Genomic DNA, 282723 nt, shown 5'->3' with positions numbered 1-282723 from the left:
AAAGTTAAGGACAGAATCAAAACGGGATAAGTTTGAAGTACAGGCCATATTCCATATTGGTAAGCAATATTGAATTTTAGGAGATACAAAAGTATATACACTATATTGTATCTATATACCATATAGGAACTACTGTATGTATATACCATAACAGATTGCTACGTACATGAAAAGTTTGCCAGTCTACAATATAGACTGAAATTAATATCTAAGTCTAATTATCTAAATGTTTATAATTCTATAGGTATTCGCTTCGTTCACTGCAGGCCCGTATCCAGCCCAAAACTGTAGGGGGGCCCAATCCAAAAAAAAATATTATAGTTCATCACCATATTATAATTCATTTACAAACCTACCGTAAACATTTTACAGGGAGGCCAGTAAAAATTTAGAGGTTCCAAGTCCCCCTAGACCCCCTGAATACGGGCCTGGTTCACTGTAAACCACGAGGTATTTTACATAAGGGTCAATCCATGCAAAGTGATCGAGAAAAAGAAAAATTGCCGCTCGACCATCTCCAAAAAATCTAATTTTTTCATGAATGTTTTTTCTATATCAGGGTACTTCAAAACCACAATTAATTATTTTTTACAACATCCCATGGCGACGCAACGGCTGCCACCATTTTGCGTTTTTTCGATTTTAGGCGTTTGAATATCTCAACATGTATTTGCCCTACCAAATTGAAAATTGCTGAACGTCTCCAACTCGTGCAGTGCTAAAACTTTGATCTCTTAACATGTTTCCTAAAACCACATGAAGGGAATGACTCATAAGAGTTATACTGAATAATGTTTACGTAAACCAATATATAAGGCTCTACGAATAATATTATTCAGCACGGTAAACATAAAATTAAAATCTAAATAGAAGTATTAGACTGAGTTCATATTTTTGATTCATTTATAAAATGGATGAAACTTTATAGGGCCAGTGCTTCACACTTATATTTAGCTTATACATTAGTTTTATTCATCATAAAATTTTGCTGAATGAGTTTCTGACGTTTTTCAATAAAATCAGAGATAATTTCTGAATAATCACCTGTTAGCCACTTTCTCCAGTTCCGTCTGATTGAAAGCCTCGCACACAGACACTGCAGGGAAAGTGATGTTCCAGTTCTGGTAGTCTGTGTCCATATCGTATATAACGGAGTGGTTGTTGTAGTACTCCCAAAAGTAGTTGCCCAGGACGTAAACTAAGCAAAAATATGCAGCGATGTGAAGCACCAGACATACTCTGAAAAGAAGTAATGGAATTAATACGATCAATTGAACAATAAAAGTAAATCTCGATGTACGAGGGTGATGTTGCATAATGGATGAAACCATTTTGTGTGTGTGTGCGATTCCGTTAAACAGATTATAAAATTCGTTTCACTTTATGACCATTCTGCTCAGGAACGGATTCGGGACGGACTTCTTGGGCGGGAGGTGGGTTTTAATACTGCTACTTACAGCATCTTTTAAGAGCTCCAAACTCTGGGATCGGTTTTATTTATATATAAAATAAGACAGATTCCTGTTTCGGGGGGGAGGAGATTGCTCCGGTCGCTTCCCCCTGGATCCGCTCCTGATTCTTTTCGTAAAAACAGTTACAGAAGACCAAGTGCATTTTAATTATTATATAATCTCAATTATATTAATAAAATCATATTACATCTGATACATTATGTAGAATTCATAGACATATTTAAATAACAATAAATCAACGATTTTTTCTGGATCTTTCTAATTTCTCTTAACAATAAATAAATAGATAAGTAAATAAAACACACACACGCACACACACACAGAGAGAGAGAGAGAGAGAGAGAGAGAGAGAGAGAGAGAGAGAGAATAACCGTGTCATGCGAAAACGAACTAAGCGCCACTTTCATACTTTTAAGAAAATTATGTATAAAGGTTGATGTCCAGCATTAATATAGCCGTAATCAAAAGTGAAATTATGTTTCTTTTTTTGGAAAGGTGTTGTTTTTCCTCTCTTTTCGATTGTGCAAAACGTTCTAATGCGTATCATGAACCAATCGTCGCATTTACGTGGATTTTCAAATTTTGGCGCGTAGTTCACTTTTGCATAACACGGTACATATGAAGATTATCCTAACAAACAGTCGGGATGCCATAAAGAAAATAAAGGAGTCTGCTATTTTAGTGCGTTACTGATCGGCATAACTCTGTGGCGAAAATACTGCAAGATGAAAAAAAAAGACAATTTAGTTTATAGAACAATCAGCAAAACGTTCAGAAAAGTAAGAAAGAAAAAGAAACAAGAAATTTTGATCCGTCGATTTCCGTTTATCATACACTTCTACTGAACATAGTAACACTGAAGTAGGAATAATTTCATTTTTCGTTTATCTATTCTTTTATTCATTCAAAATTATTCAGTAGTTGATGAGGGGTGCATGGTCCCCTTGATTTCTCCTTAACTGCGGCAATGGCATAGTTATTTCACTTACTGCCTGATTATTTAACCTACTTGAAAGTATACTACAATTAGCCCAGTTCAGAGCAATCACTATTATGGTATTTTGAGTTTTTAGAAATTGCCAGACATCTATTTTATACGTCACTTCACACATTACCATGCATTTTAATATCATGGTATGTTTTAAAACAAGATTGAACAAAAGTATAACATGTTTTACGATTATATTTTAGCCTCGATCAGGCAACACTGTTAAGAAGTTTGTAAGGAAGGCAGGTAAGGGTAAGTGGGCGTGGCTCGAGAAACAGCAGAGGGCTGTTCCTAACAATATTTCATTCGCTAGCCATTCTCTGTTCATTTTGTAATAAGATGTCTGCTTATAAGCATTATTATTAATATTTAATCACTGTTAATGTAAAAGTTGAGTTGACAGTTAATGTGCTTATTATTGATTCAACGTATAAGAGAATGAAAGTGAAGTAAGAATGAAGAGAAAGAAGAAATACGATATGTAAGAAAAGAAGAGAAAATGTTAAAAATATCAGTGTATTTTTTTGATAATGCAATGATAGAAAAACTCAAATAACTGCTGAGTTCAATAAAATAAAATATCGTTTTCACTTACATACTGTTGCAAAACACGAGTTTGTGTGTAGCAGAGTGATGTGTGTTTGCGTGTAGGTAGTGCACTCCAGTAGTAGCAATTTATCGTTAGTAACAGTAGTATTATTAGTGTCAGTAGTAACATTGTCAAGTGTAATGAATTACAGTAGGACGTCGATAATCAGAACGTCAAAAATCCGAACGCGGTTTCTAGAAGCTTTTTTACATTTTGTCGTAGTAGTCCAGCAACTGGCAACACTTCTGTATGCAAGTCCGTGTATGGAGGAAATTGTTACTGAAATATATTCTTGTGTCCATAAAGAAGTTAAAAAAAAAGTTGTGTGTTTGCCCTTCACCCCCACACTTTATTTGCAATGGCGGCTTCAAGACGGCAGCGAAGGGAAATCACCTGTAACAATTTTAACCTTATGACGCCAACCTGGGGTCCGTGCGGACCCCAGGCTTCATTATATTCATATATTTTCTCTGTTTGTTTCACATTCTTATCCACGACTTAGGACATCTCTTTCTAAGATGTTTTCAATTCACTCATAACAATTTACTTGTTGTGCGCTTTTGTAGAAACTATAAGAATATTTAAGAATCAAAACGTATTTAGCACACCTGGGGTCCGTACGGACCCCATGGTTTTCCATGCTTCCTTATACGCAGATAGATAAATAAAGCTTGCTAATTGATAGTACCTAACAAAGACAACATAAATAAATGTAAATAATTATTCCTTTGACAAGTGAGTTGTGTTGTTTTAAAAATAGTCAGAAGATGGCAGCTCGATCTTTATGTTATTATTCTATTACAATTTGGATACCTTACTCTATGTTACTATACACACATTTTTAAAACAAATAAATTCTCTTTAACAAAAAGTGTACTTCCTGTATAATATTTGTGAGAAAATTGTTGAATTTTATGTGTATTTCAAAGTTGCCGGAGTATATTACTACTCAAATATACAGAAAATGATGCATTTCAGGTCAAAATTACGTTGAGAAAGTTCTGTTATTTAGTGTCTTGTCTAGGACTGCCTAAAGAAAGCGTTCTGCGGATGTTAGAAGTAAAAGTAACTACTAACGAAACAACTGAGGTTGAATCGGATGTCAACCATTACGAGAATGAATGTGAATTGTCTCGGTAACGGAAAGGAGACTAAACTGCCGATGGCTCCAATGAACGTAACGTGGACCTGTTTTCTGATTATGACCCTCCGCAGCGTTCTAGCCGAATTTTAGACATGTCAAAAGAGCACGGAACAAAGACTACAGAGTTTGCAGCTCCACGTGGAAGAAAATCAAGTGCACAGGACCCTCCAGAACACCAGACGTTGACAGAAAATGTCGTCAAGGAATTCAAACCAGCGGAATTAGTATTCAGAATGAACTACGTGCCTTCCAAGTTTTCAAACTCCAGAATCAGCAAATCTAATTGTGCAGGAAATAGAAGCTCTAATCTACACTCTGTAAAGAAAAAATAGCGACACCTGAATTCTCAAGGTAACTTACACAGAAAACCATATTTGCAGCCGGCTGGAAGAGGAATAGAAGGAAATTATGAGTGTGATAATTCATTTCCATTATCTGTGACACCTATGGTGTACAATGGCGCTTACTAATTATTTATGTATCAGTAATACTCTCTCCAGATGGCACCTGAGAGCGTCTCGTAAATTATTGGGGTGAGAATACTGCATTGCATTTGTGATGTGTAAGCCCAGGTAATTAGCATTTTATGATTGTTCTGTGCTTTGTAATTGTTTGAACAGTGTCAAGTGGCAATATTGTTGTTATGCAGTGTTGTTTTTGTATGAAATTGTTGCTACATGTAAACTGTAAACAAGTATGATTGGTAAGAAATGTGACTTGTCGTTAGGTGAACAAGACATACTTCTTGCTTTGTACAACTAAGTTACATCTCTAAGAGAGATGGCTGGAATACTCAGAATTTATCATTCGACGGCAGAAGGAGTAATTCACAAGCAAAAACAGTATAAGAAATCATCCCTTCGTCAACAGTGTAATAGAATAAAGAAAGCATCACCCAGAGCTGATCGCCAAATAAAATCAATGGCACTGCAGAATTAAGGAATGACTTCCCCAAAAATCGTTTTGATCTTGGGACTGTAGTCAGTCGTACGACTGTATTATCTAAACTATATGAGGAGGATATTACGAAGAAAAAACCGCCTGGAAAGTTTAAACTAACAAAAGCACTGAAGACTTCAGCACGTACGTTTGTGAGGCGAGATGCTACTTGGACTTATGACAACTGGAAACATATTGTTTTCTCCATTGAAAAAGGTTTAGAATAATTGGAAACGATAGTGGTGTGAAGTTGTGGATACGAATGAGCGAGCAACTTGATACGGATTTTGTTTAAGAGATGCAAATATTCAGTTACTGAGTGATGGTATGGGCTTGCTTCACTGTCAAAGACGTCAGAACAATAGATATATGTGAAGAGTCATTTGATGTACAAAAATGTCTTCAAATTCTGGTACGTAAAATTCTTCAAACAGCTAAAGATAACTTTCCTGAAGAAGATATGGACTACTTCATTTCCCAGGATGTAAATGCTTCATGTCAATGAACGGAAACCGTTAATACGTGGTGCAAGAATATGACTATTCAAAGACTCACGTGGCCTCCAAACTTACCTGACATGAATCCAATGGTAAAGTTTGGGTCGATATGAACAGAAGACTCAATAGACAACTATCTCGGATAGAATGGAACTCACGGAACAGATAATCCGGGAGTGATTCCATGATAACAAGGTTGCATTTTGCAATATCCTTGTCGACGATTCCCCTGCAAGTTCTAAAGCCCATCGTCCACATACCAAATCTAGTTTGATGTATTGTACCTCTCAATGTTCGTACACAATATACCTTACTCTTAAGAAATTACTTTTTTTGTGCTATTATTGTTGATCTTTCATACCTTTATGAATAATTCTTCCCACAGCCGCTTTTGCTGAAAACACACATAGCTACTAATATATGCATATAAATTCATTATATACATATAAAAAAACTGAAACTGCGGCGCAAGTATTAAGAATGAACTGCTCATTAAGAATATGCATTGTAATATTACCAGCAATTCATGTAAAAACTCATATTCTTTAATGTATGTTGTGAAAACCATTTCCGAGCGAGTGTCGCTATTTTTTCTTTACAGAGTGTATGTTGAGAAAGTAAAGGAGTAAAACTCAGAAAATGACGGAACTGAAATATATGCTTTCATAGACTTCATTATTTTGGCCCTATTGCCAAAATCGGCAGGAGAAGGGTTGAATGAATTGTAGCCAAGTGAAAATGGACGTCCAATATTCCAAGCAACGAGGTTGCTGAATCGTTTCTACTGTCTACTTAGCTTTTGTTGATTTCATAATATTCAAACTAGTCAAGAGAAACTAGAAAAAGGCAAGATATCAGCATTCCGTGTACTCTGAGAAATATTCGTTCAGAATTTCCATGACTTGTACAGATGTAGAAATTTGTAAGCTATGGATCAATAACTGGTACCTACATGTGGAAGATCTTTTTGTATGTTTATATTCTAAGTATGACCGGAAAATACGGTATAAAAATTTACTGAAATGCAATACTGAAAAATCATAATCATTCAAAGACAAAATATATGTTTATCCGCAAGTAGGGCATGAACGAGGTAATGTAAAAGACCTGGTGAAATGACTTGTAAAGCCATGGTTAGATAAGCGAGGACATAAAACCATGGAAATTTATTTCAAAAGTACCGGGCTTGCCGAGAGTTGTGTCTTCAGATAATAACAGTTGTTGGTACAATGAGAAGGTACAAAAAGGATATCCATACAGAAACGGTTGAAAGCCGTGAGCTATCAGGAAATACGTAGAAATAAAGAAAATGTAGTATATAGAGAATTTCAGTAGAATGTATCGTAGTACACAAATGTTGCACTATATATATACACAGTGTTTATTTTTACTATATTATAGTAAATAAAACCAACGAAGTGTATTTAACAATATAATAAAAATAAAAATCTACTAAAAAAGTGCCTACTAAAAACGTTATTGGTTGGGGTCCGCACGGACCCCAGGTTGGCATTAACGTAATCTTTGAAAGGTTGGCGTCATAAGGTTAACACTTTGTAACTTTTAATAAATAAAAATTGAAACACCGTTTTATACCTGATGAAGGAAAATGGACATAAAATTATTTTTAACTAAAATTAATTATCATGTGTGGCCGCCATGTTTAATAGTGGCGCCCTAAATGGCAAAAAATACTGTTTCGTTAACATATTTTTTGTATTCAGCATCAAATAATGTAACATGCTACCAAGATATCGAATATTTGTGAAGTATACAAAAGTTTACATTAAGAGTTTTCGAACGATATTAGAATCATTGTTCTATCTTTAAAAATAACAAAAATATTCCACTTTATATGGAGCAAAGTGCAGAGGCTTGTGACCTGTCAATGGCTGTAATTGGCGTAGCATTCGAATGCCTTGAAAGTTCCTTATGCATTTTCTTTTCATACGTGTATGTAAGTAAATGAACTTTGTAAGGCATGTTTATTCCTCTACCACTTGTTATAATGTAATAAAGTTAATAATAATAATAATAATAATAATAATAATAATAATAATAATAATAATAATAATAATAATAATAATAATAATAATAATAATAATAATAATAATAATACGGTTTATTGCTTACTTTCCTTGCTGTTCGTTTAGTCTCGAGCTAAATTTTAACTTACAATAATATTAATTCAAACTAATTTAGGTATATGGATTTTTACAATTAATTTTGTTTTTTGCGACAATTCTACACTTACAGAACAAGCAGCATTCGATTTTTTACTTCCGACACCATTTCATGGTTGAACTAAATCCAGTGGGTGAATATTGAAGCGTTTTGTGGGCATAATAGCTTCATTGCTCAGTTCAAATCCAAACCTTAGAGGGTCTAAATGTACCCAGTGTTCATCCAAACAGTATATTTGCATATGAGTATGGAAAAGAGCTCTTTTCAAGTGCTCAAGAGCGCTATTGCTTGCAGGAGGGAGATCCTGAAGAGACACATTTTTTCAGTGTGTATACAGCCATAGTCTCAGTTCATCAAGTGTCTTGCAAATCCTACCTTTCTTTAACACCTGAACAAGATATTCCTCAGCACACTGTAAAACTTCGTGAAGTGGCTCACATGTAATTCCAAATTCTTTCAAATACGCCGTAGGGTTACAATTTAAAGCTGCTATCTTCGTGCCAAATTTACTGGTGTAGTCTACACAAGATAAAGCGTGAACAGCAGGTAGAACGGAAGAATATTCATGACCCAAGAATAATGAATGGGAACCATTCTCGTAGAACCTCCAATACTGGCACGAATCCATATTTCTCTTACGCCCATGTTTTAAGTTTTTCAAAATAATGCTATTGGAATGCATAAGGAATTTATTCCATTAAATGCATAAGGAATTTTCAAGCCATTCGAGTGCTGCCCCAATTACAGCCTCTGCACTTTACTCCATATAAAGTGGAATATTTTTGTTATTTTAAAGATAGAACAATGATTCTGATACAGTTCGAAAGCTCTTAATGTAAACTTTTGTATACTTCACAAATATTCAATATCTTGGTAGTATGTTATATTATTTGAAGCTGAACACAAAAAATACGTTAACGAAACAGTATTTTTTTTTGCCATTTAGGGCGCCATTATTAAACATGGTGGCCACACATGATAACCAATTTTAGTTAAAAACAATTTTATGTCCATTTTCCTTCATCAGGCGTAAAACGGTGTTTCAATTTTTATTTATTAAAAAGTTACAAAGTGTTAAAATTGTTACAGGTGATTCCCCATGGCTGCCATCTTGAAGCCGCCATTGCAAAAAAATGTGGGGGGTGAGGGGCAAAGTCCCAACTTTTTTTCTTCCTTGTGGATACAAGAATGTATTTCAATAACCATTTCCTCCATACACGGACTTGCATACAGAAGTGTTGCCAGCCCCAGGACTATAGCGCTAGCGATAAACAACAAAAGGGTTGTCCGTCGGCGTTGTGTGAAGACAGTGTTTTTACGAAAGCTCATTCATATGTAATTGTTTGTCATACTTTTTTTTTAATTTTCCCTTAGGCCTATACAAGTTAGGTTTTAAGTGTGAGTTACAAGAACAGTGTAATTTAGTGTACGAATAGGTTCTTCAGAAACATTAAATATAAGTAACCTTACGTAAGGTATTGTAATTACTTTATGTACTGTATAACCACTGTATCGATAATAGAGTATATCGTAGAGTATATTTAAGCCTAAATGGCATTTTCTTGATCATTTTCGAAAATCCGAACACTTTGAAAATCCGAACTACCTGTCGTCCCAATTAGTTCGGATTTTCGACTTCCTACCAGTGGCGGCTAATGTTAGTGTTGCAGCGTTGCGCAACGACCAAAGTATTTCAAGAAAAAATATATTATTAGCAATAGTAGTAAAGAACAGAAAAAATAGTTTCTAATACTCCCATATATACTTTAAATAACTTTTTTTTTCGCTTCTGTAACTGTCCGTTTCGTTAATCCATTTTAAAAAGCGAAAAATAATCTGTCACAGAGTCTGTAATTTATATTGTGTTGCAGAGAGCATACAGCGACCAGATTCCTTCAGCGCGGCAAATGGAGCAAATGTTAAGTCTCCTTTCCCCTATCTCAGAAGTTAAAGGGTCTGGTCGTTGCAGTGCTTCTGCAACACAGCACGGTTTCCAATGAACGAGAAGGTTTTTCGCGCTAAATAAGCTTTCTGAATTTTATTTCATTAGCAATTTACAAATGGAATTTGTTTTATGCATTCATATTTTTAAATTACGGTACTTATACTGAAGCAAATCAATATTATGACAATTTAAAAAAGTGATAGCAGAATTACAAAATAAGAAAGAAAATATGTAGTAGAGCAGAAAACAAATGAAAGTAGACCCGCGTTTACAAGTTAATTCTTAGCATATATAGATAATGAAGGCTTCTTCTACAGTAATTTGTGAATCGAATATTAATAAGTCAATATGCAGAATCCCCCCCTCTGTGGATAGTATTTTAGTATATACATATTTCTTTTATAAAATAAGTGTATTTTATACTCTTGATAAAACTGTATGGTGGGGAACGCCACATTGAATTTGGGACTAGTTAGCAATGCTCAGAGGCGTAGCCACGAGGGGGTCCACAGGGTCCGGACCTCCCCAAAATTTCGAAACTCGACTAGCATTTGTAGACTTTCTTAACGAAATATACTTGTTTAACAGAGAAATGATTGATGTAAGCTAAATATTTTATTTTACGCCTCATCATGTACTCTTTCTTTTCTCATAGAAATAATCGTTCTATAAGAAAAGAAGATCATTAATAATGATCATTTTTTCTAAAAATATAGGTGACAGTAATTGAGAATTACTTATCTGTTTGGGTACAGTATAAGACAGGTTCGTTATTACGTAGACGTATTGGACCTTCCTCAAATACTTTGGACCCCTCCCAGCTAACATGTTCCTATATCTGGCGGGTTTCAAGGTTGCTTTCCAGAACGTAAAACATTGATAAACATTGTTTCCCCTCATGTGAAGGATATTGTGTTCATCGTGCATTGCGTAACAACCAAGACGGATGATTTGGAATGTAGTTTTTTACGCACATATGTGTGTGTGTGTGTTGATGTATGAATAGGGTTGCCAACTCTGTAAAATAAAAAAAAACGACACTTCCTCAAAATTCTCTATGATATAGGTCTCAGCGTGAAATATCTCTGTTCGGACCTATCCATGGAAAGGAAATGTACTATCGTGAACAAAAGTGCATTAACACATATTCTGTATGACCTTAGAACATTTACTAATAAGCTTAATAGATACATTGTGCTATAAATGAGAAACTGAAATTGATTAATCGGCATTGATCAATTTATTGTATTTATCAGTAACTACCATTTCTTTAAAATTATCGAAACAGATGAACAAAAGTATAATAATCTTTACGTGACAATTTTGGATTTGGAAAATGAAATTCACTCTTTAAACATATAGTCTCTACTTCAACTATAGGAAATTGTTTTAAGAATTCCTTTTCCACTTTTAATAAATGTATAAAATTCCTTGAAAGTAAATTTCAAATTTTCCCTGATACAGTCCCTGTCATCTCTCTAAAATTTTCTAAACAGATGAACAAAATATATTAATCGTTGATAGATGGTGAAAGGTAACAGTTTTGAGTTTACAGAATGACAACTACTTTTCAATATCTGTACTTCGAACTAGATACAAATTTGAAAAAAAAAGAAAAAAAACCTGGTTATAAAGGGGCTGGTGAGAAGTTTGTACCCGTCACTGGCTTTAATCAAAATAACAGCAATTTTTCCGGCCAGGCCAATGAAAAGTCGGCCAGTTGACAGCCCTATGTATGAATATGTGACATTCGCAATTCATATACCAGTATCTCTTTTGTATCAGCTGTTTTGGTTATTAGTTATTAGATTTAATTTTATTGTATGTGCTTTAATTCTGTACATAGCCTACAAATTCTGAATGAATTGCATACCATGACTTCTGTAAATAACTTACAAAAAAAAAAAAAAAAAAATGCCCAGCTTTCAACTCAGGAAAAACTTACAATTAAGGCTTAGACAAAACAAGCCAAGTGCAATTCAGGAGAGTGTTCGAGTGCACTAGATACATTTCCACAATTTATTTTAAATTTCCCTAAATAAATTGTGAATAAAGCGTGTTCAATGTACATTTTTATAGCATTAATCTCTGCTACGAACTCTCTTCAGTCTACACTGAAGAGGAATTCGGATCACTGTCAGGGACTGAGTTTGCTAGAATGAATTGTTCACAATAATCTAGAAAAATATTTACAAAGCTTCTGAAATTAATATTAACTGTACCTATGGCGTCAGTAAAAGAAGAAAAGTTTTTTTTTTTTTCACATCAAAAAGAATTGACATTTTCAAGAAATTGAATGTCCCAAGAAAGGTTATCACCATTAGTTATGCTTTCCATCGAAAAAGACCTGTCAATAAGAATACTAGAGTTCAACCAGCATGTATTAGACAGATTTGTTCCAATCAAAGAGAGAAGAATGAACTTACTAATTAAATAAGGTGATTAATCGGATTAAATGTTCTGCATTTTTTATTTTTTAAAAACAGAATTTTATTTAATTTAACATGTCACATAGCATTTGCATCTAAAATTATGCTGATTAGTCCACTTTATACCTTTTGTCTCCGATCGTTCGTACTGCAACACCCGAAACCACAATCCACCGGCCGCCACTGCTTCCTACTGTATTTAAACACGAATGAAAGCGTGCCTTTGACAAGAAAATAATGTGTTTCACTTGTTGGAAAGGAAAAAAATCTTGTAGGTTGTAATGTAAAATTGAAACATTAATTAAGAAATGTTCCATTAAAATTTACAGAGGCAGATATATAGTGGCGGAGCTCTAGGGGAGTCTGGAGGGTCCAAACCAGTCTCCTCGAAACCTAAGCTCCCCTTTCCAGTAGTTGACATTTTGCTATAAGCTAAGATATTGCAAAATACAGTAGCCTGCAAGTCGATAAATGTTTTGTACAGTACAGGTCGATACATGTTTTGCATTAACAGACATTCAAACTATATTTTAATGCAATAGCAACTGTAGGTAGGCAACTCCCTAAACTACCAAACTTTCTTTGGCCACTAGAAAAAATCATTTAGTATAATGGCTTTGTAGTCTAATGTTCGTTATAAAACTATATTTTGATTCGTATATCTGTGTGTTTCTTTCTTTCCTGTTGAAAAGTATTCTCACTTTGTTTAAATGAAATAAGACAACGATCATTTCACATTAGACATTTGAATAAAGGGAAAAGAAAAGACTAACTAACCTATAACGTCCCTATTCCTCAGTCACTATTCCTGGAAAGCGTGGGAAACTATTGATGGCCGAGCGGTTTCGAACCCAGGGCCTCAATAATACTCCATTTTGAATCTCGAGAACATACCATCACTACCAAAACCGAAAGTGGTTGAAATTACTACTACTTTCGGTTTCAATACTTATTTCCGTAGAACAAAATTGGTAATAGTTACCTAAAGGAGTCTTTTCCTTTTTTGGTACAGCTTTAGCATTTCATGAACCAGCTTTCTCTCTACTTTTATCTACCTTTTTAATCCGAAAGTGGTGAAAATTTACAATTTCCGGTTACAACACTGATCTCATAATGGGAGAAACGGAAATAGATAGCGACAAACAGTTTTCTAAATATGAATTTAGAACCATGAGAATATGCTTCAGCTTTGATTTTATTCCTGTATTACAATCGGAAATGATATAAATCAAACAGCATTTCCGGTTTCAATATTATTCTCCACAAAGCAAAAAATGCTTTGTATGGAGTGTAGTAATGTATGGGGCAGAAACATGGCCATTATGAAAAACGACTGGAAGCTTTCGAAATGTGGGTGTAGAGAAGAATGGAGAGAATTAGCTGGGTCGAGCGGAAAACGAATGAAAGGGTGTTAGAAATGGTGGCGGAAGAGAGAACAATTTTAGATATTATTAAGAAGAGGAAGATAAACTGGTTGGGACATTGACTTAGAAGGAACTGTATCATGAGGGACTTGCTAGAGGGTATGGTGGTAGGAAAGACAGGGAGAGTGTGAAGGAGACTACAATTAATGGACGATATCAATACATAAAGAAAAATCGTACTTGAAGACGAAGAGGTTAGGAGAAGACCGTGGAGCATGGAAGCTCCTAAACTGCGGCCAGTGACCTGCCAATGATGGCAGTACACCTATGATGATAGAGCAAAAACAGTATGAAATAGTTAGTAATGTTTTTATTATTATTTTTCTTTATGAATTCAGCGTCCGAGGAACAGGTTCTATCTTTGATCTCATTCCTCTATTGCAACCAGGAGTTACAAATGTACTAATTCTAATTAAAATATTGAATTCACATAGTTTCGAAGTCTACCGTTGCTCCACACAGTGAAACGAAAATAATTTGTTGTTATTCCAATATCATGGCCAACAGTAGCCGGCCATCATAAAATATCTGAATTCAGATTTTACTTTTAAGTGTCGAAAGATTTTTTTAAAAAATAATCCTTTTGCTTATCAAAGATTTTCTGGAAGGCCAGTCTGTAAGTACAGGGGTGGTTTGAGAGAGAATATATATATATTCCTTATAGTTTCTTTTAAATATTCGTGGCTGTGGCCCTAATTGAGATAGACACGTGAAACAAAGGAAAGGTTACGCAGAAAAGAACAAGATAGATGATGCACCGATATAATTTCAGTAAGGAGGAAAAGAGGAAAACGGACAACAAGTAATATTGCCCAGGAGACAAGTCAAGAAGTACATTTTTAAATTCGAGATGAAATGGAAAATATGACCATTTTCGTCTTGTTTTCGAGACGAGAGATTTCCCAAATCTCGTGGGCAACACTAGTTTATCCAACTCTTAAATCTCAAACCCTGCTTTAGTGTTACGTTATTCATAGTATAAAATACTATAAATTGATAGAGTGATTGTACGAACACCATGAAAAACATTTATCAACGTTTAAAGATACGCAAGTCTTTGCACAATATATTTCTATAATAAATATGGCTTAAATGTTCTTATATCATAATCTTCGTGGACTTCTCGTTACGAGAAAAGATTCTGGTAACTTCTTAATGGAATTAAGATAATCAAGGCATACATCTTGTACATAAATTTGCAACACGAGCCGAGGAAAGTTTTTCGATAATAAACACGAGATTATAAACAATTCTTCAAGAATAGAGACAAGATTAGACTTGTACAACATTTATGAGACGAGATTAGAAAAATTTATTTCTCGTCTCGTCTCGTTGCGTTTCGTAGGCAAAACTACTCCCAAGGATGTTTCTAAGGCTGTCGTGGCCAGCAGTGAGTTATTATATTGACCATCATTATCCTAGACGGGACTGTCTTTCTTAATACAAGTAAAAGATTTGAAGATTCTCTTGTGAAATCCTTGCAGTTAGTTAATTCCTTTGCAAAGTCGTTTCCAACTCAGTGCTCTGTGACGTCAGAGTCCACTTCTCCCATTATCAGCAAACATAAGCAGCATATTAACAAGGAACGGACATGAACCTAACATGGGGACATCCGAATCAAACATAGTCCATTCGATAAATATAATAAAGATATGTTCATGCACAAAAACTAGGTGCCATGGACAACGGAGTAAGTCCCTGGGGCCCATTAACCCTGTTAGTATAAACAAAATCGTAGACTAGCAGTGAAATAGATATTGCATCAACACCGTTCATTGGGAAGTCATGATTTATAGTTCATTCTCTTCAGCATGAAACAAGCTTTCTAAAGGTGCTGTGTATCGGGGCCCATAACATATTTGAACAGGGAAAATTGGGAGAATCTCGAGAAAAGTCCCTCCAGAAATCCCTCCCATCAACTTTGGACTCCTCTATACTGGCCCCGGGTAAAAGTACACAATTCAAATGTATCTCGAATAATACTATAGAGAATAAGAAATGTGTGTACTAAGTTTTGTATTGTAAACGGAATAGATATGAGGGAAAAGCTTGGATACCAATATACGTTTTCCCCTCACACCTATTCCGTCTATCAATACAAAACTTGATACACACATTTCTCATCTTCTATAGTATTATTCGAGATACATTTGAATTGTGTGCTTTTACCCGGGGCTACTCCAGATGGGTACAAAGTTGGTGGGAGGGATTTTGGAGGGAATTTTCTCGACATTCTCCCAATTTTCCCTGATCATGTACGTTATAGGTCCCAATACATAGCACCTCTGGAAAACTTGTTTCATGGTGGACAGAATGAACTATAAATCAAGACTTTCCAATGAACGGTGTTGATGCAATAGCTATTTTACTGCGATCTACGATTTTCTTTATACTAACAGGGTTAATGGACCCCAGGGACTTCTTCCGTTGTCCATGGCACCTACTTTTTTGTGCAAGAACATATCTTTATTATGTTTATCGAATGGACTAAGTTTGATTCGGATGACCGGATGACAGGTTCATGTTCGTTCCTTGTAAGTAGACAGAACACCTCTTAGTAGACAGAGCACCTCTTACGAAATACAAAAGATTCGATAGCGGAATTTATCTTTTAAGTATACAACTCATGGATTTAAACTATCATGCACTGCCAACGCTTTTTGATTCATACCAACCGTCAGCCCGTTTGCCCCCACCCCTCTCGTTGATTTTCCACGTGCCTACCCCGAAACAAAATGTAATCTTTCAGTTTAACTCCTTCAGTGTGGGTGGCGAGTTAACTCGTATCTTCAAAACGCACCTGCTGTGCGAATGGCGTATATATACGCTTTCATTTTGCTTTGGTTATTTTGTATTGCGTATGGCGAATATACTTGTCCATACTGTGAGTAATGTTTTCCCGACAATATTTAGCGAGTTTACGCTCAGCTGGTTTCAATTGTTGCGTAATTAAAAGAAGAAGAGGAAAAAGAAAGAAATTAAAATAGAGTTTGGGCTTCCTCAAATACAGTTTTCATTCTTTGTTTTGTTTGAGAGCAGACAGCACAGTAATGGATTCAAAACGATATTTCAATGATGCTGGCATCGAGGAAGAGTTATTAATTAGTGATCCTGATGTAAGGGATTTTGAAACAGATTTAGAATTAACATCCAAAGTTCAAAAAAAAAAAAAAAAAAAAAAAAACTACACTTTTTACAGCGGTTCGCATCTGAAAATTACGCACTGAAGGGGTTAACGTCCAACGATTATGTCCTTTAGGCCAAGGAGACGAATGATTAATCCAAGTAAATGATCATGGAAGAACTGGGGAAATGGCAATGTGGGAGGAAACGAGAGTACCCCGAGAAAACTCACGAACATGATGTTGTCCACCACAAATCTATTTGCCTGGGAATCGAAAGAGGAACTCCACACACGAGAGATAAGAGCTTTACTGCTTAACCAGCATGCACCTTTGCCTACTTCGAGTACATAGATGTCATCTGACGTCATACTTCGGTCAGCTGGATATGATTGATTGGACATGTAATATAAACAAGATTAAAATTGTAGAGGGTTACTGTGGCTTGGTGGAAGAAAGCTCATCTTGGATGTGAGGAAGAAATCAGTTCGATTCGAGACCACATACTTTTTGCGGAACGATATTGTCCGTTTCTTTTCTCGGAGTTGTTCCGTCTCCTCCTACCTTCTCATTCTACCAGTTATTTCATACTCTCCCGCTTTCATGAATCATCTGTCTCTTCTAGCCTACATGGCAAAATCGTGGGACGTAAATATTGTAATTTTAAATATCCTAACGCAAAGAATATCAAACTAAAATTTGATGCACTAATATGCCTCAATTAATACAATTGAATATAAAAATCCATTAGTTCAAAACCAGTAACACTATGTTCTGTATAAAATCAGAAGATAAAGCACGGAAATGTGTACAATTCTTTTTAAAAATCCATCATTCGAACAAATGATTATATACAATCTTGTATGCTAAAAAAAAAAAAAAAAATCAACAAAGTAGGTTTACATATTTTTACAGGTATTTTAATAAATTGTCATGTATTTTAGAAAAGATTTTCAATTTATAGATCATTTGGAGGGAAGATATTGCAATACAAACGAAGTGAAAATTTTTATTTAATATAAATTATGAAACGTGTACAGGTGACAAAAATTTTCTCTTACACGTCATTAATTCCTCATTCATATTGGTCCCCTAAAATTTTTACTGCTTTGCTAAAAGTTTTACTGTAGGCTTGCAAATGAACTATAATATTGTTGGATCCGGCCCCCCTTAACTTCTACCGGCCCCTCTCCATTTTTTATGCTGGCTACGGGCCTGCTTCTCTCTCTCCTCTAAATTACTTTCTCAAAGTCAAGATAGCTACATTGTTTTCTCGCACTGGGATTGTAGTTTTACCACATTTCATGAAAATCGTTGACCTGTTTTTAAGATACGGGAGAGGAACGGAATGGCGATCAGTTGGGAATGGCGATCAGCCCACTTTGCCCTCTTGTGTGACCCGAGGAGAAGTCAAACTAGTGCTGCCATCTGCCTCTTGTAGCAAGGTTTCTTGTGTATTGTCGAGGATTCTTGTGTATTGTCAGAGAAAACTGAAGTCTACAGCGTGCTGAAACTTGTTTTTGTTGATTTTCTTATAAGGATCTGCATATTTCAACTCACGATAGGTACAATTTTAAGTTGTAAGATCTTGAAGTTACTAAGATTTATAAAAAGTTATATTTGCGTCTAATGCACAACACATAGTTATTTCAAATAAACTACGTTTTACAGTATAACCAGCTCAATTTTCAAAGTGGCGCAATGTTAGGAATGCCGATCAACGTGATCGGTTTACCATCATGGTGATCGCCATTCCGAACAAACTTTTGAAATACTTCTCCATCCAAAAATTATAAAAGAGGCTAGACCTAAGATAAGTAATACGCCTACTTGAGTCAAACACTGAAACTTTGGTATCGGCGTAACCTTTGTGGATCGTGGGTGCATGCTGACTGTATTGCTGTGGACTCACCACGTGGGTATATCTGTGACGTGTCTTTGAAAAAAAGTCAATAAAACATTCATTTAACGTTTCTCAGTCTTTCGAACGCGCAGTTTAGCAAAAAAAAAAAAAAAAAAAAAAAAAACTGCCTATGGAACTATGTATGTTTATTAACCTTGTACTGTGATCGCCATTACCAACATGTGATGGGAATGGCGACCAAAGTAGCAATTTGAGTTTTTTCCATCGTGTTCCCGAACTGAAAGAATGATCTTCTTTTTATTGTACACACTTATTCGAGAAGGATTGGAGTATATATTTACAAATTTGTTACAATATATTTTGCAAATGAAATTACGTAATAACCCATTTTTCTTAGGTGATCGCCATTGCCCACCTCTCCCCTAAATGTTTTGAAGATTACTCGATTTAAAAAAAATGTTAAAAGGGAGTTACCATGGCCCCGTATTTTTCAACTTTTTAAGGCTTAAAATGTAGATTTCGATGAGTTGTGTCCAACGGCACTACTTTTCATTTCTGGAACCGACTGTTTCAAGGTCAAATTAGGGGTCATAAATAAAAAGTGAGACCATTTGGGCAATGCGGACCAGTGACCGACTGGGACGAAATGGGTGGCATTCGATTCCTATTCACATGTACACGAATAATTGATATGCCATCCCCCCCCCCAAAAAAAAAACTATTTTGACTCCGAAAATTTAACGAAAATCTGGAATTTTAGATCTTGGATTTTCGTTAATTTTCCGGATGAAAATTGAATTTTCGGAAAAATGGCATATCAATTATTCGTGTACGTGTAAATAGACCTACGAATCGAATGACACCCATTTCGTCCCAGTCGGTCAGTGGTCTCCATTGCCCAAATGGTCCCACTTTTTATTTATGACCCCTTATTTGACCTTGAAACAGTCGGTTCCAGAAATGAAAAGTGGTGCCATTGGACATAGCTAATTGAAATCTACATTTTAATCCCCCCCCCAAAAAAATATTGAAAAATACAGAGCCACGGCAACTTCCTTTTAACCAAAACAATTGACTCCACTAACTTTAGTACACGCTATACAGATATATTGTGAAACAGAACACAAGTTTCAGATATTCTAATGTTTTCCAATAATATGGCGTCCAATAGATTTATTTTGTATTTTGTATAACTTTGAATTACAATATTTAAAAAAGAAGTAATTTGGATCCAAAAACAAATGGGAAGATATTAGAAAATTTATAAGTATCCAAGATATATGTACGTAATACTATTGTAATTAATGTATGATTGTAATAGATTAACAAATATGAATTACAATTTCATCATATATAGCAGTAAGTACTCAGCGCAACTAATCAATTTGTGAACATCATTTATAAGAAACTAACTTATTAGAGCGGTGATCTTATATAGAAAGAATGGGTACTTACTTCTGCAGCCATGTAAGTTGTGGTTTTTCCAAGAAAGATATTAAATCAAAGGAAGTGGCGTATTTGTTTTGTCCTAGGTGGCAGATGCATGAGCTCCTCAGCGAGAGCATTGCTATACACTTCACTAACTATAACGCGATTTCATAACGGGTTAAACTTTTCTCGATTTATCGGCTTGTAGTCTGTTACGCAAAAATGTAAATAACACGCATGCGTTCCTGTTCGTTTTTTTCCTTACACATATGAACATTGTTTTATAAACATCAATAACTGGGACACAACCAACCTATTTCTTGCTAATGATCAAGCCTACTTTCCACGCAAGGTCGCAAGAAGGCGATTCTTTTGTCGGGAACAATTAACGATAAAAGGAAGAAATAGTTTCTCTCAGTAGTAGACTGCTATCAACAGTGGCGTATTTAGTGGGGGATTCCGGGCTTAAGCCCCCCCGAAATCTTACTTACTATATTAAAGTATATGAAATATCTTGCAGAATTTTTACATTTTCAGGCAAAGCCCCCCTTCCCGAAAGTTAGCAAATCCCCCCCGAAACAAAATCGTAAATATGCCACTGGCTATCAATATATGCATTCTGTATCGATGTGAAAAATAGTATATTTTCCTTCTAAAATAGAGCTAATTGTTTTTATACTCTATCATTTAATACGTTATAAATTATACAAGCTACTAAATAAAACTTATAACTAAAGATTACAGATTAGCAAACTTCGAGCAACTTCTCAGAGTGAAAATTTCACCAAAAACAAAACAAAACAAAACAGAAAACTTATTTTGTTTCAGTTGCGCACGGTTCAGAGACGGCTCATGAGGTACTCTTTTTTTTTTTTTTTTTTTTTTAAGCATAAATCTTGAACCATTTCCTCATCTTTAAACCTTTCTCCTCCTCCCTTGGATACGCATAAAAATGTCTAATTAGTCCACGGTCTCTTAAACACTACGATCTCCTCAATATAGTTACCTAGAAGTATATCAACGTTAACAGTGAGAATTTGTATACCGGCCAAACAAAGGAATATTCTTTTACACATAAGAAAATTTCTGAAGAAGTATTAGTCCATTACTACGAAATAATACTACATTAATCAAGGATCTTATAAAATAGAGGATCTGCCTATATGTATCTTCATCCTATTAAATTAATGAAACCAAAAACCAACCGAGCATTGGCAAGTCTGATTGGCTACTCTCGTTTTCGCCATCGTCTGATTAGCTACTTTCGTCTCCGCCATGATTGTTGGCTCAAAACATTGCGATCTTATTGGACGGAGTGGGCAGAGTAGGGGTGGTGAAACTGTGATGTGTGGCTTCAAGTTTTTGTTGTAAGGGCAGATACTCTATTTTATAAGATCCTTGACATTAATTATTATTATTATTATTATTATTATTATTATTATTATTATTATTATTATTATTATTATTATTATTATTATTAGGCCTATTATTTGTTATTGTTTCCCAAGCTTTTGGATCGGTGCATATTTTAGGTTTAAATTCTGATTAATTAAGAACTATAATTATTTACATTTAACTTTTTTCAGTATGTGTTTTAAGTATGGTATCACACTATTATTCGAAGAAGGAACCGTAGTTGTCTAAACATTTATTCCAACGTGGCACCAAATCATCCATGCCCTGTTCAAAGAAATGCTGTTCCAGATTTCCTAACCAGGTAAGTGTAGCCTGTTGTGCCTCTGTCAGTGTCTGGAAACGCTGCCCACGGAGATGTTGCTTCAGCGGGCCGAACAAATGGTAATCCGACGGGGCTAAACCAGGGCTATACGGAGGGTGATCGAGAATTTCCCACTTGAACCCGCGGAGGTGTGTACGGGTCCGTTCGGCTGTATGTGGACGTGCGTTGTCATGCAGTAACAACACGCCCTCTCGGATTGCCCCCCGCCGTTTCTGCCGTATGGCTGCTTTCAGCCTGTCCAGGGTTTGGCAGTAGGTGTCTACATTAATGGTCGTACCATTTTCCAGAAATTCAACATGAATAACACCGAGACGGTCCCAAAAGACAGTAGCCATTGTTTTCTGGGCAGATACTATTGTCTTGCATTTCTTGGCCTATGGTGACGATGGATGTTTCCATGTCATGCTCTGACGTTTGGATTCAGGTGTCCATAGAGGTATCGGAGTTTCATCGCCCGTTATGATGCGATGACGGAATGAATTTCCTTCGTCGGCATAACGTGTGAGGTGGCTCAGGGAAATGCCCATTCGCTGGTTTTTGTGTTCGTTACTCAGAAGCTTGGGTACCCAGCGCGCACACACTTTTGTGAAGCCCAGTTGGTCATGGATGATACCGCTTACGGAACCATAAGAGATATTCAATTCATTGGCAATGTCCTGCAACCGCACTCTTCTGTCTTCACAAATCATGGCATCGACGACAGCCACATTCGTGTCGGTGATGGACGTTGATGGTCTGCCACTTCTGCCATCATCTGTGACAGTACTTCTACCACTTGCAAATGCGTTATACCACATGTACACTTGTTTCAGCGACATAATACTATCTCCGTAGACCTGCACCAATTCTCGATGAATATCACATGGTTTTTCCCCTTGGCCCAGAAAAAACGAATGACACCGCGCACTTCCTCCTTGGTGTAATGTTCCAGTAGTTGCGCCATCTTTGAGTTGCTCTCAGCACCAGACGGGTGGACATAGAATGTTGTACAAGCCGTAGAATGTTGTACACTTCTATTACCAGATTACCTGTAACATGGAAAAGAATTAATTAGCTACACACAATACTATGGGTTTGACAGGCAATTTCACCTTACTTTTTGATTTATCCTTGTATAAATAATCAGTAAAGTCTAGACTACTTCTTTAAATATCATAACAGGAAACAACCTTATCTTCTTCATCTTCTTGCTTATATTTCAAACACTATAATAAAAGTCCCTGCATGAAGCCCGAAAGTGCTTCAAACACAAACCGGATGTTTCAAGAAATCTATCTTAAATTTATGCTTTGCAAAAAGAACAAATCAAATTGTGCCAAAGTTTTATTCGAATAAATAACCCATTTAGTTGATTAAATAATACATAATTTTGCATAGTAAGTGTTTGTATTCAGCAGCTGTAATTAAATATTTTACTGATTTTTATATGTTGTAAAGGAATTGCCAAGGTCAACGATAAGTTATTGCAATCGAAAAAATGTTAGAATGACCACATTTTATGAAAATTGTTAGTATATTCCTAAACATAATTTACCAAACTCACCGCTAAATGCATACTAACTCGGAGATCTTTTAGCTAAATCCAAAATCTGAAGATTTGTAGGTTAACCTCTTTCATGAAATTGGTTATGCCTGTCTCCAAGACTTGATTGCACAATTTTGGATATTTGATTTGAACTTCACGAAAATCAGAAGGTTCAAGTCAAATTTTGTATTTTATAATAAAAGTTATCTGTTGGTTGAAAGTTGTTACGGCATTTTACTTTAGTAGGGTTCTTTCAGATCTGAAAACGACCCCCAAGCTCCCATTTAAATACAGAGCCTACTCTCTACTGTGAAATATTTAGGAAACAACAGAAAATTTGAGTATCTATTTTTCCCTTGAGTAATGTCCGTGGACATGAACACTGCCACGTGTTTAACAGGATGTGAAATCCTAACAGATGAATTAAAGGAGAAGAAAAGACATATATTTTTTCAAACCTCGCACTGGAATGCTACGACATAGTTGACATTTGAGCACAAAACGCTCATAATGATTGAACTGTGTAAGAGTAGGGACGCCAGTTACTACTAGTTCACCCATTAATTACGTATGGAATACATGCTAATTATATATCAATTACTGTAATTAATTTTTCTAAACTTCTGACAATTCAGTCAGTCTACTCACACCCCAAAAGCTATTAATTGGAAGAATTTTATTTTTAAAAAAATAAGTAGGGGAAATTCCCCACTCATCCAGGGATTCCCACCCTGTTTCGTCTAATATGGTGGTACTTCGTTGGTTTCAAATACCAGTTTTCAGGCAGAAAACTCAATTTGGTAGGAAAAATTAACTTCATACTTTGGTCTTCGTGCTAACAGCGGCAAATATTAGTATCTTATCTTTTCAATGTTAACAGACTATGGTTCTACAGTGAGAACGCATGCCCATTGAACTTCGGGGCGAATCGATTCGCGGTAGCTTACATAAGAGCAAGTTTCTTCCTCCACTTACCCGTTTATTTATCCAGATGAAATGTTTCGTAAGACGTGGAATAAAATAAATAAATAAATAAATAAAATCCCTGTTTTACAGCTAGTAGGAGTGCTGGACCAGTTGGTTTGTACTCAACTGGCGTTGTATGGTCACAATATCGGCTGGGAAAATTGAATTAATATATCGAGGTAATAGAAAATGTGTCAAACGACGATCCTTGCTTCTAAATCTTTACATCCTCTGTTCATGCCTTTTAGGCTAAAGAAGACTGATAATTATTGAGAACGAATGATCATGAAAAAATTGGTGGAATGAGAAAGTGGAAAGAAGCAGAAGAACCCGAGAAAACTCACAAACAACAGGGATCAAACAGTAACCTCTCGGAAGAGATATAAGCAGTGGTGCTATTCAGCCGGTTCGCTAGAACCGGTTGTTAAAATATTTTCTGGTCACAGAACCGTTTTTTGTACCCAGACATAACAGTAAATTTTACCCAAGAACCAGGCCCGTATTCAGAGGGGTCTAGGGGGGCCGAGTCCCCCCTAAAGTTTTGCTGCCCCCCCTAAAATTTTCACGGTAGGATTGCAAATGAACTATAATATAATGATGAACTATAATATTATTGGATCCCCCCCCCTACATTTTTGGGCTGGCTACCGGCCTGCCAAGAACAGTATATTTTAGTTAACTATCTTTGTTTTTAGAAATTCTTACATCTACAGGGTTAAGCATAAGATATCTCAGAACAGGGTATAAGCGTTTATTTCTTAATCTCAAATTCTTAGATATCAAAAATGAGAACTGGGATCACATGAGTGTAGTGGTAAAAGTTAATTATATTTGAAACGCCGAGCAGGTAGGGGCGCATTGTTTGCTTGGTTTTCATTAGCATATATTATCGATTAAATATTGTTGGTAACGCAGTCTGTAACTTACCTATAAGCAACTATAAATTTTATTAAGATATCAATAGAAATCTTGGATAATAAAATCTGACGTATCGGTGCCATATTGATTGTTTACATTTTGCCGCTCTCACTCAAGCATGTAGCGGATGATTTGTGCATGAGGAGATATTTTCATGATGGCGGAGTGTTTAAAATGGTAAGTAGTTCTTTGTAATATAAAGTAAAATACAAAGAATTAATTCGTTTGGGCAAAAAATATAAGTTACAATTGTCGATCCATTGATGAATTAATGTCTTTCTAACAGGGGCGGATCCAGGATGGACTTCTGGAGGGGGCGGTGGATTGTAATACTGCTACTTAGAGCTACTTTTAAGAGCCCCAAACTGTGGGATGGGTTTTTATTTATATATAAAATCAAATCAAAACTTCCCTCTTCTGGGGGGGGGCGATCGCCCTCCTGGATCCACCACTACTTTCTAATACTTGTTGACAACTGTATGGAAATGGTTTTTAAAAAATTAGAATAACACCACTGGATATAAGCGCTCTATTATTGACTCCCGACTATCATTTATACAACAGCAAATTCGTATAAGAAACTCATTACGTTAATTTCAGAATTTGGAACTTTTCTATAATTAACGAAACAACTATATATTGGACAACTTGAAAAGCATGTCTTTTGAGATGTCAGGTTTCCAGTTGAGCCATTATCAGTGTTCGAAGTGGAGAAAAAGCAGAGGCGGTATGTTTTATTACGATTTTGACTCGACATACCAGCTATCTAAATGTTGAAATGCAATAAGGGTATGTTGCCTAAAAGGTTGTAATTCTATTTACTTAATGATTGAAAACCATTGGAGCGCTTCTCTGTAATAATGCTGGGGGGGGGGGGGTAGAGAGAGATATGGAGAGACTTTGATCACTTCCAACTTTCTGAAAAAAAAAATATCCCCCTATGTTGTATTATAGAGAATTATATACGAAAATACTCAAAAACCAAATGAGGATATTAACAATTTGCTGCGGGAAAACTCCCGGTTCTCCACTCGCTCTGTGGGGTATTCCAAACACCCGGAAGGTCCGCCTCCACAGCAGACAACCCGTAAATCCACCCATGCTCATATCACGGCATTTATATGCATTAAAGCAAGAAGACACACACACATATACATAACAAAGAAACAATTCAATATGGCGCATCAAAGTATGTACTAGAACTTCTTTCAAGACACCTCATTTTAAAGAAACAAAAGGTAGGAAAAATGTCGGTGTTGTCAACTGAGAAATTATTTCTACATAAGAAATAAAATCTTTTTACATGCAAACTTATTCGTCAATTAATGTGTATAAAAATATATTTATTTAAAGAATTTAGCATGTACTTTCCAGTGTCGGTATGTTTTAATCATTGAAAAACAAGAGACGGTATGGCATAGCACCGCATACCGTCTTACTTCGACTACTGGCCATTATACAAAAAATGTATAAACAAACATTTCAATGAAAGTAGTACTTTTGAACAATAACATAACCAGTCGAAATCCTTGTTCCTCGCATAGGGAGATAATGGTTTAATGAATATTACATTTATACTGTCATGTGTTTATCTGATGGTGACACATTTCGTAGACCATCGGAAACCGGCCGGGTCGAGCTATTACAAACGTCAGCGTGACGCGAGCTCAACTCGATTTCCCGGCGTGTCTTCATATGGTCCACGGATCGGATTCCACGTTAAACACTAGCTCTCGTCTCATATAGCCTCGCTGCTGAAAGGGGCGTTAAACTCAAAATCAACTCAACTCGACTTGTTTCCCTTTCTCTTTCTGTCTATGTAAAATATCAAAAAACACAGATACAGTTGTTTAATTATTAAATTAGGGCGACCAGACGAGATTGTCCTTCTTTTATTCGAATGTTGGTGTCCTATGCAGAGGCGGCGTAAGCCCATCTGGGGCTCGGGGCAAGTGAAATTTATCCAGATCATCTCGCGAAAACAATTTGAGTGCACACTGCTACTATTTGCTGGTATTCTTATTTTCCGTTACCAGCCATCAATGCGCGTAAAGCAGCAGTCGGATATTGACGGACATTTATATATATATATATATATAATTTCCGTATTATATATTAGGGAAGCCATATACGGGTTTATCCCTCACCTTTTTTAAATATAAAAACTCTTTATACAGTTTATATACTGAGTTACAAATAAGTATTCTCTCTAAATAATCGTTTCTCTATAAGTTGGACCTCCTGCTCAGAGCAGCGAGTAGGTCTCGTGGTTTGTTGACTAGAAACCTCTTGTCCATGGCAGTGCAGAGGCGGGATAGTATCTCTTGACCAGTGCAACACCGAGATTTGTAAAGGTAAAGAATCACTTCCCGTAGCAGCGCAGGAGTGGGTTAGTATTTCCTGCCCAGTACACTGCGGAGATTGGTACGGAACCTTTTGCCCCTAGCGGTGCAGAGGTAGGTTAGTATTTCCCGCCCAGTGCAGCGCGGAGATTAGTGCAGAAATGGTAAGGAAGCTCTTGCCTAGCAACGCAGAGGTAAGATCAGGGAGTCTGTTTTGCTCAGAGCATCTTGGAGAGAAAGGTAGGAATTGAACAGTTGGAGACTGGTGTCTTCTGTCCTTGTGCGTCTTCTTTTATAGCCAGTTTTGGAGACGGAGGCCTCTTCATGACTCTTCGACTGCTTCTCGTATTTCTTCGGAGATGCCACCCATCAGTTGCTTGGTGGTTCTTGTGCTGAAGTATGTGGTGTTGTTTGTAAATATGAGGGGATATTGCAATATATCGGGTTCGTCTAAAAGATGTATACACGCTTTGAACAGTCATAGAAAATTTATGTTCCGTTCTACAAGGTTCACTTGCTGGAAATGGAAAGCTTAAAGTCCAATTTGAAACATAAATGCAATTTCTCACGCAAATGTGATTACTGTTCAAAATGGCGGCCTTCAGCATCAATACATTTCAGAGTACGAGTCACCACTGATTCCGTACATCGTACCAACCTATCCAACGGGATTTCTGCGCACACCGCTTGAATCTCATTCCAAAGTCTGTTTAGGTTACGTGGTTTACGTTTATTGTGCCCCATAAGAAGAAATCCAGCGACGTAAGATTTGGAGGGCGTGGAGTCCAGACGTATATCTGTCATCTTGCAGTTACTTCCTTGCTACTAACTGGGTTGAGTAGCTAGAGCGACAATTCTGCTGCCACCTGTAGAAGAAAGATAACATTACTTTCTCCTAGAAATTGAACCTTGTAGCATGGGAAATACAGTTTCTATGACGGTTCAAAGTGTGTATACATTTTTTTGGACGCACCCGGGTATATACTAGTTGAAACGCATTCTTTGCACGAGAAAATAGATGTATAGGAAATATTTGAATCCCCTTTCCCCTTGGGATACGCATTTCAATGAAAGTGTAATGATTCTTTTTTCATTTTTCATGTATTTACACATCGTTTTTATTATTCGTATTAGTACTTTTTTTTTTACTTTTTGTATTCCTAGGCTTATTTCATTGTATTATATCCATGTATTCATACATCTTTCTTATAATTTGCTAATCCTTCTTTAATGTCTTAATGTATTTGTAGATTTTTCTCTTAGAATTTTGTATAGGGCTACTCTGCTTTTTGTAATTTAGCTTATGTATTCTTTTACTTGCCACATGTTAAATGGAGCATATAGCTCTGTCAAGGGCATTGACATAAATAAATAAGACTCTAATTTAAACATACATTTTGAGACACCAACCTTTATAGAATCCAAGTAACATTATAAAAACCCACATTGACGTAGACACTATTCCAAGTTATTTCAAGTGGATCAGCTGTTTGCCAGACTCCGAAAACTACGTATTCGACGCTATTCTCGATCGTTTTGGATATTTTGTTTTTTACCCTTTCTAAGTAGTATTGCAGTAAATTATGGACCATAATTTTCTCAAGTTTTCCAATAATTTTCGCCGTAAATAGGAGTTTGAGTAATGTTTTTCCCTATCTAATAACATTAGAACTTTATTTGCAGTTTCTCAATAAGCAATGAACAAATCGTTATTCAAATTTTCATGGATTCAGGTTGATGATAAAGGATTGAACCTACAGTTATAACTTTACTACACAGTGATTCCATTTCAAATCGTCCAGGGTGGTCCACACGACTGTCTCAGATTTAGTTTACTTTTTAAAATGAGAAAATACATACAAAATTATTAGACCTGTACATTTTATTCTTGGTGAAAAAATTTTCCTTCGATATACAGCCTTCTAAAATGGCTGACTACCTCTCGGATTGCTCGAAAACCTGAAAAACATGACAAATTAAAAGTTTTATTGTAGAGAAACGAGTATACTTAGTAACATAATCGTAATAGGTAGGAAGAATATAAAGTACTGTGTTTCGGTGGAAGGGAAAGATTAGCCTGTGGGTCCAATAGGAATCGCACAATTCACTTGCAATGTTGACAACTTTTGTAAAAATTTTGTTAATTTCGAACATTTTTATTTCTGTCTTCATATCAACCGTTTGCTTCTAACATTGAAAGTAGCATGTTGACCTAACTACGAGCGCACTTTCCCCCCTCCCAATATTTTTGACCAGCGCAGAAGGAACCAACTAATTATTCAAAGTTACACGGCGCAAAGTATTCCCATAACTACAATGTTAAAATGAGATTGAATATGCTTTTATGACATTAAAATCATAAAAACTTACATCTAAAAACTTACAATCTAAAATCTTACATCTAAAACTACAACTCTTCTAATTTATAATGACCCCATGGTAGAGTATTTATCCCATTCTTTAAAACACATCTCTTATCATCCACACTAAAGCTAACTTATTTACTTCTATACTGTACAAATCGTGCTTATAACTTCTAATCAAATTCATCTTCTTATAATATTCTCTTTGATTAATCAAACAGTCCTTATACTCGTTAAATGTAAGTTCTTTATACACGACACTCTTCTTAACACCTTTAGCTTTCTTACAACACTTTTCTTTATCGAACTTACCTTTAAAGTCTTTATCTGTTAAATCTATTTGAGGTGCTTTTATACTGTACATCTTACTTCTTAAACCCACAAACTCTTCTATGATTGTACCTTTAATCTCATCCTTCATCTTACCAAGTATTTTCTTATTGATTTGTGGTATCTTATATTTGTTATCTTTAGGATAGTCACTGGTATCGAAGTAATCAATGTAGTTTTTCATATCCTCGTACACATCTTCTGTTTGAATATGGTATATATAGCTATCAGTATCTGTATAACATACTTCTATTTTGTCTTGGAATTTTGGCTTCATCACATTGTAATGGAAGTCGTACATTAAATATTTCGATAGATCTAAGATACTCATTCCAACATATATTGGTTTATTGAAAGTTAATTTTGTTTTATTCATTATGATCGCACATAGATTCTCAGTATAAATAATTCTATCTTTAAAATTTGGTTTAGCAATTAGTTTTTCTACTCTTGTTGGATCACATTCTATTTTTATAGGTTTACATCTCTTTCTAATATTTTCCATAGTCTTTCCAAAAACTGAATTGTTCATGAGCTTATAAAAGTCTTTTTCAAAGTCATTTGCTGCTCTAGTTCTCATCTGCGTGTTTAAATCAATATATTTCTTTAACCAATCTGATTGTTCGAACTCTATTACTCGGTGTATCTTGTTAAGTTTTAATCCAAGTGAAAGGCATTGTTTTAGGTTTCGATAGTGAATTACATATTTTTCTTTGTCATATAGGGTTGTTAAGAGTTTTGATTGTTTTGAACCAGGTGGACACATGTTTTGAGGTGCTAATGGGTAGTCTTTGTGATAGTCATGCAATTCTTTAGGATATTCAAGATCAACTTCTAATATGTAACCAGTATCAGAATCATCAGGTATATTTGTGAAATCTATTTCTCTTATCTCATCTTCACTTAACCATCTGAATCCCTTATACGGCATATATTGACTCATTGCCCACCCATACAAGTTATTGGCATCTAGATACATTAAGTAAGAATCTTCTTTATTCTTATTGTAATCTTCCATATACTTATTGTTTGCTTTCACATATCTTTTTGAGCATTGACTAATCCCGCCTCTTATACCTTTTTCTATCATCAATACCATATCGTAATCAGTTAATAACTCTAGTTTTATAGTTGTCATCTTTAACATTGCATCCCAAGCTAAACCTGGTGCTGTCATATACCAAGCTGGATCGAGACCATAAGCTTTAAGACATGTTTCTCTAAAGTTCTCAAACACATCTGCTAATAACAACACATCGGTTTTTAGATATAAGTCATGGTATTGTCCGAGATTCTTAATTTTAAATGTTTTCCACACTTTCTTTGCATGCTTATAATCCTCATCGCTTATATGTGTGTTGTTAAGCATGTGGTAGAATGCTTCCTTTGGTGGTAATTTTCTTTCTCTAAACCTATCCCAATTGTTAACATAATCGTACGGATAAACACCTTTTCTTGTTACAAGGTTAAATTGTTCTTCATCAGGATAGAAGTGTTGTGTGTGCACCATTTGTTCTCTCGTTAGGTTTGATGATAATTTGTCTAAACTACATGCCACAAATCTAAATGAATCTACGAATTTTAATTTGATAGTTCCAACTTTTTTACTGAATGATATGTAGCGTTGCTCGTTATTAGGTATTAATTCTATTTGTTCTTTATTACATCCTAGTTCTTTTATAAACAAGTGAGAGTCATATCCTGATAAGTTATGTATAATCACTGGTACAAACTTAGGCATTTTAACTTTTAAGTTACAGTTGTTACATAATGCGGCTACAAACTCTCCTGTTATATGATCGTGATGTTTAACTTTGTGGTTTTCTGGTGTATATTTTACTTTACAGTAAGAGCAGGATTCGGATTTGTTGAACTCTTTTCTCTGACTTTTTGTTAATGGTAATTCGTTGTTTTCTTTATATATGTTTGATATTTGTTTAGCTTCTTTCTTTAACATTCTTATGAACTTTTCTGCCGCATCTTTACCTCTATATACAACAGGATTAGTTTTACTTCCATCACTTTTTACAATATAGTAACAGAACCCAGATGGTTTGTGCTGTTGATATTTTTGGTATATGGCTCGTTATCCGGATAACATTCTTTACAACCCATAACTTTATGTTGCAAACATTCAAAATCAGCGTAAATCACAAATGGCAACTTCATCGTAAATTGATAGTTTTTAAATTCAACGTATGTACCTTTTGGTGGCATTTCTATCTTAACAGCGTCGTGAGTAGAACAATCTTTTTCGTGTTTATCTAATGCACTTTGTGAGTAAAAATATAACAAGCATCTATCACATAAGTATTTTCGAGCTCTCCATTTAGTTATTTGGCTGCTTACTAATCTACTTAGATCTTTAATCCAACAATAGTGTGTTTTATTTTCATCTTTTACATATAATAAATTCACATGGGTGTCTTTTTTGTTTTTGGTATGATATAAAACGTACACTATATACTTTCCATCATCATTATATGTATAAACGTTAAATGATATATTGAGTCGTCTTTCAATTTTTGGGATGTCACTTAGTTTTACAGGAAAATGAATATCTTTTAATTTTTCTTCTAAGTCTATAACGATATGCTTGTACTTTGGTGGTCGTTGTGGGTCTTTTTCAACAGGATGTAATGCAGAGGCAATTGAATACAAGAAACATTTTTCATCTTTGTTCTTTACATTGATAACAGCTTGTTTCCTTTTGATTTCATTTGGTAGTTCTATATATGATGAACCTCTATATGGTGCATATTTATTAAGACCTAACTCCAAGTAGTTTATATTTGTAAGAGTCCATCCAGAACCTCTAGCTTGGAACTCATCCATTCTTGCTCGCAATATTTGTTTAGCATCACTTATGAATTCTTTTAGATTGGTTGATTGGAATACCTCTTTGTTATTAATGTTGAAATAAATGTCTTGAATCTCTTTACCTTTCTTATATTGACAGCTTATTAGGAGATTAGCCTTTAACGATCCATGTTTTTGTAAGCTGATGTTCAATCTATTTATTAAAGCTTTTGATGTTGAATTGATATATTGTTCTAGAGGATCATGTTCTTTATAAGTTGTTATAAATCTCCATGTTTCTAATCTTGATTTGAATGCTGTGCTTTTAAGGTTTACATCGATTGGTTGTGATTCAACTTTGATTCTTGGTTCTTCAAATACTTCTTGTTTAAATGGGAATATATTTTTAATTTGTCTTCTGCTTTGTTCATCGTCATATTGTTTAAGAAGGTCTATCAGTTCTGCTTTTCTTAATCGGGAATACCTTCTGATTCCCCTCTCTTTACATTGGCGTCTTAACTCTACTACAGTAAATTTACTATAATTACTCATCTTATTTATTCTATAGAAAATCTTTCTTACTCTTCAATTTTTATCTTCATCGGGTTATTTCAATTCATTTTCATTTGTCCTAATACAACGCTTAACATTGTACACTCCTGCCATTGTCTACATTATTACGCATTGTATTAGAACACGGCTTTCCTGGGAATAACCCATCAAAGTTGCACATACACATTTAAAATTAAATCATTTTTGTAAACTTACTCATCATCATCATCATCATAATCATCACTACCGTACTTATATTCATCATCACTACTCAAATCAGATGTTTTTTTGTGCTATTAATAATTCTTTTTCCTTTAACAGTATTTGCTTCTCTAGTAGTGCTGCTAAGAGTTTAAGATCATGATGAATTAGTTTAAGTCTATCATGTAATAAATCAAATTCTTTCTCCATATTTGTTATATAGAAAACCAACAAAAATGAAATAAATTTTAAAAATCTAAGAATGAAAACGAACATGACTAGTGCTAAGGAAATATTATCTTACAAGCCTATATTTGATTGTGTATGCAAACATTTAGATATTGGTGGTTATAATGATGAAGACAAAATAAATTTTAGCGTGTCCATAGGTATGTTAGATCATTTGTTCAAGAAAGCCACTAAAGAAAACAACTCATTTCTCATACAAAACATTCTCTATGCAAACGTTATGGACTTGTCCGATGAGATCTTAAATTCACTGACTGATGAGCAATGGTTATCTATAGGTTATGATGATTATGAGGAGGAATACAACTATGATCACATTACAGAAGACTTCATATGCAAATATCAGGAGAAAGTTAATTTGAGCGAAATATGTTTATGGAAAAAGTTATCAGAAGAGTTTATAAGATAATTAGCTGATAAAGTTTATTGGGAGATTATTTCAGGAAGCCAAGACTTATCAGAAGACTTTATAAGAGAATTTGCAGATAGAGTTGATTGGAAAGAAGTATCGTATAAAAACCTATCTGAAGAATTTATTAGTGAGTTTATAGATAAAGTTGATTTTGATGCTATATCTTATAGTAACAAACTCTCTGAAGCCTTTATACGAGAACACGCAGATAAAGTTTCTTGGTAGGGCTTATCTGGAACTCAACAATTATCAGAAAACCTTATAAGAGATTACGCTGACAAAGTAGATTGGGAAATGATTTCAATGTCTCAAAATTTAACAGAAGGATTTATTGAGGAGTTTAAAGACAAAGTTCATTGGCATAACATTTCAATATATCAGCACCTCTCTGTAGGGTTTATATATTTATTTAGACATTACGTAGATTGGAGAGTTATAATAAGAAAATATCATAATAATCCTGATTTAGGTAGTATATTGAATTTAGCATTCGATGTTACAACAGATGGTTTGTTTAACGCTTGAAATTGTACTTTGATGGATTAAACCATAAAAGCAATAGCATATTTAGTTTTTCGTACTTAAATGTCTCTTAACTGAATAAACCTGTCAACAAGATCTATATCGCTCAAATCTGTGTTCATATGCGAACTGTGCCAAGTTATCTTATCATCATAGCGTTCTTTAGCTCGGTTGCATAAGTTGAAAGAGTTTGGACCGTCGACGTTAAGCAGAATACTCATACTTGGATACTTAAGTTTGAGTTGTTTAATCCTACTTTCGCAATTGCATGTTTGTACTCTTCCAACCCAATACTTATATCGTTCTATTCTTTCTTTTTGATTTCGTTCTTCTTCGTCATAGTAAAGGAGGAGTATATTTTCAAGTTGTTCTTTAGTAAGGTTTTTCTTGATAATGAATAGCCTATGTATCTTTCCTGGATCTTCTGTATATGGTGCTGCAACTGTTTTAAGATAATCAACTTTGCTTTCTAGTTCTTGATTGTGCAAACGTAATTCATCCATTTGTTGTTCTATCTCTTGTAGCTTTGATTCTAGTTGTTCTTTGTCGTTAAGGTATTGTTTAGCATCTTGTGTGAAATAGTCTTCAATAATATCGTAACACCTATCATAGAAATCATCAGACAACCAAGTTGCAATATCTAAAAGAATCTTTTTGTAAACATATGTACCTGATATTTCATTATTGGCTTCTGTACCACCAAGTCTAATCTCATATAATGGCTGATGATGGTCCCCGGTTTTCCGGGAGCCATGCTTTTTCTCATAATATTCGACTCGTCTCTTAGATCGTTTATTTTCTAACCAATGATCAAACCTCTTACCACCACTCTGACACAACTTGGTAGCATTGAAATATCCTGTACTCTTATCTATAATCAACTTGAAGTCACCAAAAACCCCATACCAATAGTTGTCCTTGATCTGTTCGTAACAAATGTCATTAAGACTAAGCATTGAATCCATTTGTATTTGGAATCTTGGTGTTCACCGTACTCATTTTTAAACGTGTAATGCGTTGGCCAAACAATAAAACTTTCTATGTAAGGCACCAACTGTAAACAGTCGATTTTTAGTTCCCTTGTTTAGTTGGGTTTGATGGACGAACCATAAAACCTTTTTAACGACAAATACGCTGAGACACTTATGACCTTATACTCAAAAACAAATCAACAACAAACTCATCGTCGTATTCTCCTTCGATATTCACGTGACAACCATACGAAACAACACAGCTGTATTTTTCTTTGACTTTGTTTAGGAGATTAACCGAGTTTGGATCTTTGGTTTCTGATAATACTGACATTCTTGGGTACTTTTCTTTTAGACACTGAAGTCTTGCTTTGATATTGCGCTGCTGAACCCTTCCAACCAATATTTGTATGACTCGTAACGCCTAACCTGATCGTGCTTGTCTGTGTCGTACTTGTCTACTATGTCTTGAAGCTGACCGGCTGTGAGGTTCTTTTTAATAATAACTAGTTTGTGTACTTTCCCTGGATCTTCTGTATGTTCTGCAGCTATTGACTTGAGTTTTGATATTTCTTGTGCTTGTTCTTTGTTTTCTATTTTTAATCTTTCCATTACTTGTTCTATCTCTTCTACTCTTGATTTCAATTCTTCTTTATCTTCTTGAATCTGTCTAAAACTAGAAACAAAATAGTCTTCGATAATATCATAGCACTTATCATAGAAGTCTTGTGATATCCAAATAGCAATAGAGAGAAATATCTTTTTGTAGACATATGTTCCGGAGATAATAACATTTGTTCCTGCATCCCCTCCTTTTACTAAATATGTGGAAGAGCGACCGCCGGCATTCCGGCAGTCGGTTTTCTCATCGTAATACCTTATTAGTTCTTTAGACTGTTTATTTTCTAGCCAGTGTCTAAACCTCTTACCTCCATCTTGACACAGTTTAGTAGCGTTGAAGTACCCAGTGTTCTTATCTATAATCAACTTGAAATCGCCAAAAACCCCATACCAATAGTTGTCCTTGATCTGTTCGTAGCAAATATCGTTTAAACTAAGAGAACTATCCATAGTACCCATATTTATTATATAGAAAATCTTTATTTTTAACTTCATTTTCGTTACCAGCTAGTTTTACTGTGTAAGATAAGTTTCTGAAGTTCCTATGATCGGAGGGACTTCGAAGTTTGTTGTAGTAATCTAATAATTTTTTTGATTGTTTATTTTTCAACCAGTTATCAAGTCTTTCTCCACCTTTGATTGCATACATAGAGCGGTCGGTAGAATCGTCCCCATCGCCTGTTCTATGTAATCTTAAACCGACCCTGGAAATATATGCTATGGGGGTGTCGTTTCGTTATCCCCCCTAGTTTTACTGTGTAAGACGAGTTTCTGAAGTGGCCGGAAAACTACAAGTGTCCAAAATACTGACACATTATTATCGACCGTCATTCCATATTTCTCCTTTACCACCTGCTACTTTTTTGATAATTTCTACAGCTGGAATACCAGCGCTGGAAATATATGCTTATGAGGGTATCGTTTCGCTACCTTTATCTCATTCAAACTAGCTTTTATGGAATAATAGCCATTACACTACAACATTACTCTTATCTATCCAACTATTATGTGAATCATCAAAACCTAACCATTTAACATATACTTTATCACCTTTCTTTCTCAACACCTTTTCCACCAAGTATTCATCTTTATGTTTCGTCTTTAACAGTTCTGGTTCGTAAAATCTACCTTGCACATCCTCTTCTTCTAAATCTTTAATTCTATAGGTAGGCGGACTGGATGGGATAACTTCACTAATAACAAATACTTCTGTTGACCAATTAGGTGTATATCCTTTCTCAAATAACCCTTTCGACTTACTTATACGAACATGATCGCCTAATTTGTATTTGGGCTTAACACGCTTATATTCTTTTTGATACACTTTCTCCAATATTGATCGCTCATTCTTCTTATTAACTTCTTTAGGCTTTAAACCAATTGTTCTATGCACTCTATCATTATACTCACTAACCAATGTTGGTAATATCTCTATCCATTTGTAATTTCCTTGTGTTGTAAACCTTTTCCACATGTTCTGTTTAAGTGTTCTATTGAATCTCTCAACAACAGAAGCTTTCGTACCACTATAGGTTGAGTAATGATTAATCTGATTTTCCTCCATCAACTTCTTAAACTCTTTATTGTAAAACTCTTTACCTTGATCAGTTTGTAAGTTACTAGGTTTTCTCGTTCTTAATATGGATTCGAATGCTTCTGTAACATTCTTACTACTCTTATCTTTAACAGGAACAGCAAACGCATATTTCGAGAACACATCTATAATCGTTAACAGATACTTATAACCTTTATTTAATTTGGAAACACCTTTTAACATACCACTATCCATTTCCACAAGATCAGCTTGCCAAAGATCATCGATACCTTTTATAACCACACTTAATCTGCCAAAGTTTTTTCTAGATGGTTTGTGAATTTCTCCTATAATTTCTTCTCTAACACCTTTACCTTCTTCTAGTCAATCAGGCTTTTTAACGAATTGAGTTTTAGTAACACCGCATACAGAACAAATACCTTTCTTTAGATATCTTCCATTCTTTGTTTGTTCAATTCTAATAGTATCTTTCTTCGTATCTGTCGATTTCTTACACTTAACACAGTACATCCTGTTTATTATATAGAAAATCAGTAAATATCGCTGTTTAATATTATGCTATCAACATTCTCGCCGTCATCATCACTATCTTCGTCTTCTCTTTCTACATGCATAAGAAGCAATAGTAATTTACCATGTTTCAGATCAGAATCTTTAGATGGTCTAATTGCTAATTTATCATTTGTATTAAAGTGCAATGGAAAAGTTTCAACTAGAGAATCATTTAAATATATATCTATATAATACGTATTGTAAGATGATTCTATATGCATTAACCTACCTTTATAAAGAAATTTGTATGCGATAGATTATGTATTAAAAAGAACGGAGTTTCAACATTTTCTGATATCAATCGACTATGAAGCTCAATAACATAACTCCATTTGATGAAGTTAAGCTCTTCTTTCAACATAGCAATATCTTTTCTCACAACTGTATTATCTAATTCTGATGTCATTTTAACATTACCAAAGATATCCATATTTATTATATAGCAAACGTCTTTAGGAAAGCTCTCTTTCTATGTACATTAGAACAAACAATAATTGTCCTTCTTCCATAGCAGAATTTTTATTTGGTTTAATCGTAATTATATCGTTCTTCTTAAAGTCAAAAGGTATCTCTTTAACCAAAGTATCACCCAAATATATATCTAGAAAGTATTTATCCAAACTTAATTCCATGTGCATTATTTTCCCATTATAGAGAAATTTGTAACCATTAGAAAGATTAAATATTCTAAAGATTGGCTCCTTAACGTATTTAACTTTTAATCGATATAGTAGAGGCATGGTTTCTTTCTGCATAACCAATTTAGTAGTATCCATCCTAATCTTTTCAATATCTTCTTTCTTGACGTATGTGTCTTGTAACGTTTCTAATACATCTTCAAATCGTTTTCTATCGTTCTCTAATTGAGCTTCTATTGATCTAAGTTGATTTACGCTAACAACATCATTTAAATTCTCCAACAATTTTAATTTTTCTTCACTAATATCAACATCACCTTTTCTATCTTTAACATTACCAAATATATCCATACTCATTTGTTATACAGAAAATGTCCATCCCTCGAACACTCAATCTTGAAACGGTTCTGTTTTAGGCTTTTTGGAGCTTGTTAAGAATGAGTAGAGACCGGGTTCGTTAATGAAAACAGTTTGAGGATGCAAGGGTATCTTTTTGATACCCTTTAAACTAGAATACTGTCGTTGATATTTTTCTCTTACATGGTCTCCTATGGCTTGATTGGTGTTTTCATACTCTAAAATTTTAGCAACGTCCTTACCTTTGAACCATATTGCTCCACCATCATCGATCACAGTTAGAAGCTCTTGGTCTTGACTACAAAACTTTTATGGATACAAACCATAAAAGCACTTAATCATTTTTAATCATATACATAACATCACTAAAAGAATACCCTTGATTTAGAAGATTTAAAACCTCAACACAAAGATGACCACATATAACTGAATTAAAGTCTTGTATTCGTTCGTCATTGTAAAAGAAGTTTTCGGTACCAAGATATTGTACCAGTTGTTTAGGAGGAACGCCACCATAAGAATCGAACACGTACTTTATGTTGTTATCTTTCCAATAGCATATCCAATGAGTAAAAATGTTTTCTGATTTATCGAAGTTAACTACACCACACTCATGTACATGGGGTTTTTGTGGAAGTTCATCACTCATAAATACACCTCTAAATCGTTTTATCTTTAATTCTTTAGCCAACCTCTCTATATCGAAGTTGGTCAATGGTTTTAGTTTTTTGACTTCTTTGGTTTACCTGCTCCCTGCTTTTCTTCCATAGCCATATTGTGTCTTTTTTGTTCTTCGAGTTCTTGTTTATTCTTCTTAGCATCCAGTACAGTTTTAGTAATCGCTGCTGCACCACCTGCTAATGAGCCAACTGCTCCTAAAGCTGCTAAAATGGCTGGAATTGTAAAGATAAAGCCGCCCATATGCTCTTTCTTAATCTTTTTCATTTGTGCAGTAGTTAAAGTTAAATTCATTCCTTTACCTTCTTTAATTTTCTTGGCTTTTTCGTTAAGTTGTTTCTTTGTTAATACATGATCGATATTTAAATCCTTTAGTTCGTTATAAGGAACACTAAACATACAACCTTTAATAGAACACATCTTCCTATTTATTTAAGAAAAAATCTTAGTTTGTAAAAGTACAGTTGTTGTTGCTCCACCAAAATCAATTAAGGAATCATTCTCATCTGTTATCCTTATCTCAAAATTATCAATCTTGTCTTTAGATATAGGGAAAAATAATGGATAAGTAGGCTCGTAAATGATACTATGTTTGAACTCAGCATCTGTTTTGAATGACGCTATAATCCCTGTTTCTCTATGTGTGTATTCTGTATCTTTAACAAACATACCATCTGCTATATTACAGTGAACATTTATAGTATCGAATGGGTGAAACTTTGGTAACTTACTTCCAATATGTGTTTTGTTCTTTCCTAAAACTTCATAAAACTCAAATTCAAGAACAGTACTTAAATTTCCCATCATAATATCAATATCACCTGTTTCTATTTTTACTCTATTTGTTATATGATCCTCTTTTAACGTTATGTTTATGGAGCGAGATTTTAAATAATCATTAAGACTGTTTAAGCTGTATTGTCCATTTGGTATACAAACAGTTTCATCCCCATACTTAAACATCGTGTTATGTGTAACGTTTGGAGTTAGATATGTACTGTAGAACCCAACTAATCCTATGCTTAAGTAGTTGTTACTGTTGTCTAATTCGTAATGAAGTTTCTTCTTTAACACAGAAGTATCACTCGTTAACTTGAATACCTTAGCCATTCATTATATAATAAATGAGCGAGTTTGATTTACCTAGAGATATTCCAAGAGAGAAAGTAATCAAGCTAATAGAAGATATCATTCAAAAGTTAGAATACAGTTTAAAGAAGAAAAAGAGAAAACTACGAATTGTTAAATATGCATACTACACTTTGATCACGTTGTCGGTTATGCTTTCTGCAACAACTGGGTTTATTAATATTTTTATACCTGTAACAATTTACTCAATATTAACAACGTCTCTTGCAACTGGAAGTGCTATAATAACAGGTTTGTCTTCTAAGTTGAACATAAGCAAAAGAAAGGATGAATATAAAGCCATTGTCACTTGTATTAACTCATTTAAAGAACAGTTGGAGATGATAATAACATTAAATGGCGAAATGGATAGCGAATATATAAAAGATACGTTGCTTAAGATCAGAGAACAACTTAAAGATATAAGATCATAAAGAGTAGATTTGAAAACCTGGAAACTAAGAGTGTCCAGAATACGTACACCCTTCCAAATGAACAACCTCACACAACCTTCATCAATGAACCGGGTCTGTACTCTCTAATCATGAAGTCAAAAAAGAAAGAGGTTGAGCGGTTTCAAGATTGGATAGGTATCTGATTGGGTTGAAACGTTTACAAGACTTTCAGGCCCTTCACATGTGAATGGTCAAGGATTAGAGTTCTTTAACAAATCAAAAGGCACAAACAAGCTTGGGAGCTCCGATCGGTGCTACCAAAAATATACACGTTGAAGACCTGGAAACCAAGGGGGCTGTCCAGAATACGCCCCCTTCCAAACGAACAACCTCACACAACCTTCATTAACGAACCAGGGGCTGTACTACTCTCTAATCATGAAGTCAAAAAAGAAAGAGGCTGAGCGGTTTCAAGAGTTGATTTTCTCTATAATAAATGAGTAAGAAAACTATTAATTGGGATGTAAAAGAGATGATAAAAGAGACAGCAGCTAAGAAAAGAAATGGGGAGCTTATACCTGATGATGTTCGATGCCTTATCGTGGGTCCGTCGGCGTGTGGTAAAACTTTTTTGTTATTTAACTTCTTATTACAGCCAGGTTGGTTAAACAATAATTACTTCTACATATATTCTAAAAGCATGAATCAGCCAAAGTATGAGCAGTTAAAAGACCGATTTGAAAAGGCAGAACTAAAGTTCAATAAGCATATAGCAACGTTCTTAAGCGGTAATGATTCTATTGTACCTATTGATGAATGTGAAAAATACTCTGTTGTTGTGTTTGACGATTACATTTTGGAGAATAAAGATACTGTTAGAAATTACTTTACAAGAGGTAGGCATAGACATTTAGACTGTTTCTATCTTGCACAAACATATTCAAAAGTACCTAAACAGCTTATAAGAGATAACGTCAACTTCTTATGCATATTCAGACAAGATGACACTAATCTTAAACATGTGTATAATGAGTTTGTTGGAGGAGATATGTCTTATGATAAATTTAAAGAGATGTGTTCAAAATGTTGGCAAGAAGATTATGGTTTTATAGTAATTGATATGACAAGGAAGGTAAACAATGGTAAGTATAGGAACAAGATAAAACACTTCTTAAACGTTTGATGTTTTTTCACGTTTGACGTTTTAACGTTTGACGTTTGTTCGTTTTCTATACAATAAATGGATGAGAAAGAAATTGATAAGAATATTAAGTTGAAGGAGTTCTTGATAAAGGGCTTCAAATCTTGGAAGAAAGAAAGAGCAGGTATATACGATAAATTTAAAACACAAGAGCAATCTGTAATTGATGCTATTCAAAACTTGGGGAGTGAGATCAAAGAAGTAGCAGAACAAAATAAAAATCTAATAACTGAACTTGTTCCAGTTGCACATAAAACGGCTTCAATAGATCCTAGTCTACTAGAAACACCTAAAAAGGTAACTTATGATAGTTCTCCAAGTAGTAGTGATACGCCTATAACCGGAGAAATAAAGCAGATGAGAAAACAAATTAGAGACAAAGTGGAAGGAGTAGAGCCTTTAACAACAGCACAATCATTTGGTAAGATTGCAACGAAATATTATAGTAAAATAAATGATAGTGTGTTTGGAATAAGAACTGTAGAAGAAGATGGGAAAATAATAAATAAGATAGGAAATTCTGAAGTTAAAGTGAATGGTGATGATTTGATAATTAGTGGTAAAACTTATAAAGGAACAGAAGGTCTATGGGAATTGTTAACGATAAATACTAATAAAACCATTGAAGATTATGACGATGACGATTTTGAACAGTACAAGGAAATAATAATAGAATCAGATGCTGCCTTCCAAAAATATAATCGAGATAAAAAAAGTAGCATCTAGTAGAGGTTCTAAGTACATTAATATTATCAAGCCTATTTGGGATAATTATATTAAACCATCTTTACCTCCAACACCACCAAGAAAAAAAACACCAAAGTCTGGTGAAGGAATTAAACAATATACAGAGATACCTAAAGAGTATGTATGTATGGATGACGTGAGAAAGTTTATAGATAGGTTAATAGTTATAGATGGAGAAGAAAAGGCTGGAAATGATAACTTTTACAATGAGAAAGTAGGTATAGTGAGTATGATTAATAATAAGCTTTCACAGTTTATTCCTAATGATCCAAAAGGTATAGGGTATTTGATTAAGATCTTAAATACATTACCACCACGATTCTGGAATGATGAAAAGCTTGGGAAAGGATTAGTAAATGATTTGATTAATAAACTCCCATTTGAATTACATATTCCAGGTTTTAGATTTTGCGGGCCTGGGACTAAGCTTCAAGAAAGGTTAGAAAGAGGTGATAAAGGTATTAACCCATTAGATGAGGCTTGTAAAGAACACGATATATACTACAGAGACAATAGAGATACAGAGTCAAGACATATTGCAGATAAGGAACTAGAAACTAAAGCATGGAAAAGAGCATTTAGTAGTGATGCGTCAATTGGTGAACGATTAGCTGCTTTTGGAGTTGGTACTGTTATGAATGCTAAGGTTAAGTTGGGATGGGGATTATAAGTTTTTAATTGTTATTATGTATGAGTCTTTTATGGATACGCCCTATAAAAGCGCTGTTTCAAGATTTTCTTTATAATAAATGGATAGTGTTGCGAGTTACGAGTTACAGAGCTTTAAGGCTAACACAAGAACATTTAATAATTTGAATGAAGCTAACAAAGATATTGAGTTCGATTTCAATGTGGGGGATGGTTTTATACATCCACACAAAGCAGATTGTCATATGACTTTTGAAGTTGTTGGTGCATCAGTAGGAGGAACATTTGGTGCAAATGATACTATAAAACTTGTAGATAACTTCTTCCCATTCTTCTTTTCTCAAATTGAGGTTAGAAAGCATGGAGTTGTTATAGATAAGATTGAGCTACCAGGAATAACATCTACAGTCATCGGATTATTAAAGATTTCCAAACCAGAAGTTGAATATCTAAAACAAGCAGGATTTGAAACAGATGATAAACTTGGTCTAAGAAAGGACTTTAGTGTTTTGTACCCGTTAAGATTAATTCCGGGCTTCTTAAGTGATTATAAAGAGGTTATGTGGAAAGGTGGATTAAGAATAACATTTACAAAAGCTAACAACAATAACGATGTCTTGTACAAATGGACTGGATCAGGAGCAGCTCCTCATGATGGAAAAATAACAATAAAAAGTATGGAGATAAGAATGCCCATTGTTGAATACGAATCTAATTATGAAAACAAGTTAAAGTTGAATATTCTTAAAGAACCTAAAATCATGTTTTCATTCCATACTTATCAATGTGTTCAGAAGAATGTTGCAGGTTCTTTCTTAGAGTTTGATGTTACTACTCAATTTAATTCTAGACAATTTGATATGCCTGATTTCGTAGTTGTAATGTTCCAAACTGATAGAAGTGGCAAACAAACAGCAGATGCAAGTAAGTTTGATCATTGTAAGGTAAAGAATATCTATCTTAAGAATGGAAGGAATGAGGTATTTCCAAAAGAATCAAGAAACTTAGATATTGCTAACAAGGATTATTTTAAGATGTACGAAGACTATACTGCATTTAAGAGAATAACATGTGGTAACACCGAAATGTACTATGACCCTAAAGAGTTTATAGATAACAGGCCAATGTATGTGATTAATTGTAGTAAGAGGAAGAATGTATCGGTAAATGAGAGAACAAACATAAAGATTGTTGTAGACTTTGCAGAAGCTGTGGCTGCCAATACTATATGTTATGCGATTTTAATTGGGCAAAAGAACTTTACATATGATCCTAAGAATGAGAAAGTAGTAGAAGAGTTTTAGATAGTTACATGTATGTTTGTGTTGTTTATGGAGGTTTTCCATAAACGAAATTGATAAAAATTGAAGAGTGTTCATTGATTTTCTATATAATAAATACGATGGCGAGTCACATCGAACTTTTAAACAAGCTTGGAAGTCTTGAGCAAAAAGAAGTTATTGGATTAAGAGAATTAGAATTGAATACAGAATATAAGATTGTGAAAATGGAAAAGATTAAAACTAAGTTTGGAAAGAGCATTTTGGTCGAGTGTGAGAAGTTCAAGGTTTTTCTTCCACCTAGATTTACAAAACACTTAACAGATAAAATGTTTGATGAGATCGTTAAAGATGGAATAAAAATCAAATACACTGGTTTAAAAGATAACTATCCAACTGTTAAGTTCTGTATGTGAATCCAAAAAATGAACAAAAATATGTTGTCAGAAGTAAAAAATGGAGTGGTTAGAAATGGATCCCCAAAAGAAGTTCATTCTTACTAACAATTTCAATGTAATTGTGAAAAATGTGCAAACAGAAGTTCAAATAGTATTTGATATTAACGGCTGTCTATTCAGCTTGAATTACGATCAGTGGACGGAGTTTAAGAAGTCATTGTTCCCTATAGAGAACGAGGTTAACAGAAGATTCCATTATCAGTATCCGAACTTGTAATTTTAAGTATGTTCTAAGTGTATAAGTGTTTTCATGGTAATTCCATAAAAGCTAAGAACTTTGGATATACAAATACAACTCAGTTATTGAAATCTGGTATCACTAAATGCTTCAATTCTAGAGAAAAAAGATGTGAGAAATACATTTTGTATATGGAACACTAGCGCGTGCATGTGGCACGTTTTGGAACTAAATAGTGGCTCTGTCGACAAGGCCGCCGTGTAACAGCGCGGAGCGAAAAATACTGCGTCATTAATCATTCTCTCTCTGTTTCTATTGCATAAACCTCTCTATCGTTCAGAGCTGATGGGAAGGAAAAAGAAACTCGAAGGAGACTACGTCACGGATTCAATGACGTCATATATGATGTATTCTCTCCAAAGGAGAATGCGTCACAGAAAGCGCCCTCTGTCCAGTGCTAGCTAGAAGTACTGTTGAAGGAAGAGGATCTTGCATATATATGTATGTTGGTGTGGGGAGAAGGAAAGAGAATCGGATTGGACGGTTCTGTGCTGGTACTGGAATCGTTCAAAATGAATCAGTGACAGATCACCTGTTCCGGAGTTGTATGTATTCCTTCTCATTGAGTTTTTAAAGCTAATTATTAACGGATTTTCATGATTCAAGTGTCAAATGAAAGCTTAGAAGCTGGAGATTAAGATGCAATAAATATATTTTGTGTAGGATTAAGAGATCTCTGTTAAAAATGTCATAGAAGCATATTCAATCTCACTTTATGGATATAAAGTTTTCGCAGGCTATATAAAAATGAATTTAAATATAAAATATATATATTTCTACAAATATGAGCAAGACGCTTTGTGAACCATGTAACAAATACTTACTAGATATAGAAAAACATAATAAGACTAAAACACATAAAGAAAATAGTAAAACTAAAATTTGTAAGAAATGTAAGAAAGAAAAATATAAAGCTCAGTTTAGATATATAGAAAAAGATTCTCTTTGTCGTGAATGTCTGTACGAAATATTACCCCCCTTAACATGTTTAATGTGTCAAAAAGAATTTAAAATAAACCCAAGATGTGTAAATGCTAAAAAATGTATAGAATGTAGAAAAAATAAACCAGACTTTAAATATACTATAACTAAAGGCACTCATTTAGAAGGACTACAAGATATTTTTGATTATATAATTATTAATGGAGAAATTTATGCTGTTTTATCATCACAAGAAGAAGAAAAAAAACTTTATTAAAACTACCATCCAGATACGAAAAGCACTATGATCATCTTTAAAAAAATATTAAAAATGGAAAATTACATATATACCAGAATGAATATAATCGAAATTGTTATAGAATTATATTTATTAACTCCAAGTCTTTATGTGGTAATGAGGATTGTTTAAATTGTAAATGTATTTTCTAATCATTAAAACTTTATGGTTATAACATCATAAAGTCCTATTAAATCTCACTTTAACATTGTAGTTATGGGAATACTTTGCGCCGTGTAACTTTGAATAATTAGTTGGTTCCTTCTGCGCTGGTCAAAAATATTAGGAGGGGGAAAGTGCGCTCGTAGTTAGGTCAACATGCTACTATTGAAATTTAATCGACAAGGTCTCTTGAAAATGCAAAGGACTTACGTTTCTCATTATTATATCCTACGTTATACTATGAAGAAAAGCTGAAAATTTCATTAAGATGCCATGTTTGGACGCCATTTTCTCAAAAACCCCAGCTTTTAAAAATCTTAATTTCTTACAACTATTGGAGAAGTACCTAAGTATTGAATACCCATTAACCGTTCATGCGGCTGCAGCCTCTAACATTCGCATTTAATTACTGAAATTTCGATTTTTGTACCTGAGATGTAAATATTTCCTATGCGCATTTACGTTCTATACACAAGGCGATTTAAAAAGCAGTATGAACATTTTGAGAGATGAATTCTGACATTAAATCAAGTAGAAAAGTTCCTATTAACATGAGTTGAATTCCGCTTTGTTTTCAAGTTACAGGGTTTCTAACTCGGGACCCAAAATCGGCTCGCGACAATGGAAAATAAAATATATATTTCGCGTTAAATCAGAGACTATTAGTTAAACTCGTAACTCTACGCATCAAGTTTGAACTTGTTCAAGAAGTTCTGCTGCAACCACGAAACTGTTAGGTGATTCGGTGTCGTGAACATCGTCCTAGTGTTCTCTGGAACCATGAAAATTGTTTTCAATTGGTAACATGTGATCAGGCTGATAGCCAGTCCAAAAATGTAGGGGGGGCTGAAGTTAGGGGGACCCGATCCAGCCATGTTATAGTTCTTCACCGTATTATACTTCATTTGCAAGCCTACCGTGAAAATTTTAGGGGGGGCGGCTCCCTAGACCCCCTGGATACGGGCCTGTATGACATTGTAGTGCATTAATTTGTGTGAATAACAATGGAAAAGTCCTATTACATTAAGGGCCGTTTTAAATGTGTTGATTATCCTAAAAGGCATAAGAGAATTGTGTACAGAAAGAATTCTCGACAAAAAAATTATATTGCGGTAAAATATATTTATTGCGTACAGCGTGTCTGCCCAAATATAGTATTAGGAGGCACACGCACGAGAACCTTTTAATGAAATATATGTAAGTTTTCGAAAACTGTGGTGATGGGGGGGATTGTGTTTCATGTAGTGTTTACAATCATCAATGAATACCAAATATCAAACAAAATCCACGTCGCGTCATTTGGAAACAAAAAAGTTCTATCAAGTTGGCAACACTGCCAACCGAATTGTATCGCTCTTACGCACGTAAAAATCATCGTATTAATACAAATAAACTTTCGAAACTTCATCATAAATTTAAAGAATAATTTCTGATTTAAGGCGAAATATATATTTTATTTTCCATTGTCGCGAGTTGGAAACACTGTAACTCGAAAACGAAGCAGAATTCGACTCGTGTTTATAAGAACTTTTCTACTGGATTTGATGTCAGGATTCATCTCTCAAAATTTTCATACTCCCTTTCAAATCGTCTTGTGTATAGGACCTAAGTGCACATAGGAAATATTTACATTGCAAGTATAAAAATCGAAATTTCAATAATTAATTGCGAACGTTAGGGGCTGCAGTCGCATGAACGGTTAACGGATATTAAATACTTAGGTACTTCTCCAATAGTTGTGAGAAATTAAGATTTTTAAAAGCTGGGGTTTTTGAGAAAATGGCGGACAAACATGGCGTCTTAATGAAATTTTCAGCTTTTCATCATAGTATAACGTAGGATGTAATAACCAGAAACGTAAATCCTTTACATTTTCAAGAGACCTTATGGAGTAGATTTCGATGCTAGAAGCAGATGGTTGATGTGGCTCGTGAGGACAGAAATAAAAATGTTTGAAGTTAGCAAAATTTTCACCAAACTTGGCAACATTGCGAGTGATTTGCACGATTCCTATTGGACCAACAGAAGAATTTTCCCCTTCCACCGAAACACACTACTTTATATTCTTCCTACGATTGCGATCATGTTACTAAGTATAATCGTTTTTCTACAATAAACTTTTAATTTGACATATATTTTTTTTTCAGTTTTTCAAGCAATTCGAGAGGAGGGCAGCCATTTTGGAAGGCTGTATATCAAAGATGATTTTTTTCAGCAAAAAGAAAAAATACGGGTCTAATAATATTGCATGTAGATATCATATATAAAAATGAATGAAACCTGAGACTATGATGGGGACCAATTCTGTTTTTCCTGGACGATTTGAAATGGAATGTGTCTACAAACCTTCAATTAAATTATGCATTCCCCCTTCTTCCTATATGTTGATGATTTCCAACAGCACATTCACAACTTTTCGTCCCCCCCCCCTCTCTCTCATAGTAGTGTGTGGTGATTAACTAGGACAGCTTTTTTCAATAACGACATATGCCGCCTTATGCAGAGTCGTTTTGACATAAGCATGGGCGTCTCTGGCGGGGGGGGGGGTCGAGGGGGACACGTCCCCCTAATATTTTGAAGTACAAAATATTCAATATTTTATTCTAATTTAATTATTTACTACCGATAGAATAACATAAATAATAATAATTTTTTATTTGGAATATAATATTCAGGCTGTGAAACGATTATAACAGTGTTCTTGATATACCTCAGGGGATCCGTGAATGTAAGCAGAGGGGTAAAATGGAATCGAAGATAATAAACAGGTTGGACTAGGAAGTACCATTTAAATCAATTTCTTTGATATCCCCCCCCAAATTTTACATGCCAGAGACGCCAATGGACATAAGACTAGCGTCATACTAAAAGCTTGACTACTGCAACAAACATATGTTAGTAGGACTCTTTAGTATGGCACTAATCACACTTCAGAACGTCTCTGCATAAGGCCCATGAAGTTTTGTGACGCAGCGTGTGAGTGCGTTTGTTTTCTTTCTTGAAAGCATTAAAAAGCATGTTTGTTCTTTCATATCAATTTTTGCGTCACGTATATATTTGTAAGGAATTAGAAATACGAGGGCTATCCAGAAAGATTACGTTTTCGTCTGTGTCCGCTAGGGGCGGGGCTAGCGCGGCCATCTTGGGGTCAGAGCGTTGCGCAGCTCAGTCGGCATCTAGCCGTGCTAGTGAGAGGTTCGTGCTGTGCTCCGTTAAGATACTGTGACGGTTTGAAATGTCTGCGTTAATTGAAAATCCCGCGAGCTGCGAGGTGCGTGCAGTAATAAGGTTTCTGACAGCAAAAAACTGTAAACCGATAGAAATCTATCGGCAGCTGTGTGAAGTGTATGGGGACAACATTATCACTGAAGGTGGAGTGCGACAGTGGGTCATAAGATTTAAAAATGGCCGAACCAATGTTCACGACGAAGATCGAAGTGGGAGACCCAGCAAAGTGACTGCCGAACTTGTCGAAAAAGTCGATGTTAAAGTCCGTGAAAATCGAAAGTTCACAATAACGGAACCTTCTTTGAGTTTTCCACAAATTTCGCGAAGTTTGTTGCACGAAATCATCAGCGAAAAGCTTGGTTACCACAAGTTTTGTGCAAGATGGATTCCAAAAATCTTGACAGAGGACCACAAAAATCAGCGAATGGCTGCAGCGTTGCACTTTTTGGACGCCTACAATAAGGATGGTGACTCTTTACTCGATCGCATCGTTACTGGTGACGAAACATGGGTGAAACACGTGAACTGTGAAACGAAATTGCAATCAATGCAGTGGGGGCACACAGGTTCTCCCCAAAAACCCAAGAAATGCATGCAAACAATGTCGGCAAGGAAGATGATGGCGACTGTTTTTTGGGACAGAAAAGGTGTGATTTTGGTGGACTTCCTGGAAAGAGGCACTACAATAAACGCTCAAAGGTATTGCCAAACTCTGCAAAACCTCAGAAGAGCAATTCAAAACAAGCGCAGAGGAATGTTGAGCTCTAAGATCTTGTTGATTCACGACAACGCCCGGCCCCACACGGCAAATGTCACGCGTGAAGTTCTTGAATCTTTTCAGTGGGAGTTGTTTCCTCATCCGCCGTACAGTCACGACCTGGCACCGAGCGACTTCCACCTATTCCCAGCAATGAAGAAGTGGCTGGCTATGCAGCGTTTTGATGACGACGAACAGCTGCAAGAAGAGGTAACGAAGTGGTTGAAGTCGCAGGCGGCCGAATTTTTCGACGAAGCTCGTACATCGCTACGATAACTGCCTTAATTTGAATGGTGACTATGTCGAAAAGTAGTATTTGTGTGTGGCTTTCATCTGTATATAATAAAATTTGTTTCCTATACGTTGTTGATTTTTTATTCCAAAACGTAATCTACTTTCTGGATAGCCCTCGTAAAACCGAATTGTCTTTAAAATAAAAATATTTCTAATGTAGATGAACCCGAACGTCACTTTATAACAGCTTCCTTTTTCTTTAAACATGAATAATTATAAATTCCTTGATCTGAAGAAATACTCCCTCTCTCTCGACTATATGGTTAGGTACGCGTCTTCGGTGCGGAACTTAGGTTCGATTACCGACGGAAGCTCATGTGGTTGAGACCCCACATTAAACTGCTGAACCATATTACATAAAGCTTTGTTGCTGAAAGAGACGCTAAACACTAACCCAACAGCAACAATAATATTAGAAATACGTGTTTTCACAATTTGTAAATATATAATGACAGAAGTACACTTTCAGAAAGAGACGGAGAGAACACAAAGAATTACGAAGAGCTCCGATAACTCCTCAACAGGTTCTCCTTCCAAAGGACGGCTATAAAAGAGAACGTTGGAACTAAGAAATTATGTCTTGTACTGATCATTAAACTACAATACCTATTCCCGAGGCTGCTATGGGCTACGAAGTATAAACCTTTAATACCTGTTCCCGAGGCTGCTATGGGCTACGAAGTATAAACCTTTAATACCTGCTCCCGAGGCTGCTATGGGCTACGAAGTATAAACCATTAATACCTGTTCCCGAGGCTGCTATGGGCTACGAAGTATAAACCATTAATACCTGTTCCCGAGGCTGCTATGGGCTACGGAGTATAAATCTGTTAATACCTGCTTCCGAAGACCGCTATGGCCTATCGAGATACCAATTCCGTCTGAAGCTGCTTTGGGCTATCCCGAGGCAACATTGTATGCCGAAGTGGGTTATTCGAATCCTACACTGAAAACATTTTTAAGTGTTATCGATTTAGAGAAAAGCTTATATGATACTTATACACATTTGATGATAAAAAAAAAAAAAAAAAAAGTGAAGGACTCCTGTGTACATTATTGATTCTACCTCCAGAATATTACAATACAGTTTCAGATATTTAGTAACCTTCTAAAATGGTTCAAAATTATTTCTATGGTGACAGCACACTTTATTAAGAAAATTATTTGTATTTATTTAATGTTTCAAGTAAAAATAAAGCATATGATTTGTAATAATAATACTTAAGCTCTTTAGTAACGAATAGTGCACAAAACAGAATACAACTAAACCTATTATAAGTCTAGGAATAGGTTAAGATCAAACAAGATCAAGATCAAACAAGAAACAATAATGTAAGACGTATATATATATATATATATATATATATATATATATATATATATATATATATATATATATAACAGTTTGCATTTATTTTATAAGCTATTTAACTACGACTTCTCCTTATACGAAGCCATAGAAGTCGTGAATGGTAGCAAGAGGGTTATTATGGCATTCCGCGTCCAATGCATCAGTTTCGTGCAGTGACACCAGAGGTAGCAAGGGACCCCGGTGGCATCTTCCGCCCTGTGGACATGGAGTGTATATCAATATAAAACTATTGTTTTCAGTATTTAAAGAAAATCTGCGCTTATTTGTGTCTCCAAAACGGATCCAAATGTTCTTCATCCCAATAGTTTTCAAACCACGCCACAACCGCTCCAGTTGTATGAATGGGCATATCCTAGAATATGGCATTTTTGCCCAGAAACATCATCTGGACCATAGGCTGCACATGGTCTATGGTGACAATCACGAGCAGTTACACTTTTCCAGTCATCAGCGGTTCATGTTGCGTGTCCTGGTTCAAAGCACCATTCGTGTCGTGTTAAAGCGTTATGATCCCTTATCAGCGGTTACGCTCATGTAACCCGACCCCGTATATCCAGGTATTATAAACTAGCAGCAGACTGTCGACACAGACTGTACTTAAGTTCCTTTGTTACTTGCAACGCAGGCGCATGACAGTTCAAAGTTGCAATTCGTTTTAATGCTCAGCAGGACCTGTCACTGAGTTTTCTTCCGACCACTATTCCTCTTCGCCGATATGGTTTCGCTGTAAGTTTTGTAGGCAGTCATCACATTGGACATCAATCGTGACATACCCAATACACCTGTCATTTCCGTCACGCTCGAACTATATAACCCAGTGCCAATGATTTGTCCTCTTTGGAAATAGTCCATTTTACACTATCACTGTTTGCTCGGTTCACTGCACACTGTCATTCTATTGGTCCTCATGTGGTGCAGAGTTCATCCTAACACTTCACCAATAGTCTGCCACTGCAGTCACCGTCTATCCATTGTGAACCCAGCCATATGACGTTTCCATTAAATTTATAAGCAGTTCTGTATGAATCATAGTGAGTGATATCCAGTTATTTGTAGAAATTGAGAAATTAAGATTGTTAAAATAATAGTACTACGAGCAATAGCAATGCAATAATAATATATACCCTGGACAGTTTATTATATTTGTCCCGCTAAGTTTATTGGGTTGACTCGTTTTTTTTTTCCGTAGGTGTAGGTTTCCACAAAAATAACCAACAATGTATTCTCCGTTGTTCTTTACAATTTCTTCCCAGCATTCAATAAGCTGTTCAATACCTCAACGGTAGAAATCACGTGGTTTCGACTCGAAGAAAGAGTCCAGCCAAGCCTTCAATTCCACGTCAGTACTGAACTAAGCCATTCTTTGCGGGGTTTCATGTTGGCGTACAGACACCATTTTTTGTACCCAATAACAATTCAGTAGAGGAATCGCTGCTTATATCCATGTGTTGAACGATGACGGGCAAGCAAACCGGCGGCGATCGTGGTGCGGTGATTTTTGTTCTTGTCGGTTAAAGCATGCGCCTAACTTTTGAATCTTTCCCATCGAGTGAAGGTGACGCTGTATAGTACAGTGGGAGAACTCCATTACCTCTGCCAATTCCCTTGTTTGGCGTGGATCTTTCTGAATAAACTGATTCAGTCTTCCTCATCGAACTGAACGGGGCTGCGGTGCGATGCATGTCTTTGAGGTCGAAATTGCCGTCTTTGAATCGCTTAAACCAATATTGAGCTGTCCTAAAAGGCATCACTTTTTCACTATAAACTTCACAAATCCCTCGAACAACTTCTGTGGCTTTGGCACCTCAATTAAATTCAAACATCAGCAGGACTTGTCACTTTATTTTCATTACCTCAAAAGAACAGAAAGTATATTAGCATAAGAAATCTGAACACACCATTTTGTAGAGCACATAATACCCTATTGAATAACATAACACGCATTGGCACATTATTTTATTTTTCATGTATAATTTTCATAGAAAAAAGAAATAACGCAAACAGTTATGGGCCACCCAAATATTTCAATCCTACTGTCTTTACAAAGTAGTTTCAATAGGGTGCCATTACCGTAACTGATAAAGCTTTTTAGAATTAAGATTAGGGCAGCGTCATTTTACGATATTCTTCGCATGAACAATAAGAAATAACAACAAATAAAGAAAGGAAATTAAACTTCTTTATTGTAAAACTTTTTTATTATTTTTATTTACATTATACAGTTCTTTTCAATAAAACTTACAAAAAATATGTCTTTTTTTATTACAAAATGCACAATCCAAATCAAGAGACATATTTACTTTTTACTAACCAAAAACACACTGAAGAAAACTAAATCACATTTCAGTTGCAGTCTGAGATTTTTTTCGCTGAAATCTCAAACATTCTCTGGATGAGGAACTTGCCTATTACGCTGAAGGCCAGGTGCTGGCTGTTGCCAATTATAAGCGTTTGGATTATTACGGGGCCGCCTTGGCGCGCGTACACGAGCATGAATGTGTGCCTGAGGTCGACCTACTTCGCCATTCAAGAAACCGAAATTTACATTCTCCCAGTGGCCTGCCATTTGAATAAATCCGTAAGGCTGATTTGGATTCGGATGGATCATGAAATGAGGCACAATTCCATGCAAGTTCACTTGAGCAATAGGGGGAGCATTCACGAGCCATGGCGACTGTTTGGGGCGGTCAGGTGCTTTAGGAAGTATCTTCGTAGGATCGTGTTTCAGCTGAACTTCTGGATTTTTAGCTAGTACTTCTTGCTTTGCCATCTCGGCACTCTTTTTAACATCTTCGGCGTGAATAAAAGCATTGTCACTGTACAGAGGACACCTGAAACAACAATTACAGACATATCAGATATATAGTATATTTAATTTTCATTTTGTAAAATAACTGCAAACGAACGTTTTACAATGCAAAAGCATTAATTACAACTTACTGCACAAAACGTAACGTAAATTGTCAAATATTTAAAGCAACAAACTGCAACAGTGAGTTATTCAGTATCGCCCACTAGATATTTGATTGTTACATGTAACAGTATTTTCTATACCTAGGTGTAGAAAACTAAATATGATCCAGAATCAAATTGTATACACACACACGCACCACGCACACACACACACTATACATTGCACACTCATGCACACAGAGAATGTACAGGATGTGTGAAAAGATCATGCCAATATGCTGTATATTCTCCTCCAACATGGGGACGGTCTTAGATGTGTCAGTTGTCCCACGCTTCAACAACTGGAGCAATTTGTCGCCGGTGAGTCTCACATACTCAATGGGGATAGGTCTCGTGATCGCACAGACCAGAGATGACGCATGCCTTGAACAGAGCGTTAGGGCACAACGTCACGACGCCTGGCACTAGTCTTTTATGTCGCTGCCGTATACACAGTTGAAGGTGCCATTCACCTCTGATGTTACACCTGAACACGATCATTCTCAGCTCCAAGGGATAACCGGCTCTCATCAATAAACACAATGACGTGCCATTCATTTCTCTGCTGCTACTTTCGCAACACCATGAGCGGAACAGTGCAAAGTGTGAAGATTTGAACGAATCCGTGATTGTAGTTTTGCTGCCCCCAGTAAGCGGGTGCAGGTGGTTTTCTAGCTGCACAATTACCAGTACTGTGTTATTCGGTTGCCGTCTGATACCGACGTCTAGGCAAGCATCAGTATGCCAATGTCGTCCGGAGAAAGAGTGACGTACGTGTGCACCTTCTTCAGGCCAACTGCACCATCATGCACAGCGAAAAATTCTCTCGTGTAATGTGTTGCGCAAGACTCAGCCTCCTATTATATGCTGGCTCAAACTCCGTTAATTTCACGAACTGAATTTGCTTACTGCCCTGGCACCATTCATAATCAATTTGGCGCTCAGTATGGTGCGGGAAACACTCGATCATTGCTTTGGTATACTACCAACTGGTGCAACGAGCTCCGACTTGGTATCGGCAGTATTTCTTATAGCGCGGAGCTGTTGTTCATTGCGTCTACAGCTCTCTACCAGTAACCGACGTGATTTCAACCTTTTATATCACTTTCTTCTGGACGTTTATTTTTCTTTTTCTACAAGTGTAGTGCATAAAAATAGAGAAAGTCTGCCAAAATGAAGATGAAGATTCTGTAGTTTTATCCGGAACTTGTGGTTTGGATTTCAAATGAAAATTTGAAGATGATTTTGCCGCAAAGTTCACGAATTATTGTAGAATACATTCTCTTGCATTACTTCAATATCTAATTATATTGGTACTTGAAAAAAAAATAAGGATGTTAGAAAGATGTGAGTAAATAAATGATAAGATTGCTAGTGAATTTAATACATTTTGTATTAGGTAAAGTACCTGATGAGGTGTTACGGAAGTATCCCAAATTCTAAATAAACCAACATTGAGAGAAGGGAGGTTCGTGGCTCAGTGGTAGAGCATCCACCTCTGGTGCGAGGAGTCCCTGCTTCGATACCATATGAGGTTGTGGTTGACATCATGTCTGTCGCTTTTCCCGCTTTTACTCTTACACTCTCATTCCATCAATTCTTTCATTATCTTTTTACCTTCATTTATCATTCGTCTCCTTTAGCTTAAATCGCATAAACGTAGGACGTAAAACTAGAAATTTCATTTCATTGATAGAGAAAGGAAGAATTGTAACATTGCTGGAAGCGCAATTTAAAGCAAACTTATCTCTACTCAGAATAGGCTATCCTATAAATGTAACAATACGAACGAAAATGTTGTATTGCAAATTATTTGCGTTGATTGCACACTAAATCAGAAACAAGACTTGTACACAGACACACTATCAATGGAAATAGTACACATGCTACGAGGGGCGTCCAATAAGTTATCTATCTAGACACTGTTTTCGATGTAGTCCACATGGAGGTCTATGCACCGTTGCCACTTTGTGGGCAGCGAAGAAATCCCAGAAAAAAAAAAGGCTTTGTCATGGCCTGCAATCCACTGGGAAACAGACTGTTGGACCTCGTTGTGGAAAAATGGCGGTCCAGGTTTCGTTCTCTGTCACTAGCTGAGCCAGGAATTTGTCCTGGTCCTCCTCAAGGAAGTCCAACAAATCTTGGGACAGCTGCATTCGGCACTCTGTGCAGGCTGAGAATTCTGGGGATGCGGCGTATCAGAAATACTCTGCTCACGGTCACTGCATTGCTCCGTGACCACAAATTGCGCAGTGGGATCCCCAACAGTGGCCTTGGCGTGCGTGTAAGAGTCATTATGCTCCGCCCCTCCCTTCCTGTCTAAGTAGATAACTTATTGGACGCCCCTCGTATTTGAACCTTTTTCCATCTCTACCGAAATTATTATTTACCACGATCAGAGGGCAAAAAGATGTACATGAAGTTAAACAATTTACGAAGCGAAGCAGACAAAGCAAAAAAGAAAATGCTTTGACATAGAAGAATTAGAAAGAGTTGAAAAATATGAGGGAAAAAATGAAATTATGGAGCTTCGTATGAAACAAGGGGTATTACGATGGCAATAGAAAATAAGAATAGCAAGGAAGACAGCGAGAGAAGAGTAGTCTTAAGAAGATGTAGAAGAATATGTTGAGGACTACCGCGTGGCCTAGATGTTGAAGTAGAAAATGAAGTACGCGAGAATGATAAACGGTTTAATATTCTTCGGGATGAGTTTGAAAAAGTTATATCCCAGATTAGGAATGGGCAGGTAAGATAATATACCACTCAAATTCATTAAGAAAATGGCAGACAAGGGCAAGAAAGCATTGTTCCCATTTTGCAATGATATATATATGAAACAGGAGAGTGGCCAAAAGATTTCCTCAAGAGATCACCATACTGTTTGCTAAGAAATGGAATTAGAGAGATGTGAGGTCTGTACAATTCTTGGTTTCATATCATATGCAGTAAAACTATGCTTCGAACACTGAACACAAAAGTTATATGGAAGAAAAAATAAAGATGCTGAAGAGGAACAGTCTGGGTTTAGGAGCGGTAAGGGCATAAGAGATGCCACTGGCTTATGAAGGGTAATCGATGAAAGATTTATCTATCTATCTATCTATCTATCTATCTATCTATCTATCTATATATATATATATATATATATATATATAAAGGGAAAGAGGTGTATGTTGTACTTATTGACGTAGAAAAGCCTTTTAGTCCGCGTGAACTGGAAATTATTGTTGAGAGTTCTAGAGAAACTTGGATTGGAACGAAATATCCAAGTTCCTTTAAAAACTTATATGTGAAAAAACATGTGTTAGAATAAGGGAAGAAATCACAGAGAAGAGTGCAATTGGAAGAGGAATTTGACAGGGATGCTGTTGTTCGCCAGTATTATTTAATATATGTCTACAAGAGATAGTGAAAAAGAGCCTCACGGTATTTCGGTAGAAGACTAGGTATATATATATAGTTTACCGATGACATGGCGCTTGTTGCAGAATCTGAGAAGAAAATCAATAAAATGCTAGAAAACTTGAGGAAGAACTGTAAATATGGGATGAAAATAAATGGTAGAAAGACAAAAGCCGTGGTGATTGAAATGAAGAGGTCGGTGTCACATATACAAGTAGAAGAGGTAACCAGTTTTTGATACCTTGGTAATATTAGTCGTATTATTGGTGATGATAAGAAGTGAAAACGTGAAATAAAAGCAAGAACACGAATTGAGAATAAAGCACGTAGAAGTTTATTTTGTGAGTCCTCGAATAGACTCATAAAATGCCTCGTATGGAGTATTGCACTGTATGAGGCAGAAACATGGACATTATGCAAAATGGGATGAAAAATACTGGAATATTTTCAGATGTGAGTGTGAGGAAGAATGAAGAATTAGTTGGGTTGGGCGGAAAACGAATGAGAGGGTGCTAGAAATAGTGGGGGAGAAAATGACAATTTTAGATGTAACTGAAAAAAGGAAAAGAAACTGGCTGAGACAGTGCCATGAGGGATGTGCTAGAGCAGGATTTCTCAACCTGGGGGTCGCGAAGATAAGCGGAAGAGAGAAATATAATTACAATTTAATATCGAAAAATATTTTTAAATATTGTTATGAATTTTGTTCTGATAGGCATATTTTTAGTTTTATATATACTGTTAAGAACAACAAAACATAAGTCTACTAAACATTTTCAACAAGTGCAGACTTGTTTAAAAATCAATTTACATGAAAGAGGTACGACATGAAACTAACGAGAATTGCATACTAAAATACCAGAAAAATACGAATGCAACAAAACCTGCATATGGAAATACAATTAAAATTTAAAGTTGATGAGATATCTGAGCATGGTGTAATTTCATTAGTGCGGCAATGTCCAGTTATTTTAAAAATCCCATACAAGCTTATTACAAATCAGAAATTATAATGGGGTCGCTAGCAAGAGGATGTGATAAAATGGGTTGAGAACCACTCCTTTAAGAAATGAATTAATCCTCTAGTCGTTAACTTTTGAACATTAATCTTGAGTTTCCATCAGATCAATTTTCACTTACTTTCCCTTGGTGTTGCCACCTGCTTCTCCTCCAACAAAATGATTGTAATCTTTCACAGGCTGTCGGCAAATGTAACACATCATAGCTCCACACGTACACCTCATTTTATTACACCCTTCATCCTTGACGAACTTCTTTTGACACTTCCAACATGTTCTGTAACAAACAAACATTCGGCAATATTTGAAATTATTTAATCAAAATCAAAGAGGGACTTGGTATTATTTCAACATTTTCAAAACAAAGGATCACAATTTGCATAACATCAGTCTCTATTAATACTTAAAGACAATGTGTTTCGATTTGTTACTTGAAAGAAAGAAACAAGATAGTCTTTGTTTACGAAAAAAATAACTGCACTTAACGAAAAAAGAAGTTTTTCAATTAAAAAAAAATACTGTAAAATTCAGATACAAAATTCTGTCTAAAAAGCATTAACAACAAAAAATCTTGAGATCTGAAGTTTAAATACTCTTCTATAATTGAATAGCGTAGCTGAGTTGGAGTTTAGTTTCCCTTTTCTTAGCTTTAAGCTGTAGATCCGCGTCCCATATAACCTACACAGTATATATATATATATATATATATATATATAAATTTCGTACATTTCTGCTCAAAAGAAACGTCAACTGTCTTTCAGAGGCTTCAAAAAATGATCCTAGCTTCCTAAGAATTCTCTGTAGGTATGGCTAATTTTCTCTACATCATAATGAAGTTCGCAGTCGTATTTTGGTGTTTTGCATTAGTTAAGAAAAGTTTAGTTTGCATTTTAGTTGATTGCGGGCATCCGAATAAGTAAAAATGTTCGTATAAAGATAGGTCCGATGCCACTTCGTTTCCGAGATACAGGGTGTTCAAATGTCGAGCCCCTACAATGGCTCACTATGGGAAAGTGAATTGAAATGTTCAATATTACAAGAATAATACAATTACGTGGAATTATGCCTATGCAAATACATTTACACTAACATGAAGAATGAAACTAATCAACGTTTGAGGTTATTGCGTGGTTGCTGTTGCCAACCTGGTACAAAGTGTTATGTTTTCAAATGGCACTAGACGTCCACACGTTAGCATATGATTGCTGACACCAAAACGTTCCTAAACATGCGGCAGATTCCGCTTCGTTTTCGAAAGACAAGGCGTCCAAGTGTGAAGTAAATTAACGGCGCAGAACAGGAAACAACGTTAGGAAAGAAATGCGTTGGGTTTATCATACTATTGCATATGTTGTTTTGTTTTTTGTTCTGTAAAGTGATATAATTATATAAATACTACTTTCATGCACCTAAAGCAAAACTGTGTATATTTATCTTCAGTTTTATTTCTGTTACTTTTTCCCTCTTCCTTTAGGTTTTATTTTATACACGGTGACATAAATTGGTGTTCTTTATGTTTTACGACACGTTCGGTAAGCGTATTTGTAGACGTGGTCTTCTCCCATGGTCAGCACGTTCCCCCAACCTGCGCCATGTGACTTTTGGTTGTGGGGCATGGTCAAGGATCGTGTGTTATGTCAGCAAAACTAGCAATTTGGAAGACCTGAAGCACCGCATCACTCACGTCATCCTGTTATCCCTGCCCAAATGGTCAATCAACAATGGACAGACTCCATACATGCATTGAGCGGGATGGGTGTTAAATTGAAACCCTGTAACCAAATCTTTGCCTTGTAATTTCACGGGAGTAAACCCCCATTTAATGTTAACATCTTTTTGCCTCACCCTGTATATTCATTTATTTGCGTATGTGCTCTTATATAAACATTTCTATATAATCAAAATACTTAAGTCTATTGTGATTGAGATAGCAGTCCTATTACAGATTACAAATAGATAAATAAAATTTATTTCATATTTCAAATCTACAAGTTAAGTAAAAATTTAGAACAATTTTTTTCATTGTTTCAGGAACTAAGGATATTAGAGTGCAAATTTCGGAGACCTGTACAGCCAAAATAACGCAACTAAGACAGACGCGGAAATGCACATCTGAAGTAGTTTAGTGTCGAATACTATAATCATGATGCGACATATTTGGAATGAATAGTAACAAAGTTACAAGGAATTGAAAATTTGACCATTTTCAAAAGTCTTTAACTCCAAAAATTGCTACATAAATATCATATTTAATTACATAAGTGGTTTTCAATATATGCAAATATCATAATGTCATTTACAGCAATTTGATATCTCAAGTCGTTCCAGACATATAAAAAACATTGATAAAGATTGATATACTGCTTAAATGACGTATTTGTGGGATTTTTAAAAAACAATTATTAATTTACTTTGCTTCCATTAACATTAGAACACCATTTTTTTTATAGTTGTAACTACAAATTATCACAATTATATAAATTTAAACAATGCTGCAAATTTTACCAATGCGGTTTAAAATATCAAAGTGCTGTAAACGGCATTATCATCTTTATCTCTATTGAAAATTATCTATATGATGGGATATGGTATTTATCAAAGCAGTTTTTCGAAATAAAGCCTTTAAAATAAAGTCAAATTTTCAATCCCTTGTTAACTTCGTTTCAATTTATTTGAAATGCGTCTTATCACTATCATAGCATTTGACACTAAGGTACTTTGAATGTACGAGGGAGGATCAAAAACTAAGGTTACAAGACCGATATTTCTGGAGTTTCGTCTGTTAGAGACGAATGCAGAGTGTGCGATAATTTTAATACATGAAGTTGGCAGCTGTGAAGTTTCAGCCACTCGCTACCTTCGGCGCTAGTTGTATGTAAACACAAATGGCGACTCGTTTGGAAAACTAGTCTCGTGAAGAAGATCGCTCAGTTATTCGATTTCTATGAGCGAAATATGTAACCGCGGCTGAAATTCACCGGCAGCTGGTAGAGGTTTACGAAGAGACTGTAATGTCTCGTCAGTATGTCGCAGAATGATGTCGAAAGTTTGTAGCTGATACAGTAAACGTTACCTGTAATAAACTTATATGTGCATTATTTTTGATGTACCCGGCTCAGCCAATTAAATCCTTTTTATTTTAAAAGTCTGCTACCTTTAAACAAATAGTGTAGATAATTGTTGTACGTTCTCGCAACGGATGCATATAAGCGACGAGCAGACGACTCAGCCAGTGGCCTTGGCAATCACAATCGTACTTGCGCTTACGTCATTTTAGTAGGTGGGACTCAGGTGAGCAGCGAGAATAAGGAAAAGGCGCGAGAAGCAGCCTTCATTCAGCACCAAATATACTAATGAGATGACTCACCTTTCATCGCTGCTGAAACAACTAATCTAAAATATAATATTTAGTATATCCGTTTGTATCTGCATTATTTAAAAACATCAATATTTTTTGTTGTTATAATCTTACCTTGTACTTGCAAAGACATGTAAGTATAGTGTTAATATTAAATATAATCCCCAATTGTGCGTACCATTAGCGTTATTCTGACCCGAGAAATGCTGCCTCATGTTCATTTTCTTTGTTGTGCATGGTACGGAATATATATTGATGCTAGCTAATTATCGTTGTAAGTTGTTTTTCAGACTAAATGATGCTGAAATTTTGTCATATTCATAAGTTTAAGGTTGTTATTTAAATTCTCACCTATGTGTAGTTAGCGGTGAAGGAAGCTATTCTTTTGTAATAACCTGTTTCGTCGTTAACGCTCGGGTGAAAAATTCGATTAATGACTATTTATTGTAATGTTTGCTCTACTTGGTCTACCATCCTATGGAGTAAACATCACATACCGACGAGGAACGCAGTGGCCGACCCACCACGGCATCAACAAATTTCAACACATCTCGCTGATTCAGGACAACAGGAAGATCCTGTTACGGTATCTAATGGCATAATTGGGAATATCGTTCGGAAGCGTTCGTCATATTATGCACGATATTCTGCAGTACCGTAAAGTTCGTGACAATTGGCTGAACACGCAAGGACAGGATTTTTACCAGGAGGGAACCTTCAAACTCATTCCATAAAGCGACAAGTGCCTGAACCGATATGGAGACTATGTCGAAAAATAACCTAATGTACGTATTATCTATTAGCTGCATTGGTTGTATGAAATCATATATATACACACGTTTCATTGCAGGCGTTGTAATTTTACTTTCTGATCATTCCTCGTACATTGCCCCGTCAGCCTCACTCGTGTACTTACAGTTGTAGAAGCCTCCAAAGTTCGGATGGACTTCGATGTTTGTAGTAAGTGTGATATTGTTGTTTTTTGTTTACCATGTAGACTTGAAATATGATAATAATCTGACGTAGTGCCATTGGAAAACTAAAACTTTATGTTGCGTTGGCAACACTAGTAGTCTGATGGTACTGACCGGTATGCCTAACAACAATGTATTCCTGTCGCTATTTGTATGGTGCAAACTTTCGTCGTGCTTTGTCTGTATTAGTTTAAAAGCTACACGGGGTGTATTAAAATTAAATATATATAATAGTGTAATGTAATGCTTAAAAAATATCTATGTACACTCATGTCCAAAATTATTGTCGCATGTCTATAAACATGTTGTTGTAGGAATATAATTTGATAACGAATTTGCCCGGTATTTCTTATAGGTTGGTATGTGTATAATCGGCAAAGACATGTATGTGGCAAATTTCATTTCAAAAGTGCAGTAAATAAGAAAAATAAAACGAAAATGAAACTTTTCTGTCCATTTAGTAACATTTTGTTTCACTCATTCTAATTTTCGTATTTATAATTCTTTTCCTATGGACTTTACCATAATTATAGATTTCCCGATTATACACATAGTATCAGTATTAAAAGTACCCTACAAAATCATTATCAAATTATATTCTTACAAGAAGATAGTTATAGATATGCGACAATCATTTTGACATGAGTGTACATTAATTTGAAAATGACAGAATCGAAATACAGAAACAAACAGGAAATTCATGCAGATGAAAGACGAAGACTGAAAAATATATAAACTGACCACAAAATAAATAAAGGGTCATAAGCGACAGGTTGGTTAGAGGCGACATTCTGTATCGTCAAATTTGTAGACTGACTAAACTATCAAGTCATCATCATGGTCAGCATTACACCTAACTCCTTTTTCATTCTGTAAGTAGAAACCTTTAGTTATCAGTTATGTAGAGGCAGCATACAAGAAGTTCATATTGTTAATGACTTTGGTAGAGTCAATAATGGACCGAGATTTATCCCCTTCAGCAATTTATTAATAAAAATTTGTTAAATACAAAACGTCTTTGATTACAAAGTAAAATAGTGTCTATCTTGTTATTATCCAGATGAGAGGAAATAGGTGTTTGCACGGTGCCCCTTCTCTCAAGGCAGTCTCCAAGACACCTGCCGGTTCTGGTGAGTTTTGAAGGATAGCCCTCTCAGCTCAAGGCAGCTTCGCGAGGCTAGGTTGTAGTAAGGACCCTTGGTCCAGTGCGATCTCGAGTAAGGATAGGTGTACCCCTAGTCCAGTGCGACCTCAGGGCGGTGTAGGTGATTTGATCAGTTGGACAACTGATACTGGGTGCCTCGGTGGTCCGCCTTTTATCTATCCTCTTCGGGTCCTTCCGTGAGGTCCGTCTTCTTTTGGTGTTCCTCGGCATCTTTCGTGTCGGTTTCTTGTCTGCTAGGCTGTTTATAAGCAATAGCACGTGTTGTGTTGACATGTGCTCGTGTCGTGATGTGGGGATCCTTACAATATGCATGGAGGTATTCCCCTTAGACAGATTTTAATTCCTTCAAATCAATTCTGTATGTATCAATGATTGAGTTAAATTCAATATAGCTACCTTTATACCAATAATATACATAGATAGACGCGTCTAACTTATTCTTTCAACTTACTACCGAGATTCCAACAACTTATATTTCTATTGTATATAGTTATTCTAAGAACTATGCATTATCTGAAATACCTTTCCCAACAGTAACTGTATTCAAAACTAACAAATCATTCTTTTGTATATAAACATGACAGCTGAGTACCAATCAGTATTTGTAACTCATTCAATATTTTTAAAGTTACGAAACAATAGTAAGAAGAATCAAAATCAAGAGTAGAGGAGCAATTATGAATTCATTTCGTCAACGTACTACGGAACTTTCATTGTTAAACACGAGTTTCAATCGTGCTCTATTGATTGACAAATCTTCTCTAATTCCACAAATGAATAAATCACAAGCATACGGTGCCTTACGTCAACCTATTGTTCAATAACCAGCAATCGAAACAATACTTTCTGTCTGGCACTCATACAAGGTTCTTCAAAAGTCCCATCTCAAAAATGAAATCTTTGAGGTTAACGTTCCACAATTGAAGACTTGTTGTAGAAAACAGTGTAAGTGCCATCAACAAAAGTTACTGTAACAATAGTGACAAAAGATAGTAACTTGTGCCCAAGCGTCACAAAGTAGAAAATATTAGTGCTTAGAAATACAACCTAGCATATAATGAAATATGAACATCTAACTAAGGCATTAAGGCATAAACATATTAAAAAAATAAAATAAGTGAAACAATTCCAAGATGGCACTTACATTGTTCTCTACAGCGAATCTTCAATTATACCTGTTAGGCTAAGGAAGACGATGACTAAAGCAAGTGAATGATGACGGAAGAATTGGTGGAATGAGCAAGTGGGAGGAAACGGGAGCAGTGTTTCTTCCAGACATGATTTTGGGGGGGCACTGCCCCCCAGACTAGATCAAATTAATACTGGTACGTTTATAATATAATAATACAGAGGTTGTTCAGTCTACATTTGGTCAATTTCGACTTACCTAAAAATTTAGAAGAATCCATGGCGCCAGGTCCGTAAGTGCTCGATGTGTTTCCCTTGATTCCTAACAATAGCCCGATAGCGTAATTTCCACTGTAATAGGCTTCTCTGAAGAACTGGGAGGGGAATCTTGTCCCATTCCCTTTGCACAGCTTTCCCTTCCACAGTTGTCACACGCCGTTTTCCCAAAGCCCGCTTCAGCAATCTAAATCCACAATAGTCCATAGGACTTGCATCTGGAGATTTAACAGGTACCTCATTGAAAGTATCACCTGCATACCACTTGCCTCCTCCATCTCCCTGTAGAATGCGAGGGACGATCGTGAGGTATGTGATGAGGCCTTGTCCATGTGAATGCGCACCAGATTTCCGTACATTGTTGGAATCTCATGCTCGTAGATCGGCCGCATCATCTGCTCCTGAAAATACTGCGAATGTATTTTGCAGTTCTTCGCCGCCCTACGAATCTTCAGTTTACCTCGGTAACAGTAGCCAGTAACGACCATGAACCCTTTTGGGAAGGATTCTTTACAAACACGGACCCACCTTCTGAAGTTCTTGGCGCCTTTCTCTCGGTACATCATGGCTCTCGGTTTGCCGCAGTCGGAAAGGTAAATCCATGCTTCATCGAGCGTTACGACGTACATCCACCTTTGTTTTGCCAGATGCCGTTCGTACAGCTTCCGGGCGTTACACTTTCGTTCCTTCTGGTGGGCATCCGTGAGAAGATGGTCGCGAGATTTCATGACTTTTTCCAGCTTGAGTTGATGGTGTAACATCCGGCTCTCATCCCCCAAAGACACGTCAAGACGATTAGCCATACACCTTTGTGTTGGCGGATTTTCTTGTATTGTCATTTTGCGAAGTTTCCTCTGCATGGTGGAGGTGACCTTGGTGCATTCCCGCTTCCTAGGCAACTTCGTTGGTGATCCAAATGGTGGAGCTTCATTGCCCTTGTACTTTTTAATAACATTTTTTATTCCACTTAAACTGATGTTGCAACCATTCTTCTTGCACTGTTTTCTAATGACAGAAACACTAAAGTGGGCGTCATAAAGAGCCGCAACATAGTCTTACCAAAACCGACTTACGAGGAAACGGTCTCAAGTGTAAACAACTGATTTGGCTGGGGTCCGGATATGTGTTACGGGAGACCAAAGTAGGAGACACGTATTCTGACGTTTGGGCCCATACGCAGAAATTTCCAAAAAAAAGGGGCCCCAAAGTGCCCCTACATGCTATAACTAGGAAGCGAATGGCGTTACTTGTACACAACCGATTTGGCTGGAGTTCGGATATGTGCTACGGGAGACCAAAATCAGGAGACACCTATTTTGGCGTTTGGGCACATACGCAGAAATTTCCGAAATACGGGGCCCCAAAGTGCCCCCACATGCTATGACTGGGAAGCGAATGACGTTACTTGTACACAACCGATTTGGCTGGGGTCCGGATATGTGTTACTGGAGACACAATTAGGAGACACGTATTCTGACGTTTGGGCCCATAACGCAGAAATTTCCAAAATACGGGGCCCCAAAGTGCCCCTACATGCTATAACTAGGAAGCGAATGGCGTTACTTGTACACAACCGATTTGGCTGGAGTTCGGATATGTGCTACGGGAGACCAAATTAGGAGACACCTATTTTGGCGTTTGGGCACATACGCAGAAATTTCCGAAATACGGGGCCCCAAAGTGCCCCCACATGCTATGACTAGGAAGCGAATGACGTTACTTGTACACAACCGATTTGGCTGGGGTCCGGATATGTGTTACTGGAGACACAATTAGGAGACACGTATTTTGGCGTTTGGGCCCATACGCAGAAATTTTCGAAATAGGAGCCCCAAAGTGCAGTAGCAGGGACCCCAGCCAAATTACTTGTGTACAAGTAACGTCATTCGCTTTCTAGTCATAGCATGTATGGGCACTTTGAGGGCCCCGTATTTAGGAATTTTCTGCGTATGGGCCCAAACGCCAAAATACGTGTCTCCTATTTTGGTCTCCCGTAACAGATATCCGGACCCGAGCCAAATCGGTTGTGTACAAGTAACGTCATTCGCTTCCTAGTTATAGCGTGTAGGGGCATTTTGGGGCCCCGCATTTCGGAAATTTCTGCGTATGGGCCCAAACGCCAAAATACGTTCTCCTATTTTGGTCTCCCGTAACACATATTCGGACCTCAGCCAAATCGCTTGTGTACAAGTAACTTCATTCGCTTCATAGTTATAGCATATAGGTGCACTTTCGGGGACCGTATTTCGGAAATGTCTGCGTATGGGCCCAGACGCCAAAATACGTGTCTCCTATTTTGGTCTCCCCAAACAGATATCCGGACCCAAGCCAAATCGGTTGTGTACAAGTAACTAGAGATGCAAAAAAGCCGGCTTTTTTAAATCGATGATTTTTTTCACATAAAAAGCCGGCTTTTTTGGGGAAAAAACGAGAATTTTGGAAATTTTGGCTTTTTTTCATTTTCATGATTTTTCTATCTAAATAGCTTTCCTATAGTATATTCTATAGTTATATAAGAATTCCATGACCTAAATGCCATATTTCGCTCTGAAATTCACCATCAAGATGGATGGAGCACATGTTTTACGAATTAAAGCTAATATAAAGAATGTAGTATTTGAGGGCAATTTTAGAGGCTATTTAACTTTTGAGTTATCGACATTTTTTTCTTCTCTAGATCATTATAGTTTGTCATTCGTGTTTCATTTCTAAGAGCTTAGTACTCTAGCTTCTAGTGCGAAAGTTAAACTTATGTTTTTCTATATATCCGTCAAAGCGTACGTTTTTCAATATATCCGTCAAACCGTACTTCCACATTTCTGTTATACTGTAGCTGTGCAACGATTTAGCAATAATTTCCGGATACAATCTTGAATACTAATGTATACAAATAATCACTAGTGGATTGAGAAAAGTACTTTGGGAGGGGTTTCTCTGATTGTTTCGTTTTCTAAAATGTCCGAATTTTATTTGGGAGGAGCTTGAAGTTTATGAGTACAGGCATAATATTTCGTTTCATTTATATGTTTAGCAATAATCTTCCGAATACAACCTTGAAGATCATTTTACACTGAGAATCAGTGGCGGATTTAAAAGAGTGTTTTGGGAGGGGTTTTTCTTACTAATGTTTAGTTTTTCTAAACATTCATAATTTTTATTTGGCGGGAGCTTAAAGTTTATGAGTAAAGGCATAACTAATAGATATTTCCTTTGTTTTAGACATTCTGTAATTTAATTTTGGGGAACAGGCTTCAGTCCGAGAGACCGCCCCTCTAACCTTCGCAAAACCGTCACTGCTGGTAATTAGTAATAATAACGATTTAAAAACAATAAGAAAGGAAGTCGGCCAACTCACAGTACACGCACTATTTCTACTTCACAGATGGAATGAAGAAAAGCTTTGTCAGAATGGTCGAATGCTGGGTTGAATCCCGAACTTCCCGATACAAGCGCAAAAGCTCCACTCAGTCATGTTTGTTGTGCAGTTGTATTTATCTTAACTTAAATATATTCCGTAGTCTTTTTTTTTTTTTTTTTTTTTTTTTTTGGTGGTGGTGGTGGTGGGATGGGGAAAGTTAAGTAATGATATGAAGCAGGGTTGGCTGGTTTAACCCAAGGTGGTTTAAAAAAAACAACCGAAAAATGCTTTAAATCGTGTGAATTTCATGGTGACGTTTTCACATATCATACCATCCGCATTACGTTTATCTATTTTTCACCTTTTAATCAAGAGGTCCCGTGTTCAATTCTCGGTCGAATCACAACTCATCTTTCAAGTGTAAACCTGACACACAATCATAGTCATACGTCTTGCGAATAAAATCAGAAAATAAACACACTGCTGAACAAGACTGCGCTTATTTCATATAAAAACACATTTACACGTGACGTTTCGCTCTTCTAGCCAAGATACTCATTAGACGTACACTGTGTACGTCTGATGAGGATCTTGGCTAGAACATCGAAACGTCACGTGTAAATGTGTTTTTATAGTAAATAAGTGCAGTCTTGTTCAGCAGTGTGTTTATTTTTCTAAGTGTAAACCAAGTAGCGATTCGAGGTGACCCTCTAAGCGAAAGTCTTTTCCGTGATAACCTTGGTATTTCAGAAGGGTGTTAAGCCTAAATATACGAAATGAAACCAAATTATATATTTCTACTTGAATGAATGCCTGTTGTTTTATAAAGAAGCCAAGGTTGCTTAAATGTATTGATAGAAATTGGCAAAATTTATTAACTGCCTACGTAGCTTCCAACATCAGCTTGGATTTGACTTGGTTTTTATTTTATTGAATGATATCTACATACCGAATTTGTAATGTAATACCTCAGTTTTAGTGAAGTGATTATGATAAAATGACCTTAAAATTTTACATGCAAATACATTTAAAGTAATAGCAGGATTTTTCCAATGGCTAAGGCGGGAGTTTCCCGATTTGTATATAATTCTGTATAATGTGTTTACTTGTGTAACTGTTTATCTTTTTGTCCTTCTGAAATGACTCTTGACAATTATATTAACAAGTAGGCCTATGTAAAGATCAGTACAACGTATTTTTTTAAAATCAAGTATCCTTCGTGAGTAAGTCGGCAATAGCATTTATGACAAATTAGTCCCGGTTTCCTGTCCAAATGGACAATTTCTTTTCGATGTAAGCCGAGAAACGGTTTGGATTCTGTTTTAGCTTATGAGACCCCTTCCAGCATAACCTTGTTGTTGCAACAATAACACCAAGGCGACACAAGCAAATTTCTGTCCACATCTAATATATATACATACGTAGAATAAATTATTTAATCCATAAAACTTTTTTTTTTTTTTTTCAATAAAACCATGGTTTTAGCCAACCCTGATATGAAAGGTGTGAGCCAAGAACATGGTAACCAACAAATTTTCAATTGCTGAGTTATGCAGCAGATAGACAACGCATACCGCTTCGTTTAGTCCCTCATGTATAGTCTTATGTGAAAAATCGGTTTCCGACTTTCAAAATAGATTGTGCAGCAGAAAATGTCTAATTTCTTAAAATAGTAAAATTATGGGTTACCATGTTCTTGCCTCACACCCTTCATATATTGAATCCCTCTTGTTAAAGTTCAGAAAACTTGAGGATTGAGTAAACCGTGATGGTGGTTGTATAAAACTAGAATTTCAAGAATATACAGAACTAAAAGCTCTAGATGTGCAGCCTTTAAGTGTATCATATAAATCTAAGTATTTCTCTTATGTTTTATTTTAATTTTATTTTGTTCCAAAAAGAGAGTATGGAATATTTTGAAGTAAAAATACTACATAGAATTTTGCTAGTTATTTGTGTATTTTTTAAAAGAAGTATTTACTTTTAGGGTTGGTTGGTTTACACCAGCTGTTTTCTTTTCTTTTTTTAAAAAATAAACAATTGGTTTAAACCAAAAAAATAAAAACGAAAAATGCGAATCGTGTGAACTTCATGGTGACGTTTCCACACATCAAACAATCTGCATTAGTTTTATTTCCTTTTCACCTTTTGATCAAGGTGTCCCATGTTTAATTCTTGGTTGAACCACAACCTTTCTTTCATGCGTAAACAAAGTAGCGATTCAGATGTAACTTTAAGCGAAAGTCTTCTCCTTGATAACCTCGGTATTACGTAAGGATGTTAAGCCTGAACATACGAAACGAAACCAAATTGTATATTTCTGCATGCCTGAATGCCCGTTGTTTTATAAAGAAGCCAAGGTTCCTTAAATATATTGATAGAAATTGGCATAATTTATCGATTGCCTACGTAGCTTCCAACATTAGCTTGGATTGGACTTTCAATGATATGTACGTACTAAATTTGTAATTTAATACCTCAGTTTTAGCGTACTGATTATAATACGTTAACCTTTAAATTTTACATGCAAAGCAATAACAGGAATTTTCCGTTATTGCTTTACATTTAGAGTAATGACGGGATTTTCCCGATGGCTAGAGCGGGAGTTTCCCAATTTAAGAAATTTACTGACCGGACTTCTTTAAGCTTATGTGACCTCTTCCAGCGTAACCCCGTTGTTGCATAATAACACCAAGGCGAAACAAACTTATTTCTGTCAATATGTAATATAAATACATAAAGCAAAATATCTAAACCCAAAAAACCTGGTTTAACCCAAAAAAGCCTAGTTTGAACTACCCCCAAAAAACGAGTTTTTGGCATTTTCAAAAACAACCATGGTTCTTCCCAACCCTGCTTACTTTTGTATATAGGAAGTTAAAAATATCTTATTATATGCATTGGTTAATCCTTTGGAATTCATAATGTAAACATGTTGAGAAGTAAAATTGTTTGAAATATCTTTTCGAAATTCATGGTTTATTTTCGAGGTTTTATATTATTATCGGCATCAACCACTAATTAAATGATTTTTGTGTTATAGAGAAGCGAAACAAAATCTGATTTATCAATTTAAAGCAGAATTTTGAAAAAAGCCCAAAATTTCTCAAGCAAAAAAGCGAAGCAGAAAAAACAGAGTTTTTTTTCCAAAAAAGCCAGTTTTTTTTCCGAGTCCTTGCATCTCTACAAGTAACGTCATTCGCTTCCTAGTTATAGCATGTGGGAGCACTTTGGGGCCCCGTATTTCGGAAATTTCTGCGTATGGGCCCAAACGCCAGAATACGTGTCTCCTACTTTGGTCTCCCGTAACACATATCCTGACCGCAACCAAATCGGTTGTTTACACTTGAGACCGATTCCTCGTTAGTTTGGGCGGCATTTTGGTCACAGAACGGAAACCCACACACAACAGAACACTCACAACAATGGTCCTGTTTTGTGCGTTATTGTCGTCCGCGCGGAAAAACAACTCCGTTCTCAGGAAGCCACTGCACAACACTGCAGGATGCCACGAGCCAGGTCGGATGAGTTCATTCTGCCCGGGAAGGGGAAGAAACGAAATCGGCCAAACGTAGGCTGAACAACCTCTGTAGAATACTATCAGCAGTGCCCCTCGGTATACTAAGTGTGGACCCCCGTAACATTTTTTTCTGAAAGAACAACTGAACGGGAGTGCTCCGAGAAAACCCACGAGCACGAAGTTGTATATCACAAACTAACTTGGCCGGGGATCGAACCATAGACCCCACGCGCCAGAGGTAAGCGCTTTACCACTGAACCACCGTACCCACCAAGTACGATCTCATACGGAATACTGATGTGCTTTAGATTTAGAATACATATAGATAAACAACTATACAGATACAACATTGACTTGACACCTAGTCTTCCGTTCCAGGCGCTGCTATCAGCTGAAGAAATTTCACCCCCTTTTGCTAAGGATCTCTCGCTTAGCAACAGCTGAACCCTTATTGGCTCAACGCGTGGATGTGTCGAGGGTGTGAGTTTAGTTCGCATTTTTGCCACGGCTCAAGACAGTTTGGCAGCACTATAGAATCAATTTAAACTTTTGTTGCCGTAATGTTTCCACACGTAAAACAACATCTATAATATATTTTTCTTATTCAACAATGCATATGCTAAATCTGTAACATTTCAATACTCATTACAAGCATGAATTTTTGCGACACTCTGTATATCTTAACGTTGCTGATGTGCTACAATCAGAACTTTAGGTCTCAAAAAAAAACTCGAAAGCAAAATGTGAACACAACTATGTTGTATGATTAATGAGATGATTTTAATTTAATAGATTTCCCTAATGTTGCTTTGTGTAAAGAAAGTACTCACCTCACAAGAGCTTCAGTCATTTTATCCTCAATGTAGGTTCTTAGTTTGACTTCATCTGCCTTTTCTACCTCATCACATTTTAAAGGAATATGATTTGGTTCTTTACATAACCTAGAATTGTCATAACAAAAAATAAGTGAACTAATAGTGAAAACAATAGGATATAAAACAATAAAATGTGCACAAATAGAATTTTACTTACGTTTCACCGCTACTTTGTATATTCTTTAATAATTTCCTCTCCTTTCCTCCCTCTGTAATGAAGCGTTTCCTTTTGTATAGACCGACCCCGAGCCTGAGTTATCACACTCGACAGACATGAAATTTCTGATATAAGTACAATTTACAAACGGTACTTATATCTAAAGTAAGGAGTAGTATTAAAGGGTCTTTCCTAGTAAGTTAATGAAATCGGCCCTTGATCCAAATTGGGTTGCTATTCACCCAAGAGGTTACCGTTGACCTAAAACTACCTCAAAAAAATGTTTGATCCCCTACCCCCTCCCCTTTCCGAATTATCGTATAATACATGCTCAAAATTGAACATTTTAAAATTTTGGCGGGGGTGGTCCAACAATTTTGAAAGTTTTGAAAGTTTCACAGATTGTAGATATTATCTAGATGCAAATGTGTACTTTTTTTCAAAACTACCGATTAGTATTCTCTTTATTTTTTTGCGTGTTGAAAATTTCCAAAAAATTGTAGAATTTTTTTGGGGAGGGACACGTTCCTGATTTTTTGGCTAAAAAATTTGTTATACACTTATGTACAACATATATTTTTCTCGGAGCCTGAAAGTGATGGCAACATTGTCAAAAAGAAATAAAACTGAAGACAAACGTGTTTTTCGCACTTTTCCCACCATTTTAGGGCCCTCAGGGTGTAAGCCTCTTCAAACAATTCTTTGCCAAAGTTTACAATTTTCCTTTCTTTTGCGTCCCTTTTGCTTGTGTCGTTCTTTGGCTGCTTCGATTCTGTCCATTTCGGAATAAAAACACCAACTATCTCTCTGTTACAGTGCTTCCACTTCAACCGACTCTTGCAAAGTTAAAACCTCGCGTCGGTTCCTCGTAACTATCAGTTGTTTTGTACGATAATCACTGGTCGCACAGAGTGGCGCTCTCTACCGCGAGTTGTGTGTAACTTTGTTATGCAAGTCGGGCGATGTGGAAGCACTTGCGGAGATATATTTGGTGTTTCTGTTTCGAAATGAACACAATCGAAGCAGCCGAAAAACGACAGAAGCAGAAGGGACACAAGAGAAATGAAAATTGTGAACTTTGGCAAAAGGATTGTTTAAGGGGGTTCCTCACCTTGAGGGCCCTAACATGATGGAAAAGCTGTGCGAAAAACACGTTTGTTTTCAGTTTTATTTCTTTTTGACAATGTTGCCATTACTTTCAGGCCCCGAAAAAAATATACAGTATGTTATACATAAGCGTATAACAAACTTTTTAACCAAAAAATCAGAAACGTGTCCCCCCGAAATTTTTTTCTACAATTTTTTGGAATTTTCAACACGCAAAAAAATAAAGAAAATACTAATCGATAGTTTTGAATAAAATTGCACATTTGCATCTAGATAGTATCTGCAATCTGTACAATCTGTGAAACTTTCAAAATTTTTGGAGCACCCCAATCAAAATTTAAAAATGTTCAATTTTGAGCATGTATGATACGATAATGCGGAAGGGGAGGGGGTCAAAATTTTTTTGAGGTAGCTTTAGGTCAAGGGTAACCTTTTTTGGCCAATCGCGAACCAATCTGGATCAAGGGCCGATTATCAGAAAAAGACCCTTTTTAAATATTCTATTTTGAGAGTCATCTAGTGAGGGAGACGTGAACTAATTAACTATTGGCGATCTCTTAATTATAGGCGTTGTCATAATTTAAGGTTATGTATCCTGCTTATGAAACATATTATGTAACTGAGTTTTTGATTTGCTGTAGTACTATAAAACAATATTTTTTGGTAATTTTTCATTTGCGACAAATTGTAGGTTATAGTAAAAATTTCGACATACGTAAATTTCGATTTACGTAAAAAAAACACTTTAACGATCCGATCTATTTACGCTAGTCGAGGAATGTCTGTACTTTTTCGTGTCTGTGGATATGTTTTCACTACTTACTCGTAAGTAAATAATTTTCCATTCCCGCATTGGGGATTAGTTTTTAATATATACAGTGTTCGCCAGAAAAATGTATACACTCTTCGTCATCCTGTATGAGAATACTGGCATTGACAGTTGTTCTGAAATTTAAGTATGTTGTAGTATGGATTTTTGCCCAACAGATGTCGACGTTGTTTTTAGTTAAAACTATGTTGTAGTACGGTTTTCCGCTCAACAGATGTCGGTACTGTAAGCACGGTTAGCGAGATAAGAAAATGGCACGAGCTCGCTTGACGTTCAAGCAGCGTAAGTACGTTTTGAAGTGTTTTATCAGGTTTGGGAATGCCATCGAAGAGCAGGGTGTCAGTGGGGAGGGGGGTTTGGTACTGAACCACCAACCCGCATAACAATCAAACGCATTGTTAACAAGTTTGAGGCGCCATGGAACGACGAGCGGTCGCTGCAGCTACAATGGTCAATGTATCAATGGAGATCGGTGCACATGCCTCTCTAATCTTTTGGCGAAGGTTCTCAAGCGTCCTAAACAATGGCTAACATTTTGAAAAAAAAAAATGAAATATTTTAGTTTTACGTCCCACGGTTATGCCGGTTAGGCTAAAGGAGACGGTGATGATGAGTAATGAATGAAATGGTGGAATGAAGAAAGTGGGAGGAAACGGGAGAACCCCGAGGAAACCCACGCACACGATGTTTGTCCACCACAAAGTTTAATTGGTGGGTGCTGGGATCGAACCCGGGACCCCAAGCACCAGAGGTGAACGCTCTACCACTGAGCGACCGTGGCCCCACGCTAACATTTTGGACATCTAATGTAACATATGCTTAATTGAAGGTTTGTAACACATGTTTGAATAATTAAATGTAATTAACAAATATGATATATAGTTCTTTTTTAACAAATATGATATATAGTTCTTTTTCTTAAACAGTGTATACATTTTTCTGGCAGACTCTGTACACAGGGTAGGACAAAAGCCACGAAGGGGGTATAACTTTGTTTTTTATTTATTATTAGTTTTCACTGACATTTCACAGACTTAAAGACCAAAAATGGGAGATTGTTTACACTTATGTCTGGAATATACCCTTATGTAGGTGTCCGCCATTATAGGCCTCACAGATACGGGTCCTGTGCAGCACATGATTCATGGACAGGGGTCAGCATTTCTGTCCAAGACCCTTATTTCTGCACAAATATTGTCCTTAAGCTGCTGTACTATTTGTGGTTTGTTCACATACACTTTATCCTTCAGACAGCCCCAAAGAAAATATTTGTGCAGAAATACGGAAACTCGGACCATAAGTGTTGACCATTGTCATGAATCATGTGCTACTCAGAACCCGTATCTGTGAGGCCCATACGGGTAATGGAGGACACCTACCTGAGATTATATTTCACATGTAAGTGCAAACTACGATAATCCGTCAATTATACGGATATCAGCACTTTCTATAACACTACTATAAAAAATTCACGCAATTACCAAATCAACGACGGCTCATGATTGGCCACAAAACCAGTGACGTGTTAGGGGTATATTTCCAAATAAGAATTACAGTAATATTTCTATACACTCTGAAAAATACTATGCTTGCACTTATATGCAGTATTTTTTATTTATTTATGACTTCTTTTACATGGCGAAGTTAAGGCTCTGCAGCCTTTTCCGAGCACTTAACCACGCGCATACATTATTTTTTCTTTTTTTAAAAAAAACATACACAAAAAATATAAATAATTACAAAAGGAAATAATTCTAACCATATAAAAATGAATATGCTACTTAAGTAAGGGAAATAGTTAGAATTACCAAACATAAATGGAATAAAATACAAGAGAAGAAACGAAAATAACGTCTATGTAGGAAGAATGCAGTACATAATAAAAATAACATAGAGAAACTAGAATTAAATATTCTATATAGCGGTACTAGAAATATTAGTAACCCTTGTTAATTTCTACAGTATATATTAGAAAGTAACAAGGGTTACTAATTAGGTGTGTGTTCATTCATAGGTAATCAATAATCTGGTAAGACGAAAGATGCTTCATGGGCCACTAATATCTTTATCCTTCCTTAAGAGAAGGGAATTCACAGATTTTTTAAAATTATGAACTGAAAAGTTTAACATTCGACAATACAACTTTACATTCACTGCCCTTGTATCATTTTTGTTCTCTTTGCTTATAGTGACACAGAAAAATCAAAAACGTCCCACTACTCATTCTCCTTCCTACCCTGTTTCGTCAATTCCACGGTTTGGTGTATATTTTTCTCATCAAGAATTTTATTTTTTAAACGTTGCTCATATTCGTGTAAAGACAGCACATATAAATTATGTACCATGGAAAATGTATTCTATTAGTACGCTCGTTAAACGCTTCATCAGATAGGAAGATAAAGTAGGAAGAAAGAGAACTAAATAGCTGAAAGGTAGCTGTGAAATATCCAGGTGGAAAAGGGTCAAGTGATACTAGAACCAAGCTGAAAGCTGAGATGATTAAAAAGACAGTCCTAACGGAACGCGTAAGTCGGTTAAAATGCAGGAGACCGTAGGAATAAATTAAAATTATAAATTAATAAACAATTTTTTTTTAAAATAATAAATTAAAAACTAAAATGACTGAATATTAGATAAACGAGGCGAGTCCAAATATTTAAGTAAGCAGAAAGAAGACATACTAACCTTGAAAATTTATTGCCACACATACAACACAGGTAACATTACTTTTCAACATATTTACCACCTGATCTCAAATATTTGTCATACCGTAGGATCAACTTTTGTACTCCGATGCTGTAGAGGTCAAATGCCTGGGAGTGAAACTAGTGTCAGCAGCTCCGGCATCCACATGGCGCACAATTTCTTGAAACCCAAATGTGTTGTGACATTTACGTGCAACAGGGATCGGTAAATATATGCGAACTGACTGCTGAGTTCAGCTGTTGTGACGTTCTCCAGAATGTGCTGCTGGGCCAGATTCTTAAAAGTTCTCTGCCACGTGAGATGGCCGCCAATTTACTCAGCAGTCAGTATCCGCAGATTTCCCGATCTCTGTTGCACGAAACTGGCAGACGCAGAGTTTCAAGAAAATGTATGCCAGGTGGATGCCGAAGCAACTAACACTGGTTCTACTCTCAGGCGGCTTATTTTTACGATATCCCGCGGCATGACAAGTGTCTGAATTTCAATAGTGAAAATATTGAAAACTAGTATCAACTATGCTGTACCTGTGACAAAAGGGTTTCAAGGTCATTGTGCCTTCTTTGTCCTTACCACCTTACGAAAACTTGACTTCTGAATACGCCTCGTACAAATGAGGTGTGACAAAACTATGAATCTGCAATACTTACTTTCAATTCATTCTGTTTTATTTTTTACTTTTTAAAGAAATCCGTATAACATGAAATGAAACCTTCAAGTGATATTTTTAATTTCGCAGACGTAACTTTATATTTTTAAAGAATACGCGTTGTAACAAATTGTGAATGTACAATACTTAACTCTGAATTTATTCTCAAATGTATTACTTTATTTTCTCTGTGTAAGTATCTTTTTGTGTGGAATTTATGTAGTGAAATAAAGGACACATTAACGAAATATGAAACTTCCAAGTGACATTTTGGTATGTGAATATAATAATGTTTCTTTTTAGACAGTAGATGTGTGGGGTATAAAAACTGAAATAATTTTCAGATATGTTGCCTTACTAGTCAGTGAAGTAAAATTAAAAATAATAAAATGTTGGAATGAAGTTCATTAGCTATGATTAATACACTCTCATGAAATACCACCCATTATCAATGTCACTACTACTACAATATGTCTATAAAATAATAGTGAGCTTTTAAATAGTCATAGTTTTGCAACAAAGAATGGTAGAGAGATGAACTATACGTCAAATTAACGAGAAACTCTCCAAGTTTATGTATGCAAAGGTTTACGAGCAGACGCCAACAGGCTTGAAGGCCAAAGAAGTAAATACGTTCAGGAAGGCAAAGAGGTAAATACGTTCAGGAAGGCATCGGTTTCTGATGAAACGATTGAAACTGTGCGAACAAGTTTCTTGTGTGGTTGGAAGAAATCAGTGCGGAAGTGTTCTAGTGAGTTAGACATTCCTAAACTGTTGAAAATGTGTTAAGAAAAACGGTTACGTTATACTATAACAAAAACTTTATCCACACGACAAAATTGAAAGATTTGACTTGGCTAGTTATTCTGTATACATTACAGCACGGTGAACATTTTTTAAGCAAGTATATTTTCAGTAATGAAACAACGTTTCATGCTTCTGGATGAGCACATTAGATCAATGTTAATATACAGTGTACTGAACCTCTACATATCCATTATGGAACATGAGAGTGATATTGAGAAAGTGAATACAAGAGACTGTCTATCGTCTTGACGTTTGCAGAGCAATTAACGGAGCACAATCGAAGTCTACTGAATCAGTAAGATAATTCGAGAGTTTCTCTTTAGTTTGCCATTATTTTACAGAAACATTCACCATTATTTTACGGACACACTGTATTCTGCAACTACGGTATATGGGTGTTAAGTGGAGACTAATGCTTTGAATCTCACTTTTAAAAAAAGCAATATGACTACAATACCTTGGGAATCGATGTATTAAGACACACACTACAACAACCTATGTCCTGCAATTTATATTAGGTTGTCTAAAAATTATTGAGTCTTCGGATATCAAAATTGGGAATACATTTATTGTGATTTGAAAATAACATTATCAAACCACACACGCACCATTTTGTTCCATGTTCTGCCATTTTCTCGGGAACACCATAACTCAGTCGCTCCTGTTATTTCCGGTCAAAAAATTGTGACACGTGATTTTCACATACCTCATTTAAAACTAATTTAACTAAATTCAGGGAGATCAGCAGAGACTCAAACAAATGACAGTCTGATATAGCCAGGTCAGGCTACATGGTAGATTCATTAGAACCCTCCCAGTTAGTTCTCTCAACTTCTAACGGCCATTAAAGATGTATGCGGTCTGACGTTGTCAGCGTGGTATACGATACCCTTTTTATTGACCATTTCCAGCCGTTTCTTTTGAATTTCTATGTGAACTCGAGCTGTCAACATTACAGGTCCCAGTCTATTGTTCTGCTCGGCGGCAACCGCTTGTGTTCCCCGATGCCCTTCTGATCCCACCACAAGCACAGCATAACCTTTCTGGGCGTCAGTGTCGAGTTTCCCAGCCTGTAGAGCCTCTCACTTCACGCACGATCTTTTAGCACACTGTTGTCATAAGTTAGTCACCTGTCACTACTTGTGATCAACAGCTTCCAACATGGTTTGAGTTCGTTATATTTCAGTAGAGATTCGCGGATAGAAATTCGATCGAGTACATTTTTGGAGTTAGATCATACGGCACAAAAGCATCGAGCTTTTCTTCTGTAGTCACCTTTCTTCAAATAGTGAAACACTATTTGGTGAAGGATAATTAGATCATGGGCGAGTCAGGATTGCTTACATACCGGTCTTGCTCGACTTTTGCCGGAATATCACCCACTTTGATGTGATTGGTCACCCACTGTGAGGAGCATCTTGGACTTCGAAATTTCCAGAAGGAAAGCGACGGAATCTCTTTTGGCTGTTGCTTTGGCATAACGTATTTTGCCCATAAAGAGCATAAATTGGTTCACGGGTCTATGCTGCATTTAGGCCTTCATCGAAATAAAATTATAAAACATAACGCACTTTTGTGAAATGTTCGTTTATCTCCACGGCACAATATCTTACATCTGTTTACAAGAATCCAACAGTGTTTGCACATCTATTAGCTCCAACTCTTAGCTGTCAAATTACGTTAAACCTGATCCGCTGCGACTCATATATTCTAAGATCTGGAACACTAACGCAAACTCGTACGCAAAAGGGTTACTACTTTTTAAACCTAATACAGGGTGTCTACTAAAATTCCAAAATGAAATTTCGTGACCTTTCCTTTACCAAACCATTAAATTTTGTAACATTCTCAAGTGCGAATTTGGGTGCGAATTAAACTGAGTTTTCATGCATGCGATAGTAGCATGCTTTGCTTGCGATTTGGTAGCGTCTAAAGCCGACTATAAACATTGTTGTTAAATTTTTACGTTTTATAGAACGAAATTTTCCAGTCTGTACTTATATTTGTACAGATAAAAAAAATTCGTGACCCAAAAGCTACATTTCATGACCTTTCCTTGACTTTCATGACCATTTTCTCATTTCGTGACTTTCGTGACCGATATACACCCTGTAATATTAAGTTTGTATTTAGATATTTTTGAGAGGTAGTTCTAGCCCTTACCCCAATACAAATCTCTTGGATACAGATTTGATTTGTGTACAGAAAACAATTAAAACCCTTGCAAATAGGAACTAAATTACTACACTACATCCCAGATTTACTACAATGACTTCACTTTCCAACTAGGGTGCAAGTAAAAAAGTGAATCCTTACCTACAGGAATCTCTCATACACTCAGGATTTTGACACCTGAAAACATTATCTCCGTGTGGAAGAATGGTGGCGAAATCACAAAACGGACACATTTCTAGATCTTCTATGCCTGCAGCTTTTACTTCCTCCAACTGTCGCCGCTGCACAGCTCGTGAAAATACTGTTGGTTTTAGAACACTCTGCAAAGACAAAAGTTCTCGATTAACTCAATTTCATATTTAAAAATCACAGTTCAAGACAAGTTGATTTTCCAGCAATTCTTTCTTCAAGAATTATTTAAGGTGGGTGCAAAGACTCTACCATTTCAAATAGATGGCAGGACATTTCTCCTCTTTTTCCTATGAATGTCATTAAGGAGCGATAATATTTACAGCAATTTAACTGAATTAAAGAGACGAATAACCGATATTTGTCGAAAGATAACTTGGATATACGACGGAGGACCCAAAATTAACCGGAAACGTACTCCTGCGCAAGGTGTACGAGGTTGTACCGTTAGGACGATGTGGAAAGACCTGTTCTGTGTCAGTATAGCAAGTGGCTTCAACTGACGACGACGCGTGTGGTTTCTCTGGCAGTTCTGTATGTATGTCTGTAGTGTACTCATGACACAAAGAAATGACAAATCCTCACAAACAACGTGCGGCTATGAAGTTTTGTTTTTTACTCGGCAAGAAAATAGCAGAAACTGTTAAGATGATGCAAACAGTTTACAAAGAACAGATTTCAGTAAAACGCAAGTTTACGAATGATTTGCTCGCTTTAAAACGGGGGGAAATGACCACTGAAGATAAGGCCAGTACTGTCATTCTTCCAGCGCGCGAACCGAGGACAACATCGCCAAAATCCGTGATCTCATCTCAGTTTCTGCTGCGCTGTTGTCGAGTAAGAAACAAACTTCACAGTCGCACGTTGTTCGTGAGAATCTGTCATTTTTTCATGTCACGACTACACTACAGACATACACTCAGAACTGCCAGAGAAACCACACGCGTCGCTTTCGGTTGACGCCACTTGGCATACTGACTCAGGAGAGGTCCTCTCACAACGCCCTAGCGGCGCAAACCTCGTACTACAAGTACGGCATGCGCAGGAATACGATTCCGGTTATTTCTGCGTCCGCCCTCGCATATATATATATATATATATATATATATATATATAGTGGCGGATCCAAGGGGGGCTATAGCCCCCCCCCCCTTGACGCTCGGGTATACACTGGATACAATGGACTTCAATCCTGCTTTACAATGGATAAAACGGCAAAATACGGTTTAGCCCCTCCCTTGATCATATCCTGGATCCGCCCCCATATATATATATATATTTCAGATTAATAATTCGTGTGATCTGAAACTATTTTCTTTTATTCATTATCAAGCACATTTAATTTTACTATTCACGAACATGTTTCTAATAATGAGACAATTTCGACAAAGAAAGATACAAGATATTAGGAAAGTGCACGAATTATTCTCTGATTATTAATTTGTAGCAAAAAACCGTAGCAGTTTGACAGATTCTAGCTCACATTTCATGGTAGTAGAATCCAAATGTTTTACCGCTCTTAAAAAATTCTTGATATGGTTGGGTATCAAGATTTTTTTAAGGATAGTAGCAATGGTATAAGGAAAATGCTAATAGTATGATATACAACACTATTACAGATGCATCTATGGTATTTTATACTCATGATCTAACTATAATTATTTTGTTGTATACTTTCAAGGAATTTCAGTTTCTTATATATACGTACAGACATCAATTTAAAAGAAACAAACATTGCCATTTAAATACCAAATCAGTCATATATTAATGAAAGGAGGGAACAATCGTTTTTTTTTTTTCCGCATTAGATTCTCTGTAGGTGCAGATTCAATAATACATAAAGAGTGAAAAAATGAATGACTAGACCGGGAAAACTCGCAGTCTTCAGCATACTGTGGCGATGCGTTAACTATTACGCTACCCACTCCGCCTCGCAGAACAGCCATACATTCTAGAATATATGGACTAGATTGTCCACGCACAGCAGCTAAGCTGTGGTACAAATCATGTGGTCTGAGTGTAGAGCAACGACTTCAGAAGTGAGAGAATATATAGCTATTCTGGGAGCTGGACTGGGTAGTGTAGTGGTTAACGTACTGGCACAGTATGACGAAGATCCTGGGTCTGAGTTCGGTCCAGTCATTTACTTTTTCACACTTTATGTGCTACCAAATCAGTCATGTTTGTGTTTTCATGCGCTGTTTTTCGAGATATTTAAAAGCTATTACAAGAAACATAGAGGAGAGTAAAATTAATTTCAAATAATGATACTTGTTACTGGCAACTTATCGTTATATATACTTGCAATCAAGGTAGAAAATAATTACTAATTGTTTAAATTCGTAACAATGCATTTATTTCGTTGATAACTGCAACTTTCTTCTCAAAATCGCGTTAATAAAGAATATCTCGACTTTGATGAACTGAAGGTGGTGGGATAAAACTGAAGAAATCCGAGCTAAATCAGAGGCATGATGATGTCCACTGCAATCTTAAGTGGCCTAGGATCTAATTAGGCCACTTTGCACCAGAGATAACCCTCTCTCACTGAGTTATCTTTGGCAAAAGGGAGTAAAATGAGATTATAAAGCAGCAGTGAGATCACCAGCTTCACCTAGTTATACAGGGTGTTTCAAAATGACACCGACAACGTTTGGGAGGTCAAGTTTAGACAAAAAGTTACTTACCACCACACCAAGTTAAGACAAAAAGTATAGACCACCATGGATGCACAAATGCTTCCTTTCGGAGTTATAGGCTGCCGAAAACATGAAGAAATGAATTTTAAAGGTCCATAGCTTCAATACTATGAGACTTACCGTAGTCGGATCAAGACTTCACTTAGGAACTAACATATGCTCTATCCAAAAATATATGTTTCAGAATCCTCAGGTACTCACGCAACAATTTTTATAGAGAGAGTACGGCCATGTAATATGAAGTACTCATCAAATATCTCTATAAAGTTGTTGCGGAAGTACTGCAGGATTCTGAAACTTGGATATTTGGAGAGGCCATATAGTAGTTCCTAAGTAAAGTCTTGACCCGACTACGGTATGTCCCATTGTATTGAAGCTATGGACCTTTATATTTCATTTTTTTCGTTTTCGGCAGGCTATAACTCCGAAGGGAAGCATTTGCGCACCCACGTTGCTCTATATTTTTTGTCTTATGTTGGTGTCAGGAATCACTTCCCAAACGTTATCTGTGTTGCTTTGAAACACCCTGTATATGCTATAATAAAAAAAAAATAAATAAATAAAAAATGAAACCATACTGCACATAAAACTAGTAAGATACTCATTTTTTTCTTTGTGTCCTTTTATAATTAACTAGCTTCTTTAGTCAACACATGATAACTATACATAATAATATGTTACTAAATAAAAGTGTTTACCTGAAGAGTACTAAGACTAAATTCAGCATCACAATCCGGTCCTAGGCACGGAAACACCGTTTTGCCATCACCAATTTGTACTTCAGCACCACTGAAACGAGAAATGTTTTGTAAATATACAAAGGCATCCAAAGCAAGTTACATGAGTCTAATAACATATTATCTTAAGTAGTACATAATTGAGCTGGTTTCAGTGATGTGTGAAGAGATTATTTTAGGCAGAAAATCGCTGAGAAATAAGTCCAACGTTACCTTAATTTATCAGTTTATGAATTAAGCAAATATAACTATACGTGGAAATAATAAAGATTGGTCGAATTATCGTAATTTATGTTTACTTTCAGCAACAAACTGAACTATATCTGGATTCTGAAAACTTTGGAAAGCCCCTCAGCAATTATTACGGACGAAATAGTAAACATGAAAATTAACAAGAATTAAGTACATGGGAGCATCAATAAAAATAAATAAATAAATAAATAAATAAATAAAAATAAATAAAAATATTTAAAGAAGTCTATCATCCAATATCTTCGTCCAACTAAATGTAGAACTGTATATAGTGGGTGAATAGTGTGTTGGTTTCCTTTCCGTTTCAGGTGTCAAGTATCTGATACTAGTCAACCTTAATGGAATAGACCACCTTATAATTTAATTTTGTGTTTCTAATAGACTCTGAAACTTGATCTCCTTTTAATACCTTCGAGTGTTCTGTTTTCTTTAGATGATTAAACAGGTCTAAAGTTGTAAGGTCACTACAAGTGACATCTCTTAACACATTCTTTCATTATATTTAGTCATGCTACTGTAAACGAAAACCCTTCTTCTACGTATTTGGAAAAAAGAAGCATGCATCTTTTTGCATGCAATTCGTGATTCCTGAGTACATTACGTAGAATTGATGATTAATGTTTTTAAATAACTGTAATTATTAGTTTCATTATTGAGTATTTACCTCAGCTTGACATTTAATGATACAAAACTATATTGTATATTAGTACTTAATTAACATTTCATTCAATTATTAACATTAAAAGTTATTCTTCCTTCCCCAAAAGAAAGAAAGAGAAAGAAAGAATGGAAGCAAGAAAGAAAGCAAGCAAGAAAGGAAGAAACAAACGAAGGAAGGACGAAAGGAAGAACGAAAGAAAGCAAGAAAGAAAGGAAGAAATAAAGAACGAAAGAAAGCAAGCAAGCAAGAATGAAAGAAAGAAAGAACGAAAAAAGCAAGAAAGAATGAAGGAGCAATAAAGGAAAGGAAGAAAAACTAAAGAGGAAGAAAAAACGAAAGAAAGAAAGCAAAAAAGAAAAAGAAAGAACGAAGCAAAGAGAGAGAGAGTAAGTGAGTGAGTGAGTTGTGAATATTGAATCAATACATACCTTCGGATGCATGATTTACAGAATAAATGCCCATCAGTGCACGCAGCCATATCTTCGGTTAGACATTCATCGTCGAAACAACAACCACATTCCAGTAGCTCATTATTTGCTCTCGCCTTTAGTAAGAAGAGAAGACAAAAATTGCTTTTTATGTAAACACATTTTTAAAGTTTAGAGCAAGCATATGTAATATTAATGCCTCTATATAACCTTTTTCTTATGTTTAACGTAATGATTAAAATTACAAGTTAGAAACAGTTTTCTATACACGTTTTCAGATTTATGTTCACTTTTCAGTATGTCTCAATAGGGATGCTTCCAAAGCTGAACCTTGAATCTGGGGAAACCCTATATATTTTCTGAAAGGATTTGTCTAGCAAGTTGCAAAACAGCTTTCAATTCCTTGTTCGGATGAGTCGCATCCTTATATGAAAGGTTCGTGTATGTCCAACTTGCAGTAACTTCGAAAAAGTGTATTACGTGGCCCTCGCACCTTAAAAACAAAGGCCAAGCCCTGGTAGCAAAATCTTGCCAGGACTGTGATGTGAGAGTTGCATGGCTCTCACAACAGCCAAAAACTAAAGCCAAGCTCCGGGAAACAACATCCAGCCGGAGCCTACTTTGCTCTCATTACCTCCCTTGTCGTAGCCAGAGAACTTAAACCCTGAAGGATGACCAATCGGGTTTATATGGCTACAAAGAAAGAGCTGTTCGGATCGAGTAAATGAGCTCAAATTACCACCATGACTAGTTTTCACCTAATCAGTAACTCGAAATCTATTGGATGTCTGTGTACCGTGTGACCTATCAAACAACTCGTCTAGATGAGCAGACAACGTATATAGATGAAATCGAGGAAAATATAGAAATTGAAATACACCGAACGTGTCACATCTAACCATAACAATGGGTCAGATTAGCTGTGATACCAAATGACTTGCTTGGGGTCCCGGGTTCGATCCCAGCTCCTGTCAAGTGAACTTTGTGGTGGACAAACACCATATGCGTGGGTTTTCTCGGGGTTCTCCCGTTTCCTTCCACTTTCTTCACTCCATCATTTCATTCATTTATCATAATCACAGTCTCCTTTAGCCTAGCCGGCATAACCATGGGACGTAGAACTTAAGATTTCATTTCATTTTTTCAAATGATTTGCTGTTGACTGGATATTATGGATGCTTTTCTCAACTTTATACGTCCACTAATTTATAGTGAAATAATATTTTTTTTTTTTTTTTTTTATTACCTTGATATAGGATATAATTGAGTGGTGCATATGATATTCTTAATCTACTAGTCATGCGGAGCACTTTGATATAGGAGGACGTACAGGTCAAGCTGTTCTATATATTTCCACCCCTGAAGCGGCGAAGTCACTTCCAGGCGAGGATCTGAAACCTGTTTTGGAACTTGCTCGACAAACCCTTTTAGGAAATATATAGGCTGTCCCTAGATTCAAGGTTCAACTTTGAAAGCATTCCTAGTCAGTTCAAAAGAAGACAGTAAGTGACATTGTCAAAAAAGCACCTGTACCTATATTTTGTTTGAAAGGTCTAAATTTCAACATAACCGAAAGGCTAAAAGCAAATTGCCAGCTACAACCTTCTTACACATTCTGTAGAATACACTGAGCTTTCATTTGATTATGGTGTAAGATTATGTAAATATATCAAAATGGCACCTTAAATAGAGTCCGTAGGATCTATCTCTCCTTACAAATAATCTCAGATGAATTAAGATCGAAGCTTCAGGCACTAGAAATTCGAATTATTGACAAATTTATTTCCTTCGGTCAAAGATCTGCTTTAAAAGGAAGAAAACAGTTATAAAGTAACTATTCTATTAAATCTGCTAAGGATAGACAAGCAATGCAAATAATACGTAGAAGCTATTAAAAAGGATACAAACGTCAAACGAAAATGAAACTTATTACCTAAGTTGCGTTAAATCATGTTCGAAACAATATCTGCCTAAAATCCTGTGGTCATTGTCAGGGCTTCAGATTGTTTTCGGAAGTAAGTATGATATTCCTACATTAGGTGTGTCAAAGTCAGTATCTCAAGTAATAGGTCAAATAAGTCACCAGTATAAAAAAATGTAGGTCGTAAGGGGAAAAAAAAAGAAAGAGTAAATAACATAAAAATCTTACCTAACTCTCTGGTTCTTTAAAAACAGAAGGAACGTAAGGAGATTCGGGTAGTGGTGTAAAATAGGGATGTACCGATATATTGTGATAGTGTTATTTTTTTCGCTTTCAATTACATAAAGCTGTTTTGTTTGTGTTTAAAATAACGAACACGGAAGATTAAGTCTTACTAATGAATTCATCTCTGAGAATTCAGGTTACGCTGTCTTCCGCCTTCTAATGTTTGGACTGAAAATGTGTTTGTATGCATTATCATGTAACGAAGTATGTTAGTCAGGGTTTGAAAAAACCCGGGTATTTTTGAAAAAACCCAACCCACCTGGGCCCATGTGGGTTTTTTCGGGTATTTTCGGGTTTTATTGGTTTTTTCGGGTTTAATTGGGTTTTTTCGAAATATTTCAATCTCTTTGGGGTAAAAATCTTAAAATATGATTTACATTTTATGAGTGTCATTGTCACAACTTGCAACAACTTTCTATTCACTGCTGTTTTGAAAAAACTGCCGCCATTTTGAAATTTTATATTGGATCACCGAAAAAATCTATACAGCAAATTTAGAAGGTCTTGTGCTTCTACCCTCAAAATATCAACTTAAAAAGTCCGAAAATTGCACCTTGTAGCATGGATGCCCGCTATTTTGAAAAATGGCCGCCATTTTGAAATTTTATACCGCCAAAATATATACAGTTAATTTAGTCCCTTGTGCTTCTACTTTGAAAATTTCAGCTTGAAAGACCTAAAATTGCGCTTTGTAGCGTGATATCAGCAGCGGCGCAAATGTCTTCAACATTGGGGAGATGGGTAAGACGGTATATTATATATATATATATATCTAATATGCGATGTGCAAAAAATTTATGAAGGCGAAAAACAATGCTGGGGAGGATTACCCATGTCAGACTCGGCGTCCGCCACAGGGGACATAAAATATATTATTATTGCTTTATAACTTTAAAATCCGACTGGCAACATTGAAAACTGTTTACAAGGGATGATCCGAAAAAATGAAATGAAATCTTTAAGTTTTACGTCCCACGGTTATGCCGGTTAGGCTAAAGGAGACGGTGATGATGAGTGATGAATGAAATGGTGGAATGAAGAAAGTGGGAGGAAACGGGAGAACCCCGAGAAAACCCACGCACACGGTGTTTGTCCATCACAAAGTTCACTTGGCGGGGGCTGGGATTGAACCCGGGACCCCAAGCACCAGAGGTGAACGCTCTACCACTGAGCCACCGCGGCCCGAAGGGATGATCCGAATATGATAATTCCCTGTTAACAGTTTTCAATGTTGCCAGTCTGATTTTAAAGTTGTAAAGTAATAATAATATCGTCATATTTTATGTCCCCTGTGTGGGACTCCGGGACAACATGGGCAGGGAGCAGAATTGTCTTCAACATTGTGAGGCGGTCAGATTTGAGGCTTATTCTGGGAGGTATCGATTTCATCTCACTTTCCTTTGTGACAGTTGGACACAAATCATCACATTTCTTCCTAAAAGACACATTTCCAATCGGATTATTGAGGGGGACAGTTCCAAGATTGTAAAGGATATGTCCCCATCATCCCTCCGGGATTTTCGCCAGTGGATATAAGCTATTTTTTTTTTTTTTTTTTTAAAAAAAGCGCGCCATTTTGTAATTTTACGTTGGTATGCTGCCAGAATCTAAACAGAAAATTTAGAGTGTCTCTGGTTTGTATCCTGAAAATTTAAAAGACCGAAAGTTGAACACTGTGTGGTAAAGGCAGACAAACGAACAAATGTAGATCGAATCATCCTAGGAGCCTCAGTGACGTTCGCCAAATATGAATACCAAATAGCTATATTAATGTAAAACGAAGACATAATTCATCAAAATATCTTAAATATTTTTCAACTTAAAATAAATGGTCTTATTGTTGAAGTTCACTTTCGATGCTTTGTGCATTCAATTACGGGAATTACCCGAGCACTTGTTGCAAGACCGTTCTTTTCCGAAAATTAATTTAAAACAATTAACAAAGATAAGCCTATAATTCATATTTTATAAAGTAAATGTTTCAAAATGTCTAAAATGAAATGAAATATCCTCCAGCGTAAAATAAATAGTTTTATTGTTGAAGTATTCACTTTCGATGCTTTGTGGGTTCAATTGCGGGAATTTCCCGAACACTTCTTTCACGATGGGTTTTCCCTGAAAATGCAGCTTGCTTTACTATACATCGAAACTTCCATTAATACTGAAGTTTGAATGCAGCACTTGAAATAGTAAGCGTTACGTAGTCTTCGGAGCTCCGAGCATTAAGCTTCTTAATTTTGACAAGAATTTTTACGTTATTGCTAGTGTTGATTCTACAGAATGCTTATTTGAAGGCTAGCAACAAATGACTGAACTTAACTGTTGTTGTTGGAAAACCAAATTTTACTGAATACTTTTGTTACCATCAAAGGTAAGAAATAATAGTTTTACTAATGTATTTACATATTTACTGTTAGTACCGGCACCTATGACATTAAACCCGTCAACGTATGAGGGATAACGTCCCTCGGCGGTGCCGAGTCAGGAAACACACTATTCATGGAAAATATTTTCTAAAATATACAATCGCTTGCTTTACTTCAAATAGGCTATAAGCATAATCCACACATTAATCTGTTCTACAATTATCTAAGCTAAGGTGAGGGTTTTATTTATTTATTCAGTGCATTTAGAGCTTTATAAAGGTCTTATGTTTATTGTTGTCTATCTTAACATGAAAGCATATAATTCGCCCAAAGAAAGTTTAAAATCTGATAAAAATAACTTTCAATGTGATCACCTTAGTTGTACAATCCGCGGCAAAAAACCTGCAACATGGGATGTAAGTTTATTGTGAAACTACGCCTAACAGCACAGGGAACGAACATAACGTCTAAGTGGAACGAATCACGCCGGGATAAATCTCAACCTTTTCCCGTGCACACTTATTTTGGAGCAAAAGACTTCGTCATTTCACAATAAACTTATATGCTCATGTTGCAGGTTTTTTGCCCCGGATTGTACCAATAATACACTAACAAAAAAGTCAAAAACCCAGGTGGGTTTTAAGATGGGTTTTTTCAGGTGGGTCCAACCCGAAAAAACCCGGTGGGTTTTTTCGGGCTGGGCCCACTTGGGCAAACCCTGATGTTAGTGTATATTTTATGTAATAAACGCTGAGAGTGTTCCTTTCCGGATGATCTAACCTATCTCTGACGTCACAGCGCCTGTCGAAACGAAGCCCAACTCATCATCAACACGAGCAATTTGAATCTTTAAAAGCCCAGGTCAAACTGGAAAGAGGGAATGAATTAGCAGAGAAGAATTGTCACAGACAATTATAATTCCAGTAGATTACTGACTTTTAGTTTCAATTTTTCGCAGATTCTAGCCCAGTGGCTAGGAAAAGATACGTGAGAAACCCGTAGGATAGACTTTCTTTCTTGCAAACGGTCTGTCAGCGTAGCTCCCGCTTTTCGAGCTACATCGCGAATCTGAGAAGTTGCCAACTTTAGGCTAAATTAATCAGACACATTGGAACCGACACGCCTTCGAGGTAGAAGACGACCAGAAGGGGCAACAAGAAGCCAAGCAGAGACCATGGAGAATCATTTTCATTTTAAGTGATCTGAAACGGGCGTCGTCTGATCCCAAACGTGTCTGCTCACATTTGAGTAACATTCCCAATCTTTTTATTTTGATGACACAGCTTAGTTGAATCTTAATTTCAATTTAAGCACCCGTAAAAGTAGATGAATAGCTATTGTTTCATCCCCAACATCGAGCATCATTTTCCCTGTAACCAGCTTTCGGATGTTCGAAGACCGAGACGTGCTGCTCACATTAGCAACTTTTAAAACAGAGGCCAGATGAATGTCTATTAGCCTGGATTTCCCTGGGAACTTCTTCCTTTTCATAAGTGAGAAAAATTGTTCACTGATACATGTTATCGAACATAGAAATCACGTACGCTGCAAATGTGCAAGTTTCTGGGATCCGCACAGGCAAGTATTTGTACAATTCGGAGATACTTCGCTGGATTTTTTTTTTTTTTTTTTTTTTTTTTTTTTTTTAAAGAATTGAGTCGCATTGAAATTACATTAATTCCATCTGTAAATGGGCTGCCACTTCCTCAGTGCTGATGGAAAAAGGGGCACAAAACAGGGAGAGTTTACCTTCGATGTATCTGATACCGCGGAACCATTCTTCGAATTCAGTTTTCAAACGGTGAAGTTTCTCGGCATACCTTCTGTACAAAACAACTCTTTTGAACTTTTCTATCTAGCACAAGCTCGAGAGTATGTCAAAGTCTTCGTTCTGTAACTGCTTCTCCCAGAGCTATAACTTGCGTCTGAATGTTTTCATCTGATCATTCATGTTCATAATAATTATATTTTTTTCCTTGCAGTTTCAAATTCAAATATGATACATATTTCGTAATATCAACTATAAAAGAAAGATCTTGTAACCACAAAGGATCAGTCAGTAAGCTAGTGTTTTGAACTTTGATTTCCAAACAGTAGCGAATTTCATCTCTCAAGGAGTAGGATTATTAATTAGATTTCTGGGCTTTTGGCATCTATGGCCATGTTAGCCCTTCACTAGGATTAGGATTAGGAATTAGATTTCTGGGCTTTCGGCATCTATGGCCATGTTAGCCCTTCACTAAGATTAGGATTAGGAATTAGATTTCTGGGCTTTCGGCATCTATGGCCATGTTAGCCCTTCACTAGGATTAGGATTAGGAATTAGATTTCTGGGCTTTCGGCATCTATGACCATGTTAGCCCTTCACTAGGGTTAGGATTAGGAATTAGATTTCTGGGCTTTCGGCATCTATGGCCATGTTAGCCCTTCACTAGGATTAGGATTATTAATTAGATTTCTGGGCTTTTGGCATCTATGGCCATGTTATAGTGCGTCCAGTAAGAACGTCTCTGACAGCTCGCAGTGACATTGCCACTACTCGCGTGTCAAGGTTTTTTTCGGTGCAACTGTAGTGGCAATTTAATTAATGGTATAAGACAGAGTGATCGTGGTTGGTAACACTGGTATCAAAGTAGGGGCTGCAATGTCCCACTGCATGTGGTAAGAAACGTCAGAGACCATCTCTTGTTGGCCGTGCTATAGCCCGTCATGACGTCCCTCGGTGATCACACTATCCAAGGAAAGGGAAGAAAGGAACCAGCCTGTGACTTATTTATTTGGCACCATCCGGGCATTTGCTTGGTGTGAATAAGGAAAGCCTTACTCAGAATGGTTGGCCTGAAAAAATATCTTACACATTTTCGACCGAGTGTTCCACCGGGAATCGAATTAATTTCATCTCTCAAGTTACGGAATCTTTACAGAACTGTCGAGCAGGTAGCCAGCGCACTTCTTTGCAATAGGAAAGGCCGGAATATATGCTTCCTAAATCCTCCCAAAAAAAAGTCACTGATTTAACTGGAGCGTATGAAGTTGATTAATGAAAAAGGTTACAGAAGATTGTTGATGCCAATCACCTTTGACTATAGCAATTCTGTAAATAAGTCTTAAGTAAATTATACCGGGTGTATCAAAAGTCTGGGGTCACAGGCCAACTTGGTTATGAGTGAAGAAAAAATATTTAAAAAATTAAAAAAAAAAAAATAAAAATAAAAAAATAGAGAGAGAAATATGTGGTTTTCAATTCTTTCAATTGCACCAGCTGTTTGGATTCCACATTGGTAAGGTGCCCTATGTTAAATGAAAATGCATCGTTGCCAATTCACCAGGCTGCTCAACCGAAACGTACGCGCACGCAGGCAGATGTGACACGGTGAACGAGCACACTTATGTGAGGAAACCTCGAATCCGTGTACCAATAATGTTATTTTATTGGTATGGTGAGGACCCAAGAGAAATGCCTGCTGAATTGGCAACACTGCTTTTTCATTTAACATATGAAGTTTTACTAGTGGGGAGCTAAAACGGCTGGCGCGAATGGAAAAATTCCACCATTTTAGACAGAGTAGAAGTGGATCATAAAACGCGCGTGTGTGTGTGTGTGGGGGGGGGGGGCGCATGACGTCATACTGTCCTCCGTGCCTATCTAGCCCATTGTAATTTTTAGGAAGTGGGGGAACGACTCCCCGCGTTCCCTCTCACTTTTACACCTGATTTTAGACTGAAAACGATCTATTTCCAACAATTTTCCCCTCTTTCTTTACTTTCTCGAGATGAACCGAAGGCCACAGAAAAAATTAGTCAAGGGCCGCAAGTTTGATATACCTGTCCTACATAACTTTTTTTTGTTACCATCTTAAAACTGAATACGTAAGATTTTATATTTTTTAAAAAATGTGAAGAAAAAAAAAAAAAAAAAAAAAAAGAATATTTGACAGCGCCCATTACTAGAATGTGCTGTCATTTTGTTGTTTGTGCCTGAATAAAATAACAGGAACATTCTAATAAATATTTTAAGTCATTAAATATTTTAAGTGTTTTCTCCCAAAGTTTTGATGTAAAATTTTACGTACTAAATTTTAAAAAGACAGGGTTTCTACTGATCTAAAGAAATTTATTTCCCTGACTTTCCTTGACCTTTGACAGGAAATTCCTGACTTTCATGACAGGTGTCGGACAACGTTGACATATAAATAAGGAATAAATAACGGTGAATATTTATATATAAGAACATTTATTCTATAGAGACAAGTAGTAATCAATTGCTCATACGTACATTCCACCTATCTCCTATAAAAATCTGTGCAACGTCCCATATCGTGATCATTGTGCTTAAACTGGTGTACAATTAATGTTAGAAAAAATATATTTTATAAAATTTCCCTGATTTCCAGTCCTTTTCCCTAAGCTTTCCATTTTCCCTGATTTCCCTGAATAGTAGGAATCCTGCAATAACAAAAAAAGCTGAAGCCCAGACCTGCAAGAAGAAGCTGAAGCCCAGACGATGCCCGCAGAATGTTCATTAGCAAACGAAATACCAGTTCAAATATTGATCCGAATAGGATTTAACGCAACTAAAGCAACAAGTTTTTATTTTCTTTCACTGCATAGAAGTGAAATCAGAAACAGGATACAAACATGATTAAGAACTATTGCCGAAGACTATGAAAAATGAATTAAATATTAAATTCATGTATACGCTATAGACTAAAATACTAACCTGTTCAAGGGCCACTTTCCTTGCTTCTTCTCGATCTTTCAAATATTTACATATTCTCTCTTGGTTTTCGAGAAATGCAACCTATAAAAGGTCAATAAATAATTAGCAAGACTTTAAACTATTTTTCAACCAATGTTCACAAAAACAACTTTAAGCTACAAAAGGAAAAAAAAAAAAAAAAACTACCCCATTTTCCAAGTGTTCTTTTCGTTTACTTCCCTCACTGTATCTTTCTTTATACTGCTAAATGGATCAATATTTGTGTATATTTTACCTACACAATTCAAATTTTTGGCTAAGATATATGCGTGAGAAAATTTGCAACAGAAGTATTTGTTGAGTGCCTGAATGAAATCTTTCACTTTAACGTCCCACGATTATGCCGTTTAGGCTAAGGGAGACGAGTAAGGCAAGTGAATGATAATGGAAGAATTGGTGGAATGAGAAAGTGGAAGTACCCCGAGAAATCTCACGTACAGGATATTGTACACCAGAAACTTGCTTGGTTGGAGATCGAATCAGAAACCGCACACACCAGGGGTAAGTGCTCTACCACTGAGTCACCTACCCCCCCCTCCTCCTCAAGCAGTCACAGATGCTGGTTGAACCTTAATGAGCTACGTTATATTGAATAAACAAAAGAAATATGTTATATTGAATAAACAAAAGAATTATGTTATATTGAATAAACAAAAGAATTATGTTATATTGAATAAACAAAAGAATTATGTTATATTGAATAAACAAAAGAATTATGTTATATTGAATAAACAAAAGAAATATGTTATATTGAATAAACAAAAGAATTATGTTATATTGAATAAACAAAAGAATTATGTTATATTGAATAAACAAAAGAATTATGTTATATTGAATAAACAAAAGAATTATGTTATATTGAATAAACAAAAGAATTATGTTATATTGAATAAACAAAAGAAATATGTTATATTGAATAAACAAAAGAATTATGTTATATTGAATAAACAAAAGAATTATGTTATATTGAATAAACAAAAGAATTATGTTATATTGAATAAACAAAAGAATTATGTTATATTGAATAAACAAAAGAATTATGTTATATTGAATAAACAAAAGAAATATGTTATATTGAATAAACAAAAGAATTATGTTATATTGAATAAACAAAAGAATTATGTTATATTGAATAAACAAAAGAATTATGTTATATTGAATAAACAAAAGAATTATGTTATATTGAATAAACAAAAGAAATATGTTATATTGAATAAACAAAAGAATTATGTTATATTGAATAAACAAAAGAATTATGTTATATTGAATAAACAAAAGAATTATGTTATATTGAATAAACAAAAGAAATGTTATATTGAATAAACAAAAGAATTATGTTATATTGAATAAACAAAAGAATTATGTTATATTGAATAAACAAAAGAATTTGATATGCAACAGTTACTGAGATGGGTTTCTGATAAGTCGATTAGGTTGGTTATAATGTTGTACGAAAGATACTTTTGAAACAACTAGGGTCTAACGTAGATTTTTGAATAATTTGATGAATGAATGGAAGTTGCTGAGAAGCATTGTTTATTACTAATAGGATTGTTTATTACTATTAATAATACTATTTAAGAAAGTAGCTGACTGACTGTTTGCAACACTACATTTATATCTAATGTAAATAACCCAGTTAATTTGAGTAATATTTAGGAATTCTAAAATTTCGAAATTGTATTATTGTTGTCACACATATACATAACAAGATATTTCCGTAGCTATCTTGGAATACATTACATTATATCCTAACTATATACAAAACTACATGAGCTGACATAATTATTAATCGCTTTCTGTAGGGCTATAATGATTAAATTTCGCATGATTGCAGCTTTCCGGAACAAACCGACAGGAAAATTGCCAAAAGTGAATATTTTTAATTTTTAGAAAGTCTAAAGAGGAAATGAAGAATTTCCCTATGTTATTTAAATGGGCATTTTTTGGACCTACAATCTCATGTTTTAGGTACTTATGTAGAATTGGAATAAAAACTTGAAATTCGGTATGTTTGTATGTTTTCGTTAGCACTACCTAAGTAAATCAGCAAAAATTAAAAAAAAAAAATCCAACTTTAGAGTGGTTTTATAGGGAACTGAAAAATCTTTCCCATGTTATTTATATGGGACATCTTTTACACCCCCAAATTATTGAGCACTTCCTGTAGGACTACAATGATTCAATTTGACACAATTGTAGCTTTTCGGGACAAACCAACAGGAAAATGGCAAAAGTGAATATTTTTAATTTTTCAGGGGTCTAAAGAGTGGATGAAAAATTTCCCCATGTTATTTAAATACGCCTTTTTTGGACCTATAACTTCATGTTTTAGGTACTTAGAATTGGAATAAAAACTTGAAATTCGGTATGCTTGTAAGTTTTCGTTACCGTTACCTACGATTCATCAGAAAAATTAAAGTTTCCAAACGTAGAGTGATTTTATGGGGAACTGAAAAACCTTTCCCATGTTATTTAAATGTGACGTCTTCTACACCCCACAATGTTTAGGCACTTCCAGCAGGATTAGAATGATGAAATTTGGCATGATTATAGCCTTCCTGGACTAACCGACAGGAAAATTGCCGAAAGTGAATATTTTTTTTTTGGAGGGGTCTAAAGGAGGGTGAAGAAATTCCTATGCTATTTAAATTGACGTTTTCTTGGAATACAAATTTTTTTAGATAGTTGAAATAGGAAAAGAAACGATAGAATTGTGAGTTCAAGAGGTGTAAGGCCTTAAGGAGTTAAGGATTCATGAGGACAATAATGATGCCTTTTTAGGAAAGTTAAATACAATTCGTCACGGTAAGCTTGAGGATAGGAAATATTCTGTTCAACCTAACTTTGTAGAAAAACAAGCAAAAACAAAATAAAATTGAACCTAGAGATGTTCAAGAAATAACTGTTTTCTTATCTGATGCCAAAATTAATGATACAGAATTAAGATCTACAGTAGACCTGAATGAGCTTAGTAGTGTGGTATGTGCTGGTAAGTCAGGAAATAGGATGTCAGATTCTTTTGTGTGTGCTGAAGTAAAATATGATAGAACTGGAATTAAAAACTTGGAACAATATAATAGTCAGAGAGAATTTGGGAATCGAATACCTAATATGAATTCAATGGGGTCAGATAATCCGTATTTAGAATTTTGCCCAGAAAATTTGAATGACACTAAAAAATTGAAAATAAAAAGGAAAAAAAAAAAAAAGGAACTTGTCCTTGTGTGGCATGTAATAAAGGAAGTTTTTAAACTATGGCACATGGAGGTTATGGGAATTATGGAACCCCTTAACATATTCTAATCTTTTGGGTAATCAGAATGAAATTGATTCTAGGATTGAAAATAATCTGAATCAAAAATATGACATCAAAAGTAAATATGGAAATTTAGATGATGTGGACTCAGTCAAGATGTTTAAATTGTAATCAAGTAAATGATTATCAAAATAACGTTAGGGTTGGAAACTCTTCTGAATCAATGCATATGTATATAGATAAGTACATTTTTAATCAAATAAGTAAAATTGTTGATAAAAGACTTCGTCATTGATGGCTCAAATGGTTTTCAGGTTTTTGAACTTTTATTAACGATTAATGATCTCATTTTTCATTATAATTTTCCTTTGAGAATGTTGCTATATGCTGTTTCTGTTAAAACTAAAACTGTTTCAGGTCGCTTATATACAGAAATTATGCATGGCATTGGTAGTCAACTGTCTTGGATTGAATTAAGACATTGTCTGGTTTTCAAGTTTATTTCTATGATATTACGTAGTAATTTGGTTAACATCAGAGTTTATAAGATAATGCAAGCAAATGAAGGCATATTAGATTATATTGATAAGAGTGTTTAATGCAGTTAAGGTATTAAAAGTAGGAAATTCTGAAACAGAAATTATACATATTTTATGTTATGGTATGAACCCGGAGTATAGGTTCAAGTATTTTGGATACATAATGCCGAGATCCATTGAAGAAATGAGACATTTAGTTGAAAAATTCGATCGCTATAAAGTATCTAAAGAGAATTTGCTGAGCTTAGTGCAAATAAATATAAAAACGCTAGAACTTTTGCTGCTATTAATGTTCAACCCACTATGTCCGGGAGTTATAAGGCTACATATAAGGGTAGATCTCAATATAATTCCAGCAATTGTAATAATATTAATTCTGTTAAGCACGAGGGAAAAAAATAATACGGGTTTTAAGAATGACAGTAAGAATTTTGAAAGGCATGCAACAATTGGAATAGTCTTTCTTCTGAAAAGAGAAATAAAGATTCAAAGCATATGAATAATAAATTAGATAAATATAATAAAGGTAACGAAAGGCGTATTGGTAATTGTGAAAACAAATATCGATCTTCAAGGGATCCGGTCAGTGGTTCAATCGGTGGTAGGACTGAAAATTCCTTCAAGTGATTCGAACGCTTCAGCTGGTTTTATATTGGGTGATATTGGATATAACTCAGATGCTGTTTGTGTTGACTGGAGCCAGTTTGTTTGGAGTCTTTCGAATTGGTTAATAAATTAGGAAATTGTAATTAAGCGAAAGGACATTGAAACAGTCAAATTTAATTCTATGATGGGTCAAAGTGTATTCCAACTTATGGAAGTTACTCTGCCATTACGAATGTGAGGTCTTAACTTTGAAATTGATCTGGTGGTGGGTAGTGGTTTGCCACGTGATCTTCTTCTGGGTACGCCATTTTTACGTCCTAAGGCTGTTTTGGACATTGGTAATCGTATGTTGCGATTTCTTGAATTGAATAGATATGTGCCCTTGGGAAGTAGTGAGGTGGTCCGAGAAATTATTAATAAATCTAAGGTTGAGTTGTTATCAGTAAGTAATCAGGTTGTAAATCCGGTGTGGATTTATTTGATCGATAATCACGATACATCGTCATCAAATGCTAGTACTGGTTGTGAAGGAATATCTGGGACATCGCCCAGTATCAGACACTAAAAACTTACCAGCTAAACAGACAGTTTATGTGCATTGCAGCATTGAATTGATCGATGCGGCCGTACAGTGTAAGTTTACGGATCTGTACACAGGTGAGAAAAATCTGTGCCAAAACATGTGATAACCGACCGACAACAGCACGTGAGTATTTGAGTATGACTCAAAGTGCTGAATGGCACGCAGCAGCATTTATTAAAAAAACAGGTCAAGACCAAAGCCATGCTCACTGTTTTCTTTAACGCTAACGATGTGGTTCATGGGTGCTTTCTACGTGGAAGCGCTGTAAAGTTTGAAAGGAAGGATCAACCCAGTGTCGTCAATTGGAAGCTGCATCTCATGACAATGCACTAAGCCATATTTGCTTCGTGGTCTAGGACTACTTGAAACGGTATTAGAACGCTTCTGTACATTGGTTCAAGCGTCACCATGACATATTCATATATAATTGTGCTGGTGATTGGAACGGATAGAACACTGCTTCTACACATGTATGTTCTTGCTTCGAAGCCCAACGGTTACTTCCCACAGAACATGACTGCTGAATTCCCTGTGAAAACCTTTGCAAGTACATAAGGGAATACGACCAAATGCAATTTGCAAATCTCCCTGGAGCAAGTACTATGGCCTGATTTGCAGCATTACAGGTTGTTTTCCTTTGGATTGACTCTGGGCTGCAAACAAGAACGAGGATCTTTACAACGTGACAGTTCCTGACGGTGTTGAGATCCATATGAAGCTGATTCCTGTGAATAGTTTAGTTAATCACCGATACATTGCTCTTCTCATCCAGTACTAAAGCGTAGTAATGCGAGACCGTGTCCTTGACTTCAGTTATTTGTTCATTGTCAGTTTTTCGCAAGGTGATTAAAAAATTTGATGTTTTGTGTTCTTCAAATGTGGCCACTTCAGAGAAAACCTACGGGCATTTCAAACACTTTCCGAATATTGTTTCGAAACATGGCTTACAGAGGAATGATTCAAGGACGCGTGTAACCAACTTCCTTTCATCCGCTGTGTTCACTGCGAGAAATGTTTGTGTTGACCACGCATTTATTATCGACCTTCACGTCAACTGCAGTTAAACTACAACGGGTGAGCGTTGTTCTCTATTCTTCTTCTATAGCGTGCGATATTCACGCACGAATACCGTCCATTCCTTTTACGCATGTGTAATCAGTCTTTCCTATTATCTTTTCTGTTACTTATGCGTTCTCCCAGTGTCCAAATTGCTATTTTATTTTGAAATTTCTGAGATATCAACTTCATACAGAATTGGCAACACTGCGTTTCAGATGGCCATTGTTTATGGTTTTTCATAGTTGGTTGGTAGATTACGTTTGGTTTGCTTACTTTCACTCTTTACAAAATATTCAATTTCACAGTCATTACTGTCTTTCATTTCGGCGGCACAAAAAGCTTACTCTTCCCTAGTTCCGCTCCCTGTAGTCCATGGCAGCTTAAATTTCGGTTATACACATTTCTTTTATTGCTCAATCAATATGTTTGCAACAATCATATGGATCTTTGTTAAAATTTTCAAAATAAATATTTATAATTTCTCATTCTTCTCAATTCTCTGACTCGGTTTTCAAGGATTGTTGCCACCATAAACATTATACCACAGTAGCCAACTTCCACTCACTCTTCGCTAAATTATCAGAACTAGCGTTCCCAAGTGGCCTGATTTCGTCTTATCGCAAATTATGCCTCATGTCGTATGACCTAACATCTGCGTACGTTCGTGCGGACAACTCAGTCAAACAAATAAATGCATGTTTTCTGCGGGATAGTATCTTGCCCTTGCTGCTATGAAAATAAAATAATACACATTACCCCATTATCATTTCGCCAGTAGCTTCCTATTTGCTGATCAGTTAAAACAGGATTCCTGGGCATCGTGGCGAAAAATTTTGTATTTGTTTTTTCGTGCATTGTACAAAAAACAGAGTGAACGCAATAAAACCCAAGTGCTTGGACTCTTTCGACAAATCAATGAATGTAGCGCTTCCTTGCAAGCAGGTCTTGATGGTGTAATCGGTAACACCATGGGCTCAAGTTCATGTGGCCTTAAGATCGATCCCCCCTGAAGGCATACTTCTTATTTTCTTTACAACAATAGAAAGTTTTTTTTTTTTTTTTTTTTTTTTTTTTTTTTTTTTTTTTTTTTTTTTAATTGTCCAGTCATCCGAGAAAAGGAAATTGTGTAGAAACAACATTTCACTTTTGTATTCACATTATCGCAAACAAATAGGATCATTTCTTGTAGTTCAAACCGTTGACAATAAGTTAGTGAATAATGTTTTTCGGTCTTTTTATAAACCATGTCCTGTGTGTTGTCGTCGACAGAGCTCTACACTGAAGACCTTAAAGTCGCAAGTTTCTGAGGAAAACAGTGTCAATGTATTATTACTATTATTATTAGAATGACAGAAGAAGGAAAGAAAGAGAGACATAGTCGAAGCTGTTGATAGGAACAGAAGAGAGATACTTTATGTCAGATTCTTTTTTTAGGTTTACACATGAACGTAATAATATTATTATATTTATGAATTGACAGATAGAATTATTATTTTATGAGAACAAGAAATGGAGTATAAATATTTGTTAGCTGGTAGCAGTAATGAATTTTGTTTCGCCCTTCTTCTAGATAGGTTGAGTTGATTTTGAGTTTAACAAAATGGTCATTAGGTAACAACAAGCGGTTTTGGTAGTGTTCGCCACTGTCATGATACGTTGCTTTGAATTGTTTGCAGAAAACCGCTTGCTGTTATCTAACAAGCATTTTGTTCTATGTAGATAAACGTTGAAACCGGAAACGATTAACTTGAACAAATTCCGATTTCAACAGAGTAAACAGGGGAGATGAAACCCTACCTTTGGGACGGTGAATCGATTGCAAGATCCGTTATCTCTTTATCTTTTACCGTGTTTCCCATGATGGACGGACGAATGGACATTGCAGTTCTATAAGTCTTTAGATACTTATGCATAGCACAGTTTATAAGTCTCATACCGAAAGTGAACCTAATGTCAATTTTCAGTATAAAACACTAGCTTTTGCCAGCAATCAAAACTGGTTAATAGAAGTTTGTCTGTAGTGAATGAGGTGTGAAAACTTTGTCGTTTCTAAATACATTCACCTATATTTGATTTGTGTGATAAGACTTCATGTAGAAAGAAAAATATTGCTTTATTCGTATTAAGTCTACTGTGCTAAGCACAACACAGAACACGTAGGCACGAGCACAAGCTAGTGCTTAGATGGTTCCACGCAGGTAACTACCTAAAGGAAAGACAGCCTGCCACAGCAGTAGTGAAGAATTAACACAAACAAGCATTGAATCTTTGAACAACAACGAAGACTACGTTCAAATTCGGATTAGCTGCGACAAGCCAATTGTATACATATGGTAGTATATACCATGATCGCAACAACTGATGATTGAGACAATGAAATCACTGGACAATATTGAAACGGAATTATTTAGTTTAATGTTTCACGTTTATGCTCTTCAGGTTAAAAATGATAGACAATTAATAAGAGTAAATGAAAAGGTAATTTTTTGTGTTCTAGCGGGAACAGAACCCGGAACCGCATACACCAAAGGCCACGTGCAACTTGCTAGACCAATGAGAAGGGTTGAAAGCTAATATTTTATCTGAGGATACAAAATTCTATTCACAATTATTTACAGTACTTTACTTACATTCACCACTAATAACAAAAACAAAAAGCAACCTAAGTTTTACGTCCCATAGTTATGCCGACTAGGATAACGGAGGCGGTGGTTATGAGAAATCAATGAAATGGTTGAATAAAGAAAGTGGAGAAAAACAAGAGAATCCCGAGACCCCCCCCCACACACACTGTGTCCACCACAAAGTTCACTTAGCGCTAGCAGAGATCGAACCAGGGACTCTATGTACCAGAGGTGACCGCTATACATTTTTTAACTTCCTGACTTATTCTCTATTTCAATCACATTTCAGGACTCCTAGAATCGACTCGGACATGAATTCAGAAACATCGAATTCGAGGACAATTAAAATTCTTCCCTTCCTACACAGAGGGACTCGAAAACCTCACGATCATCAGTCTAATAATGACGTCAACCCGCTCGACTCGGTTCAACTGAGCCAACACCTCGAGCCGGCTAGGTTCGGCTCAGCTTAAGTGAGCCATTGGCTCGGTTGTGATGAGCGACCGGTTTGGCTCGGTTTCGTCCAACTGAGCCGAGGACTCGAGCCAGCTCGGTAGGGTGAGGTGTGAGCTCGGATCACTTCTCGGTTCGGCTCGGTGGTGACTCAACCGTGAGGCTCGAGCCGTTGACAATACTACAGTTTAACACCTCAGGCTGCTCAGCTACACCCACCGGCTTCCATTGGGCCACTTGCGGCCCCTAACTTTGTAACAGTTTGTAGTAATATTCATTATCTTCTCCCTCGCAAGCAGCTATCGAGTCACAGTGATTAAATGATACATAATATGTATTTTATTTATTTATTTATTTAGTAAAAGATTTGCGGTACAGCCAAAAGATCATTATTTTTGTAAAATGTTTATTATTTTTATGAAGCAAAGAGTGAATATTCTACTTAGGTATAGAGCTATCGCTACTACACTTTTAATTGACAAGAGTTTATGTTCACTATTTCTGTCCATTTTCTACAAATTTCTTGCAGAGACTATTCGGAGTAAATGTTTTATTTTAGTAATGTTTCATTAAAGTTTAGTCATATGTTAATTACTATTTCAAATATTTATAAGTTTCCCCTTCTGACTAGGATAATGATTAGAAAGGAAGTTTCCTCTTTTTATAAAATTCTTTATAATTGTAATACTTTATTTAAAGGACGTAATTCTGGATTATTTGGAGATATTCAAATAAACAGAATGAAGACGATAATACTAAGCAACATTATTAGAACAAAACATTGCTGTTTAAGAAATTGACAGAATCAAGCTTTACTTAAAAACAAAAGGAAGAGTAGGGTATGGGATTCGAACTGGTGATCGTGGATAAAAACAAAATATTGGGGGAGCGTGCGACAACCGTCTTCTCTACGAAGGTATGTTAAGATTCATTCTCGTAGTAAACGCATATTAGAAAATCACTACCACAAACTGTATGATCGCTTCGCGTATTTTGTGGCTTATTTCCTTTTATTTGTTTGTTTACGTATAAAATGTTTAATATCTATTATTATTAGAGCTATGCAATATGTATAGTAACTAACATTATGAAAGATTTACTTTGTAATTCTAATAAAGCATAAAAATCCCCCTCTCTCTCTGTAAATTTCGCCGCGCGTTTGCAACACTTACGAAAATGGAACTTAGAATTTGAGGATGAGTTTCCGAGATTTCTTTTATTTCTTAATTTTTTTACAGAAATATATATATATATATATATATTGGGAAATATGTGGTTTCCTTTTTCTGCATATTTCTAAGAAAATATTTAACATTTCCTATCATAAGAGAGTTATTTCTATTTATGTAATTTTGAAAGACACGCGACAGAAATTGAGGACAGAAGTGTAGTTTCTTTAATTTATACTCCATCCCTATACACAGACAAAACAACTTTCCTCCATTTTATTGTTCTTAAACAAATCACCTTTAGTTCGGTCTTACTTGTTTGCTCTAAATTTCATGCGTCTCGATTAGTTTTTTTTCTTTTCTACTCGTGCTCAAGAATTAAAAATTGTTCTGCGCGGGAATCGATCCGTGGACTACAAGTTCTTCAGATCACCTTCCTATCAAATACTCTACGAGGGAGAATGGCCAGAGCAGAGAAACTGATTTCTTTGTTCAACAGACATACGCACATTACTCTGGCTCCGTTAGCTTGATCTGTGTGCGAATTTACACAACTAACTCGGTCTCCAAATTTTACACGTGATTTCGCCAACAAGTTATTATTAAATTTAACGCTACATGCAATGTTGATAAAGCATTAAAGGAATAACACAAACTACACATAGTGATCGAACTTACAACTCTAGTCACAAGAACGATTCTATTCAAAGTGTCACCTCACCTTCCTACCTAGAAAAAGACCCGGGTTCGATTCCCGGCAGGAGCTCGTGTTTCAGATTCCATGTTAATCAGTATGTCCCGTCTCATATAGCCTTGCTGCTGAAAGGGACGTTAAACTCAAAATCAACTCAACCTATCTAGAAGAAGGACGAAACAAAATTCATTACTGCTACCAGCTAACAAATATTTATACTCCATTTCTTGTTCTCATAAAATAATAATTCTATCTGTTAACCCATAAATAATAATAATATTACGTTCATGTGTAAACCTAAAAAAAGAATCTGACATAAAGTATCTCTCTTCTGTTCCTATCAACAGCTTCGACTATGTCTCTTTTTCTTTCCTTCTTCTGTCATTCTAATAATAATAGTAATAATACATTGACACTGTTTTTCTCAGAAACTTGCGACTTTAAGGTCTTCAGTAGAGACCTTATCAAGACGTCTTTCACTTGTGTCTGTAAAGGGACATGTACAGATGTTGTGAGGAATGACAACAATCATGTTCATATGTAAATGATGCGCTGTCTAGAGAGCGCAGGTTCAGCTAGTTCTAATTATTAATTTGTTTAGTTCTCAAAAGTTGAAAGAGAATGGCCAGTCTTTTTTCTTTCTTTTCTATTTGAGCACGAATTACAAAGGGTGTTCAAAAAATTTATATATATATTTGCAGGAGGAGAAATTTTTTGTGAACATACTTGGAACATTTAGCTATATACTGAGCCTACTCAATGTAGAATCCATCAGCTGTGACGCATCTGGTCCAACGTTCTTTCCATGATGTAAATGCACTTTGGTAAAATTCTGGGGATTGACGTTTACACTATCGCTTGACACAGGAAATAAGGTCTTTCTAACTATCAAATGTTTTACTGCGCAGGTGGGCCTTCAGACGTGTTTTGCTCTCAGGTTCGGACAAAAACAACCATGTTTCATCCTGGGTAATGACGCTGTCAAAACACTGTTTCCACTCTTCAGTAAAGGTCGTCATGAGACCCTCGCACACATCCTTCCTCAACTCTTTCATTTCTCTTGTCAATAATCTAGACACCCAACGTGCACAGATTTTTCTGTACCACTGATACCTCACTACCCAATGGCAAACCAGTCATTTCAGCAAGCTGTCGTGTCGTCACACATCTGTCATTTTGGATGATTTGATTAATGGTCTCCTTATTCACATCACTCACTAGCGTCGATGGTCTACCAGTAGAGAGAAATCACCTTCTTTAAACCTCTACAACCACTACTGGATACTGCTGCGATCCAATGTGTCCTCCCCATAAACAGGGAGCAACTTCCTGTGAATCGATGTGGCAGAGTCATCACCGGTCTTGAAGAGGAACTCCATCAGCGACCGTTGTCGCAACCTGACATCTACTTCACGGTCCATTATGGCTCACCTGTAAATAAAAGAAAATGCTTTTATATACCAATTTATAGCTAAAGTTCCAAGTATGTTCGCAAAAATTTCATTCTCCTCCTGCAACAAATAAAAAAATTAGAGACCATTGTGCAAAACTTTTTGAACATCCTTTGTAATTCTAGGCATTTTTTGACTCTTAATTGTGGAGTATTATGTAAATTCCATTATTATTAGTATTACTTAACATGAGAATAATGGCTCCTTACCTGGCTAATTTAATACTTTAATCGGTCTAAACACGTGTTGGGTTACATTATTTTAAATGTAGAAAAGTATTCACTGGATTAAGGACTTAATTTTCCTTTTTCTTATGATTATATGTTATCCCAGTTTACTATAAATTTAATTATCATGACCATATACTTGATTTCATTTCACATACACAGCTCATAAGCAAATCTTGCGAGGTCGAAATAGACTTTGCTGACCAAATTTTGCAGCGACGTGGGGAATATCAAGAAAAGAGATTCATGACGACGGGCGCAATGGCCAAAAACCTGATTGATTAGAATAAACCAGAACAATTATGTATTAAGTCTGAAAATTTCAGTGTATTTGTAAGACGAGTAAAGGGATGGAAAACTAAATCACATTAATAGACATCTTGAGGAAATACATATCCATTAAAAGGTATGACTATCATGGCCGCCATCTTGTATCTCACTCGATTGTTTTAAATACGAAGAGGGTTATTTAATATATCAGACTGCGCTTAATTTTAAGAGAAATACAATGGTGAAGTCTGCTGAATACGGCCATGAGAAGCCTACCCTACAACGGATGCTTACTTCTTCCCGGTTTCTCTTAATTTGTTTTTATTTTGCATTCCTTGACCAGTTTTACAAATACACTGAAAGCAGTTTTACAAATACACTGAAATTTTTCAGACTTCAAACACATTGTTCTGACTTATTCTGATCAAACATGTTTTTGGCCACTGTGCCCGTTTTTATGTTCGGTAGCACTTCAAATTTTGCTTAAACTCGTTTCTTGATATTCCCCACTTCGCTGCCAAGTTCGGCCAACAAAGTCGATTTCGACCTCGCAAGGTTTACTTTTCACAGAATTTCTCCTTTACACTATAACTCAGTGTGGGTCGCCGACCGTTTTTTGGTGGGTCACGAGTTTTTCCTTTTAATAATGAAAATTTTATTTTGATGCAGAAACATATGTTGTACAGTAAGTACCATTCAGGAACTGAAAATTGGAAGCATTTGTTAATAAGAAGAGTAAGTGGTTACTCAGAGCCCTGCCCTGTTGTGCAGTCAGATAACTGGCTTAGGATGGAAAGAGAATGGGTGAGTCAAAAGCTGTCAAGGGGTAGGACATGCATTGCGTTGGGAATACTGTTAGCTTTGTAATACTTTTCTATGGAAAAATTTGAAATACGATTTACAACATTTAATTGGTTTGAAACACACCGCCATTTCGTAGAATGACAATGTATATTTGAGCAAAATTAGGCCAAATACTTTTTAATATTTTAGTGGGACATGCTAACAACAATTTTGAGAACCACTGCTATTAATATTTCTTCCGCTTCGCTTCTGGTCTTTCATTTCATGATTTCATTCCTTCTAACTAAGAAAATAAATAAAACATTCACTGCTTATTTCATGTAATTTAAACAATTACGACTAAAAAAACTTTTGATGTATATATAATTTAAGCTAGGCAAACCTTACGTAACAAAACTTACCTCATGCAGAAATGGAATGTGCACATACTCAGGCGTTTTATAATCATACTTGCACTGACGACTTCTACGACTAGTTTTGCCCTTCCGAGCTTCCAAATCTTTCACCGTTGGGCAAAGTAAATAGTTATTGGCAGCCAGTCTTTCAGTAAGAACTTTTCCCGACATTCGTTTATACTTGGCTCGTAAGTACGCGAGGGCATGATCCTTATATAATTGACTAACGACACGTGTTTTGTCGTAAAAATATTTTTCGGGCTCTGGAAAAGCTTCAAGGAATTCCTTTATATCAAAATTTTCTAAAAATTTCGAGCGAACGCTCTCCAATTCTTTTCGCTTTTCAGCATCTCTGCGTGTAGGGTACGAGACTTTACCTTCTAAAATCTGGGTGATAAACTTTTGCAACTCACTAGGGTCGCCTTTGCACTGATTACAGAATTGTCGCAAGTGATCCGGATCAACATCAGGTAACGTTTTTAACAGCGTATTGTATTGTTCCTCCAAATCAACCTGTTCGGCAGGTTCCTTCTCTTCTTCAGGTTCCACACTCGTACTTTCAGGAACTGGAGCTTCCTCTTCTTCACTATCATCGGAATCCACAAGATCATCAGGAAAAGTCGCTGGTTCAGATATCACAGGTGATTCAATCACTGGCGGTTCTAAATTGGATGCCGCTTCATCATCAACAAGTGCAGCTACAATATCATCAAAAGATCTATCCTTTAGCATCCTTCCATACACCCGCTGGATGTATGTCGGGTGTAGGTTGGGAAACATTTCCCACAACATTTGAAGATGCTCATCTACTTTCGCTTTAGGATCTTGGTTCTCGATATCAGATACACTATCATCATCTATTTCTATTGTTTCATTGTTATTTGTTTTGACTTTTTTGCTAGGGGAAAGATTAGAATCTACTAGCTGTTTCCTTTTCCCATTGTTGTCACTACTTCCTGATGCCTCGCTTGAGTTATCACCTTTGTCAGTTGCTTCAGCAACTTCGATCTCTACCACTGGTGCTAGTATATCCAATTCCGAACCTTCACTATGGACATTCTCATTAGTATCATTAACTTCCCACGATCCACTGCAATTGTATCTTTCCACTGTAGCATTTTTGTTTTCAGCTTTAGCGTTACTGTCGCTATCATCAAGCTTTTTCTCTGGTTCAACTGAGTGACTTTCACCCATTTGATTTAGACTATTTACAAACGGTACCTCAACCTGAGTTCTACCCGCTGCAATTTCCGCTTGAATAAATTCGTTTAAAACAACTGCAAGTCTGTTCTGAGAATCTATGTTTGCCTCCAAATAGGCGTAGATTTCCTCGAACGGCTTGTGTGGCACCCTCCTTTGAATTATTCTCGCTTCTTCTAAAAGTACGTCGTGAACATCATATTGGTCATTAAAACTGCTATCATCAAGAACGATGACTTCGTTCGCAAGATCCGGTACATCACTCGCGGTTGAAACATCTAACACATTGGGAAATACGGTCCCTTTCATGACATTTGATTGTTCAGAACTCCCTGAAGGTATCACTGATTCATCGAATTCCGTATTGTTATTAGGATCGTTATTGTTTACATCAAATAGAAACATTCCCGTGTTTGAATTCTGGGTAATCGCAGAAGAGTTTGTATCTCCTAAAGTACTAGGTGCTTGAATGTTCACGTAGTCAGTCTTATTTATAGATGGCGTGCTAGAAGCATTATGGAAGTTAATGGTGCTACACTCTGCAGAAGGGGTTACCACTGTTGAAAGGGAATTGTCTTTATTATTCGGAACAGTTGTGCCAAGAACCGAAGATGAGCACAAATCAACGCGATCGAAATTACTAGACTCATCATCCGAAATTTCGATAACACTACAAGCCGGACTTTTGGGATTGTTCTTGTCATCCTCTAAGTTCTCACTATGTAGACTAGGACCTCCATTGACTGCACTATTACCGTCAAACATCAGTCCTAACTCTTGTAGTATTTCATTCAAAACTACATTCACTCTATCTGCTGCATTCGGCTGCATCTCTAGTTTCTCGAATATCATATTGGCATCTATCAACTGTTCGCCCTGGAGAGCTTGTAAGGCATTCTGAACCTTAAGAACCTCTTCGAAAAGAATTTCTGTAGAAGACACAGCCATCTTGCAGGCTCTCTACACACTATAATCTTATGGCACTAGTTAATGTATACCTGCAAAGGAAAAAAAAGTTTGTGATAACTAGCTGCAGTTCAATAGTGGCACAGTCATGTACACAAAACATTAAACACAGGGTCCTATTTTTTAAATACCCTATAAATAACAGATGATTTAGTGGAGCGCAATTAATCATAATCAAAACCAATATTAATGTATCTTTCAAGCCAAGATAAGGATTATCGTACATAACTGTTTTTCTCTGTGAATAAGCAACTTGATTTCGAAATGTATTCACTACATTAAACGAAGACTATTGAATGGGTAAAGTAGTCCATTTGACGCGAGATGGGATCGAACCAGGGACCCCATGCACCAGAAGCGAACGCTCTACCACTGAGCTACCATGGCCCCCTCAAATATAACGTATTTTCACCAACATTTGTCTCCGATGGGTTAAAAAAAAGTGTGCTGCAAATAGAACTTATAATGGTTATGTTTTGTACTGACCTATAAACATTATACTGAAAGATAGAATTGTAACTTATGACTGAATTTCCCAAACAACAACTTTAAAGAAGAAATAGATCAAATGTCAGGAAGCTCAGGAAACGCATTTACTTATCAGCCATATTGTTTTGAACCGAGAAGGCCAATTAGTCTGAGTTCTGAAAAATGGCAGCCAATCATTACACTTGAGTTAACGGATCCATTACCACACCACGAAACTTCTAGTTAGGTATTTCATAACACCTCAACACTAATCACATGGCCTTGCTTCACCTCACCAACTACGTTCCAATGAAAAACCCAACAACATCCGAAATAGAAGAGAAAATTTTAGCTTACTTGCAGTATCCTTTATAATAGTTAAGCTAGGTCGAAGTAATAAACGAGGGTTATATGTCCTTCAATCTTTATGCCCTAAAGGTGCTACCCCTCGCCACCGGAAACAGGAATTCTCGTTAATTTGTTACCTTCATCGGACACTTCAAACCATTAGATCTTTGGCCACTTCACACCCACTGACCACGACTTAATTATAATAAATCTGTCAATTAGGCATTTTCTACTTTCCGCACACTTTATCATGACAGTCACGTTCCGCCATCTTGACGTCTAATGCTCGAGAAAACTCGTTATCAATCCCCCTTAAACCTCATTGGTTGAAACGCAACCGACACATTTCTTAAAAATAATTTTGATCTGTTATATCCTATAATAATAATCATAATTATTAACATATATAAGGTAAATAAACGTATTAATATTCTTACCTAACATTAGTCCATACTTCCCCACAAAAAAAAGTATTTGTTTATTTATGACTAAATAACTTTCGTCTGCCATCCCACAGGCGGCAGCACCATCGCAGACCGCGACGACTATAGACATTCGAGAATGTTTTAAGTGGAACGCAAGAGAGGCACCATTTTGTCTCTTAAAATTTCTTATCCAACTATCATAGACAGTGGCGTATTTAAGGGGGACTTCCGGGCTTAAGCACCCTGCCCCCGAAATTTTGGTTACCATATTAAAGTAAGTCAATATCTTGCAGAATTTTCACATTTCCAGAAATAAAATTAGCAAAGCCTCCTCCCCCCTCCGTCCGAAACAAAATCCCATTGATCACAGACCTTTTATATATCAACAGAAAAAGATTGACTCACTGCTAGACTAGTCTGAATGAAATCCAGTACACGTTTCTCTATCACAACATACCAACATGCCTTGCTTTTGTTCAATGAAGAAATTATGAAGCATGTGTTAACAACGTGACCGAAAAGAAGAGCAATACGTAAACAACAAGGGAATGTAAGAGCCGACTGTTTATGTGTATTATGAACATCAGAATTTTCCAGTAACAACCACGTCACACCCACCTACTGACAGAAGAATGCAATAAGGTTTTGATTTTTACCTTGCATTATAAAGTACTGGTAATTCCTTGGTTGTTTTTTTTCGTTTTACAAAAATACTAAAAGGCGACACAAAACCAATATGCTCATATGATTGAAAATTGAAATTAACAAAACCAATAATATTTCGCGATTAGGTTTTGCAGGATGAAGCAGATGGATGACAATTTCCAAGTGCAAGATGATGAAATATAAGCCAATTGGCAAGTTTTTGCTTATTTCTTTACTGCTAGTTTTAATTCGATGAAAATTTTTAACACATTTAGGTGCTTCTTTAGCGGGATGTGAAGATAAGGGGAACAGTTTTCTGTTAACAATAAAAATATTTATAATGGATAATTGAAACCTCTTGAGCTTCTTCGTGGATAGGTGGTAAGCGTGGGAGACCCGGATTCGATTCCCAGCTGGAGCTGATGTGGTTCGGATTCAACGTTAAGCTGTAGGTCTATGTTACATATAGCCTCGATGCTGAAAGGGACGCTAAATGCAAAAATCAAATCAATACAAATCAAGTTGAAAACCCTTAGCAACTTTTGAAGGAGCAAATATAATGAGCTACGTTTAGCATTTGGCATTCATATCTCTCTGTGATACGAAAATTCGGAATCGCTGAGATGTGGTAGGATCACCACCGGGACGCCCGCAGGATTTTTTTCCATGAGAGAAGGGACAATACATCAATTCCAGGGTGGGTAGGGGAAAACAGCAAAGCACAATCACGAATACACACACACACTTTCATACATATCACGCCGATATATATATATATATATATATATATATATATATATATATATATATATATATATATATATATATATATATATATATATATATATTAGGGTTGTCCTTATTTATATGGGGAAAAATAATTTTAGGAATTTCCTTGGACTCTCCCCCTAAAATGGTTCCATATGGGACAAAATTAAGCCACGAGAAAAATTAGATCCACTGAATAATTTTAAATGGTGCCCCAAACGACCTAAAATTTTGAATGCGTTTACAATACATAGTATATGGGGAAAAGCTGGAATAAACTCCTGTAATTTACAAACGGCTTAAGGGAATGGAAAGATATCTTGGATAATGGAACTAGAGGAAATGAACAACCTAATTTTGTATAGCATTATTATGGCGGCCATCTTGAAGTCCGCCATCTTGAATTCAGGTCAAAATTTTCAAATAGGAAGAGGGTCATGTTACATATCATTTTGAGGTGGCGTTTTCCCAGAAGCACAAATCTCGTATTATTTTCAAGCTACCAATAATCTTGTAAGAGTTATTACGTGTGAAAAACGAAATGCTTCGATGTAATGTTATTTTATTGTAGTTATGGGCCACAGATTTGTAAGAATTTTGGAAGTATTTTACATAAACTGGAAACAAACTGCTAGAGAAAGTTAAATCTTTGTTTCCCCATGAACTACAAATAAGTTTTTCCATCAAGATGATTCATAGACTATTATGAGGAAAAAAGAAAAAATATAACATGGAAGAAATTGAAATATCCCTTATTTATGTAGTACTGTAGCTTTGGGGTAAGTTTTCAATAGGTTTTCAATCTTATATACTACACAGTTCACTTTTGTCACATCTAGGAAAAGATTATCTATGAGAATTCACTATGTGCAAAAGAAACTGTTTCTGATACTCATTTTTCGTAAAAACGATGTTGTAATCTTCTGTTATTCACTCCCCTTTCTGCTGCATCGTTTATTACAGAGATGAATTTAACTATTGTCTCTCCTTGAAGATAGTCATTGTTATCTGACCATGAAATCGGATCACACTCAAGAAACCCTTTGGGTATTTTAAATCTCACGAGAAAAAAATCGTTTGTTGTATCAAAATCACTGATTTCTCTTTTCGCAAGAATTTTTATGGTATTATCCTTGCGTCAAGCCTCCTTGCTGCTTCACGGTTTCTCCTTAGTTTTAATTCTTTCAACCAATTTTTGTTTTTCCACTATGTTAACTTCATCATCAAAAAACTCCAATGCTACGTATTCCTCCTTCAAGTACCAGAGATGTCGAGAAAATTTAGAAAGAGCCACTTCAGATAATTCATTATCTATTTGCCTATAACTGTACAAAGCTTTCAAAAATTGCAGGTCTTGTAATGATGAATGGGATACTTGGTCACATTTAAATCAAGCTTGGACATATAGTCGTATCAGAAAAATTCATGCTCTCCGAAGACCCGTTTCTATTTGCTTCGTTAAACGAAAATGTTGGCGAAAGAGAAATATTTTTAAACAGTATATTGCTTTTCCCATCTACCTTGCATGGTGAATTGCTCCAGGCAAGCGAAAGAAAACTCTTCGAGGAGGTATGCCATCCAAGAATGTCAGTTCTAAAAATTTACTGTAATCTTCCCTGCGGTGTCCTGCTTCTACAAGTTTGATAGCAAAATTCAGTACTTCATTTCTTACATCTGAACTGTTGTTCCTTAATTCATTATCATCATCAATTCTGGAATAAAGTTAGTACAATCAATTTTAGACCAATCGTTCTGAAAATGCTTAAATAGGGGAACGCCCGGTCCAGATGCAAACGAAACACAACACTTGTCAAATACACATTTTAAAACCAATTCATAAATGTGGTGTCTACAAGGAAGGTATAGAAGATCATTTTGGAGCATCTGCTCTAGCAGAATGAAAGCACCGTTCACATGACACATATTACAGGGAATAGTGTGACAACAAACTGCCTGCACGAACTTTACCAAGTTCCATTCTTCAAGCTAATGAACTGTAGTAGAAATAATATGTTCGTTCTCTTCTTCATGATGACAAACTGAGAACACCAATTAGCCTCTCATGAGCATCTCCTGTAATAAATATTGATAACCCGTCGATAGTCTCTCTACCAGTCAAATTCGGCAGTGGTTTCCCGTCTCATTGCACAACTAACGCACTTGATGCACTCCAAAATTGTTTTTGTGGTCTTATGCAACTTCGCTACGGATTTTCTCTCAGCATCGATGCATATTTATTACTAGTTCCTTTACATTATGGCCTAATGTTTCTGCCGTCGCTGTCAGAATATGTATTCTCGTTCTATCAGTGGACTTGTATCGATCAAGAGCAACAACCTGTCTTGGAGTTTTAAAATTAGTTTTTCCCATTTTACATCTCTTGCAGGGTCCGGGCGCACACAGGCACATTTTTACATTTTATCTTACATACTCAACTGGGTTTTCCTCTTCATGTCTTTAAATGCTTACCTCCGTGTATTTTGGTGTAAAATTCATACAAATCATTTTCAGAAGTGCATTTTTCTTTTGCGTTCCTCTTTCTAATGAAGCCGCGCATATCCCTCTTGTTCTTTTCGAGCCAAACTCATGTCTTTACATTTAGTTGTGTAAGAGTTATTACTTGTGACAAAGAGAAATATTTTCACAGGTAATAATTCTTAGACAACTAAGGCTATCTTTAAAATAGTGCCAGATTTGTGTTTCTGGTGAAACGCCACCTCCCTATTTGAAAATTTTGATCTGAATCCAAGATGGCGGACTTCAAGATGGACGCTGTGACAATACTATACAACATTAGATGTGTTTCTTCCTCTAGTTCCATTATCCAGGGTATTTTTGCGTTCCCTTAAGCCGTTTCTAAATTACAAGATTTTATTCCAGATTTTTCCCATATATTATGTACTGTAATCGGATTCAAAATTTTAGATCGCTTGGGGCACCATTTAATATTATTCAATGAAGTTAATTTTTCTCCTTCCTTAATTTAGTCCCATATGGAACCATTTTAAGGGGTGAGTCCAAAGAAATTAGGAAATCAAAAATTAAGGACCACCCTAATATATATATATATATATATATATATATATATAATATATATATATATATATATGTGTGTGTGTGTGTGTGTGTGTGTGTACATATCGAGCTCTAGAATTTGCCATTTAAAATAATTGAGTCTTATAATTGCGATACGAGTGGCTAGGTGTGACATCTACATGGATATATCTTTGCAATAGTAATTACTACCGTTTTGAAAATGAAATGGAATCTTTAAGTTTTACGTCCCACGATTATGTCGGCTACGCTTAAAGACAACATTATGATGAAAAATGAATGAAATGGTGGAATGAAGAACGTAGGAGAAAATGGGAGAACCCCGAGAAAACCCACGCACACGATGGTTGTCTACCACAAAGCACACTTAAGGCAAGCTGGGATCGAACCAAGGACCCTGTACACCAGAGATGAACTCTCTAACACTGAGTTACCGCGGTCCCAGACTAGTTTTGAATCTTGATTATCATTTGTATTAAGCTGCTTTTCAGAATGACAGAAACATCAGATTGGTCACTTCTCCAATAGTTTTATAAAATGAAACATCAGATTGGATCACTTCTCCAATAGTTTTATAAAATATCTGCCGTATGTTGAAACTGAGAATAATCGAATTGTAATTACCTAGGTAACTGAAACCCTAATTATCCAACAGAGACACATATTTTTTCTAATTTGTTTTGAAGTTGGTACCTTAATGTATAAGTGAGTTATTAGACAACACATTGAGAGGTCAGTTCATAAAATATACATTATATGAAATGTTTCCTTTCACAATTTTCTGAATAGTACAAGTTTTTTTTTTTTTAATGTATTTAAGCATTTATTGTAAGAATTGAGTGTACCGGAACTTGTATTTTGTTGTCATGTAAAATTGTTACGAAATCTTAATACATTTTCATGCAAAATTTTGTTCTCTTGCATTAAATTAGTCTTCTTATGATATTTGGTCATCAGTGACTCACGGTCGGATATTGGGTGAGCAAACAGCGATGTAAGTAAAGATTAGGGCAGGAAGAAATGGGAAAACTCAAGTCAGGATAGCCGATAGTGCAATTAACTTACTTCCTGGTATGTAATTTACTTCTTCCATCCAAGTTTGCACATTTACTTTCAGGAGATTGTCGCGTGTGAATCTGATCTCCAATTATTATTCGTACTTCTCGAAAACTTTTTTTTTTTTTTTTTTTTAAAAAAAAAGGTGAATCACATATAGATGTGGACAGTGGAGATGAAGTCTACAGTTGCCTGACGAGCTGGATAAGATTCAGGGAGTGAATCTGTAACGATATTTTTTTATTTTCGTTACATTACCCAGTTCGATATAAAATGCATATGATATTTGGTTAAAATGAAGTCACACGACACTATCAAACATTTGTAGTTTTATATCTATATATTCCGCAATTGCAATATACTGAAATAATACACATCAATTTTAAGTAATGTCGACTTTTTAATAACTATCTTCTCTGAGTCACCTAATCAATAAGAACAGGTTGTCATAGCAACCCAAAAAAACGGTAAATCTGTTGTTACAGTAACATCGGTTAAAAATCATACAACATATTGTTCTACATATATATATTCCTCTTCTTCGTAATCACAGCCTGTGCACTTTTAAATAGCACCTTTTGCCCAAAATAGTTAAAAGAAGAATGGAAGTAACTTACAAATATACAATATTGTTGTAAATCATACTGCGAGGGAAGCCAAGAAAATTATCTCGTTTTACCCAAATCTGTATCCAACCAACAATCTTTCATTTCAGTGACTCAACGCTAGGGGATTCCTGATTTGAGTACAGAAGAGACATGACAGAACCAAGATTTGACAGAAAGAACATCCTAAAATTTATGGACTTGAAATAAGCTAGCTGCAAGGGCGCCGATCCTGGGAGGCCCGGCCCCCCTCCCCAAACCTCATGTGGGCTCCCTATTGTATTTATGAATACACAGTATTTGGCATAATTTGAATGCAATTTGTCTTAAAATCCTCATATATATACCTTCTGCATCTGAATTCCCCCCACTTCCCAAATTTACAGAGAAATCGGCGCCCTTGGCTAGCTGTTGCTTACAGCCTGCTCGCATTACATCATCGAGATCCTAACAATCATCGAAATATTTTCAGTTTAATGTTCCAGAATTATGCCGTTAGGCTAAGGGAGACAATGATTAAGACAAGTGAACGATGATGGAAGAATTGATGGAATGAGAATGGGGAGGAAACGGGAGTATCCCGAGAAAACGCACGGACACAATGTTGTCTGGGGATCGAACCAGGGAACCGGCACACCAGATGTAAGCGCTCTACCACTGAAACGTCGTACCCCCCTGGTCAGAAATACTGTACGGAGCCACATGTTATGTTCAAAAGTTCATTTAAAACGGATCAGCCATTTTCTCGTGACGACGAGACAGACAATATAGATTGAAAGTTGAAGAAACAAAATATATAGAAATTCCTTCCTTCTCCCTTTTGAAGTTTAATTTTCGAAAGTGCTGAGAGACTTGTCAAAGTATTTTTAACGTTGAATTTATATACACAGACTTTCAATCTTCATAACCTGACAAGCTTCTGAGATCCTCTATTTCTGGCATAAATTTTAAATCATCTTGTCCCATAACATACGCATTTTAGTCGGAACTATAACAATCCAACTTGAGGAAGGTACTATATTCCACATTTCATTTCAAACTGTTCATCTCGTTATATACATATACAAGTTTCAATTACGGTAAAAAGGCTGTAATATGTACTACCACGATATGTAAAATTCTGAACTAAAAAAAAAATCGTGAGTTTTGAATGTTAAATGAATTCACCTCTTCAGAAATATTGAACAACATGATATGTTTAAATTAAGCACAGTGTCAGAGATTCACAGGCCATTAACTTTCACCTAATATATATATATATATATATATATATATATATATATATATATATATATATATATATATATATATATATATATATATATATATATATATATTGTTTATATTTGCATTATCAAGGACTTACTACCAAGCACTACGGATTAAGATGCAAGTTTCAGATTGGCATTCGATTAGTGCCCAAGAATAGTCAAAAATACTGCATTCTATTTGTTTTAAGCAAAATAAATTTTATTTTTATCACAGAATTTTTTGAAAAAAGAAAAATTTATTTAAATCAAACAATCAGAGGTAACGAAACAATTTATAATAGGCTATGAGTCTATGTAACTCAGTGCTTAAATAACGGAAACTCCTCATAAAAAGCGTCTAAATACAATATTTCTTACATTAACAGCACACGAAACTGCATACAATTGTCTACTAGTGCAGCATAGACGAAGGTAATTCTTTAACGATTTTCAATAATGTCAAAGGTTATTAAAGTTAACCTTTTAACACAGGCTATTCATTTATATTGACTTAAACAGTGTACATTAAAGTCATTCATAAATAAAAAAATGAAATGAAATCTCTAAGTTTTACGTCCCACGTTTGTGCCAATTAGGCTAAAGGAGACGATGATAATGAGAAATGAATGAAATGGTGAAATGAAGAAAGTGGGAGGAAACGGGAGAACCCCGAGAAAACCCACGAGCACGGTATTTGTCCACCACAAAGCTCACACGGCGCGACCTCGGATCGAACCAGGGACCCCAAGCACCGGAGGTGAACTACGACTGAGCCACCGCGCACCCTCATTCATAAACAGGGTTGGCAAAAACCACGGTTTTATTGAACAAAAAAAAAAAAAAGTTTTTTTTTGTTTAGATAATTTACTCTATGTATTTATATTAAATATGGATAGAAATTAGCTTGTTTCGCCTTGGTGTTATTATGCAACAACAAGGTTATGCTGGAAGGGGTCACATAAGCTTAAAGCGGAATCCAAACCGTTTCTCGGCTTAGATTCAAAAGAAATTGTCCATTTGGACACACGAAACCGGGACTAATTGGTCACAAATGCGATTGCCGACTCACTCACGGACTCCTGATAAAAAATCGTTGTACTGATCCTTACATAGGCCTACTTGTTAATATAATTGTCAAGAGTCATTTCAGAATGACAAAAAGATAAACAGTTACACAAGTAGAAACATTATACAGAATTATATACAAACCAGGAAATTCCCGCCTTAGCCATTGGGAAAATCCTGACTACTTTAAATGTATTTGTATGTAAAATTTTAAGGTCAACGTATCATAATCACTACGCTAAAACTGAAGTATTAAATTACAAACTTAGCATGTACATATCACTCAATAAAATAAAAACCAAGTTAAATCCAATGATGTTGGAAGCTACGTAGGCAGTTGATAAATTTTGCCAATTTCTATCAATATATTTAAGCAACCTTGGCTTCTTTATAAAACAACAGGTATTCAGGCAAGTAGATACATATAATTTGGTTTCATTTCGTATGTTTAGGCTTGACATCCTTATGAAGTACCAAGGTTATCAGGAGAAGACTTTCGCTTAGAGGGACACCTCGAATCGCTACTTGGTTTACACTTAAAAGATGGGTTGTGGATCGACCGAGAATTGAACACGGGACCCTTTGATTAAAAGATGAAAAGTAGACAAACGTAATGCGGATGGTTTGATATGTGGAAACGTCACCATGAAGTTCAAACGATTTAAAGCATTTTTTTTTTTTTTTGGTTTAAACCAGTTTTTTTTAAACCAGCTGGTTTAAACCAGCCAACCCTGTTCATAAATAAACTGAAACTATAAATATTGCATGTACTTTATAATTTTATTTTGTGTTTTCGCATTTCTTTCATCAGCGAGGCCGTAAGAGACGTGAATCTACAGCTTAACGTGGGGTCTGAACCACACGAGCTCCCGACAGGAATCGAAACCGACTCTCCCACGCCAAAGCCGCGTACGCTGATTGCTTATTCGCACTGTCTATAGAGAGTTTCCGTTATTTATTTATTGGACTGCATAGATTTTTACAGTTGATTGCTCGCCAATTTAGTATTACACCCTAGTACAGGGTCCCTCAACCTGTGGTACGCGAATGGAAAAGGTTGAGAACTCCTGCTGTTAGTATGTTCTAGCGAAAGATCTAACTTGATTTAAGGTCAAAAATCATCCTGAAGAAAAGCAATCGATAATATTGCCTATTGATCAACATTTAAGAAAAAATACTATTACAGAAACATATCCAGGTATTAAGTTATAATTGACATGTATTCTTCACATTGAATTAGTTATTATAAGGGCTGCCTGGTTTAAACTTTGTTTTAACCAGCTGTTTTTTGTAACCAACTGGTTTAAATGAAAAACTAAAAACGCTTCAAATTGAGTACATTTCATGGTGACGTTTTCACATATCAAACCATCTGCATTAGTTTCATTTCCTTTTTGCCTTTAAACCAAGTCATCCAATGTTCAATTCTCGGTCGAACCACAACCCTTCTTTCAAGTATAAACCAAGCAGCGGTTCAAGGATGTTACTTTAAGCGAAAGTTTTCTTGATAATTCGGTATTACATAAGGGTGTTTAAAACCTAAACACATGAAACGAAGCCAAATTGTATGTCTGAACGCCTGTTCTTTCATAAAGAAGCCAAGGCTGCTTAACAACATTAGCTTTGACTGCACTTCGTTTTAATTTTGTTGAATAATATCTACAAATTGTAATTTAATACCTCAGTTTTAGTGTACTGATTGTGATACATTGACCTTAAAATTTTACATCCAAAGCAATAACGGGATTTTTCTGTTATTGCTTTGCATTTGAAGTAACAGGATTTACCCAATGGCTTTACCGGGAGTTTTCCGATTTATATATAACTCTGTATAATGGTTTTCATTTGTGCAACTGTTTATCTTTTTCATGTTCTGAAATGACTCTTGACAAATTATATTAACAAATATGTAAAGATCAGTACAACGTATCCTTATCAGGAGTCCTTCGTGAGTCAATCGGTAAACTCATCGCATTTCTGGCCGATTAGTCCCGGTTTCGAGTCCAAATGGAGGACAACTTCTCATGGATGTAAGCTCAGGAGTGGTTTGGATTCCGCTTAAAGCTTATGTGACCCCTTCCAACATAACCCCGCTGCTGCATAATACCACCAAAGCGAAACAAATTTATTTCTGTCCATATGTAAGACTGCATTTCCATTTTACATGAATCTTGTAGCTGTCAAAAAAAACTTGCAACCCAATCTTTCAACCCGGACGAATAGTAAACCTTCATATTTAAAACTTGTATTTTGGCGCGCTTCCCCTTCCTGTCCAAAAGATGCTGTTGTTTCGGAAGCGGCGAAACTGTCTTTTTCTTTGTCAGCGGGAAGCCGATAGCAGGTAGCAAGCAAGACGACCCAGAAAGTTGCACATGGTTTAACTCCTTGCAACATGATAAAATGCAACATGTTACATGTCTCTTTCAAGACCATGTTTACATGGAAAAATATTGTAGGATTGCAAGATTTTTTAAATGACAGCTACAAAATTCATGTAAAATGGCAACGCGGCCTAAAATAAATACATAGAGCAAATAAAAAAACTGTTATAAACAAAAAAAAACTTTTTTTTTTGCTAACCCTGGTTATTATGGACAAATATATTCTTTTTTCTGGAAATAGCATTCTAATGCCTTATACAGTCTACTTTTCTTAACGCACGCTGTACCCAACTTGGAACAGATAAAGTTGAGATATGCCAGCAGAAACAATCGTTCAATTAACAACCTAGCCTCGTAAGCCACGATCAGTTCGTATATGATGCAATGTATTTGAAGAGTCTCCGTTTACGTGCATCCACATCGTTGCTAACGCGCTTCTCTATACGACGCCTCAAGTACTGGCACAGCAGTTTTACCCTGCCCATACTAGGTTTCGATACAATTCTTGCTTTTAGTGGCCATCTAGCACACGTTGGTTGGTGTTTTGTGTACTGTCGTTTTCATAGCATATATCCATACACTGTATTTATACCCATAGCGATTAAGTTCTCCTGAAGCGAATCTCCACCTACGAAGCAACTTTTTCATAAGAAACAATTTATAAGGAGGTACGAGTTCCAAATCTGAAACTGCAATGCAAACCACTCTATACATATGGTATACACTCTTGACTGATAGACAAGATGGCGGCGGGGTATAATATTGTGTCCGGATCAACTAAACCGAAAAATTCTGTTTTGCAAGATGCTTTGTGTGCAAAGTGTAATAGAATAGTAAGAAATGGTATTTTATGTGATACATGTGATCGGTATTTTATGTGATACATGTGGATCAACACTTTAGGTGTATAAACATACAAGGCGGCGACATTCCTGATGAAAATAGCGAGTGGCAGTGTCCAAAGTGTCTAAACAACGAAAACACAACACATGCGGGAAAATATCTAGACAATAAAGGTTTGCAAAAATGCTTTAAATGCCAGCGAGTGGTTAAAAATGGAAAACAATGCGTAATGTGTAAAGAAATGGCTCATTTTGGTAAGTGTAGTGGACTACAAAAAGGAAACTGTCCTGAAATCTGGGCATGTGAAAAGTGTAGGAACAGTACTGAAACAAATGAAGATCAAAGTAATAATTCATTATATTCTGATCTAATACAACATATTTCCAAACTTAACAATGAAGTACAGTCACTAAGAGCAATAGTAAAGTGTCTACAAGATGATATTCACATTCTGCGACAAAATAAATCAGATATAAATAGCAATCCGTATAATAGCAGTGAAAGTGCAAAGTACCATTATTTTGACGATACCGGTAGACCTACCTTAGTTTCGACTCAATCGCAATACATGTATAGTGAAGTGGTTAAGGGCAGGGCTGATCGAGCGAGTATTTTTCCGAGGACAAGAAGTAATACCTACGGGTCACCAAGCGTACGTGGACAAAATAGGTCAAATGGTGTAAAAGGCAATCCCGGAAAAAGTGACCAACAGAAAGACTGTATAAGGGAAACAAGCTATGTAAACTCTAGTGATGTGTTGCAAAAAAAAATCAATCTCATCCCTCCGCTAATAAAGTGAAAATGTCTAGACAAACAAAGGCACATAAAATAAACAGTAGTGACTCATCTGTGTTAGGTACAAATAGATTTAGCGTTTTAGCATCACTTGAAACAGACAATATGTGTAACACGGTATCTGAAATGGAAACGGAAAATAACCAGGCAATGGAACCCCTAAGGTGTTTTGACACGACCACAATAAAGAAAAACTGTATAAGGGATAAACAGAATGGTCTTCCCCAAGTCTTAATATATGCTGACAGTCAAGGTAGAAGGTTGGCTAGTAAGGTACGGGAAAAATTTACAGCACAGCACAAAGGTTCATTAAACCAGGAGCAAAAACTAGTGATGTATTATCTGGTGTTAATTGTGAAACTGTAGATAATATGGAAAACTATGTAATATTGTTTAGGGGTACTAATTTAGGGGTACTAACGATGTGGCATGCAATGAAGGAGATACAGTAATTAAGAAAATTAGAAATAAACTCTCAAAAGTAAAATATTCTAAAGTCATAGTAGTTAATGTACCTCATAGGTTTGACCTCATAAAAGAATCGTGTGTTAATGTAGTTGTCAAAGACGTAAATACAAAGCTAAAATCTCTCTGTAATCATTTTAGAAATGGTGTACTGCTAGATGTAAGTAACTTTAAAAGAGAAATGTACACAGAACATGGCATGCACTTTAATCAAGCGGGTAAAAATTACATCTGTCAAAAAATTTGTAAAATAATTGGCGAAGATTTATATACGAAGTCTAAATTTAAAGCACCAAATTCAATCCCATGGAAAATACAGGGAAACTGAGTTTCCCCGACCCCGTGAGTAAGAGTAATACTACGTGGGGCCGGGTGAAAACCTCAAATATAACAAAGTTTGTTGATTTTACTGATATAAATGGTTTAATAAAAGTTAAAACTAACGATAGCTGGATTCAAAACTGCAGCACGGATATAGGTGTGCAAGCTCTACTCCTATTGCACTTAAATATACAATCCATAAGGAATAAGTTTGCTGAACTTGGAACTTTTTTAGACCTCTTTCCTTGTGAAATACTCTGTGCGAATGAACACTGGCTCAAGCCTGACGAGAAGTATATGTACCGTACCAACGGGATATGAGGTAACAACTATTTACTGTAGAGAATCATCAATACATGGTGATGTAAGTATTTATGTTAAAAAGGAATTATTAATTGAATACACTGTTCTTCATCTACACCAATTTTGCATCAATCAAAATTTTGAAGTAGCTGGTATTTTATTTAAAAGTATAGGGGTAATAATTGTATATATGTACCGAACTCCTAACTCAGATGTAGATGTTTTCCTCAATGCCTGGGAAAAATTAGATAACTATCTCAGTAAGTACAAAAATTACAAATTATTTTATGTAGGGGATATAAATATCAATATTTTACAAAATACACATGCAAAAGCAATGCTCTGTAATGTCCTTAGGTCTCATAATTTCTACTATATTAATAACGAATCTACAAGGGAATTAGCATGTTTAGATAATATTATCAATAATGAAAAAAAAAAAGAATACCGTATCATGTGGCCCTGTACAGCCTTTACTGTCTGACCATGAAGGAGTATGGCTTTTGTTTTCAGTGAAATCACAAAAGACTCGAAACTACTGTGTTACCAAGAAAATTAGATTATTAGGTGAGACTAATGTAAAAAATCTAAGGTCTAGGTTAACAGAAACTGACTGGAATAATCTTCTTGTAGAAAGTAGTGACATCACAGAAGCCTTTAAAAACTTCCTGGGTACATTAAAAGAATATTTAAATGAGTGCTGTTCAGAAAAGACAAAAAAGATTAATGTTTGTTTAAATAAACCTACTAAGAGAACTCCAAAGTGGTATACACAACAGCTTGAAACACATAGAAATAGAGTAATTACTTTATATGACATAGCTAAGACAACGAGATCAACAAGTGATCAAGAAAAGATTAAAGATGCTAAAAGAATGTACAGAAAAGAAATCAAGGCTGCAAAGATTGCAGCAAATGAGAAATGGAATAATAATTCAAAAAATAAATGCTCTGTAGCTTGGTTAATAATAAACAAAGAAATTTGAAACAATGTTACAAAAGACAACATATCTATACCTCCAAGTGAATTTAATAAATACTTTGTAAATATTATGAGTAACTTTGAGATTAATGGCCAAAACTACCAAAATAGATTTTAGTAGTATCCTACCATTGCAAAATAAAAACGAAATTAGGTCTCACTTTCAGTGGAACTTCGTAAATGCCAGAACTGTTTATTCAGTTGTCAATAAATTGAAAAGTATCCAGTAGCGAAGACTGGTATGGACTTTCTAATAACTTATCGGAAAAAAAATATTGACTTAATAACAGAACCCTTGGTTTATCTACTAAATTGGATGCTCTTTGAGGGGATTTTTCCAGATTGCCTACAATATACTATAACTGTACCAGTACATAAGAAGGATGATAAAAATGAGGTTAAAAACTACCGTCCAATCTCTTTAGTACCGATAGTTTCGAAAGTTTTTGAACAATGCGTCAAAGATCAACTATCAACATTCTTTGAAGAGAATAAGCTTTTTCGTTCCTCGCAATTTGGATTAGGAAAACGTCGTTCCACAGTTAAAGCTGTTGAAAATATAGTATCACAAGTATTAGACTGTTTTGAAAATAATATGAATGTTTGTGCAACACCATTAGATTTAACTAAAGCTTTCGATAGAGTGTCACATGATATACTCCTTTCAAAATTGCATTATTATGGGGCTAGAGAAAAAGAACTGTCTCTGATTAAATCTCATCTTAGTAATAGAAAACAGGCTGTTCGCGTTGGTAATTCAACTTCAGAATTTTTGAACGAAGCAACTGGTGTACCACAGGGAAGTGTCCTGGGGCCATTTCTTTTTTTAGTTTACGTTAATGATCTTTCAAGTTTTCTCCCTTTTAACAGTGTTTTGTCAGGGGCGTCATCTAGGGGGCAGGGAGGGGCATTTGCCCCCCCCTGAGTTTGAGATTTTGTCAATAGAGTAATAGTAAATGAGTGAAAAACGCGAAATTCTACTTATATCAGGGGGTTTTGGCCCCCCAAGCAATATCTGAAATGACGCTCCTGTGTTTTGTATGCTGATGATACAACTGTCTCAACCATGGATAAAATTTTAAAAAATGTTCAAACTAAAAACACTCAAATGTTAGAAACGTGTTCAGTATGGCTAAATTGTAATAGGCTGCTATTAAATGAATCGAAGACGGATGTTTTGCATTTTCATCTTAATAACAACATAAATGATTTGAATGTCATTCTGTAAATTTTTTAGGTATCCACTTGGATCGAAAGTTAAACTGGAACATACATACTGAGAATCTATGTAGAAGACTATCTAGAGTTATATATTTATTACGTAAACTAAAAACTGTTGTTACTGAAAAAATACTTCTGTCAGCTTATTATGCTTTCTTTCATTCTCTATTGCTCTACGGTATATTATTATGGGGTAATTCAACTGGTGCTCAAACCGTCTTTAAATGGCAAAAAAAGGCAATAAGAGTGTTAAAGGGACTACGTGATAATGACTCTTGCAGACCTTTCTTTAAAGAGATGCAAATCCTAACAATGCCCTCAATGTATATCTATAGCTCTCATGTATATTAAAGAAAACTTGGAAAATATCAGTACCCGAAATAAAGTTGCTTTTGTCGTATAATCAATTTGAGTAATGAATGGGAAATTTAGGTCTCAAAATAATACTAATAATATATGGGAGTGAAACGGGATAACCAACAAATGTGTGTCCATCAAGATTTTACGAACACACACTTTTACGAACATTTTTTGCTTTTTGGTTTAAACCAGTTTTTTTATTAAAGAAAAACAACAGCTGGTATAAACCAGCCAACCCTGCTACAAACCGTGAAAGCAAGTACAAATTTGAATTACGGTACCTTGTAATACCTAACCTCATCAAAATTAGCCAATATGTAAGAAAATAGTAACAATTTTTGCCAAAAAATGCTGGCCCCCGAAAAGCCGACATATGCCTGTATTTCTACCTTATACATGTCAGGTAAGATCCTCGTCTGATCACCTACACAAATCTTTTATGAAATGAAATTACATACTTCTTCCGTAGAATTTACAAATTTATGGCCCCCTCCCCCTTAAAATGGTGTAACAGCCTCTGTTAGAGTACCAAAGGGAAAGAAATTATTTTTTCAAGCAAGTTGCAAGTAGAACATCTCGGCTCACCTACGGAAAATACCCCATCGGTATTTAAATATCAGCCATTTCATCCGACAGCTACAAATTAATCATTTACCATCCTGAAAATCCGTCTTTTGTTTTTATAAATGGTGCTTCGATGCCTTGTATCTACTCATTACACGTTTATCACCTTCAGTTTGAATTTTTAGTGGATTTCTTAGAACACCATTTTTGTAAACTTCACTTCCCGCCATGAGGAAGTTTTCCCGTTAAAGCAATCTCTGGTTGACAACACTGTATTGAAAAAAAATATCCTGGTTTAAAAAACAGCAAACGACTGATTTCAATTACTTTAACTCTAGTATCATAAATGTTGATTATAAATAATTCTACTCGTAAGTCATATCAGAGTAAACTTATTTTCTCTGTGGATACAGCATAAATACAAACTTTTCAAGAAGCATCTTTAAATTGGACTCGGTTCTTTTAAAAAAGTGGACCACTAAAAATACATATTAAACAAATATATAAAGGTAAAACTTACTATTGTTCGTATAAAATAAGATGACAAACATTGGAAAATTTATAGCATATACACACACACATACATTCTTTTTCTGTCGAATATTTGCTTTACTTGCTCAATTGCCCGAATCCCCTACTTGCAACTACTGTAAGCAAATCGTCTGCCAAACACCGTTTGCATTGTTTAAGTGACGTCATTAAAAACTGTTCACTGAACGATAGCATAATACAAAGTTTATTCAATTTACTTCGAAATAAATTACCAATAGAGCAGAGTAAATAAAAGCGTGCACAACGTAGAAGTACAGAAAAGAGAAACGTAATCTCTCATGAGTAAAATTTGAGATATTTTAGAATTCCTTAGTCTTGAAATGTTTTAAAGTTCATTACAACTTACATATAATAAATAAATAGTTAATAATTTTAAAATTAAGAATTCATAATGTTCTGATGTAGACTGTCTGAAGCAGTAATGCCGAAGTTATTATGGTCAATTTGTTCAATGTGTTTTCAGCGACTTTGCAATCTTTATAGCAATAATATTTACGATTGAGTTGGTAACTATGCATATTATAGCAGAGTAGAAAATCTGGTCTGGTGATTTTTATATGACAGTGTTGCGAGGTAGCACGAAGAAGGAAGGATTTGTGAATTTGTTCCGATTTGTTCCCAATTGGTGGTAAGTATTTATTGTCCGTAGCATACATCAAATTGTTTGTTTGTATCATTTTAATCAATGATATGTAATGTGTTGACCTTGTAAGTTAGTGCTTGTTGATACTCCACTGCTCAGTAGAGAAGTGTCAACCACTATACATCAGTACTCCTAAGATGAAATTGTGTTAGGATACAATTTTCTTAAATGCAGTGTAAAATAAATTGATTTGGTGACAGGTATAATGTCAACGGTGCAGATGTGGTTTACGAATTCGTACATGAATTCATTATATAGGGTTATGTACTTCTTTTATCAGGAGATAGACTTCAGAACCTTGATTTTTTTTTTTTTTTTTTAAATGACAATTTCCACTCATGGATAGAGATGTACACTTTATGAGGGCTTAACCGTTATACGTAATAATGCAGCAAGTGAACATATGCCATACGAACTACATTTAAAAAAAACAAGAAATGTAGTTATTTGAACGAGTCTGGGCAGGGCGAAAGTGGTGCTCCTGTTATATAATACGGAGACCCAGACCCATTCAAAGGAGCAGGCACGAGAACGACGGTGGGTATTCTCTTGAACTAAAAAGTTTTAAGAACACCGTACACATTTCTTTCGTACGATTAAACGGAACCTACTAACACAGGTACGAAGAAAATAGGAATCTAGCTTGCTCTAGGACATTGCATTGCAATTCAATTTATCTTGGTTTCCTTGCGGCGTAATGTGTGCTTAAAAGCATACATTTTTCTACATTATTTGGGATGTAAGATGTGAGATCCCGTCGAGGTAGAGCTGCCGCCGAGGTAATAATGTGACTCTGATGCTTAGAAATTGTTACCTCAGAGCGATTTGTGAAAGGTGGTGGTCTCTAATTAGTAATATTATGACTAACCGCCCTGCAGCCAGTGATTTTTCATTTAACGAAATTAGCACATCTGATGTTGGCTTACATCCAGATAAATGGACAATCTGCTTGTTACAAGGGAAACAGGAAATTTTTGAAAATGACTTTATGTAGGAGATATGGTAGTCAATACTACAACGATTTCAAGCCTACTTCTGGAGATAAATTAATCTAAACAGGTGACATTCATAGCTGTAAGAAGGATTAAAGGATAGTTAAATGATTCATCGTGATATTTCAAGATTTGAAGAAAAAAAGCAAGTGCATGTAACTCTTTTTGAGTAAATATATTGGGAATTTCTTGATTAGTTACTTACTCTGTTATTATACAGTCCTATAAGCTTTCTGTATATTTCCTCATAAATAGAAAGCCTGTGAGTAAATTTTTTTTTTCTGGTCGAAAATAATGTGATAAATTTACTTCAATTTACGCATAACTATTTTAGTGGCATTTGCATTCGACATACGAGTATTTAACCCTTTCCGGATCCTGGCATTTTGGGCTATTTTTTAGACTTTCAGTCAAGTAGCTACTCCATCGTCACTATTTATCCTAGGATCATGGTTCATACCTCATTCTCTTCAGAATAGAGCAGGCTTTCAAATGGTATCATTTCCATGCCCATGCCATATAACAGGAGAGGGAAAATTGATGTCAAAGTGATAATTTTGATGGCAAAAATTTTTCTGTCCAAATTTGGGCCTCCCTGGCCCCCTCTGTGTGAACGTAGAGACCTCCAAAAAATCTGATGAATAGTACTTGGTAAAGTAAATGTGTGTACCAAATTTCAAGTTTCTATCTTGAATAGTAATGGCGGGAGAAGCTTTATCAGGAATTCCCACCATGCCCAAAACGACCGCAAAACACCATGATCTCAGGGGGAAAAATTCCTGAGACATCCCTAATTATCCTAGGGTCATATTTCGCCCATCATTCTCTTCAGAACAGAACTGCCTTTCAGACGGTATGATTCACGTGTCTCTATCATGTATGTAAAGGGGGAAAATCCCGAAGAAAGGGATTTTTTGGGTCTAAAAATCCCTTTTTTCAACTTTTGCCCCTCTGGACCCCCCTGTTTTTATGCAGAAATCGAAAAAAAAACTTCTGGTAAATACTACTCGGTGGACTGAATGTTTGTGCAAAATTTCAATCTTCTACGTGAAAAAATAGGCCCGCCAGAAAAAATTTCCCTACCATACCCCACTTTTACCCTATACAGAAGTATATTTGGATAAAAATTCACTGAGACGACCCTAATTACCCTAGAATAATAATTCGACCGTCGTTCTCTTCAGAATGAAACTGCCTTTCAGGCGGTATGACTCACGTGGTCCTGTCATGTATGTAAGGAGGGAAAATGACGAAAAACGGGATTTCTGGGGTAAAAATATCCCTTTTTTAACCCTTTGCCCCTCTAGTTCCCCCCTGTTTTAACACTGACATCGGAACAAAAAATCTGGTAAATACTACTCGGTTGACTGAATGTTTGTGCAAAATTTCAATCTTCTACGTTCAAAAATAAGCCCGCCAAAAAATATATATACCGACAATACCCCATTTTTCCCTATATAGAAGTATATTTTTTTAAAATTCCCTGATACATCCCTAATTACCCTAGGATAATAATTCGACCGCCGTTCTCTTCAGAATGGAACTGCCTTTCAGACGGTATGAATCACGTGGTCCTGTCATGTATGTAAGGCGGGAAAATGACGAAAAACGGGATTTTGGGGGTTAAAAAAAACCTTTTTTTTTGCCCCTTTGGTTCCCCCCCTGTTTTAGCACTGACATCAGAACAAACAATCTGGTAAATACTACTCGGTGGACTGAATGTTTGTGCAAAATTTCAATCTTCTATGTAGAAAAATAAGCCCGCCAAAAAATATTGAACATAGGCTTGGAAAATGAGAAAAGAAATTTATGACTTATGACGTCATCACCTCCTATGTCTGGACGCAGGACGGTCTGAAACCATACGTAATGTCTTTTACAAGGCCTCTGGACTTGAAAAAAAAAAAAAAGGACGAAAAAGCTCAAATAGAAGAGAAATAACGCAATGTAACATGAAAAACGCGTATGGTACAAAATTGCACCATAGGATCCCCAAAGGGTTAATAGTGAGTATACTTTGCCCACCCATCGATTTCTTGAATATAGTCTGTGCCTGGAAGTTCTCGCAATTTTCAGAAGTAACGAACCATGGCCGTCCCTCCATAATGTCCTAGTTACGCCAACCTGAAAATAACAATTTTTCTTTAACAATTTAATCCTCAAATTAGAAAGATGAATCAAGGAGGATGTTGTTACGCAAAGAATACATTTAATTACGATAATTATATAAGTAAATATACTCTCAAAGTATGAAACCGAAAATCAGAAACAAGCAATTATTTACTTACAATTACTTGAGTTCCAGCTCGAGTCGTCTTTCTTTGCTGAGGAACCTCTGGATTACTTTTTTAGAAACAGTAATAGGGAGCCCGAAACCGTAAGTCTTGAGGATGACCCACTATCGACAAAGTAAATGAAAATTAAGAGAAGAAAAAGGCAAAATTGAAAAACGTTCTGTAGCTTAACGTCCAGGCTTTATTATTATTATTATTATTATTATCAACTGACCCTTCGAACACAACTTTATTGGATCGAGAGAAAAATGATGCTGTGTCTTTCCACCGCGTTCCTTACATGTATTTTAGAAAGAAGTCGATTGCACCCTTAACTTATGAATTGAACGATATGTTTAACAGTAAAAAATAACGTAGATCATACCCCACCACAAAAATAATAATTAAAAAAAAGTCTTCCGTATTGCTATAAAATATCTATACATCTACAGATAAATCTACTGACTTAGCAACGCTTGAGACAAGCAGAAAACCCAAGACGCTGACTTTCTATACAACACCTTGGATCACAGAAAGACGAGGTGAGAAACACGAAGCGTATGCGCAATATGAGTCTTCTAAAGCAGAGAAAATTCAGCCAAAGCGTTGCCAACGACTTAGTCACAGAGTTGCCTCCTCAAAACATGACGGAGATCACACAGCACTTCTCTGTTTATCTGCAGTTCAACAGCTGATTCTGTCTCGTTGAAAGTAATAAAATTCCTAGTTCTGGCGATCCGTTTAATTAAATTAAAGTACTTTTATTCATTTTTCGTTTGGCGTTAACACACGACTTGCACACCCAGAGAAGACGCTGCTGTTGATGACCCTAACAATGTTTGGTAAACGGTATAAATTATACAGTTCCCCGTTACGAAGTTTCCGCCATTCCCCATTCTCGTTCCTCTTGGGTCCGAATATTCGTCTCAGGATATTGTTGTAAAATACTTTCAGTCTACGTTTTTCCCTCACAGTAAGCGACCATGTTTCGCAACCATGCAGGACAACAGACAGGATTATCGTTTTATGTATTTTAAGCTTCAAATTCCTCGACAGAATCCGCGACAACAAAAGATTTTAAAATGAATAATAACACGAATTCACAGCTTTCAGTCCACATTTAATTTCTTCGTGAATATGGTTTTGAACTGTTAATATTGATCCTAGATATTTGTAAGTATCCACTTTACCAAATAATACTTTTAGCAATGTTTATTTGGAGTTTTTGAATAAATCATCACTAGGTCCATGTTGTCCTTGATTTGATTCCTAGAAGTAAAGGATTAAAATTTAAACGCATTAAGATGGTTCCATTTCCACCTTAAACTGTAGGTCTACAAGTAAACGAACGCAGAACAATTTTCTCTATGTGGTCGTCTTTCTTTTATGACACAGCTCGTCTGGAGTTAGGAAACAATAGGGAATTGGTTTCAGCCGTTGTATAATCGTGTATTGTTCCGAGCTGTAGGAAAGGGAAATGAATAATTCGATCGTTGCAGTTGAACCTTTCATCATTCTACTTTTTCTTTTTTTCTGATGAGGAAAGAAAATTAAACATGACATTTACTTACTTGTTCATAATTGTCTCACTTCATATTTTTCCTTTTTCAGTTAAGTGAAAACATTCTATGCTTGTGATTCACATGATTTACGTATAAATGAAGAACTCTTGTTATAATTGCGATTCTGTGTACATATACAGGGTGTCCATAAAGTCCGTTGCCACCCCGTGTATTTTCGAAACTACTGTGAATTTGACAAACGTAAGAACATGCCCGTCTTTACAGATTTTGCGTTTTTTTATTCGCAGTCGTTTCGCAGATACACCGAGTGGTAATGGACTTTGTGGACACGAAATGTGAACCCCCCACTTTTTTGGGTGGGGTCAACATGGCGACTTTAAACTTTCAGCAAAATATTTCTCTTGTCGAGCCCTTTTCAACGATATATCACTCGACCTCCTTTGTCATTTAAAATTTTGAAGTTAACCCCACATACCCCTATATAGGGTGTCTGGGTTGGACCATTGATAGCTCAAAATTCAAGCCCCCTTAAAATAATGACGGATGTGTTTTTGGGTTTCTCATTTTCACAATCGTTTCGGAGATACAAGATGCGGCAACGGACTTTGTGGGCACCCTGTATAATATCGTACAATTCCTTATACATGTTGGTTAAATTAAATTAGATTGGAGTTCAGTGTCCAATTTAGCACCGTGGCTATATGAGACGTGGGCCTACGTGGTTGACTCCTCACTTGGGTAATGCGTTTAAAACTTTTAGGCTCTCTCACCGGGAATTAAACCCGGTTTCTCAGGCATCAATCACATAGACTTGTGTAGATGTTGAAATCGCTCTTAGATTTGAAGTATGTGACTGATAGTTCAACAAAATTTTAGAATTGAGGCATGCGATGATTTTAGATTCAATTATTTTGATTCTATTTTAATGTATTCTGATAGCTATGGAGAACAGAATTAAGAGGCACACTATAATCATTGGGAAAATGTTAACTTAGGAACAAATCAAGAAGGTAATCTTTTTTTAAAGTAGTTTAGTTTACCAATATTCATTTATGTACAGTATTTACTTTGGCCATGTATTCGTTTGTCGGGAGGGGGCGCGGTGGCTCAGTGGTAGGGGTCCCTGGTTCGATCCCAGCTCGCGCCGTGTGAACTTTGTGGTGGACAAACACCGTGCTCGTGGGTTTTTTCGCGGTTCTCCCGTTTCCTCCCACTTTCTTCATTCCACCATTTCACTCATCTCTCATCATCACTGTCTCCTTTAGCATAACCGGCATCACTGTGGGACGTAAAACTTAAAAAAGATTTCATTTAATTTAGTTTGTCCGGAAGAAAAAAATATCGACTCAATGAATCAGGATTAATTTTGGGTAGGATGTAGGAGGTTAAAAATTAGGGTCGTTAGTGGATAGTATATTCAAACCGGAAGTGAGAACGGTTTTAACGTTGACCATCATGGATCAAAATATCATAATAGATAGCGAATTGGGATGTTATCGAGACGAGGCTAGGCTTAATATTAAATTCTGTCGGCCGCGATCAACAGATGCTTGTCTTGGTCTCTAGGGCCAAGTCTCCATCTCAGTTCGGACTCGTTTCGATAGTTTCGAGATAAATTACGTAAAATTAAAAGTTGTATAAGTAATTTTATCTTACAGCCACCAACTTCGTCTTTATTTTTACAGTTCATTCTTGGTTATAGATCACATACTATTTCGTAGCAAGGGGCCGCGATGGCTCAGTGGTAGAGCGTTTACCTGTTGTGCATGAGGTCCTTGGATTGATCTCAGCTCGCGCCAAAGTGAAAAAATGAAATGAAAGCTTTGAGTTTTACGTCACACAGTTATGCCGGTTAGGCTAAAGGAGACGGTGATTATGAGAAATGAATGAAATGTTGGAATGAAGAAAGTGGGAGGAAACGGGAGAACCCCGAGAAAACCCACGGACACGGTGTTTGTCCACCACAAAGTTCACTTTGCGGGAGCAGGGTTTGAACCCGAGACCCCATGCACCAGAGGTGAACGCTCTACCACTGAGCCCCCGCTGCCCCCGCGCCAAAGTGAGTTTTGTGATGGACAAACACCGTATGCGTGGGTTTTCTCGGGTTACTTCCATTTCCTTCAACATTTCATTCATTTCTCATCGTCGCCTTCTTTATCCTAGCCTGCATAAACGTGGGACGTAACACTTAGATTTTATTTCATTTTTTCTTTTATCGCGAACTGGGATCGTATTAGAAACCCCACCCACCAGAGATGTGCTCTCTATCGCTGAACATGCCCTCTTGGAGACACAGCTTAAATTGCAATTCAAAGGATGTATGTGCCCTTGGTGGCCAATTGGCTAACGGGTAGTGTTGCCCGCGAGACAAGACGAGAATTTTTTTTTTTTTTTTGGTCTTTTGTCGCGAATTTTTGTGAAGGTCTCTCATTTTGTAAATTTATGTAGAAAATTTATGCCTTGATTTTTTTTTTCGTCTTAATTTCATCTAGAAGTGATCAGAATTCTTCCCCATCAGAGAGATCCACAAAGGATGTGGTATAACAACCTTTAAAGCCTTGCGTAATGATTTCCATATCTTTAATCGTTGAGCAATACTCGTCATTGTGTTCGTTCAATCACTTCACCTATTTACAGCTTTTATACCATGAATCATATAATACTAAACCAATGTTGAGTTGGGTAAGCTAGTGTACCCACGATACTCGAGGAATTTTCCGTCTCAGCTCGAAAATGAAAGTAAAATTGAGTTTCTCGTCTTGAATTTTAAAAAAAGATTCTTCTTGTACCTTGGGCAACATTACTAACGGGCATGCTTTCTGTACGCGTGGTCTCGGCTTCGATTTCTGCTGAGGAACTTTCCTCGGATGGAAACCTGATTAGCGCTTCGAGTCTCGCTTTAAGCACTAGGTCTCATTAGCCTCGATACTGGGAAGGGACCTTAAACTCGAATCAGCAGATACATGTTCTCACTGAGGCGAAGGGTTGATTTCCCATACTAAAGGCGAGAATGCAAGCTGCTAAACCATGGCTTTACATTCTGGGAGTGGGTGTTTTTCGATCAATCCAACATGGTTTCCTAGAAACCATTAGTTGGTAATAATTGCGTATATGTGTCACGTATTCCGAAGGTCATAATAGGTATTGATCAGGATGTCGAAATCAGAGGGACTACATCATAAGTCTAACAACAGCTTATATTAGAAGTAGAAATTATATCTTTACCTGGAAGTATAGTCTATATATAGCATTTAAGATGAAACCGTGATTTGCACGTGTTTAAGAATTTTTCAGTTTACAGATCTGGTAGAAGAGTTCGTTTTGGTTTCACACTTCGAACACGGAGTTGATCATTTGTTTACTGTAATATTCAAAGTTTTAATAAAGAAAAAAAAAATAATAAACATGGGAAATATAGTAATCGCTGAGACCTTATGTAACCCGTTTTATATATTACCTGAAATCCCCGTTCTCGCACAGGAGAATAGGCTTATGAAACTATAGGAAGGTTCTACAACGTTCTAATCGTCTTGATCGACTAAAATTGCACTTAATTGCCAACGGGACTGTCTCCAGTGAGTTTAGCGACCCGGAAAACTATGGGTACGATAATTACCTCAGTCATTTTTGGACATTTTTTTTTTACCCCCCGATGCCGATGAGAACGGAAGTTTAGTTTAAACGGCATTGGGGAAGTCACAATTCATCTCACTGGCCCCAAAAATCAGGGCTTGGACAGTAATATCTGTCGTTTGCGATTATTTTTATATCGCTCCTTCTCACTCCCATTCTTACTCCACACTAGTTTTTGCAGATTCACATGCGTATGAAGTTTGGTTGATATTGCTCCGCATGTTCCATAGTTACGTAGAATATACATATATATATATATATGCCAATTTTTACATATATAGATGGATTACATTTCTCGGTAAAATGCCAAAATCTCCAATCGCCCACATTTAAAACTCACTGCTCACTTCAACAAGATTTAAGAATTGCTTAGAGGATTACAAATATCATCTGTAAGTTATTGTAAACATATTCGAGTGCGAGACATTTTAAAATGAACTTCGAATATTTCAAGTACAGATGTCTGAAAACTATCAATCTGCAGATTCACTGTTTTGGGTAGTGCAGATATATACATTGAACTCTTAGACAAATGTTTCCGTAAACGAATTACAGAGCATTAGAAGTAATACGGAGTACTACTTAGAATAATAGTGGTCTGACTTGCCAAGGTCTGGGGAAAAGTTCTCACGGATAGCAATTCGCCACTCTAATTGCGTTATCCGTCTAGGGTCAGTGATTTTCTGCATAAACTATGACTGCATTCTTACAGGTTCTAAATAGGAAATCCGAAGTTTACGTAGATTGAACTGTTGCTCACTTACGGAATAAGAATATCTAATATATAATCTTTGTACAGATATTGTTTCTGCCAAGGCTTTGTTTTGCTCGACGCTAAAGTTAAAATCATGCTTAAGGGTCTTCACTACAGCGAAATTAAACCAACGCTAATTTTAGAGTTTTTCTGTGATATCTTCAAAACAAATAAAAATATTCGAAAAATAGAAACGTAGCGAACTAGACGATATGATTTTGCATGTGATACCTTTACCACAACTCACCTATCCGCTTTTAGTATCTCACTATTTACAGAACCCGCAAAAAATGCTAAATCTTTGTACAGTTACAAATCGAAAGCAGTTAGATGAGTTGTAATAACGGTATGCACACGCAAAATCGTATTATCTAGTTCACTACGTTTCTACTTCTCGAATATTTGTATTTGTTTTGAAGATATTACAAAAAAAACTCTAAAATTAGCGGTAGTTTAATTTCGCTGTAGTGAAGACCCTTAATTAAAAGTACTAATGCGGTTTACGTTTTACTTTTTTTTTCTTTCTTTCTTTCTTGTTTGCCTACCAACTAACTTGAGGTCACGCAAAATTTAATATTAACCCTTAACTACTTTGGTTTAAAAACAAAAAGTTTGGTGGAGCCTGGCAGATCCCAGTTGGTTTCTTTCGCGAATATTGACTTCGTTATGTGTGTGTGTTTTTTTCCTTTTTTTGACTGCACGATTGTCATTGTACTTGTTTCCTTTTCCTATAAGGAAGTTACGTATATACAGGGCGGCCCAAAAGTAGGTACTTTGATCTAGTATAACATTCTAGTTGAGTTGAGTTGATTTTCATTTAGCGTCCCGTTCAGCAGCGAGGCTATATGAGACGTGGACCTACTGATTAACGTGGAATCCGAACCACATGAGCTCCCGCCGGGAATCGAACCCGGGTCTCCCACGCCAAAGGCGCGTACGCTAACCGCTTAGCCATGAGGGAGCTCAACATTCTAGTTTATGGGTTTATTTGTTTCTGCTGTTCCATGCTTAAGGTATAAGTAAAAGGACATTATGAACAAATAATAAAGAAGCTAAATCTACCTGATGAATAACAATAAGAAATGATATAAAATACAATGAGCTGATCAGTACTGTGCTGTATACCTACTTTTGGGCCACCCTGAATATGAACACGTAGAACGATTAAATGCAAACTTGCCAAGAAGTTACTACTGTCACGTTGAGAAATATGAGGCTGAATAAGATTTTCTTTTTTTCACGAACACTATTGATGTATCTTCTCTCTTTTTTTCTTTTTCTATCTTCATCTCCAGATATACAATGTAAAAGTACACCTAAAATAACTGTCACCTCCTTCTTCCACATTGTCACTCTCATGTGTTTCCGTTTGACAGGATTCGTCACTAACAATTGAGTGACCGGAGAGAGAGAGAGAGAGAGAGGTAGATACAGAGAGGGGTAAAGAAAGAGAATCTCTCTGTCTCTTTGACACCCCTGGAATGGTGAGAAGGGGTTGGGATTGAGACGAGAAAATTGAGAAGAATGTTCCTTTCTTTTCTTTCTTCTTTCCTCTATTTTCGCTTTCTTTCCCACTTTCTCCCTCTCCCTCTTTCCTACTTTGAAATATCCTTATTTTCGCCAAACAAACTCTCCTCCAATTGATCTTCAGTGTCATCGCTTTTAATTTCATCGTTTGTTTCCTGGCTTCCAACTCCCTTCAAGACTCGGAGCATTCACTTTTTTTGTGTGATTGTCGTGGGGTTTTCAAGTAAATATTAATCTCACATAGATACTTCAATAGGTATTTGTACAGTGTCGTCTATTTTACAAAAAGATACAATATCACTCCTATTTTTTAAAAAAAATGGGCTAGCCATGTAAGACAACACCTTCTCTTAGTGGCATCTTTGTGTCATGTTCAGAGTTCTGTGTATAAAACACAAAATTTATAAAAGCAAAAGATAAAAGATCTATATATAAATTGATTTTATCATTCATGATGCTCAATAAAGATGCTAACTTTTATACTCTAGTGGCATATCTCAGACCTCAAATTTTATTATGTTATGTGCATGATTTAAGCATTTTACTTCTACATCGTGAATCCTGGGTTCGATTCCCGGTGAGAACGCTGTCGGAAACGTATAAAAGATTTTTCAGGCCAGCCATCCTGCGTGAGGTTTTCCTGAGTTTTCATTCACACCAGACTAATGCCGGGATGGTACCTCACGTATAGGTCCCAGGCCGCTTCCTTCCTTCTCTTTTCTCGGATAGTGTGATCACCGAAGGACATCATCCCTCATACGTGACGGGCTAACATGGCTATAGATACTGAAAGCCCCGAGGTCTAATTCCTGATCCTTGAACTTCATAAGATGAGGAGCTCTGGATCTACCGGATGGGAGGAAAAACCTTGCGTGACCCAGTGGGTAGACTATAAGTGGTTTCACAAAATTCAAAAAACGAAATCGCGTACGTTTACAAAGTAAAACAAATAGTAATGTCATAGTATACGGCATGAGAAAAAGTTCGGTTTGTCATAATGTACACAATGTAAATTTGAAGTTTTAGTTTTGTATTTCCTGTCATTCTCCATTTCCCACTTAAAAATTTTTAGAAAGATAAATAAATATGAAAATAGAAAATATTTTAAGTTTTTACACTTGTCGAATAGAAAGTAATTGAGTTTCGTTTTTCGGTTATATTCCGTGGACAATTATTATTTTGTATCCTGAACACTATACTGATCCGTTAAATTGAGCAGCGCTGCGGGTAGTCTGTCAAGTAAGGATAAGTATTACTCCCGTAAGAATACATGGGGAACCGATGTTTTATATCTTGGGATGAACTGGTTTAATCACATCCATTGACGAACTCTTTCTAACTTTTGTCCCTTTAGAGCCTGGCCAGTGGCGGCTTTAGGGGTAGACCAGGTAGGCACGGGCCTACCCAAACATTTTGAAAAATATATAAACGCTGAAAGAGTAAATATATTTTCTACTGTTTATAATAATGGTAGATAATTATTTAACAAAGCGTCAACCACTACTGTAAAAGTAATTCCTACTATCATTAATCAATCAAATGTGTAGGCCTATATCTATCTAATAAGCGAGGGAGCGGGCCTACCAAAATTAAATCCTAAAGCCGCCCATGATCCTGGCCAAAATTCATTGTGGTTCATCTAGTACTTATTATGATTTTTTGAAACGTCCCCTGGATGGGCACTCTGATATACAGGATAAATATAAAGAAAACTTTAGTAAGAAATTGAATGAAAATTGAAAGATTCTTTTTAATAAGACTTTTTTTTTTTTTTAATTATAGGGGTACTTGCTGCAGACATTAATAATGTCATGGGTTATGATTGTTGAGATAGGTGACCCGCAAGCAACCGAAATTATATCAGCTTGACAAAATTTTATAGTAGATGAATAATGTTCACTACTCACAGGGGCGGATAGGTACTACAGCCGGAGCCCTAGGGCATTGCAGTACAGGGGCCTCTGATTTCCCACAACTCATTCATAAAAATATTAACACTTTATTATTTATACTATGATTCCACTACTGGGGCTCGTTTATTTATTATTGGCTTGGGGCGTACCGGGCTTCTCTCGGTATCCCGATGGGCCTATCCGCCCCTGACTACGCGGATAAGAATATTCGCTTGATTCCCGCTTACATTATTTCGCAATAGCCTATTATGTCTTAAATATTTCAAGTAGAATGTCATGTCTGTCATCCCACAATGAACACAAAATAATGCAGTGCTTCTCAATACAGACTGTACACGAAAATGTTGACGGATCACTGTTTGGGTTCAGTGATATCGTTAATATTCGCTACACATTTGTTACAGAGGCTCGGTTGCTTAGACTTTAATATTTCTCGTGAGAATTAGTTTTTTTTTTTTTTTTTTTTTTTTTTTTTTTTTTTTTTTAACTCTCACGCGCTTTTACTCTGATAGCCTTTGCGGTTATCTTTCAGTTCAGTGCTTTGACATTCACACATGACAACAGAAAGAAAACGATAGTTTACTGAGAAAATAAGGATAGGGACGGAATCATGCTGATTAGAATTAGATTCATAATGTAAGCCATGTATAACTATTTGAGGAATCTAGTGGGAACGTTAATTACAATCACAAGTTGTTTGTTAGCTGGAATTTGATCCCTCTTCAGTACCGAGGCAACATGAGACGTACAGTAAGGGAACTCGAAACAACGTACACCAAAGGCGTGCCCACTAACTGGATTAGCGGGGAGAGCATTATGTTATCACTATTTTTAATATTAAGTATCTTTCTTATAAATTCTTTACTTGTCGCAAAACTGAAGTTCTAATTGTATTTTCCCCAATTACATCAGTTGCTATGTAATATCAAAATAGTTTTAAATTTTATGTATATTTGATATAGAATTGATGGGATAATATACTCGAATAATAAATATGAGTTAAACATTGTTACAGCACTCTTCGTTGACCTCTCGCGACGCAGGTTTCTGATAATTTCTAGATGAAAAATTAAGTTATAAACTTTGTATATGAACTTAAAAAACGATACAAGACTTTAATTTTTTTTATACAAGAATGAGACGAGAAAACCTTATTTTTCGTCTCGTCTTATGGGCAGCATTAAAGCCAGGACTGCATGTATGGGAGTGTTCGAATACATACACTTATTCGATTTCAGTGCATAGTGGTTGCTTTTAAGAATCACTATGTTACAAAACGCAAAACGGTTGTAGTTACAGTGTTCAGTGTACAAATGTTCAATGTGTCGTCCGCTCGCAGCGCACATATGAAATAGGTATTCCACTGTTTCTTGAACACTGACGGAAGTTGCAAGTTGAAAGGATGGTTGTCGAGAGGTGTCAGTAGCTTGTGTTGCTCATACACATACATACATACATACACACACACACACACACAGACACACACGGCATCTTCAGCCATCTAATTAAACGAAACCTTGGGCACCCTGTTTTTTACAGAGCAGACGTTACATTCATAGACGATAGCTGTTTTCAAGCTATAATACTTTAAAATCAGATTAAGATTCTAGAAGCATCTTATATACCAGATAAGCAGGGGCGGTTCCAGGACCGACTTCTGGGGGGGGGGGCGGTGGGTTGTCATAATGCTACTTTTAAGGGCTCCAAACTCTGGGATGAAATTTATTTATATATATAAAACAAGAAAGTTTCCTCTTCTGGGGGGATCGCCCCCCTGGATCCGCCCCTGCAGATAAGTATCCCAGTATCTGAATAACACATTTCCTAAACGGTGGATTGGCCATGACGGACCCATTAGCTGGCCTCCGAGATCACCCGATATAACCCCATTAGACTTCTGTTTATGGGCCTGGTTAAAGGGGGATGTGTACGCTACGAAGGTGGCTATACGTAAAGAACTGTCCCTCGGATCACCGACACTGTTGCCCGCATTAAAGGCCACCGGAATGATGATCGATGTGCAACAAAACACACCTTCTAACGCGTTGACAAGTGCATTGAGATGAGTGGGAGACTTTCAAAACACCTCTTTCAGGATGGATCAGTGATCTGTTCCAGTGTCTATCTACCACAGCGCCTACACAGCATTTCGGTAAGTAATATTCACACTTTTCATAATCATTCATGGATGTGTGTAGTCTTCAACCCGCTCCAGTTACGTAACGATCGAAAATCAGACACATATTCATAGGACTTTCTTGGTTTATTTTTGATGTTCCCCCTGAATCACCCTGTATATATATAAATATAGATAGATAGATATTCTTGGCCCCATTCCTATTCTTGCTTTTATTTCACGTTTGCACTTTATTTTGAAAAGGAAACATTCAAATACGTTGGTAGCTCGATTTACTCGGATGGAAGAAATGAAAAACAGATTTAAGATATCAGAGGCAAACCAGATGTTCTACACAGAAAGAGTAGTGATAGTGACTCACTATAGGCACGTCTTTGTAGCTCTTTATGGTTCAGAAACATGAACACTTGGAAAACAAAGAGAAAGCTAGTACAAGTCATTTCGTGATTTGCTGGAAAACAAAGCTGCGTTTATCATGATCAGAAAGCAGAAATAACAAAGAAAATGAACATTTTGGCTACAAGCAATATGAAGAAGAGAGAGCATGATTAGGCATTTAATTCGCTGATCAGAATATAGAACAAGACTTGGAGGATGATGATATCAACGTGAGAGGTAGCATAATTAAATTAATCTATAGACGAAAACTAGCTGAAATGCCAGTTTTTCACTCGGCAAAGATAGATTCATGAAAAGTATCAGAAAAGTTTTTCTTTAACACCCCCTCCTTGTAACGATTCGTTGTTCTTCGCAAAAATTATTTAATTCTTTTCCCTCGCTTGAATACACATTTCAAATTGAAGTGATAAAGTATTAAGTGGAAATTATCTTCTTTAAAGCGAAATTTTCCAAAAGGAAAAAAAAAAATAAAAATAAAACTAGGATATGTGTCTACTGTATTTAGTAAAGATTTGTATATCGAGTTACGTCTGCCTAACTGGTCAATAGTATCGATCGTTTCCGATAATTTTACTTGTTTTCCCCGTCGCCCCTTCTCCCGTCCCTGCCGAAAATGTGCTTAGGAAAACCTACGTTACCCCGAAGCTCACTCATGCCAAAAATCATCTAAAGGGTGCGTCGGCATAGGAAAAGCTAGCCGCAGGGTCGGCCCTAGGCAATTTGCCGCCCCGTTCAATGGCATCGTTTGCCGGCCCCATTTCTCCAGAAAGGACAAATCTTAAAAGCCGCGATTTTAAGTATGCTACCTCATTGGGAACAACGAACGGGAGGGAAAGAGTATTCACACTTAGACAGACTTAAACATTACAAATACAATCTCGTTGTGTTTTTATTTATTTATTTATTTTTAAATAATAATCTATAATGTGAATGATAAAGCAAACACACCCGCAGAGAAGAGATGGTGATTCTTTTTATAGAATTCAGTATCGAGCTTCAGTCTCAATATATCAGTTTGCAATTCCAGCGTAACTAGCTCTTTTATCTTTATTTCTTGATTTTCCATTTAGGCTAGGGGGGCCGCGGTGGCTCAGTGGTAGAGCGTTCACCTCTGGTGCTTGGGGTCCCGGGTTCGATCCCAGCCCCCGCCAAGTGAACTTTGTGGTGGACAAACACCGTGTGCGTGGGTTTTCTCGGGGTTCTCCCGTTTCCTCCCACTTTCTTCATTCCACCATTTCATTCATCACTCATCATCACCGTCTCCTTTAGCCTAACCGGCATAACCGTGGGACGTAAAACTTAAAGATTTCATTTCATTTTTTCCATTTAGGCTATATCTGTTAAAAAATTAAATGTTTCCACCTTCAGTGATCAGGAACTTGTTTGTGACAAACGCAAGACTAGTTTTCATGTCAAAATTGTGATAACTAAATAAATGGAACAGGTGTTCGAGAATTGAATTTTTGTATTTGACAACAATCAAGCAATTCATGCTGGAATTTGTTAGACCATTTGCTTTAGCCCTTTCCATGTGACCTTAAGCTAATACGACTTAAACATGATTTATGAATGTAGTATTCAAATACAAGGTCAGCTTAGTAAATTTAAGTACCCTCATCATGAAGTCTCTTTCAAGCAAGAAATATTTATTTTAAATCAGGGTTGGCTGGATTGAAGCTTGGTTTAAACCAGCTGGTTTAAAAAAAACCTGGCTTAAACAAACAAACAAAAAAAAAAAAAAAACGAAAAATGCTTTAAATTGTATGTACTTTATGGTAACGTTTCTACATATCAAACCATCTGCATTAGTTTTATCTCTTTTTCATCTTTTAATCAAGGCGTCCCATGTTCAATTTTCGGTCGAACGACAACCATTCTTTCAAGTGTAAACGAAGCAGTGGTTCGGATGTCACTTTAAGCAAAAGTCTTCTTGATAACCTCGGTATTTCATAATGCCTAAATATATATAAAACAAAACCAAATTGTTATTTCTACTTGCCTGAATGGTGGTGGTTTTATAAAGAATCGAAGGTTGCTTAAGTATATTGATAGAAATTGGAAAAATTTATCGACTATCTACATAATATCCGACATTAGCTTGGATTGGACTTCCAGTTTTAAGTTTATTGAATGATATGTACACTCATGTCCAAAATTATTGTCGCATGTCTATAAATATGTTGTAGGAATATAATTTCATAACGAATTCGCCCGGTATTTCTTATAATGTTACCGTGGTACGTGCATAATCGGCAAAGACATGTATGTGGCAAATTTCATGTCAAAAGAGCAGTAAATAGAAACAATAAAACGAAAATAAATCTTTCTTGTCTATTTAGCAACATTTCGTTCTGCTCATTCTAATTTTCGTATTTATAATTCTTTTCCTATGGAATTTACCACAATTATAGATTTCCCGATTATACACATAATATCAGTATTAAAAGTACCCTGCAAAATCATTATCAGACTATGTTCTTACAAGAAGACAGTTATAGATATGCGACAATCATTTTGGACATGAGTGTACATACTAAATTTGTAATTTAAGACTTCAGTTTTAGCGTACTGATTATAATACATTGACCTTAAAATTTTACATGCAAAGCATTTTCCCGTTATTACTTTGCATTTGAAGTAATAACAGGATTTACCCACTGGCCACACTGGGAGTTTCCCGATTTATATATAACTGTATAATGGTTTCACTTGTGCAACTGTTTATCTTTTTGTCCTTCTGAAACGACTCTTGACAATTATATTAACTATTATCGTCTTAAGTTTGTCGCCAGAACTGCTGCCTCTATTGCTGAGCCTCTGGCAACAGCGCGTCCAATACTTCACGTGCTCTACCCAACTGTCAGAAGCCACCTTTCCTTGCACACACAGTAGTATGTAAAGATCAGTACAACGTATTTTTATCAGGTGTCCTTCGTGAGTGAGTGGGCAGACTCATCGCATTTGTGGCCGATAAGTCCCGGTTTCGTGTCCAAATGGAGGACAATTTCTCTCGGATGTAAGCTGAGGAACAGTTTGGATTCGGCTTTAAGCTTATGTGACCTCTTCTAGCATAACCTCGTTGCTGTATAATAACACCAAGACAAAACAAACTTATTTGTGTCCATATGTAATATAAATACATAGTGCAAGTTATTTAATTCCCCAAAAAACCTAGTTTACACCAAAAAAGTTTTTTTTTTTTTTTTTTACCTAAGTTAATAAAAGTTAAGATAATAAAAGTTAATAAAGTTATGTCAGATTTTGCCACCGCGTGCAAATGCACGTGCTGCCCATAGGTAGAGCCGGCCCTGGCTAGCTGCAAACATATTTTTACATATCACCCCTGTGGAAAATGTGCTTAAAAATTATGTTAAACGAGGGTCCACTCACATACCAAAATCATGAAAATCGGTGTAACGTTCTAGAAAGAGTTAGCAACTAAGCCACGTGACCGTCATTTTTTCTTATATAGATGAACTTTATTAGAGATTACAAGCGTGTTCTGTGATTGAACTATTTTTTTCAGTTAACTTAAGCGGAGTTTATTCTAAGTCGAAGTGAAACCTGCAGTAAATTGACCTGCTTTCCGTGTGGCTAACTAATTGCGGACATCCAATACATCTCGTGTGCTCTCGCTGTAGAAGAAATAGTGAGATTACTTGAAAGAATCCGCGGATGCACGATCCAGTCTGACAGGTTGAATATCGTATCTCAGGCGCGCTCCGTCCTAATGTAATTCTTCCTTTTTCCCATAACACACATCCACACACTCACTCACTCCCAGAGATCGAGGGGAAGAGCACATAACGATTGCATAAAACCGTTTCCTTCTTTTCGCAACCGCCGGAGTGTGTGTCAGTTAGACAGATTGCTGTTGGAGAGGAACTGTCTCATAGAAAGAAAAGAGAACATCTAAAGTCATCAAAGTTTCAACATCCTTTCTACTTTATCATGTTTCTAGATCCAGAAATTACATAGAATATCATGAATGAAAAATAAAATACGTTCCTTTGTGTTATTTCTTTTTGTAGTTATTGATTTATTTTTCTTTGCTTTTTTTAGACTTCAGAACTATGTTATACATAAGAGTCGGATGTCCCAGTGATGGAATTTGTCACCGGGTTACTTGGATCACGACATTTGTCCGGGTGACGGAATAGGTCACCGGGTTATTTGGGTCGCCACTTGTGTCGGGGTAATGGAATAGGTCGCGGGATTACTTGGGTCACAAGTTTTGTTCGGATAATGGAATGAGTCACCAGATTACTTGAGTACGACTTTTTCCGGATGATGGAATAAGCCAACAGGTTACTTGGGTCACGACTTTTGTCCGGGTGATGAGTCACCGGATTACTTCGGCAATGACTTTTGTCCAGGTCTGAGTCTCGCTTCTCAGGTCCGGTTTGACCCGGACGGACGCTGAGACCCAGAAGCATCTAATATAAATAAAATCAAGAGTTTGTTTGTGTGTTTGTCTATCTGTGTGCGACCTGGGGGCCAGACGAGTGGACCGAGAGTTACCAAATTTTGGTCACGGATACCTTGGTCCAAACCCCAGACCAAGGCAAAGCGTTTTTTTTTTAATTCGAACCAGGGGGTCTAAGGGGGGGGGGGCATTTACCAAGGCATGTAAAAATAGTAGAAAATGACCGATATAAGTGTCGAATTCATTAACTTCCATATTCACCCTATTCGGTTGCGGGCTGGAGGTCACCATGGGGCGGGGGGTGGGGGTGATATTGAGACATGTAAAAGTAATCCAAAATGACTGATATTAGAGTCAAATGCATAGTTTTCGCGGTCGCTGAGATCAATGGTGACACTTTTCCATTAGCTATGACTTGCAAATTCAGCTACTATTGTATGCGGACCGAGGGTAAGAGGGGGATACCGAGACATGTAAAAAAAAATAGCCCAAAATGACCGATATTAGTGTAAAATCCATAGTTTGCGCGGTCGTTGAAATGAATGGGGATACTCCAACAGGTGTTGACTTCCAAATACTGCCCCCATGCGAATGATGTCCACTTTTCGAGCTCCAACATTAATGTGTTTGTTTCTTGGTTGACATTTCTTAACCAAGATACCATGTTTTAAATATTTTATGTTTTCACAAGTACAGTTTCATATTATTATTATTATTATTATTATTATTATTATTATTATTATTATTATTATTATTATTATTATTATTATTATTATTATTATTATTATTATAGTCCCGTAGTGGTTTTTCAACATAATGTATACAAAAGAGTTTAGGCTCAGCAGTATCATTTATATTCTAAACGACAACTTTCTACAGATCAATTAAACTTTGATAATCTGTCATAAAAGAAGCATGTGTCTTATCTTTTTTGTGATTCTGACGCGTATGTAGTCTGATAAACCTTCATTATTTCAAACATACCGGCGTGAACAACATACGAGAAAGAAAATATTTTGTGAAAAAAACCGTGAGAGAAGGCTAATCATATTTCTTAGAATTAGATTAGTAGGCTCGCACATACTCAGGGGTCTGTCCTGCCATGGGCGGCGATTAGGGGGGGAAAGAGGGGACAGTTCCCCCCACTTTTTTGAAGTGACTCCTTAATGTATATAGTTTCATTTGGAAATGTAAAGTTTTTATATGTACTACTGGTTCATAGACAAAATGGTGCCATATAATATTTGTGTTGTGTGGGTACATATTGGTTATTTGTCTTCCCGTGGAGTTAAGATAGCTACATGAATTGCATTTTAATTACAATCCAAAGCAATTAATATTGCAATTGCTTATTTCTTTAAATGTCATAACATATGCTTGTAGTATTTACTGTCTTTCATGTTCTAAGAGTAATAACATTTAATGGCATGTGTGGAATTAAAAAATAGAAGTTTTGTACATTAATCCCCAGTTTCAATATAACTTCTACAAAACAAGCTTCATTTTTATTACTGTGATTAATTTTATCCTTTCCATTTATTTGTTTCGCAAATTTGTTATTAAATAACCTAATCACACAATTTTCCAGACTGAATTTTAAGATGTTCATGAGCAAGGAATCAAATCTCTTCTTACGTTTTTGTTCTTTAAGAGTACAAAGGGCTAGTATCTACTTGCATTGCTCTGTCAATTTACTTATTAAAATATGAAATACGATATTTTAACTGAAAAAGATAGTATCCTATTAGTTATACAACCTTTCGTCAAATATCCAGATCATGTCTTGTCTCCCCCCCCCACACACACACTTTTAACGTTCAAACGCCGCCAGTGGTCGGGCCCACCGTTTCAGTTCGGATCATGAATGTATCCGGGGATCGGGTCACAAAGTTCGTGACCTATTCCATTAGTGCGTGACCATAAATGTTCCCAGGATTTTTTCAATCGTGGGGGTGGAGACCGTCGCACAAACACAGTTACAAAAACACACAGACATTGATGTACACGTGCACATAATCATTATATTGTAACAACTGCTACTACTGTCACGCCATCTCCATCACAGAATGCAACCAGGTACGATGATGACTTGTAGAATTCAGAGTTAAAGTTTGTGCAGGATGTCGCTATCACACTTCCCAAATCCCGTGGTTGTGGTCCCCTGTATGTCGGTGGTGTATAGTATTTAGGCAGTTTGATACTTTGCCTCAGCTGAAAAACAAAACTTCTGTAGACAACTAACTTCAATAGTATCGTTAACGTAGGACAGGACTTATACATAGATGAGGATATGCAACAATAGAGCATGCCTTGGATAATTTTCATTAGCGGTGATTAATTTAACTATATGTGGGTCATTGACGTGATTCACACAGATAGAGCACCGATACCGTATTCATCAAAGGGATTAACTTCTGCATGCTCGTACCCGTAACGTACAAAATTGGTCCGTTACAATAATAATAATAATAATAATAAAAGTAATTTACGTACATATCCTTATTGATCGCAGTAGATAAGCTATCGTAAATTGCATTTAATAGATGCTAAATATGTTAAGTACTTTAGTATGTAAGAGCAGATTACTATCTTTCAACATACATTGGTAAGAACTGAACACTGCGAAAATCCAGGGAAGAGCAACTCTCTCTCTCGCAGCGGACGGTCATTGCTATGTCCGTCCATCCGTCTGTTGACAGGTATTATAGCAAAATCGTTAAGAGATAGCGAGTAGCTGCTTTTATTACCGATTCAGCCTCAAGAATAGGTTGCATCATCTCCATTAACCCTCTATTCAATCCGGAAGTAGAAGAAATCAGCCGTTTCCAATTTATACGTTAATCGCCGTAGAACCAAAACGACAAGCGATTTATTAAAATCGAGTCAGCGTCTTAAGAAAAAATCCAATCTCGTGTTTCTTTCTAAAACCGGAAGTGGTAGAAATTTACTTCTTAAACAGGTTTCATCTCACACTATCCCTGTATTACAATCGAAAGTATAGATCTGTTTCAGTATAAAGTCGCATAGTTTGGAAGTCTACCGTAGCCCCACAACTGTCAAAGGAAAACTAAGACCTGCTATACGCTCTGAGGTAAGTTCTAGGAATTATATTAGGATGTATCTGAGGAAATATGGACCCTTTTGTGCCATAAACGTAAAGAGTTTTCCGGTTTGACCGAATAACGTTGGGCATCCTATTGATATTGTGACCATGCGCTAGCCTATATTGTTAAATTGCACACCTCTAAAAGCATAAAAATCAGAAAATAAATGAGCAAAACATATCTCATTAGTTCCTGCATCGTTCACCTCTGGTGCTTGGGGTCCCGGGTTCGATCCCAGCCCCCGCCAAGTGAACTTTGTGGTGGACAAACACCGTGTGCGTGGGTTTTCTCGGGGTTCTCCCGTTTCCTCCCACTTTCTTCATTCCACCATTTCATTCATTATTCATCATCACCGTCTCCTTTAGCCTAACCGGCATAACCGTGGGACGTAAAACTCAAATACTTCATTTTCATTTTTAGTTCCTGCACCACTTTTCATTTTATGGAGTACTTTTGCTCTTTCACCCACATACGGCTGGCAGTGAAAAAACAAATTTGTTTTCACTTCCTCTCACCTGATGTCGCTTAAATCGAAATCTTATAAATTTTCTTTCCGAAATAGAGCGTGCTTTAAACAAGAGAAATCTCATAGGGTCCTTCAGAACATAGAAAATTACATGCCACCATATACGTTGAAATTTTCATTCTAGGAAAAAAGCGTAAGAGATTTCCTCAGGATCTATCCTATAGTGTAGCAGACCTAATTTGTTTCAAAACCTCGGTTGATTTGCACACACATGTCGTACCTGTGATAAAACTGTTGTAATTGGAAACAAAATGTAAATTAGAAAGGTTTCAATCTATTTATGTTGCTCAGAATAGCACAATGGTTACCACGCTTTTTCGTTGTGTGTGATTCCAGGTTCGATTTCCTATACGGATGATTGCCAGTGTCAATTACATTACATACACCAGGGACCGTAAACTGCCAAACTGACATGAGTAGCACTTCGATATGTGCGTTTTATTCAAGAATTAACATGAAACTCTCTAAATTGTTTAACACCTTTGCACACATAAGAAAGAAATACCTAGCAAATTATCCATCTATTATTTACTTTATAAGATATCTTAAAGTCTCTTCCCTAAAGTTAATATATCAAGCCAACTATGTAGATTCTAATCCTAAGTAGCCAACGATCTCTTCCGTACAGTTAACTAGAAGTATGCCAGCTAGAAGAACCATGTGGATTCTAGTTCAAAATAGCCTACGCTCTCTTCTATATAGTTACCTAAAAGTATGCCAAGTAAGCTGTTATGCATCCTGGTTCTGATTCTATTTTTTCCGCATAGCATAGTTGCTAACGCCTTCGGTGCGAGAGGTCCCGGGTTCGATTTCCGGTGGGGGCACTCGGTAGAAAAAGTGTAAAAAGCTTTTTCAGGCCAGCCATCCTGAATGAGGGTTTCCTCATTCACACCACGCAAATAAATGCCGGGGTGGTACCTAACTTATACGTCCCAGGCCGCTTTCTTCCTTCCCTTTCCCCGGATAGTGTGCTCGCCGAAGAACGTCGTCCCTCATACGTGACAGGCTAAATGGCCATAGATGCCGAAAGCCTTGAAATCTAAATCCTAAATTTGATTCTAATTTTAAGTAGTTTCGGTCTATTCCCTATAGTTATCCAGAAATATTGCAAAACAACGATATGATTCCTAATTCTGAACAGTCTAGTCTCTTCCGTACAGTTATGTAGAAGTATGCCAGCTAGAAGAACCATGTAGATTTTAATTCTAAATAGCCTACGCTCTCTTCTATGGCTACCTAGAAGTATTCCAAATGAGCTGGTATGCATTCTGTTTCTGATTCTAATTTTTGGTAGTCGTGATTTCTTCCCTACAGTTATATAATATTCCAAACCAACGGTGTGGATTCTAATTCTAAATAGCCTACGGTCTTTTCCGTACAGTCACTTAGAAGTATGCCAAACCAACAGTATGGATTTGAGTATTAAATATCCTACATCCTCTTCCATACAGTTACCTAGAAGTATACCAAGCCAACTGTGTGAATTCTAAATAGCCTTCAGTCTCTTCTGAACAGTTACGAGAAGTGTACCAAGACAGCGGCGTGGATATATACATAAACAAACCTACATTCAGTTATATGGTGTATGTATCACATGGCATTCTGTTGTTAATTAGACAAATGGAACTGTTGCATTTTTGCGAAAATTCAATACTTTTATTAAAATTTCTTTCATGTCTGCATAGTGAGGGAAAAAGCATAAAACCCTTCAGTATTATCCTATTCAAGATTTTATTAAATCATTGACTACTTGAAAACTCTTGTGGTTTCGAGTTATTAACTAACTTAATGGCTTAAGGAACTTACATGTTTCCATTTAATATCATACAGTACTGTTTGTTGCTTTCAAGAAAACGTTTATAAGTTTATTAACAATACATTCGTTTCGCTAGTTTGTTACTAGAAGCCTCACAAACTTTACCCTGATACGTTAAAGCGTCCATGAGGCTCCTAGTTGCAAAAGTATATAAAATCCAAGTTTTTTTTTTTTTTAATTGAATTAGACGCAGGGCCCCAGTGACCCAGCAACCCCTTTGTAAACCCTGCAGATTCCATTCTTCCTTATTTGCGTACTAGTTACATTCGACTGGTCAACATATAACGTCGGAACACTCCACTCGAAGAATTAGTACGGAGCAGAAGATCAGATGAAACGGTCAACAATACATTATTATTGTTAATATACAAGTAGTCACGGTTTCTACGAAAGGTGTGTGCCTGCAAGAGGACCACTGTTCTTGTTCTTCTGGCAACACTGTTTGATTAGTTGCAATTGCTCTGTCTGCTTCCATATCTGTATGGGAAGTAAAAGTACGACTTCCTGGTCTAGTATTGTACATTGTTGTTAGGCATACGTGACTCCTGGTTCAACGAGACGAGATAATAATGCATGGACAAATTTCTAATTCTTAGCTCATATGGAAGCACTGTGCTATACAACCATCACATACAATGTGGTTTCCTGCAATGTGGCAGAGAGATGGTACAACATTCCTGATGAATTTGATTGACTCAGAGTTATGCTTTTGGTACAGAATCTCATGGATACAATATTGTCCACTACATGCTCTCATAGCCTAGGATCGAACTAATGTTCTTTGCAGTTGAGGTGAGCGCTCTGTCGCCGAGGGGACCATGCCTTCGGCTCATCAAGTTAATTAGTTGATGATTTCTTCACTACTGAGAACATCCTAATTGATCGGACCAATCAGAGAAGCATTTGCATAAAAGAGTTCTATATTTTGATGCACACATTCTTGCAACTCAAGAGCGTCCACCTCTTAGGTTCTGTGAGGGAAAGAGGAGATGAGCATTTGGTTTTCCATTAAAAGTGGAGGTAGTGAAGTGATAGGAGTGTCGAAGAGGCAAAAGGTAGGTGAACTTGAGTCGTTCTAATGACCTGCCTACGCCTAGCCTATGAACCACTCAGTTTTCTTATATAGTTTTGCGGACATAGTTTTCGCTTCTGTGTGGATGGCGAATACAATTGCAGATTTCGTGAAAAGATACGAATTTTCCGACTATTCTTCTAAACACTGTTAACATCTTGTATTAAAAAAAAAAAAATATATAATCATTTTCGGGCAAAGAACCGCACGATCAAAATTGTTTCGCTGGCTTTGCAAAATAATATATATGATTTCGATTTGCTCTAAAATTAATTGATAGAAAATGTTTATTCCTTTCGTAATTTGTGTCCGCATGAATTGTATTCCATTTTATTTAGCGTAGTTGGTTTTTAAAAAAATGGTATTTAATGTTTGGCTTTAATGTTGATATTATACAGTGTGTCCATAACCTCTTGGGTCAAATTTATACAGCTGATAGAGGGATCCAATCTATGTATTTTAAGATGGGAAACCGAAAATCGAAAACTTATAGTTCAAGCACCGCGCTATCTTGAAGTTGCAGCAATCTGTGAGAACAAGTACGACGTTTCAGTAACAAATGTGTCTGTCAAGTCAATGTAAACCTGCTTTATTGTGCATAACACTACATCTGGGTATGTAAGGTTTAGTATAAACAAACTACTGCTGAACTGTAGTACCAAACACAGTAACTGTTCAAAGTGACGACAACCAACCTGGATGCATGCAACACAAACACCTAAGGAAATTTTGCCTCACTCGCTCAACTATCACCTGCGTCTGTTGTAAATCAAGCAGGCAGTTAGGACTCTTGCAAGCAAGTCCTCTTGAGATTCTACTGGCAATTCATATACAAGGACTTGATATGTCCTCAAAGAAAAATGGTGAGGGAGAGTTGAGATCCGGGGAGCGCACTGGCCACCGGATGAAACCTTCTCTTCCAATCCAACGATTAGGAAAGATTGTATCCAAATAATGATGAACATCCACATCGAAGGGGCTGGTGCGCCGTTATGTTGCACCCACATTCTTACGCAAACATCTAAAGGTACAGTCTCCAATAGTTCAGGCAATAGATCACGAAGGGACATCATATACTGTTGTCCAGTCAAGCAAGGCGGCAAGGGATAAGGTCCTATTAGCCGATTGTGTACAATCCTAACCCACAAGTTGATACGGAATCCTTCCTCATGACCAGACACGCAAATGGCATGTGGATTGTTCTCACTCCAAACAACGACATTGCGGCTATTGAAAATACCAGCACGGGTACAAGAAACCTCGTCCATGAACAAAACACTGTTGGAAGTTGAGTACATCACATCACATTGATGGATAAACAGCTTTTCGATATGTAGTTACTGTTGTGTTATACCATTTGTTCTCACAGATTGCTGCAACTTCAAGATGGCGTGGCGCTTGAGCTAGCTATTTTCTACCTTCGGTTTGTATATTGGACCCCTCTATCACCTGTATAAATTTGACCCAAGAGATTATAGACACCCTGTATATTATATAATTGGATTCTTTCCTTCTTCTTCCGAACCTCAGTAGAGATACAAAAGGTTTGAGACTCAAACCTTGGCTCCTGTTCGACTATGTCCTTAGAACTGTAAAGGTTTATCATGTGTAAATAAAATGTAAAGTGGGTTCGGAAGCTATGAAAAGTCAGTTACAATTTGATATTTAATTTTAAAAGTTAATGTAGTATTGTTCTCGTTCACGTATGTTAAAAGTAATTATTAAGTAGTTTGTTCTTCCAAATACATCACTTAGTTTCTGTTCTTTGTGTCTAATGATGATATTGGGATATTGACTTAATGTACAGTTGAAATTACATCATGAATAGCTTGTACTTTCTGTTGTGTATTCCCATTAGTCCTTGTTTGCAATGCGTCCTCTTCTATTCCGTAATCAATCACCTGAGTTTCTGGTTCTCCAATGCGAGCCATTTGATTGTTGTTATCGATTACGGCTGTGGTCGTTTTATGTTCCATTTTTACATACAAGTTTTGTTTTCTTTTTGTTTGTTCTTGTTCTCTGTTTCACAAAAGTAGCATGATTGAAATACGAATTGGGCATTCAGAGCAGAAATTTTCGTTAGGATGGTCCAAAGTAGAAACATTGAAAGGGGTACGAACCGGATGCGCTCCTAGTGCAGACAGAAATGCAGTTTTATTTTATTTTATTTTATTTTTTAAAAAAAGAGTTACGAAGTTTTGGAGAGAATCAGGACTTGGTGGACCCCCTCGTGGGTACACCCAGGCACGTAGCCAAGGGGTGGGTCCGGACTCCCTCCCCTTCGAGACCATAAATTGTAAAAAAAATTAAGGAAGGATGAAACAAAAAGAAACGAGAAAAAGAAGAATCAGCATTAAAAAGCTACAGCAAGCGTTTGGTTACTCTTTCTTATGGGGAGTTTACGTGGAGGAAACGAGGGGAAGGGGTCAAGTTACGTTTGGATGCTATTGTAACGAAGCATTCCGAATTCCATCAAGCTCCATGCTAATCTTATGGATTATCGAAAGAAATCTCGTTGCTATCCTTAACGACATTAAACGAAGATAAAAAGAAGAAGAAAGAAGACAAGAAGAAGCGAGCTTAAATTACTTCGGAAGATCTTTTTCAATACTGTTTTATATTCTTTTACTCAAGATTTCTTCATAGTTTGTTATTAAAGTACTTACTAACCTACCCTCATTTTTTTGTCCTAACAAACAATTGTGGGTATGTTGCCAATAAAATAGCATAGATGGATTGAGTCCCTGGTGTGAACAACAGATTTCATGTTACGAACCCCCTCCCCTCATTACGAAATCCTGACTAAACGAACCAATATATGTTGCCGGTAAAATAGTTTAGAATAATCGAGCCCCCTGATGTGATAACCACAGTATTTCGTCACGGACCCCCCCCCCCCTATTACGAAATCTGGCTACGTGCCTGGTACACCTCTGAATAAGCAGACGCAGATCCAGGATATGATCAAGGGAGAGGCTAAACTATAGTTTGCCGCTTTATCTAGTGTATACCTGAGCGACAAGGAGGGGGGCTATAGCCCCCCTTGAAGCCGCGCCTGTGAATAAGTGATTTTGTTGGGAGTAATCTTGAATGGATTGTTTGTATTTAATTACAAACTATAGTATTGGTATTTGGTATTTAATTACAAACTATAAAAGAGGTACCGGTATTTTACAGTTGTTAGAAACTATTATTGTTATAAAACAAACTAGTTTTATGTATTTATTTCATATTTCTGCGTGTCGATAGAGATGGTTGCGGGTGTAGGTAATGATACAGTATGATGCGGATGTGATATTTCATATCTGTGCGTACCTTTACTAATAAAGTAGCTAAAAAGGAAGTTATTTTTTCGTAGTTACAGGGAATTCGTGTTATTATTCAGTTCAAAACCTTTTGTCGTCGCGTGTTCTGTCTAGGAATTTGAAGCTTAAAATATAGAAAACGATAATCATTCCTTTGTACTGTATGGCTAAGTGGGTTTAGTGGTTATGAAAAGTCAAATACAACTTAATACAGTTACAGCTTGCGAAACATGGTCGCTTACTCTGAGGAAAGAACGTAGACTGAAAGTATTTGAGAACAAGATCCTGAGACGAATACTCGGACCTAAGAGGAACGGGAATGGGGAATGACAGAAACTTCATAACGAGGAGCTACAAAATTTACACCGTTTAGCAGACATTATTAGGATCATCAAATGTAAGGAGGCTCAGGTGGGCAGGTCATGTAGCCAGAATGGAAGAAAGTAGGGACTCTTTCGAAGTTTTTAAACTGGAAAATCCAATCGGAAAACGATCATTAGGAAGAAATAGGTGCAGATGGGGGGACAATAGTAAGATGGATATCTTAGAAATAGGAATACAAAGTAGAAACCGGATCCAGTTGGCTAAGGATAGAAGCCAATGGAGGACTTTTGTGAACGCGGCATTGAACCTCTGGGTTCCATAGGCCATAGAGTTAGTTTTAGTTACAGGCTGTACTATAGTCGACTTTTGAACTACAAGTCTGTAGTGTGCTCATAATTATCTTTTAGTAGCGACTACGACTGGAAGCTTTAAAGAAAGTGAATTTATGTATTACTTCTATTCGCAAGTCGATTTTTTGTTGTAAATTTACGTAGCTTAACACTCGAATGCCAGAACAACCTGAAGTCTGTGGCTATTTGGGAATGGGTTTTCGAAGTGTTACCCCCTAGAGCGAACGCGACCAAGGTGGCTATTTGGTAATTTTACTTTTGCCAGAGTTATAAATCGTGCTGTGAGCCAGTCAGGGTTTCCAGTCTTTTTTTGCCAAGTCCAGGTCTATAATAGCAGAGTTCCAGTACTTTGCATAAAGCATCTTCAAAGCAGCTGTTTCTTTCTAAAATCCCCTTGCCTGGCAACACGTCTTTCCTTTTTTTCCTTCCTTTTGACATCTTTTAAACAGCAGGCGGTCTATTGTTCCGAAACGCACCAAATATGCTCGAGCTGACGTTTTCTCTGCGTTTTTATTGCTTTCGCGTTTGTGATTAGCCATCCACATTTAAGTACATGGTCAGCGTATTCCAAGTGTACGCAAGAGCAATAAAATCGCTTTGCAAACGCTACAAATAGCCGGGGACTAAACGGACACTTTGTCCTTGCTGACTTTTTGTTCTTATCATTAAGTAAACGTTGAGGGTGGTCATGGTGGGTTTCTTTGATTCCTGTTGTATCTCTTTCTCATCATGTTGGTGAAGTAGTGCCATGACCACGGAGATAATGAGATTCTGGGCTTCAGAGTAAGACCTAATTTTGTACAGTTCGTACTTACTGAACTAAATTTCGATAAATGCTACACAAGTTTTCTTCTTATTCCAAGAATGTAAACCAAATTTCCACATACGCGGTAACATTTTGTTTTTGACCTTTTCGCATTGTTATTCAATCTAATTCAGTTTGCGCTTCGAGATTTGAAATGAAAATGAAATGAAATCTTTGAGTTTTACGTCCCACGGTTATGCCGGTTAGACTAAAGGAGACGGTGATGATGAGAGATGAGTGAAATGGTGGAATGAAGAAAGTGGGAGGAAACGGGAGAACCCCGAGAAAACCCACGAGCACGGTGTTTGTCCACCACAAACTTCACTTGGCGGGGGCTGGAATCGAACCCGGGACCCCAAGCACCAGAGGTGAACGCTCTACCACTGAGCCACCGCGCCCCCTGCGCTTCGAGATTTGTTGTCCTATGGTAGCATGTGGGATACGTTCGTCCTTTTTTTTTTTTTCCTCATATAATCAACAAGACTTTTCCTCTGTCAATTTCTGAATAAGCGTTCTTTTCTCGGTATGTTCAGCCTTATTACAGATACGTAGAAGACAGTTGATTTGCTTCCGTCAACTACTCCCTGGTTATGAGACAACGAACCAGATGATTGGACAGAGAACCTTTGCTGGAGAAGAGCTATTTATAGATGCTTATGAACGCTCCTAGTTTGAAGAAAATTTGACATTTCAATGGGTTTACTCTAGATCTGAGTTAGCAATGCAAACCTGTCATTTTGTAGAGGCCGGTTGCATGTCGTTTGTACATCAAATGTGACAGGGTGTCTATCGGTTAAGAGAGTCACGAAATCAGAAAACGGTCATGAAAGTCAAGAAATTTAGCTTTTGGGTCACGATTTTTTTTTTTTTTAAATCTGTACAAACATAAGTGTAGACTGGAAAATTTTATTCTATAAAATGTCAAAATTCACCACCAAAAATGTGTATGGTCGGCTTTAGATGCTACCAAATCGCAAGCAAAGCACGCTTCTATCGCATGCATGAAAATTCGGCCCAATTCGCACCCAAATTCGCTTTTGAAAATATTACTAAATTTTATGGTTTGGGAAAGAGATGGTCACGGAAAAAGTCATGAAATTTCATTTTGGAATTTTAGTAGACACCCTTTGTGAGAAATATGATTATCTCTATTAATCAGTTACAAGCTATTGTTCCTTTACAAAATTACACACCCTAAATTTGAGATCAGATTCTATGAATACCATTATTCCTACAATGATACATGCTATATCTATGCATATATTATTCCAATGAACACTTCAAGTTCCTTCATTTCGATTCACCACTGTTCGTCCTTCAACACACGGAGAGCTTGTTTCTGTATACAATTGAAATGCACAATTACACGGTTAGCAATCAACAATTCCCATGCAATCACTGCACTGCGCCGTAATTCATTATTTCACTCCGTGTGCGGGGTTTCGCTCATGTTATCTTTCTTGAAAATGGGAAATTACGTTTAGTACGTAAATTCGTTACATGGAACATATTTATATCGTGTTCCAATTGTTCTTTCACGCGATCATCATTCAAACTGTATCTTTCAATGTGTCGAGCGTTACCCGAATATCTGACACATACTCCATTCTGCGATATTTGTGTTTTGTGGACAATTTTCCCATAAATGTTGATGTCTTACGTCTGTTTTCCTGTCATCTACACCTGAATCGGTTGTAGTATCTTCAGCTCCCTTCTCGTCGCAATAATTTGCTTTAGTAGTTTGTCATTATTTTCTGTGTCTTCGAAATTTATTTCACGTCAGACTCTTCATTTCATATCATGGTTTGAAGTTTTGTAAAGGAAATACAGAGTGGAAACAACGGTCAACAAGAATGTTATGTTCTCTATAAACATGATATGAGAACTCTTGTTCATTGTGGATTCTGCAATGAATAGAACTATGAGAATGTAAGAAATTATTGAAAGTTGTTGAAAAAAAGTAAAAATGACAATAAACATAGTACGAATTACAAAAAAATGTGTCGGAAATTTCAAATGCACAGAAGTTAGAGAGTGTAACTAAATTAGATATATCTTCGGCTTATCAATTTTAGTGTAAGTTTTATACATATAATCAAATATTAAGTAGTAATAAATACTGATATTTGATTGCTTATTGCCATAAATTAATATAATTATTACGAGGGGTCACTCCAAAAGTTTCGCAATATAAGAGAACTACTTCCTATGAATTAACCTTTGTACATGTATACAAAGTAATTCCGTGCGGCAGCAATACACTTGTTTAATCTCGTGTCTTGGAATGCTGTTGAAAGACTGAATGATCAACCCTTCAACTTCGCCTTCTATGTGAAAACTACGTCCCCGCAAGTGCCTCTTAAGATTAAAGAACCAGAAGTTACACGTAGCCAAATCGGGGGAATAAGGGGAATGCGGAAGTGTTTTAACATGATGAGCCTGGAGATACTCTATTGTTTGCTTTGCAGTGTGCGAGGAGGCATTGTCATGATGGAAGAGTAAATCTCGGATTTTCAAGGAACCAATAACTTGGAGTAAACAGCCTTATGTACCAGTTTGCTGTAACCGTCTTCTGTTCTTGTAACTTAATAGCTGCAACGAGACCAGTGCTTCGGAAGAACACAGCGTACATTACTTTCTTCATCGCTAGCTGTTTTCTTACAGTAGTTGGCGTCGGGTCATCTTCATGGACCCAGGCACGACTTTCTTCACAAGTGTATCAGTCTTAAAATGGGATATAGGTTTCGTCACCTGTCACAATTTTAGAAATCAACTGATCTTCCCTTGATTTAAAATATTCAGGGTTTCAAGAGCAATTCTGTCCCCGCTCTGCTTTCTGGAAGTCAGACAATTGATGGGGTACCCACCGAGAAACAACTGTTTTTTTTTTTTTTTTTTTTTTTTTTTTTTTTAGTTTGAAATGCTTGTGTAAAATTGTGTGCACTGACGAGGATCCAATCCCGGATGCCTCGTCTATCATCGCATAAATACACCTTAGAGTCACTAAATCCGGCGTTGTTAAATGGAGGTCTTCCTTCACGGGCTTCATCTTGCAAAGACCTCCGACTCTTTTGAAAGTCATTGTACCATCTAAACACTGTTATATATAATGGAGCGGTATCCCCAAACGCTGACCTCAATCTTTGGTGACAGTCTTTCTTGTTTAAGCCAACGCGAAAATCATAGTAAATCATGGTTCTAAATGCTTCGCGTGAAAACTCCATTCCAGCAACACTTTTGATCACAAATGTTACTCTTATACAAAAAATTGGACAATGCAGTTCCGTATGTTTTCAGTTCCCCAGATGTCTCGCCTGTAACGAAAAAAAAAAAAAAAAAGATCTCTTATAGTAACTATTTGCGTATTGGAAAATATGTGGAGTGCCCCCCGTATTATTACGAAAGTAGGTAAAATTACTGCTTTACAAGAAAAATGCCAACATGTAATAAAAATTGAAGTAAAAAATTACTTATTACAAGGACAACAGTTAAAAGCTTCGTTATGGTCCACTGTTGGGCGTTCGAGGTGGTTGTTTTTCTAGAAAATCCTGAGGAATACAAACTTAATTTTCTGTAAGAATATTGTTCAGCTCAAATAATTTAGTCACGAAATAAATGCAACCAGGATTCAGCAATAACGGTCTGCTCAAGAAAATAAAATAAAAAGAGACAACTTGTCCACTTTCGGCGTTCTGGTGTTAACCAATAAAATAATTAGGTAGGAAAATTCTTTACATTGAGATTTTCTCTTAACATTGGTACTCTAAATAATTGAGTCATCGTTCATTTGTACTTCACTTGTCTGCATTAGCTTTTGCAGGGGCGAGTGTCGAAACCAAAAACATTTCATTCTTTTTAAATGGGTTCCCGCGAAATGACGTCATCCTTCAGAAATGAGAGACTGACGAATAAGTGGCATTGATCTTTGACCAGATAAACCCTCAAATACAAATTTCAATCTCATAATTGCAGAGGCTGGACTGCTTGCGGTGATATGCGTTCCATTCATTCATTGGTAATTTGCTGATATTAAGTAAAATTAAAATATATGGCTATAAAACTCTGCTTCATTTTGCAATTTACAAGAGAAGTAATATGCCAGTTGAAAAGTCAAGTCCCTAAGTGGATATCAAATCTTCCATGTCATTTTTTTAAAAAATGTGTATATATAGTTGCGTTGAAACTTTGGATGCTGCGTGAAATTTGGCAACAGCCTGGGCGGTCACATTCGATCAATGAATCCTGGCAAACTCCGCTGTGTAGATCAGAGCTTGTGTAACTGATACAAACACCAGTGTTCGGCTGCTGCCTGGTTTGAGTGGCATCACATTCGTACTTGGCGGATTTTGTTTTTTGTTTTGTTCCACTCGAGAAGGTAATTGATAGCTTTTTTTTCGTATGGATGCATGCAACGGGGTGATCTTATTTTGTTTTGTTCCGCTTGCACCAAATTAACAACGTGTACATTTTATTTTTCAGTGTATGTATCCACGAAAGGCGTGATTAGGGCGTGTGATTTATTTTGTAGCTGTCATGATTCTGGTAAGAGGAATGTTTATTCATAAATTAAGATGATCTGTGTGTTTTCTTTTGTAGCTTTTGTACATTTTTTCTTAAAAAGAAAAAGAGAATTGTTATGTTTATCTTCTTTAAATATATATATACACACATCGTTCTGGATTTCTCTGTGTGGGACGAATGTCAGATGGTACACTTACGAAAACATTTTGTTTCTGAATCGTGGAAAATACATTTAAGTCACTAGAAATTGCAACTATTTATAGCTACGATTTGTTGACATCATAATTCACAGCTTCTGATGATTATTTTTGGCAATATAGTATCATTGAGTAGTATCCGGTGCTTTATTTTTTATTTTTAAAAATACATTATTATTTATTTGAGGAGGAGGTGGCTCAGTGGTAGAGCGTTCACCTCTGGTGCGTGGGGTCCTTGGTTCGATCCCAGCTCGCGCCAAATGAACTTTGTGGTAGACAGACACCATGTGCGTGAGTTTTCTTGGGTTCTCCCGTTTCCTCACATTTTCTTCATTCCACCATTTCATTCATTTCTCGTCATCACCGTCTCCTTTAGCGTAGCCGGCGTAAGTGTGGGACGTAAAGCGTAAAGCTGAAAGTATCCAATGTTTTATTTTATTTTTTAAATAAGGTATTATTATTTATTCCATTAAGAGGGTGAGGTGACTCAGTGATAGAACTCTCATGTCTAATAATAATAGTTCTACTTCAGTCCGAAGACATGTGAGTTTGTGGTGCACAACATCGTCTCCATAGGTTTTTTTTTTCCTTTTCATCCATTTTTTAAAGATTTCGTTTAATTTTCATTTCAATTTTTGTCCTGTAAAATATTTGAAGTGATGGCTATCGTAATTTATTGTTACTTTTCTTTAACGTTTAGAGATAAAATCAGGGGTAAAAGTGAGGAGGAACGTGAGAGTACGCGTTACCCCACTTCCAAAAAATATCTATGGCGTCCCCCCACTTTCTAAAAATTACAATGGGCAAAGATAGGCATGGGAGACAGCGTAATGTCATGCGTCCCGCTACCTTTTCATATCCACTTTTACCCTGGATAAAATTAAATGACATTTTCAGTTTTACGTCCCACGATTGTCCTGACAGACATATTGTTAATGAAAGTGAGTGATTGTGGAAGAATTGGTGGGGGGAAACTAGATTACCCGAGAAAAACACATGTCCACCGCAAACTCAAATTGCTCGGTATCAAACCAGAAACTTCTTGCACTAGAGGGAACCACTGTGCCTCTCATTTTAACATTTAGAGATAATGATAAAGCAGTGGTGGATGTAACGTTCGGTAGGGTTTGTTACGACTTAGGCCCGAATCTAAGAAGGGAACAGGGGCCGCTATTTTTGACTTTATGAAACGATAATTGTAAGAAGAATAAGGATTTCCCCTATCCTCTCTCTAATGATCTGAAAATTTACTCACTGTCAAGTAGTTCCTTCCCCATTTTTTGGGATTAGAAGAGATTTTATTGGGACACATTCCTGTATCTAAGTCGCCAAATACTCTGCCATTTTTTTCTCAGACCAATTTGCTTTTTGAGTGGCATTGCTTTGTAATTTTGAATCTTGATGTGCAGACAATTCATTGATTGTTTATTTTTTTTCTTTTTGTCCATTTTATATGTTTTGTCCTAATCATTTCCTTATTCACAATCGAAACTTGCATTATATATATATATATATATATATATATATATATATATATATATATATAGTAATATAATTATTATTATTTGATTCATTCATTTGTATCACAATAGTATTTTTAACTCGAAACTAACTAAACCTGCACAGTGTACACAACGCATCATTTTGATATGAGCATGAATTCTCACTATATCTCTACTTTACAGACAAAAATGAAGGATGAGAGGACACACGAATTATTATAGACAAAACATTATAATATATAGAGTTAGTTTGTGACAAATTTGGAAAAATGATATATGATGTGAAATAGATTTTTTTTTTCTTATAAATCCATGTCCGATTACGTCTCATTGTGGTTCTACATTCCTTTGAAGTTACCAGCATGCAATAAATTTTTCCATTCAGAATTAAGCAAAGTGCCTGCAATGTCTATCAACCCGCTATACATAGCTCTTCTACTGGTCACCTAACACATGGATATCAACCTCAGCCACGCCATAGCGATAATACAAATCTTATGGGATCAAAACTACCCCTAAAATGTTGAATAGAAAACTAATGGTATTTTATTTTATTTTATTTTTATTTTTATTTTTATTTTTATTTTTATTTTTATTTTTATTTTATTTTATTATTATTTTTTTTTTTTTTTTGGAAAATTTCAATGGACTGGGAGTTCTACACAAAATTCGGAATCAACCAGCGAAAACAGAACCTTCCTAGAGCTTGTGGTTTGCGAGACCTCATTGTCGAAAGGATTGGCCACAAACATATAAACTTAGCATTTTAATATATAGAGTAGATGAACCTGCACTCTCTACACAGCGCATCATTCACATATTAGCATGAATCTTGTCATTCCTCACATCTATACGTGTCCCTTTATAGACACAAGTGAATGATGTCTTGATAAAAATCGGCAATGGATACCATAAAGGGAAGATTTTTCGATTATTTTTTCAATATCTCGCACCGCTTGCAAGATTGAGCCTACTTCCGGTTGAAGTTTCTAATTTCATGTATGATCAATGTTTTCTTTTCTGTTGTTTGCAGTATGTAATAAGCAAATACATTATATACACAATTAATTATAATGTCAGTGGTGTTCATAGGGCAAAACACTCCAAACAATAAAGATTCATCTTAGCCTGGAGAAATAGTTATCCTTCGTTTTTCATTATCTGGCCATGAAACAAAGCCTGAGAGATACCGCAGTTATATATACCCCTGTATACAACTATGTTGTGTTGGAATGCATAGTACATAGCAGGGTTGGCTGGTTTAAACCAAAACAAGAAAAATGTTCGTAAACGTGTAAGTGTTCGTAAAAGCTTGATGAACACATTTGTAGGTTATCACGTTTCACTCCCGTATATTATTCATATTATATTCAGACCTAAATTCCCCATTCATAACTCAGAGATTATACCACAAAAGCAACTTTATATATATATATATATATATATATATATATATATATATATATATATATATATATATATATATATATATATATATATATATATATATATATATACAGGGTTTGTATGATAAGTAATGAGACCAGGTCTGGAAACATTGTTTTATTGATCTGATCTGTACAGGGACTTAAAAGCTTTCGAAGTACTCTCCTCTTGCGTCGATGCACTTCTGCAATCGATGTTTCCACGCTGCAAACGCCCCCTGGAAGTCAGCAGCCGGCATGTCCTTTAGAAATGTGGTCACGGCTGCTTGGATGGCTGTGACGTCTGCAAAACGGGTTCCTTTCAAGCGTGGCTTCAGCTTCGGGAAGAGGAAGAAGTCGGCCGGGCTCACATCTGGGCTGTAGGGTGGTTGTGGAAGGACTTCCACCCCAATCCGGGTCAAAAAGGAGGTCACTAAGAAGGCGGTGTGGGCAGGGGCATTGTCGTGATGCAACTTCCACCGGCTAGCGATCGCCGGTCTTTTCCGCTTGACGCTCCTGTGCAGTCTCTCAAGGACTTGTTTGTAGAAGGCGGCGTTGACGGCTTGTCCTTGGGGTACAAACTCCTTGTGGACCACCCCCACATTGTCAAAAAAAACAATCAACATTGTTTTCACCTTTGACTTCGACATTCTGGCCTTCTTGGGGCGCGGGGACGCAGGAGTGTGCCACTCCGCGCTTTGACGTTTCGTTTCAGGGTCGTACTGGAACACCCACGACTCGTCACCTGTTATGACGTCATCTTCAAAGTTAGGGTCACTGTTCATGAGGTTCAACAGTTCCTGACAACAATCAACACGTCGTTGCTTTTGTTCGTCAGTCAACACTCGCGGCACCAGTTTCGCACAGATTTTTCTCATTCCCAATTGTTCCGTCACAATCTTGTGCACTGTTGTGTGGTTCATATCGAGTTCATCAGCAATCAATCTCAACGATAATCGACGGTCTGAGTTCAGGAGATCCCTCACTTTTGCCACAGTTTCGTCCGTAGTCACTGTTGTCGGGCGTCCAGCCCTCTCCAGATCCTCAACGCTTTCCCGGCCGTTCCGGAACGCACTGTGCCAACGAAACACCTGGGCTTTGGATAGGGCTTCCTCTTTGTAGGCCTCCGTGATGAGAGAAAGCGTCTGAGTAGCCGTTTTCCCCAGGCGAACGCAAAATTTGATCGCATAACGCTGTTCGATGGAACCCTCCATGTTTGTTGATTTTCCGCCGTGACAAGAATGTTCACAAGGGCTTTGTCCAAGGCTTGTCCGCGCTCCACTAAGGCTCGGAGCCAACTGACGCGCGGTGCCTTGCTTTGCTCGGACCCCCCCCCCTACATCCTCCATCACCGACAAACCCGCTCCAGCGACACGCGCGCCGCGGCGCGGCGAGTCTCATTACTTATCATACAGACCTTGTATATATATATATATATAAGTTTATGAATGTTTAATTTGTGATTTTTTATAGTTATTAATGTTATGCAATTGCAGTCAAGAAAAATTCTAAATATTGTTTCGTTTTAATAATGTTTACTATTGATAAAATACATCGAAATGCCGTACTTTTTTTTTTTTTTTTACGGGAGGGGGTCATACAAACCCCACGAGAGACATTTATTGAAATCAGAAGTATCTTTGATATCTATTTATGTATAAAAGGATCAGAGCCAAAGTGGACTCAAATAATTCATATCTTTATTCACTTTTGTTAGTGATATGCAAATTAAGTCTTTGTATTCCTTTAACTTGGATTAATAAAAGTCGTAGTAAACTAACTTGGACTAAATTAGTTCTTCTGTACTCTACAATATTTTGAAATTGTCCATATGTAATTCTGTATGGACTGTCCACATGTAATGGTTTCAGTTGTCCAGCTGTTTATCTTCTTGTCGTTCTGAAATGACTCTTGACAATTATATTAACAAGTATGTAAAGATCAGTACAATGTATTTTTATCAGGAGTCCTTCGTGAGTGAGTCGGCAGACTCATCGCATTTGTGGCCAATTAGTTCCGGTTTTGAGTTCAAATGGAGGCCAATTCCTCTCAGATGTAAGCCGAGAAGCGGTTTGGATTCCGCTTCAAGCTTATGTGACCCCTTCCAGCATAACCCGGTTTTTGCATAATAACACCAAGGCGAAAGACACTTATTTCTGTCCATATGTGATATAAATACATAGAGCAAATTATTTAAACCAAAAAAAACCTGGTTTAAACAACAACAACAAACAGGTTTAAACAAAAAAACTTTTTTTTTGTTTTTTCAATAAAAACCATGGTTTTTGCCAACCCTGGAACATAGGATATGATGCTTTACTTTTGTAAAATTTCAATATTTCCAGTGTACTCTAAAAAAAAAAAAATGTAATAAAGAAATAGCGGCCACGTTTTTTTAAATATTCAGTTAGAACTGGACAATCTACACAAAATTTGGAATCGACCAGCGAAAGGAGAACGTTTCTAGCACCTGTGGTTTTCGAGATCTCATTGTCGAAAGGATTAGAGACAAACATAAACTTTTCTTCGGAGACAAACATATAAACCTAGCATTTTAATATATAAATAGGACCCTATCGAAATTTCCTCGTGAAAATAGTGTATTGTCTATATTTCCTGTTCCCTTGTTACACTAAGAGTTAGGATTATCTCTTTGCTTGATTTTTATAGTTGGGCATAAATCGTTCTGTGTGTACTAATTTTATTATTTGGTTTCTTTACTTAACAGGTGTGATGTCGGCTCGTATTAGCAATTGCCTATTCTCGAAAGATTCCACTTTTTCAATGAATACAAAGCTACAAATCCCGCAGTTCATATTTGCACACAATTTTAATTTAGTTGTACAGTACATAATAGGAAAGTGTTGAATGAAGTGTGGTAAAACTAATTTAATGTTAATATTTTTCTTTAAATTCATCCAATTTTTTAAATAACGAATACCTTTAAATTCATCCAATTTTTCAAATAACGAATACTAAATTGTAGGACTCGTATCGATTGCAAAATCTGATAAACAATTTTCCGTTTACTATCAGTCGACATTATGCGGCCGAATTCCACTTTGAAAATCCTTGTACGCGATGTTGTTCCCACACGCTTACCGTACATAACTTTGGATTGAATCAAAAAGACTGCTTACCAGAGATTAAGCATTATCATATTCTTCTTCTATTTATTATTATTATTATTATTATTATTTACTGTGTCTTATTTTTTAATAGCCTAGTGGTTAGTTAGTACATGTGTTTTTGGAATGCGTGGTCAGTTCCCGATTGGGCAGTTTTTAGTGTCGACGCAGCATGGAGCAGTTGGGGAATAACTTGTATCTAGAAATTGCAAACTCCGGTTTTGAAAACCAGAAAGTAATGGTGTGGGTACAAGTTTCATTGACCACACATTAAATACGCTATTAAGACCTCCAGACAGAATTATTTCTCTAAAGGCTTGAACTGAATTATCTCTCTCTCTCTCATTTTTTTTTTAAAGCCCTTTCTGAAATTATTAGAAAAACGAATTACTTCATATTCTATAGTTGTAAATAAAATAATTAATTTATGGCATAAACAAAATCGTCCAAGCTGTTTTGCCGAAAATAAAGAATCTCAAACCCAACAAACTACGCCTTTTGCATTATTTGAAAAGAGCGTTTGGGAGTATTATATTCCTATATTTCTATTATAATACATATGAGAGTAATTGATATTGTTTACTAAATGACCCATAGCTGAAAGCGTAAGCTTTGTTCTCGTGTATTCACAATCAGTGTGAATAAGAATATATGAATAAAGGATATCCGGTTCGCAAAAATATCTGAGTAACAGTAACTGTTTTAATAGCGAAGCAATAGACCGTTTGAGGAAGTTAGAGGAAATAGCCATCAGAACAAATATGTGACATTCAATAGGTAGGTGATTTGATTACACATTCAAGGAAAAGCTTGTGAATCATGTTTGTTAAGGGGATTCCTGGGAATGATTGTTTTTCTTTTTGTCAAAAGAAGATACTGAAGAATGTCAGGAAATTTTGAATATCAATTGTCTTAGCTCAACGAAGCTCATTGGTAATCAGATAGTGTCATGTTTGAATTCCAGCGTTGCGCAACTCTTTTAAGAATTTAAAACATATGTGAAATATAATGACCAGTGTTGCCAACAGATTCCTCCAGTAAGTAACTAAATGACGAATAGAACCTGACTAAAACTGACTAAACCTACCGAGAATTATAGCTAACAAAATATAACATTAAAACGAGTTAAACATTTCCGGAGTTCAGCGTACTCACTTAAAGTATACTGTAATATTTTCCCTAATATGTCATCAAACACACACACTTAGGAGATGATACTTGAAATATTTACAATACATCTTGCTTTCACGCTAATAAGAAATACGTTGTAGCAATCCTTCGAATTATTTTCTTCGTTTTGAACACTTACGTTAATGTTAGTACATTTTGGTAGCATTATTTGTTTAATTATTTATACATATTTTTAGAGATGACCGGCAGCTGTGGACTTAAGTCCGTCACGTCCGAAAAATTACATCCTTCGGACGCTCCGTCTAATTCCAGTAAAATCTCGAATTCATTTTTTCTTTTTTCACAGTCACAAGACTCTTCATTCCCATTGTTTCAAACTAAAAGTAAGAACGAAAACAGTATTAAAATAATAAAAGTAACATATTTATTCAGTTTGAACATTTCAAATATTATCACATTAGTTATCATTTATTATTTCCTGCAAGTTTAATAGTCTCGCCACCTACTTGTATGTAACACTTTACCAGTTGAAAATTAATACGTTCGATGTACAGTGGCACCTCAAGTTACGAACTTGTTCCGTTCTGTAATGTTGTTTTTGAACCGAAATATTCGTAAACGGAATCAATTTCAAACTAATGTAAACCCTGTTCGGCGTAAGCTCTAAACTGCGATAAACAAAGCCACGTGAAACTAAATCTCGCTGATTTGCTGTTGGCCTACCGACGGTTGTACTCCTCCGCAAAATAGTTAATATCATTTGATTATTACTTTCACTATGAAGCTCCATATAAAACTACTACATTATTATAAATGACAAAAATATAATACGGATTATCTAATAATACTGCAATCGAGTGTGGTTAATGAAACAATGCAAACAAACACCAAGCATGCATAGTAATTATGGCGCCAATTCAACTTGAAGGCGTGTTCTGCTTTTAAGTCTGAGAGATGACTGACATGAATCCCGGTTCAGCGAGTGTTGTGGTGAAACATCAACAAGGTAAACCTTTACTCACTAAGCAACAATTGTTTACTAGCGAAATTCAAACATATTTCTTTTAATCTTTCGAGTTTTTTTCTTTCTTTTCTGGTGCTGCAGTAAGTGTCTGGATAACACGAGACAGTATTGTCAAAATGCACGTGTATAATTTGCTCCTCCCCGTGGGGAGTGGGAATGATACATCACTAGCCAATCGTTTTTGTGACAAGCGGAAGGATACAAGTATTTTGTTTATCGTAGTTTAGAGCTTACGCTGAACAGGGAATAGATCCAATTAATCCGGTCGCTTGACCCGATTTTTTTTTGTCTTGTTTATGGATTTATTTGTGGCATATATGCAATAATAATGTAAAGTGTATCCAGTATAACTTTACTTCTATGGTTGATAGTTGCTGGCACAGGTAAATGATAGAGGAACCGTCATAAATGATAATTTAATGCAGAAAAAGTGTCAAGAACAACGCAACAACAACAGCGTCTACAGAGCGCAATCAAACCTGAGTTCAGCTGTTGCTGTTAGCGAGCCTGAAACATGTCGTCAAAGCCATATGTGTACGTTCGTGCGTCGAGACACTGTTCGCAAGTCGAGTCAAAATTTGTTCGGAAATTGTGTTCCTAGGCTGATTTGTTTGTGACCCAAGATACCACTGTACTTTGGATACATATAGTCTCAATCCACCATTACAGGGGAGATCAGAAAGTTCATATCCTCCTCATGATAGAAATAAGCTGGGATTATTCAATTTGGTCCACAGACGCGTCGTTCTGTACGTACTCACTTTGTCAGTCTGCTAATACCATCTGCATAAAAATCTGCTGACATAGAGGCAGTCTCCGCCCCACGAATAACCTTCTGATATCATCAGCAAAACACTTACATCGTAAGTGTTCTTCATATTTGGAAAGAGAAAGTAATTTGACGGAGCCAGATGTGATGAATATTGTGGATGGAGTCATGTTGGTGCAAGAAGCGAGTGTTCCTGCTACTCGGTGTGCTGGTACATTATCCGTTAGCAGTAACACGTCTTTCGAGAGCAAACCCCGTGTCTTTGTTTTGATAGCAGCACACCGTAGCTTTTACAGCAGATTTCTGTTTCTGTGATTGTAGTTTTTTTTTTTTTTTTTTTTTTTTTTTTTTTGTAAGTAATCAGTCAAGATCACGCCTTTATGGTTCCAAACCACAGACAACATGACCTTGCTGCTTAAATGGTACATTTTAGTATTTCGAGGGATGGAGATGAGGTATTACTTTTACTTTTTTTTTTTTTCCTGAGAGAGGGAGGTTGAGTGTCAAGTAATACACCCAGCATTCATTGATAGTTACTAATCTGTTTATAAAGTCATTCTTGTCTTTCTGGTTTATAAAGTCATTCTTGTCTTTCTGGTGTAAGTCTAAAATATATTTTGTTCACATTCCACACGATGGTGTTTTTCGAAAAGTATCAAAAATCGAGGAACCGACGTTGTTGCTACTTTGCTTATACACAGAATGTCACCTAATATGATGTGAACAGGTTCCCCTATTAATGATCATCTCCCTACCTAAATAATTAATAGGGCGCGTCTGTATTCAAGCAGTAACGGCTCAAGTTTTGCCGCCACGCTTCTGTCTTTAGTCGCTGAAGGACGACCTTCTGATGGGGAATCGTATAGAATTGTTCGATCACATTTTAATTCTCCCTTCCAGAGCTTAACTGTGTGCTAATACGATAAGGATTCCTGGCCATACACATCTACCATCTCTTCATGTATCACTTGTGATGATTTTCCTTGAAGATGGAGGGACCTTGTTTAACATTCTGCTGCCACTACGTAGTTTTCGTGCTGAAGTATCAGTTGAACTGCACGTGTAAAGACACAAATTAGCACACACCCGAGATACCAATATATCACAATGCAAGTTTTTATATTAAGTGATCTCGAAGACTCGTGAAGCTTGACGTAGATTTACCAATTTCACCATCCAATAGAACGCAAGGGTTGTGTCCGGTCGTCAACCCATCAAAATTTTGCCAGTGTCGTTTCTTGCGCTATACGGAGAATATCTTAAGAGGGTACAGTATTGTTCAGATTGCCGCTGAGTTTCGTTTTATTATTTTTTTTCTGGTCCTTATTTTACATTTTTGCTATTATTATTATTGTTATTATTTACTTCGAATAGTTCTTATTGTTAATATCATAGTTGTTTAAGTGTTTTTTGTCGCTCGTTTGCCATGTCTTCTAAGTTGAAAAATATTGTTGGTATACTGCTGTTTCACTTTTTCTCAAATGTACGTTCGGAAGGCAGCTCTATGAAACGTCCCGAATTCTTCCGATGTATCACACGTGAGGGAAAGCAGTTCTGTGATTTGTGAAGAGCCTAGTCTTCACGAGTCGTCGCGTCACTATAGCACATGTCCATCATGACAAAGGTGAAAACTTCCTGGCCTTTCCTCGTATTTTACAGTAGAAAATAAAGTAAATTATAATAACACTAGCTGAACTTGCGCTCTCTACACAGCGCATCATTCATATATGAGCATGAATCTTCTTCTCATTCCTCACAACATATGTACCACGTTCCTTTACAGACACAACTAAAAGACGTCTTGATAAAAATTGGCAAGAGATACCGTAAAGGGGAGATTTTTTTCGATTGCTTTTTCAATATCTCTCACCGTTTGCAAGATTTGAGCCTACTCCCGGTTGGAATATTTAATTCATGTACGATCTCGGATCTCGGAATTTTTAATTCTTGTACGTTTTTTTCTTGCATGCAGTATGTAATAAGCAAATACATAAATTAACTCTATGGCCTATGGAACCCGGAGGTTCAATGCCGCGTTCACAAAAGCTCTCCACTGACTTCAATCCTTAGCTAACTGCATCCAGTTTCTACTTTGTATTCCTATTTCTGCGAGATCCATCTTAATATTGTCCTCTCATCTGCGCCCTGGTCTTCCTAATGGTCGTTTTCCGGCTGGTCTTCCAGTTAAGATTTTAAAAGCGTTCGTTCTTTCTTCCATCCTGGCTACATGACCTGCCCACCTGAGCCTCCTAGATTTGATGATCCTAACAATGTTGGATAAACCGTATAAATTATGTAGTTTCTCGTTATGAAGTTTCCGCCATTCCCTATTCCCGTTTCTCTTGGGTCCGAATATTCGTCTCAGGATCTTGTTCTCAAATACTTTCAATCTATGTTCTTCCTTCCGAGTAAGCGAGCATATTTCGCAACCATGCACAACAGGAATGATGATCGTTTTATATATTTTAAAATAAGCTAATACATTACACATACACCCTCCATTAAAAAAGAAACCGAACGTTTAAAAAAAAAAAGCAATGTACATTTTGGAACAAATCATTTTTATTAATCAATGTATCCCCATTCTGCATCGATACACATATTTGCACGCTCCAACAAGTTGTCAAACGACTTCTCCATGTCCTTTATTGGAATGGTCTTTAGGACGGCGGTCGTCGCCTTCTCAATGGCATCAATCGATGCGTGCCACTTTCCGTTCATCGCCAAATGCAGTTTCGGGAACAGACAGAAATCGCACGGAGCGAGATCTGGTGAATAGGGCGGATGATGCAACCGAATAATGTGATTTTTGACCAAAAATTCAGTTACAAGTCGCGAACGATGTGATGGTGCATTATCGTCCAAAAGAGTCCAACTGCCGATTTCGCGATATTCGGGCCGAATACGACGAATTCTTGCCAGTTTTGACGCCCAAGTAAAACTATCCAGTGACTGTCTGGCCGGGCTGAACAAATTCTTTGTGGATAATTCCTTTTGAATCGTAAAAACAAATCAGCATCACCTTAACTTTTGACTTAACCAAGCGACTTTTTTGGGGTGTTCCTTCATCCGGCGCTCTCCATTCAGCACTTTGCCGCTTTGTTTCGGGCTCATATTCAAAACACCACGTCTCGTCACCAGTTACAATCGATTTCAAGAAGTTTCGATCCTGCCGAGCACTTTTAACGATGTCTTTGCAATGCGCAATTCGATCAACTTTTGGTCTTCGGTGAGTTTGTGTGGTACAAACCGCGAATTCAGCTTCTTAAGGCCCAAAACTTCGGTCAAAATGCGGTATGCGGTTGTTTGAGGAATGCCTAATTCCATTTCAATAACTTTCACCGACGATTTTTTGTTATGTTTGATGAATTCACGCACTTTTTCGATGTTTTCTTCCGATAATCCGGTTCTGGGACGGCCTGATCTTTCGTCATCATCCAGCGTCTCTCTACCCGATTTGAATCGCCTGAACCACTCGTAAACTTGCGTACGGGATAGACACTCATCACCATATGCATTTTGTAGCATTTGGTGCGTTTCACTAAAAGTTTTACCCAGTTTAACACAAAACTCAATTGCAGCTCGTTGTTTGAAACTCATTTTCCGACCGATGTACACAACACACTTGACAGTTGAAACGCAATAACTTTGTTGCCGTGCATCCAAATGTCATGACATTTATACCAGTTGTCAATGAGGGACTACGCCATCTACCGGTAAAATATTACAACAGATGGCACTAGTGGTACTATTTGTTTTCAAAAGTTCGGTTTTTTTTTTTTGGAATGGAGGGTGTACAATCATTTATAATGTGAGTGATATATGGTGTTCATTGAGCAAAACACTCCAAACAATAAAGATTCAACTTAGACTGCAGAAATGGTTATCTTTCGTTTTTCATTATAATTTGGCCATGAAAGAAACGCCCGAGAGATATGCAACCCCTACATACAATTTTATGGTGTTGGAATGTATAATGGGTGGGATATGATGCTTTTCTTTTAATTTCAAAACTTCAGTGTACTCTAAAAATGTAATAAAGAAATAATGGCCATGTTTTTTAAATATTGTGTTAGAACTGGACAATCTTCGCAAAATTTGCAATCGATCAGTGAAAACGTCATCTTTCTAGAGTCTGTAGTTTCCGAGATCTCACTGTCGAAAGGATTTGCCACAAACATATAAACGTCCACAAACGTATAGTTTAAAAAATCCAAAGATGGCAGCACAATTCATTTACAATAATTTTTTGGGAGAAAGCTTATTAAAATACAAAGCTTTGAACAATAATTTAAAAGGATAAACTTTATGAAAAATATATCTTTAAGTAATTCATTTAAAGTACACATACTGTAAAATATTTGTCTTTGTTATAAACGTGAAATCACAAATAACCGTAAATCAAAGGTTTGAATTCAAAAGTTAGAGGTTTGAGCTCAGGCGCTTTTATTGCTATTGTAGCATTTTAATAGATAGATTGTCGTCTGCGAACGTAGGCGGTTCGGTGTTCCCGCCCGCTACTCAAAATATCATCCGCACTTACAACAGATATAATATAATGTTCCAAAAAGAATTTCCTAATCTCCATTACAGTAGAACCTCTCTCATCCGTCAGCTTTGGGATTGGAGAAATGGTCGAAACACAGAAAATGTTGAATTATCAGAAAATAGAGAAAAATGCGGATTTACAGTAAAATGAACAATCTCTGAACTCGAAAATGACTGTATTGTTCTCTGCAGTAAAAACAAACGAACAGTAATTACTAAAAACTGCACAGTATAGTACAGAAAACACACACAACGAAAGAAACTATACAAGAAATGACGGAGCACTAAAGCGGACAAGCAGTAACAGCAAGTAAACAATAATGCCGCGGCGGCAGTAAATGGCTGTGGGCCTCGTAAGTGAATCACAGACGAGTCGAGACAAGTTCGGCTCGAACACGGTCGGATCAACCGTAGTGGTGGACCAGCCGAAGGCGGACGAGAGATGTTTTACTGTATTTCTAAATCAAATGATATTTGTCATACAAGTACCAGCACCCGTCAATTTTCTTTTTTAAGAAGCTAGAAAAAAAAAGAAAAAAGAAAGAAAGAAAAGTTTGTATTTCAGCTTTACAGATTCGCACGTGGTAATCTCGATTCAGTAGTGACAGATTCGATTCAGTAGTGCTTACGTTACCTATCGTTTAAAAGATATAACTGTTTGCTTTTTAAAACTTAATTTCATTGAAATTATGCGTTTTTTTTCATTATCGTAAATAATTTTTTTCATTATCTTAAATAATTTTTAAGGGACGTTATTTGCTTCAAGTAAGAATTCCCCTATCTTATTGACTAAACTTTTTTTTTTTTTTTTTTTTTTTTGTAAGTGCCTACAAATGCTTTGCACTAAAACGTTGTGAAACGAAGGTAGAAGAGTTTCTTGACAAAAGCCAGTAAGGATAGCAAACACTTACTTCAGGCAATAGAAGAGAATATATCCACCAGGAAATCCTAGTAAATAAACAGACTGACTCTGGTAGCCAGTGGGTTCTCTTCTAAACTCTGCTCCGATCCCTGCATTTTAAGCTGCAGGAGAAACCGTAGAGTAGAAGAATCGCGGCAAGTCTGAGAAGTTTATGGTCTACCGAAACAGCCCTGAATAAACATAAAGGAAATGAGGTATGGAAGATAATCAACGAAAAATAGCAAAAAAAATATTTACGAAGCTAAAGTGAAAAGGGGCGGAATGTAGAAGGAAATGCAAAGAAATGAATTAGAAAATGTAGAAAAGTATGAACTAATGTATCAGAAAGTTAAATTGTTGGGAATAGATGCATGAAGGGGTAAATACAACAGTAACATCTAAGAATAGCAAGATAGATAATGAGAGAAACAACTATTGGCTATACGGGCGAATTTTGAGGTAGGAACAAACCACATAGTCTAGATCAGTGCTTCTTAATCTTTCTGATGGGGCCGCGGTGGCTCAGTGGCAGAGCGTTCACCTCTGATACTTGGGGTCCCGGGTTCGATCCCAGCCCCCGCCAAGTGAACTTTGTGGTGGACAAACACCGTGTGCGTGGGATTCCTCGGGGTTCTCCCGTTTCCTCCCACTTTCTTCATTCCACCATTTCATTCATTACTCATCGTCACTGTCCCCTTTAGCCTAACCGGCATAAACGTGGGACGTAAAACTCAAAGATTTCATTTCGTTTTTCCCCAATCTTTCTGATGTCGCGGACCCCTTGTAGCGACTGTTAATTCTCCGCTGCCCGCCATGAAACCAAAAATAAGTTTAAAAAAATGTGTTTTACATATCACAAAAATGAAACGATAAATTACTATATTACAACATTAAATGTGTTGTTTCTGACAATGCAGTGCTGCTATAAATGGAGATATTCGAAGAAATACAATTATATCAGTTAAGCCAAATATAATGAATTCAGCGTTCACCTATTGTGACGGTCAGTCTAGGTTGGCAATTTTGTTATTTCTTTTTATCTTTTGGTATTCTGTTTTTCTTAATTGGTTGAAATGTAGGTAATATACAGTCAGTGACAAAAGTTATTTCCATTAGATTAAATTAGTTTCGTAAGTAACTTAAGAATGGAAGACAATTTAAGTACAGTTTTCAGTAAATTAAAAAGAATGTAATTTTTTGTACGTTCCAGCCATACCACCGTTATCACCCCCCCCCCAAAAAAAATACCAAACGGAAAGAACTTTTGTCGCTGATTGTACAAATGTAGATCTTTACCAAATCTTATCCTCTACGAAGCCCTTTTTTCGATTTTCGACTTGATAATTTTCTAGGGAAGGTGAAAAATCTATCTACAGTTTTGACTCTTGTAAGAATTCCTGGCCTGTACTTAACCGACATTAAATTTCTCCTCTCCAGACTGAATTAAGACCCGGCAACGACAGCTGCTTACTACAGCTAGTAAGATTTTCAAGTCTATTAAAATTTTGAGGAAGGAAGGAGAAGCACTTTGTTTTGAAATGTGTAGTGGAGAACGACCATATGACTTTATAGAGACAGCGATGAATGAGATGGACGTGATAACAAATACACAAACATATAGAGAATATATAGAACAATTAGTTCAATATATTATGTGTGGCAAAAATAGTATTGCGAATTAGGTGCCAGAAGCAATAATAAAAGAACACTGAGAAGGACTGTTTTGGTCACGAAAGAGCATGAGAAATGCCATTGTTTTACATAGGATAACTAGTGAAACATTTATATAATGAAGAATGGATGTGTGTATAGTGTTCATTAGTTCAACAAACGCTTTTGAGCTAATTAACTGGGCTATTTGTATGTGTGGGGTAAAGCTAAATTAGATAGAGCAGTGTTTCTCAAAGTGTGGATCGCGACCCATTGGTGGGTCGTGGACAGTTTCTTTGGTGGGTCGCGAGAAGTTTTTTCCTTTGAATTGTGAAAATTGTATTTTGATGCAGAAACATTGCAAAGTAAGTATTATCAGTAGAGATGCTGGGTTAGGATGGAAAGAAAATGGGTGAGTCAAAATCTGTCATGGGGTAGGGCATTGCATTGAGAATAGTGTTAGCTCTGTGTTACCTTTCTATGGAAAAATTAGAAACATGATTTACAAAATTGAATTGGTTTGAAATACCCCTATTTCGTAGAATGACAATATGTACTTGAATAAAAGTATGTGGGCCATAAAGTACATTTTAATATTTATTGTGGGTCGCGGTAACATCAAGTTTGAGAACCACTGAGATAGAGTCAAGTGATGGAAAGATCCATGAGAAACTGATATATAAAATAACAAATAAGGGGGTAAAACTAAATATTTACTTTAATGAACCGGGGTAATGCTGAATTTGGCTGAATTATACAGAATTATACATACGATGACATTTTATTTTCTACGACAAATTCGCATGATTTGGGATCGAACTATCCTTGGATCCTTCGCATCAAGATGAGCGCTGCACCGCTGGATCACCGTACCTCAACAAATAAGAGCTAGAATAGTAGAAAAAGAAGCAGGACAATGTACTGCGAATCAGTCGTTCTTTCAGAAAAATTGTTCCGGTGGAGCACACTTAGTATTCCGGTGGGCACTGCTCTGGTACTATTCTATTTATTATTATATTATAGACGTATTATTTTGGTCTTCTCCGGGGGCAGTGCCTCCCCCCCCCAAAAAAAAAAACATGTCTGGAAGAAACACTGCTACGAATGGCTTTAGTGGCAGAATCAATAAGTAAACGTTAACGGGATGTTAGAGGAGTTAGTTTGCAAATTACAAAGACAAAAATCAATCGGAACGAAACTAGTTGGATGGAAAGAAATATGATTGTTAGTTTTCGAGCATTATTAGTAAAGGTTCCAAACGTAAACGAAACAAAAAGACAAAAGAATAGGAAGGTCGAAAGGAAGCTCTGGGAAAAAATAAAACTATTTTGTTCGTCATTAAATGAATTCAAGCCTTCTGCTTCAAAGGCAAGAAAAGTAACAATTTGGAGCCCTAGTACCTATTTTTAGTTACTAAAATAGTGTCTTCATTATTCGATTAAAAAAGAACCAATAACGCTTTTTTTTTTTTTTTTTCTTTTCTTTTCTTTTTTCAAGTCTAGAGGCATTGTAGAACATGTTACGTATGGTTTCACGCCTCTCTGCGTCGAGACATAGGACGTGATGAACTTTTAAAAAAATATATAGGCCTATTTTTATTATTTTTGATGGGTTTACTTTTGCACGTAGAAGATTGAAATTTTGCACAAACATTCAGTCCACCGAGTAGTATTTGTAAGATTTCTGTTAACACAGGGAAGGGTCCGGAGTGGCAAAAAGGTAAAGAAAAGGGATATATTAATCAAAAATTCCCCTTTTTTTCTCGACTTTCCCGCCTCAGATACATAATGGAGACATGTGAATGGTACCGTTAGAAAGGCTGTCCTATTCTAAAGAGAATGGTGGACGAACCATGATCGTAGGGTAAATAGGGTGTCTGAGGATTTTTTTTTACCTGAGATTCTGAAAATTTTTTTGGTTAGGCCTCTTTGTTATTTTTATGGTAGGCTTACTTTTGCACCTAGAAGATTGAAATTTTGCACAAACATTCAGTCCACCGACTAGCATTTATCGGACCTTTATTCAGATCTTTGCGTTAACAGAGGAGGGGTCCAGAGGAGCAAAACGGTAAAGAAAAGGGATATTTTAACCAAAAAATCCCTTTTTTCGTGATTTTTCCCGCCTCAGATACATGATGAAGGCATGTAAAGGGTACCGTTTGAGAGGCTGTTTTATTCTGAAGAGAATTGAGGTACAAAATATGACGTTAGAATAAATAGGGATGTCTCAGAAAATTTTCTACCTGAGATCAGGATCTTTTGCGGTAACCTGGGCCATTGTGCGGATCATTGGTAAATATTTTCCCGCCCTTTCTGTTCAGGATAGAAGCTTGAAATTTTGTACACACATTTAGTACACCTTTAGTATTTTTTCAGTTGATTTTCAAATCTGTGTTAACACAGGAAAGAGTCCAGAGAGGCTCAAATTAAAAAAAAAAAAAAATCAGGGAACAATTCCGATTTCTATCAATATTTCCCGCCTCAGGAACAAAATAGGGAAATGTGAATGGTACCGTTTGAAAGGTTGCTCTATTGTAAAATAAATAAGTAAAACGAAGAATGAATCATGATCCTACGATAAATAGGGATGATGCTGTAACCGCTTGACTGAAAGTCTATAATTTACCTTTAAAAAGCTGTAATTTTAAAGAGTTAAGCGAGGGAACTCTTTTGTCTGTCTGTCTGTGTGCGTTTGTGTGTGTGTATGTATGCGTGAGTGTGTGTGGTATAATAATAATGTGAGTTTCACTCCCAGAACTTATCATTCTAATGTTAGTCAATCATATTATAAAATTAATTAGTATGTATATATATATCTGCTCTCCATTTGATCATTGAAAATGGTAATGAATCAATTGGATTTCCTTCCATTATCATTTAATCGACGATAAGTCGCCAGGTATTCCACTAAATTGATAACACATAGTCATTTTGGATAAGAAGACAAAGGATTATTTCATCATCATATATAGTCATTTTATTTATTTTGTTTGTTAGAATTTTTACAATATATTGGTAAATCGCATGATGGCTATACATTAGCATTGTATCGTAATATCATATTGTGAAGATGATTACTATTTTGCATTTATATAAATACAATTGAAACATTTTGAAGAAAAGTAGTATTACAGTTTCTTTTTGTCTTCTCTTTCCGTCTTTGATGCGAGTGGTCCCTGGTTCAATTCGCGGTGGGGACACTCAGTCGAACAAGTGGAAAAGGTTTTACAGGTCAGCCATCCTGAATGAAGTTTTGCAGGGTTTCCTTCATTCATACTAGGCAAATGCCGGAATAGTACCTAACATATAGGTTCCAGGCTGCTTTCTGTGGCAGCCCTCCCACCGCCCTCCACGTGCATCCGCCGCTGATGTTTTGTGCACGTACGCAGGCGTATAGAGTCAATAGTAATATATATGAACAAAGAGTGTTGTGCTTTCATGATCGTCCTTATCGAAAATATGTACGTACATTACATACATTTCAAACCTAGAAGGCATCTCTATAGAATAACAGCAAATTCATGTATAAGCTCCTCCTTATAGTGGTCTGTTATTATTAGATATCAGATTTTTATACACTTAAAATTCATCAAATATGCATGCAACTATGCTGTTAAATGTGTTAAAATATGCACTTAATATGCAGTAACAACACATTAAAAAAAAACAAAAAAAAACAGCATTTTGTAGGTGTAATATAACACCAAAAGTGTCCTTTACCTTTCAAGAACTTCTCTTTAGAATTTGTTGGTGTGATATTTAGTTTATATACTACATAAATAAAAAGATTATGAGATTACAATGGACAAAGTGATATGAGTAGACGAATCTCTTAATATTTCGTTACATTTGTATTTTAGAGTGCATTACTTTACACGAAATAATACAAGTGTTATTAAAAAAAAAAAAGTTTTTGAAGATTTACTCCTTCTCGTAATTAAACTTACAGTATGCGTCTCGAGATGTTTCTCGACATTTTCTGGTGTCACTTTGTGACATTGGTTCATTAAAACAAGATTGTATTCAAAAAATTATTTCTCAACATGAACACGTTACCGGATAGTATTTATAGAAATTCCAGGTTTAGTATCTACCTATGTATTTTGTGATAAGCTGGAATCTAACTTTCGAAGGTGTTTTCACATTGCATCAATTGTTTTGTACTCGGAGTTTATCCAGAACAACCATCAGTTTATTTAACGTGTACCATCTGTGACGTAAGTTGTATCGTTTTGTATCGATTGTTTAATCAGTGAGCTTTTTGAAGATTTCTTAATTTCAAAGTTTGTTTTTCATTGTTTTCAGGAGTTGCATAATGTAGATAGATCCTTAACATACCTTTTTATGCACTGAAACATCAGCAGGATTGCCAATTCAGAGTGCTAATTTATGAAAACTATGATTTCGCTAGTTCTCCCTTACAGAGGTCTCATCCGATTAGTTATCGGTGGAGATGAAAAATTATTTTTTCTGCTCCATATTTTGTAAGCTACTCCAACTAAGAAAACTGAAAATTAATGACAGAACATCCATACGTATCAGTTATGGTTCAATTTACGTGTTTTGAAAAAAAAAACCTACGGTTACATCTGGCAACACTGTGTAGTTCCTAGTGTACTTCAATCTTTGCTTCCTAGTTTAAAAATATATGCATGAACAAGGCTTCATTTTGATGTAACCATTATTTGTGTATCACTTCAGGTTCAAAAGTTCTACTATCCCAAACTCCGGGTTGCATTGCATATTGGAAACCCTGTATAATCCAATGTACTGCTTTTCCTGACCACCTGTGCAGTTACTAAATCGTAGATTTCTTTGAATTGGATTTATGTATGTGTGTGATCTCTCTTTTTTCACTGAATCAACAAATTAAGTAGAATATTAAGACTTGGAGAATAGAAAGTGCGGGATAAAAAAAAGTCGTATTCAAACCTTTGAACATTGTAATAAGTTTCGGAGTCGCGCAAAAGGAAGCACTCACATTCAACCACTTTTTTAAAGTTCTAATAATGAACAGATTTTTTTTTAAGGTGGTGCTTGGCAGCAATAATACCGTAACTGTCAAAATGATTTGAGAAAACGAGGTCTAAAACCGTTTATACTCCATAAACAACACTAACTGAATACCCGTTGTGTCGCTCAGGATTATTGTCAATCGTAATAGCTTCCAATTTTATCGAGCATCAAACGTTTGTACAGTTAAAAGGAGGAATTTTTTTGGAATATTGCAACATGTTTGCGTACGAACACATGTTAAAAGAACTCGATTTACATTGTGAAGCTTCCCTCATAGATTTAAGCGGATATTAGGATAACCCTTTTAGGAGTTAGGTAATGGTGTTAATTGGTTAAAGTGACGATTTTCATAGTTGCATTAAAAAGTTTTAAAGTTTTTCTTTGTATTTCTAATTTTCTTTTGTATTCTGTTCCCCAGTAAAGAAACACATAATGTACGTTTTAAATTAAACCCAAATCGTGTCATTGTTCTATACTTTGCAAAACTTGTAAAGAACGTAAGGACTATAGAGCTATAAAATCTAATATAAATAAAATAAAGAGTTTGTGTGTCTTTGTGCGGCCTGGAGATCAGACGAATAAACCGAGAGTTACCAAATTTTGGTCACGGGTACCTTGATTCAGGCCCCAGCCAAGACGAAGCGTTTTTTTTTAAAAATTCGGACCAGGGGGTCTCAGGGGAGGCGTTAATCCAAAATGACCAATATTAGTGTCAAATCCATAGTTTTCGTGGTCACTGTGATCAATGGTGACACTTCCATTAGCGATGACTTTCAGATTCAGCTACCATTGTATGCAGGCCGAGGGTCACCTGCGGGGGGGGGGGGAGGATTCCGTGACATATAAAAAGAATGCAAAATGACCGATATTAGTGACAAATCCATAGTCTTCGCTTTCACTGAGATGAATGGTGACACTGCTACAGGCGTTTACTTCCAAAACAGTCCCATCGGCTGTGGGCCAGATGTGTTTTTTTAAAATTCGAATCAGGGGGTCTCAGAGAGGGCGTTTGCCGCGATATGTAAAAATAGTAGAAAATGACCGATATTCTTTTTCGTTGTTCAGTTTGTTTACATAGATATTTTATGTGACTCATGCGAAGAATCGGTATTTCAGCTAGTAACCAGTATAATGACCACGATGACTCATGAAGCCTGGGCGCTACACGAATGATAGAACTGCTTTCCCTCACGTGAGATGCATCGGAAGAATTCGGTACGATTCGTGGAGCTGCCTTCCGAATGCACGCTCGAGAAGTGAAACATCAGTAGTTCACCAACAATGTTGCCAGACTTAGAAGACATGGCAAACGAGCGACAAAAAATAGCACCTAAAGAACTATAGCACGAACACTGACAATTATTCGAATTAAACTGTAAAAATAATAATAAAAAATATAAAACTGCAACAACAATAATAACAACAAAGCGAAACTTAGTGGTAATATGACAACACTGTGCCTTAAGAGATGTTCTCTGTGTAGCACGAGAGATAACAATGGCAAAATTTCATGATTAGGGGCTGATAACCGTGACAAACTCTCGCGTTCTATTGGGTGATGAAATTGGTAAATCTAGGTCAAGCTTCACGAGTCCTCGCGATCACTAGACACAGAATCGGCGCTACTATCTATGTAATTCCAGCTACTAGTGCGATGCCAATTAAACAGTCATTTGTTTCCCACTTGTATGGAAAAAAGCAGTTACATACTATTTGTTTCAAGGGGAGCGTGGTGGCTCAGTGGTAGAGCGTTCGCATCCGGTGCTTGGTGTCCCTGGTTCGATCCCAGCTTGCGCCGTGTGGACTTTGTGGTGGACAAACACCGTGCTCGTGGGTTTTCTCGGGGTTCTCCCGTTTCCTCCCACTTTCTCCATTCCACTATTTCATTCATTTCTCATCATCACCGTCTCCTTTAGCCTAACCGGTATAACCATGGAACGTAAAACTTAAAGATTTCATTTCATTTTCATTTACTATTTGTTTCAATGTGTAAGTGGTGTTATTAAGTGAAGATCCAAACAAGATTTCTGACGAACTCACTTAAAACATATCAGACCTTTAAAAACATAATATTACTAATGGATTAAAAAACTTGTGATATTTTCGGAGTGTAGTGAAACAATGCAATATGTTTTATTGCTTTTAAAATTTCCTCGCAACTAGCTAGAAGTGTGGTAAGAAAAGCTATGCCCATAAACACAGAATTGAAATGATATAAAGACGTAATAAATATTTCAAGCTTCTGTATATCTCATACGACAGACTTTTGCTATCTTCACATTAAAATAAGTTTTTCAGATTTAGTTTCAGTTGCATGATTAATCGTGATAAAACGAATAAATAATACATTTAATTGTGTCTAAGCGAAATTTGTTAATACGCTTTGTCTACGCGAAATGTGTTAATCTATAAATTAAATTAATTAAATAAAATACATAGTTCTGCTAAGCAAAAGACCTATTCATTAAAAGAGTATCATTTAACGTATGTTAAAACTATCACGAATACTCTAAGTTTAAGGTGCAAATTATCTGGAGGATAATAAGTAATATTCCTTTATAAATAATAATAATGATTTCTGTTACGCTGTATAGTTCCAAAAGAGTTCTATAAATTAACAATGTTTCCGCTCTTAAATATTAATTACATTTTGCTTAGAAAATGAATTACGTTGTTGAAATAAGCGCAAGTAACGTAAAAAAAATAATGTACTTGCTTATAACTTAATTATTACAAATACCGACAAAAAATTACTTTGCATATTAACCAAGCCAAATCAGTATTTTAGCATCTAAGTTGTCGTCAGAAAAAGTAATCTTGATTTTACATATTTGAATACTTTCGTATAAGTAATTTTCTAGTACCTAGAGATAAGTGTAAGTTAAGTGTAAAACAGTGAATCATTTTCTCTTTTAAAAGTGTGGTTGTAAAGACAACGCGTTTGCAGCGTCAATTGTGCCATTAGTGGCCATTTTATAACTATGGTAAGGACCTATTCTATATTACCTGAATTGAATTGGCTTGTAGTTAACACTGTTATAGCACACATTTGAAGATGAGGGAAAAGTTTTCTGGCTCCTATTGAATTTGCATTATTTTAATAGCCTCTAACTGTTCATATTTGAGTCAGACATAGTTGAAGCCCGATCATTCCCCCCCCCCAATTTGTGAACAAGTATTAATGGCAATTTTGAAACTTGATTTCAATTTGGAATCCAAGAATGAGTAAATGCTGGAATAGTTAACAAGATTCCTCCCATAAAGTACACTGCATTATAATATATCTTGAGGCCGCGGTGGCTCAGTGGTAGAGCGTTCACCTCTGGTACGTGGAGTCCGTGGTTCGATCCTCGCTCAAACCAAGTGAACTTTGTGGTGGACAAGCACCGTGTGCGTGGATTTTCTCGTTTCCTCCCCTTTTCTCCATTCCACCATTTCATTCATTTCTTATCACCGTCTCCTAGCCGGTATAATCATGGGACGTAAAGCCCATTTACTTGTTATTGGTAGGCGGATCCACTATGCCTGTAGGATGAGCTTGCCTGTTTCTTCTCCCTTTAATTCTAAAGGATATATGAAATATTAGAAATTAGGAAATAGGAGTGGATAAATAGTGATATTGAAAAATTATGACTTCATTAAGCGGCTGGAAGGGTTCCAAATGTGAGTATGAGAAGAATAGAAAATCCCATTTTCTTTCATAATCATTCTGTCATAAATCATCCGTTGGTTGAATTAGGTTTCGCGTCCCTTTCAGCTGCGGTGCTATCTGAGACATGAGCCTGCAGCTTAACATGGGATCCGAACCACACATGAACTCACGCTGGGAATCAAACCCGCATTAATCATCCGTCTTTTTTAGACTACAGGACGTAAAACTGTTTCATTTCATAACGCCAAATTATAAATACGATTAAATCTCGGAGAATTGAAAAAAAATATACTTTAAATCCTTGGCAGACATGTAAAAATTATATATATATATATATATATATATATATATATATATATATATATATATATATATATATATATATATATATATATATATATATATATATATATATAAAAGAGAACGTACAAAATCCTTTGTCCGCTCATCACGCTAATACGGCTGAACCAATTTCTTTCATTTTTGGGGGGTTATTAGGATTTGGACCCTAGATGGTTTTTATCATATCACTTTAATTTTTAATTACCAGTGTCTTGAGATAATTGACCATTCAAGTGTCCATAACGTACAAATCCTTTGTTATTAGTTCATCATAGGTAAAAATAAACTTATTTATATGCAACCCGCATGACCGTGTCACTCGGCGGGTTAACATAAATGACAGGCGATATACAGCGGAAAATAGCTTGAATCTTCTGTTTAAAATTTTTTAATTGATTTGCTTATTTTTACAGACACTTTTACAATATGCCAGCACCGGGATGACCGCAGCGAAGCGGGGCGGGTTAACATAAATGACAGGCGATATAATGTTAAGATTTACTGCAATCTTCTATGGTTTTTATCATATCACTTGAAAGCGAAAAAGTAAAAATTATCTAAGTAACAAAGTTTATTGCGTTCCGGGGTGACCGCAGCGAAGCGGGGTGAACGCTGCTAGTATATATATATAATAGGACGTATCCGGCAAAAGCTAGCTGGGTAGCAATCCAACTTCGCACATTACAAATTTCATCAGTACTGGAGCTCAGTGGCAGAGCGTTCAGCTCTGGTGCTTGGGGTCCCGGGTTCGATCCCAGCCCCCGACAAGTGAACTTTGTGGTGGACAAACACCGTGTGTGTGGGTTTTCTCGGGGTTCTCCCGTTTCCTCCCACTTTCTTCATTCCACCTCAAGTACGTGGAGTCCTTGGTTCGATCCCGCTCAAACCAAGTGAACTGTGAACAATCACCGTGTGCGTGGATTTTCTCGTTTCCTCACCCTTTCTTCATTCCACCATTTCATTCATCACTCATCATCACCGTCTCCTTTAGCCTAACCGGCATAATCGTGGGACGTAAAACTCAAAGATTTCATTTCATTTTCTTCAGTACTGGATTATCATATAAACACTAAGTAGTGTGTGTATGTTTTATATCAAAGTTATCATAAATTATTTCCTTAGCAGTGTAATGTTTTGGACTAAGTATGTCTGCCTAGAGTGAGTAGATATCGTTCGTTGAAAATTATAACAAAGGTCTCCGGAAAGACTCCACTGAACACTAAGCATTAGAAGGTCAAAGCTTACTATCATTAGAGTGAATCACTGTTGAGGTAATTCCACGCTGAAGGTCAGGGGAAAAAGTCACAGAGTTGAACCAAAGGAAAAACATTGCATAGCCTTGAATAAAAGAAAGCATGCAGGTAGATTCAAATTAAAAACATGATAACAACGTATGAGAAGGTTATAAAGAACTGGGTCCTATTAACTAGGGTGACCAGACATACTCTTTTTAAGAGTATTATACTCTTTTCGAGGTTAATATACTCTATACTCTTTTTTCTTCCCAAAAATATCGAATTATACTCTTTTATGGCATTTTCAATTTAATTTAACGTTTAATGCATTTTCCCATTGAAAATCGCATTTTTTTTTCCTGTAAAAACTTGGACGTTGACAGCACTGTTTAGTACTTCGTAGTAGCAGACCCGCTGCGCTGTGCTGCGTTTCTCGTCTTCGTTGCATTGTAGGGTTGCCAGATTTTCTTTTTGCAAAAGAAAAAAAAATAATAATATAACTGAACTGTTTTTATTAGTTAGTACTAAAACTATAGTAAAGACGGCAAAATTAAAGTGATAGATTTATCCAAACTTTCAACGTGTTAATTATTAAATTGTTAATTAAATTGATTGAGTACCTGGAATGATTTATATTTTGGAATTTATATCTGGTATTCCTCAGTAGCGTAGCGTGGTATTCCGAAAGGGGGATGCCAAAGTTAGTCACTTGTCTGATACAATAAAATACAATGCAATGCATGTTGAATGTGTATTTTCCTTAACAAGTGAAAAGATTCACTATGCAACAAATGTTGTTTCGATGACTCATGTTTTAGAGCTTTCTTCATGAAATTACCCAAATCAGAAATACCGTGTGAACACCACTCCGACTCCTTTGCCCCAAACATAATGCAGACGAAACATAACATTTTATTCCCTACAGAACACCCAGAAAACCAAGAAAACCTATCATCATACCACGAAGACTGAAATATTTGCGACTGATTGCTAGTTGTCGTTTTTATGGAAAGCTTTGGGGTAGGTCGTATCCCTTTCAGAGAGCAGCGCTGCTCGTAAGTCAACCGAGATATGGTAGTTGTTAACAAAAAAATAAATTAAATTTGTGTCTGGTACTGTTATCGTAGTCATCATTTGCTAAAAGTTAGTAAGATACTATACCTTGTAGCACTTTCCACAGCTTTGTCTCTTAGTTATAAGTGTAATTTTCTTCATACTACAGTAAAAAAAATAAATAAATAAATAAAACAAATATTCATTTCAAATCACAACGCAATATATATATATATATATATATATATATATATATATATATATATATATATATATATATATATATATATATATATATATATATACCGCCAATTTTTCTTGATGGTATAATGTCCCATGTTGCTAATCAAAAGCATAAATCTAGTACAGAACGCAAGGGCATAGCCAGGGAGAGGTGAGCCAATAATTTATCACAAGAAAGGAGTGTAAAGCCATGTTCATTAAACAACTTGCAGAAGCTTTATATTTAGCACGGCATAATTTGCAACCATCCCATACGATTACACAACACAAATAGAAGATTAACAGGCTGAGTCTGTTCATTAAGGCCCGCAACCAGCCATTAAAGTTTAGGAGAGAGGCACAAATATGCTAGGGGGTCCAATCGTCACAATTCTGGATCTCTTTTATCAATAACTACTCTTAATAATTAGGAGGCCAAAACATTTAGGGGCCCAGGTTCCCGTAATTGCACGCCTGGTGGGGCATACAGTAGCAAATGTGTAGATTACGTTAGACGCCAATAAGCAATTGTCTCAGCTCCTTTTCTGCCACTAGCATTGTGACGAGAAAAACCGGCTCCACTTTTGTATAAATATTGTTTTCAGTATAATTCCCTTTATTTCTTTCTCGTGGGCAGCTTCTTTCTCCGCAGCTTCTTCAATCTCGTTTTTTTTCCCTTAAATGTCACCCCTAGAAATTTGTCATCTTGGGTCCGGACCTCAGGTGCCCGTTCGTAAAAATGGGCCTGAGTGTTTATATCATTTGAAGATACAAATAGAAAGCACTTAAAGCAACTCTGGGGGCCTATTTCTCTGTATCTACTTCACTGTCAGATATCCAGATACGGAAGAGCACAAGTGAACTTTGTGAAGGGCAGAGGGTGGCCTACCGGATCGGTGACCGTGATTTTACAGAATGAATTATAGTTATGCTTGTTTGTGTATGTGAGTCCTCTCAAAGAATATCTGTCTACATTCTGGGACATGATATGTATTTATTATGTAGATTATTAGTTTGCCTTTAATTACTATTACAATTACGATGCATTTAATTACGATTAAAGCATATCTATTTTTATATATCACTTACATAAGCGACATGCTTCATAATGGCGTTGAACTAACTATTTATGTTTTGTTCTATTTCCTTGACAGCGGTCGTACGTTCTATACAGAAACCATAGCTTAGTTCAAAATATATAGAGTTGGCAGTACTTGAGCATACGCCAGCTTATATCTAAAGCAATTGTTGGGTTGCAAAGGGATGGCGGGGAGTAGTTGGGCATGCGCATTCGACAGAAAGCAGACGAAAACCCCGATGCTTGCAGTAGGCCTGGATGCCCGAGGAACGTAGCGTACAACAAGAGGAAAGACAGAAAATGTGCATCTGAGTGATGCGCATGCGTAGGTTCCGCTTGCCAAAGTAAAGCGAGAGAGCGCATCCACAAGATTGCAGTGGAAATAATGTGATAATTATAAGCAAACAATTTATAAATATAATGAAATACGTACTTTTTTCTTATTAACAGGGGATGCCGGGCATACAGGCGTTCCCTTACGCTACGCCGCTGGTATTCCTACAGTTCATGGCACGGGGTTTTGTTTTTCCTTCAAAGTGAGTCAGTTCTTGGTAGTGAAAATCGCGCAGTGATTCTTATTCTAATTAACGTGCGTACGTACACTCAATCAATTATACTGTATTATTCGAGGATTGGAAGGATTTATTTTATTAACAATGTCGCGAGGAAAATGTCAGTATAATCAAGCGTTTGAAATAAGCTATCCTTGCATTAAAAGGGCCCGCAGTAACGATGTTTACAAAGCATGGTGCACGGTATCTAAGAAGAAGTTCTCTATAAAGAATAAAGGTAAATATGATATACAACAACGTATAAAATCTAAGTCGAACATTGAATGCTCATCAACTTCCGAAGCAGATAAGTTGGATAGTTTTTTCACCACAGAATCTTCAGAAGAGCTAGATTTAATTCGACTAGAACTTGTGTGGTCCTACCATAATGTTAAACATAACCACTTTTTTTTAGAAGCATGGACTGCACTAGCAAACTTTTGAAACCAACAGTGAATAAAAAATTTGCATGTGCGAGAACGAAAACGGAGGCTTTGTTAACAAATGTGGTGGGAGTGTGGTCAGAAAATATTTTAAGTGATAGTGTTAAAAAGGCTCCTTTCGTTGTTGTTGCTTGTGATGCTTCCAATCGTAAAGCAACCAAACTCATGTCTGTTTTAGTGCGGTACTGTGAAGTAGATACTGATATTAATGTAAAAACATGTCTTCTAAAAATTCACCTCGGAAACTGTGTCGAACGTATTAATGGGTACATTACGTCAGTTTTGTTTGGAAAATAAGGTCATCGGTTTTTTAGCTGATAATGCACCAGTAAATTTTGGAAGCATAAAAAATAAACAACAGGAAACGTGCATAGCGAACTAGAGTGCAGGTTGAAGAAAAATGTTTTTCATATCGGGTGTGGGGCTCATATCCTTCACAATGGAATTTCTGTGGTGTGTTCGAGAGTAATACCGATCGATGTTGAGAATTTGTTTTTTAAAAATATACAACCATATCAGTATTTTTACTGTAAGGACAGAAAATTTGAAAAACTTTTGAGTTCATTGGCTGTCATTATGAGGGTCTTTTGTATCACTCAAAGACGAGATTCTTGTCTCTGCTTCCGTGTGTAGAAAAAAATTATACGTCGGGTACTTAAGGGGTACTTTTTGAGTGATGAAAATGCTCCAATAGCTATAGTCAATTTCTTTCGAGACGATACAAGTTTGTTGTGACTGTATTTTCTGCATGCTCAGCTAATCTTGTTCACTGAAACAATTACAAAAATTGAGAGGGAGGATATAACAGCGACTGAAGTTTCTGTTGAATATTTTGAACTTCTGAGGAAATACAAAGATAGAATTGAACAAAACTTTTTTCCGTTTTCTGCTAGAAATTTACTTACGAAACTTGTAAAAGAAGGGAACATAAAAGAGGAATATGCCTACTCAGTGTCAAGAAGGTTTTACTTTGAAGTGATAACATACTTATAGATGTGGTCACAACGTTTTTTCGGAGAAGTAAACAAGATGAAATATTTACTACTTGACACATCAGTTACCTATGAAGAATTTCAGGAGTCGTTTGCATATTTCTATGAGCAGGTAAAACATGTAGACAGTTCGTTGAAATTCAGTAATAATGATATTTTTGACACTTACTGTGCAATATCCAGATGTGTTAAAGAACACCTTGAGCAATGGGGAGAAAAAAGAGACAATGATGGGCAAATGGAAAATAGTGTACAAAGATTTAGTGCGGGCTGGGTCATATTTAAAAGTGATTGTGCCACTCGTGCAATTCTTGTTTACTTTACCGGGCACTAATGTTGATTGTGAGAGGCTCTTCAATGCTATTAACACTTACCGTACTGGAGCGAGGAAAAAAGTCAACTCACAGTGTCGACACTGGAAGAAGTGATGAAAGTGAAGTTCAATGTAAGCATGACCTGTGAAGAGTTCAGACTGGCAATAAAGGATGACATTAACATATTCAAGAAAGCAAGATCGTCGCAGAAGTATGAATGATGGTGAAGCATTTAACTCATTTGCATGTGCTTTGGATAAAATACTGTAATTCATCTTATCTTTATACTTACTGTCAATTTGTTTTTTTGGATATACTCTTTTGGATTTAAAAAAATCTGGTCACCCTATATTAACGATGAATGTAGAATCGAAAATTTATGTACTTGTGTGTTTCAATACAAAGTAAACCAGTTTTTTTTTTTTTTTTTTTTTGTAAGTATTCTGAGTTTTGTTTCTTTAGTTAATCAAAAGAAGCCGATTCTCTCTTTCACTGTATGTATTTCGCTTTCTCATACAAATTCCGGTCACAAATCATATTCTAAAGCGTCATGTCTTAAAGAGTTTATTGGTCATCGTCTTTCAGACATTTGACTGACGTATTACACTGCTCTTCATTTTGAAAAAAAAAAAAAAAAGTTCCGATTTTTTTTGTTCGAGTGACGTTTTCTTATAATTTTGGGGCGTTGATTACGAATATAACATCGATTTTCTCCGCATCACGTCACGTTTCCCTGGAAATGGGAAGGTATGTTAATATCAATACGTATAAATTACATTATAATATATAATACATATCTTTTTCATATGCATACAGTGGTTTCAAAATGACAAAAGTAACTAAATACACACAATTACAAATACCATAGTTGACTCAAATACATACAATTAATTATACAGAAGCCTACTACTTATGAAACAATTTCCTTCTTTTTGCCATTTTTCCAGTCATTACAACGCCTGTATTCTCCCTTTTCAGCAACCAACAATAGTCGGCCATCATATTAATGTTCCAACTACCTTGATACCTCTTTTCAATATCCTTTGAGTCCTGGTGAAAGCGTTCACCACCGTCTTCACTATGGACAGCAGGATTCTGTGGGGAAATTTTCTAAATGTGTATGTAAAACGTATAGTTTGACCCAAGATTTCTAAGATCTTGCAGCAACTCTTCTACAATATGTTTGTAATCAGGACTTCTTTTGTTACCCAGAAAGTTCTTCACAACATTCCTGAAGCTTTGCTATACTTTCCCCTCCATTTGGGTCATGGTATTCAGAAAAAGTGGGTCGTTGACAAGTCTCTTTCTACCTGTGGGCCAGTAAATATACCAGCTGAGTTTTTTGATGCTCATAGTACTAAATACTTTGCATATGTACTTAAAACACTTATTGTCCTTATTTAGAGCACGAACTAATTGTGTCATAATACCTAACTTTATATGCAGGGAGGGAGTAAAATTTTTGAACGCTCCACAAGTGGTTCATGTTCAACATTCTTCACGCCAGGTGACAGAAATTTTCGGGATGGCCATTCGTTCCTAACCAAATGTTCACCCTTTGCACGATTGACCCATTAGCAGAGATAACAAGAATGTTTGGTATAGCATGATTGAAGTCCTATCAGGAGGCTTATAAATTTAAAATCGCCACACAAAAGCCATTGGTTCTTTGTAGTTCACACAATCTAGCAAACACTCAACATTTTCATATGTCTCTTTCATATGAATAGAATGTGCAACAGGTATAAACCCAAGGATATTGCAATTGTGAAATAAGACGCCTTTCAAACTTGATTTCGATGAATCAAAAAAAAAAAAAAAAGTTTCCAATCAGAAGCATTGTGTCACACCAAGCTGTTCTATAGTTCCTGGTATGTCCACTGCAGAAAGCCATTCATCCATATTCAGCAAAAAAAGGAAATGATCTCATGTTCTCTTTGCTTATGCCAAGAGAAAGTAGTCCCGGGTGAAAGTCAAGACATCGTAGGACTCACCCATAGTAAAATTAATGTCAGTCTTCTAGCAATTACTAGACTATATGCATGTTTTGTAGTAGTTTTTTCCATGGACATAGGCCAATGTAGTTTTTCCACTAAACCTTGATTTTTTGAATATGTCGAATTATCAAAAAACCTGACGTGATAGAAAGAAACTGATTACATATTTGAAATCAGTGCAAACATCCAGTCCAGAAAATGTCATTCGTTTGAAAACATCAGAATGAATGCAGAGCGGAGTTATTAAATTTAGTCATATCTCAGGGAAATGCTTAGACCACTGACCTTACGTCGCACTCCTTGAAGAAATACAATTTACTTCTGTTTAAGAACCCTATGTATTACCGTATATAACAATGATTTAACGCCTCCTGTTGTGGTCAGTTTTATATTTGAAATACAGAGTGATTCAGAAAAACGAGAAATTTTGAAAGTTGTGTTGACAACAGTGGGCGGTTGGTAACACTGAATAATGTAGTCAACGACACCCTGCCATTTAGTTATCATGACTGCTTGGAGTAGTGCGCAACATGCTTTTGTGATCAAAGCGTTTTACAAGATCAATAATAGTCTGGAGGAGGCACGTAGAGAATTCAGCCGTCATTTTAATTTAGGACGCTGCGATCGTGTTCCATCAGCACATGCAATTAAAACATGGATACGTAATTTTGAGTAAATTGGTTCGGCAATGAAAAAGCAACCTCCAGGCCGTGTGCGAACCGTTCGTAACGCCAGATAATATCCAAGCTATTCGAAAGGCTGTCATAAGGAGTCCACGTCGGTCAATCCGTCGTCACTCAGCATCTTTACAGTTGCATAATTCAAGTGTTCGAAGAATATTAGTACAAGATATTATTATTTTTTTAAAATAATATTTTTGTAAAAAATTGTTTTCATGAAATTGTTTAATTTTTATAATTTTCGCGATTTTTGGATCATCCTGTACAAGAGAGAGAGGTTTGATCTAAAAGTACACACCAATTTCAACTTTAAATAGTGCATAAAACTAATAATTGACAATTGTGAATTGCCGATTAAGAGATTCCTGGAGTCTCCCTCTGCCATATAATAATGCCAATGAACGCTTAACCCAGTGATATTTTCCCCTTTTCGTTCGTAATTAGAGCTCGTAAATGAGAAAATGAGTGGATCACACGGGCATCGTTCATTATATTATGACAAATACAGTAATTGCACATGAGAACCTAGGTTCTAGCGAATAAGGAAATTCTGCTGACAGAAAGATCATTCTTGAACATAATATTTTTACTACATGAAGAGAAAAAAATTGTCGAAGTTAATTAAATGACACAGTTTTCAAGATTCGTAAGTGATTAAAGAAAAAAGGATAATCCAGCGTCATGAGCGTCTTTATACTCCCCAATTTGTGCGGATACAATGGTAATTAACAAATTATTGATTGATTGAAATTAGTGTCCTTTTTTTTTTTTTAGCACAAAGGATCAATTGAATTGGTGCAAGTGAAATGTCCATTTCGTGTCTGGTGGGTAAACTCATCTCAGAAATGGACAAAGGCTGCACGTATAACATCACAAACTCAGTACATGTTCAGGGAACAGGCTGGAGTACCCAGATAGTCAAGAGTCTGTCCATTGTTGAACAGTTAAACTAGAATATTCTGCACAACTACCGGAAAAGACATTAACAGTCTATTTGAGCCAAGAGCGGCAAGTGAGCAGACCATTCTCTCTTGGTTTGTCAACTTTCGTTCCGAGCTCCTTCGTGGTTAAGCGGTTAGCATACTCACCTTTGGCGTCGGAGACCCGGGTTCGATTCCCGGTGGGAGCTCATGTGGTTCGGATTCCACGTTAATCAGTAGGTCCTGTCTCATATAGCGTCGATGCTGAAAGGGATGTTAAAATCAACTCAAATTTCATTCGTGTTGCAGCATTTCAAAATGAACCCTGTGGGCATTGACCAACATGAGCTCTCTCAGGAAAACCATAGAATCAAACCTTTGAAAAGTGTTCTGCCATTGTAGACGATTTACGCATATGCAGACTGGCACCGGAAAGCTGGAAAATTTTAACTGACGTAAAAGTCGCTAATCAAGAAAGTAAAAAATTCATTTAATGATTCAGGTCCATGTAGAGAGTATGCCATTAACAATGACATTAGCTGACACTTACATGCCACTTCATTTCTTGATGCCGACATCGGAATAGGAGTGTCCATCTGGGCATACGCATTATGATGTTTTGGATATTCCCTGGAATGCTCAGCGTATTACGTCTTGAGGAACACCAGCGAGTGAGTTCTTCAACCCTTAGTTTCAATTTGCAGGACGAGTACGTTACTCTTTGCTTTCGAGATGTCCTCATAGATTTGCTACAGAGAGAAATCGCACACTCTGAGTTCAGGGGATCTCGGAGCCTCTTATCAAATACTTTCACACCGAACACACGTTTCGCGAACAAACGTTCCTCACAAATTCAATACTTTATAATGGCAAAGTCTTCTCAATGTTGTCTTATCGGTGCCAAGCAAATGCCAGTCGTACAGTGTTGCTAATTCTAGATTCAAAGTTTCCCGTTTCCCTGCACATACTGTACCATCCCACTGTCATTCCGCCGCTATGTGCAATTAGCAAGGTGAAAGAGTTGAACTCGTGGGTGCCATGTGAGTTGACGCCAGCCAATAAGAATCATCGTCTGGAGGTGTGCAGTTCTCTGAATGTAAGGAATAACCGGGAAAGTTCCCTCCATCAGAAGATTGTCACTTCAGATGAAAGATGGATTTGCTAAGATAATCGTAAATGGTGAGGACAATGGTTGGATCGGATCAACGTCCAAGGCTGTTTCCTTAGCCACCTTTGCACTGACAGAAATTGTTGTTGCAGGCATGCTGGTCTGCGAAGACTGCTGGAAAAGTTTCTGCAAATTATATATTTATAGCGGTGTCTGTGAACAAAGAATTTCAAATCCAAATTGAAAGAGACTGTTTGTGACTCTTAATCTCTTGAACCACCTGACCGACCTCGATCAAATTTTTGACGTAGATGCAGTTCTGGCCTGGGAGTATTTTTAGCTATTCACGTTGACGGTAGAACTTAGGGGAGGGGAATTATAAAAAAATAAATAAAACTTAACAACTCTTGGACCAAACTACCAATCTCGATCAAATTTTCAACATAAATGACGTTCGTGCCTGAGATGGATTTTACCATTTCACTTTGACGAAACAACGTAGGAGAGGAGGAGATATACAAAAATCAATAAATATAAAAATAAAAGTGATCATGTTCGTGAGTTAATAACTCTTCAACCAGCCGATCGATCTCAATCAAATTTTCAACATAGAGGATGAAGTTTGAACCTGGAAAGTTTTTAATTATTTCATTTTGATGGTAGAACTTAGGTAAGGGGAGCAGGGTAAATATATGAAAATGAATCAAACTTAATAACTTTTGAACCACCCGACCGACTTCGATCAAACTTTTAACATAGATAAGGCCCGGACCTGGAATGTTTTCATCATTTTACTTTGATGGCACAATGTAGGGGAGAAGGGGGACATTTTCAACATACATGACATTCGGGTCTGGGATAATTTTTATCATTTAACTTTGACGATGCAACGTAGGGGAGGGGGAGGAGATGATCAAGTTTTGAACTACCTGACCGATCTCGATCAAATTTTCAACTTAGAGGATGAAGTTCGAACCTGGAAAGTTTTTAATTATTTCATTTTGATGGTAGAATTAGGTGCGGGGAGCAGGGTAAATATATGAAAATGAATAAAACAATAACTTTTGAACCACCCGACCGACTTCGATCAAACTTTTAACATAGATAAGGCCCGGACCTGGAATGTTTTCATAATTTTACTTTGACGGCACAATGTAGGGGAGAAGGGGGACATTTTCAACATACATGACATTCGGGCCTGGGATAATTTTTATCATTTAACTTTGACGATGCAACGTAGGGGAGGGGGAGGAGATGATCAAGTTTTAAACCACCTGACCGATCTCGATCAAATTTTCATCAACTTAGATGAAATTCGAATCTGAGATGGATTTTTACCATATCACTTTGACGTGTAACTTAAGGGAAGGGGATATATATTTAAAAGGAGGGGGAGAGACATTTGAAAATGATAGAAAATGACCGATATTAGTGTCGAATTTATAGTTTTGGGGTTGCTGAGATGAACAGTGATATTTCCGATGCCGTGCCCCGCAACATGGGGAGGAGAGAGTAATATATAAAAATCACCGAAAATGACTAATATCAAAGAGCACTTTAGTAATAGTAAAAAAGAAACATTACTATTTTTTCTTAATTTAACCCAGCGAAATTGAGGTGCGTCTTAGATTCGAGGACGTCTTAAATTCAAGTAATTATCGAGAAGTTCTTAATTAAAGATATTATTAACGTATTATTAAGACTACATTGCTAGCCATAAATATTTTTAATTTTGCATCGTATTCAATCATTGAGATAACAATAGTGTGCGCAAGATGTGCGGGCTTGCTAGTTACTACTTAATAATGGTATGCTAGTGTTCTCCTATTATCAAATTCTGAAGGATTGACTCTTCTATGTTTAAAATTATCTTTGATTGTTTAAGTCCATCCGTTTATTAGCTAACATAGAACCAAAAATGTTTGTTAGAAGAGCGAACCGGGTTTAAAATCGAAACCGGTTTGGTAGAAAACCGAACCTGTCTTTTCTCCACCACGAATTTTAACTCACTAAATAATCTCGAACGGCGCTGTTTTGTATATCGTAGGCACTTCTTGGAACTAATTTACCACGTTTTGCAAGGTATTCCTATAGCTGACTTTCGCGTGATTGCTATTGTTTCAAGTTCTTAAATATGCTAACGAGGTAGGATTGAGAAGATATGTCTTCCTCACTGGTAAACAAACGAAAATCATTATCTTCATTCTGTTTGTGGTAACTTTTCTTTTCTAGTTGTATTCGTACTACTGTCCGCCGTCTTCAGGTAACCAAAAGATGAGATGAGATGAATTAAGGGCTTCTGCGTTAGTAATAAAATTACCAGGCGACTTTATGTGCATAGCAATCACGGTAATTTTCTTTTATAAGGTCGAGAAATTCAGGTGCGCCTTTCTGGATAATGCAAATTTGGTAATGTTATTAAGGAAGATGATTTCAAGGCAGAGAATGATTGATTACAGATAAAAATTTCGGTTACTAGTGAAACCTTATACGCAGTTAAAAAAAAAAAAAAATGCAGAGCCAAGAATCTCCTATGCTTGCTTTAATGGTGTACATAGGTGTACGAAATGTCATACCATTTGGTTTGTTCATTACACGGATAGATAGAATGTTATGTATTCGTATACTTTGGTTTATGGAAAATCCGGTAGATGTCACGAGAAGTTGGTATCGAATATTTATTTGGCGCCAAACAGCAATTCTGAATATAGCGCATAAGAGCAGATTAAGTATTGAACAGAAGTTTTTTTTTTGTTTGTTTGTTTGTTTTTTTGAAACGTGGAGTTTTGTAGCGACACAGAGACGTTTTCGTGCAAAATGGGCTCCGTATAAACAAACTATTGAGAGATTGTATCGTCAGTTTGAAGGAGCTGGCTCTGTGTTAAAGAAGAATCGACGACGCGAACCAATTGTCCGTGCCCCCAGGGCCAGATTTAGCATTTTGGCGCCCCTAGGCCCAATAATTTTTTCCGACCCCTAGTCTGGTTGTTATTTTCCTAAAAACTTTTATTAAAAAATTATATCAGGCCTATATGTTAATTGCTTAAACACCACTCCACGATGCAATTTTATCATTGCAAGTTTTTTTGAGAAATTTACTTGGTTCTGGGCTTAACAAATACCGTTAATGTATTAACAAAAGATTGGTGAATAACTTTGGTTTTGTTCAATTTAGCCATTTGGGCAAATAAATAAATAAAAAAAAAAGCTCTGTAGTAAAAAAAAATAAGTAAATAAGTAAAAAAGAAACAGCCAGTTGTCCCGTGTTTGAGATCAATGTTGTAACGAAGTTGATGCATAATGTTGAAAAATAGTTTAACTTTACCAACAATTATTTGTTACAATGAACTTCAAAATCAGAATGCTTTATTAGCCTGATTTTTTTAATCAATTCAAAAAATATGTTAAGTTATGGCTATTTATTTTTATTTCTAGATATTTTTTAATTTTTTCTCTCGGCCGTGCGCCTGCGTGCCCCTGAAAACATTGAAGCAGTTCGCGTTTTTTGACACGAAATCCTAGCAAATCAATGAGGCGGACGGCTGCTGAGTTAGGCTTCTTCTTGTGGGACTATTTGAAACATAATGTCTTCGTAAGGAAGCGCAGCTCAACTCAGGGCTCTCATCATGCAGTTGTGACTTTTAATTTCGGAAGAGTAGTTCAGGAAGGTTGTGGCAAATGTAAAAGTTCGCTTGCAAGAGATTCTGAAACAAAATGGTGATGACATTGAACACATACTATATTGAATTAAATTTCCATGCTCATACAATTAATTCTGTACTAATTTTGTAATATTTTGGTGATAAATACATGTGTAATGAACAAAACAAATGATATGATATTTCGTGCACCGCCCTGTACTTTTATGTTATAGTGATGTATCGATCTACAGTGGCACAAGAATTAGACGTATGTCTTGCAGTATTCTGGTACTCAACATGCCTGTGTTTATTACAGTACACTGCAAGCATCTACATTACAGGTTGCACTACATTCAAACTATAATTCCTTGTGTCGGGCTGTCTACACAGTCACCGTCCTGCCAGTTCCTCGATTTCACACCAATACCACGTCTTGTCTTTAGAGGCAGAGAAGTCAGTCAGTGCTGCTGGTTGGTGAAGCATCGTGATTACAGGACCGAAACAGCTAGTAATCCGAAGGGGCAAGATCAGGACTGTATGCTGGATGTGACATCAGCACGATGCTATAAAGTTTCTGCATTCTTTACGTTTTTTTCAAGCTGAGTGTGGTCTTGCACTATCCCGTTACAGCAGGACAGCTTTCGGTTCATTAATGCAGGACATTTTTTTTTGGCGTAGTGCAGCATAGATCAGCTCCAACCATTCAGAATAAAAATCAGCATTGATGCCGCGACCGTTAGGAACAAACTCAAAGTGAATTACCCCATCGCAGTTCAACAACACACTGAGTATGACTGTGCTTGAAACTGCCCTGTTTGATTACCGGTTTTAGAAGTTTGTTTTTGCTCTACCACTGTGAACCACACATCACGCGGATTTTGCTGCAGTTATCTGCACACATCCACTCTCCTCTAGGCCTGAGCTGGGATCAACTCATATAGCACGATACGGCAGCACCTCATGAATTTTCCGAGCTCGTGAAGGTGACGCACTACAGTGGACTCCGGCATACCGAGTTGATTTGACAATCGTCGTGTGCTGGTGGATGAATTTTCCTCAGTAGCATATTGTAGGACCTCGAGAATGTCTTACTCTTGGGTGACCGGACCTTTTCTCATCCTTGACTTCTTTACAACCAGCAAGTTGTGCTCTGGTTCACTGCACTTTCCCCTTTCGCATGACAAATGTTCTGGGTTGTTACCGCAGCGTTATGCCCGAGTTCAAACTCATAGCAGTTCACGTATCAGACATTGTTTAGCACTCATCCTCACTGCCACTAAAAACTGACTGAAGATGAAGTAGTGGCCTTCGTGTAAAATTAGTACGCTTGCCACACTATCTCTCGACCCCGGCGTAGACACACGCGTGCTGTTCGAGATGTTCGGAATATTGCAAGATTTATGACTCCTCTTCTACTTGCACTCCTAATGCCTCGAAACTCGAACAACTTGGAATACGAACGAAAATTTTGAGCAAATTTTCTTCGAAATCCGAACGCCAAACACATATTTCGTTTGTTCTTGCGTACGTTCCCTTTCGCTTTTTCGTTCAGTTCGTTGTCGGAAAGTGGAGTGAAAGCATCCCGTGTGATTTTCGCTGCTAATTCTCTCCCTTTGTACCTGTTTTCTGTCTGTATTTTTCTGTTTAAAATATATAGCTGAACCTGTGTTATTTACACAGCGACGTAGTTCTAATATGAGCGTGAATCTCCTTCCCACTTCTCACTATATCTGTGCAGGTTCCTTTACGGACACAAGTAAAGAACAGGAAGATTGAAAAGGAGTGAATTGCTGTAGACAAACATATAAACTTAGTATTTTATTATATAGAATGTCTTGGTGAGTTTTGAGCTCCTTCGTGGCTAAGCGGTTAGCGTACGCACCTTTGGCGTGGGAGGTCCGGGTTCGATTCCCGGCGGGAGCTCATGTGGTTCGGATTCCACGTTAATCAGTAGGTCCACGTCTCATATAGCCTTGCTGCTGAAAAGGGACGTTAAACTCAAAATCATCATCATCATCTTGGTGAGTTTGTGGCAAACATGAATAAGTGATATACGATATCAAATGCAAATATTTTTTTCTTAAAATTCTATATCCAAGTACACCTTATTGTGGATCTACAAGCCTTCGAAGTTTCCAGCTTGCAATAGGTTTGTCATTCAGATTAAAGCAAAGCGCCTGAAATGTCCATCAACCCGCTATACATAGTTTCTCTGCTGGTTGGCTTTTACAAGGGTATCAACGTAGTTGTAATATTAAATCAATAGGGTCAAAACGACGCCTAAACTGTGGAATAAAAAATGACATTTTTCTTTTAAATTTGAATGAAAACTGACAAATCTACACAATTTGGAATCCACCAGGGAAAACGATACGTTTCTAATACTTCTGGTTTCCAAGATCTCATTGTTGAAAGAATTAGCCACAAACACATAAATTTTTCTTGAACATGAACATATAAACGTAGCATTTTAATATGTAGCTCATAAGAACTTAAGTGTTCTTTACAGTCCTAAAAAGTTGACATTTATTCAGATATCATTGTTACTTTTTAATATTTGACGTTAAAATCAAGTTTATTTACTGTAAAGAATCATTCGAGTTTATGGGAGTCAACAACGTATTAATCGAGTTTCTATTATTTTAAAGGAAACAATTTATCTTGGTTGTGATTTAATGTTTAAGGATATTCCTAATTTGCATAAACATCTCAATTTTAGGGAGAGCGCCCAATGCTTTGTTTTACTGTCATTTCTTCGTATTACCATATCAAAACATTTATTATTATTATTATTATTATTATTATTATTATTATTATTATTATTATTATTATTATTTTATATCAGCTGAAACAAGAATGAAACCCTCTGAAAGATGAGTAATTACTACAATATAAGAACTTTTGCATCCACGGAAACAAAAACAGAAACATAAAGACCAAATTATACGTATATTCCTTTTCATATTGCGTGCAAGCTATATATTTAACACAGCTTATTTGACTGTTTGTAAAGAATTCGCAAAACATTCTCACCTTTAAAGTACTGTATGTTAACAAAACAGATAACAATCCTATATAAACAACACCGAATAAACCGTGTGTAACCAATACAAGAAATAACAATTCTTGTTTACTTTTCTCTCAAATATAAAATCTAAGTCTTTTCAAACCGGAATATTGTGCAGTTGCATCGTGTGCACTGCGAAATTTTAGAAATTTCTGGATTTTCTTGTTTTTAGTGCATTTTTTCATAAATATTCTTTTTAAAAGTTTTTTACGGTTATTTTTTTTTTTTTTACTTTTATATTATACGATGTTTTCCCACCCAATAAGTTGTTGAATTTGATCGTAGTTTCACAAATGTATGCATCGTGGCTTAGTGGTAGAGCATATACCTTTGGTGCGTAGGATCCATAGTTCGATTCCGATCAAGTAAGTTTGTGGTGGACAACATCGTGTCTTTGGGTTTTCTCGGGGTACTCCCATTTCCTCCCGCTTTCTCATTTCACTAATTCATCCATCATTTACTTGCCTTAATCATCCGTCTCTTTTAGCCAAAAGGTCATAATTATGGGCCGTTAAACTGAAAGATTTCATTTGTAGAAGTGTACATGCTAACTCTGGAGCATTTATTGTTGTATAGTGGAATAGGATATGTAGTTAATAGAGAATAATTGATCACTATTATTTTAAATATAAACTAAGCAAAAGTTATCTGAAAATACTGTCATAATCAGGCTTACGAATGTCAGAGCTCTAGTTAGCAGGGTTTAACGGGACATGAAGTTCGTGACCCGTGACCCGGAAGAAGTCAGACTCATGATCCACCAGACCTCATGACTCGGACTGACCAATAACCTGCTGACTCAGGTTGACTTATAGCCCGTCCAGGTTCGATTCCCAGTAGAGACGCTCGGTCGAAAAAGTGTAACAACTTTTTCATGTCAGCCATTCTGAGTGAGATTTTTCCTGGATTTTGTTCATTCACACCAGGCAAAATGCCTAGATGGTACCTTTTTTCCGATTCCCTGGGCAATGTGATCCCCAAGAAATGTTAACCCTCATATGTCTGACGGTGTAATATTACACCGGAAATCACACGAAATGAAATATTTCAGTTTTACGTCCCACAATTACGTCCGTTGATTAATGCTAAGGGAGACGATGATTAAGGCAAGTGAACGATGATGAGAGAATCGGTGGAATGAGAATGTGGGAGGAAACGGGAGTATCCGGAGAGAACCCACTAACATGATGTCCAACAGAAACATACGTGGTCGGGAATCGAACCAGGAACCCTTCGCACTAGAGATAAGAGCTGCACTACTAAACCACAATGCCCCCTCCTCCCGGAATCACGTTAATGGGTTGTGAAATTCGGAATTAATGCTTCAGAGCTGATATTTCAGGTCGACGGGCCTGTAAAACAAGAAGTCTTGACCGAAATGACCCGGTGACCTATGACCTGTTCCATCAGTGGTAGGTGATATAAAAGTGTCTGAAATTTAAGTGTAAGATTTGACTCTCTATCAAACCAAAACAAACAGAAAACTAACCGAATGGAAAAGCATTGAAAAAAGTGGGGGATTAATTGTCTCACTTCCTCATTCGACATGGATTGCTATATTTTAAGTAACCCAGGAGTAGCTTTTGTAATTCATCAGGCCCAGATATGATCCCAACGTACATTGTGAAAGGCTGTTCAGATATATTCTTACAACCTCTGAATATTATATTTAATTTATCTATAAAAACATGTACCTTTCCTGAAAAATGGAAGGAGTCAGTTGTGTGTCCAATACCCAAGACAAACTCAGCTAGCAACATCGAACAGTTCCGACCAATTTCTATCTTATCTGCGTTTGCCAAGGTGTATGAATATATACTGCATAAGCGAATAATGGATCATGTTAAACCTGCATTATCTGTCAGTCAGCATGGATTTCTGAAGGGCAGATCTACTGTATCAAATCTAGCACTAATAGCAGACTACATTTCGAAGGAACTTGACAAGCAAGGACAAGTAGATGTCATATATACTGATTTTTCTAAAGCATTTGACGTCATTGACCATGACATTCTCTTAAACAAACTGGCATCCTTTAACTTCTCGAAATCAACTCTGCAATATTTTGCTTCCTACCTTCAAAATCGTAAACAAACTGTATTGTATCGTAATCATAAATCTCAAATCTTTCATGCAACATCTGGAGTCCCTCAAGGCTCGAATCTGGGACCTCTACTTTTCATTTTGGCGGTAAATGATCTTCCTGAGTGCTTTCAGTTTTCTAAAAATCTACTCTTTGCTGATGACCTTAAAATATTCAACAGAATTGAAACAATTCAGGACTGTTTAGAACTTCAGAGTGACTTACAAAATCTTGAAATTTGGTGTAAAAACAATAAATTTAAGTTAAATGTTCGTAAATGCAGTTATTTAACATTCACTAGAAAAGAAAAATATATTCAATATAATTATTCAATATTAGGGGAAAAACTAAAAAAGCTTGATTTTATAAGGGATTTGGGAGTTATTTTTGACTCAAAATTAACCTTTATTCAACATATTGAAACTATTTGCAAAGAAGCCTACAAAAATCTTGGATATATTTATCGAGTCAGTAAAGATTTTCAAAATGATCAAACTTTAATTGTGCTGTATTATGCATACGTCAGGTCAAAATTAGAATATTGTAGTAATATATGGAACCCCAATATACAGAAATACTCATTCTTGATTGAGCGTACTCAAAATAAGTTTTTAAGGCTTCTTACCCTTAAGAAAACAAAATTCTATCCAAAATTTGAAAGCTACATTAACCTTGTTGAAAATTTTAATTTTGAAAGATTAGAACTCAGGAGAAGAAATATTGATTTATTGTTTTTACACAAACTCTTTCATGGCAAAATAGACTGTCCTGATCTTAACGAAAAAATATGTATCCAAGTACCATCTATTAAATTGCGCACTGCTTCGAAAAATACATTTTTTTGTATGACAGCGAAAACAAACGTTTTAAGCAGATCTCCTATATGGAGAGTTAGTGCAACCTACAACAGGTTAGTTAAAGAAAATTTCAACCTGGATGTACTGGCAATGGATGTAAGTAGTTTTAAGAAGTCTATTAATTTTGTAAGACAAATGTAATTATGACCAATAGCTTTATTAACCTATATAATCTGTATAACGATATACTATGTAACACTGTAATTAGGCCTGTGCCTGTTGTGTTATATGTCAATAAATCTAAATCTAAATCTAAATCTAAATATTTGATTTCTCTTTTACGAAAACTGTCTGGAATTAGTAACTTCCAGTAATACAATCGTTTTAAAAGTTCTAACACAGTTAGTAATGGTTATCGTAAAAACTTCGAAGAGTTTGGATATTGCCTAGAAATTATTTTTGGAACTTACATTAATAAAAATAACTTCTAGTCAATGTCCAGCAGGAAAACGTGAAATGTGTTTTTGAGTTGTGTTAATTTTTTCTTTTTTAAAATTTGTTTTTAGATGACTGCAAATTGCGATGGCTTGGGTCTTATAAAACCATAAATCTTTATTAAACTATTTTTCTATAAGAAATAAAATCTTTATAGACCATTTTGTGGTTTTGCTTGTGAAGAGGGAATATTTTGTGGCAAGACAATCGCTATTTTAATCTTCTCATTTCGCTGTGATCACCAAGAATAGTGCATTTTGCACTACGTTATAAGCACTATTCTTGGTAAACGATCCCATTTTCGATAAACAGCCAACGGAGATAGGGTTAATATAACCAACAAATGTTTATAGTTTGTTCAGTGACAGGGCTTGAAGTCCTCTCTCTTTCGAAGCGTTATCAGGTGAAGTGAAAGGCAAAGAGTTCCTGTTTCCCCGTGAATGCGGAGATGACGTGACTGGTTGACTATGTGGTGACGTCACCGATCGATGACCGTCATTGCGCGATGTTCAGATTGAATGGGATTGCATGCATCGCCAACGCGGTTGGAGGTGACCCATCCCGTGGATGTGGAACTGCAGTACAATGGTTCAACTCCCAGACAATGGGGAATGCCATGAAGTTTCCATAGTTTTATTTTTTTTTCTCCTCCCGCAACTAACGCATTGTTGAGGTCGCTTCAAGGTAAACGGTGTGGAATTGAATTTCTATAAATATACACATGGACTATATAACATTATATATAGTATTTTTGCTATGCTGATATGTTTTACTTTTTATTACTCAGATGATTTACTATAGACATTTGTACAGAATTATACAAAGCAGGGTTGATTTAATTTTATGACTCCAAAATAGATAAACCGAACGGATATGAAATGGTGACAAGGAAATTAACTACTAGAACTTATGTTATCATGCAACTAGCACAATTTCTGTTCACATTTGTACTATTTTAAGAATATATCGTATATAGGCCTATGTACTAGTCGGTAATTCGCTTCCTCGCTGGCCTAGTGGCAAGCGTGCGCGCAGTGGGAGACCGATGGGAGCTCATGTGGTTCGGATTCCACGGTAATCGTAGGTCCTGTCTCATATAGCATTGCTGCTGAAAGGGACGTTAGGCTGAAAAGAGAGGGAAAAAGTTCCGCGCACCTTTAGTACATGTGGTGTCGGTTGTAGATCATTGAACGCATTACGGTAGATCGGATTCCACCTTAATCTTTTCAAACCCAACGTCCATCCCAGTGTATATGTTGTTTATCATGTTGTTTCTTATTTTTTATAATGGAATGCTTAGGTTAAGAACGTTTGCTTCTTTTAAGTGGATGCTATAGTGATTGCACCAGGGCTGCCAACTTTCCAAACCAGCTCACCCTTACATTCACAGTTTGAGTCCTGAAAATTCAATTTCGTTAAATTAGAATCTTATTTCAGTTAATCGCATCCATGTATGTTTTTTTCTGTTTTTTTAAATCTATGTTCAGCAATATTTGTTAGAGAAAGAAAATAAGATTGATTTGAAACTGTAATTAACATTTATTTCTGAACAAGCTTTGTGATTGTGATCACAGTAGGGTATGCAAATAAGATTATTTGTATTTTATTTATTTATTTTGCTAAATCATAACAATAATGATCGAATTGTTGCTTTTAATCAATAAAAGAAAACCAGTGTCAAAATTACTAGTATGCCCACACTCGCATCTGACTCGTGAGTTGTTAAACCCGTACAATTGGCAGCCGTGGATTGCACGGAGTCGGGAAACTTTATCTAGATAACCAGTTTCAACATCCAATAGAACGCGAGTGTGTTTCTCGGTTGTTATCCCCTGTCCATGAAATTTTACGAATGTTGTCCCTCGCGCTATAACGGAGAGCGTCTGAGGGTTGGTGTTGTCGGATTGCCACTAAATTTCGTTTTGATTATTTTTGTTCTTATTGTTCTCGTTATAATGTTGCTACGATTATTGTTTACATTTAATTCGAGTAATTGTTAGTGTGTGTGTTATAATTCTTTAAGTGCTGTTTGTTTCTTTTTGTCTCCCGTTCGCTATGATTTCTAAGTTTGGCAACATTGTGCGCTTCTGTTGTTTCACGCATTCTCAAAGTGTGCGTTCGGAAGGCAGGACCCAAATCGTACTGAATTCTTCCAATGCATAACACGTGAGGCAAAGCAATTCTGTGGTTGGTGTAGAGCTCAAGCTTCACGAGTCCTCGCTGTCACAATAGATTACCATCAATTGGATAACTTGCCATCTGAAGATCTCATTTTCTCTTTCTCTCTCTCTCTCTGTTTTATTTTCCGAAATACGGAAATATTTCTTTTAACATTTAGAATGAAATCAGGTCTGAAAAGGTTAAAGTTTTAGGTCTACGTGTCGTATAGCCTCGACGCTGAAAGGGGACGCTAAACAACTAATTGAGTAAGGACTAAAAATTTCGCCGTTGGTGTTAGTGAAAGCAAAAGTTATACAGCTGCACCGCATGAGTCGCTGCTTCGGTCACTGAGAATGCCACTATCAGTAGCGTAGCTAGAATTTTTTAAAGGGTGGCCAATGACGGGCCCAAAAACATTTTGAGGGGGCCATCTCCAACGCATGAAAAATGTGTGTGTGTGTTCAAGGTGAATGTTTTCATCTTTGTTGTTTATGATTTTACCCTTTTACAGTGAAAATGTAAGAATTTACTACCTCAAACAACTAGGATACATTAATAACAATTGATTTCTAATATAAGTAAGTAGTTAATTACGACGTTTGAAATATGTGTGTCTGATTGACGTAAGTGGAAGCAGAGAAATACACTTATACAGGTAAAGAAAAAAACTTATAGGTTCATGCCTCACTTAAAAGAGGATTTTCTATTCTTGTAGGCAGCAGCAAACTTAACAACTTCTTCAAGATCTAACGACTTTGCAATTTTCTTCTCAATATAAAGTAATGCTGTTTTTCAATCTATCATCAGTCATTGAATTGCGTATATATCTTTACTCTTTTCAAACATGAGAATGACCTTTCACATGTAGCACTAGAAACTGGTATAGTCACAAAGAGGATACCTAGCTTGTAGGTTTCTGTCAGTTCATTTTTGTAGACGCAAAGATCAACAAAATTAATCAAGAAATCAACTTTGGTTTTCTCCCGTCTTCACACACCTTAATAGTGTTTGGAAGGACTTTAAGTTCATATTTGAATATTTCCATCACTTCCATCATGCTGGACCATAGGCTCCATAATGTTGTGATTTAGAAAGTTTTCACTTTTTGGATGTAGAGAGGTGATTGATCCAAAGCGGTTTTCCATCTCAATATTTGCCTTATCAATAGTAGGCAGAAAATGCCTCTTAGTGCATTATCTTTAGAAGATTCGTTTTCTGCCTTCAATGAAGGAAGAGATTCATCTAAAATGAATTTGTGATATTTCGATAGCAAATATCTAGTTCGTTTCCACGAGGAACCCCTATAGCCTATCTGTTTCCGACTCTGGTATTTCAAGATCGTTTCTTTGCATATCTCCAAATATTCTTGATAAATTTATTCAAATGTTGTTCGTTAAGAGTAATATTTTCCAGACCTCATCTGCGGCAGCGTTTGAACTAGTAAATCTACAAGAATCAAACATTCCGACATGTCTGCATCTACTTGAGGAAAGGTGAAGCTCAAAGTTATAGCATGGCAGCAGTAATCTCAAATTTTATCAGTCCGAAAACATTCCATCTTGTAAAGATCACACTAATTTGCCGGATGGAAGTAAATAAATATCACAAGTTCCAGATTTGGTTTAATACTGCATAATAATAAAATAGTTGTTTGGTAGATAAACTGTAATCATAATAATAATAATAAAGTAAAAAGTGACGGACAAAGACAAAAGAGACAAACGTCGCGTAAAAGCAGGAACTGAACTCTAACAGGACACTGATTTGCCGTCCCAGCCCACTTTAAATTTTAAGCCTTGCTCTTGAAATTTAAGTTCCACTTTAAAGTAAATTACCAATAATTGTCATGTATTCTTAAAATTTCAGAAAAATGTCCCGATTTCATGCTCTAAAAATATGGTAGCCTGATCAGTGACGAAACTAGACATTTGGTGCCAGGGCAAATTTTGCGATTAGCACCCACTTCATCTACATCTACACCAGTAAACACACCGATTAGTTTGCTGGCGCTCGGGGCAACTGCTCCGGTTGCAGCCTCTTGTTCTGGTCTGGCCGCAGTTCAATTATATTTGGTTACTTTTACCCCTTGAGCTCTAAAATTGAGTAATGAATTTGCCTTTACTTCATTAAAATTAAATTGAATAAAGTTGAAATTGAGTGCATATTTGAACTGTGGGATTTGCAGTTTTTTTTTTTTGTGTGTGTGTGTGTGTGTGTGTGGAGGATTGGATTCTTTAGAGCAGTTATCGATCAATTTGTAATCCCATAAGGGCCAGCACAAATTAATAATCATATTAATTATCAATCTTCTAGGTAAAGTGCTGGTTCTATCACGTCTCTAGTTCAATTAGGGCCTTAGCTATGAACACTCGAAAATAATTCTATGAAATCTTAAAAAAAAAAAAAGCCTGGCCGGTAGCAACAGCTTTACCTTGCAGAATCGCCTTCGTAACCAAAAGGTTAAAGAAAATATTTTCTAAGTTAAGTCATATCTGAGTGCAGAGAAGAGACGCATCCAGGGCAGTAAACACGAGAAAGGCACAATGACCCTGACACACTTGTTCCTACAGATATAGCACGGGTGACACTGCTTTTCAACATATTCAGGGTGTCTATCGGTCACGAAAGTCATGAAAAAGTCACGAAATCAGAAAACGATCACAAAACTCAAAGAAATTTAGCTTTTGGGGTAATGATTTTTTTTTTATTTGTTGAAACATAAGTACAGACTAGAAAATTTTGTTCTATAAAACGTCAAAATTCACCACCAAAAATGTCTATGATCGGCTTTAGACACTACCAAATCGCAAGCAAAGCCTGCTTCTATCACATGCATAAAAATTCGACCTAATTCGCACCGAAATTCACTCTTGAAAATGATACTAAATATTATGGTTTAGTAAAGAAAAGGTTATGAAAAAGTCACGAAATTTCATTCTGGAATTTTAGTAGACACCCTGATATTCAACACCGCAATTCAGACACTTGTGTATTCCGATTATCGTAAGAGCCAGTTGTCTGGGAGTGGAACCAGTGTATGGCAGCCACCTGCAATTGTTTATCGTTATCAAAATGCCAACGGACACAAATGTGAGATGTAAGAAGACATGAAAATTGCTTGGAACAAGACCCCGCTTATACAGCGGATGACGTCCAATCTTCTATACAGACTATACTCATTCCATTGGGACGTGTTTGACCACCCATCATATAGTTGGAACCTTTCTCTGAGTATCGTACGCCTCAAGAAATCCCTGTCCGGTAAGTATTTTGATAATGATGAACAATAGCAAACGGCTAACAAATTTATACTACTTCTAGTCTCAGGAGACTGACTTGACTTACGACATAAAATACAAAGGTTGATCGATTCCACGGTATGACAGATATCTGATTTCCGCTGGTCTAGCGTCACCTGTGCTGTATCTGTTGCTGCGTACAGAGTTTAGAAAAAGGAATAAATGGGCCGTCGTTTGACCATCACTGCGTTAGTGAGTCGGAGATTATACTGATTGGTTCTGTAGATCTTAGATCCACGGAGGAGGCCAAGGGAAACTAAGTCTCTCAGTCTCTCCTAGTCACCTTAAAAATACAAGAAATATCAATTAGAATAAAAATATAGCAAACTTTTTAAAATAAAGATATTACCAAATTTTCATGTAATGTGTTTGTAATTCCTTGTATCCCTACTGTTCCTAAATGTTGTGAGACGGTTATATAATATACATAAATTTCCCTTCCCTTCAGACAATAATCCTACGTGAATGTTATGCATCCTAGTTTTTATTGGTTTTATTGGTTTCACTATGGCTCAGTGGTAGAGCGTTCACCTCTGGTGCATGGGGTCCCTGGTTCGATCCCAGCTCGTGCCAAGTGAATTTTGTGGTGGACAAACATCGTGTACGTGGATTTCCTCGGGGTTCTCCCGTTTCCTCTCACTTTAATCATTCTAGCATTTCATTCATTTCTCATCATCACCGTCTCCTTTAGGCCCGGCACACATGTTCCCGTATACCGGTGAGGTCACAGGTCGCCTGTACAGGTAAAACGGAGCGTGTGTGCAAGCCGCTGCAGGCCAAACAGCATAGGCGTAGCGACCTGTGCAGGCGACCGGAGAAGCATCGAAATTCAATTCTTACTACCTGCGCAGGTGTGCAAACGTGACCGTGTGTGTGTGTGTCAATCCGGCACACCTGTACAGTGTTCAGGTGAGTTGTGGCTAGGTCCTTGAATAGGGAGCGTCGGTTGTCGTCATCTTGTTTGCTCGCCATCTCTCAACTGAGTGAAAATGTTGCAGGTTTACCGTTGTGTGTGTATGCTTTATTCTGCATAGGTATACCGGTGAGGTTTACCTGACAGGTATATCGTAACGTATGTGTCGGGCCTTAGCCTGGCCGGCTTAACCGTGGGACTTAAAATTCAAAGATTTCATTTTCTTTTCTTTTTTTTCTTTCTTTTTCTTTCTTTTTTTTTTTTTGTGTGTGTGTGTTTCCTATACTGTAGTGCAACTACGGTTTTCCTGTAACCAAATAATTTCACACTAACTTTTAATTAGCATAGATTTGGATTCAGTTCTCGTTCGGATTACGTTTGTTTTACCTTTCTGAATATTCTGAATACTGAAATATAATATTCAGTAAACGTTGGTTTCTTGTTTTAAAAATGCCTCCTTCGACACGTGTTTGTAAACTTTTTTAACCTATTCTTCTGATGTTTTTTTAGAAGCTTATAGCCTTCAAACAGATGATGTGATCAAAGTGCTCTTTAAAGAACTGTTTGACAAGGGTTTTTGCTTTTTTTTTTTTTTTTTTTTTTAATTATGAGATGTAAATATTCTTATAAGAATGAGCTGCACAGATATGTATATTGATTGTACATTTTTCTCTCGTTGCAGAACGCCAAGATGCCAACCACAGCTACAGAGAATGGACCCCGAAGTGAGCTGCAGGAATTGCAGATTAAAGCAGCACAGGTTACAGATGAGGTAGGCAATGTTTTATATTTTGTTTTTGGTCTGAGTAAGAAGTTTATTAAGAAAAATATTTACAACACTTTCAAAACTGTACGTTATAACTTTGACATATCTGTATATGAAGTCTACATGTGCGGGTCAGAACTTGTACGTAGTATACATAGTGGCACTAAATCAAATAGATATTGGGTGTACAGAAGGTCGTTTTAAGTTTATGCCACCTTTACCAGCGTAAGAAATACCCTTACCATCGCCACGAAGGAAGCAGGAGTATTTTATTAGTCATGTAGTAGAGCATTGTGGTCAAGCATAGTCTGATGCCACCGGAAGTGAATAGGGTGTGGGAGGGGTTCATTGTGGCCCTTTCCGACGCCACGGCGTCGCCAGGGCCGGATTAAGGGGGGAGCTTAGGGAGGGGCTGTAGCTCCGGGCCTCCAAATGGATATTGACCTCCACTCTGCACAAAATCTCAACTGACTATCTAAAAAATCATAAAAATACAACCATCATCATAAAATAAAATATGATCAAAAATATGAAATATATTCCCTTAACTTTCCAGCTGTACTTTCACAGAAACGTATTAGGCGAAGTGAGCAGCGGCCACATATTTTTTCTAGCCCCGGGCCTCCATATGGGTTAATCCAGCCCTGGGCGTCGCATATTCTAGTAATATGTCAGGTGCGTAATTTTCTCGCAAGTCGTGAATCGCATTATACAGGATATGCGTATTATACACAGACACCTGGGTCTACTAAACTGCCGCGAACAGTTAGAACCGTTTCCCAAAACAGTTCATGCTTGTGGTCGGTCTCTTGTACAGGGGCATCTCCGAAAGGGGGAGCGAAATGTCAAAATCATTGCTGCGTGCTACCAAACTCTTATTCTGACATGTACTCGTACTAGCATTCTATGGACACAACATGAACTGCACCAAGAAAAGGCATCAGTCATACAGCGAAATTATCACTAGAATTATATGGCCGTATAGAACAGGAAACTGGAATTTCGGCAACTCCCTTCTCGAACATCCCTGTCAAGAGTCCAGATGGGAATAGAATATTATGTTTTCGGACTCAACCGGCGCCTTGTCCCATCGTCGAGTCCGCACCATCACCTGTCTGTGGAAAGCCTATAAAGAGGAGTGGGATGTGATACCCATGGTTCAGTTCCAACGCAGTCTCCTGCATTGGAAACTCCGATGCCGGGCAATAGTTAATAGAAGCGGCTTGCAAATCGAACAGAACCAGTGGTGGAAACACGATATTTCGTAGGTAATTGGCACGTTTAAATCCTGCGCAGTATAAATGAATCAACGTCTGTAGAACTTTTCGAGCTCCCTAACAAAAGCCTAAGAATCACACTCCTTTGTATATATATATATATATATATATATATATATATATATATATATATATATATATATATAAAGTCAGAGAAAACTTGGTGACTGCTCCTTTAATGAAGATTATACGAAGTGTTACGTACTTATGCAGCTAGAATTACCTGTATTTAAGACTAAAACCAGGAAAAACTTGAGAGAATATTTAGTAAATATATCTGTTAGGAGTTGTGGACTGATCGAAGACTTAAACACTGAGTGCAAGTACCTTACAGAACTCTGCGCGCATTAACCCAAATGATTTGTCATGGAACATAAAACTAAGTGAATAAGTAAATAAATTACAATGAATATCTACAGAGGATGGACAAAAATATGGAAACACCTGAAAAATTACATTTATTAATAGCGAGTAGGACAATCTTCGCCACGCAGAACGATCTGCAGTCGACGGGTAATGGAGAAATACAAGTCGAGCATGACTGTCAAAGAGATTTTGTACCATTTTCCCGCCAAAGCAGCTGCAAGTTGTAGAGACGACGGTGGTGGGTAGCTGTCTCGTACCTTGATCTCCAAAACTGACTACAAGGGCTCAATGATATTGAGGTCTGGCGATTGTGGAGGCTATGACAGATGTGACACTTCATCTTCGTGCTTATGAAACCAGTCCTGAACGATGTGAGGTATATAAACAAAGGAACGCATTACGATCTGGAAACAGAGTTTGCAACATGGGATGTAGCTGGTCACTCAAAACGGTTCCAAGTCCGTGGCAGTAACATGGGTAATGGTGGGTCCAACAGAATACCAGGATATGACTGCTCAAATCGTCACTGAACCAACGCCATGCTTCACGCTTAGTAACAGACAATTAATGCCATACGCTTGTGTTGGCGTTCTCCACACGTAAACTTGGCCAGCGGTTAGAAACAATGTAAAGGATGACTCATCCGACCAGATGATAATCTTCCACTGCTTCATTGTCCAGTTTTTATGCGCGTTGCACCACTGTCTCCATATAGCACCATGGTCAACAGTCACGAGTGGTTTGGGAATTGCAGATCTGTCATTTTTAGCCTGCGTGTGGAGTTCTCTTCTGACTGTTTAGATACTAACAGGATTTGTAAGCACTATATTCAGCTCAGCTGTGACTTTCGGCGCCGTAGTGATGTTCTGCTTGTCATAATCCTACTCAATGTGCGTCTGTCTATCGCACAACACACACTTGCGTCCACGCTGGTGCTTCGCTGATGCGGTTTTTCCGGAACACTCTTAGGCAGTCATGATCTTCCAGGTTGTACCTCTTGATACACTAAACATTTCCACTACTTCCGTCACGGAAACTTCCACCATACGCGCACCCACAATTTGCCTTCTTTAAAACCTTGTCAGCTTAGACATGATTTACGATAACCAGCACGGGCCGGTCGCTGAATTGTAACTGGTCCATCTGTTCGATTGGCCAAGTTGTATACCTTACAGGATATGCCGGTGACCACAGCGACACCTACCATTCAGAAATGTTTGAAATAGCTATCTCTTTCATACTAGGTGTTTTCATATTTTTGTTCATCTCCTATGTGAGACTTGCTGGGTAGTAAGGGCGAACTCAACATACTGAATTAATTCTGAGTTCGCTCTTACTATCCGGAACGCCTTTATGTGCTTGTTTTATATATATATGTGTGTGTTTTATAAAGTTTAAGAAACGTAATATTTCCACAAAAATCTAACTACTACCTTTATCTAATTTCAGTCGTTGGATAGCACGCGGCGAATGTTGGCTCTCTGTGAAGAGGTAAGATTTCTTATAACTACTTTATTGTACAAGAATTAAAAGAATTTATTCCATTTTTAAAATGATAATTTTAATCATTAATTATTCGTAATGTCATTAATCATGTTACTTGATAAGTCTAATTTTTATAATACTTTTCTGTTTTCGATGTTTAAAAGTATAAGATTCGTAAAAATTGCTTAATTTGTTGCAGAATAATTGTAGTGACTTTTCCAGAATATAGGGTAAATGAAAGGTGCTTTGAGAGAGTTCGGAAGCAGTTTTAATTAAGAGATAGCGAACTTTACCCTGCAGACCGAAAATAAATGCGATAGAAGCCGGTATACTGACCACACACCAGGCAACTAAAAAGCAGTGTGGCCAGTTATAACCCTTCTTGAGCTGGAATGGCGGCAGGAAGTTTACCGTATATTCTGGTGTATAAGATTCATATCCTGTTCATTATAGCTTTGGAAATATTCAACATGTATTAAAACAAAATTGACCAAGCACGAAATTAATAAATAACAATTTATAACACTTGTGTAACAGGTACGGTAATGTACTATTCTGATCTGATAATGTAATATCACCTTTATCTGATACGTTATCCGATAATGTAATATCGCCTTTATCTGACACAGCAGATAATGTAATATCACCTTCATCTGATACGTTATTTGATAATGTAATATCGCCTTCATCTGATACGTTATTTGATAATGTAATATCACCTTCATCTGATACGTTAGCTGATAATGTAATATCGCCTTCATCTGATACGTTATTTGATAATGTAATATCACCTTCATCTAATACGTTATCTGATAATGTAATATCGCCTTCATCTGACACGTTATCTAATAATGTCTGATGGAGGCAATGTTACATTGCCGAAACTATTACACAACTGTTATTAATTATTATTAATATATACATGGTGTTTCAAAACAACATCGATAGCGTTTAAGATGTAATTCCTGACACCAAGATAAGACGAAAACTATAGACCAACCTGGGTGCACAAATACTTCCTTTCGGAGTTATAGGCTGCCGAAAACATGAAAAAATGAACTTTAAAGGTCCATAGCTCCAAAACTATGGGACCTACTGTAGTTGGTGTTGTTTTGAAACACCCTGTATATTTCATACTTGGTCAGTTTAGTTTTAATAATACTTGATGTACAGTCCGCAGCAAAAAATCTGCAACATGAGCATGTAAGTCTATTGTGAAACTACACCTAACAGCTCAGGGAGTCAACATAACGTCTAAGTGGCACGAATCACGCCAGGAGAAACCTCAGTTTTCCCGTGTACACTTATTTTAAAGCAAAAGACTTCGTCGTTTCACAATAAACTTACATGCTTATGTTGCAGATTTTTTGCTGCGGGCTGTACAACGTGCATGCAGTACCACAGTTTTTAGGAAAAGTTTAAAATTGAGAATAAAAAATGAGAAATTACATGTGAATACATTCGACAAAGGTCTGTAATAGCTTTTGAATAGGGCATTGACCTTTTAGAAACCTGCAAAATACATGCAAAATACCTGTAAATAATCTTCTTCACTCACGTCATCATCCTCTACCCAAGATATTACTGATGCCGCACATAAGACATGTAGTGACAGTTTGTTCAATTTCGATGAATAGTCTTAAATCACTTCTACACGTATGGGTTGTAGGCCATTTTAAAACACCTTTCGGCTTGGGGGGAGGGGGGTGCACAATAATTTGTACCTTCATTTTATTAGACTCATCTTATTTTTAAAAGACCTATTTTAAGTGTAAAAAACGCTCGATATAAACTGGAAAATACGGTAATTTGTGAGGTAAATCGAGCAGCAGTCTGATCTTGGTTCATCGCAAAAATAAGTAAGTATTAGAACATTTATCCAATCTGAAGTAATAATTTACAGTTAAGTGGTCTTGATGACTTTTCATGCCTTTTTTGGGAGTAGAATACGTTTATTTTCAGATTATAAATCCATCTATTATAAGAATGAACTTGTTACATTAAATACTTAAAAGGATAAGATACATTGTATCATTTGAACGTAATTTTTATATACTGATGTTCCAATCATGAAAGAAATTACGTTATGCAGAATTTCACAATAACTGGTGCTACCATATATTGTACAACTAATAAGATCGAGACTTATGGTGAGCGGAAGACGTTTGCATGGGGTGGGAACAAAAAAGATAGTTAAGGAGAACCTGAGAAAGGTGGGGGGGGGGAAATAGAATAGGGATCTTCGAACGTTTGGTAGCAACAACAGTCTTTACTACATTGGCTTGACATAGTAGGAGATCCAGTGATAAGCATTTCCTCCTAGTTCCTTAAGCCGTAGAAACTTTTTATTATTGTCGTGACTATTATTAACGCCAGTATATATCTATTTAAGTCAGTTTTAACTTAATAATCTGATGGACGGCTGTAACAAATGCAGACTGGGAGAGTTTGTCACCAAATATTAACTATGGCAAGTGTCGAAAAGCACTGTTTTTTGTATGGTTGTTAGAGTTGTCCAATTATTTTCTCTGATTGTCACAGTGCTTTCTGAGCCGATATTTATAGTTGAGATAATGGTTCGTCCTGCTATCACTTTCCGACATTTTCATGTCTTTTTTTGTTTTGGTTCCATTTGCCAAGTGCCAAGTCTTTATTCCTTCTAATTGTTGTACGTGGCATTGTTACATCATACTGTATTATTATTAGTATTAGTTTTTTTTTTTTTGTTTTTGTTTTTGTTTTTTAAATATTTTGTTAACATAGTTTCGATAGAAAAGGCTTTGAAAATTGAATTGCGAAACTTCGATATAAATAAACTAGCAGCTATGAACATACAAACACTCTCAAAATATGCAAAAATCGAAGGGGGGGGGGGGAGAGATTAAATATTTCATTTATCCAGTATTAAAATCCCGTCATGTAAAGGGATTCCTGGAAAGCAATGGAAAACAAACAAAGCAGGATACTCAAAAACAGTGTGAAAAATGCAGTAGTCGCTTTCAAAGGTAATCACAAAGGTAATTAATGTTTTTTTTTTTTTTTTTTAAGAACTCGAATACTGTATGTGAGTTATCTGTAATTTACAACTGCTTACCCAACACACTGGTGGTGCTCCAATTATATAAAGAATTATCGTTTATATTACAATTAAATAGAGATATTTCTTAAATTACATTAAAAAGATAAAAATCAATATTACACACTTTTTTAGCTTGATCTCAAAACTCTTATCACAAAGAAGAAAGGCATTTACTTTCTTGCTTCTAAAATCTTCCAGGAACGTTTTACAATGATGAACATTGCATACTATTTGTGCAAAAGAAAAATATTCCCACAAAGTCACATGAAGCAACTTAAAATGTTAAATGAGCAAGCTTCACAACTCCAGCATTCAAGAAGCTGAGAAATTGTTACTTGACAAGGAACGCAAAGAGCAAAGCATAATTGTATTTACGATTGTTGTACCAATAAGCTCCTTCGAAGTTTTTATTAATATTATGCTCTTCAGCAGTGTGTGTTGTGTGTAAAGGGCGTTACGTAAATTGGTAACGAATAAGAAAAAGGTATAGAACTTGCCCTTTAAAAAAAAGAACACTTGGATTAGAATTGCATAATCTTAAGTTCTTACTTTAAGATTTCTAGAATAGTAAGTTCTTTCTTTGTTTCTTTTGTAAGTTCAAACGGAGGAAATAGTTTTCGAAGTTATTTATTATTATTATTTAAGTGCCTGACGTTGAACGCTAAGTCTCGATCAAGTGGTGGATGAACTAAGTTTAACCTTGAACTTAACCGATGTTTAGGGTTTAACTTCGTTGATCTTGATTACACAGTGCTCACCCAAATGTAGTGAACTTAGGTTTTCATGGTGCAACAGTATTTTTTGAAGTACGTTCAAGTTACAAAGTTCAATTTTGAACTCGTTTACATGAACGCTCATTTGAATCTCATTGATGCACACTACCGTTAGTCTATACTCAAGATCTACAAAGACTTCTACATACGAAGGCTGGCCAGAAAGTAACAGACGTTCCGAAATAAAAAGAAAGTAAGAGAATGAACAAACCAACTTGTATTATATATATATATATATTTGAAAGGTACACTCTTAAGCTATATTTCCTCGTAATCGCAATGCAAATTAAGGCACTTATACGGTGGCACAAGTTTTTCAATACCGTTGCGTTAGAAATCTATCATCTACGATTTCAACCACTGGCTTACACCGGCATGCAGTTCGACGTCAGTATCAAAGCGTTGTGTAGCGAACCGTGTCTTCATCGCGCGGAAGAGGTGATAGTCGCTCAGTGTCAAATCCGGACTGTATGGTGGGTGATCGAGCACCTCCCTTCCAAAACCATCCAAGATCTCGTGGGTATGCTTGGCCGTTTTAAAAATCATTGGCTCACTTGGCCTTCACTCATTATTCCATGTCTGTACACTTCACTCATTTGGCAATGGATTTGAATGGGCTTGTGATTTTTTGCCAGCAAAAACCTAATCACAGAACACACGTCACAGAAAACACAGTAAGTGCATCAAAGTCCTCTCGCTACTACAACTGGATGCGTACTTAGCGGCAACGTTGTGACACGAAATTGGCGACACTAGCCGCGATAGGCCAAAGCGTCTGGTACTTGCTGGACAGCCCTCGTAATTAGTGACTGCTAAATCCCTTCCTATATTATATACATGAGCATTTTGATTCTTGTATCTAAAACGTAATTCATATTCTAAACTTCATTTTTGCTTGATTGTGTTCTTTCAGATCTTTCTTTTATTTTCCATCACTATTATTTCATATTTTCGTATTTATACACCAAAATTCGTGTTTTAATATAAATGTAAAATCATCTATTGATCTGCTCATAACTCCATATTTGTAGTTGTGAAGTTGTGAAGTTTCTAAAAATTCTTTCGCTAGTGTATGCAAAGCAATAGAGCATCTTTAATGTGGATTGGTAGAGGACTCAAATGCACCAGGAATAATAATGAATAAACATGCGAAAGAAATTGGCTAGTTTTCAAAAATAAATTGTAGAAATTCTCTCTTTGATGATGCGAATCTTAATATTAAATTGCAGTTTGTCCTTTCCTGCATCTGTTAGCCACTGAACTCGTAATATGGAAACTCCTAATGACAATAGTTTGAAATACGTAATTGAAAAACTTCCCCAACTCCGAACTGAATAAACATTGAGAACTGATATGTTCGCTCACCTACAAAATATAACGTATTTACCATTTATATCCTAGCTCATGCACGGTTGCTTCTCAACAAACTTAAACATATCAAAAAAAATATTCTGTAAATATTCCATCTTACAAACAAATGTCAACAGTTCGTGACGACAAAACAAACAAACAAAAAAAAAAACAAAAAAAACAAAAAAAAAACAAAAAAAAAAGAAAAGAAAACTATTGTGAGAACTCTTAAAATTATTTTCCTAATATCCATTATTACTAAACAGTTTTTATCCTGTCGACTTTTGTAAGAACTTCAATTTGTCTCAATGCAAATTTAAAAAATAAGAAATGAATATGGTTATTGTGGAATTTTGTCCTTATTGAAGTTTGGTCAAGAATGATCATGAACTTTGTTAGATTAGGTTTGTGGCATGGACAAGTCAGACTTAAGTGATGAGAAACTGAACATTGCAATTGTTCTTGACACGTACACTGCTGATTCTGTCACCGTTGGTTTTGAGTTCATAGGTTAATTGATGGTTTCTCAATATTATTGAAGCGTTTTAATAGAGATAATAAAGCTTGATATTCTACAATGACTGCACAATCATTATTATAAGAATATTCTCGCCAAGTAGTTTTTTTGTGATTTTCTTACCTGTGAAAGGTTATTTCGGGTAATTTCTTCTCACTTCTATTTGTACATCCATGCATGCAGCATGTAACCATTGTATATTATCAATCTGAAGCAATGACTTAAATAAAAAATAAACGACAGACACACTACATGTGTGCATATTTTAAGAAGATTGCAATGTTTTGAGCCAACATATATATTGCAGAAACGAGACTAACCAATCAGACGACATTGTTTTTCGGCTTCATTCAGTTATTAGGATGATGGGCAGATCCTCTAGTTTATAATATCCTTGGGTATCGCAAGATATCTTCCAAGAGAAAAAGTGAAATATTGCATACGCAATTACGCTAGTTGGTATACTGTTTCAAGTACCTCCACATGACATCACGGACAGGGAGTCAATCAGAACGCTCCACCCGAACTGGGGCTATCTGTTATTTATACCTAGGTATACCTTGCGTAAAATATAACTTCTGCATGCAAACGTATTTTAATTGTATTAAACTGTTTCAACACCCTCTGATGCCTTCATCAGTAGTTCTGGGACTGAATTAACTAACATTCAATAAATCATAGAGAGATTTGGTAACAAAAAATAAAAAGGAATTCGATTCTTGCTACTAGTTGAATAGATGGCAACAGATTTCAAGTTTTCCACAGCGGTTAATGCTAACGCAGGTCCAGCAGTTACAGAGTATTTTAAAACAATATCGACAACTTTTGGGAGGTGATTCCTGACACCAAGATAAGACAAAAAGTATAGACCAATTTGGGTGTACAAATGCTTCCTTTCGGAGTTACAGGTTGCCGAAAACATGAAAAATTGAACTTTAAAAGACCATATCTCCAAAACTATGGGATCTACCGTAGTCAGGTCAAGACTTTACTTAGGAACTAGTTTGTGCCCTATCCAAAAATACATGTTTCAGAATCCTGACATACTCACGCAACAATTTTTAAATATTGACTTTAGGTACGGTCATTTAATTTGAAGTACTCATCAAATACCCCCATAAAAATTGTTGTGGAAGTGCAACAGGATTCTCAAACTTGGATATTGGTGGAATGAATAAAGTGGAAGGAAACGAGAAAACCCACGCATACAGTGTTTGTCCACCACAAAGTTCATTTGACGCAGGCTGGAATCGAACCAGATATCCCACGCACGAGAGGTGGACGCTCTATTACTGAGCCACCGCAGTCCCGTAAACCAAGTGAAAATTTAAAACACTAAGCAAATACATATCGATATGTAACCATTGTTTAATAGAATGTTCAGGTTCAAAAAGTCTGTAATCTTACGTTTATAATCATAACAGTAACTTGATAAATGTTTTGCAGTATTGAACAGAATTCCATAAAAGTGATTCTATCTTACATACGTCACTACAGGAGGAGTTCAAACGCGAAATATTGGTAGTAGTAGATCGTTCATAAGAAGAGTTATTCGAGTACAATGGTTTTATGTTAAATTAATGAGTGTACACCTCTTCAGTTTTTCAGTTGTACACACGAAAAAGACTCAAAATAAAATTCTGAAAAGTGTGTGTGTGGGGGGGGGGGGTGCTTGTAAGTTTCACAGATATACTGACGAAGGCACCAGAGACTGCTGAAATAGTTTAGTGTAATTAAAGTGCAGGTTTTTTACAAATTATGTAAAATGTGACAAATCATATCCTTAAACAAGTAATTTGAATCCAGTTGTCGGCAAATGACAGAGGAGTGTGTTTTTTCTTCATCAAAGAGAAATAAATATAAATTTGATCTATTCGTTCGGAAGTTACTGACAACTGAAATTGAAAATATATTGGTAGATAGGAGACGAATGTTGTACAAGATGAAAATAATCCTGATTGAATACAAGAATTTAATTAAAGATGCAAGTAAACTTTACAGATACAGCTTGACGTAGTTGATGAATCAAAGTCACTATATAAATATAGAAGAATGCGGTTGTGTTTTGTGAAGTGTTTTTAGTGATTTATTTATTTTCTATATGATTTGGATTGTTTTGTTTACTTATATGTCAATATGGTTACTTAAAAAGCTAACTGTTCATCATTGGAACTGTCAAAACTATAAGTAAAATGATGATGATACCATAAATTATGTTGTTGATACCAGCAAAGACGTTCCGAGTTGCTAGAACTCAATAATTTTAAGAAATAAATTAAGACTGTTGTTATATAATTACGATACTTCACATGTTGCTTAATCTCAATCGCTTGACGTACCAGTGAATGCTACGACTTCGTTAGCACCAGTCTCGATTTGTCTTCCTGACTAAGCCGTCCAATGTCCCGTGAATTTGCTTTCCGTCGTAAGACCTGTTTTAGTGTTTTATATATAAGTCTACATTCACAGTGAATTGAATATACCTCCGATGTATCTAGTTTTTCTGTATCCTTCACTGAACGAAATTTTTTGTCTTATTTTTGTAGGTGGCGTATGCAGTTCAGATATAGTTGTTTAATAGTTAACGTGCTTTATATATCAGTAACGTTTAGAATGCAGTGATTATTATTTTTAAAACTCTTTTAGTCGTGTTATTGTTGAATGTTTTCATTGATGCTTTATTCTTAATTTCTACATTGTGCCATATTTTTGAATACATTTTTAAGACTAGAGATTTGTGCTGAGAGAGGTTTGATTCAGGATGATTGTATAAACTGAACCTTCAAGCATAGATTGGTCGGTTTCCTGTAAATACTGTGTTCAGCCTTAGGGTTCAGGCTCGTAAGATTCTTTTCACATCAGTAGTGGAGAAAACTATAAAATACTAAATCCTTGAATACAGCGTGTCCAAGTGGTATTATGTCGCTTTAGATAATCGTATTTAAATAAAATTGATCACATTTGAAAGAGAAACTCAAATATTTTTACTATACCCATAGACATTGAATGTGGGCCTCACGAGTGGTGATGCAGCCATCAAGACGATATTTCAGACTTGTTCCACAATTCCCGCATTGACAGATGGTTTCCCTGTCAATGGCCTTTCCTTTGATGATTTTATATGCAGCTACGATCCACAGAATCACACGGTGCCACTTCAAAATTGACGTGTGTGTAGGAGCGTGATGTTGAAACCTTCCCTTAAAAGCACACTGAACGTGCGCCAGATTCTGTGTGCTGTGATATTCCAAAACATACCAACATTGTTCCTGCGGGGGTCGCCATAACTTCTTATAACTTATTCTTTAATAACACAACACAACGAAAGGCAATAAATTTACGTTAGCACATTACAGTATAACAGTACATAAACATAAAAGCTTCCCAAGTGACCTCCAGCAGAAACAGCAACTTCCTGCTAAATATCCAACAATAAACTCATATGGACTCATCACAAAGTAAATGTGAGTGAATTTACTTTTGTGGGCCGCGGTGGCTCAGTGGTAGAGCGTTCACCTCTGGTGCTTGGGTCCTGGGTTCGATCCCAGCCCCCACCAAGTGAACTTTGTGGTGGACAAACACCGTGTGCGTGGGTTTTTTCAGGGTTCTCCCGTTTCCTCCCACTTTCTTCATTCCACCATTTCATTAATTTCTCACAATCACCGTCTCCTTTAGCCTAACCGGCATAACCGCGGGACGTAAAACTCAAAGATTTCATTTCATTTTTCATTGAATTTACTTTTTCTATGTTTGATCCCGTGCATTATTGACATTGTTTCCATAGTTGCCCATTGTTGACATATTGAGTTTTTCGTTCAAATGTGACCAATTTAATTTATATACGATTATCCAAAGTGACGTAATACCACTTTAAAATATGATAGTATTTTTATGGACACCCTGTATACTGATACGTAAAGCGAATGAGATAAAATTAAATATTTGTGCAATGAACATAGAAGAAGAATCAAAACAGCAATTGGGACATTATATTTATTTAACACTTAAATTAGATCATAATGTATTCTTAAAATCGTTTAATTCTAATCAGTACCTAGGTAACTTATCAAAGTATCTTTGTTAGTGTCTAACAATCGTCACTAATCATTTATTGTTATGTAATAATTTATTTCAGTCTTGAAGTCGGGGGACATCCAGTATTCCTAATAAATTATCTTACTTTCAGGCTTCGTGTAACCATACACTTACTGCACTGTAATATCTTCGTATTGCACAAACTACTAAGTGTATATAAAGTATTAATTAATGTTTTAATGTATTTTTTATATTAATGTTAAATGTGACAGCACCGCTAATTGGCATGTATGATGACCTTGTGTCCCTGTGAAAACAAACAAAAGAAAGTCGTATTTACCATGTAGACTGTTGGTCAGATTAGAGTTTTGAGTCAGGGCACGTAAGATATGGTGAGGGTGATATGGAGGTAAGAACGTGTGTTTTACCCTCTGAGTAAATTTCCAGTTGGTGTCTGCATGTATATGTAAATTCTGGACACATGGATACAAAATACATACCTTTAAAAAATGTACATAGATCATATAATGAGAGAGCATTCTGGGATTTTTTTTTCTTATAACAAAGATTAGGAAGATTCTGTACTGATAACACTAAGATGCGAACAAAAATGATAGGATAGGACAGTTCTCACCGTTGTTTGTCAACGTGAAGGCATAAGTTTTATGTACAATTCCAATTTCTGTTAGAAACTGTTATTCTGCACGGAAGATCTTTTGTATTAAAATTTAACGTCAGTTCCTAATTCGAATTAATAAAGTACCAACCGGTACTTTCAGGCGATGACAAGAATGCCCCTTGATAGTTTAATGAAATTATGCGTTTTGTTACATAGTAGACTTGCCAATCCGGTGAATTCTTGTAAAGGAGGGTACTGATTTCCAGCGTGTCGGATGTCAAAAGAAAGAAAGAAAACAAAACCGCTTAGTTTAGTTTAATTCTCAATCTGATCGCACGTCCAATTTTGTATTTAGCAGCAATAGGCCTGGTAAGAACCTGCCTTTAATTTGTTCGAAATCTTCAATTTCGGCTTAACATGCGGTCCTTGGTTCGACCTCAGCCCGTGCCAAGTGAACTTTGTGGTGGATAAACACGGTGTGCGTGGGTTTCCTCGGGGTTCTCCCGTTTCCTCCCACTTTACCCTAGCCGGCATAACCGTTGGACGTAAAACTTAAAAGATTTTTTCATGTCATTTCAATCTCGGCTTGAGATGAACGTGACAGTTTCTTTTTCGAAACCATATATGAAATCTTAATCAGCACCAATCACTTTTCCGAACTTCGAAACCTCAAATAAAACTTCGAATAATGCATTGGATCTAAAAGTACGTAACTCGTGCTTAAAAAGGCAAGAAAGAATATCGTCATTTGTTAATGGATTTCCGTCTCTTCTGTAAGACAAGACCGTTCAACCGATCAGACTTTTTTTTCTGATTGATTATTTTTAAAATTTAATCTGTATTTTACTTCTATGATTATGCATTTTGAGGTCTGTTCCTATTTACTCAGGTTACTTGATCGATGCGTGATTAATATGTCACTGTGTATTTATTTGTGAAGTAATTTTTTAAAAAAGCACCTAAAGATGAGATGGATATTGATTTTAGTTGATCACTTGCACAATAAGGTTTGTGAATAGGCAGTGATTCTATCTTGGAAGGGAAAATAGTTTAGAATTTTTAAAATATGATTTTCTAAATTTCATCTAAAATTGATTTTTCTCGTAAAAAAAAAAGCATGTTGATTTCCTAATTTCTAAGGATCTAAATGTTGATTTCCTTGAATCAGATATTAAGCGAACCCTTTTATACTATATACAAATCTCAAAGAGATCGACGGGGTCATGATAGGCGTTGCTTGATGTGTCTAAGTGTCATAAAAAAAAAAAATTAAGTAACGTTAGGTATGTAGACTAACCTGAGGGAAGAACGTAGACTCAAAATATTTGAGAACAAGATCTGAGACGAATATTCGGACCCAAGAGGAACAAAAATGTGAAATGGAAACTTCATAACGAGGAACTGCATAATCTATACCGTTTATCAAACATTGTAAGGGTCATCAAGTGTGGGAGGTTCAGGGGGGCAGGTCACGTAGCCAAAATGGAAGAAAATAAAAATACTTTCGAAGTTTTAACTGGAAATCCAATCGGAAAACGATCATTAGGAAGACCAAGAAGCAGATGGGAGGATAATATTAAGATATATCTCATAGAAATACAAAATAGAAACTGGATCCAGTTGGCTAAGGATAGAAGTCAGTGAAGAGCTTTTGTGAATGCGGCATTGAACATCCGGGCTCCATAGGCCATAGAGTGAGTGAGCTTGTTAGGTATTTAAATATTAATACAATACCCCTTCCCGCTGGTCTTTAGGCTAGCGAGTACCGTTTGTGGTTCCGGGTTTGATTCCCGGTGGGAGACCCATAAGATTTTAACGCATCGCAATGGTTTGGATTCCACCTTAAACTGTAAGCCCATGCTTTATATAGTCTCGCCACTGAAAAAGGGGCGCTAAACTTAATTCGAACCTACCAAGTAATATATTCTTTGAATACAACAGATGCTCTCTCAATACAATGCTACTTTTCACGCTTGAGTGTGTGCTTTTCTTTCCGTGTTTCCTCTGTTGGTAATTGATCCATCTGTCTCTGTGTAGTGTGAAATGAATATGTTTACAAATCATACTTGTGGCTATATATACATACATACATACATACATACATAAATGTATGTATGTATGTGTGTGTGTATATATATGATCACTCATGCTCTTTTTTGCTTTGCTGAAACTGTCAGATCTCTTTCTTGTTTTTTCAGTGGCATGCATGAAAACACTTTCTCTCCCTGCCCCTTGTTGTTTACCTTATCTACCAGAATTCTCCCTAATATTACATTCTTTCCTCTCTTTTCTCGTACATACATACACACTGTACACTCAAATTAAATTGTGTGGCTCTTTCTTTTTTGTGCTGCGCAGAAAATGGACATTGATCATCTGTTCACTTACTGTTCTTGACGGTGAGAAAGGTGAGTTCTTGCTTCGCGCCTTTTAAAAGCCTATCCTACTTTTCCTTCAATAATTAACAAAGTTTAGCAGATCATAAAGCACGATTTAAAACTTGCTGATAACAGTCTTGTAAAATGTATTTATTTAAAAATATATATATATTCAAATAATCATGTTATTTTGTTAAAGATATCTGGAAACTTAAGCATGCTTGAAATATGTTTAATATATAATCATCATAATTGTGAGTAAAATTTCTTGTAAATTCACTGTGAAATGCATGCGTTGATACTTAAAATCCATCTAACATGTACTTACACAGTTAAGGCATGAAGGGTTTACAAAAAATATAAAGTTAAAAAGGAACTTATAAAAACAACTTTAATCTGTAATGACCTCGAAATTCCTCTTGGTTAAGAATCAGTTGTGTATATTATAAGTGAAACATGTTGCAAAACTAATTAGGTTGTCTGAATTTTCAACGGAGTAATGGAGTATGAACAGTGGAAAACGTTTAGCAAAATATTTGTAAAATAATATGTGGACGAGTGATAAATTAGTAGCTATAAGAAGAAAAACATAAGTACACATCTTAAGTTATTAAAATTTTCGCATTTTAGAACCACTAGAGTTGGACAGCATTCTGGTGGTTGTTATTTCGTCTTCCTTTCTTTGTTGGATCAAAACATCCAATATATTTCAATCAGAAACTTTCTTGTATGCCTTATATCTGGAGAACTACATAGAGTGTAGCCAACCAAACTATCACTTAACTCAGTGCAATGTGTTTATTCCGTAGAACACTGTTTCTCAAAGTGTGTGGGTCGCGGGCCATGGTTTTGTGGGTCCCGAGAAATTAAGTATGAAAATTTTATTTTGATGCAGAAACATATGTTATAAAGTAAGTACCATTCAGGAAATGAAAATTCGAAGCGTGTGGTGAAGATTGCTCAGAGCCCTGCCTTGTTGTACACATGGGAAAGAAAGTGTTTGACAGTTGACAAATTCTCTTTTGTCAATAACTCGGGAACAAATTAATTAATTTGGACTTTTTGTTGCTATCCTTAGATTAGTTATAACTTAATAACTTGTCAATAGCGGTACTCTAATAGATTATTTTTTGTTGAGTTATTAGGAAAAGAAATTTTGTAAACGGAAGAATACTTTCTTTCGTGATTGTACAATCAGTAGAAATGCTGGATTAGGATGGAAAGAGAATGGGTGAGTCAAAATCTGTCACTGGGTAGGGCATTGCGTTGGGAATATTGTTAGCTCTGAGTTAACCTTTCTATGGAAAAATTAGAAATATGACTTACAAAATTTAATTGGTTTGGAATTCACCACGATGTGTATTTGAATAAAAGTAGGTGGGCCACAAAATAGTTTTAATATGTGAGGTGGGTCGCGGTAACAACAATTTTGAGAACCACTGTCGTAGAAAATACCAAAAGTCGATTTAGGGTCCGTTCAAAAATTTTGTGGCTCTGATCCAAAACCTAACTATTGGCCAAGATCGCAAGCTTTTGATATTTTTTTACTTTATTTTTTATTTATTTTTATTTTTTATCATTCCTAAAATTCTTGTTCATATAGAAAGCACCATGTAGGTAACTGATCTGTGAGTATCTGTGAATTTCACTGAGCGAATAAGCAAAATGTTTGATTTTCTTTATTACTGTTTTCTAGACGAATTCCACTTCGTGGAATACGAGAAACTCGGTGATGAAAGCGATAAAAGAGCGAAATTCATAAAAGCAGGAACATTTCTTCCTAATTACGTGTCAGTTCCCTTGATACTATCAATGTTATTTCAGTGTTATTTAGCTGTTCCCAGTTTGTAATTGATACACTTGAATAACACATGTTTTAGTTGTTGGTATTAGATACACATATTAATATGTTTCGATTCTTTAAAGTATGGCTCTATGCTATTGGGCACACGAGTCGAATTTGAATTTGATCACGTATACCGAAGGTGAAAAATATATTTTTAAATGCGAGGAATCTTAAATAAGTTTTCGAAACTTACTTAACCCAGCACTTAACAAATAGTATTGCTGGTTTTGCTGCTCTGTGCGTATTGTAAAGTTTTCTGTATTTTAGGTTAGATCTAAAAGATGGTACACGGAAGTTTGGACTTTCCCATCACCTTTTATTAGAAAAGTTTCCTCTTGAATAGAAAATATTAGAAATAAGTACACTTATGTCCAAAATTATTGTCGCATGTCTATAAATTTGTTGTTTTTAGGAATATAATTTGATAACGAAGTCGCCCGGTATTTCTTATAATGTTAGTATGTGTATAATCGGCAAAGACATGTATGTGGCAAATTTCATGTCAAAAGAGCAGTAAATTACAACAATAAAACGAAAACAAAATTTACTTGTCTATTTAGCAACATTTTATTTTACTCATTCTAATTTTCGTATTTATAATTCTCTTCGTATGAAATTTACCACAAATATACATTTCCCGATTATACACATAGTATCAGTATTAAAAGTACACTGCAACTTCATTATCAGGGTGTCTATCGGTCAGGAAAGTCACGAAAATCACGAAAAAGTCACGAAATCAGAAAATGGTCATGAAAGTCAAGAAAAAGTCACGAAATTTAGCTTTTGGGTCACGAATTTTTTTATCTGTACAAATATAAGTACAGACTGGAAAAGTTTGTTCTATAAAACGTCAAAATTCACCACCAAAAATGTCTATGGTTAGCTTTAGATGCTACCAAATAGCAAGCAAAGCTCGCTTCTATCACATGCATGAAAATTCGCCCTAATTCACACCCAAATTCGCTCTGGAGACGAAATGTCATGGTTTGGTAAAGAAAAGGTCACGAAAAAGTCACGAAATTTTATTTTGGAATTTTAGTAGACACCCTGATTATCAAATTATATTCCTACAAGAAGACAGTTATAGATATGCGACAATAATTTTGGACATGAGTGTACAAGTTCCTCTAATTATTTGGAGGTTTGTTGTCGAAGTTAAACCAGACCAATGTCCAGGCGTATTGGATAGGTGCTTCTCGATGACCTACTGTCTTAGAGAATTTGGTAATTAGATGTCCATCAATGGCCGAGCGTCTTACAGAGGTAATAAAGGAGCTCAATGACCATGCGTCTTAGAGCGTCTAGGAAGGGTACCTCTCAATGACCAGGCGTCTTAGAGCGTCTAGGAAGTATACCTCTCAATGACCAGGCGTCTTAGAGCGTCTAGGAAGTATACCTCTCAATGACCAGCTGTCTTACGGTTAGAGAATTTGATAATTAGTTGTCCCTCAATGGCCGAGCAGTCATTGAGAGGAAGTAAGGGAGATCAATGACCAGGTGTCTCAGAGCGTATAGGAAAGATACCTCTCAATGACTAGATGCCCTACCTTGGAAGGGTACCTCTCAATGACCAGGCGTTTCAGAGAGTTGTTAGTTTGATTAACCAAACGAGATAGATGTTTTCTGTGGAGTCCAGTCGTCTTTTATGAGGAAATGTTGCTGATAGCGTGCCTGTGCGTCACTTGCGGAACGTTCTCGAGTAGACAACGTCTTCTTTATGGCTGTCGTCTGAGGAATGTTTACTTCAAGCACGTGGTGTAGAAACACATGGTTACGTCTAGCATGGTGTGAAAACATGTGGAATCTCGTAGTATTTACACGAAATATTTTGATACATTAGTTACTTCATATTGAAATGTGATGATCAGAAATCAGAATTAAACTTTGAAAAAGTTACAAAGAAGACGAAAGAATAGGTCTGGAGACGCAGTTTTGTCGTCATTGAGCGTTGTTATACTCTGGTACACATTTCGTTACATTTATTTCGGAGCGATCTTTTCCTAGTTTCCAAGTGTCACTGTGATGTCTTATTTAAAAGGAAAAAAAATGTAAGAAAATAGGTAAAGATTTTTTTTTTTTTTTTAAATAATGCTCAGAAAAGCAATATAACGTCTCAAAAGCATGAATACCCTGCAGGTTTCTTACAACTGGACGACATAAGGGAAGATTTCAAAATCCCTCCACATTATAGGATCAATTACCACACGATTATAAATCATCTTATATGAATTTCTAGAGAATTATTTAGGAGTCGGTAAAAGCTATATTTAAGATTGTTGTAATATTGCAGTTTTGTTGAATTACTAGAAATGTCGGGATGGTGGCTTCAAATAATTGGCAATTAATGCCATTTGAGAAGGATTTGTCAATATTCGCATAGTCATGAATGACAGTCGAAACAGCTTAAAATGCGACTGCGTAGAAACGTAGAGTAAGTAGGCTGCGATGCTGTAGACGAACAGGATACTGCGATGTAAATAAGTAAATATAAGTTGTTTTTCGTAAAAACTATCTCTCTAAAAGTGTACTTTAAAGGTTCGCATGTCTTGTCTGAGTGTTCTGCTCGAAAGCAGGTTCTAGCCCACTTACTCTCACGTAGGTGGGTCCACAAAACCAGTTAGGCAGGTTAGGGTTACCAGTTGCTCTCACCTGTGCTTCAAAACGAGAGATGGCAAACTGAAATATATATAAATGTCTGTATGTTGACTTAGAGCTTATTCAGACTTATTTATGATTATCAGTATATCAGAATGTCGAGATATTAAAGATATCATTAGTGTAAAATTATTGCTTGATACTATAGTGATCGCGATAAGTCGTGAAGCTTGACGTAGCTTTACCGATTCACCACTCAGTAGAACGCAGGGGTGTGTCCGATCGTCAATCCCCACCTATGAAATGTTGCCAGTGTCGTCTTTCACGCAGAGAACATCATCTGTGAATACAGTGTTGTCGGATTGCCGCTAAGATTCGTTTTGTTGTTATTACTATTGTTGTTGTTGTTTTTATATTTTTGCTATTGTTACCGTTTAATCCGAATAATTGTTATTGTTAGTATTAGTGTTATAGTTCTTTGAGTTCCTTTTTTTCGCTCGTTTGCCATATCAAGTTTGGCAGTGTTGTTGGTGCACTTCTGCTGTGTCACTTGTTCTCAAATGAGCATTTGGAAGGCAGCTTCACGAATCATACCGAATTCTTCCGAGGGAAATCAATTCTATGATTCGTGCAGAGCCCAGGCTTCACGGGTCGTCGGGATCACTATAGTTTTATTGCATTCCAAATACCGTAAATGTTATAATGTTCTTGGATTAGGGAACATTTGTTTACTCAGTCATGGAAATTCAGGAAAATCAATACCACAATTTCAATGTGAGCCTTACAAGGGCTTCAAGGCAATATGAGTGGTGAGATTTCTTTGGACAGACCGTCCTATACGTAATCTTCATTACGTTTTTTTTTCTTTCTTAATTGTCAGTTTTAATATGAATTTGTGACAGGAATAATTCAACCTGATATAGGTTGACTAGTGTTTCTCCAGCTTTATAAGACCGTTGAGGATCTATAAGAAATTTCTAGAATGTAGCAAATTTTGGTATATATATATATATATATATATATACACCAATATATATATATATATATATATATATATATATATATATATATATATATATATATATATATATATACACCAAATATATATATAAAAGATGGGAGTCGATGTGCTAACCATACATCGCTGACCTAAAAGCCGCCTGACCATCCATACTCCTTCTTGGCCACAACACCAGGAAATTTTGTTTGAAATGAGATGATTTACTTGTTAGTTTGTAGTGTTTGACTTAATCAACCAATTTATTTCACTGTTCTGCTTACATTTACCCATGTTTGACTCAGTAAACACGTTCTAGTTGGTGAGGGCCGCGGTGGTTCAGTGATAGAGTGTTCACCTCTGGTGCATGGTTTCCTTGGTTCAACCCCACCTCGCGCCAAGCGAACTTCGTGGTGGACAAACACCGTATGCGTGGGTTTTCTCGGAGTTCTTCAGTTTTCTCCCACTTTCTTCATTCCACTATTTAATTAATTTCTCATCATCGTCTCCTTTAGCCTAACCGGCGTAACCGTGGGACGTAAAATTAAAAGATTTCATTTCATTTCAACGTTCTGGTTGATAGAGACATATGAAAATGCAGCGTTTCTGTTTCGGTATGCAGATATTATTTTCTATCGAAATATTAGCTGTTTGAAATTTGAATTATATACATGAACATTGTACTTCTCAGAAAAATTCAAGCTAGTTAAAATTGAATGCTGGATTTTTCACACAATTGTTTGTACAAGTATATTAGTAGTATTTACTACTATAGTCGTAAAGAAGAAAAAAGTTAAAAGTAATTCGTATGTGAAGGCTCATGTGAAATTGAGTTTAGAATTCTATGTACGGTGCCAGATACTGTTAAGTTTATAGAAATAGTGCATATTAGATATTACAACGCCGAAATAATGTAAAGCTTAGAATGCTTAAATATATAAAAAATTTGTTAAATTACGTAAAAGAATTAAAATAATAATATAGTGTTGTTATTAAATAAAAATAAATACTTAAAAATTAAAATTTGTTAAAATAAGGAAATATATTTGCTTTAAGGAAATTGACGAAATTGTTATTTAAAAATATATATCTTAATGTAGTCTTTCAAAAAAAATCTCATTTTTATCTGTTTTTCAAGGAACCTTCAATGTTTCATTCCATATATTGCTGTTAAAGTTTCTTCTCGTCTGTTCTATGATTCGTATGTTTATTTATTGTGTTTTTATTTCTTTAATTATCTTTTTTTTCTGTATGTGTATGCACCTTCCAAGTTAATTGCTTTAAAATTGTTTTGTGTGTATATATACATACACTCTATATATTTAATTGAATCCATTATTTGTTTGATTTATTTCTGTGCCTTTATAGAGCGAGGATGCAGGGGCTCAGACGTTAAAGTTATTGCACCATCAAGGGGGTAAGGCTATACGCGTTGTTTTGCTTGCGCTTCAACAGTGCAATGTGTCAATCTAGCGCACTAACATTTCTAATGAATTTTAGGTATGGATTTGGTGCTGCTAGTGTGTGCTTTGTGTGTTTTTTTAACCATAACATATTTACAGTTGACAAAGAAAGAGATAGACGCTACAGAAAGGAGATTTGTGGAAATTGAAGGTTGAAGTGATTTTTTTTAAAAAAATAATTTTAACATGGAGAACTGAAAAGCGGTTAATTATATCTTCTTACTAACAGATCTTACTGGTGAAATGGAGTTGAAATTCTATAGCTTGTAAATGCCGCAGAGTAGAGGTAGTCATGGGCGCCCGAAGAAAATGTTCTGGGAGGGGGATCTCGCTGGTTCCTATATTACGTTTTGTACTTTTTATTTGTATTAAGAAAATCTTAAATTTGTTTTCGTGACCCAGGGGGCGGGCCCCCGTGCCTCCTCCTTCGGGCGCCCATGGAGGTAGTGGTAAATTCTTCTTAAGGGATTTAGTGGTAGTATAGTAAGAACGAATTAGTGGTTGTTTACTTATTATGTAGATTAATTACTAATTAGATTTTTTCTTTCTTGGTGCTGACAGTTTACGTCCCTATGATGTACTAATTTATAATTCTGCGTTGATCGATTGGCATGGTTACATTTCCTTTTATTGTTACGTTTGAATCAAACGATTAAAATAATAACAAAAGGGTGTCTAATATATTCGACTAGTAGTGCAGTGCATGTTTTATTCCTAGTTATTTTGGTGTATCTTCTTAATTGTCAGCATTTAGAATGTATAGTAGACCTGTCTCAATCTGATGTTTATATATGACAGACTATGATTTTGCTGTTACTATTTTTGTAGAGCCATGAAGTTGGGATGAAAACGCTAGTGATGTTGGATGAACAAGGGGGTAAGATTGCTTAATCAATATTTTCGTGTTCACTAGACTTTTCGACCCAGCACCAAACCATCTGTAGAATAAGTAGTTCCTTCGGCTTTAGAAACTGCTGTTCTATACCTAAATGACAGGCTTTGTTTATTAGCTTGTGTATATACAGGGTGTTTGAAAAAGAACTCCCTAGTTTTAAGTATAAATTTAATTGGGAAATGAATGAAAACTTACATCAGTGAGTACATATCATGAAAGAGAATTCCTTCAAGTTTTGTTTAATGTTGGTAGACTTCAACGTGGGATCCATTTGTGGCCCTGCACACGTCGAGACGATATTCCACTTCTCGCCATGTATTCACCAACATTTCAGGTGTAACTGTCCCAACCGCCGCGACAATTCTTACCCGTAAATGATTGATGTCTCTGATCTTTTCACTGTACACAACATTTCTTATGTGGCCCCAAAAGAAAAGGTCCAGTGGGGTTAAGTCTGGGCTTCGTAGTGTCAAAGGCATTGGGCCAGCCCTGCCTATCCACCTGCCTGGATTGAACTGAGGAAACAGAGGAAAAAACAGCACTGGTGCCGTCTCAAGGTCAAGCAGACCTGCCAACTGCAGAAGAGCCAAACTTGTAGAGTTGATGAATCAAACACCACAAACTAGAATAGTGTATGTCACTTTGTACAGATTCTAGGACACTTTAAAACTAGGGAGTTCTTTTTTAAACACACTGTAGAAAACAAGGATTGTGATCCTTTTATCATCGAATTACGTGGAAGTACGATTTTATTGTCTATAAAAATAGGGAACCGTAGAATATTGAACTATACAGGTTTATGGTTGCTGCATATAACTTGAGTGACTAAACTCAGTCTCACTTTTAGAAAGTAGCAAAACGAAAGTGACGTTTAACTGGCGTCGTGTAGCATGACATTGTCGTTGGTGGTTTTTTTGACTGGTAGAAACTAAAATGAACATCGATAAGTCATTTAATAATAAAATAATAATGTCGTGCAGCTGAGCCATTGTTGGCATCATATTACATTATTTTCAGGAATGCTTAGTTTCTTCGTGTTGTCAATCAACAAAATCGCATCACAATATTCACTGAATTTCTCACACAATGAATACTAACTTTTCGATGTGCACGAACTTCGATATGCTTCTTTGTTATTTTTTGGTGGTGTCCTAGGACTATTAGCAGATGGGCCTGGCACGCCTGCCTCGTGAACGAGGTGCTGGGAATCAGTGAAACAAGATGGTGGTACCATTGCAGGTTTGCACCAACGTGGAACAGCGGAGTGTCGTTAGATTTCTGCTAATTAAAGAGTTGAAACCAATCGAAATTCACCGTCGGATGGCAGTGCAATATAGTGAAAGTTGTTTGAATCCCGACACAAATTGGCAAATAACTTCAAACGGGAAGTAACAAGTGTTGAAGATTCGACACGCCTAATACGCTCTGTCTGTGCAGCCACGAACAACAAAATTGCGAAAGTTGATGACTTGATACGGGGAAAACACGCGTATTACAGTGAGTGATATTACAGCAAAGATGAACATTAGTGTCGGATCAACCCACCATATTGCACTGCCATCCGACAGTGAATTTCGATTAGTTTCAGTCCTTCAGCTAACAGAAATCTAATGACACTCCGCACCTCCACACTGGTGCCAACTTGCAAGGGTGCCAGCCACCATCTTGTGTCACTGATTCCCAGCATCCCGTACGCGAGGTAGGCATGCCAAACTCATCTGATAATAGCTTTAAGACACCACCAAAAAATAATAGAAAAGCACAAACTTTGTCGAAATTTTGTATTTTTTATACAACTATTCCGGCTATTTATTGAATGGACCTTGTAAGTTCCATATTCAGTTAAACCATTCATATGTAATATAACAATATACATTGTTTCTCATTTATATTGATTTTTAAGGGCCTGCTTTTTCCCTGGCCTTTTCATCTCTACTCCTACATACACACAACCCTGAGAAATTGTAACTTGCATTGGAGATAAAACAGGAACATACCTTTTAGCGTACTCCTTTTATATTCTGCAGTGTCATTAGGTGTTGGAAATAAAATCCCAATTTCATTTTATACCCAGACATATCATAAATAAGTACTGTTTGATCCGTAAAATTTCATGCAGGAATTTGGGATAGTTATCCAAACATGCATTAAACGAATTTCACAATTTATATCATGCTGTTGTATAAATGGTTAAGGGTCTTCAAACATGTTAAAAATATATGCAGCAACCTTTTATTATTAACGTAAATAAATAAATAAATAAATAAATAAATACTCAAATATTCGTCAGGAGATGATTTAATAATTTGTATGAGAATTTTGTGTCAGTAATAAGGTTTTGAGAGTTAGCTATTTCGGGTACAGCAGCATGTATATATATATATATATATATATATATATATATATATATATAATCTCCTTTGTAAAACAAATTAGTTCACCTTATAAATCACAAGAATTTGTATGTATCATAGCATTATCGTATATAAAGATACTAATACACTATGTTGCCAAAAGTCACCGGACACCCTTGGTACTGTTGGTCGGAAAGGCACCATACGTATAACTCGGATGTCGGATCTCCTTTTGGTTCAGTTACAGCGTTTACCCTTCGGGGTAGGCTGGCTTACTAAGTTCTGGTACAGTGATGGCGGAATTCCGCTCCGTTCATCCTGTAGCACGGTGAAACATTGCACGTTTTGATTGTTAGTCGAGTAGCTCTGGCACGCAACTGAAGCTCCATTTCATCCCAAAGATGTTCAATAGGGGTCAGGTTGGGGCTTTGCGCCTGCCAGACAAGCACTTCCAGCTAATTATTGTCAAATCACGACTCCGTGACGCGTTCTATATAAACAGGAGCATTATCGTGTTGATACAGAAAGGAGCCTTTCCTAAACTGTTTCCATAGTGTTGGTAGCATGCTATTGTCTAAAATGTCTTCGTACACACCAGAAGTTATCGACCCGTCAATTAAAACTAACGGGCCCAACCCAAAGCTGGAGAAACCGCCCCAAACTATAACACCAAATTTCATGTTTGACACAATACAACTCCTCCAAATAACCTTCGCTAGGCATTCGCCAGGTCAAAACACGCTCATCAGAGTGCCAGAACATGTATCGTGATTCATCACTCCACATTACATTCTTTCACTGCTCCAAAGTTCAATTATGGTGCTCTTTGCATCATTGCAAACACCTGCGCGCATTAGCGTGTGATTGGGGGCTTTCTGACAGCACCACGACCCTGAAAACCAAGTGCTATTACCTCTCGGCGGACAGTCCTGTCACAGGTTTGTGTACCTGAGCTGAAACGGAAGTTCTCTGCAACCTCTGACAAAGATGTCTGCTGGTTGTTTCGCACAACATGCTTCCTGGTTTTCCTGACTCGACCACTTAGTTTCTATTGGCCTACCAGAGCGAGACTTCGGTTCAGTAGTTCCATGGCGTTTCCACCTGACTATAACATCGCTAACTGTGGATTGGGGCACGTTTAGCTGCTGAGAAATCTCTCCGATCGTATGTTCAAATTTATGGGCATCTATAATCATGCTCCTATCGAATGCATTAAACTCGTTCCGTTGACTCATCGTGACAGACAACACACGTTTTATGCTCCAGCATTTCTACATTCACTTATATAGCGTGGTGAGGTGTACTGATGTCATTCTGGGATCGTTTACTTTACGTAAAGCGGTGTTTGGTGACTTTTGGCAAAATGGTGTACAGTCACAAACATAAATACGTTACTATACTTAATATTTAGAATTTTTACATCTTAATCACTAATTTAATATTTGAAATCAAAACTCATTAATTCCAGTATAATCGCTTTTTGCCCGGTGTCTGATTAGCAATGCATGTTATGTGGCTTCTTATTAATCCAGTATACAGTTGAGAAAATTAATTGCATGTATTGGAGAGTCATTGGCTTATTGTTAATATCATTTAAACAAAATGAAGCTAGTGAAAGAGGCTAATGACGCCATTTTAAAAAGGGATGTCTTGATTTATTATTATTTAATGTGACTTGGAAATATTTGTGCATAAGAGATTAGCAAAGTAATAAAATTAGAATTTGAAAATTAAACCCTGTTTCAGTAACAGAGAACAATACTTCCACATACAAATCAGTGATCTAATGTTGTAGCTTGCAGAAACTGAAAACTTTCAGAAGAGTTATTTTTAACAAATGAAAAAAAGAAAAAATGCTAGAACAGTATATGCTTAGTTTCTGACGTATAAGAGAGTTTCTTAAACACTTTACTGATTGAAGTTTACAAAAGGCATATCTTCAACACTACCACGCACATTTTTAATTGTTTGATGTATCCCTCTAAGAACATGTATTGTTTGTATTCCTCACCTGTCTGTGTACAAGAAAAGAATACATAAGTTGAAACTGAAAACAATCAGTTACTACAGTAGACTCCGAGTATCCGACGTAATATGGCGGAAGAGCAGGCCGGTTAACAAAAAAGCCGGAGTTCTATGAACTTTTTATTATTATTATTATTATAAACATTAAGCATACCCCAAGGACAATTTAGGGATACAGTACTGTGCGTACTGTACAGTTACAATCAGGACCAGCGGCAAGCGTACTGCATAGAGGTCCGTTACACACTGACGAAACAATGAACAAGGAGCAGAATGTTGCTTTTTTCCTGTCACAACTTGTATTTTGCGCGCGACACGTAGGAGGACCGTAGCAGACGCCCGCTTCTAATGCCTTGGCAATGTTGCCAATGCAACGCCTTGCTTTCCTCATTTAATTACGATAAAAGAAAACTAGGCCGGATAGTCGCGAACCAGATACTTGGAAGTCTGCTGTATATGTTCACTCTGAGAACATTGTTAGTATGATTACGAAATGAATCAAGATTACATTCTGGGATGCAGGAGTAGGGAAAGCGGTACAAAGCAGGAATCCAGTAAAGTCAAAAGTCAGAGTAAGCTGAAAGCCAGGGATAGGATAACAGAATCATACAATTTCTGCAGCAGCAAAGCTTGCAAGAAAGCAGTAAATTGTATTTTCATGAAGTGCAGACTAATTTGTCGGACAGTAATTGTCAAGTTTTTGAAATATTTTAATCAAACGTAACAATGTCGTGTCTTTTTGATGCTGTGAAAGTTCTGTTATGTGGTCTCGTGACTTACTGTGTGCATGAGGAATACATGTTCTTGAGTCCCTAATTAGAATCTTTTAAACAAGGTAAAAGTTACTTACGACAATTAGTCAATGTATCGGACTGTGTTAAAGAAGCGTCAGCGTCTTTTTATATCAGAAAAGTGTTTAACAACAACCCACCATATATTAGAAAGTAAGCATTTCCGTACGTATCAACATAGCTGTCAAAAATCAGTTATGAAAGTTTTCCACTGTATTTTTAATACACCCTGTATATTTGTTGTAAGTGTAAATGTAATTGTAGTAAAGAAGTAGATTTCTTGCAATAAATCATATAATTGATTAGATTATTTATTACATAAAATAATGTGTACATATTAAATAACACAGTCGTAATGGTTCTGAAATACACAAGAATTAAATGTTTGAATGTTCGCAACACTAATCTTAAATGTTTATTTTCTTATTAGAACAACTGGATCGCATTGAGGAGGGGATGGATCAAATCAACGAAGATCTGAAAGAGGCAGAGAAAAATTTGACTGGAATGGAGAAATGTTGTGGGTTGTGTGTATTGCCGTGTAACAAGTAAGTGAACAGAAGAATTATTTTGTATGTAACCAGGAAAAAGTATTTATATATATCCTACATATAATAGTGTACTTAAAACGTAAAAGAATATTCCCAGTTACAGAGGAAGTTTATATTCTCAGCAACACATAGTTTAAAATTTGTAATGAGTAGATTGTTATAAAGAGTGATATACTAGTGAATCGAAGAAGTTACTATTTCGTAATTCCCCTACATATTGGGTTGAGCAGTAGTTCTCCCACCCCAAGTGGAAAAAGGTCTTTTTGAGTTTTATTCTGAGTCATAATAAGTGTTCGTGTTCCGTGTCACTAATTTCAACCCCAAACTACGAATAAGTCTCTAATTTCAACCCCAAACTACGAATAAGTCTCTAATTTCAACCCCAAACTACGAATAAGTCTCTAATTTTAACCTCAGACTACGGATGTTACTAATTTCAACCCCAAACTATGAATAACTTGCCAATTTCAACCCCAAACTACGAATAAGTCTCTAATTTTAACCTCACACTACAAATGAGTCACTAATTTCAACCCTAAACTACGAATAAGTCTCTAATTTCAGCCCCAAACTACGAATAACTCCAATTTCAACCCCAAACTACGAATAAGTCTCTAATTTTAACCTCAGACTACGGATGTCACTAATTTCAACCCCAAACTACGAATAACTCTCCAATTTCAACCCCAAACTACGAATAAGTCTCTAATTTTAACCTCAGACTACGAATAACTCCAATTTCAACCCCAAACTACGAATAAGTCTCTAATTTTGAGCAAGACACTATGATTTATAAAAATCGGAGTACAATAGACTCACGATTATCCGAGGTAATTGGGACCGAGCCTACAAAAACTCGATTAACATGGAGATCAGCTATTATTAGATGCAGTAGTAACGGAATTTACCCATTGTTCTGTGTGCTGCGCATCCAATCTCCAGTAGTCACTTCTCCGACTTCTAAATCAGTAGCTATCTTTCTAATCGATTCACCAGTATCCAGTCTTTTAATCTCTTTAAATTTCGTTTCCAGAAAAAATATAACTCTCTTTCGTTTGCCACTCAACGCACAAGCCCTAAACAGGCAGAGATACTATAGTAGCACAAAACCTAACTTAATTAACTAAAAGAGATGGGGTAACTTCACTCTTTTGTTTTCAGCAAATTTTAACTCCAAGTTGAGGGCATGATTAAAATGATCTAAAGAAACTACATATTATGTATTATTTAAAATCGAATATTTTTTACATAGTTTATACTGTAAAGTTGTTTTATATGTGTATGTACAAATGTGAGACATGGAAACAATTAGATTCAGAAACAATAGAATTATTTCAGGTTAAAGGTGGGTACATACCAAGTTTCGTTAAAAATGGGTGGAACTAGGCCGGATAGTCGAGAGTTTACTGTATTATTATTATTATTATTATTATTATTATTATTATTATTATTATTATTATTATTATTATTATTATTATTATTATTATTATTATTATTATTAAATTGTAGTATTGCTTGTTAGATTGGTAGTGGTGAAATCGTCAGGTGACTTCCGCATATCTTGAGTAAGAGTCAAGTATGCTCGATCATGGAAGAACACTGGATAACACTGCCGTAGAGTTTCGATCGTAGAGAGATCTATAGACTAAGCACAATAAATTTGAAAATAAAGTCAAGAAAAATGTGATGAAGGAATCAGTTTAAAATCAGAAAAGTTGTTAAAGGAAGAGAAATGATTGAAATATTCGAATAAGATTCTATAAGTGTTACGTTCGTGTTACTATTATCTTGGAAATGTGTGTTAAGAGGCTTCTTGTAGTAGAGACTATTTGTATTTTTTAAAAGGTAAACCCTTAAGTATCGATTGTATTTTTCTGTGTTTATTCAGATCCACATCTTTCAAAGAAGACGAAGGAACGTGGAAAGGCAACGATGATGGGAAGATAGTAAATAACCAGCCTCAGAGGGTTGTCGATGAAAGGAACGGTGTGGGAGGGGCAGCTCCACCTCAAGGAGGATATGTTCGAAGGTAAGTTTTAGGTTTTTTGTGCATAACACGTTCAATGATAGATACAGTCAGAGAGAATAACGTTCTCTTTCTGTATTCTGAGTACCTGTTCTCCCAATAAATTCCTTTCAAGCAGCGAATTTTTTAGACTTCCAAACTATGCTGTATGCAGAAGTATGGGAAAGCTTATAGGAATACTATGTCCGGCTGTCTATCGAAACAAAATGAAATCTTTCATTTTAACGTCTCACGATTATATCCGTTATGCTAAGGGAGACGGATGATTGAGGCAAGTGAATGAATGATGATGATGGAAGAATTGGCGGAATGAAAATGTGGAAGGAAACTGGAGCACCTCGAGAAAACCCACGGACACGATGTGGTCCACCACAAACCCACTTGGCCGAGAATCGAACCAAGGACCTCATGTACACTCATGTCCAAAATGATTGTCGCATATCTATAACTGTCTTCTTGTAAGAATATAATTTGATAATTATTTTGCAGGGTACTTTTAATACTGATACTATGTGTATAATCGGGAAATGTATATTTGTGGTAAATTTCATAGGAAAAGAATTATAAATAAGAAAATTAGAATGAGTAAAACAAAATATTGCTAAATGGCCAATAAAGTTTTATTTTCGTTTTATTGTTCTTATTTACTGCTCTTTTGACATGAAAATTGCCACATATATGTCTTTGCCAATTATACACATATTAACATTATAAGAAATACAGGGTGAATTAGTTATCAAATTATATTCCTACAACAACATACTTATAGACATGCGACAATATTTTTGGACATGAATGTACCAGAGGTAAGCGCTCTACCACTGAGCCACCGTGCCGCCTCCCCCGGTATTAAAAAAGAAACTGTAATAGATAGTAAGAAATTATTTATTTATTTTTGAATTCAATACAATTTCCCAAGAATGGGTTCTATCCCCTTCCTTTATTTTCTATTCAAGTCGAAAGTGGTAGAAATAGACCATTTCTGGTTTAATATTGAGTATCATGGAGCAAAAGCAGTAATAAATGGAAAGAAACTGTCTTCTGCAATCGACTCAGTGTCCGAAGAATAGATTCTGTCTCCATTATTATTTTTCTACTAAAACCGGAAGTGGTACAAAGTGAACCTTCCCGTTCCAATGTTTATATCTCAATGGAGCAAGAACGATAAGAGATAGTAAGAATTGGTTCTGTAATATGGATTTAGCCTCCCAAGAAACAAACTTACATAAAATATTTCAGTTTAATGTTCCAAGTTTATTCCCTTTAGGCTAAAGGAGACGGGGCGTGAATGGAAGACTTGGTGGAATGAGAAAGTGGGAGGAAACGGGAATACCTCGAGAAAACCCCACGGACATAATGTGATCCACCACAAACTTACATGGCCAGGAATTGAACCAGGGACGCCGTGCACCAGAGGTGAGCATGAGCCTCCCAAGAATAAATTATCTCTCTATCATTACCCTTCTATTCAAATCAAAATTTCTGGAAATGTACAATGTCCGGTTTCGGCACGAACCGCCATAGTGATAAAATTGTGTAATAGATAGCGAGAAGCAGTTTTTGATACGGACAAGTACCGCAAGGATAAAATCCATCACCGAGTTTATTCCTCTGTTGCAGCCAGAAGTGGTAGAAACTACACCTTCCGGTTTCAGTATTTATATCTTTATAGAGCAAAAATAATAAGAGGTCGCAAGAAATGACTTTTGAATGCGGATTCAGCGTCCAAAGAGACGTTTTATCTCAGCTTTTATTCTTCTACTGAAACAGGAAGTAGTAAAAATTAGCTTTATCTTCTACTGAAACGGGAAGTAGTAAAATTAGTTTTTTCTTCTACTGAAACGGTAAGTAAGGAGTGCGATTTAAGTTAAGATTACTGGCAAAAAGCACGCATAAAACGAAAGCCACTCGTTCGATCTCAATGAAAATTTCACCCTTTGCTTGTCATAGTATCTCACGAGTGTATGCTAAGTGTGAGCGCGTAAACGTAAACGGGAAGCGAATGACAGCCGAACAGGGCAAGGCTGTCTGCAAGCGGCTTATCCAATTATACGAGAACCAGTGCACATGGATTTTACGGCTGCTTTAAACCATTTTAAGTGTGAATATCCTTATAGTACAGTGCATAGAATGTTGAAAAATTATGTGGAGACTGGTGAAGCATCACGAAAGAAGAAATCTGGTTGCTCAATTTCAAAATGTAGACAAAAAGTGAGAAGTTTGATTAGACGAGAACTCTTGAAGAACCCTAACTTGCCAAATCATTTTTTAGGACGAAAATATCAAATTTCTGAATGCAGTGTAAGGAGGATCAAGAAAGAAAACTGATTCAAAGTTAAAATATATAAAAGTGCACCATTTTATACAGACGAACAGAAGAAGCGCGCTAAGAGCAACTGCCGCAAACTCTCCGACAAGAAGTTCGCGAACAAGATTGTGATCATGGATGATGAAACTTACTGTTACCAAAAGTTAGCGTTCACACCTGTTTCCAAGTATATATGGTAAACGTCAACTTAATCCTAGCAAGTTCGTGAAACCTAAAGACAGGTATACGAAAAAGTTTTTGACCTGGCAGGCGATCGCGGCAAACGGTAAAATTTCATCTGCTCTTGTTCGAAGTGGGACAATCAACGGTGACCAGTATTTAGAGTACATTGAAAAGGTTTTGTTTCTATGGATACAAAAAGAGTTCACCGGACATGACATTGTGTTTTAGCTCGATATGGCATCCTCGCATTATGTGGAAAAACTGCGAGACGCGCTTACTGATGCTGGTATTGGGTTCGTCGGTAAAAACGAGAACGCGCCAGAACTTCCTCAGGTTAGAAACGTTGAGCATTTTTGGGCTCTAGTTAAACACAAAATGGCTAGAAAGCTTACTTTCATCAAGGATGTGAAAGATATGCAAAACAAAGTGGTTAGAAGTATCAAAAGAAGTGGCAAAAAGTAGTGGACAAGCGCTTTTCCGGAAGTTCCGGTTCTAGCTTCGAGAAATCGGCCGCAAGGGTGTCTACAGCGTCAAATAGTAAACTACTTCTTTTTTCAGATATCATTTGTTAAATGTGTTGTGATTTCTGAAGAAATAAAAAAGTTATTTACAAAAATTCAAAATTCCCTTAACTTAAATCGCACTCCTTAGTAAAATTAGTTTTTTCTTCTACTGAAACGGAAAGTAGTGAAAATTGGCTTTTTCTTCTACTGAAACGGGAAGTAGTAAAAATTGGCTTTTTCTTCTAATGAAACGGGAAGTAGTAAAAATTAGCTTTTTCTTCTCATGAAATGGGAAGTAGTAAAAATTAGCTTTTCTTCTACTGAAATGGGAAGTAGTAAAATTGGCTTTTTCTTCTAATGTAACGGGAAATAGTAAAAATTAGCTTTTTCTTCTCATGAAATGGGAAGTAGTAAAAATTAGCTTTTCTTCTACTGAAATGGAAAGTAGTAAAATTGGCTTTTTCTTCTAATGAAACGGGAAGTAGTAAAAATTAGCTTTTTCTTCTCATGAAATGGGAAGTAGTAAAAATTAGCTTTTCTTCTACTGAAATGGGAAGTAGTAAAATTGGCTTTTTCTTCTAATGAAACGGGAAGTAGTAAAAATTAGCTTTTTCTTCTCATGAAACGGGAAGTAGTAAAAATTAGCTTTTTCTTCTCATGAAACGGGAAGTAGTAAAAATTAGCTTTTTCTTCTCATGAAACGGGAAGTAGTAAAAATTAGCTTTTCTTCTACTGAAATGGGAAGTAGTAAAATTGGCTTTTTCTTCTAATGAAACGGGAAGTAGTAAAAATTAGCTTTTTCTTCTACTGAAACGGGAAGTAGTAAAATTAACCTTTTCTTCTACTGAAACGGGAAGTAGTAAAAAATTTCTCCTACTGAAACGGGAAGTAGTAGAAATTAGTTTTTCTTCTATTGAAACGGGAAGTATTAAAAATTATAGCACAACTTCTAGTTTCTATATTGATTTTTATTAAAGTAGTAATCGTAAGAGATAGCTAGAAACTGTTTTTGATACGGATTCAGCATCCGAAGAACAAGTGCCATCTGTGACCTTATCTTTTTTATTGCAACCAAAAGTTACAGATCTACTACTTTCAGCCCTAGTGATGAATTTAGTTCTACAGCGTAAAACGAAATTCACTTATTTTGAAGTAAGCAGTTACATGTTTGATATTTCCTTAACCCTTATGCAGACAAGCTGAAATATAACAACAGTCTTAGATGTACCAGACTTGACTTTGGGCAGAAGAAAGTTATGATGATGATTATTATTATTTTTTTTACTATTATTATTAATAATAATAATAATAATTTATTTATTATTTGAACTTTTATTATACAGTGTACCTAGGCGATTAGATTTCTTAGTTTTCATTTCAAAGGCAAATCGCTGGTTACAGAAGGTTGTTCGGCATATATCGGACGGAATTAAAAGCGCCATTGTCATCTCAGGATTGACGCTAGAACTACGCATCTGGTGTTGTAAGCACTAGTGTATCTGAAGTTCTAGATGGGTGAATGTCGTCAAATTACAAGTAAACCGTTACTGGGAAGGATAAATCATGTCCCTTTTCTGTGCTCGTCTTTCCTGCATATTTAAAGTGAATCATTGTCAGGAGAATGGGTTTAAACCCGGGATGATTACTGCAAGGTTTGTTATAACCCGTTACACATACCTAAAGCCCACAGCATAACAGTCGCCCACGAAAAGCACCAGGAAGAAAGAATTCCAAGGAAAGTGATCCACTAACTGGCCTTCCAGAAAAAACACCGACCCAGCATGGCATGGACTAGTGATTCAATCTGGTACTTTTCAACTGTGAACACAGGCATTCGTAAGCGGCTGGACTGAGGTAAGACACACGTACACCACCCGATCCCACACCACATTGCAGAACGAACATCAAACTGCAAGAAATTCAATGAAAAACATTTTAGTGGGGATGGGAGGTCAAATGGTAGACTGTCGTCACAATGGATGAATCAATTCATCCATCTCACTACTGGTAGTCACCCCTTGATAGTGATTAGATTTCGCAAGGGTGCTGCAGCTTCGTTCATCACTGCCTGGAAAAGATCGTCGCGTGCGTTTATTGTTGTTATGAGATTGAGTTATGCGAAAAGTTGTTGATACGCTAGGTTTGATAAAAACTTGAAATACAAGATACTTCCAGGAATACAGTATGACAGTGTCTTTCGGATTGATATTCCACAATTATATGGTACGAACACCAACCAGTTAATCATGGACAGGGCTTCAAGTCATGCTGCCAGAATATATATATATGCGGTTTTATCAAGAAATGGAACGGGAATTTGGAATTTGTGTGACTCCGTTTCAGAGCCTGGATGCCAGTGCAGTGAATTTCTGTGTCTTTAATTTGTTCAAAAGACGTTCCTAATATTGACGTCTCCTCTGGTCTCCGGAAAACTTGCAGAGAGGAGTGGGACTGAATTCTATTGCCCATGTTTCGAGGAAGTTTGCTCGGATGGAAATCTGGTCAATAATTCATAATGCTGGAGTCTTGCCTTACGAGAAACCTCACCACCACCACTACTAGTATTGTATCGGTCCGTATAAATCGAACAACCTTCTGTACTGCTAGAAATAGATATATACTTCGTATGCTTATTGTCTGGTACTACGATGGGAATATGTTTATATTACAGGATTACCAACGATGCACGTGAGGATGAAATGGATGAAAACTTGACACAAGTCAGCAGCATGATTGGTAACCTAAAAAATATGGCGCTTGATATGGGTTCTGAGTTGGAGAGCCAGAACGAACAAATTGATAGACTTAATCGCAAGGTGAGTTCTCACTAACAATTAGTGACTCCTGTGATACTTGTATTCACTAAAATAATGTTTCAGGTTTTTCCTTTCGCATTTCTTCATACAGACACAACACGAACTGAACTTAGGTTTCTACTGAGCAGTTAAACAAACCTGGCGTCTAACAATTGGATAGGGTGCGTTGTGGTCACTATTGCTCTTCAACAATAGAGACATCAACGCTAGCACGAACGTTATACGATTCACAAGTCATACTTGTACAGCCGTAATAATATGATAAGGTAATATGTAACCTATGATTTCCAAACTTGAAATATTTCACAAAAGATTCCACATTGAACTGATGGCAACAGCGCGGTCAGTCGGCTTGAATGCCTAGAAACAGCATGAAAGTATACTACAATGATTGATGAACAACCCTTCGTTTTATTTACAGCACGTACGGCTATATATTAGACGCCAGATATCCTTAGCTTAGTTGAATGAGTCGAAATTTTAGTACGCTGTTAATAATTGGGTGCACGAAGGTGCCCATAAACTCAAGATTGCAAAAGCATTTGGCGGGCGAATTCTCGTTGTAAACAATGAAAAATAGAATTTTCAGTATTAGGAATAGGACGATGCGAAACTCTCTTCGTTTTGTTTTGCGAACACATTTTTTCAAAGCCATTACGGTTTTCGCTGATTGCCAAGTTTAACTATTTGCATGTCGTTTTGTTCACGAAGACAATTAATAAGGTCGATTGATTCTCCAAATTTGCAATTATTGCATATCTAGTACGTACAGTATATTTTTGTCGGAACAGGAAACAAATCATTCGTATTATTGAAGGAATCCAGAACAGTGATCGCCAAACCGTCGATCGTGAACTTCTAGTGGCTCACGGGGACACTTCCGGTAGATCGCTTTAACCCTCCAGTTGCCTAACCTTGATCAGGGTTTCAATTTGGGGTAAAAGTCACTAAATCTAGAGGATTCGACTTCCAGAATAGCAATAAAAATAGTATTTGTTATATATTATTATTTTTAATTTCAGTCTCTTTTTGCTATATACAGTTTAATTAAAATTGATTTCACATTTACTAGAAATATAAGTGTATAGGCAATAAACAAATGTAAGATCTTTTTTTTTTTTTTTTAAAAAAAAAAAGTTTGTAGTTCTTTTGGCTGGTAGCTCACAGTAGGATTTAAAAAAAAACTGTACGGTAGCTCAGAAGGATCATAAGTTTGGCGACCACTGATGTATATAGGGTGTTTCAAAACAACACCGACAACATGTAGGAGGTGATTCCTGACACCAAGATAAGACAAAAAGTATAGAGCAACCTGGATGCACAAATGCTTTCTTTCGGAGTTACAGGCTGCCAAAAACATTTTTAAAAAAATGAACTGTAAGAGTCCATAGCTCCATAGCTCCGTAGTCGGGTCAAGATTTCACGAAAAATCCATGTTTCAGGTTCCTGTGGTATTTAAGCAACAATTTTTATAGAAGTAGTTCGTTAGTACTTTAATTTATATGCCCGTAGCCAAACTCCCTGTATAAAAATTGTTTGCGTGAGTACCTTACGATTCTTAAACATATATTTTTGGATAGCGCGCAAATTAATTCTTAAGAGAAGTCCCCGACTACGGTAGATTCCATAGTTTTGGAGCTATGGACCTTTTAAAGTTCATTTTTTCATGTTTTCGGCAGCCTTCGAAAGGAAGCAGTTACGCACTCAGATTGGTCTATACTTTTCGTCTTATCTTGGTGTCAGGAATCATCTCCCGAACGTTGTCGATGTTGTTTTCAAACATCCTATGATACTATTGTCTATATTATAATGTGTATATATAATAATGTTGTCTGATTACTCATGATAGTATACACACATTCCTAACGCTAACACAAACAATAATTGTAGTATTCAGTATATACATTTTTGTTTGTTTTTTCCGACAGGCGGAATCGAATGAGGCGAGGGTAACATCGGCCAACCAGAGAACAAATAAGCTGTTGGGAAATTCCTAAATGAATGAATGAGCGATGGGAGGAGAAGGATTGGAAGTTGTTAATGAATAAAAAGCGAATTAGAGGAGGAGAATAAAGCAACAGTAAATTGTTATTATTTACAGGTGGCTTGTCTTTCAGTACTTAACCTACTAATATTGTTACCGTTATAGTTTCTTATAAGACATGTGCATATACATATAAATATGTTGTATGCTAATTATTATTATTATACATTATAATAGTGTTAAGTCAATATTTTCAGACGGGGCGGTAGGGTTACTGTAAATTTAAATGAGCAATATGAGATAATTCTGACTATTAATTAGAAAACTTAAACAACTACGCCCCAGAATTATATCCAGATATCCGTACCATGTGATAATAGTGTACTTAATCTTCTAGTATTGTATTTTAATGTTGATGAGTGTTCAATGTCTTTCATTTCCATCTTTCTGGAAAAATATATCTATACTAGGGATGGGAGATAAAAACTTATTCGTTGGAACATCGCTCACTTTAGGAAAAGCTGTTTTGGGCCCAAAGGTGCTATGAAGTATAGCTTAGTGTGTGTGTGTGTATTACGAATTAAAAAAAAAATTGCAAAGTAATATACTTGGAAATTTGGAAAAGAGAAATCTTCAAATACGTTGATATTACGTCACTTCTTTTTTAAAAAAGAATTTTGTATATTTTCAACTATAAAGAAAAACTTGCTGGAATTCCACTAGATGGCTGAAAAATAGAGTACAACGAAGCAAGATCGTATTGGGAACGTATGCAAGAAAGGTGCCAAGAATAAAAGTAGAAATAAAAATACAGCAGAGTCCCGAAAACTCGGTCTAATGTGAACCGAAGGGTGGTCGTGTTTGTGAAAATGCCGGATTATCAAGAATGGGGTTATAAAAAGAAGTAGTACGAGTGTTTCCTCAGAAAATACACTATTGTACTTGTGCGTATCGGTTGCTTTAGAAGACAGCAGAGAATAAACTGCCCAAATGTCCTTAAACAAAGGAAAAGTACATACTTTGCGGGTTTGATCTTGAACGAGTCTGTGGGCTTTTTTTTTTTTTTTTTTTTTTCGCCCTGCCAGGGTGCGGCCGACTTATCTGGACTGTCGGGTTATCGAATGACGAGTTTTAGGGACTGTACTGTATGTAAATGACTCAGAAGTTCGTGGCTTCCTCACCCCCCCCCCCCCTTCCTCCTAAGTTTTGACAATACGCAGGACATATGACAGTACCGGTGTATATCACAGTCTGTTCCGCATGTGTTAGTTCAGTTGGTTTTACAGAAGATATTTATAGCGTTGATCGATCCAATATTGTCAGTATTATTAGCATCCATTTTTAAATGTTATATGACACATCAGTCATAAAGGTATTGGATTGAATCACTTTTTGTTTTCCTTCTTTGACAATAAATTTTGTAAAAGTTGGCAGATGTGCAATCTTGGGGTTGTATAACTGAGTGGGTACCTTTCTTCCAAAGTTGCAAAGAAGATACTGATAATATATAAACGATTGAAATATCACTTACCATAACATTATTTTCCAATAAGAAGGCATAACATTGGTTTAACAAGACGATACATGCGCAAAATATTCATAAAATCGACTGTTTGATGTATCAGTTAGTGGTGGTGATTGGTGAATTGAATTTCTTTTTGCTATATATTTATTTATATATGTATATATTGTATGAATAATAAAACCAACCCTTTGACTGTTGAATATTTCGGCAGTAAGTAAAATTGAACCAGTAAGTATTGACAAAGCATGTAGGGGCCGTAAACGTTAGATCCCTCTACTTAATATGTACAGCTTCCTTGTATTATCTTGTACAAAACTAATGTGAAAGTCAAATCTTCAAAGGAAACAAAGAAGATTGTTTGGAAGTGATTTACCGTCCTTAACAAGGGAAAGAATCTGTTTTGTATATCTGTGGTCCCTACAGGAGCGTAATATTTAATTTTTGAGAAGTTTGTCTATGTAAGGTAATGCTTTAAGGAAGGAAAATGAAAAACAGAAGATATTTGAGAATAAGGTTATTAATTAGCAAAGGGAACCAAGTGTACGTCGTAAGGAACTGAGACACAAAAGGAAATACTTGCCAATCTGTGACATCTCAGTGTTCGAGTAGAACGAGCAGAATATCGTCACTAACTTGTTTGTAGGTTAAGCTCTCTTTTTTTTTTGTAATTTTAATCAACTGTTAAATCTTACTTTTTTCTTTTTTCTGTAAAACCTGTATATTTCTTCTGCTTTATGCTGTTTAGCAGTATTGATAGGTTTTACAAAAATAACGGATGTATATTCTTTAGAAAATCTGTTACTGAATCCGAGTATATGAATACATCTGCTACTGGTAGATAATATAAACTGTAAATAAATTTTCCTCCACTCCGTTCATTGTTGTGAGAATTTATGAAGAAAGAAAAAAAAAGAATAAAATTTCTCCCTTGAGAGCATTTTTATATTGATAATCAGCTTTCTGAAACTATTTAAAATCAGATCAGCGGACTGGACGAAGGTGTAAACAAAGAGATAATAGGAGACTAATATAAAGTCGAATTTGGAGTTCTGTCAACTTTGAAATTAGATTGGCTTTCCGAAGGTAGAATTCATTGGTGAGCTTCTCTCCAGTGTATCTCCCCTTGGAATTTCTTCATTGTCCCTAACTCATTTAGTACTTTTGAAGTAAATTTTTCTTCACGGATGTGAATTATTTATAATACTCGTAAGCTCCCTGTTAACCTAAGTCACAGAAGCTTTTCACTCAAGCATAGAATAAATTATGTTTGAATAAATTGTTGCCGATTATATTTTCCGTTGAATTCTTTGGAAATTGGTACAATTTAGTGATATTGGTACATTCCAATTACATATATGTTCGTAATTCAGGTTTTGAATTTTGTATTAGAGTAACTGAGTCAAACCATTCCCAGTGTAGCAGTTGAATGCCAATCTTTTTATTATAAGATTAGGTAGTAGAGTCATATAACATTGGTTATTAAATCTATTAGTCAAACATATGACCTCTTCGATTTTAAACGTTGCCAAACCTAATAAAACTACATGTGGAGCTCTTTTTTTTGGTTTGTTTGTTTGTTCTACTCGCATGTGGCTAATTTTGAAAAGAACTAATGTCATATTCAATTAATATGGAGGCATGTTCAGAAATCACATTACTTTTTATATTAATTCATACATTTTGTGTATTACGTTACTTTTCGGCCATTCTGTGGAAGTGGGTGACAATGAAAAATGGACTAAAATGAAACTTTCACGTTCAAGGGATAAAAAGAAACACACTCCGGACAGAACAGTCCGAAAACACCTTCGACACTTCCGTTAGACAATGTGTTTTAGTGCTACTGTGTCCTACTTAGTTTGTTTCTGTACATTTCATGATTTTTGTTACTGTTTCTCATAATTTCAATTAGCGTGGCCAAAATTGCAAATGAGGGCAAGAAATTTATAAAAATTAAAATCAAGAGTTTCACGATTTCTCATTAGCAGTTAAAAAAAAAAAAACTTTTTATGTAGAGTAAACGTAAGTCTGGCTGCTGTATTGTCATTTTTTTTTAAAAAAAAAAAATAAGTACTTGATAAAAGATTTCAGAGACGGTATGTGTTTGCAAGACAAAAATTGTGAAATACTTGTTGTTACACAGTTGTCATTAATTATGTTACTCTAGTTTCATTTTTTGATGTAGTGACTAATTATTGGTTATTATCTACGTAGTGAAAAATTTCTCAGAAGAATATGACTGAGAGAAACTTGCTGACTTTGAAATGATTAATAAATTGAAGTAATAAATGCATTATTAACATATTTTCGTGTACCTGTAAATTGTCAAAGAAATATAGATAAGAAATACTTGTGGTGTGAGGCATGGTTTGACTAATGATACATTTATTGTGCTCTGTGAGGGTATATTACTATATCTGAGTTTTTCGAGTCCTAATGCACCCCATTCTCAGGGGTAAGATGAGCCCGATATAGAATCACCGAGGTCCAAACAATAATGACCGAGATGAAAACTGTTCCAGTAAGTGCAATACCGTTCACGCATTTAGGTGCAAACAAATGTGAATCTCAAAACTGGGGTAAATTTTCGTGTTTGGGTAATGAATTGCTTAGTATTTCAAATTCCTCCGTTTTCTTACTTTATAAATGCTTTTGAGGATGGGGTGCTTTACTGCCCGAAAATCTTAGATACTGGTATAACAATGTACCTTTCTGGAGCAGAAAAGTTATTATGCGTAACAGCTTTGCGCGCTCCAGAACACTCTTTGATGATTTGACTAGTTACTAATTTCAGAATTACCTATCTCTATCCTGTGTTAGAGTTTGATAGCATTAATAATCGCACATCCCTGTCGTCTAATCTTGTTAAACAAAATAGCCTAGTAATGTTGACATTCAAAATGCAATGAAATCTCTGAATAACGGACTCCGATGGGACATGATTATTTGTATTTGAATGAGACTGAATCTTCTACAAAGAGGTTATACAAATGTAGATTATTAATTTATATGCAATGTACAGTTAAGTACATTAGTTGTGAACATAAATATAAGGCTGGTATCGAAATATTGTACTAAGTATCTAAATTACTAAGAGGAGCAGGGGGAAATTCTGTCAGTAAAAAAACAAAAGTATCGCTGAGAAATGTATTTATATAAGCGTATACTGCAAAATATACTTCATATCTGGTAATTTTGTTCTATAGTGCATGCCAGTCCCCTGTTAAAAAGAAAAAAACACCCTTAATTCGTATACTGACTATAGAAAAGTAAAAATACTGCAATAAAAACACGCAACGTTATTATTAAATATTGAAAATGTTTATAGAACTCATCAGTCATAATAATAGTTTTTGAATTTCTTGGTTAAAGTCTGCATTGTACATCGTACTGATACTAGTTTCTGTTCGAAATTTTCTGTACTGTAAGGTGGCCAGATTTGGAAATTAAAGAAACCGTAACACTCGGCAAACTGACATAATTTGACATTTCATGTAGGTATAGTTATTGTTTCGTCGTTACTTATGCCAGGGAGGAAAAAGACTATCTTTTTAAAATAACCACGGTTTTATTCATTTAACCTTCTACCAAGTTTTATATTACTTTTTAACAGGAACCAGGATTATGGGCGTCGATTCTCTCTCTCTCTCTCTCTTTTTTTTTTTTTTTTTTTTTTTTTTTTTTTTTTTTTTTTTTTTTAAATCATCATTGAATTTCTTGTAGAAGAGTTGATCTTCCCTTCAAGAAACTAGAAAACTACATGAAATTATTAATGTGTTAGATAAGTTTGAAGTAAAAACGGAATATTGTGCGTCCTGTTTACAATTTTCTCGGGACGTCTGGATAACTTTCTGAAAAAAAGAAACTGTTCCGTTTAAAAGAGACATCTGGTCACCTTACTGTACTGTATACTGTACAATATCGTAGATTTATTTTCTCATTACAGGAAATATCTTGTATGTTAAATGTTTATATGAGCTGAGAATAATATATGTCCGTTATGAAGAGGTTACGAAAAATGTTGAAGGGAAAAGGAGTGTGTCCCTATCTGTAAAAAGGACAGTTCTGTCCCGTAATAATACATATATTTTGTCAGGACAAAAAAAATCTGTCTATTATGGAGGTGTCTGTTAACCTTTTGGTGATGCAAAAATTTACTCTGTAAAACCCATCTAAGCTTATGATTGGGCACTAAGTGATTTATTTGACAAACGCAACTGAGGCTTACAAACCTCAACTATCCTCTCTGCCCGATGTGTTTATATACCACACCCGCCATCAACGGAACGATTGGTTGTGTCTATATACCACGCCCGTCTGAAGGGTTAAGGAAGGTTTCATTGTAGTGAAATAATATTAGGAGAGCGAAATTGATAGGAAAATGATGTGGAAATGATAACATAAGAAATAATGCAAATGCATATTAAAAAGAGCAGAATGAATTCATGACTTGTCAAATACGAGAGAGGTGTCAAAATTTACCACTCGTATTTTGTGCTATCAAAGATATTGATAAGATTCCTATCGTACTTGATGACATATGTACTTTTTTTTCTCTTTTTGCTTTTATATATATAGATATAAACCAAAGGAAAAAATGTTCTTGATCAAACGTCAATTTTTCACGTCTATTAATGGTATAAGCGTCAGCAGAATGACCATAAGCACCATACATATCTTTTGTATAAAGAGGACAATGTCAATTACATAACAGACTGTCAATTATATTTTAACAGTTCGTGCTGACACAGCAAAAATGTACTCTATATTATAACTTTGTTCAGCGTTTAACAGTCAATATAAGAATTGCAGTAATTTGAGTGTATGTATGTATCAGTTGGGTACTGAAGCATTAAGAAAGTAATTAGTCAATATATGGTATAACGATTCAACTCATTGCACAAAAGCCTGTAGTTGTAGTACGACGTGATAAGTGTGTCAGATGCATTTCTTTATTCTTTGAGTTGGTTTTCTCTTTGTGCTAGTTCAATATGTATTAAAAACTGCGTTTACGGGGAACATATTTTAAAAAGAACACAATGTCAATTATAATGAAGTAGTTTTAAGTTTATCGATTATGCATATTTTTTTTTTACGAATTGCCCTATTCGTTACACAGTCTAGAGAATGTAGGATTGCAAACATTCTCTATATTGGCCTAAAATACAGAGACTAGTCTTTGGTGTCAAATGTTATCAATCTAAAATTTTTCATTTTGTTTAAACAGTAATATAATGTTAAAAATAAATAACTGCTTCGCAATACCACTTAGAAATAAATAAATAAAATAATAATTGATCGACATTTGTCGGAAATTTACGAAGTATGCATTACCGCGTTGTTTATGTTTAATATGATTGATGAAGTAAATTTGGTTACTTATGATGCGTTACGCAGAGAATCAATATAAATTACCAACAGTATATATACACGGTATTTTAAAACAACACGGACAACGTTTGGGAAGTGATTTCCTGACGCCAAGATAAGACGAAAAGTACGACCTGGGTGTACAAATGCTTCCTTGCGGAGTTATAGGCTGTCGAAAACATGAAAGAATGAACTAAAAGTACATAGCTCCAATACTATGGGACCTACCGTAGTCGGGTCAAGACTTCACTTAAAAACTAATATGTGCGCTATCCAAAAAATCTCAAGGTGCTCAAGCAACAATCTTTATAAAGGGAGTTTGGCTACGGGCATATAATTTGAAGTGCTCACCAACTGCCTTTATAAAAATTGTTGCGGAAGTGCCGCAGGATTCTGAAACAAGTATTTTTGGATAGGGCACATACTAGTTCCTAAATGAAGTCTTGACCCGATTACGGTAGGTCCCATGGTTTTGAAGGCATGAACCTCTAAAATTATTTTTTTCATGTTTTCGGCAGCCTATAACTCCGAAAGGAAGCATTGTGCACCCAGGTTGCTCCGTACCTTTTGTCTTATCTTGGTGTCAGAAATCACCTCCCAAATGTTGTCGGTGTTGTTTTAAAACACCTTGTATATCGTTCCGAATATGAAGAGCATTTCTGTATTGTTCATGAATTTTATGTTTAAAAGAAAATAAATAAATAAAATGTACTAGTTTTATGTTCCCGTGTTCAATCTAAAAGAAAATCAGAATTTTAGAAATTTCCAGAGTAAATAGAGGCTACAGAAACGTATCTCTGAATTTATCTATATTCTTATACTTAATTGTTTAAATGAAAATCTTCAGAATTCTTGACAGCAAGTGCAGTTATTTACTTAACATGAACAGAAAGCTTAATAGATTGAATGCATTCGTAATGTATGTTTAATTAGATTGAAGAATTTTATTGTTTTGTGATGAACTTTGCATGTGTTACGTGTCTTTACGGTACTTTATTAAGCTTGTAAAAAAATTAAATATAACAGTATTTCATCTCTTAGTATTATTTCCTTTGATTTTTAGAAAATAAAAAAAAAAAAACGTAAGAAAAAAGAACCTGAAGTAAGTGCTCAAATAAGAAAGATTTTTCGATGTCAATATTGTTAAGCAAGGACCAAAAGTAGAATTGAATGTGTATTGTATAATAACATTCAAGTATTTTCGAGTTCAGTCTCTGTAATTCCGTATGCTGAAATTGTTTTGCCATTTCTTTCGTAATAAGAAACCAAATTTTGTTGTATTTATTTTTAACGAACTTCGTCACGAAATATCCTTGTAAGGTTTAGAAAATTCTCTGGTAAGGCAGAATAGAGTGTTTTGTGTCACTTGCTGGTAATAGTAAGGAATGCAATATGGCTACGAAGTTTTCTAAAGGTAAAGAGCTTCTTGTCAATTTCTATCAAGGAAAAACCTATTTTTTATTCACTATAGCTGAGTCAATTCTTCAGTGCTCTTACCTAACTCATAGGCTGCGTGCCACCGGCCATTTTAGGTAAAGATATTCATTCAGTCAAGTGTGTCAGTGTGCCTTATATAAATATGCGGGTAGAAGGAGTGCTTGTAACAGTCAATTCTTTCACTGTCAATTCTGTGTATGCATTTCGTGTGCATTGCTATATATTAGGGAATTAATACTACAGATTTCTCGACTATTCTTATTCTTAATAAATTAAATATATCTTTTTCCTCTTTCTCTCTCCAAGATTGAAATCTTATGGTCACATTTTTATCTGTATCATATAATAATTGAATGCAACTGCATATATGCTAGCATCGATTAAAATATACGGTAAAGCAGAGTGTTTTACTATTTTTTGGACTCCGCCTAATATTTTCATAGTCTAGACGTAGAAGTAGTAACAATAACCATTTCTATTAATAGATACAGAAAGTAAATAGAAAAATTACATCCTAAAACTATTATGTAATCTTATAACTATGTATTGTATACGACGTAACATAATTAACGTTATGTCAAAAGTCTGCGTGGATATTGTGTGTCTTTGCGACCAAGATTAACACTCTATTCTGCCTTTAATTTTATCAGGCAACTGGGAAAAGGCCACTAACATTTTTAAAGTTTTTAATAGAACCTTTCTCTCTCTGCATTACATTCGAAGATCTTTGCTTAAAATGTCGCTAGAATACTGTTATAACTATTGTAGAATTTCAGTAATAACACCCCAGTGTTTCTTTTTTTAAGTCATTTGGGATGGTTGTTGTAGATCTAATAAATGCGTAGATTAGAGACGGTAAAGGTTACATACAAGGAACGTGTGTTACCGATTCCAGGTAGGTATTATAGATCGTGTACCAAAAAAAAAAAGGTTATTTTTACACACTATTCTTCCTCTTTGTAAGGAAGTAACATTTTATAATTTTTAGGTCTAATCTTTCATGTGACAAATATTTTAGTAGATACCGTTATTTATTATAAATTTAGTTTACAAATACTTCGTGTAAGAAAAAATTAAAATGATAAATAAATATATTAAAACTATACACTTGTAACTATGAAGGATAAAAATTCAATACAAGACTATATACATGAGAACTAACACAGTTGCTTTAAATATTGAATTCTGTATTACGCCCGCCGCCTTCGCTCTTATTTCCAATACACGTTAAACAGTTAACACTTACCAATATCACAGATTACTTGGGATGTTTTATGGCCAATTAACTACAAACTAAACTTCGTGACTTCGGTCAGTTTCAACATAGTTGGAAATTTTTACTGACGTAAGTGATGCCCAGAATGTTTAAATGTATGAATGTTTTTGAAATGCAGTCATTGTATCAGATATCTTGTTAATTTGATTTCTTCTGAAAAAAAAAAAAAAAAAATCTTTAGGAGGACACCGTAGTTCTAATGGTTACAGCGTTCGACTCACGTCCACATGGTCCCGGGTTGGATTTCCGGCTGGTGCTTTCCAATTTTCGGCGTTCGATTCCCTCCATCCAGTGTTGTGAGGCAAACTGCGGGGTCACATGAATGAAAGACGTGACGGTCACTAGGTCTAGAAAGCTTCTGATATCCCGGTTAGTGACAGAGCGACGCAGCGCACTGATCACGTGTTCGTCGCCAGACTAGACATAGTTAAGCCAGTCGCTGGTAGATGGGGTTGGAGCAGCTCAGACGGGCTGTTACGGCAAGTGGTTTGGCTTTTTGAAAGAATGCAGGGTGTCTATCGGTCACGAAATCAGAAAACGGTCATGAAAGTCACGAAAAAGTCACGAAATTTAGCTTTTGGGTCACGATTTTTTTAAACTGTACAAATGTAAGTACATATTGGAAAATTTCGTTCTATAAAACGTTAAATTTCACCATCAAAAATGTCTATGGCCGGCTTTAGACGCTACCAAATCGCAAGCAAAGTACGTTTCTATCGCATGGATGAAAATTCGGCCTAATTCGCACCCAAATTTGCTCTTGAAAATGTTAGGAAATTTTATGATTTAGTGAAGAAAAGGTCACGAAAAAGTCACGAAATTTCATCTTGGAATTTTAGTAGACACCCTGGAATGTTTCATGTAGCGCCTTGATCAAGTTCTGTAAGATATCGCTTCCATTAGTATATCCTCATCCTTCAAGTATAATTTATTTTAACAAAATTTTCCAAAGATGTTTTAAGTGATGTGTTATGTGTTATCTGCTCTAATAATAATAATAATAATAATAATAATAATAATAATAATAATAATAATAATAATAATAATAATAATAATAATAAATTAAAAGTAAATTGTTGAAATTGGTCCATCCGATCCGACGTTACTCGTATAAATACAGTAAATTATATAGAGGAAAGGACTGTAAAATCATACTGTTGGAAACTTCCTTTTAACGACTATTAAATAAATATAGGAAATATCTTTCTATAGTAGCATTAAAATTGTCCTTAATTTCTCAAAATGTACTATTTTTCGTCTTAGTTATGAATATTGTTCATTTATATATTATAGTTGTACTCAAATCTAGGTCTAGAAAGGGCGTGAGAGACCCGGGTTCGATTCCCGGCGGAAGCTCATGTGGTTCGGATTCCACGTTAATCAGTAGGTCCACGTCTCATATAGCTTCGCTGCTGAAAGGGACGCTAAAATCAATCAATCAATCAATCAATAGGTCTAGAAAGCTCCTGTTGCAACTGTTAGGAACAGGACGTTGCCGCTAGCCTGGACATAGTTCAGCTGGTCGCTAGCAGATGGCGCTGGAGCAGGTTTAGACCTACAAAATGGGCTGATACGCCAAGCGTTTTTGTTGTTGTACTCGATTCGTGTAAGGCTGTTCGGAGGAACTGTAGAAATTAGCAAGTTGTTGAGAGGTTACTCAACAAGTATAATAACATTTTTTTCTCCTAGTTGTGTGCGTATGGGACAAGAGCAGATAACTTATACATAATCTAAAGTAACGCAGAAATAGCAGTGTTAAAAATCATATGCGGTGTTTATAGGTTTTAGAACTTTGCTTTTCGAGCACTTCTTATACGGAATCTTCAATATATCAAAGAAATATAAAGAATAATTGCAGAACAGTAGCATGTATTTGTGTATCTGTGTATGTGTTTGTGTGTAATGAATGTAACGGACACCTTTACGTTCTGAAAGTGCTCCCGTGTCAATTTACGATTCAATCCAAACTTTTTAATGTAGGCTTTCTTTCACCCTCGCCGAAGTTGACATTTTGATTTTGTCATTTAAAAGATACAGGAATTATTCTAGTTTATTTTCTATGTGTAAGTAACGTTTCGTTTTCTAGTATAGTTCTCGCAACAAGATACCTCTCAGTGGGTGGTATTCGGAACTGTCCGAACAGTTGTATCGTCTTATTAGTGACATTGTAACTTAACACGTGTCCAGAGACGTTGCCATAGTTTTGGTCCCCTTTTAACTGTGATTAATGACTTACAGATGTGGGTTTGGGAGGCCACTTTGCTTTTTCCTTTCTTTTCCCCCTCGCCAATGAAAGGTAGATGCTCCGAAAATGAACAAACTAACTAACTGCCTGCTATAGTTCATTTCTTCTCAATGGAAGAAGAAAGATTTTCTGCTGAAAGTGTCAAATAACGAAACAATACAAAGTACTCGACTTTTTAGGATACTTTTTTCTTCGCCAAAACATTTAAGAGATTGCGTTCCTTTCTCAAATGACAGAGAAGATCAGCTTTTACTCACCCCCTGTTCTGGCCGAGAACTATCAAACAGTTGCGAATTTCTGGGCAACACCGGATTTCAGAGAAAATATCTGTTTCACTACCATGTAGTGGGAGGAGAAGGCTAATAGGTCAATTTTCTATACCACCCACTAAGACTTTCAAGCTTTTGTGAAAAGATTAATAGTAAATGTGATACACGATAGCATAGGAAAATGCGATGTCCATCATTGTAATTCGTAGCGGGGATAAATGATAATCCAGGCTTTTGATAGGTTTATTTCAAAAATATATGGCAGCAAAACGTAGCATAATTGTTAATGTGCGACCAGTTATTCACGTAATCACAACATAAATGAAACTTTTTCAGTTTTATTCTGTTGCGCTTGTCCGTGAAGCATCTAATGTGTACGCCCCCTTTCACCTATTTGGTGAATCTTATTCGGAACGCATTCTTCTGCCTACTTAGTCTGCGCATACAATTTTGAATTTTCCTCTGATGTTTCTCGTTTTCTTCGAATATCTTTCTTCTTTTTCTTTCGCATCTGATTATTCTTTTTTTCAGTAATAATTTTTTTCTCCTTTCCCTTCTGGATATGCACATTTCTTAACATTTTTGTTACTGCGAGGGGGGAGTCCGAAAATAATTCACACGAGACTTCGGACAAAGATATTTGTCATACCGGTCTATATAGGTATGAGCTTTAAAAACCCTTCGGGAGAAAATTTACGGAAGAAGCGTCGAATAGCGTGTATGACTTCATCGGTGGTGATACGACGGTTCGATTTAATCATGTCATTCACCATTCTGACATTTCGTCTGTAGTGGCCATGTACTTCATTCCAGGTCTCGGTGTGTCCAGCACTTGCTGCCGCTCCTCAGTGAATTGGCGACACCATCTCCGCACTATTTGTTTCTACATCACATCAGGCCCATAGACTTTCATGAGGCGGTTACATATTTCTGTTCCCGATAGGCCATCTGCCCATTCATAGCGGACAATCGCTCGCACTTTCTCTTTTGATCACGAAATGCGCCTTCTCTTCATAGCTTCCAGTCTCTCAGGCTGAGAGCTTCTATAGCGCCATCTGCAGGATCGCGGGCGAACGACATCCACTTGTGTCTGGGTGTATTGTGCGTGCAAGTGCTGTCTTGTTCCCTCCATTGCTGTTCCCTTTCCTGGGGAAAACGAGAAGGGAAACTTATTTTCCGACTCCCCCTCGTATTTTCATGATCAGCGCAGAATCAGTATTGTTGTCTGAGTTATGATAACTCAAAATTATTTTTAAAATATCAGTAGTTTTAAATTCTAAATCCTTATATTATGTACAGGTCTTTCAAATATTCTAACGATCTAGAATTAATTAGTGTAAGTGGTTACGTTTCTTTAAATAATTTAAATTACTGAGAAACGTTGCTCGGGTAAAGTAGTCCGCTATTTCCCAGTTGTTTCTGATAATAGTGTTGAAAATACCAGAGTGTAACTAGAAGGTGTATTTTTTTTAATGCAAGAAGTACTTAAATAACTTGTGACATGGTGTAAACACACAAACTGGTTTTGGTTCAAATAATTTTAATACATATATCAATTTTTAATAGAAGAAGTACCAGAAGTGGATCTGATATAAAGTGCTGACATTGGGTTAGTCGTCTAAATATATTATAATTGTAAAGAGAGTGCAAATTTTCAGCATATCATTGATTTTTTAGTATGTACTTGATAAAAATTGATAAAAAATATACTTTTTATCAGAAATTAATCTTCTATATTTTCGACCATATCTCTCTCTCTCGAACAGTGTATAAAATTTGTATGTTAAATGTGTATCTATAAGCTCAATGTATAATATTAAGTGAAAGCATGACATTTAGGGAACAACCTAATGAATAAGGATTCTTGATTTTTCTGTATTTGCCAGTCGGGACGAAACACGGAGTAAAAATTAGTACTATTAGCAACGAAAGGATATTTCTCTAGAAATTATACTTAAAAGGTCTAATCACGGCGAAATTAAAATACCACTAATTTTACAGTAATTATGTGATATTTTCAAATAGATAAAAGATAATCGAAATGTGGAACAAGAGTGCCCTAGACAATATTATTTTGCGTGAGGTAACGTTATCACGAGTCACCTAGTGGCTTTCCGTTTGCAGCCATTTATAAAGGCGAAAATAAATGTCGATTTTCTGAATGGCTAGAAATCGAAAGCAGATAAGTGAGTCGTGATAACGGTATCTTATGTAAAATATTATTGCCTAGGGAGGTCTTGCTCCACTTTTCGATTATCTTTTTATCTATTTGAAGATATCACGTAATTACTGTAAAATTATCTGTATTTTTAATTTCGCAGTAATTAGGCCTTTTAACTAAACTATGCTGGAGAAATTTTCCAGTTCTGTTAAATATTTCCTATAATATACTGCAATTTTAGGAGGATATGTAAAAATTTAGCAACATGAACGAATATAAATGACCAAAAAATGTCCCATCCCTATTATATATAAACATTCTTGTATACATAACATAAATATATCTATATATACTCATCCTGTATTTTCTTAACATATCTATGTGGAACGTAATTCTTCTTTCCTCATCGTATGCTTATTGACATCAACAAGATAAGTAAAGTAAATGCTACATTTATTTGTGTATAAGATATTCATGTATATAAATATATGAAAAAGTAAAACTCATTAGGGAAGATTTGCAATAAATTTGGATAGTGTATATGTATTTACATCTAATGACAAGTGATTTTGTAATTGGGGGTTGGGAGATGCTGTTTCTTAGGTCTTTTTCGAGTAGAGAAAAAAAAAAAAGTAAATAAATATATTTAAAGCTAATCTTCTTTTCGTAATAATAAAATCTTTTCTTAATAAGATAACAGTGCAATTGTATATAATTTGTATATATATCAGACAAATGTCAATGATCTAATAATAATTTGTTACAATTTATTGCTTCAACGAGATATATTTTTACTAGAGTTTATATTGTTTCTATAAATTTATTGGGACCCCTTTTATCGTATATTCTGAAGTAATATAGTGTTTGCTTTTTGCTGCGTAGTTATAGAGCATTTTGTGATATTTCCTTGTTATTTATATCAGTGACTCATATTTAAATGTCACAGATGCTGTGTAAAAGTTCATGTTTGACATTACACTCTTGTTCTCAAAACAGTAGTCAATTAATGTACTTAAAAACTTGAAATAAGAATGTCGAATAAGATTTTTATTTCTCTTAAAATGAAACCTGTGTGTACTTATTTTACTTTGAATAAATAATGTGTAAAATGCCATAATTCTTGTTCTAGTATAACTCGAGAATATCAGTGTTGTTCGATTTTACTGCAGTTACATGAGTAAATGAAAAATATTGCTTCCTTGCTAGTGCCTAATGTGTAGGGAATAAAGATTTAATAAGGGATTAGTGATTGTCTTCCTGGCCTCAAAATAGAGACCATATAAAGGTGTGTAGTAAAGCCATAAGCGTTATAATTACTAGTAATACCGTATTATAACCATATAGGAGAAAAAAAATACTAAGTTACAACAATATAATTCCGATTCCTATTACCAGGTCTCTATACTTAAAAGGAAACTTGTTTTCATTCTGAAGTACAAAGGAGAAAAATTCTGAAGCATTCGTATAAATACTTTTTTCTCTTTCGTTGGCAAAATAGTGCTTTACCTGTTATTCGTTTTGTTTTTGTTTTGTCTTCAGGATTGTGCTCTGTATGTTAAATATTTCTTGTAGATAGTGTACAAATAAAAAGTATTTCATGACTATGCCCGTATGTTCTTTCAGTGGTTTTCGGGGAAATTACATGAATAACCTTTGCCTTGACAGAACTAGAGCCTAAAATTTGATAAAAAAAACGAGATGCAGGTCCGCTTCCAACTAAGGAGAAAGTTCGTGGGTTCTTGATTCGATTCGAGACATGTAGATTTGTAGTGGTTATCAGAGAGTTTTATCAGGATTTTTCGTGTTTCATTCCTCTCCTTTATCTTACAAAGTTTAATAGAGCTGTGTTTAAACTAAAACTGTAGTGTGCTTATGGTAGAGCGTAAATTTGGTCTCGGAGTGTAATTATATTTTCTGCTGTCCTGTTCGTTGGATGTATGTTTTAGATCGTTTTTCCAAGACCAGAAATCATTCATTTATATACGAGGGTTGATAAGAAAGTAAAGTTACAAAGCCTGGAGTGAAACATATATATATCATAGAACCAACCGTGTGCGTAATTTTCTCGGGGTTCTCCCGTTTCATACCAGTTTCTTCATTCCACCATCTCATTCATTTCCCATCATCACAGTCACATTTAGCCTAACCGGCATAACCGTAGGACGTAAAACTTAGATTTATTTTCATATAACCAATACAGCCAACAGATACTACATTAGGTTATTTTTCAGCATAGTCTCCATTTCGGTTGATGCACTTGTTACATCGTGGAGTGAATTTGAAGATTCCCTCCTGATAAAAATCCTGCCCTTGCGTGTGCAGCTACGTTGTCAGGAAGTGTTTCACCTCCTTGTCTTCCAATACTGCAGAATATCGTGCAGAATGTGACGAACGCTTCCGAACGATGTTTCCAATTCTGCCATCAGATGCCGTAACGTGACCTTCGTGTTGTTCTGAATCAGCACCTCCACGCGAGCCGGGTTCAAATCTGTTAATGCCATGCTGGGTCGGCCACTACGCTCCTCGTCGGTAACGTTTTCTCTACCAGTGGCAAACTTTTGACACCATTCTGCGACATAGTGACAAGACATTACAATCTCTCCGTAAATCTTTATCAGCTGCCGGTGAATTTCAGCCGCGGTTGCATATTTCGCCCACAGAAATTGAATAACTGAGCTAACTTCTTCGCGAGAACAGTTTTCCGAACGAGTCACGATTCGTGTTCACCTACAACTATCGCCATAGATGGTGAGTGGCTGAAAGTCTGCACAGTTACCAACTTCGTGTATTACACTCATTCCTCTATAACAGACGAAACTCCAGAAATATCGACCTTGTAACCTTACTTACTGATCGTCCCTCGTAATTATTAACTTAAACTCTTGAATGAGTATGGATATTTAATAATGCTGAAATGTTAAGGTGGATCACCACCCAGAAGTCAGTACATATTTTAGCTCATTCCCTTAACTACTGCGTAATGAAACGTTACATATTATAAATATTGTTCTATAAGATAAATTTATGTTTCAGCTACAACACAAGACACTGATTCATTTGGTTGTGTCTTCTGATATTTAAAAAGGTAACAAATAGAAGAAAATATTTGATTCGTTTTAAAATGAGCACACAAGATGGCACTTACTGTTAGATCTTACTAGAAGTGCTCAATTTTATGAAGTATTTTAAAGTAACGAACTTATTACGAAATAGATATATTGTTTGACCGTTTCTCGTGTTATGTTTCACATTTTATTTAAATATTAATTTACATTTAAGGAAATAGATTTTGAGAAGAAACTTGCGCCGAACGCCATAATGCGTTGTTGCCAAATTTGTACGTTTAATTCCTGGATTCTAGCGTTGGAGTTCAAGAAGCGGAACTTAGCTGTGAATTGTGGAAAGGGTCGAAAACTAATTTCTCCAGTAACTATCCAAACAGAATTCCATGATTAGAATGAATATAGTTTTCGTCTGTTAATATTGAACCTTGATATTTGAAAGTATCCACTTTATCAAAAGTATTATTTCATATTTTAACGCATCCATAATTTACAGTGTTACGATTCCGACGCACTTCCATGTATTTAGTTTTCTCTGCATTTACTTCTAAACCCATGTCCCTGCAAGCGTTTAATAAGACTTCTACATTTCTATTGTTCTCCTATCATCCCCTATTATATTTACCTCATCAGCATACGCCATAACCGGGTGAATACCATTGAACTCTAGGCCCTGGTTACTATCTTTGATTTTCCGTATAGTGTACTCCAGGACATAGTTAAATAATAATGGCGACAACGCATCTCCTTGTTTCAGACCATTCTCGACGTGAAAACTCGTGAACAAGGATTTTCCTACCTGGACTTTACTTTGGGATTCATTTAAGCATATCTTAATCTAATTAGCTTTTTCTGTATTCCAAATTTTGTAGGAATGTTGTACACTTCACAGTGGTAATTAAATAGTATTAGTAAATTATAGTGATAGCGACCATAATTTACGATTCAAGATGATAATGTAAGATTGTGTCATGGAAAAGGACTTAAGTCGTTGTGTGTACTCCTGAGAAGGAATGGCAGTATGTGCTAGTCAAAATATTGGAGGAAAACAAGGAAGGAATATTACTGGATGATTAACTTAATGATAATGCGTCTGGTAGGTAAGGAATGCATAGGCCAGTATGTATTTCACTTTATGTTAATGTGAAATACCGTATTTCCTTGTCTGTCTTCTTTCGGGAAGGACCCCACACTTTCTTGTGGAAAAGTGGCTTTCATTAAATTGCTTAAATGTGCAATATTTCGATCATTATTCACATCTTTTTGACTACAAGTCATAATTGACACAACCTCCAGAAACTCCTTACTAAAGCCCTAAATAGGGTTTTCTACCAACCAATAAAACCACTTTCATTTGACAAATAACCAAAAATTGGAAGTTGTCTAAGATTCTTATAATTAATCAAATAGTTGTGTAATTAGATTACTAGATGACTGGGTGATCCGAAGATGGATTTTTAAGTGCGCTCGTGTTCATTTCATAAGTTAGAGACGACATAGGAAAGTGACACACAAATGAGGATGGGAGACAGATGCCTATCTGTGAATCGAACGTGAGGGAGAGATACTCAAGGAGCTCACTGAAGGTCATATGGCAAATGGTGCTGTAAGGCACCTATCTTGTGAGAGTTCATCCTTGATTGCACATCGGTTTCGTTTTACATCACCAGAAGCGTTCAGAATTAAGTGTGACCAGACCGAACAACTGTACAGGTTGCACAGTGTTTCCATACGGTGAATGAGACCATCAAGCAGCTCCTATAGTAATGCATCCCATTCTTGTACAAACATTCGTCCGAGGACATCCAGAGTAGCACGTGATGTATTTCAAGTTGCAGTCGGACATCTAAGAACGTCCCAGACATTCAATCAGAATAAGAACCGGGAATGTGGTGAGTACTCCACACGTGTTATATTCTTGTGTTCCAGATAATCCTTCGCCACATGCAAGAATGTACAGGAGTTGTCTGTACCCCTAAGAAGACATCTCGTGTCATAACGATCTCGTTTACAAAATTAGCAGTCATGACGTGTCCCTGGTCCGCGTTAGAGCAAGATATCACGGAGCTCCTCGGTTCTTACTCCGTTTAAACATATTTGGGACGCTCGTGAACGCCCGATTATAACCCAAAATCCACCATCAGGGACTCTGGATGACCTTGGATGGAATATTTTTGAAAGAACGGAATGCATTATCATACAAGCTTCTGGATGATTTCATCTACCGTATGAGAAAACGCTATGCAATCTGTATGGCCGTTCGACATCACTAGAAATTGTTATTAAGCAAAATGTGTTTTAATATATTGAATTGTTTATACAAATTGCAGTTTTACTGCATCACAAAATGGCCCCGCCGAAGCTGCAAGTACCTTTCTATTTCCATCAGTAAATAATTTTTAGAACACTAAAATTCTGGCACTGAATGACATGGAGTAAAAGCACATCTAAAATAAAATCACTTCAAAAATAAATGAATCAAATGTAAAATGTAACAATTCGATGTGTGTTGACGCAGCGCCATGTTTTTTCTCCATGAATATCATCGCCCTGCGAAGATTTTCCGGCAAGAATAATTTTATGTTATGTAAGTTCAATTTAATATCCTTGTACAAGAAAATACCAGTTGTTACGTAACATTTCACAAGTCCCTCGCTTGTTTATGTTAACGGAGCTTCGTTTTCGCCTATAAGGTGTGCATGGGCTGTATGGAATGCAGGTATGAAAATATCTGAAACAAAAGATTGTATTTCCTGTGTTCTGGAGAGGATTAAGCTAATAATTAAGTGATCCCTGAACAACAAATAGAAGAGTTTTAGTTCGCGCGTGCGCAGTTCCAAACAAGGTAAATGCGCCAAGTTCTCGCTCTTTTGTGTGAATGGGGATTCTGGGAACGTGGATCACACCTTTGTCAACAAGTTGCAACGGGCACTTTAAAGTCAATAGGTAAGTTTTTGTTGAAGAATGGCAAGTGGCGGTGGTGTACGATGGCAAAAATGTATGAACAATCCAAACTTCTTTCTGTTATATATATATGGATATTGTACAATAAAAAGTCAGAAGCGACATATTACGCCATTTACAAAAAGCTTGTACTTGGCATATTTTAACATGAAGTTAGGTGATCAGGACAAGGATATTGCACCTCATATTATGTGTGCAGAAAATCTGAAACAATAATACCACGTGTTATTGCCATCAATGCTATTCGGAATTTCAATCGTTTGGAGGGAACAAAGAGTTTGGGAGTATCAGATCTGCCATAAATATTCTACTTGTAGAGTTTTCTTATTTTGACATTAACAGGATTTGTAAGCACTATATTCAGCTCAACTGTGACTTTTGGCACCGTGATTATCTGCTTGGTCACAATCCTACCCAATCTGCGTCTGTCACGCAACACACACTTGTATCCACGCTGATGCGATTTATCCGCAACAGTCGTAAGCAGTGATGATCATTGAGACTGTAGCTCTTGATACACCAACCATTTCTGCTACTATCGTCACGGAAGCTCCCACCATACGCGCACCAACAATTTGCCCTCTTCGAAAATGAGCTCAGACATGATTCACGATAACCTGTACGGACCGGTGATCGCTGAACTGTAACTGGCCTATCCGTTCGATTAGCCAGGTTGTATACCTCCCAGGATGTGCCGGTGACCACAGCGACACCTACCATTCAGACGCAAATCATGTTTAAAATGACTCTCTTTTCTACCACGTTTCCACATTTTTGTCCATCCCTCGTATATATGAAGTTGAACCTCGTAGCAAAAACTAACCACATTCTCCCCGAAGTTTTGCTGGTTTTCTACTTGTAGAGGTTATAGAACTTTTGTTTATAGGTCATATACATGAATGGATAATAATGAACAAATGAAAGGTTTTAACTACGAAGAGACGTGATGATTTGAGAATTCATGAATAGTAACGTAGAAAGTGACAAGATTACTTAAAGAAACTCATGAATGGTAATATTGAAATATACAAAATCACTCAAAAAATAAATAAATAAATAAATAAATAAATAAATAAATCCATTCATGAGT

The 282723-nt window shown here is 36.2% G+C and overlaps 3 protein-coding genes across 9 annotated transcripts; 1 reads left to right on the top strand and 2 right to left on the bottom strand.

Moving 5' to 3' along the window:
* Positions 1 to 22137: 22137 nt before the first annotated feature.
* Positions 22138 to 22581, bottom strand: LOC145664817 (protein GVQW3-like). Its single transcript, XM_081731808.1, has one exon. It carries the CDS (start codon positions 22579 to 22581, stop codon positions 22138 to 22140), a length of 444 nt encoding a protein of 147 aa, XP_081587934.1.
* A 33022-nt stretch (positions 22582 to 55603) lies between these two features.
* LOC145663896 (uncharacterized) lies at positions 55604 to 133056 on the bottom strand. Of its 4 annotated transcripts, none has more exons than XM_081730062.1 (9): positions 132934 to 133056; positions 112335 to 114526; positions 98157 to 98237; positions 88865 to 88980; positions 87485 to 87575; positions 84040 to 84218; positions 75427 to 75537; positions 60939 to 61094; positions 55604 to 56272 (listed from the first exon to the last, which is right to left on the bottom strand). In XM_081730062.1, exons 2-9 carry the CDS (start codon positions 114474 to 114476, stop codon positions 55819 to 55821), a joined length of 3330 nt encoding a protein of 1109 aa, XP_081586188.1. In that variant the 5' UTR covers positions 114477 to 114526; positions 132934 to 133056; the 3' UTR covers positions 55604 to 55818. The 4 variants fall into 4 exon arrangements, with proteins under 4 accessions (XP_081586188.1, XP_081586189.1, XP_081586190.1 ...); XM_081730063.1 differs by lacking the exon at positions 132934 to 133056 and adding an exon at positions 132435 to 132664; XM_081730064.1 differs by lacking the exon at positions 132934 to 133056 and adding an exon at positions 132505 to 132664.
* Positions 133057 to 133460: 404 nt separating this feature from the next.
* LOC145663894 (synaptosomal-associated protein 25-like) lies at positions 133461 to 277211 on the top strand. Of its 4 annotated transcripts, none has more exons than XM_081730059.1 (9): positions 133512 to 133593; positions 168967 to 169029; positions 222022 to 222111; positions 225198 to 225239; positions 245717 to 245765; positions 251384 to 251501; positions 253393 to 253533; positions 259196 to 259340; positions 261269 to 277211. In XM_081730059.1, exons 2-9 carry the CDS (start codon positions 169021 to 169023, stop codon positions 261335 to 261337), a joined length of 663 nt encoding a protein of 220 aa, XP_081586185.1. In that variant the 5' UTR covers positions 133512 to 133593; positions 168967 to 169020; the 3' UTR covers positions 261338 to 277211. The 4 variants fall into 4 exon arrangements, with proteins under 4 accessions (XP_081586186.1, XP_081586185.1, XP_081586184.1 ...); XM_081730058.1 differs by lacking the exon at positions 245717 to 245765 and adding an exon at positions 244794 to 244842 and having other exon boundaries at positions 133514 to 133593; XM_081730060.1 differs by lacking the exons at positions 168967 to 169029; positions 245717 to 245765 and adding an exon at positions 244794 to 244842 and having other exon boundaries at positions 133461 to 133593.
* Positions 277212 to 282723: the final 5512 nt, after the last annotated feature.

This window comes from Thermobia domestica, chromosome 11 (genome assembly GCF_964235325.1).
Source record: "Thermobia domestica chromosome 11, izTheDome1.hap1.1, whole genome shotgun sequence".
Lineage (NCBI taxonomy): Eukaryota > Metazoa > Arthropoda > Insecta > Zygentoma > Lepismatidae > Thermobia > Thermobia domestica.
Note: the sequence above shows the minus strand (reverse complement) of the source record. Positions and strands in the feature narration are given on the sequence as shown.

Coding starts and splice junctions, on each gene's coding strand:
- LOC145664817 (XM_081731808.1), bottom strand. CDS start 22,581: ATGTCGCTGAAACAAGTGTACATGTGGTATAACGCATTTGCAAGTGGT.
- LOC145663896 (XM_081730062.1), bottom strand. CDS start 114,476: ATGGCTGTGTCTTCTACAGAAATTCTTTTCGAAGAGGTTCTTAAGGTT. Junction 98,238..112,334: donor ACATTCCATTTCTGCATGAG/GTAAGTTTTGTT, acceptor GACCTTTTATAG/GTTGCATTTCTCGAAAACCA. Junction 88,981..98,156: donor GGAAAGTGGCCCTTGAACAG/GTTAGTATTTTA, acceptor TTCTTACTAAAG/GCGAGAGCAAATAATGAGCT.
- LOC145663894 (XM_081730059.1), top strand. Junction 245,766..251,383: donor GATGTTGGATGAACAAGGGG/GTAAGATTGCTT, acceptor TTTTCTTATTAG/AACAACTGGATCGCATTGAG. Junction 251,502..253,392: donor TGTGTATTGCCGTGTAACAA/GTAAGTGAACAG, acceptor GTGTTTATTCAG/ATCCACATCTTTCAAAGAAG.